The sequence below is a fragment of the Balaenoptera ricei genome, chromosome 2 (genome assembly GCF_028023285.1).
Source record: "Balaenoptera ricei isolate mBalRic1 chromosome 2, mBalRic1.hap2, whole genome shotgun sequence".
NCBI lineage: Eukaryota > Metazoa > Chordata > Mammalia > Artiodactyla > Balaenopteridae > Balaenoptera > Balaenoptera ricei.
In genome coordinates this window covers 107,343,255-107,631,612 of record NC_082640.1, presented here as the reverse complement: position 1 = coordinate 107,631,612, position 288,358 = coordinate 107,343,255, and the positions used below count along the sequence as shown (strand labels likewise).

The 288,358-nt window shown below is 39.4% G+C and overlaps 1 protein-coding gene and 2 long non-coding RNA genes across 7 annotated transcripts; 1 reads left to right on the top strand and 2 right to left on the bottom strand.

Annotated features, from left to right (window-relative positions):
* Window positions 1-32,325: 32,325 nt before the first annotated feature.
* Window positions 32,326-51,546, bottom strand: LOC132360512 (uncharacterized). The gene is made up of 5 exons (XR_009501115.1): window positions 51,177-51,546; window positions 50,369-50,539; window positions 48,559-48,660; window positions 47,845-47,912; window positions 32,326-33,430 (listed from the first exon to the last, which is right to left on the bottom strand). It is a non-coding gene; the product is annotated as an uncharacterized LOC132360512 (long non-coding RNA).
* Window positions 51,547-60,035: 8,489 nt separating this feature from the next.
* MEIS2 (Meis homeobox 2) lies at window positions 60,036-259,221 on the bottom strand. 5 transcript variants are annotated; one of them, XM_059913673.1, is made up of 13 exons: window positions 258,952-259,221; window positions 257,437-257,669; window positions 255,780-255,921; window positions 255,013-255,063; window positions 253,968-254,018; window positions 253,048-253,197; window positions 243,267-243,381; window positions 198,932-199,077; window positions 118,279-118,355; window positions 65,628-65,686; window positions 64,166-64,276; window positions 63,724-63,819; window positions 61,376-61,464 (listed from the first exon to the last, which is right to left on the bottom strand). In XM_059913673.1, exons 1-12 carry the CDS (start codon window positions 258,961-258,963, stop codon window positions 63,761-63,763), a joined length of 1,206 nt encoding a protein of 401 aa, XP_059769656.1. In that variant the 5' UTR covers window positions 258,964-259,221; the 3' UTR covers window positions 61,376-61,464; window positions 63,724-63,760. The 5 variants fall into 5 exon arrangements, with proteins under 5 accessions (XP_059769654.1, XP_059769655.1, XP_059769658.1 ...); XM_059913674.1 differs by lacking the exon at window positions 258,952-259,221 and adding an exon at window positions 258,368-258,495; XM_059913671.1 differs by lacking the exon at window positions 63,724-63,819 and having other exon boundaries at window positions 60,036-61,464.
* LOC132359514 (uncharacterized) lies at window positions 258,574-269,052 on the top strand. The gene is made up of 3 exons (XR_009500860.1): window positions 258,574-258,926; window positions 259,309-259,482; window positions 268,268-269,052. It is a non-coding gene; the product is annotated as an uncharacterized LOC132359514 (long non-coding RNA).
* The last annotated feature ends 19,306 nt before the right edge of the window (window positions 269,053-288,358 follow it).

Here is a 288,358-nt window from a genome sequence, read left to right as displayed (position 1 = left end):
GAGAGTATGAAGAAAATTAAGTCTGTAATATTAATACTTCACTCGACAAAAAAAGTAGTAGAACATACCAGAGACTGTAGAGCGTTCTCCCTGCTTTTCAAGGAGAGACACCAGCAGCAAAACTGGTCTATTCCCCACAAAGTACATCAATGGAAGATTGATCAGTGACAGTGAAGAGAGCTTTGCTATTGACACAAGTCATGGCTCATGATTAGGCCAGTGGATTCAAGAGCGAGAGGCATTCATCCCAGAGGCTATGTAGGAAAAGTATATCAGAACCTCTATTTTCCAATTGCAACAAAGAAAAACTTAATTGTACTAATATTTAATATTGTTTACTAATTTTACCAATATTATTCAATATTTTACAATACAGATAAACAATATGTAAATACATGTACACAGTTTAAGAGTGTGTGCACAATTCTTTTCCCTGACAGCAGTATGTGATCAGTAACAGCAAGGATCTACAGGTACCACCTATGAGTGTCCACAGTCATTGAATACAAATTACACACTGATTTTGACATGTCTCTCCAAACATATTGATCTGTTATGCTTAAGTACTTCTAAGGGGCATACTTAATTTTCAAATGTTTGGTCTCAATCTGGCAGTAACAAATAGACTAGGCACAGTAATCACAGAAAGCATTCAATAACTGAAGTATGATGTGCCCTTTTACAAATGTCTAGGTTCTGCATTTGGAAAATTAACATACCACACCAGAGAGGAGTAGAAAGAAGCAGCTAACTAACTCAAATTGTTGAATTCGCCACTTTTCAGTTCAGCCAGTCACACTGGGCATTATCCTATCCGCAGGTCAGTAGTGGCACATACTATAATGGGGAAACAGAAAATAAATAAATAAACCAATAAATGACCATGTTAATTTTCAATAGTGATAAGTGCTATGGAGAAAAGAGAATAGGGAGATGTAACAAAGAGCACCATGGTTGGGAGAGGGGGCACTTTACATTATATGCCCAAAGAAGTTGATACAGCAAAGACCTGGATGAGAAGGGGCTGAGCATTCCATGCAAAGGGACAGCATGGGTGAAACCCTAAGACAGGGAAGCCTGTTCTGTTTGAAAATGACAAATAGGCCTGTGGCCAGATATAGTGAGCAGGGAAGGAGAGCGAAGTACATGGACAGAGAAAAGACTGTGTGGTGAGGTGTTCAGATTTCACTGAGTGCAATTGGAAGCCATTGGAAGATGTTAAACAAAGAAGTGACATGATCTGATTTACATTTTTAAAAGATTACTCTGGCTGTATGAGGCAAATAGATTTTAGGGGAAAAGAGAGGAAACAAAGATCAAGCAAGAAGCGGCATTATTCGCAATATGCAAAAGGCAGAAGCAACACAAGTGTCCATCGATGGATGAATGGATAAGCAGAATGTGATATATACATACAATGGATTCTTATTCAGCCTTATAAAGGAGGGAAATTCTCACCTGGATGAATCTTGAGGACATTATGCTAAGTGAAATAAGCCAGACACAAAAGGTGTTGTATGATTCCACTTATGTGAGGTACCTAGAATAGTCAAATTCATAGAAACAGAAAGTAGAATGGTGGTTACCAGGGGCTGTAGAAAGGGGAAATGGAAAGTTATTATTGAATGGGTACAGAAGTTCAGTGTAGGAAGATGAAATATTTCTGGAGATGGATGACGGTGATGGTTTCACAGCAGTGTGAATGTACTTAATGCCACTAAACTTTACACTTAAAAGTGGTTGAAATGGTGACTTTTAAGTATATTTACCACAATAAAAAAATTAAGAGGTTACAGAATTATCGTTTCTCTGGGAGATCCATGATGAACACCACCAAGATAAAGGCTCTGAGAAGTCCTATAATAAACTTCTTTAACTGTTAAAAAAATAAAATAAAAATAAAACAATGGCCCATGTCTGTGGGTCTATTTCTGTTTTGTTAAAAAAAAAAAAAATTAAGAGATTTAAAGAAAATAAAAAAGAAATGATGGTAGCTTGAACTAGAGTGGTAGAAGTGGATAGATAAGGGGTATAATTGGAGCTAGAACCCAGAGGATTTGTGGATAGATTGGACGAGCAAGGAGGAAGAAAGGTGAGGAGGAAAACGAACTCAAGAATGACTTCTAGGTTTTTGACTTGATCTAGCGGCAGTACCATTCACAGAGCTGAGGAAGCTTGGGGCTTGAGATTATGGTGAAGAATGGGATGGAGTAGAAATTTAGAATTCTGATTTGGATATATTAGGTTTGAGATGCCTAGTAGAATACAACTAAGTGCAGGTGTAAAGTTGACAGTTGAACGTTATGTCTGAAGGTGAAAAGGAAGGCAGTGCTGGAGAGATGAATCTGGGGGCCATTAGTATATAAAAGCCCTAAGCAGAGAGTGCAATTAGAGAAGTTGGCCATTATACTTGGCTCAAAAGTTTGCAATATATTATATCATCCAAGAAAGTAGCATAGCTTTAAACATAAGATAATTAAATGATTTTTCTTTTTGTGAACAAGAGAAAGTTAAAGTGAGAAGAAAACAAAGTTTTTATGAAGCTCCTGAAAAATGCTCCAGGCTCCCCACTGGAGAGTTGTTATGTATAAATGCTTATGGTCTTTGAGGTCTCTTCCATCTCTTTTATATTTATCAGTACTGCCTTGTAATGAGAACTAACTTTATTATATAGACGTTAGCTTTCCAGCTCATATGGAAGATGTCCCAAGGTAGAGAACATATGATAATTATTTGTATCACCCACTATAATTATTGCAATGCCCTGCACATAAAAGGCACCCAACAAATGTGTCGATTAATGGACTCACATCTTAAAGAGACCAGTAAGATCGTTCAATAAAGGAAAATGGCAGGATAAAATGTGTCATTGACTCATAGGTGCAATTACTGACCATCCTTTGGAGGAGTAGGGTCCTCCTTTTTTGCCTAAATTGCCTAGAAAAAAAAAGAAAATAGTCTAAATTATTCAAATGAGATAGCAGATTCAAAAGGTCACTGCCCTTCTTCACTGTGAACTGCATACATCTGGCACAATAGGAGCTTGAAAGGTTACTCATTAGTCAAGTTTTTTTTTAATTAATTAATTTATTTATTTTTGGCTGTGTTGGGTCTTCGTTTCTGTGCAAGGGCTTTCTCTAGTTGCGGCAAGTGGGGACCACTCTTCATCGCGGTGCACGGGCCTCTCACTATCATGGCCTCTCTTGTTGCGGAGCACAGGCTCCAGACGCGCAGGCTCAGCAATTGTGGCTCAAGGGCCCAGTTGCTCCACGGCACGTGGGATCTTCCCAGACCAGGGCTCGAACCTGTGTCCCCTGCATCGGCAGGCAGATTCTCAACCACTGCGCCACCAGGGAAGCCCATTAGTCAAGTTTTGATTTAATTTTAAAAATCTCTGGTTATTGGAAAGTGATGGGCAGGAAAGCCTCTATGGATCAACACACTCTGCTACTTCACGGCAAGTCAAATTCAAAACAGGTCAACGACAGCACTCATCCCTCATGCTCATTCACTCAACAAACATTCACCATGAGCCAGGTGCACATCAGTGAGACTTACCCTCAGTTCTCAAGTAACTCCTAGTTATGTTCACAGTCTAGTCGCCTCGTGTGCAATGAGAAGAAGCAGAGACATTTTCAGGATCCCAATGCCTGTGGAGGGTACATAGGGCAAATGGAAGATTTCCTCCCAACCAGAATGTATTAAGTTGGGCTCTTTTAAATATTACATGATATAAAATCAATTTCTAGGTAAATAATGTGTTACTAGATGACTAGAAGATTCTTCTAGTCTAAAGATCAGGGTGGTGACCGGATGTCAAAAGCAGCTGCTTTACCAATGGCATTGAAACATCTAGAGAAGGAAGCAGCCTTTCAGAAGGAGAGTGGTCAGACTGGAAGTTGGAGAATGGGGAGTCAGAAGTAGAGGAGCTGGCAATGGGTGGCCAGAGCTGCCATGGGCTAGAAGACCAGGTTCCCAGGCTATCAAGCCCATCGGGTCTCTGTTTGTGGAGGTGGATGCCTCAAGTTAGCAAGTCCTTTCAAGTTTGACTCACACAGCTAATCTCCCATGTCCTGATTCCACATGTATTAGTGTCTTTCTCATTACAATTTGGATTCTCATTTAGATTTCTCTTTGCTTGTGAGAAAAGCAAACTGTCTGGTCTTCTCACGATTATATTTTATATTTAAGTAAATCGGCATTCTGGTTTACATAGGCTCATGTGAGCTGGGTTCATGAAGTCTCTTCACAAGGAACAGATCCATCTCAGGGTGCTGACTACATCAAATTTCAGAGCCTGCAAATCTGAGGGCTCTACTTTCAGTTCATCAAGGGAAGTGCCAGACTGGGAGGCTATTTGGCAAGCAGCCAGCCAGCCTCCCCATGGGACACCCTAACTATATGGCATCATTGCACTTTCAAGCCCCAACAGAACTCCCTGGAAGTTATGTGTGAATCTTACCATGCCCATTAGTAATATTTCTTCACCTTGAACTCTTTATTCCTCAACAGGTTATTAGAGCTGTTGGGTTTTTGTTTTGTTTGGTTTGGTTTGGTCAGGTATGAATGAAGGAAAGTGGTCATAATTTTTGATTCACCTTGAGTTTTATTTCCTATGAATCAAGGAAGCATTTCATGCCTGACACACAGATCCTTAGGCCCAGGGTCCCGATTGCTACACTTCCGCCTTTAAACTATTGAGAATCATCACTTTCACTCTAAGAACCTGGGAACAAATAGTGAAACTTGGTGACATTCTCCCATGCACATGGTTAAAAACAGGAGTAGGATATCTCTGTACTATAGCTGAGAGGTCATGTAAACATGCTACAGCAGAAACAAACCAGCCTATACCTTTGGATCTGAGAGTGAGTTCTTCTAATGAGACCTGTCAGATACTTGTTAACTGCAAAATAAATGCCTTTCGGCTGCTTTTTTTGCTCCTGATTAAAAAGAAAGCAAAACTGTAACATAATTCTTAAACAAAATTTAAATACTATCATCATGGCTAATGCTTTTTTCACAATTCAGTTCATCACTGCAGGCAAATCAGTTTCTCATTCATAAAATCTCTGATTGTCAAAACAATGCACATGATCGTTTATCATAATGTAATATATCTTAGAAAGCAATCATAACATAAGGACTTTCTCTTATGTAAAGGAAAGCCTATTTTGATATATTTTAAAGGCAATCCCTAATTGGCTATTCACTAATTTGTTGCTATGAGCAATAAAATATTTTGTTTTGGAAACTTTCAGGATTTTAGTGGCCGTGTAGTGTGTCTCTGAATATCTGAGCTTTTAATTCCTTTTTTTCTTTTAGCCTTGGTACCTGTGATACTTCAGATAGGAAAATTAACTTTTTTATCTAAACATACTCCTTTTAGAATTTTTTTTTTAATAATTTATAACATACACGAATCACACAAAAGTATGTAGATTATTGCTTGGCATATTAGTTAGAATGCCTAGTTGAAACCAATACTTGTTGACTTAACCATAAGAGAATTTTTGACAATGTATTAGTTTCCAAGGACTGCTATAACAAAATACCACAAACTCGGTGGCTTAAAACCACAGAAATATATTTTCTCACAGTTCTGAAAGCTAGAAGTCCAAACTCAAGGTGTTGGCAGGACCATGCTCCCTCTGAAGGCTCTAGGGAAGAATCCTTCCTTGCCTCTTCCAGCTTCTGGTGGTTCCCGGCAATCCATGGCATTCTTTGGATTGTGGATGGATCACTCCAATTCCTGCCTCCCCTGTTACACAGCCTTCTTACTGTGTGTCTGTGTGTCTCTTCTCTTCTTATAACAATGCCAGTAATTGGACTAGGGTCCGCTCTAAGTCGGTATGTCTTTATCTCAACTTGCTTATGTCTACAAAGACTCAACTTCCAAATAAGGTCACATTCACAGGTACTGAGGCTAGGGACAAGGCTAAAAATATAAGTCCAGAGGGCTCAGGTACAGGAACATGTTGGTTGGCACATGCTGCTGAGATGGATGGTGTCTGTGTGAGTCTTTCACTCGTGCATCATATTGTTTACACAACTTCTCCAAGAGTTGCAGGACTGGACATCTGGCCCAACAGTCACACATGCCCAACACTTGACAGCACTGGAGCAGGAAAAGGGAGGCTCTGTCCCCTTCAGCTTCTATAGTGCGAGAAGACACCAGGGTTAGCCCCCCCAACAGGGAAGAGGCCATTCCCCAAAAGGAGCCAGATGCCACTAGAAAGGCAGAATGGAGTCTCGGCTGCCAAAAATGAAGGAGCTCTATGTTCCCACTTTCATGGCTGCTTGCAAATCAGGTGTGACCAAAGAGTTGATTCTGCAAATTCACCACAGCTTGTCTGCATAACATCAGGATACACAAGTAATCAGATACACAATCCAAAACACTTATCTAAAACCTTTGGGCCCAAATATATTTCAGAATCCAGAATTTTTCAGATTTTAGAAAGATAATATAGTGTGTATACCACATATTATGTAACATCCCAGCAGGTCATGCAACAGCATCCCATAATCAAATGCATAAATACTTCTGCAGTGAATTGTTTGAATATTCACACTAAATGGTAGAAAAGGCCAAAAATAGCCTCATGTGAGTTTAGGTCAGATTTAGGCACTAGATAAGGTTAGGTCAGATCAGGTTTTGCTAGCAAATGTTACTTTTGAAAATTGGAGGTTTTCGGAGCATTTTGGATTTCAGAACTACAGATAAGAAATCGTGGACTAGGGCTTCCCTGGTGGCGCAGTGGTTGAGAACCTGCCTGCTAATGCAGGGGACACGGGTTCGAGCCCTGGTCTGGGAAGATCCCACATGCCGCGGAGCAACTGGGCCCGTGAGCCACAACTGCTGAGCCTGCGCGTCTGGAGCCTGTGCTCCGCAACAAGAGAGGCCGCGATAGTGAGAGGCTCGCGCACCGCGATGAAGAGTGGCCCCTGCACCACGCTGAAGAGTGGCCCCCGCTTGCTGCAACTAGAGAAAGCCCTCACACGAAACGAAGACCCAACACAGCTAAAAATAAATAAATAAATAAATAGAGTAGCTATTAATTTAAAAAAAAAAAAAAAGAAATCGTGGACTATACTTTTCCCTGACATTTACAAAATCATGAAATCTAAGTAAATCTAAATTAGGCCAAACATAAAACATCCTGGGTATATCTACTATAATCTATAGCCTACGTATAGACTCTCAGTCTATAATCTATAATCTGCTCTATAAACTTTCCATCTATAATAGCCTATAATCTACAACTATGCATCATCTCAGCATACAACCAGCATATAAAGTCTTCAGTTGTTGTCATGTGGCCTTGGGCTCATGACGTTACCAAAGGAGGAAAACTATATCATCAACTAAATTCCTATCTACCATGTTAAAATTTAGAGGCCTACGGTTATTTCCTTATTGGTCTGTGAATTACTGTCATTGTCATTTTTTCTCAAACTGTAAAGAAAACAGTTATCTCTTTAAGTGATCTTCATCTGCATAGGTAAGAATCCAATTTTACTCTATGAACATGATTGTTACATGGAGGAAGGGAGAGAAATTATTTATGCTCAGTATCAAAATGGTTTGATTTTTCTTGATTCTGCTTTGTTTTCAATAGTCCATATATTGTTCTGCTCAGAGTACAGCAAGACCCAAACCACAAAGGGGAGAATTAGGGTTCCTCTTTGAGAAATAAATTTTAACAAAACTATTTTAAAATGTGTGAATTGCTGAGAGAAATAAAGACTGAAATAAATGACATATCAGATTCATGGATCAGAAGACCTACTATTGTTAAGATGTCAAATCTCAGTAAATTGAGCTGTAGAGTCAATGCAACCTTAAGCAAAATCTCAGCATTTTTTTTAAAGAAATTGATGTGTTGATTCTGAAATTTATATAGAAATGCGAAGAACCTAGAATAGTCAAGACAGTATGGAAAGTGAAAGACAAAATCGATGGACTGTTCTACCTGATTTCAAGACTTAATATAGAGTTCCAGAAATCAAGACAGTGTGCTAAATAGATCATACAGATCAATGAAACAGACTAGAGAGTTCAGAAATAGACTTACACGTATATGTCAATTGATTTTTGACAAAGATGGTGAGGTAATTCAATGAGAAAACATAGATATTTTAAAAAATGGTGCTGGAACAAGTATGTTCTTATAAGAAGGAAATGAATCCAGACCCCTACCTCACACCATATGTGAAAAATTAACTCAAAATGGATCAGAGACCTAAACATAAAAGATAAATTTATAAAATTACTTTTAAAAATAGGAGAAAAAAAGTGTCTGACTTCAGCAAAGATTTCTTAGACAGAACACAAAAAGTATGTCGTAAGAGAAATGATAAATTGGACATCATCAAAATTAAATACCTCTGTTCTTTGAAAGAAACCACTAAGAAAATGAAAAGGCAAGCCACAGACTGGGAGAAAATATCTGCAAAACATATATCTGATAGAGGCTTGTATCCAGGTTACATAAAAAACTCTTACAATTCAATAAGAAGAAGACAAGTGATCTAATTTTAAAAACTAAGCAAAAGATTTGAACAGACACTTCACAAAAAAAGATATACAAATAGCCAATAAGCACAGGGAAAGATATTCAACATTATTAATCCTGAGGAAAAAGCACATTAAAATTATAAAATATACACATGCATTAGAGCAGCCAAAATTTTAAAGACACAGTATCAAGGTTTGGTGAGAACCACTTCAGCACAGCTTAGCAATTTTTTTAAAATGTTAAACATACACTTCCCAAAGACCCAGCAATTCTACTCTTGAGTATTTATCCAAGAGAAATGAAAACATATGTCAACACAAAGACTGTAGATGAATATTTATAGGAACTTTATTCATAACAGCCAAAAGCTGGGGACAACCCAAATGTCCATCAACAGGTGAGTGGATATAACTTGCTTTATTTCTATGCAATGGAATGTTATTTAGCAATAAAAAGTGTACTATTGATACATGCAGCATCATGAATGAATCTTAAAACGGTAATGCTTAGAGAAGGAAGCCAGATCCAAGAGTATGAATCCATTTGTATGACACTCTAGAAAAGATTAATCATTGGGAGCAGGAGTAGATCGATAGTTTCCTGGGGCCTATGGGGGCAGGAAGATCAATTGGGAAACGGCACAAGGAAACCTTTGGGATGATGAAAATGTGCTCTATTTTGATTGTGCTGATAATTAGATGGAATGTCCATTGGTCAGAATTCATTGAACTTTATACTTAAAGTGGATTCATTTTTACTGTATGCAAATGACACCTCCTTAGAGTTGTTTTTTTTTAACTACATTAACTCTGGTCACTGATGCCGTATATGGTCCAGTACAAGGCAAGAAGGGGACTCTCCTTAATAATGCTCTGATAACTCCATTTCTTATGTCAGTGTGCTTCTGGTCAATAGTGACATCCACACTTGAAGTATTTATTTGAAATCTTTGATGGAAATATCATTTAGAAACTTTATGGAAGTTAACATTAATTGAAGTGAGTTATGTATCATTATCAAAATGAAAAGAAGTGTGTAGAAATTATGCTCACATTTAAAATGTACTTAGAGGGCATATTAGTTTCGTAAGGCTGTTGTAACACAGGATCACGAACTATATGACTTAAAACAACAGAAATGTATTGTCTCACAGTTCTGGAGACTAGAAGTCTGAAATCAAGGTGTTGGCAGGGCCATGCTCCCTCTGAAACCTGTAGGGGAATTCTTCCTTGCCTATTCCTAGTTTTCTGGCAATCTTTGGTGTTTCTTGACTTACAGGCACCTAACTCTAATCTCTGCCTTTGTCATTACATGGTGTTCTCCCTGTGTGTCTCTCTGTCTTCACACAACCATCTTCTTATAAGGACACAAGTCATATTGGATTAGGGCCAAACCTACTCCCTTATGACCTCATTGTAACTTAATTAATTACATCTGCAGTGACCATATTTCCAAATAAGATCACATTCTGAGGTACTGAGGGTTAAGACTTCAACATATCTTTTGGGGGGAACAAAATTCAGTCCATTATAGAGGCTAAAATATTGAATTCACCCCATATTTCCAACAGGTCAAAAGAATCCAGTACTATCTCTTGCTGACCAGAGACGGGGGATTTTATTAACTCATTCCTTCATTTATTCAGTCATTCATCCATCCATCCATTGAATAAACATTCATAGAATACCTGCAATGTGACAAGGCTTATCTGGGGATACAAAGAACACTAAAAGAACCCTACTGTTAATGAACTCAGATCTCATAAAGGGAAGAGACAAGTTAACAAATACTTAAAATATTCTGTGGAATGTGCTGCCATAGAGATTTATTCAAAGGTGGCAGGGAGAAGAGAGTGACTACTTATGACTGGGTGTTTCTGGAAAATAGTGGCACTGAACCTTTCTTTAGAAGGATGGGGGCAAGGATTAGGGTACAAAGACTGATATTTTCCAAGCAAGGGAATAGCACATCCAAAGACATGAAAGTATAAATATATATATATATATATATATATATATATATATATATATATATATAGCACATTCAGGACATTATTAGCGGTTCAGGGTTATTGGATGATTGGTTGCACAGGGTTATTAGGGAGAGCAGAGGAAGAGCCTAGAAGGAAATCTGGGGCCAGACAATGAACGGCCTTGTGCATCATGGCAGAAATTTATATTAGCCTGTGGGATATACAAAGCCAATTAAAAGTTTTTAAGCAAAGAAGTAATAATACTTGCATTTGTAAACAGGAAATTAATAATCATATTACTAGGTATGGAACTTATTAAAATAAGAGTCTAAAAAGGGAGACCAATCAGGTGGCTTACCTGGGATTAAGGGAAAGGCAGTAGAACAAGAAAACAAGAAGTGGTTTCCAGAGATATTTAAAAGAGAGAATGAACAGAAGTAGTGGCTGAGGAAAAGGGAAAATTCAAAATTACAGCATTAAGTGTAGAAGACGATAGTGGGAAGAAAATGACAGTTTAAAATGTAGCTTATTTATTTATTCTCCTTCTTTTGTGTAAATGGATTTGGGAGTGCCTTGCAGGGGTGGAAACATTACAACAGGTTAAAAAAAGAAATGAGGAAATAGAGGTCAAGACAAGTAAGTTGAAGGCAAGATTAAAATTGGCACTCAAAATGCATGTTATATGATTTATATAACTACTCAATATGAAACAGATTTGGCTTGATTTCAGTTTCTTTTGGCATACCGCGCAGCTTGCAGGATCTTAGTTCCCTGACCAGAGATGGAACCTGGGCCCTCAGCAGTGAAAACACAGGGTCCTAACCACTGGATGCCAGGGAATTCCCAATTTCAGTTTCTTAATGGCCAGAGCAAAGAGAGAAGTAGTCTCAGGGCAAGATCCACAGTGTCCAATAGATGAAAATAGGAAAATTGTGAGAAGAACCCAGCTTTTCCTGGCACTGAGAATGGAAAGCTCCTGTAGAAAAGGGTCAGTGTTTAGTACACATCGAAATGGAAGAACTATTGGGACAAGTGGACAGATGAAAATATGCATCTAGCATTCAAGAGAGAGGTTGGGCTGGGCAATCCAGACTTGGGAATTATTGCCTTTTGTTGAATATGTCCCTCAAAATTTTTCATTGTTACCTCATACACCACCACAAGAATTTTATTAGCAGTAGAAAGCACATGTTCTTCTGTTAAAAGTGAGAATATTGAAGGTTACAGATAAAAGACTGCATTGAAAAAATTGTCCCTAAGGTCTAGTTTTCAAAAGGAACTTCAGATGACTCTACAACGTCAGTTCACATGGTAGAATTCTATGTGAGGATCAGAGTGGTACCACCTAAAATTCCACTACTTCACTTAAAATTGTCCTAGTCCCACCCACCACCAACAGCAAAGGTTGTTCTAGTTCCTATTATGTGGAACCATAGCTGAGGATTGTTTTGTTGGCATTTCCTTTCATGTTGTACACGTGTGTCAAGTTAGCTCAGTCCTGAGCTAATGATTCCAGAATAAAAGAGGCAATATTCAGCCATGACCAAAACTTATTTTTTAAGATAACTAATGTTCACCATATGCCTACTTATGCTTCCTTGAAAAGTAAGATAAACTTTCAGATTTTTCTCCATTGCTGACTTAGAGAAAGAACGTGTATGTAAGTGATTTAAAATCTTGACTAACTCCACTCCCCTGTTCTGATTTACAATTTCAGCCTCACACAAAAAATCAAAGTATGGACTTGGAGAATCCATATGCGTTTTAAGAGACATTTAAGGGAATTCATTACTGCTGTTTAACTTTTTAAGCACATCCCGATGGCATCTGCCTAGAATTCCCCAGAAACCACTGGATTCAAATCTTTATCAATTTCATCTATAATCTCTCTGAAACCATCTGGTTCTTAACAGTTCAGGGGATACAGTCAAGCAAAATCTTTCTAGTAGCTCTATACTTTTTGATTATCTCAAATGTTTTTCTCTCTACCAAATAGAACATGTCAAAACTTTCACATTATTCTATAGTCATTCTTGACTCTATGATAATAACGCGTTGATATATGTCTGCCCGTATTTATAGACTGGGTTTGCACTTACAATTAAAATACCTAAAAATAATATCCATTTAACAGTTTGTCTTTATGCTGTAACTACCTACCCACTTTTAATATTTCCATCTTGAAAAGAATAGAAATTCAGCTCTTCTACCACCAAGTGATGAATTTCAAAGTCAACAAAATGATAAGGGAAATATTGGGGCTCGTTGACATCTGCACTTGCCATACCCTTTCTTTGTAAAGCAAAAATATGATATTAATAAACAGTTTATACAGACACAGTATGGAAAAATGAATGTCAAAGAATAGCAGTGTGAATGCTGTATTTGACTTTCAGGTTTAGTAGATTTTTATCTTGAATCATAGCTTAAAAGATTAACCAGCTATTCAATTCATAAGCTTGAACACACACCTCACAGTAGAAAACAAATTGGCATTTGGAGTTCCTGGATAAAGTGCTATTCAAAGTGACTCCTTAGTCATTAAAACATAGAGTTAGTTTTGTGAATGGCATCAGTGAAAATCTTTCTCATGTAAAGAAAGCAGTAGGAATAAACTTTAAGTCAAAGGCAAGTTCTTCTGGTCCCTCATCCACAATGTTTATCCCAGTGGGATATGATACAGTCTGTGCAATTGCTATGTTCCACAATAATTATAAAGAGCAATAACATGTGGTATGAATAGAACATGTAACAAAGAACAGCAGTAGATGGTAAAATAAACCACTGGTTATGTCAAAACTAATAACTTATTTACTCATGCAGAGTCAATGAGTTAAGAGGTCAGTTGAGCCCTGTTGTTAAAGCCTTACTAATAGTACACGTGGCTTTTCTGGTTCATCATTTTCAACAGTTCCTTCAGAACCATTTTAAGGATTATGTGAAATTGACTGGATTTCATTAATGGCTCTTGTAAGACATGTGCTCATATCTTTGAAAGTGAGGTCCAAGATATTTAATGTAAGCATTTGCCTTTTTGCAGCTTCTGGGAAGAGGTGGCGAGTTCTAAGACCTCTTGTCATAAATACAGCATTCACTATCATAGAAAACAGTATCTGTCTTTTTTAGGAATGAAAGTAATTGTACAGTGTGACACTCGAAGCATCTTTAAAATGTTATGTATCATGGTGTACTTAAAAAAAACAGTGCACTTCTCGTTGATCTTCCCATTTTACTTTGATTTAAAATGCAGATCTTTTCTTCCTATTGAAATCTCGCATTTTTATTTGTAAATGTATAGGGGGAAATCCATTGCAGACATATGCAGTCTCATGAATTATGTTTGGTAGTTGAAACAGTATGCACTTATGTCATGGATTGAACATCCTCCTTTATTAGAATGCTATTTATTGCCACCAGCTGCACTGCTTTGCTAAGAAAGTTCTTGACACCAGCGATTGCTTTTCAGCACCACTGCTTCCGGCTGCTAACAGGGGATTCTATTTCCAAATGAAGGCACCCCTCTCAAGCTCTTCCTTCTGCTACACAGATACCTCCTGCCATCATGATGCTGGAGAATCGATGGGGGATGGGCCTGCCCCCACTCATGCTCTATGATCTCCCAGGCTGTAAATCTCCCATGGCTTTGAGATTTTTCGCCTAATAGCACTGGCCTGAGAGCTGTCAAATGCATTCGGGAATCTACCCAACAGTAATGGATTTTTCAAAATTAAGATGTGAATTCAGCTTGTGATCAAAGGGTGTTTCAGAGTCACTGGCGTGTGTTTCAGAAGAGAAGCATGGTGCATATCACAGTAGACAATGGTCTCTATTTTATTACATTTTACAGCAGGGAAAACTAGACAAAGGTAATTACTCTTCTTCTGTTAAAGACTATTATTACACTTGCATGAACAGTTAACCCTGCTGTTATTTTCTCTGCTGCCTGTGCCAATGGCATCCAGACTATCCAAGCAGGAAAGGTATGGAAAGGGAGGTTTCAGCTCATTTCCAATGTCACAGTAAGTCCACTCTGAAAGGTAATCTTCCAGACCACAACTGTGTATGCCAACACGCCAGCACGTTCCATTATTTATTGACAGGATCCGTGTCCATGTCTTCTGCATGCCAGTTTGAACACTGGCTCCTTTTGTAATGCCTCCACACATAATTGGGCTCCCAGAGCCCACAGAGCTCACAGCAGCAGACAGTGACAGGGGGAGACCTCCCTCTGTTAACATGGAAACGGAATTTCCTCGCTCTCCTCTAGAAGGGAAATCCCCTCTAAGTCAAGGTGAAGGCTTTCTGCAGAGTAGGGAGGGCGAGCTCACGAAGAAGATACCTTAACCTGTGATCTTGGAGAGTTCTCCTGAAGTGGTGTCAGGCCCTCAAGCCTTCATAAGCAGCAAATTTCTCCCCTTGACTAAACAAGAGGACAAGCAGAAAATTGATTTCTAGACATTACCTTTGAGATACAGGCTGAAAATTAGAACTTCGGGGCACTCTTTGCCCCTACCAAGAGCTCAGGCAAAGACAGGCTCTGAGTGTTCTTCATTTCAGGCTTGGAAATGCAGCTGTTCAACCTGAGGTCCCCTTTTGAGATAAAGTCATTGCTCCCCTCCTTGGATTTTGCTTCTAATTCAACAGGGGATTGGGTTAAAACAATACAGTTCTGTGGCCATTATTTACAATAACTTTCACCTGAGGTTCACCAACCACTCACCAGGCAAATATTATTATCTGCATCATGACAGGGCAGAAACCAGAGCACAAAATTGTCACCTCGGCTTTTCCTGGTGCCATTCACTGGCTCAGAGGTGCTGACAAGGATGTCTGACACTCAACTTGGTTTCTTTATTTGTTGTTTGTTCTGTTTCCTCTTGGGCCAATCTCCAATATCAGACTGAGTAGAAAGAACAGAAAGGATAACATGGATTCAAAGCATCACATGGAAGAGTGAAAATGCTGGACCAAAAAAAGATAGGGTGTTGGTGAGTGTCTGTGTGTATTTCCATATGGACAATTTAGGCCTGGGAGGAGCGACCTTCCAGTCTCCAGAGACTCTGAACCTCCTGCATGCTGACCATCGAGAAAAGAGACAGAAGAGATGGGATTTTGGTAGAATCACTTAATTTTTTTCTAAAAAGTACATAATTAAAAACAAAAGGCACGCATCTTAGGTCATTTGGTAAAATGTCCCAAGTATATGTGCTCTTTAATGAGGCTGAAAGTGGACAGTTTTCTCTAAACAATTAAAGAATGAAGATCAAATTTTAAAAAAAAGTTACCAGAAAAAGACAAATGACACTGACACTAGAAATAGAACCTCAGAACGTAAGTTGAGTACATGGCTTGAGGAAGTCAGAAGAAATGTGGTTGCAGTCTTCTTTCAAGATAATCTTTTATCTGAAATGTCATGAAGCTGCATCTAACCCATTCATCTAATATTCATTGGTGATGTTAGAAACATACATTTTGGGCAGAAAAATATGGAAATAAAAACGTTCAAAAAAAGAGAAGCTTGAGCCTGTTGCCCTCTGTCTGCGGCAGTAATTTGAATCCACTCTGTAATATCCATTCAACAGCTATTTATTGTATGCCGACAAAGGGCCAGGTACTATATTCTAAGTGCTATAGACCTTTAAATACTGAATTCCTAGGATATTATCTTCAACTGTAAGTGTTATATACAACAAATTTTGTGGAGTCTGTAGAACCAATTATAGGAAAGTCTACCCTTACTCACTTTGTGTTGCAAGATGACTTTTGGCAGGGTCTACAATGTGTATAACTTCTTCTACACTTCTTCAAGCTATTATAGCCTTCTCTATTATTCATATAAAATTTTCTCACTTTAAAATTTCCAAATGAGTTTGATTTAGCTATTATAGAAATTAAATAAATTGAAATTGCCTAATAGTTGTTAGTTCTCCGATCTTTATCAAAGAAAGGATAGTTATTAAATTAACAACTAAATCAAATTTTCACTTCAGGAAAAGCAATACTTGTGAATAAATCAATCGATACTCCAATGTCCTGTCAGAAATTCTCCATCTATGGGGACTTCCCCGGTGGTCCAGTGGTAGAGAATCCGCCTTCCACTGCAGGGGACGCAGGTTCGATCCCTGGTCAGGGAACTAAGATCCCACATGTCGTGGGGCAACTAAGCCCACACACCACAACTACTGAGCCCACGCCTCAACTAGAGAGCCTGCGTGCCGCAAACTACAGAGCCCACATGCTCTGGAGCCCGCATGCCACAACTAGAGAGAAGCCCATGTGCCGCAATGAAGATCCCGTGTGCCGTAACTAAGACCCGACACAGCCAAAAAAATTAAAAGAAAATAAATAATAAATAAAATAAATAATAATAATAATTTAAACATGCTCCATTTGTTAGATCAGACCAGCATAATAAACCTCACTAGATGGCACTAACAGTTATCATTCATCCCAAATGAACCCAGTAGAATTAAGTGACTAGACAAGATTTTATCTTAGTTGCAAGAGAGTAAAATTAACAATTTCAGCAATTACACTGAATGAAATGATACAGCACAATCAAAGTCAACTTAATGCACATGGAGTCCAGAGCCAGGCTGTCTAAGTGACAGTTCTGGCTTTGCCACTCATTAACCGTGTGACCTGGGGCAAGTTGCAGGCTTTATCAATGCCTCATCTGTGAAGTGGGTATAATATTAATAGTTTACCTACCACTTAGAATTGTCCTGAAGAATAAATTGGTTTATATGTGCTAAGCACCCAATAAATAAATGGTAGCTATATTTATTATAATGTCAAAACCCATTATTTTAAATGAATACACATAGAAGAGTTTGCAGCCATCTTTTGCGTGCTAGGGGCATAAAACATAACTTACACCTCTACACCATTACTTCATACAGTAACTTGGCTTTTCTGGGTAGAGTAATCCCTTTTCTCTAAATGTTAGCCTCTTGTTTCATTTCACTGCTCACTAAGACCAAATACCTGCTTTCTCCCCGACTTAAAGAGCTCCTAAAATCCCTCTGCCCCTACAGAACATTGCCTGACTTATAGGAGTACGATGATAAATCTCTTTCCCCTTCAGTTTCAACAAGCTACTTACACAACACAAACACACAGCACACCAAAGCTTGTAGGTCAATGTTTACATTACATCCTAGCGAATGATTTTTTGCAGTGTGCACAGTTTAAAATGTAGGCTTCTTGCCAGGGCAGGAGTTTCATCTGCTTAATTTGTTTCCTAGGCTCATACTTGACCATAGTTGGGGGTGGCAGTAGTGCTTCTGGAATATTTTGTGCTGCCTATCACCCAAAAAAGTGAGGGTTGGGGAGAAGAAGACCAGAGAGGTGTTTCATCCTTCATATCTCAAGAAGTGAGTCTGACAACAACCATCAGGCAGACCCCGGAAGAAAGAGGACAGCCAGGTGAGGATGTCTCAATCGCCAAGCCGCAGCACCTTTAAAGGAGCCTCCAGAGCTTCCCTGGTGGCGCAGTGGTTGAGAATCTGCCTGCTAATGCAGGCGACACGGGTTCGAGCCCTGGTCTGGGAAGATCCCACATGCCGCGGAGCAACTAAGCCCGTGAGCCACAATTGCTGAGCCTGCGCGTCTGGAGCCCGTGCTCCGCAACAAGAGAGGCCGCGATAGTGAGAGGCCCGCGCACCGCGATGAAGAGCGGCCCCCGCTCGCCGCAACTAGAGAAAGCCCTCGCACGGAAACGAAGACCCAACACAGCCATAAATAAATAAAAAAATAAATAAATAAAGGAGCCACCATCTGGGTTAAAGGACATCAAGTGTCACAAAGCGGAAGAGAGGTTGTGGCAGATACACCTCACAATTATATGTGAACAAAGCCTTCACTCGATCCCAACCCTGAATTATATAAATTCTGGCACCCAAGCTGAGCACTCCGCCTTACCATACTCCAGGACGGTTTTGAGTCTTTCCATCAGAACTGAATAACCTGTATTGGTGTCTGATGTAGAAAGTTAAAATGACTATTTTATTTTTTATTTTTATTTTCTTGGCCTCACCGCTCGGCTTTGTGGGATCCTAGTTCCCCGAGCTGGGATTGAACCCAGGCCCCCTGCAGTGGAAGCATGGGGTCCTAACCACTGGACTGCCAGGGAATTCCCAAGAAGGACTGTTTTTTAAGTTTTATTTTTATTGAAGTATAGTTGATTTACAATGTTGTGTTAATCTCTGCTGTACAGCGAAGTGACTCAGTTATACACGTATATACATTCTTTTTTATATTCTTTTCCATTATGGTTTATCCCAGGATATTGAATATAGTTCCCTGTGCTATACAGTAGGACCTTGTTGCTTATTCATTCTGTCTGTAATAGTTTGCATCTGCTAACCCCAAACTCCCAGTCCATCCCTCCCTCACCTCCCCTCCCCTTTGGTAACCACAAGTCTGTTCTCTATGTCTGTGAGTCTCTTTCTGTTTCATAGATAGGTTCATTTGTGCCATATTTTAGATTTCACATATAAGTGATATCATATGGTATTTGTCTTTCTCTTTCGGACTTACTTCACTTAGTATGATAATCTCTAGTTGCATCCACGTTGCTGCAAATGGCATTGTTTCATTCTTTTTTATGGCTGAATAGTATCCCATTGTATATATGTACCACATCTTTATCCATTCATCTAACGATGGACATTTAGGTTGTTTCCATGTCTTGGCTATTGTGTATAGTGCTGCTACAAACATGGGGGTGCATGTATATTTTTGAATTATAGTTTTGTCTGGATATATGCCCCAGAGTGGGATTGCTGGATCATATGATAATTCTATAAAAGAACTATTTGAAAACTCAGAACCATATAGAATCCACCTTAAGGAAAGTACACAGAAGTAACATCATCTAAGACAATGATTTTCAAGTTTGGCTACACATTGGAATCACCAAAATACTAAATATACCCTGGAGGTTTGGTCTGGGACATGGCCTGGGCATCAGGATTAAGAGCTCCCTTCATGGTTCTGAAGTGTAGTTGAGAAACACTAATCTATACAGTAAATAGCCTGAGCACCTATGACTTGGCTCTAGAGGTGAATTGACGATACAATAAAACACTGGCTCCTGGCACTGGCCCCTCAAGCCTATCTACATATATTTACAGAGCGTTTATCATGTGCAAAGTTCTAAGTCAATTCTCAAAAGGAATCAGGTTACATTCTTCTTAAAGAATCAAAACCCTTCTCTGAAAGCACCTTCCTACTGTCTCCTGTAGCTTGCTGACCCAATTCTTTTCCTCAAGGGGAGGCTAACTAATTATTACCATGGCAATTTTTCTCTTTCCTAAGAAGGTTAATTAAAAATAAAGCAGCCTTCTACATCTGTGACTCTATTTCTGCTTTGCAAATAAGTTCGTCTCTACCATGTTTCTAGATTCCACATATAAGCAATATTATACGATATTTGTTTTTCTCTTTCTGACTTACTGTAGAGAACAGGCTTATGGTTACCAAGGGGGGAAGGAGGGGGAGTGGGATGAATTGGGAGATTGGGACTGACACATATACACTACTATGTATAAAACAGATAACTAATGAGGACCTACAGTATAGCACAGGGAACTCCACTCAGTGCTCTGTGGTGACCTAAATGGGAAGGATATCTAAAAAAGAGTGGATCTGTATATACATATGACTGATTCACTTTGCTGTACAGCAAGGAACTAACATAACATTGTAAAACAACTATACTCCAATAAAAAATAATTTTTTAAAAAAGCAGCCTTTACAGGCTAGGACTACTTTGTTTGAAATTGTTAGAAATAAAGGATAGGATGGAGATATAGAAATGCATTTTTCCATGTTTCGTGATGAAGTGAAACTGCAAAGAAATCAACAGGTCAAAAAGCATCTCAAGGTACTGACTACATACACTCACCCATCTGGTTTTCTAGGAGCTGGAGTCTCACCAAAAGAGGAGGGATAATGGATAGAAAGGAAGAAAATTGAAGTATAACAAGGACAGTGGTAGAGAAAGCAAGAAACTAAATGAAAGATAGAGTGGAGGATGGAGAAGGGTAAAAGCGAAGAGGAAAGTGGATCACTTCATTGCGCAGGAAGTCCTGATTTCCTGGGTTCATTGGTGCCAGCAAAAGGTGTCTCCTGGCAAGTCCACTTAAAATGGAACCATAATTTAATAGTAAATAGTTCAAAAAGGTTTGTTTACAACTATTTTTCAAATGAAAATAAAAATTATGAAGACAACTTTATTTTATTTTGTAAGTAACAAAATATATTTTATAATTCCATTCAGTTACTTAGAATCAAGAGGAGTGAATCAAATTTTGATTTTTTTGTTGTAATTTCCTCAATAAAATTGTAAGAGAGCATAGCACACCCATCATTTCACATTTCACTTCAGTAGCACAATACTATCACTTGGAAAACATTTGAAGGTTTTTTTCACTTGGTTTTTCCAAAGGTCTCACTAAAGCCTTTGATATTCACATTCTGTTTTTTATCCTCCTTCTCCTTGATTTCTCTTCTCTAGTTGTTAACTGAACTCTATCAGATCCTTATATGTTGAATAGTGGCTGAAAATGTGATTTATGCAGTTCATCAATATTACTTTCATTGATTTCATAAAATTCTACATCTTTTGAAAGATATGTAAATTTTTTTGCAATTAATTTTTATTATATTGTATCATATTATTGACTTTTAATAATATTTGATAGAGACAGTGACGAGGGTATTGACACAATGGGCCAATATAAATGTTCCACTAACCCAGGAAAGATAGTTGGATGTGGAATAATTATATAAGTGATTAGTTCAGAAATAGATATTTCTAAGTAACAACCACTTTTCCCTAAACTGCCTGATAACTTCAGAACTTGGATACAAATAATCAGATAATGAGGTCCTCATGCATAAAAGCCAAGTTTCAGGGTGAATCCAGATATTTTGCTTTCTTACTTTTTCTCCCACCCCAAAGAAGTTTACTGGTTACCTTGGGAGACAAGAATCTCAAATCAAATAACAAGTGGCTTCTGTTATATTCTCCCATAGCTTAATTTCGGAGTAATTAGAAGTGAGTCATTTTATAAGAAATTATCTAATAGATGCTGAAAAATTAATTTCTAAAGGGGCACCTTTAGAAATTAAGAGCTGAAATCAAAAGCCGAAAAACTATACTCATGCTTGAGCGTATTTTACAGAAGTTATTAATAACCAGAGTCATAAATAGCTGGGTATAAAAGTAATTGCTGGCACCTGCATGATTAAATGACTTGAAATCCACCACTGAAGTGGTTCTTCATACTCAGTAGAAGTTATCTTACATGACTTAAGAGCAGTACAATAAAGGGTCATAAACACCGTGGAAGCTGGACCAGAAGACATCCAAGAGAAGCCTGCTGTTTATATCATTACCTGTTCCTATTAGGAGGAATACATTATTTGCTTCAGTAAAGGCGTGTGCCATACATGTAGTTTTCTATCATTCTTAATCGGAACAATCTTCTTAGGAAAGAGACAAAGAGAAGGAAAATGCATCTCAATGCCCTCCCTTCAACTGAACCCTCTCAATATTTTAATTCTGAGGTCCACATAGTTAAATGTGCACATATGAATGAGCAGGGTAAACAATATTCTAAGTTTGTTGCCTCAAAGCCTGATATTGAGTCTCAAAAGCTAAGGAAATCTCGTTACTTCAAATCAATTAACAATATAGAAAATGACCTAAAATAAATCAAAAAATCTCAGAGAATAAGGCAGATATCAGCCAGGATTTGCAAAAGGAATCTCACCTGCTCAAAGCACCTCTGCTTAAAAAAATAAAACAAAAAACAAATAGGCAAACTATATCAGTAAACTTACAATTCAGAAAGCAGAGAAAAATATATATCAAAAATTCAATTGGCAGAGAAGTATTGATTATCAAAGTATTGTTTTAATAAAAGGAATAATAAACACTGAAGAAAACATGAGAAAGAGAAGAAAATTTCTGGCAACTTTGTTTACATCTCTCTTCAGGTAACAATCAAGCAGAGTCTTTTTTTTTTTTTTTTTTTTTTTAAGCAGAGTCTTTTAAGCCAGAGGATTGCAATATTCCTTTCCATCGTGGAATCCTGAATCAAGTTTCTAGCCTCAAGAACCAGAAATAAGTGGCAATATGGTCAATTTGTGTAATCGGCCAATGCAGAGACCAGTCAACGCTGAAGGAAAATCATCCTGGGAAGCTTATTATGCCCAATTTAAAATAATAAGCCAAATGAACCATTGGACTGAGGAACAGAAAGCACTATTTCTTGCTGCCAGTCTAAAGGGAACTGCTCTTATTGTGCTAAGCAATTTGTCAGAAAAAGACAGAAAGAGCTCTCTAGTATTATTAGCACATTAACCAGACTTGTTATAGTCCAACACAAGGCAGGATTGGCCAGAGTGAAATTCAAGAATTCTGTAAGAAAAAGTGGTTCGTCACAAACCAGATTGACTTGAGGTACTGAATAATGATTGCATCAGATCTATCCAGATGCCCTGAGGACCTGAATAGTATCCTAACTCCATTTTCTGAAGCATTTTACAAGTCATCAAGTGGAAATAAAGCTACACTATTTTTATTTTAAATCCAATATTATAAGCCCTCTGTAAAAGGCTTATTATTTAGTAATCTTCCTGATAAATCTTCAGAGAAAACATTGCTTAAAATAAAATTAGTATAGAATAGTAAGATTACAGACATCAAAGATTTATGCTAATGCAAATGTTGGCCAAGATCAACCTGTTTCAATGGTTCTTAAACATTTACTCTTAGAAGAACCATCTGGAAGGCTTGCTAAAAATATAGATTCTCTTGCCCAATCTGTGAAGATTCTGACTCAGTAGCTCTGTGATGAGGCCTAGATATCTGTAATTAACCATCTTCTCTGGTAACTCTGGTGTATGTCAGAGTTTGTGAGCAACATGCCTGTGTATATAGTAGTGACAGTAGTAACCTATATGCAGTTTTCATACTAAAAGTGTTCAATATTTTCCATGGAAAATATAATACATATTTTATTGACGTGATGATAAAAAATGGAAAAAATAATATGATCAAAAAGATATATGACCTCCACAAAGGCAATTTCATGGAAAAACATTAAACAAGAATTGAAAAAATAGGATACACGCCACACTGCTAATTGGAGAGATGTAATATTATAAAAACCTCTTGCAAAATTGCCAGAGCCATGAGAACATGTGTGAAAGACACGTGGGGCAGAGCAGGTCCAGTAAACTTACAAACATGTGAGGCAGAGAAAAAAAGTTTATTGTTGAATACTACTGAGATTTTGTTTGTTACAAAGTAATAGCTAATAAATACCCTTCCACTTAAAAAAATTACATCTTTTCAAATACATGGCTGAATTCACAAGTAAGGGAAATTCAAGGGGCCACAAATGAGAAGGAAATAAAACTCAAGTGGTAGCAGTGAGCTGTACACTTAACCTTGATGCTCTTGCCTGTAAATATGTTATACTTCAATTTAAAAGTATATCAAAGGTCATAAATTTGAAAGTTAAAGAAATTGAACTAGCTATTTAAAATTTACTTACACAAAAATCAAATTCAGACAAAGTTCTACCAAATAAAGACATAATCACATTCCTACTCAAAAGAGAAAAAGTATCCCAACTTATTTTATAAGTCTCATATCACTTTAGTACCAAAAGTAGATAAGGAGAGTATGATAAGGGAAATTTATGTCTGTCTTACTGATTAACATAGATGGAAAAATCTAAATAAAATTGTAGCATACTAAATGCTGGGGAGAAAGGAACAATATAAACTACTTTAGTTTATCCCCAAAATGCAAGCATGATTTAACATTTGAAAATCTATTAATGTGTTTCACTAAACTAACAGAATAGAGTCCTAGAAATCTACATAGAAATCCTCTTCCATCTTTGGGTAAATACCAATCTGTTCTTATTTATAAGATTTGAATTCTCAAGGCTAGGTAAATAACAACTTAAGAATACCAGAAAGCTATAAACTGAACAATTCCCAGAACCCTCAAAGGATTAGGAGACAATTGAGTTCTAAACAGTCAGAATGGAGAGGCCTTTTTGAACATCCAGGACAGTCATTAGAGACTCCAAAAGGATCGTTTCTTAGCAGTAGGGTTAAATTAGCCCTAAAGTAAGGGATACTCTTGAGCTACCCTAACAAAGCTTAAAAGCAAGACTCAAGAGGGTCAAGCTGGTCTACAAATAACTACTTGCCAAAATAAACTCATCATTCTTTAAAGAAGAACAACAAAGTCCAGATGTTCAACAGTATAACATTTGCAATATCTAGCATCCAATAATCAAAGAAAAACTAGACATGCAAAGAAGTAGAAAAAATATGTCACAAAACAAGGAGATCATGAATTCAGTAAAAACAATCCAGATGTGACAGAGAAGAAGGAATTAGCAAAATGACTTAAAAACAGCTATTCTACATGTGTTCAAGGATTTAAAAGAAAACATGAACATAATAAGAGGATAAAATATTTTTTAATTAGTAGAAAACTTCTAGAGCTGAGAAATGAAATAAATGAAAAATTCACTTCATGAACTTAATAGCGGATTACACACTCTAGAAGAAAACATCAGTAAACTTGAAAGAAAGAATAGACATTATTCAAACTAAAGCACAGAGGAAAATATGGTGAAAATTAAACAGAGCTTCAATAACCTATCGTACAATTTAAAGGTCTAACATATGGGTAATTGAAGATCTTGAAAAGGAGAAAGTGGAGAAGCAGAAGAAATACTTGGCTGAAAATGTCCCAATTTTGATGAAAGGTGTAAACACATAAAAAATTACACCAAGGCATGTTATGATGTTGAACTGAGGTCTGTTTCACATGATTGTTTACATGCTCCTGCTCTGGACTCAAAATTAGGGCCAGATGTCCACAAAAAGTCTTGTACACAAATGTTCATTGCAACTTTATTCTTATTGGCTCCAAACTGGAAACAATCAAATTTCCATCAAAGCTAAATGGACAAACAAATTGTGGTATATCTATTCAATGAATACTACTCAGCAATAAAAAGAAACAAGCTACCCATACAAACAATAACACGGATAAATCTCAAAAATATATTGCTAAGCAAAGAAGCCAGAAATGAAAGAATGCGTACTGTATGATTCCATTTGTATGAAAATCTAGAAGAAATGTAAATGTTGCTTAATAGATCAATTCATTGGATAAGTACGTGGAAGGTAATATTCTGAAATAGTCTGCTTTTTTCTTTTGTCTTTCTAAGTTCATAATCTCCTCCCTGGTTGGCCCAAGGACACTTCTGGTGTGGAGGAAGGGAGGAAGTCACATGGTTGTACAAGAGAATTAGGATTATTACAAAAGGATCCAAAATGTTCAGATTCTGACATTTCAAATGTAATTTTGTATCATTAAAATATCATATCAAAATATAAATATAACTGTCTTACAATGGTTTATAAACTAGCCATTGTCTTGAAAGAAGAATGTCTAAGTTATTCTTTCTTCTTCCTTAAGATTTTAGGACCAAGCCTACAGGATCTGCTCAAGTTGTTCTCTGAGTTTTTCCTAGAGGGCATTCCTTCTGCCTGTTAGGATTTCTGGTAGAAGGGAGATAACACAGAGTGAAAGGGAGAAACCCTAAGACCCAGAGCATTATGAATAAATGAGGAGGATGGAGAGGGAGGGGGAGTCAGAAAAGGAAGATACTTCAGTGTTCACTTATGAAAAATTGAGGAAGCATTATGAAAAAATGAGGAAGATGGAGAAGGAAGGGGGAGTCAGAAAAGGAAGATACCACAATGTTCACTTTCTCTGAGCTCCACCCCCCAACTTGAAGGTGACTCCTTTGGAGAAAGGTGTCTTCAGGTATATACTACAGATAAATTGAGGAAAACATCAAGAGGAGAATGGTTCTATGCCAACATGGGATAATAACTATGAGGGCAGAATGGTGTGGTTAGGCAGCCAGATGGTTTTGTTTGCAGTCCTGAGCCTGCCTCAGTTCCAGAGTGGTATGAATACAGTGAGCCTTCCTAGGGTACATCTTGGAAAAGATGGTGTGACTCTACAACAAAGGCTGACCATCTGGCCCTAGATATAGTGCATGGCAGTGCCTGAGGTGGGTCAGCAAGAGTTGACAGAAGTCCAAGTAAGCCAGAAAGCACCTCTGGGCCCAAACAAATTAGAGATACCCCAGACTATGTGTTATACTATCTGCAGACTTTAGCCACAAAAGCTCATGGTGAGTAGCAGTCTAGAGGGACAAGTAACATTACTCCAAAAATCAATGGAATCAAAGGGTTCTTCTTCTCTCCTACCCAAGTTCAAGAATGTCTCTTCCCTAAAACTGAGACACCATCTTGGAGAGGAAATTGACAGAAGGATGGGAGACTGAAATTCCTGAGATGCTGAGTATTTTTTCCAGAGATTAAGAGCTATCTAAAGGTACTTTAAAATTAATGGATCAGATTAAAAACTAACCAGAATATGCTTCAAATTAGTATGAAGAGAGCCAAAATAAGAAAACTATATTTTATCTGCCCATCTGAGTTTTATCTGTCCCAGTATTAAGATAAATCTGGAAATTATTGTTTGGAGAGAGTAGACAATAAAACTTTGGGAAATCATGCAGCCTTGGTAGAGTAAACAAGAACTTTAATCAAAATTATAATTCGAGAATTAGGAGGTACTCCTTAAATTTTGGACAAATTCAGTTTGGGGATAAATAAGAGGAAATAGAAATTTTATATGAATCATTACCCTAAGTTGTAGTAAAGGCTGAAAATATAATAGTTTGAAGAGAAATTTAGATAAATTAGCAGATTCAATAAAGCCAAAATATATTAATTAAAAAAAAGAACTAAGGACTTTGGGAGGTATGCTTTTCAAACAAGCATAATTTATTACTACTGCAGAGATTAACATCAAGCCGGGTTGGCCATTGGTATAATCCAGAGTAGACCCAAAACCACTAACCAGAATAGTGGTTCTCATGTTTGGTGCATCAATATATATTACAGTATAATATAGTATATCAATAAACACAACATTTTTAAAAGTTCTGAAATAGATATGTCATTGATATATATGTACCAACCTGAAAGGTTAGGGCCAGTTTGAAATGGTTGCTTAGAAGGCATAAGTTTGAAACAATCTTGAAAGAAATAAAGCAAATAGATGCACACAGAGAGAAGTAAGATCTGAAAGGCAGATATTTGTGAGACGTGAGTGAGGGAAAAAGAGAAGATTAACAACAAAAATAATGTTGAGGCAGTTATTAAAGGTTATTGATTACAAAATAATAAGAGCAAAACCTTGATATAGTGCTATGTATTGGTCTAAGCAGTCTACATATAGCAATTCATTTCAGCCTCCCCAAAGCTCTTTGAAGTAGCTGCTAGTATTATATTATTTGCATCCTCATTTTATAGATAAGGAAACTGAATCATAGAGAGGTTATAAAACTTGCCCAAGGTCATACAGAAGAGCTAGGATTCCAACACAGGCTCACCAGCTCCTGAGTACATGTTCTTAACTTCTACACTATTCTACAATTCTACAAACTAAAAAGAATTTGGATTTTTAGGAAAGAAGGAATTTAGATTTGGGGGCAGTAAGGACTCACAACAAATTTTAACAACTTTCTGCCCAAATGAGAGAATAATTTCATTTTCTTTCTGTTTGGAGAAATAAGCGCCCCAGATCCACTTTGACCCCCTAAATTAATGAGGAAGCACTTCCATTTTAGGAATTTATATAACAGATATAGCATGCATGTGCATGAAGACATATGTACAAGCATATTTGTTGCTTTGTTGGTGCTTACAAAAGATAGGAAATCAATCTAAATGTTTAGCAATAGAAGAGTAATTAAACTACACTTCATCCATGCAATGATTACCTCCTTCAGAATAAGGGGAGAGATCTGTAGGTACTGATAAGTGGAATGATCTCCATCATATATTGTTAACGGTGAAAAGCAAGGAACAGGAGAGTGAATGGCAGATTTCTTCCAGTTGCTCATCCTGACCCACTCTTTACTCTTCCCTGCTCTGCCCCTTGTCCTGGGAGACTGACCTCTAGGATTACATCACTGGGCTCCTCTGTCCTCTGGCTGCTGTTTGCATTTGGCCAATGGGGAACCCCAACATGGGATCAAAGGGAAGAAAAGTGAGGTCCGAGTATTCATTTCCTCCTTGCCTTGGGCTAGCCACGTCACTGCTCCTCCCTTACCTGATTTCTTCCACCAAGTTCGGGAAACCACTCACTTCCCTCCTTTCTTTGAGCCTAGGGAATGTAACAGCTCCACTGTTACCATCCTGGGTTCCTGAGCTGTCTCCTTGCGGTTCCCTTATATTATAACCTATATATTTGGTGAGAATTTCTTTGTAAAGAAACTATCCTCTAATTTTCCAAATTTGAGCGTGCCCTTTGTTTCTTGTTATGACCCAAATATGCTATTATGTTAATAAGAAAAAAGAGCTATTGAAATACACATTTATATAGGCAGAGAATACATTTAGAATGGTATATTTTAAATGCTCACAATAACTGTCAGGGAGAGAAAATTTCACTGGGGTTGAGAATGGAAGGAAGTCTTATCTTCATGGTATTCCTTTCATATTGTTTGAGTTTCTTACCATGTCGCTGTATTAGCCATTAGGAGAAGTAAGATGATAAAATGTTAAGAAAATAATCCAAACTTTACCTCCAAGTTGAGAAAAATCAATGGAAACTGTCCCCTAAAGCCCAAAGTCTAGTAGATGAAAATGTAGTGCATGTATAGTCCATGAAGTTGAACTGTGCGTGGATAGAGATAGGTGCTCCTCAAATAATATTTTACAGATATTTAATAGACTCTAACAAAGAATGATACACATTAACATGTATTCTCTACTTTTGACTTATTTGCCATTAAAAACAAATACCAGGGAAGGAGGTTTTCATTTAGGTTTAAATTACAGATACAATTCACAAGCTAGTCACAATCTTCCTTTGGACTAAATGTAACAATTATTCAAGTTTACCTTTGGCATTATGAAGTGAAAACTCACTAGTGATAATGAGTGTAGGTCCCTTTGGACCACAGGAAATAAGCCTTACTGTCAGGACTTAAACTTTCCGTCACATCTTGAATCAACAGTTTTGTAAGCCGTGAATGCAAAAAATCAAGTTATCTTTTTTTCTTTTTCTTTTTCTTTTCCTTCCTTCCTTTCTTTCTTTTTCTTTCCTTCCTTCTTTCTTTCTTTCTTTTTCTTTCCTTCTTTCTTTCTTCCTTCCTTCCTTCCTTCCTTCCTCCCTCCCTCCCTCCCTCTCTCTCTCTCTCTCTCTTTCTTTCTTTCTCTTTCTTTCTTTCTTTCTTTCTTTCTAACAACTTAGCAAAGGCATATGCTTCTAACTCAAATGACTTCACTTCAAATTGAAATTAAGAAATGATTTGAAGTATAGTCATTTGATAATAATTTGCTTCAAAATAAGCAGCATGCTTCTTTTTAATGGGACCCACATCCTTTAACATGTGATTCAACTGTGTGGTAAATGAAAAAACAACATGCTGGGGGAAGGGTAAGCTGGCACGAAGTGAGAGAGTGGCATGGACATATATACACTACCAGATGTAGAATAGATAGCTAGTGGGAAGCAGCTGCATCGCACAGGGAGAACAGCTCGGTGCTTTGTGACCACCTAAGGGGTGGGATAGGGAGGGTGGGAGAGAGACGCAAGAGGGAGGAGATATGAGGATATGTGTATACATATAGCTGATTCTCTTTGTTACACAGCAGAAACTAACACACCATTGTAAAGCAATTATACTCCAATAAAGATGTTAAAAAAAAAAAAGACATTCAGAGCCCTCTTCACTCTCCTTTGACGACTCCCTCTTTACGAATATCAGTTATCTATCCAGCAAAGGTTTCTTCTGATACCCAACTTTCAATTTTTTGTCTGACGCTCTCATCCCAGCCATAAAAGTAGAGAAATAAATTTGAATATTGGCACAACCACCCATTGGCTATACCTTTTATAATCACTTAAAAATAAACCCAGCTTTACTGGGATATAATTTACACACATAAAACTCACCAATTTTAAGTATATAAGTCTATGAGTTTTGACAAATGTTTATAGTCATATAACCATGACCACAATCATGATACAGAACATTTCCATCAAACCCCCAGATTCTCTGTGCTACTTTGAAGTCAATACTTTAAACCTACCTCTGGCTCTTGGTGACTGATCATGTCATTAGTTTTGTCTTTTCTAGAGTGTGATGTAAATGAAATCAAACAGTATGTAGCCTTTTGTAACTGCCTTCTTTCATTCAACATAATGTGTTTTAAAAGATTCACCCATGTTGCTGCGTGTTGAGTAGTTGGTTCCTTTTTCTTGCTGAGTAGTTTTTCAGAGTATGAATATATCAAAATTTGTTCATTCATTCACTGTCTGATGAGTATTTGGGTTGTTTTCAGTTTTGGACCATTATGAATAAAGCTGCCATAAACATTTAAAAAGAAAAACAAACAAAAAACCCAACATGCTCTCAAAAATAGTCCCCAGATATATTACAGTCTGCAGCTTCAGTGGTTGTGTCCCTTTGTTATTTTGGTTCCCACTTCATGGCTGTAGGTGTGAACCCCACCATTTTCTTCTTCATCGCAACAATGACAAACACTGAGAAAGAGGAGCTAGGCTTCCGCCAAGAACTCACCCTTGACTTCAGTGTTTCAGCTTTCAAGACCTGATTGTTTTCTCTTCTCTCCCAGGGACCACTAGCTACCTTATTACCAGGAAGAATGACCCTTTGACAGCACGACTGCAACCCAGAATCTCCCCCAAATTGCAACCTTAGAGATGCCAATAGCATTGAAAAACTAATCAAGATCAGAAGGTCAGGAAGACAAGTACATTAGTACACATATAATCTCCAAGTTAATTGACAATTTTCTTGGCTTGCAAAAAAATCATTTTTAAAGTTTCTTTTGACATATTTATTGCCTTTTTGCTTACAGCCTGTATACTGCCGGTATTCTTTTTTTTTTTTTTTTTATAAATTTATTTATTTATTTATTTATTATTTATTTATGGCTGTGTTGGGTCTTCGTTTCTGTGCGAGGGCTTTCTCCAGTTGTGGCGAGCGGGGGCCACTCTTCATCACGGTGCGCGGGCCTCTCACTGTCGCGGCCTCTCCCGTTGCGGAGCACAGGCTCCAGACGCGCAGGCTCAGTAGTTGTGGCTCACGGGCCTAGTTGCTCCGCGGCATGTGGGATCTTCCCAGACCAGGGCTCGAACCCGTGTCCCCCGCACTGGCAGGCGGACTCTCAACCACTGCACCACCAGGGAAGCCCGCCGGTATTCTTAATGTATCAGGGATTCCACCGTATGAGAATACTGCTTTTATTCTATTTGCAGTCCATTTCATAAAATGTTGAACTAGAAGCAACTGCTTCCTCCTTCCTCAAGCAATCACTATTATTCTCTTACTCAGTTTTTCCTATTAACAAAATACCAATTAGATCAGCTATTTACTAAAAGAATATTCCATAAAACAGCTGAAACTAAAGGGCTTGGTTATTAACAGTGAAGGCAGATAAATAATAAACTAAAATAAATGGCTGGCTTGCTATTTAAGCTGCTTGACAACTTTGGTTAATCCAGCTTTAAACTGCCTTTTGCCATTATACCTAATTGATTAATAAAACAGTACTAGATAGAAGTTTTTTTTTTTTTAATCTACATCAACCAGTAACTAATTGCTTAATTTCTTCAAAGTAACTCGAACTTTTCATAATAATAATAATTACAGCAACCATTTATCAAGGGTCTGCTACATGTCCGATACTTTACATGCATTATTTCTAACCTTCACCACAACCCATCTGGGCAAAGTATTAATACACCCATTTTACAGAAAACAAAACACACTCAGAGATTTTAAGTGACTCAGGGGACAACACAATCTCAGTTCTTCCAATTTCCTTCAGTGTTTCAGTTTACAGTGTGTCAAATGACTTGTCGGTTCAGTCATGCAACTATTTTCGCTGATTTTTGCACTGACTGAACTGATGTAATTTACTCATTGTCTTGGATTTGGGGAGATACAGCTTGACAGCTGCAAAGAACATGTTAAGTGTCAGTGAAATAATGGAGTGTGGATTGGCTCAGGTCATCTTAAAGATTCTGCTCACAAGGGCCCCAACATCAAAATGGTTTTAATAATTAAATTGATCCACATTTCCCAGAGCAAGAAGCTGTGGCTACATTCTGTAAGCTTGTCGTGTACTACCAAACCTTGTGTGGTGTGCAAAAATCAAATTGTCATCCTCAAGGTTAAAGAGGTTCCATTACCTTAGTCTAAAAGAAAGAAGCAATATTGTTGAGTTACTGATCTGGTTCCAAGATCAGCACTGAATGTAAAGGGATGATCATTCTGCAGCTTTACTTACTGTACCCTTTTTTGATGATGAGTAGATAGACCAAAGGGTTGCACTTTGTTGAAAATGATACTCCTTGTCTCCAGTCCGGAAGGGCAGAAGTTTTCACACAAGTCATAGAACAAGAAGTCTCATGTTACCATTCAGGAATGGCATGTCTCTTTAAGCTCTTCCCAGTGGCTTTTATGGCAATGAAGAAACCAAGAGCATATTTTTCTTGCCATCTTACATGCTGTTTTTAGTCTTTATCTGGCAGCATGCCTGGAGTGTGAGGGTTGGTCTCCAGATAGATCTTTAAGTCTTTCTCCTTGCCAATTACCATCACTCAAATACCCTCATTATCAGTGGGTATCTTAAACTCCAGGTTACGCCTCCTTTTTACTCCACTTCCAGAAGTAGAGCTTCTAAAATAGCTGCTTCTATTAATGATGCCACTCAGCTGACCATTTGTCTGTGCCTAAAGATGGAGTTGGAAAGACAACAGTTTCTGAAAGAAAAGGTAAATAATTTAATGATAAAGTTTTTATATACAAAAGTGCATTTTCTCTACCTAATATGACATAAAAATTAATGCTCTACAAAGGAGCCAAAGTTTCTAAAAGTAAAATGGTTTACATATATCAATATTAGATCCTTTATTTTGCTTACATGATTTACACCAAGACTCACAGATAATTGTAGTATCTTTCATCTCATGTTTTCCTTCATCCCTCTCACTCTAACAAGCATCCAATAAGTTTCTCACTCCTGCTATATTTCCATTTCTATTTCTTAAAGTCTTTTTAAGACATAAGCATAGAAGAAAAGACTGAAAGGGAATTTAATAAATGTCATATTTATGTTAAATTGTATGACAATACAATCAGCCCTCCTTATCTGCAGTTTCCACATCTGAAAATTCAACCAACTACAGATAGAAAATATTTGGGGAAAAAAATTTCCAGAAAGTTCCAAAAAGCAAAACTTGAATTTGCTGTGCATGGTGACTATTTACATAGCATTTACATTGTATTAGGTATTATAAATAATCTAGAAATGTTTTAAAGTATCAATATAAGGGAGGATGTGCTCAGGTTATATGCAAATACTACGCCATTTTATATAAGGGACTTGAGCATCCTCGGATTTTGGTATCCATGGGGGCCCTGGAACCAATCCCCCATGGATACTGAGGGACGACTGTATATTCGTATATATATGGGGGAAATACTTCATACAGACCAAAGGGAGAAATAAATTATTTTCATTCTGCTTGGCAGTCTCACAGAGGGTTTCCAGAAGCTGGCATGTAAGTTGACTCTTGAACTTGGTCCCATGGTGGCCCAAGACATTCCTAACTTAGGTAATAGAATGAACAAAGCCACAGGAGAGGGAAATAGGAAATTGGTGGCCTGATGAGTTGCCCAGTGGGATTCAAGTATTAGTGTATGGAGGGTTTGGCAAGGTGGAATAATTCAAGATCATAGAAAGCCATCTTGGGCTTTATTCTGTCAGCAGACAGGAAATACTGGAGGCTTTAAGTAATACTGTCTCCAATAAAGCTCACTTTATTTGCTGAAACAAACTTTAATCAACGAATCAATGCTTTGTTGAGATGGCATAATCCATTTGACAGCTCTCCATCCAGTCTCACTCATGCATGCTGCCAGAGCTGGCTGCAGCTTTACAGCCCCAAGTGAGTCACTATGTTGATCTTGAACAACTAGACTTTTAAAGGTAAATCTGAAAGAGGAGGTGAGCTACCTCACCTTCTTCTAGTCTGGAAAGAGAGTCAGGCTTAGGCACAAACCACTAGGGGCTAAGTTCTGGCAGCCAGGAAAAGACTGCAGAAATAGAGAAAGGAGATGTCTTCTGGAATGCCCATTCTAGGTTGTTCCCTTAACAATTCTCATTGCTCCTCCTTTCTCTTCCTCCTCCTCTCTCTCATTTTCTTCCTAAGAGAAGGAAAAGATGATCTCTGTCGACGTGAAAACGAACTAGCCTTTTATCTCCATTACTGCCCTAAAGTACCATAAGGTACAGAAGCCAACTGTACTTGGATGGAATGCGTGGCACACATGAAGAGTATGCCACAGAAAGTTCATTCTGCATGGTGAGAATTGGCCATGGGCTGTATGAATTGAGGTGATGTGTCATATATTTAGTGGCATGTGGCATTCCATGGCATGGAGCACTCCCCACATCATTGCCAGAAGTTCTGGTGCAATTAGCTTGAATATTTCCTGTCTACTCCATCCCTATTTCCAATTCCTGATGCCTGAGATGAGGTCCTCCATCACTTGAAATACTGCAAGAATGTCCCAACTGGTGTTTGGGGTTGGCGGGGGCGGGGGTGCGGGGAGGAAGAGGAGATAATTAACTTTTATTGAGAGTAGGGCAGGATTTTTTTAACACTTATTTTTTAAACTTTATTTTTAAATAATTTCAAACTTATAGAAAGTTTACAAGAAAAGTACAGATCTCCTCTACACCCTTACCCCGGATTCACCAGTTGTTATAATTTCGCAACATTTGCTTTAGCATTTTCTCCCTCTCTTCCTCTCCATATTTTTTTTCCTAAACAATTAAGAGTTGGTTGTATATATCATGCTACTTTACCCATTTACATTTCAGTGTGTATTTTCTTACATAACTATAGTACAGTTATAAAACTGAGAAAATCTAACATTGATAGCGTGTTTTTATCTAACCTAAAGACCATATTCCAATTTCACTTATTGCCCCAATAATGTCTTTTGTAGTATTTTTTTTCTAGTACAGAATCCAGTCCAGGACAATGAATCACAGTCGTCATGTCTCTTCAGTCTCCTTTAATATGGAATGGTTACTTGGTCTTGCTTTTGAATAATGCAGGCCAGTTATTTTATACAATGTCCCTCAGTATGGGTTTGTGTGCTGTGTCAGATGACTACATTTAGGTTGTGCATTTGTGGCTGGAATACCAAGAAGTGAGGTTGTGTCTTTTTCCATGGTATCACGTTGGTGGCAAATCACGTTTTTTGGGGTGATGTTAGTTTTGTTCACTTGGTGAAAGTGTTGTCTATTTCTCCACTGTATTGCTAATATTTTCCCTGTTGTAATAAATATTTATAGTGAGATACGTCTATATAATATGAACATCCTGTTCTTCCTTAACTTTCCTCCACTAAATTTAGCATTCATTGATGACTTTTACCTAAATTAATTTTTTCTATGATGGTTGCAAAATGGTGTCTTTAGAATTTTCCTCATCCCTTCCACATTTATTAATTGACATATTACCATAAAAGAGAGCTTTCTCTCCTTACTTATTTATCTATTTATCATTATAGACTCACGGATTCTTATTTTATTCAGTAGAGTAGAATCCATTACTTCCTTATTTATTTTTGATGCCCAAATAATTTGACCAGATTTGACCAGTGGAAGCCCCTTCAGGCTGGCTCTTATGTCTCTTTTGACAGGCCCCCATCATTTTTTGTGAGCACTTCCTCACTTTTATGCAAGATGTTCCAGTTTCATTTTGTACCGTTCCTGCTCCAGCCATGTCATCTGTAAGGCATCATTATAAATAAATAGTTTCCCAACAAACCTACAAGCTAGGTACTATTAATATTCCCATTATACAGATGAAGAAACTAAGACCCAGAGAGGTTAAATAAATACCCCAGGGACATAGAGCTATTAAATAGTGAAGCCACTAGTGTTGCTGCTTAGAAGTCTTGTCTTGTCTCTCTCCCAAATCCCCACCCACACACCCCAAATCCACTCTCTGCAAAGTTAACAGAATGATATACCTCAAAGGGAAACACTGAATCTCTTCACCACACAGCAATGCCTTGGCACCTGGCATTTACCCACTAAATATTTGTTGAAGTGAATGGAATTAAACTGACAAAAGATGAATGAATAAACCCTATCACCACTTTCTCCTTTGCCATATTTTTAGTGATCTGGCCCAGGGAGCGACAAAGGGATTTCTAGCACGAAATGAGAATAGAAGAAAATGAGGGTGCTGTCAGCTTATAGGGCAAATGTGAAGGTGCCTCTGATGATATCCACCCCTGTGGCCAATCTGGATCTACTTATACCCCAGGTAACTTCCACTTCTACACCATCACAACAATCTCTCACTTCATTCTCTTATGTTCCCCTAGCTCTCAGAACCTCTCTATTCCTTTTTTTTTTTTTTGAAGTATTGTTTTTTTAACATCTTTATTGCTTTACAATGGTGTGTTAGTTTCTGCTGTATAACAAAGTGAATCAGCTATACATATACATATATCCCCATATCCCCTCCCTCTTGCGTCTCCCTCCCATCCTCCCTATCCCACCCCTCTAGGTGGTCACAAAGCACTGAGCTGATCTCCCTGTGCTATGCGGCTGCTTCCCACTAGCTATCTATTTTACATTTGGTAGTGTATATATGTCCATGCCACTCTCTCACTTCATCCCAGCTTCCCCTTCCCCGTGTCCTCAAGTCCATTCTCTATGTCTGTGTCTTTATTCCTGTCCTGCCCCTAGTTTCTTCAGAACCATGTTTTTTAGATTCATATATATGTGTTAGCATACGGTTTTTTGGTTTTTGTTTTTTGTTTTTTTTATTTGTTTTTCTCTTTCTGACTTACTTCACTCTGTATGACAGACTCTAGGTCCATCCACCTCACTACAAATAACTCAGTTTCGTTTCTTTTTATGCAACCCCTGTATCACTGATTTTACTCTCAGTCTGTCACCACCTTGTGTCTTCATTTCCTTCTTTATCCAACTTAGACCCAGTGGCTCAATAATTCAAATACTTCCTAACCTCTATTCCCAACTTCCTAACTGCTCTTTCCCTGCAAAGTCTCAGACTTGGAAGAATCCACACATCTCACTCCTTCAGTGACATCGCTGAGCACTTCTGGAGAAAATTACACAATGATATGGATGATTGGCGCCCCACACCTCCCCTGGCAAGGTTCAGCAATCTTTTGACTTGGTGCTGGTCAGCTTCCTCTCCCACTCCCCTCAAAGAGCGATTCTAAGCTTGTACCGCTCTCCTTGTGTTCTCTCTCCAGCGCCCCCTTTCTCTGAGTGCCTCCTTCAACTGGAGGGAAGTCCAGACTCTCAAGCAGAAACCACATTATCTTCTGGGTCCCACACCTCTATTTAATCCATATGTACACCAGCCTTTACTTCCTTTCTTCTAAAAGTTAAAAGAGGTAACTTTTAACTTTTACAAAACATATCTTATGCTCTGGATCCCAGCTTGTACTACACCCTTCTTCCATTATAAAGATAAATTATATCTTTTTCCTATATTCTTAATCTCTCAATTAGTCTGTACATCTTCTCTTCTACTGCTTTCTTTTCAGCCATAGAAATAAGCTCAGTTCTCTCTTATCTTGAAAAGTATTAATAAAACATCCCTTGATCCTACATCTTCCATTTATCAATTGTCATATTGTTTTTATTTTTCCCATGAATAAGATTCTTGAAATTAGTTTACAATTACACTGCCTCCACTTTCTCACCTCCTTTTCACTCCTCGAACCGACTTCAATTTGCCATCTACCCATACCACCCCACCAAAACTGCCTTCTCCAAGGTCACCCATGACCTCTTAGTTGCTAAATCCAGTGGACACTTTCCAGGCCTTATCTTATTTAACTGCTCCCTCTCTTTCATCTTGTTTTCCCTTCAAAAAAAATTTATTAGACATTGAGGACACTGTAGTGAACCAAACATGCCTGACCTTGTCCTTATGGAATGGCATATTTCAGCAGGAGAAACAGACATTAAACAAATAATTACATGATTAATTATTAATTAAGTGTAAATGTGATAATGCTACAAAGAAAATTTAAGTGGTATTATAAGAATAGAGAATCTAGCCTAATCTAGAGGGGAAATGGTCAAGAAAAACTTCCCCATGGAAATGGCATTTAAAGTGTGAGCTGAAGAATGAATAGCAGTTAGCCTAGAGATGGGGGATGGTAAAGGAGAGAAGAGCTTTCCAGATGGAGGATACAGAAAGTGCAAGAACCCTAAGGGTGGGCAGGAGGCTAGGCTGTTAGAGCAACATAGAGAAGGACAGTGTGACTGGACCAAAGAGAATGAGGAGATTCCAGATGGGGCTGGGGATGGGGGGACAGGAGTAGAATCAATCAGTCTTCAGAGCTTATCCTAAGAATGGTGCATTTCCGTTGAAGGTTTTAAATAGGAATATGATGGGACCATATTTTACTCCAGAGCCCCAACCATCACGTCCAAATAATGGCAGCTTGGCGATTGTAGTGGAGATAGAGGGAAACAAATGGGCTAAAGATGCGTTTAGGGAGTATACTTATTAGTCCCTGGGAATTGATTGGATTGAGGGAGAACAGTGGTTAAAAAAAAAGAGAAGTAACAAGGATAAAACCTAAATTTCTAGCACAAGCAACTAAGTGGATGGTAATACCATTTACCAAGATAGTGAACACAGGAGAAGGTACTTCCTCAGGGTTGGAAATCATAAATTTGAGGTGCCAGACGTGTGGAGATGTCCATGGAGAGTTGGATATATAGGTCTAAAGTTCAAGAGCAAGTCTAGGCTGAAGATATAAATTGGGGGGTCTGCAGCAAATGGAGGGTGACTAAAGCCAAAGGAGGAAGATGTGAGATTGATCACAGAGACATGGAAGAGTGAGGAGAAGCCTCATCTCTACCTCTTTGCCCACATCCTCTGCCCTACAGCCGCCTGTTCTCTAGATGACCTGTTCTTCCTCTCTCTTTTGTTTCTTCACATACTATTTCCTCCTGGCATGTCCTTCTCCTCACCTCTTCCTTAGCTCATATTTCTTCTTTAAGGTTCAATTCAGGTGCTATAACTCCTCTACAACTTTCTCTTATCTTCCCATTGGCTGTGTGTTTGCTTCCCATTGGTGAGATGTTGCTTCTATCTGGTCTTATCATTCCCTTTACATACCTCTACTCATCACACTGTAATATGATGTTTGTCCCTCTACTGCATTGTTAATTTCTTAAGGATAGAACTCTAATTTTTTACTTTGAGTCCTAGGGCCTACCACAATATACCCTTGGAAGAAAGAAAAAAGTTCTGCTATGTGAGTCATGCAGTCTCTGAGTGTTAGAGCCAGAATGAACTTTGGATAATTTCTACTCCAACCTATTTTACAGGTGGAGAAACTGAGGCCCAATCACATATTAATCAGTGGCAGAAACATATTTAGAATCTAGTTTCTCTGAAAGGGAACCCTCCTACACTGTTGGTGGGAATGTAAATTGGTGCAGCCACTATGGAGAACAGTATGGAAGTTCCTTAAAAAATTAAAAATAGAGTTACCATATGATCCAGCAATCCCACTCCTGGATATACATCCAGAAAAGGTGAAAACTCTAATTTGAAAAGATACATGCACCCCCAATGTTCATAGAGGCACTATTTGCAATAGGCAAGACATGGAAACAACCTAAGTATCCATCGACAGATGAATGGATAAAGAAGATGTGGTATATATATATATATATATATATATATATATATATATATATATATATACATACAATGGAATATTACTCGGCCATAAAAAATGAATGTAATATCGCCATTTGCAGCAACATGGTTGGACCTAGAGATTATCATACTGAGTGAAGTAAGCCAGACAGAGAAAGACAAATATTATATGATATCACCTACGTGTGGAATCTAAAATAATAATACAAATGAACTTATTTACAAACCAGAAACAGACTCACAGGCATAGAAAACAAACTTATGGTTACCAAAGAGGAAAGAGGGTGGGAAGGGATAGATTAGGAGTACTGGATTAACAGATACACACCACTATCCACATATATATAAAATAGATAATATAACAAGGATTTACTGTATAGCATAGGTTACTGTATTCAATATCTCATAATAACCTCTAATGGAAAAGAACAGGAAAATATATATATGTATGAATCACCTTGCTGTACACCTGAAACTAACACAACATTGTAAATTAACTATACTTCAGTTATAAAAAGAGAGAGACTAAAAATAAATTTCAACTCATATTGCAAAAAAAAAAAAAGGAATCTAGTTTTTCTGGCTCCCAGGCTACTGGTCTTCCCATTATCTGATTATCAAACAACCCAAGAAGCTATTTACTCAATAACTTGCATGCAGAATGTATGCAATGTAGGTCTTTTTTAAAGATGGAATGCTAAAAGATAAGTACACAGGTACAAACATAAAACTGAAGTTACCTAAGAGATATAGAATGAATTGGGAATCTATACTAATATTGAGTTTAGATACATGGTTAATAAAAGTAAAAGTTATCTAAATTTCATCGATTTTTCATATACGGTCCTATCCAAGCTAGGAGGGTAGAGGGTTGACTATAATAATAATAATAATAATAATAATAATAATAATAATAATAATAGAGGCCACTGATATTTATTGAATCCTCACCATGAATCAAGTATTAGGATAAATTCTTTCATGCATCAACTCATTTGGTCATCTTGTCATAGCCCTATGAGAAGTTTCGAAGTGTTAGTTATCGCCTAAGGTCACATAGTTAACTAGTGGCTGAGCCAGCATTTAGATCCAGGCAGTCTTACTGTGAAGGTTTTTTTTAAACCACAGGGCTCTCCTGCCTTTATTAGTTAAACCTGCCTATCCTCTGCACTTAGGCAACTCTGACTGCCAGCTTCTTCTCTTTGCTGACCTCTTTTTAAAAAGTTAAAAGGGGAAGGCTTATTCCTCAAAGTAATCCCTAATTGATAGAAAGTAAATGAAATGAACTATTTCTTCTTTCCCAAACACTTCTTTGAGTCTGAAAGAAAAATATTTAAGTGGAAAGAAGATAAAATTTGTCCATTTTGAGCCAGGCTTCATTACGTTTTCTTTTTTATAGAATGAAGAATATACAACTGTGCCATGTCTTCTATTTGTCCCTGTTTCTTTCTATTTTTTGCTGTCAGGGCTATCTCGGATTATAAACTGTAGATGGCAGTGATCAAGTTAAGGTTTGTTCAGTGTCTGGACAATGGTATATATATTGCATAATACATAACAAACACTATTTGTAATTATAATAAGGGTAAGTTCTGGAAGAGGTAAACAAGGGTATAAAATTCATCTTCCGTATGGTTATTATTCCATTTATATGAGAAGTCCACTAAATTCACTGAACCATATCAGGCCACATCTGTTTGAAAACCTACCAGTTTTTATGAACATTAAATAAAAATGGTTAGATTTAATGACCATTTATCATATTCATGCAAGAATAATGAAATGGAAACGTAGCAAAAAGGAGGCCACACTGATAAAGAAAGGAGTTGTAAATGCTAACAAGTTCCATATTTTATTTTTTATATTTTCAAAAATCAAATATCTGCTATTTATGCTCGAGAACTTTCTTTAATTGGAGGACATTTTTGTTTCGGTGTTGTTTTCTTTCATGCTGAAGTATTAACCTAAGTAGCATGGACTCAGAAAATATGCTGAACATATTTACATATAAACTTTACTCGGAAAATGTGCCGAACATATTTTCATATAAACTTTACTCACAAGAGCTAAGTTTGTGAACCTTAAGAGAAACTGCTTGGATGAACAATTTTACCACAAGGAGAAACAATGAGCTACAGCCCTTAAACAGAGTGAAGGTGTAAAGCTGGGGACGGGGGGAAGGGAGAGACGGACAAGAAGTGAAAAAAAGTTCTCCTTGCTGTATTTTATAGGTGAAGTAAATTCCACTTGGATTAGACCTTCCAAGTTACTATGACAGAGAGTAAAGAGAGGTGGAGAAGAAACTTTGAGTGACATTTCTGACAGTAAGCTACAGAAATAACAATTTGACAGAAGAGGCCATCATAAATATAAGATCATCTCAGGCATGAATAGGATTCCCCTTAGTGTAGAAAGGACGGAGCACGTGTAGGATTCAATTTGGGGTGAACAGAAGAGCCAGGCGGGAAAGTTACCTAGAAGCAGGCTGCCAAGTGCTGAAGTCAAGGAACTCTCATCCTAGTTTAAACATCCCTCGTGAACATTTTTGGAGATTTTGAGGCACTGCTCTCAGTTATTCCTATTTATATCTGTTTCTAGCTTGATTGAGCTGACGTGTAGCCAATAAGGTTAGGATTTCTAGTAATACAAAATTTGTTTTTATGCCAGTACTGAGATCTATTTATTCTTCAGGTAGAGGAGAGACCTCATTCTTGCCTAATCAATACAGACATCACAGATTAACAACAAATCTTCATATAGGCAAACAGAGCAGTCAATAGCTTATTATTATTTAACAAGAATTTCCATTGTCAGTGTGCTGGGAAGAAAACTATTAGTAGAAAAGTCTGCATATAGTATTATAAATACTACTCTGATATAAAGGGCAGAAGATGGGAAGCACCCTGTCATACAAAAATTGGCCTCAAGAGCTTTAGGATCTTGTCCATATAACTAGCTTGTCCAGCTAGCTAGTTACATGAGTTGGACTGGTTAGTTGCCATCTTTAGACCTCCAGTTCTTTGTTGGAAAGATAAGAGAGGTTGACCAAACTGTCCCAAAAGCCTACCTTTCAGCTTTGAAATCCATGACAAATAAATATTATATTTTGAATTTTCATTAGGTTAAGGATTTAACAATCAGCTGAAACAGGATGACTAACCCATAACATGTTCCAGAAAAATAAGAAATGACATGTTGAAGAGCATTTAAATTGAACAAAACACATTTGTGTGTGTGCCACTACTGATATACAAATGCTGAATGTGTTTTACTCTATCTACCGAGTGTGATTGATAGGAGATGCATCCATTTCAAGGTCTGTGAATTTAAGTAAATTGTTGTCAGTGGTATCGCTTCTTTAAAAAAATTATTTCCTTACAGAGAACAGACAAATTGAGACAGATATACATAAAGCAACAGTTTAGCACAAATATCCACTTACAGTTGTGAAAAAAAATGTGTATATATGTGTGTGTGTGTATATATATATATATATATATATATATATATATATATATGTATGTAGTTGGGAATTTTTCAGAAAATTTGAAGAGTGTTTTTTAAATTGCTTATGCTTTTTAGAATGCTTAGCATTTCTGTTTTGAAAACAACTTGTCTTCCTTTTCAAAATGTACTAAGCTTGCTCTGATGTCAGAGTGAAGTATTTTCACAGGATTGGGTCAGCCTCCACTCAACAATTCTTTTACAGAAAAGAAGCCAGTGGTGAAATGAGAGTTGAGCTCATTAACTCCCAAGTCCTTAGCTCCTTTTCCAAAGCACTATAAAACCCTCCAATGTATTGATAGAATCAAGAGGAGGAAAAGAGGAGGATATAGTTTGTCTTTTACTGAATTATTAAGTCCTTGTCATCACCCTTTTCCCTTTCTACCCTGACCCTTTCTTCCTCCACCTTGCATTTAAATTTTCTCATTTTGGGACTAAAACATGAGAAAGTCTGGTGCAGAAAAAGAGAAAACAAGCAAAGAAAACTTTTTTTTAATCTCTCTTCCACTGTTGTTTTCTTTTCCCCTCTTATTTCTGTCTGTATCTAACTTAGATTGTATTTATTCAAATCCTCTTTATATCCAGGACATTTTAGGTTTCCAATATTTTTTCAATGAATAAAGATAGCTTTAAATTTTTAAAATGTATGTCACAAATATTTTACAGATACATTTGATTTAAAACATAAGTGAATATCAAGTGAGAAAAGCACAAACATAGATTTTCTTCACAAAACGTATAGGTATCTGCTTTCACCTTAAAAGATATTTTTTAAATTTATAACGGAGGCCACTAGAAGTAAGTTCATATTTAGCAAGATCAGCCAAAAAAAAAAAAAAAAAAAAGAAGGAATGGATTTGATGGGAGCCCGCCCTGGGTCTAATTTAGAAGTTTCCATTTATGTCATGTCAGATTTGGGGAGACTGAACCCTCACTGAGTGCATTGGTTTGACTGTCTTCCAAGCTTGATACCCAGGGTTCACGACTGCAGTTCCTGGCACAGTCATAAATATTCATACCTCTACTAATAATTTGCAAGCCAAATTCATTTGGCTTTTTTCACCCCATCAATCTTATAATTAATAAGGGTGGTGCTCTTATTTCACTTTCCTCCAAAAGAAAAGATAAATGAAATAAAGAGTCATCCTGTAAATTTAAATAGGAGTGCCTCTCGCTGATTAAAAGCTGATGTTATCATATAATGGTGGAAGGAGAGGCTTCAGCTATTTCTCTCACTGGTGGCTGGAGGGGGCAATGGTAGGGGGGGCGGCAGATTAGAGCCAAGGAAGCATTTCCAGATGTGGCGGCATGAGCCTTGATCTGAAAAGCTTCGTTATCTATTAAATAAATGCATAGGAGAACTTTGTGATAGTATGTTGAAAGTGAGTTGTAAGGTATATATTTACAAATTGCACTCTTATCTATTGTTTAGATAGACAGACATTAAATATAGCATGCTAATATCCAGAGAATTAGATTCTAAACAGTCTGCAGGTTCTGCCTGAGGTTTAGAAATTTAGAAACATTTCAGAAAGTTGTTAAAATTTAGTGATCATTGTGTCTTTAAAATGACTGCCTTTAAATTAGCCTGATAGCTGTGCTTCTAAATCTAATTGTAAAGACTCGGTCTCCACAGAAACATTAAAGGAGGCATACATCACAAAATGACTTTACAAATAAATCATGGTGCATAGGACATGGTATAAAATGTCCGCTCCCATTGGATTTTCGAAGGTCATTTATAGCAAAGCAGGAAAATCAAATTGAACATAATTTAGAAATAAAATTTTGATAATTGAGCTAAGTAACTTGAACTTGTCAATCACCTGTGACCTTATTCTATTTACACTTTCACTTGAACATTCAAAAGTCCTAAGGCCGATGGATAAGCGTCAAGTATAAACAACTGCCCTCGGTCTGTGGCGAGGTGGGGGGCAACATCACCCCTCTGTGCAGATTATTCATTCTGTATTAGAATTAAGAGACCTGGATAAATGAGTAAGCAGAAAAAGCTTAACTTTGTACTCAGGTATTTGCCTCTAACTTTCCTTAAGGGGAACTTACTTTAAAGATGCAATACTGTGTTATTTTTGTGTACTGCTTAGTTTATCTTAGGAGCTCCTGTCACTTGAGTTTCCTTATTGAGACCCTTTCCCCCTTTTATTTATGTGACGGTAATGTAAAGGGACACTAGGCACTCTTAATGTTCTTTATCCTTAAAGCTTATATTTAAGTGTCTTGTTCCATAAAAGCATGGCATGTTCAGGACAGTCCTTTAAAAATGTCTAAGCACAGTTTACACCTTAAGTTTTACACCTTAATTCTATGTGAATATAATCACACGTTTAATTTACTGCAAATTTTATTTTTGCTTTTTTCTACTGACATTTAAAATAGGGGAGTAAATGAAAGAGAAGCAAACCTAGTTCTTTAACGGGGCCTCCTTATGTTTCCCCAGACTTAATCTGTCAGCTGCTTCAGGGGAGACACTGGACCATAAGAGCCCACAGACTCTGGGCAAGTGGCACAAGCTGAGAGTCCAAGACATCTTTGTAAGGGGTTCTCAGCAGGTTTGGAGGTTGTGAGTCTTACTCTGGCCAGGTTTCTTCCTGGGGAGTCTGCAGGTAACTGGCTCTCTACTAAGCCCTCTCAACCTTGTTGGCTGAGGGGGAATCTTGGCTAATAGTGTCTCTCTCCTCTCTTCGCCCAGCGACTGTTCCAAAGCAGAATTACAGCCACTAAAGCTGATGGGGACTTTCTGGGTCTTTGCTGTTGCTCTCCTAGCTCATCAAAACAACACAACAGCAGCTTCACTATAGGGGAGCCATTGAAGGGATGACAGAGAGATCTAGGGATGACAGAGGGACTTCATCCGTGAGGGGTGAGGGTCGGGTGGGGAGCTCTGACAGTCACCCTTTCTCAGGTTCCAAATCTGCTCCTGGAGCCAGAGGCGGGCCTTCCATCCCTGGTACCACCCGAAGTCACCCCGCGGACCTGATGCCCCCATCCTGGCAGAGGCTGCTGGAGCGGGCTATTGCCTAGTGACCGTCTCTATCTTTAAAGGCCGCTGCAGGCTGAGCACTTAAGAAGTTGGGGCACCTGCTCTTCTGGTCGCAGACTTTCTCACTTGCCAGTGTGGGACCCCTGGCAGTCACACCTCAGCAGCTAGGAGGTGCCCGCCCTGCTCTGCTTCTCCAAGTCCTGGGAGTGGTTGGGACCTGAGGACTGAATCTCTCCCTAATTCCCTTCCCAGCAGCCAGGGAAGAGTCTGGGGGGAGAGCAAGGTGAAAAGCACCCTTCCTCACCCAACCCCCAGGCTGTAGGTGGGTGTCCTCCACGAGGCCCAGAGCAGCAGGGGGCCTTGTTCCCCGGGACACCCCAAGTTCTTGTGGGGCACCAGCTGTGCTCTTCCTCAGCCAGAGGGACCTGAGGGGGTCTTGCAAATATGTTTTTGTTTTGATGTTTTTCCTTTCCCTTTTTTGAAGAATGACTGGAGAGGTGAGAGAATAGGGTAGGTTTGGGTCAGAGAAGAGGAGATAGTAATTACAGAGCTTTGTGGCCGTTTCTGTGCATGTGTGCCTAGGTCACTTGTGTGTGTGTGTAACACAGAGAAGGAGGGAGGGGAGAGAGAGAGGGAGAGGGAGAGAAAGTGACAAGGCCAAAGAACCGTAGACCAAGGAGGTCTGTGGAGCTCAGAGACGCATCAGACCCAGCTAGCTTCCCTGGCCTCACCTCGCAGGTCTGGAATAGACACCTATAGCTTGGGGTTCATTTATGCCTTTTTGTTCATCGGTCTCAAGAACTTTCTTTGTTCCCCAGGACCCGAAGAGAGAGGCTGGCAGGAAAGTGGGGCCGGAGTGACTGTACACAAAGGTTCAGCCAGGAGAGCTGGGCTCCTGGCCGGGTTGTCCAGGACTCACCCTGCTGGCTTGTGGGCCTGCCTGCCTTCAAATCCTTCATCCAGGTGAGTACCAATTCAGCTTGTTTCCTGTAAAAATGGAAATTATGAGTTATGTTGATTATTTTTCTTTTTTAAAGTCACGTTTGCCTGAGATTGTGTTTACCAGGCAAAGTGAAGTGGAGAGCTAAGAAGAGTTTGGATAATTCCAAATTAAAACTACCACAAATGACAATGTGTGTTAGAGTAGAGGGGCTACTTTTGGACAGTGACTTGGATTGGCTCTGTATTTGGATAGAAATAATCCTACCAATATATTACTACGCGTGTGTACGCGGCGTCATCAATATCTTAAACCTCCCAATTCGATTGGATTTCAAAAAGTGAATGGTTGACACAGACCAAGAGCCTACTTCTGTGTGAGTATGTTTTGGAGAAATACTTTGGACCTAATGGATCTGCCTGAAATACACAAAGACACGCAAAATAGAGGAGGAGAAAAGGAAATTCACATTAACTCTGGGAGAGATGAGGAGAAAGGGGAAGAGAGCTGCAAGAGAAAAGGAGAAATGGAGAGAGGAGGAGGGAGGAGAAGATAGAAGAGGGGGAGAAGGACGAGGGGGTGGATGGTGTGGGGTGTGGGAGGAATAGAGACGGAGACAGAGAGATTTTCACACGTGCAGACCAAGGGCTTTGAGGCCCTTGACCCCGACCCCCAAACCCAAGTGCATCTCACAAAACAGGTTCGGCTCGTATTTCAGGCCATCTCGTTGCCCCGCGTACGTGCTCCCCGGGGCCCTAATTCACTCCTGCCCTCTCCACACAATGACGTTCGAACCTGGGAAAAGAATTGCATTAGAGCAGATTACTCATAACCGATAGTTATCCGTCTTTTTCTGTTCGACAGAAGTCTATTAAACTCAGCACAGCCATTACCAGCTGAGCTCTAGAGCGTGCCTTCATTAAGAAAATTAAAATCATACTTTTGAATCTAAGCAAAGCCTGCGCAGGTCTCCAGAGCCCGCGTCAAACCTCCGACGTTTTCTTAAACCCGATTTTCCCGCGAATCCATCTCTGCTTTTTGGATACCGTAGGTCAGGGTGAAAAGACTGAGTGTTATGACAATCACTCGAAGATAGGGATGTCTGAGCTCCGAAGTACCATCTTTCTTCCCAGCCCCTCCCGCCTCCCCCCCTCCCCCCCCACCCCCCCACCCCGCCGCCTTTCCTTCTTGGATCTTTTCTAGCGCTTTCCAGTTAAAGACACCACACCTGTGCAGGTGTGGCCCGGGACTGGGGAGCTGGCGGGGTGGGGGAGGCGGAGGTGGGAGACAGGGGAAGGTGTGGGATGGTGGCTCCCGTAGCCGCGTGGTGAACATCCCCAGTTGATGTCTGCGGCCAGAGGCCCGCTCCAAGAGCACGTGTCTCTCTTTCTCTGTCTCTCTCTCTCTCTCTCTCTCTCTCTCACACACACATCCTAGCACGCAAGGGGGACAGTGACCCCCTCCACTGCATTTCACACTTGCTCCGGGACCAAAGTGGCCTTAGAGCCTTTGCCCACCCGGGCACGGGAGCCTGGCCCAGGATGGGGAAGGCAGCTGCGTGTGCCTCAGACAGGGAACCTCCTTCCCTTTGGCTGGGTCTTCGGCCTCTGGGGGCCTGGTAGGGTTTCCTCCTTGGTTGGTAGCACAAGCCTCAGCTCGCGGTACCCCTTGAAGATTGGGGGCGCAATCGGCCCAGCTCCTCGCCTGTCCTGCGTCCCAGCGAGGGGAGGAGGGAACAGGTGTGGAGCGCGGCGGGGGCGGAGGACATGGGGGCGACACTCCCTCCCCTCCGGGTGGCCTCAGGGTAGCAGCTCCCAGTGCTCCGGCCGAGGTGGGGTCTCCAACTCCACTTTCAACTGGAAACATCACCCGGCAGGAGAGCTGTGTGCTCGGCTCCGAGGGGGCGCGTTTACATTGATTTTCTGTGGCATCTGGAAATTTGCTGGGTTTGAAGAATAATTTTTAGCATGGTTTACTTTTTTGTTAGCCACCGCCCTTCGTTTCAGCATCTTGCTTTGTAAAATGTTAATTACTCTGTATTTCTCTGAAAAGTCTGCCCAACTCAGGGCTCTAAAGGAAAACACAACGGCTTTGGCATTTTTTTCGTGGTGTCCTTTCCTAGGGCACTAAAAGCAGAGATGCACTGCTTCCATTTTTGTCAGAATGCCCCGTAATAGAGTTCTCACCCCTCTTTATGTCTAATGAGGGCTTTGAGGTTTATTAGGGGAAAATAGCACACACCCCCTCAGCACTCAAATACAGGATTAGGTGGAGCTTACTTGAAAGTGTATATATAATATTGTTGTTCCTTGGCAAGTGTCTAATTCTCTTTCCCATAACTTCTAATTGACACAAAATCCTACAAAATTCAAGTGATGAAAGTCAGAGAATAGATGTGGATAAGCGAACATCCTTTTATCATCTCCACAGTTTTCAACCTGCTAAACTGGTGGATATTAAAAGAAATTTTTTTTCAGGGAAAAAGAAAATAAAACAAGTGCACCTTCACTGTTGTTAGTGTTTTCTTCTCATCGAAGGTAGACACATCATTAGATTTTTTTTTTCCTTTGTAGCAAAAGATGAGGAAATCAGAAATGAACAGCAGCCTTTTAACAGCAGCAAATCCCAAGACTTTTGAGATGGTTTTCTTTGCTTCTGTTTTCCCTCCTTTGCCCTTCAAGCAAAACAAAAAACAAAGATAAAAAAGAAGAAACACCATTCCTAGTGGAGAGTTTATTTTGTTGCCACAATAAAGGGGTGGAGACAGTTAATAGCTATTTGAGATGATAATGCTTAGTGATCCCATTCATTTAATCATAATCTTCAAGTGGTTTAAGATTAAGCTGTTTTTGGTCTCTTCCTAAGGAACTTTATATTAATTTACTTAGAACACTGACCAGACTGTCAATGTCTCCAAATTTCATTAAGTCGAACTGAGACAAATACAATGAGATTTTCATATTTTCTTCCTCTGTGAGACTATCTACTGGAATTATTTTTATTTGGATCCATCTGCAGTGGGGGTCACTTGCTTCCTTTTCTCTATTATAGATAGATACATAAAATATGTGTGTTAACGTATCCACACACCCACATACATATTTAAATGAACCAATATTGTTTACAGATAACTTCCCTTTCACTTCTGAGCTTAATGAAGACCTTTCAAAAAGTCAACTCCAGTGGCAGGAGACAGATTCTGCTTCACCCAGACCAGGATTTATGTTTAAAGTAAGTTTGAACGCCCTGAACTTCTTCAAAACAGACAAAAAATAATGAGAACAACTTGGAGTATAAATATTTAACTTTACCTCAGTTGTCACGACAGCCCCAGCAATTCTTCAAACACAACCGGAATGAGGCGTCACTTCACTGGCATCAGACCATCAGACCGGGCTGCCTCCGCCTTGCCCTAGGAGCGCTCGTCCCCCAAAGCCCCCGGGTGCCCGTCCCGGAGCGTCCCCAAAGAGGAGGACTGGAGAAGGCGTGACGCGGGGCAGGGGGCGGCGGGGGGGGGGGGGTTGCTCTAGGGAGAAGCGAGGCAAGAGAACGGATTTTTAAACTCTAAGGTGCTGATCGTCTGGCAAGAAATGAACATCAAGAGACCCACCTTTCCCCTGCCGTCTTCCCTGCCCGCTGTTCCTTCCCCTCATTTCTCAGAGCTGTTTTCACAAAATCCTGAGATCCCGTACCTGCAAAAAGCAGCCCCCCCAAACTCCCTACAAACTAAAGTCGTTCCGCACTGCAGATTTACGCTCTTTCTGTGGGGTCTGGCTGCGGGCAGAAGACTTTCCGCGTCAGAGCTGCTCCGCCCGCGCCTTTCGCGGGACGAGAGGCTGGTGGCGGTAGCGGGTCGGCCGGCCAGAGGTTGTCCCGGCCCCCGCTACCTGCGCGCCCTCGTCTTACTGCGGTTAGAATCCCGGGAGGATGCACTGGGACGCCGAGAAAGCGCCTCTGTGCACCGAAAAGATTGAAAAATAACCCCGACACCCTCATATAGTACCAGTCCCACACCTTGCAGTGGCGTGAAGCACCCGGGTAAGATCAAGGGTCAAAGACAGTGGCGGTTTCTTTTGGTGCATTTCAGCTCCCCTTTCCGTTTCCAGCAAAATTGAGAACAAGGGCGGAGAAGGAACAGGGACCTTCGTGGGGGGAAAGACCCCGTGTGTGTGTGTGTGTGTGTGTGTGTGTGTGTGTGTAGGTAGGTAGGTAGGTAGGTAGGTAGGTACGGTGACAACTTTCAAGTACATTGTCTATTTAAAAACAAAAACAAAACCCGGACAGAGGCCGATATTTCTTTGCGGTGCAGGAAAGGGTCATTCAAGAAAAGGAGCTGTCTGAATTCCGAAAGCGATTTCTCGGGAGTTTACTGAAAAAGTGAGAGTTCCCCGGGAGTTTAATTTGGCCAGGCTGTAAAATGTTGTTTTGTATTGGCCTCTTTCCCTATGAGATATCCATTTTAAAAAAACTACTACAGCATCTATTAAAAAACATTTCCTTGGACTAGAAATCTACAGCTCGGCAGAAAGAAACAAGCCAAGCAAAAACCCAGAGAATAAAGAGATTTAGAAAAACAAAAAAACAAAAACAACTGTGTCCCTTTCTTAGTCATTTGATAGTTTATAGTTTATTCCCCGGAGACCAAGTGAAGGTAGGGGTTCGTACTTTATTATTTTATTATTCGTATATTATTATTTATCATTTATTCACTTAAATGCTCAGCCTTGACAAACTGTTCCCCCACCGCGGGGTTCTTTTGCAGAACCGAAGCGGGGGTGGTGGAACGAGTCAGGTGAGGGGGGGTGCGGGGCGCAGAAAAACACGCTTTGCTTCGCAGAGGGCTGACCCGCAGCAGTCTACTCCGCTGGCCAGCAGGGGGCGCTCTGATGTTATCTCTGGACCAGACAGCCGAGCGGCTCCGAGCTGCAAGACAAGCTTTGCAGTTTTACGCAGCTGCAAAAAGAAGGGGAGGGGAGAGTGAAGCTCCTAAACCCTCAGCAGCTCTTCCACTTGGGTTATTTACCCTCTGTTCGGCAACATACCCATGTGTCACTTTACCTACCCACCCCGCTTATAGTGCACCCCCCTCTCCATCAACCCCTTTTCACCTGCATCTATGAAGCACATGTATAATCTCTCTCCTTAGCCCTGAAATATACATTAATGCAACTTATTAAATGCGACGACGAATAGTCAACATTTTTTTCGCCTGTTAGTTCCGCTGATCCAAGCAGGATTTATTTGCAGATCTCACATCCCGGAGCCATAATGCGTGATTTTTTCCCCTTAAATAAAATTGGTCAAATGTTGACAACCTTTAAGCCAACCTAACACTCAAGATTAGTGATGGGAAACTAATGAGAAAATATCAGATCGCCCGGCCTGAGGGCTGCCAATTAAATCTTCGCTGATTGAAAAATAAAGGCGGACTTGGGGTGTGAGCCCAGCTCAACTTCAACTATTAATTTAACATGTTGCCGGGGTCCGTGCCTTCTCTCCTCTAAACTGCTTCCCGTAATAGACCTTCCTCCTCCCCCATCCTTCAACCTAAAAGCCAAATGTTATTTCTCCGAATATTTCAAGAGGTCCAAATCAGGATGATCATTTCTTACACGGTAAATATTAGGCCTTTAAGCAATATGATTTAACTAATTAGAAAATTTACATCATTAAGTCTCAGGGAGAGAAAAAAAGAGAAACAAATCTGCCAGTCATTTTAAAGGAGACAGGCACTATTGAAGTGTGAAGAAATCGGCTCTAATTCAAAAAGGCAATCGGGCAGAAAAAGCCCTCAACATTACCCTGCTAGTTATTAATCAGAAAGGGCTCTCTCTCCTCCCCACTCCCCCTCCTCTCTTAGCACTGAGTTTAAGTTCGTTTTTTTGCCAGTGGCCCATGTCATATTTATATTGAGGTTTTGTCTGCTAAAGGATGGAAATCTGAAAATGTTTCAATATGAAGAAATCAGAATCCTCAAAGGAAAAAATATTCACAGAATCACCTTTCTTCCAGACAAGTAAACCTGTTATGATAAACAATCCTCACCCCCTCTTTATTTTTTTTTTTTCATTCTTTCGTTTTTTCTTCCCATTAAGTTCCTATTTTGAAACCTGCTTGGTGAGAACTGAAGTCTTTGTGTCCTGCTCCCCTCCCCCTCCTTTCTTGCACCCCTCCTGCCAAAGTGAGAAACTTAGACTGAAAGCAGAAAAGTACAAATACATTAACAAAGCCCCACTCACTTGATAAAAAGGCCAGGGTCTAGGCGTACATGTCAGGAATCTAAGGGAAGGGGAATCAAGCCGGTGGGTCTCTGGACAAAAGATGATGAACTAGAAATTCCCCCCACCTATGTATAATAATTGATAAGAGTATGTGATTAAAGTGAAAAAGAAAGTCAGGTAGGTGAGAATTATTTTAAAGTGCATCATTATGTTGTGTGGCTTTTTCTCAATTCCCCCCTTCTCCATTCAAGCTTAAAACAGCAGCCTCATTATAGCTAGGTGCCCCTTCCCACCTTACTCTTACTTAAGCCCTTGGTGCACCACACACATAGCCCTGGTCTTCTCATTCCCAGCAAATTAACTGAAGAGGGAACCGCAATGGAACTTTGTGAGTAGCTCCATTGGGAAACTCAGGCCCTTCCTGGCATCTCTGAGGACTTGTTCTCAGACACTGGGCTAAGAAAAAAATTAATAGCAAGCTTTAGGTATTCAATTTCCCTTCATTATTATTTATTTTTAAATTACAAAGAGGTCCCAAAGCCTCATTTTTCTGCCTTGTTCTATTCTTTTATTGGGTACCATTCTAGCCTCATTTTCTTAACCTCCTTCTCCGCCTTACAATCTAAAAGTTTCACAACCTTCCTTCCCACCAAGTCCCTGGGCCTGGAATTCTCAAGTCTTTGGGCTTCTGCTGGCCTGGAACAACTCTCCAGCGTTAGTTCAATGCCATTCTTCACCTTACCAGATTTCAACTTTGCAGGATAGAGCAGTAGCAGATCTGGGCTATTAACACACCACAGTTAATTCTCTGCGGGAACTTTTACTAGGTGGGACGTGTGGAAGGAGAAAACATCTGTAAACAGTGAGCGCTCTTGAGGGTGGGGAGAGAGTTCTGACATAAGAGGTCAGAACACATATAAATGTTCGCAGAATTTGTGAAAAAACCAGTTCGGAGTTAAATTTTGGCGAAATAAGGAAAGGAAAGAGCATGGGGGGACATTGGGAAGAGTCTAGAATGCTCCCCCAATTTAGCTTGCTTTCTGACCGTCACGGAGCAGATGGGAGTCGAATGTGCTCCTCTTCGAGAAAGATTAGAGTAAAATGGACACTTCTGTCACTTTCAGGAGGCGGGACACAGAGAGGTGAATATATACAAGACAATGGCCTCTGGCGCTGGAGGGCTCCCCTGGCGGGCTCCCACCCTTTGCCCAGTCCCTCTCGGAACGCTCCTTACCTTTGTTGCTTGGATTTGATCTGACACACTGGATGTTCCTGGGCTAGGTTCTTTGAGAGGAAAAAGACCACGAGAATCAACCGGTCTCCCTCCTCCTGCATCTACTCCGAAGCCAAGAAGCATTACAATAAAATTTACAGCGCTTTTAACAACTCGCAAGTAAAGCATTAAAATTCTCTTTAATTGAGAAAATATTGATTTTTAAGTCTAGAAAAAGCGAAATCGTACTTTAGTTGCAAACTTTCAGGCGGGAATATAGCGTACTATGTGGCCATATTATGGATCCACTCTTTATACACATGCAACATCACATCTTTAATTGCGCTACTTTATAAAGTGATAAAGACAAAAGATAACCCGATTTAGGCAAACGATTAAGGAAAAAAAAAAAGAGGACCTAGAATAATTTCCTTTTCCAGTTATTTATAAAAGAATTGTCTCCTTTTCTGAAGCAGAAAAAAAAAAAAAAAAAAAGCCCAAAGGGGAGGAAAGAAATAAAAAGAACGGAAAACCACAGACCAGTCTAAAAGCAACTCACATTAGCAAATCCGTTGATATTCTTTACCAATGAAGGAATGAAGCCAACACATTTAGAGAAAATGCATTCACGGACAAAATTGCATCCTCCTTTAAACGAAACAAACCTGGGTCTTTTTTCTTCCTTTACTCCCCCGTCCTGTTTTGGGGAGGGGGGGGGCAGAACCCATTGGTGGATAGGGAAGGGAAAGAAAATCAGGCTTTCTATGTTATTTCTGTATCGGTTTTTGGTATTATAGAGGAGTAAAGAAGTTTTTGTGTGGTGGTTTTTCATTGATCAGTCACTCTGAGCTAATGTAATTATCCTCATCAATAGGAGGCTGCAGAGAGAATCATTATGTGGGTGACATTGATAAATGATCGCCCAGGAACGGCCCTCTCGCGGGCAACCCCACATCTGACCCTCCCACACACACAATGTAGTCATAGAAACACCTAGAGAACCTCGGGCACCGCCGCGGAAGGGGCAAGAGAGGGAAGAAAAGCCTCTGGCGTCCGGGGCGGGGGTGAGGGCGAAGGGGGGCGGCCAGTCCCAGATCCAAACCAGTTCTGGCGACAAAAACAGCCAACGGCGGGGACGGAGGAGGGCGTTGCGGGAGGGAGAATTCCCCCTTCCCAGCATCAAACCCTCACACAGTTGCTCACAACAAAGTGAAAATCCGCCCTCCAGACGACCCATTCCTCCACACCTTTACCATGTGTGCCCTCACTACCAACAACATCTGATGTTTGCCGAGACACACGTTCAAGTAGGTTTCTCCAAAGGAGTTAAATAATTAGGGGACAAACCTGTAGGCATCTCATTCTCACGAGGCTCCCTTCCCCCGCCCCCGTTCAAAAAACTCCAAACAACAAACCAACCAAACCCACAAACCTATCTGAACAAAGACAGCAGCTGGGCGACCCCCTCACTGCGTCCCCCCCAGTTATTTACTGGGTGACCCCCCTCCTTTCTCTTCACCTCCTAACCCAGTGCCTCTGATTATGAGATAATGGATTTTGCGATTGTTCCTATCAGGGGGGAAAAAAAAAAATCTCCACCGAACCCCCCGTTTTCATCTTTTGACTGTTTTATTTAAGCCAGTGGGAAAGTATTGAGAGCCGTAATTGATTCATAATGATCCATAAATCGATGTCGGAGCGCGGGGGGGTGGGGCTGGAGGTGTATGAAGAGTAGAGGGGGGAAAGCTGTTTATTTATTTTATTTCTAAAGCTTCAACTAAAGTAGCTTCGACACTGCGGGGGGCTGGAGGGGAGGAGCGAATGGGCTCTGCCGGATCATCCATCATCGCTGTCACCCAGAGTCTGCCCCGAGGAGCCGTAGACGCAATCTCCCTTCTGTCTCTACACCGAAACTATTAATATTAAAACCTCCCTTCAAACACTGCCCCGACGGTCTCCATTCTCATCACACTCTGACCGGCCTCCCCCATCAGGCCCGCGTTGCCCCTGCGCCAAGCTTCCTCCCAGCCCGGCCCCGACGGAGGGAACTCCAGCGGCGGCGCACGACGCCCTTAGTTGATTACGGCGACTGCTAGGTGGCCCTCCTCGCCCCCGTCGATCTGAAGCACGTCTGTCTAACACACACACAACGCGCACACGGAAGGCCAGGTGAGGGCCGGGGCGGCCGGCGCGGAGGGGGAGAGTGTGCACTCCCGCTGCCCCTGCCCAAGCCCCCCGCACGCACGTCTGCACCGACCCGGCTCGGTGGGCGGCGGGCGGGGGGCTGTGGCTGCGAAGCCGGCACATCCAGACACCCAGACACCGGCCCTTCTCACACAGTGGCAACTTGCAGCGGAGGTCCAGGCTCCTTATCAAATTGCTGGCCTGCAAGACTAATGGGGAACTTGTGGAGGACCCCTGTCCAGTCCCTTTGAAGGAAGGTCCCTCCTCTGACAGCTGCTAGAGATATTAGCCACATTTCCCTCCCCAAATCTGCTCCGGGTTAACAGGCCCACAGGGGTGGGAGGGGGCGAGGAGGCCAGGAGGATCCTGATGGACGCTTCTCTGCAAATCTAACCAGGGTGAGCTGGGGCGAGTGCGGGGCGCTGACCTGGGGTGGGGGGAGAAGGGGGGGGTGGGCGGAAGACACAAACTTCCCTGATCTCTTCTCTCATTTTCCTTCAAAACGTGGCTTCTTGCTCAATTCCCAACCCTTAACAGATGGCGACTACAGTTCTCTCAGAATTTCTTAAAGAAAGGGAAACCTTTGGAATTTATTTCTGCTTTTGCTTTTCCATATAAATAAAAAAGTGTTTTTATATTACTCTTGTTTTGGAGAACATAAGCAATTTTATTCAGACTACAGTATTTCCTTTAACACTATATGGTTGTCAAAACACCATTCCCAGTTTCTTTGCTTTTGACAGCTGAGTCTTTCTTAAATATACCCAAATCGGAACTCTTTATACTAAATAGTAAACCCGAGATAGGAGCAAGTGCCTTCTGAGGTGGTATACAAAAAAAAGCATTATAAAAATTGGACAACTCTTACCACCTCTCTGTCTTAGCTTATGGAGGGTGGGGGGGAAGCAAGGAAATGCAAACAAATATTATTACAATTATTATTCACCTCCAAATATTTAAGAGGGTTAAGGTTAATGTAATAGGGTGTGAAGTTGTTAAAGAAATCAAACCTGAGATGATTTTATTCATTAAAACCAAGGATAGAGAGTTCTGGGATCTAAACTGCGATGAAATAGCTTAATAATAATTTCATTAAACACTTTCTAAACATGAGCCAACTACCAAGTAAACCCTTCAGCATTTACTCTACTGAGAGGAAAGGAAGAAAAACTTGGCCAGAAATTTTTTTCAGCTGACGTGAGAGTTAATTTATAAATGAAGAACTTGTCAAATTTTACGTACAAGCATTTAAGTTAAAAATATACAAATATTTAAATTTTGCAAAAAGACTCCAGGTGAAATTGGACAACAAAAATGAGAGGGAAGCTCTCTCTATTCCAAGTGGCACAGAATTTCTCCATGAACAGTTAGCTTGCATCGGAAGTGTTATTTCTGTGTTTAAACAGCAGAACATTAATTAAACTAGTAAATGGATTTATAAAAATTCTACCTAAAAATGATACAAAACAATAGAAGTTTATTTCCTTGTTCCTTTGTATACAACTTCTATTAATGTCTGCTTGTTTGTTTGTTTGTTTTGCAATGGGAAGATGGAAGAACCCAAAATAAGATACAAACTTGAATTTCTGGGATAGTAAATGATTTCCCAATCAGGCTGACATCACACAACTAAGCTAAAGTTTATGATAGTATCCCTTCTGAACATAGGGTTCAAAGTTTGGGTGTTACAAAGTTCCAGGATAGTATATTTATTTGCGAAATTGAGGGGGCATGCAAATACCTCACACCTTTTTTCACTTTGCATACTTTAGCAGGCATGGCTTGTGCAGTATCATCAAGCTAATGACAGAGATGTTCAGGAAAGTTGCGTGGAACTTTGAAAATGGCATTACATTGCCTGTTTTGTTGTTGTTTTAGAAAAAAAGTTTAAGTTTAGTGAGCAAATCATCATACTAGCGTGCCTGCACATGGAGCTGTCTGAAATAAAAAGACATCATACTATAATTTATATTAAATATTAATGATTAAATAATCTCTTCAACTCAGGATTTCAGACTCCATAGAAGTTGTTTACTCATCTATGAACATCTATATGTAAATTTTAATTTACATATTCAACAGTATTTTAGTAACTAAGAGAGAAAAAACACAGGTAGATGAATTATCTTTGAGCACAGACGTTAGTTATTTCTGATGATGTAAAATTAACCCCGAAAAAGCCCTTTATTCTGGCAGAGAATGAACATGAAAAGCTTTATCTGAAAGTATTTTTTTTTAACATAATGCATCTAAAGAGGAGGTTGGACGTGTTGGTGATCTTTCAACCTGGCTCATAACACACGCACACACACACACACACACACACACACAGTTTCGTACCTTTAGAAGTTTTCTGCTGGTAGAATTTATAGGCCAAATATATACTGAAAGCCTACAGAGATGGTTACCTTAAAAAATTGTTGGTAAGTTAAGTTTCAAATATACTAGATTTCTGGGGGCAAAGCCATCACCTACTTTCAATCCCAAATATACAGTAGGTACCGTGCCACCTTGCCTTAAAACTATTAAAAACACAAAAGCCTAACAAAAAATCAAAAATGAAATATTTATTACCGCATTTTGTGACTTAACACCTTTTTTTTTAACATAACGTCACAGTCCTCATACAAGTATTTTAATGTAAATTTGACAAAGCTTAAAGGTAACAGCATTTTCTTCTAGTGAGGAACACGTGCTGAGAAAAGAAGAATTCATGGACATACAATACCAATTCCACAGCAGATCTGATACTAGCAAAAACATTCTTTTTTTTTTTTCAATTGAGGTAAACACATAGAATATCTAACATGAAACAATTAATAGACCGAACTCTGTACGAAGTTTGTTACAGTATTCTCTTGCTCCTTTTTATCCTCCAAGCTTTGAGTCTCGGATAAAGTCCTAGTTGTGGTGCTATGACCATTAATAACTTTTTTTGTGTGTTGAGGAAAGCTGCCCAACTTAAGACTGTTTTGTCCACAGCCAAGGCTTAGAACTCCTGGAAGAAGCTCCTGCTCTGTCTTTAAATCTTCACTGGCAAGCTCTTTGAAGAAGAGTCCCCCAAAATAATAATAAGAATTGGCTTATGAAGCACAAACTATAAAGATCTGTTTGAAACTAAAGGACACATTTATGGAGGAACAAAGGCCGGGCATGAAAACACATTCTTGAAGCCGGAGTCCGAGGGATGAGGTTTAGCCAGACGTTCACCATGGTCTCCAGCATGGTTCTTTTTTCATTGGCCCAACAGGTTTAAAATATACCACAGTCTCTCCTGGATAGTGAATTCACTGATGAACCAAAACAGTCATTCTTTTGGGAACAACACACATAGTGTGGAAAACAAGGATATATATTTTTTTTCTCTTCTAAAACTATTTGAGGCAACATAACGGAGTGATCAACAGAAATGTACAAGTTTAACTTAGTTCCTATGTTTATACTACAGTAGTTATAACTCTCGGAGTCTTTTTCCAGAGGATCTTTACATGGACAGAATTGTCTCAGTGAGCCCATGATTTCACATTTGTGTTCTTGTCTCATTGGTCCTCTGTTGCTTGATGAAAAATGACAAAAAGTAAAAAATAATCACAGCTGTCTGGAATTTCATATTGAGTGTCAACATCTGGTCAAAGTTCAGAAAGTCTTAAAATAGTTTTTGCGTGTGTTTCCTTTTCCCTTGAGTTCCCTTATACTATTGGGCATGAATGTCCATAACCTGTCCGCCAACATTGGGATCTACAGAATTTAACATTGTGGGACTCTGTGCTGACATAGTCATTCCAGGGTGGGAAGGGGGTCCTCCGTGCATCATCATGGCTGGGTGGTGGGGATGGCTTGGCAAATATGAACGCATTGGGGGTCCATGTCTTAACTGAGTAGGGTGTGGGGTCATCTGGGGAGGAGTGTAACTTGGCTGTGCCATACTCATTCCCATAGGACCACCCTGAGAAACGTACTCCCCTGGCATGCTCTGCAAACCTGAAAAGAGAGAGGCAAAAAGAAAGCAGGTCAAATTCCTAGACATTTTTATACTTTACCCATCAAAGATGAAAGGAAAAAAAAAAAAAAAACAACAGACACTGCAAATCTTATATCTAAATTTAGCTGCAGATTCTTGCCAATGTTTGCAGACATTCAAATTGTAGTTTGCATTTAATTTCATCGCACAGCAGTATAATGCAACACAACAGAACTAAATATTTAATGCAACTAAATGTCATAAAGTGGAACTGTTTTTCAAAATGGTATTCAGTACATTTCTTTGATAAATGCAATAAGAATATAAATTCTAAGTCGAGTTTTATCAGTTAACTGTTGATATATCATTTCTTTTCCTTTGTTGCATTTATAGAAATGGACAAAAATTATAGATATTAAAATAAAGTTGACATCTTATCATATCTATATTTCTTCATGAAAAATGTATTGTACAAAACATTATGGCATATTCATTTTGAAGGGATGGGCTTTTACGTATATTTAAAATGAAGCCCCCTTTTGAATTAGAGGCATTCTTATAGCAGTACACCCAAGAGATTGTAAAGGTCAGAGGTAAGAAGTCAAAGTAAGGTCATATGACATGCCCAGTAGTTTATGTCTGAAAATTCCAAAAAAAAGAGAATGCCTTGAAATGAGGAATAAAATATAACACTTCTAGAAATTCTTAATCAAGACACACGAGATTTGAAGTTGTGAGTTAAAATGTTGGGAAGTCATCAGTTGAAGGATTCTGATTTCTCTTGCAAGTCACCTGTTCATTGAATTAAGGTTATATTATATTTATTGTTGCCCATCCCCAGAGCTAAAAGGACAGCTTTATTCACCTCTATTTAACCTCCAGTACATACAGTTGAAAAGCTGAACAGATGTTTTTGACACTGTAAGCTGGTAATCTAAAGGCTTATACGCTGCAGTCATTTTGTTAAGTAGATCCGCAGTCCATTATTAAGAGAAGTGGCAAAACCATCTAAAGACAATAACACAGCCTGCATAGTCCCAGCTCTCTGTTTATTCTACCACAGCAGCCTGCTCAATGGATGATGATAATTAAGTACCAAATATACCATATTGTCTGGCTGCATAATCAAATCAAGAGAGGATAATATTCTTCTGTATTAAGCTATTAATGTAATTGGTCATGAAGCATAAAATATGTTATGTAATTAAATAGGCTAGACATTATATGGCCTATATTAAGAATTATCCAAGCTGAGCAAATGTTTTCTCTATAGCTGTTTTAGGGAACATTGCTTTCTACATTTTTTGACTGCATTAGTAAAGGAAGAAAGGAAGGAAATTGGCTTCATCAGTGGTGTGCCATGGTGACCCCCTGAGATCTCATCTAAAACGTTGGCCTCTATTTACATATGGAGCATGATTTAATCAAGGTACGTGTTGTTATATTCAGCCTCATTAAACAAGGAAGTTTCGATGTTATATGAATTTTTTTATGCTCTGGTGTCTTCAGCAAAGGATATGTCTTGTTGGTAGACTCTGAATTTTTTTCAGATGTCAAAAACACTTGAAGCTTTAAAGTCTAATGGGTTTCTTAATCCAACTGCAGCCATTCAGCCTCAGTGAAAAATCCATTCCTTCATATTCAGTTGCTCCTAAATGTCTTTCCCTTTAAATTTATTGACTGACTTTCCTGTCTTTCTGTCTCATGTCGAAAGTCAGTAGGCACATGTAAAAAATAATCAAAACACACCGACTCCCTAGTGAAGAATCAATGGTGTCACTGCTGTCATATATCTAGACTAGGCATAATGAACTGCAGCATTTCATCTTTGCATATAAGATAATTTGGGCATCAATCGTGTTCTGACAGATTTATGTCACTCAAAGGACAGTTCTACTTTTCCTTTTTTTTTTTATCGCTTCATTGAAGCCTGCTTAATTTCTCTCAGTCAACTGGTGCCCCCAAGACGTTATTTTTATTCTTAAATGTCCAATATCCGCCCGATGTCTGTGTTTGTGCTCATCGGGGCCTCAGTAAATAGGCTAAGAGGCAGTCCCCCCTGCTTAAGACACACGCAGGCTTGTCAGTTGGCCTTTTCTAAAGTGTGTATCTGTGTCATCTGTGCCTTCGGAGATGGTGATATATATTTAAAAACAGGTCCTTAGTTTGGAAAGGCATGCAGTTATGGGCAAGGAAAAATAAAATGGGGGCAAATTATAAAAAATAAAATAAAGTCTCTGCAGTGACAGTGAAGACAGGTCGCACCCGACTGTACTTACTTCCCCCTGGCTTTGCGATTGCTTTACATGGTGAAGGTTACATGTAGTGCCATTGCCCATCCATGCCCATATTCATGCCCATTCCACTCATAGGTCCTAGAAAGGAGATAAAATCCGAGAAGAGGCCAGAAAATCAGCAATAATTGATGGTAAAAAAAATAGGAGGAAACTCAGATTCCTTCTCACTTTTTGCCTTGGTTTAAAAAGAAAAAAAAAAAAAGAAAAAGGATGTGTATGGGGCAGAGTAAAATGGTACTGCTGTCAACTCTTTACTTTTTAAAGAGGATTCTTTTCCCCCACCCAAGGGAAAGAAAGCAGACAGAGCAGGCAGCAGGCAAATGTTAAACCCACCATGAGCGTGGGAGAGTAGAGTGGATGAAGAAGGCTGGTGGAGAAGGTGATACTTCCCAGGGAAGCCCAGAGGAGGGATGAGCAAACCTACCTGCAGGCCGGATTCCCATGTGTTGTTGACCATCCAACACAAAGCTCCCCATGGGCTGACCCTCTGGACTATACGCTGCTCCTTGGCTCACTGAAGGATCAAGAAGAAAACCTGATTGTAGTCATTCGAGGACACAGAGGAGAAAGAAGAAAAGATATACCAAACAATCAGCAATTGTTCCTGCTGCAGCACTGAAACGTTACAGCAACAACGTGGTTGGCGCTTGAAAAAGGGGGGTGTGGTCTGTCTGTGTGGTTCTAGGATTGAGGTAAGATGAGTGAGTGGCTTTAAAAAAGGTTCTGGAGGAAAGACTTCACCAGCCTGTTTAACAGGTGGGTCACCCTCTGTAGCTTTTGCTTCTCGACTTCTTTCTCGATTGGGGGAAGAGGGACAGGGAACCTGATGTATAAATATTGCCACGTGCTATTAAGTTAAGATTTTGTAATCCTGCATCTCTGGTGGCTTATAAAATTTCACATCAGACACAAACACTTGATATTCGAGCACAGTTTTACAAGGTTAAACAGACTCAATGGAACATTTGCTTTTTCACTCATACCAAAGAAAATGTAAGCGTGGTAAATATAATATTTCAATTGTTTTATATTCTTCTCCAACAGGTCCCCGGCCTCCATTAGTGGAACGATATTTCAGTGTTAGTGGGGAAATTTTGCCAAAGGAAATTAATTTTCTTAAATTCTTTAAACTGAGGCCACAGTTTAAATCTCCATCCCTTTGGACACCCTCGTGAGTAACAACAGTCATCACCTACATGGAAAATAGTTTTCTTTCCCGTAGACCTTCTTGCAGGACACCACAAGTCCTCAGTAAACTAAGGAAATGCCTATTTCGAAGTAGAATAATTAGGAGTTCATGGGGATGGTTCTGACAGTACTGTGTAACGATGGCTTTAGAGAAACAGAGAGACTCTGTGAGAAAAACCCACATGTGTTTTCGTGGGATGGATGGGAAGCATTTTAATAAAAAATAATGCTGGCAATGCAGCAGGTCAGGCTTTAATAGAATATTATGAATAGTCAATGCAAATGAATGGATACAATGAGTTTAACAGGGGATGTTCCAGGAGTGAAAGCAATGCGCACACCAAGGAATTGTGGGTAAGGAGAAAATGAGAGTGTGCTAATGATTGGATGCAGACAAGCAATGAGTAATTCCAGAGCTCACAGTCAAACAAACTGCTTGTGGCACTAATACTTGTGCCCAATTACCAATTCAGAAAGAAAATAAAAAGCAGTGTCAGTAGAGTCAGGGTGGGAAATCTCCAATTAGCACCAATTAGTGAAGTTGCTTCCTAGAATGGAATTCTGGGGACATTAAAAAACAAATCCTCCCAGAATGCCTGATGGAAGCATTTCTTTACCAGGTGATGAAACTCCTGAAGTATAACTTGATGAGGATTTGTGCCTGTGGGATGTGAACACAGATATGAGTTGGAACTTGCCTGCTCGATTTGACTGGTCAATCATGGGCTGTACTATTCTTCTTCTGGCATTAATAAACCTGAAACAGAACAGAGACGTCCAGTCAGCAAATGCAATTTCTGTGCTCCGTGAACACCTCTGCACGAACGCTGCGGAGGACACAATACAGTCAAACATCTACTGAAAATTATCTTTTTAATTCAAAGGCAATTTTCCCTCTCCATGTTCAAAAATAGCTGACTGGATCATCTCCTCCATCATCTCATAATCAACTCAAAGCTGACGTGCTAAAAAGGCTCAGGAAGGGAAAAAAGTTTTCCCTGAGAAAACTTCTATTAATTTGCAATTGTGCTTCTGCCTCTTGAACAAGTCGGAATCTGGTTAAAGTTCACAGGCTGGAAGATTTTCCCCCTTTCCCTAAACTCGCCATCATAGGGAGACCCAGCCTCCCCTTGCAGCTGGTCATAAATGGAGACCAGGCTCTGGCACTCGGCTTTCACAAGGTATTGTTAGGTCAGCAAAGCCATCAATTAGGCTGTCTGAAGTTTTATCACCAACACAGCAGTAATAAGTGCTGGCCAGAAAGACTTCTGCTCTTCGGCAACTCCTGCAGTTTAAGCCTGTAAAGTTAGGGGTCACTTAGAGGTCAGTGCCAGCTGGGGGCGGCCTTTCCAGTCTAAGCTGGGACACCCAGGGCAGGGATAAGGTAACTGCCAACCATAAACCCAGCCACCTTTCAACCCACTAGAAAGGCAGAGCCTCAGGTACACATGGTTGATATTAGAGTCCAAGAAACATTTTCAAATCAGGTGGCAGCTGAATCACAGGAATGTAAAGGAGAAGCACTTATTTCGTATAGAAGCCTGGATCTAATTTTGCTGGAAATCCAAAAATAAGTGCCTACTTCATGTTACTTTAATGTTTAATAATGCCCATCAAATATTCATGTACAGAGTAAGATGATAAGAAATCTCCTTTATTTCTCCAAATTTAATAAAAACAAAACAATTTTCTACCATTTGCGAGTTACCCCTGTCCCCATGCATTTAATGACATGCATTCCCCACACGCTTGAGCTGATGCACAGGATTCACGGGCTGCATGTTTTCAGGGGGGACGTGGAGGGAGGGAGATGCCTAGCGTATAGCTAGCTGTTCCTGCAAAATATACCCATGGATGACGTTTCCCAGTATTCCCAGTTTCAAATCTTAAGTGCAGGGGGACTTCATGATTAATGAGTCTACATGGGGTCACAGGCAGGAACTGAAAACTCATTCTTTGAAATTAGCCAGGAAAATTCTAGCGTGTTGGCAGCTCTGCGCTCCTATGGCGTTCAAGTCCCTTCTGTGGAGGACAGCAGCCCACACCCGTTCAGGCCTCCTGTGGGCACTCTGGTGGGAATACAATTAGACTGAAGAAAAATAGCCTCTAGAAAACCAAAAGAGTCTTTTGCATATGGGGTTTGTTTGGCAAACAATGAACTTCTTTATTACTTAAGAAAGCGTAGCTCAGATGTCACACCCCCTCAGGTTTGGGGAAGAAAGTGACAGCTTATGAGAGGTGAAAACAAAAAAGAGAGTGGAAACTGCGTATTTATTCCCACTGGGCACCTTAAGTGGTGCTGAGGAATATCTGACCAGATAGATCACAAAGCCTTCCAGAAGTATCCCTCAAATCAGAGAAGGAACTTAATGGTCTACTCTTTTCCTCACTGCTTTTACTGGGACCAAGGAGGACTGACCTGAGAGTTCCACCCCCAGATCTCTTTTCATCAGCTCAGGTTAAGACCAATTGAGATGCTCAAGAGAGGAGAAGCCTTTCCTCTGCTCCTTGAAGTTTCTAATGGAGGACACACATGGCAGGGGCTTCACCTCTTTTTATGTGCTACTAATCCCGGTTTTGTTTTTTTCCTATAGGCCAACTCTTTAGGTAAAATGAATTGCTATTTTTTCCCTTTTTAATTTCACCCTTTTACTCTTTTATTATTTACATCTGGAGGTTGTTCGCTTATTTATGTCTTTCTCTCCAGTTCCCCCAAACACTCCCTTCCTCACAGAGCTGCAAGGAATCATGGTCCTTAGTTCTCAGCAGGAGAACTCCACACTGTCTTCAAACAAATAATTACGGGGAAGGTTAGAGGTTCACTCAAAGGTCATTTCTTTGGATACTAGTCAGAATGTTTACATTAGTAAAAACGGGGTCCGCTCAAAAGGTTGTTCAATGGGGGATCCACAACAATGCAGAACATTAAGAAAAGCAATCTGTGTGCTCCCAGGTCTTTATAGAAGCGCTGAACTTGGAAATGCCACTCCAGTGTTACATTTTCAACTAGTTACCATGGCATGGACTGAATGTTCACTAGCAGTTATGGCGATGGCCTTTCTTCGCCCAGTTCTACTAAACAAATAGGCAGAGAAGCCTCTGAAGGTTTTCACTAGATCCTTTTACAAAGGGTCATAAGAGATTTTGCTTTTTTCACTAGGGCTCCGGTGAGCCTCTCTGAATTGTTGCTCTCAAACAATGTTTGTGATCGATAGGGCTGTATCTTGCCAGATTCCTGATTCTACCACATTCTTTCAAATCATGCAGAATTTTAAAAACATATGGGCCCCAATTTTTCAGAAATCTCTTAACATACAACTCCTGCCAATTGTCAACTCCCCTGATCTTGGGATATCTTACAAACACCATAGATGTTACTATTAACATTACCAATTAATGAGCTGACTGTAAGAACACTTTAACACTAAAAAATGAAATTACCCCACTGCACTGATGAGCCACAGGCCACTCTTAGAAAACACACCCATGTACATAAAATGAAGCCATTTAATTATAGATTCAAACAATCAAATTAAGAGTAATTTTTATTTCTTTAATATCAGTAATGTGAAATTTCCAAATATGGTCTTTCCCCAAAATTACATAACATGAAAATTTTTTCCACTTCCTCTGATCTATATTTTAAAATGAAGTTATTCAGTGCTCAAACAGTAAACAGAATATCAAGTTTTGATTCCACTTAAAATCTGAAGAGTCTAAGTTGAAAACAGACTGATCTTCCATCTTTCAAGGTCCAAGCTCCATTCATATGGAAAAATGCAACTCACTGGTTCAAAGACAAAAGACATCTTAAAAGGCTCAAAAGGTTTCTTGGCTATTAAATGGGTCTTACAAAATAACATTTTGATGAGTTAAGTGTAAATGAATCAGACACATATGGATTAAGTTATCCTTGAATTTCACACGGGTTTAAAAACTAAGGGGAAAAGAGGGTGTTGGCAAAAACATTTTGGACTTTGCCAAACCCAAAACATTTGAAAAATTGCTGAAGACATCCAACTAACCAAAATGCAGCAAGCTGCACCCAACTTTAATGAAAACCCCCGCAAGTTATTTCCAATCCAAAGACTGTTAGGTTTTTCATCTGTATCTGATATTAAAAAATTCTCTAAGTTGTAATGTCATCCCAGAATGATTTTGAAGTTGAAGACATATACTTTTCTATTGGTACAAACTATTTCACCCGAAATCACAAAGTCTTCTTAGATAGCTCTTAAAAGCATTCTGAGGTTTGTAAAACTTGCGTGTAAAATATGCCATCTATGATAAATGCCATAAATGTGCTAGTAAGCCTAGTGCCTTATCCAGATTTCACTTAAAAAATATTTTTCATTAGCCTCATTGTGACTTTTTTTAAGGGCTAGAGATAATTCCATTAGTGACTCCTTAGGGAATGAGTACCCTAAAGTACACTAGTTCCATTGATTTGTATTGAACACAAAGTTAGTATCCAGGCTCACAAAAGCTCTGGAGAGGATCTACTAAGACTATCTACTTTCTCATTAAATTTTACTAAAATAGAAAATGCATTAGTATGTGTGATCCTTAAAAATTATATACTTAGACGGTTAGTTTAAAAATAACTTAATTATAGAAATAAATTCAATGACTTTCCAAGAATCATGAGGCCTTTTTGAGTCAACTTAGAGTGAAAATATATATATATCTCTATATATTAAAAAGAATAAACCCAAGAGAGGAAAATATCATTGAAATTTCATCTTATCTTGTTGGAGAGAGGTCTTCTGGAGACCTCTCCCACAACCCCACCTTAAGCCCCAACAAAAGAGCCAAACATTTCTGCAACCAAAATCTGACCGCGGTGATTTTTTTTTTAAAGTGTTTTCACTCCCCAGCATATTTCAGATTGATAGAAGTAGACTTAGGTGTCATTCCTGATTGTCGGTTGATTCCTTTTCCTTTCTCTTTCTCTCTCTTTTTAAATGGCTGATAAATCCCTCTTTCTGGTTCACTAACTTCATGCCCCACCTGGTAACCCATTCCTTTCGGCAGCATTCCTTTTGTTAGAAAGTGCAGGCTTCCACGGAGTCAACTGGAAAGATGCCAGCCCTGAAACCCTCTGAGGGGGAATCAAGAATCTCCAGAACTGAAGCTTTTGCATGGTTTGGTCTGGTTAAGGAGGGGGGCTGAACTACTGAAGAGGGATCCGATCAATTGGGAAGAGGTGTTATAGGCAGCTTGGTGATTGGGGACCTGTTAAAAAATGAAAAACCTCTGTTTCTCCACTTTCCCCAGCCATGGGACTCATCAGTGAAGGTGCTTATTCGCAAAGCTCGCTACTGGTTGGGGTGTGCAGCAATGAAGCCTCAACAGGGGCAAGTCAGTTATCAAGTTTCTTCATTTTTTTTTCTTAGTTCACAAAGAAAGCATGTCTTTTTCTGTGTGTGGTTATGGCTAAGAGTGGGACTTTCTCAATGAGATACATTGAAAAGGCTGAATCAGTGAATTAAGCAGGTTTAATGCCTTTGAATGTGTATTCTGACATGCAGATGATTGAGTCATGTCTCAAACATAAGTTTTTCACAGGTGGCCAGATAAGTGGGTCTTTTCTCCCAGACAACTGTGAGCAAAGTATGGTAAACAAATGAGATCCATGGGCTACTTAGGGACACATTCATGGTTCATAATTAATTTCCCAGAGCTACAGCTTAATTTATAATTTGATAGATACTAGATTAGTCTACAGCTCTCAAAACACCACGAGCTAACACTTATAAATTTACAATATAAAAACATGATATTAATCTGGAATCACACACCTTTTGTAGCTTTATGAACAGGCCTTGAGCAGTGGAGTGTTTATGCTGACATGAAAGGTCCTGGGCAAAATTATCAAGTAGCTCATGCTTATCTTCTGATGACCTTCTAATGTGTTCTTTCAAAATTCTTTCTTTTATCTAATTCTTCCCTCAGGTTAGGAGGGTGCACATAGGTTCTTTACTAAAATACCCTACTTTGGGTAAACGCTTCTCAGTAATTGTTCCATATTCCAGACTTCTCTGTAGAGCAAAGTGATGAAGAGCATGGGCTCATATTTTCTGCCCTTTCCTTGTGTGTCACCTTGGGCAAGTCTATGTAAACTTCTAGGCCTCAGTTTGATTCCTATCTATAAGCTGGGGCAATAGTTGGGCCCAGATTGTTTTTGAGGATTAAGGGAGATATTGCATGTAAAATCTTTGTGCCACAGTACCTGGCACACAGTAAGAGCTCATTAAATGTTAGCTTACACTCAAAATGCATCTGTCTCATGTCCCCTCCTAAAGAGCTCTATTCTCTTACGGGCAATAATTCAGACTAGGTGGGTTATTATTAAACAAAGCCATGCTGAGTTGATAAGAGGGTAATAATGTGTTGTACCCCTGCAGGTAGCATGTGTCCATGCCATGGGGTCTTCCCAGAGATTACAGCTAATACAAGTGTGTAATGCCATGGTGGGGATTTTAGACACTGGAGTGGGAATCTCCTGGGGGGCTGGGTAGTGGGGCGAGCTATTTTGGAATCACTCTCTTAACGGTTCTCTAGATCCTTGCAACTCTGTGTTCCATGGACGAGCCACATCAACATCACCTCAAGCTTGTTAGAACTGCAGAAATATAGTGGTCCCCACCGTGGCACTACTGAATCTGAATCAATATTCTAAAAGATTTCCAGGTGACATATGCATATTTAAGTTTGAGAGTTTCTGCTCTAGGTCACATACCAAATACATGATCCAGTACTCTTACTAAGAATAGAAACTTGCAAAGATCAAGTTGTAATCAAGAACCTTAGCTGTGAAAATGCACATACTATTCTCTTTAGTTATGTCAGATCTAAACAGTCCTGTAATCACTTGTCTTGGGCAACAAACAATTTATAATAATTTAATACATTTTACTCCATCGGTACCTCCTAAAGGAAAAGTTGGACCAATGAAGTGTTCTTGTGGAAACTGTTCTCTCTCAGGAATGGAGAGCAGGAAAATGGTAGATTTCTATTTTTATTTCATGTAATTCTGCTCTGAGTTTTTAATGATAAGTATGATTACTTTCATAATTAAAAAAGTGTTTAAAATGACCTGGAGAATTTGGCATCCTATTTGACTAAGGCATATACAGCCAATACTAGAGACTTTTTAATAAAAGTATTTGAGAAATTCCTTTAAGATAGGGAATTATCTTTTATTTTCTTTATAATACTCAGCAACAATAAACATTATTCCATAAGTATAATCACACCCAATGGCGCGTAACAAAACATCCCAGCAGGTTATGATTTTGAAGCACTGTTACTCTTCCAGAATGCCATCAGATTATTCATGTGCGGCTATTTATCATGCACTATAAAAGTGATCTTTCAAAGCTACTTGAAAGCAAGGGAGGAGAAAATACACAAAGATCCTTAGCTATTCATATCTAGGATCTATCCTCTTAAAGATAAAATACTAAGTCAATAGACATAAGTTGTAGTATATTACCTCATCCTGTACATGATTTATTGCAGATGGAAATCAACTAGAAACTGAATTACTCTGAAAGTTTTACTAGTGACATTAAAATTCCAGATCTGTATACCTACACTCCTAATAGTGCTTCTGAAAACAATTCTTTACAGACACGGAAGATACATCTACAGCTTTGTTCGGCTCTATCAGCATAAAAAAGCAGGAGTAATTGTTTTCAAAATTACCAATGATCAAGTACCTGTTCATCTATCTGAACACTACTGCCTGACTGGGCTTCGAAAAATCAACCAGTCACTTGATAATCAGTTACACACATTTTAGCCGGTTCTCATCATGTTCCTAGCCATTTCCTAATTCGCGCTAACAGGAGAAGATCCCGACAAATCTAGTATCTCTTTAGCTTTCAACATCACCTTTGATTGGAGTATTAATTCTATATCCTACTTCTCAGTGGAAGCCACCTAAGCATGAACTTGCTAAAAAATACACCAAGCTGTTTAGTAATTATGTATTAGCAATGTTTGAGGAGATCAAGGTGCACTTACGTGCCCTATTCTATGGACATCTCTTTGATGAGCTTGTCATCTGCTCGGAAGAAGATGTAGGAGGATTCTCCCATACAGTCTAGCAGGCCAGCTGCTAGCTGCCTGTCAAGCCCTCAAATGGACAAGTAGTCCAGAAGCAAAAATGTCACTCCTTTGATCTGGCAAAGGAGCAGCTGCTGATTTATAGCGTAGGACTTTGTTCTTCCGTTCTATTTTACTTTCTTTCCTAAGGCAGAACCACAAAATCCAGGAGAAAAAAAAAAAAAGTGCCGTTCCCGGCAACATCAACAAGCCCTGACAATTGCAACAGGGTTTTTCTTGGCCCGAACAAAGCTCTCAGGCATCTCCTTTGACGCTCACCTTTCCCCCTCCTCTCCCCCTTCTCCCCACCATTTTTTGCAATGCGGTAGTTATTGTTTAATTCAGCTTCTGTAAATGGAATGGACTGTGGCCAGCAAGCCTGGGGCATAAACACACCTGTATGAAAGGAGTCTTATTGTAGCAACCATCTACAAGCAAGCTCGCATGAACCACGCGTTCCTGAGTTGAGAAAGAATGCTCCATTTTTCCTGACAGCAAATTTTACCCTAAGTGAGTTTCTACTTTTGGTGCCACCAGCCTCTGATGACCACATTTGAACTGTTTCCTCTTCAACGGCATTACACCCTTCAGATCCAAGAGAAAAAGGGATTCGATTTTTTTAATCTGTGAGCAAACAGATCCATCAAAAATGTTTATTCACTGTCTATAATATCAATCATTAAGCCCTGAATTAAACAACATCCTGAAAAGCTTTCGCAAATGCAGTATCAAAGATGCCATAATGTTGATTTCGTTACCACTGATTTATACTGACACAGGCTTCCCTGAGTAATATATAAGGGAAAAAATCAACTACAAAATCTCCATAAGCCATATGCATCGCCTTGCTAAGAATTAAACTGGTTTCAAACGCATGATCCCGTTCTCAGTGGATACATCTGTCATGTCAGCGATGTCCTGTCAACCAAGTGGAACAGGAAACAATGTGGCCTTGAGATAAACTGTGAGAAGTCATTAGCCATATGCATGTACGTATGTGTGTGTGTATACACGCACTTCCACATACATGTATGTATATGTATGTGTATACACATACACACACACACACACACACACACACACATCAGGCAGGCAATAAACTTTGCAGAGATTAACACCTGGCTAAGTTTTCTGTGCTGCTGCTGAAAGGAAGGGTAAGAAGGGTTGTCAACTCTCGAATATTTAGACATATAACCACATAGGTCAAAGACAGAAACTTTGTAGGCAGTGGGAATGCTGAAAATGATGGAGAAAAGAAAAGCTGCTAAAAATCCTTGCTTTTCTGCCATCATGCCATGTTCTAGTGTTTGCTCTCTTCTCCCCTTTCTCACTTTCCAGGCCAAACAGACATTCTTCTCAGCCTCATTCCTTGCTTTATCCTATGTCCCCCAGTGGTCGGTCAACAGTTATTCAGCACCCACCGCCTCAATGTCCAGAGAACTGTCCTCGTAGAGCTTTCTCTGGGAGTGCATACGTATCCCAGGGAGAGACTGGGTCCTGGAGGGGAAAGGTTAGGGGGTAGGAAGGGCAGCAAGGTATAGAGAACAGGGATTATGTAAGGCCTCTTTTCATCCTTTTTTGGTCCTAAAAACTTTAGAATGAGTAAGTATTAAGCTCCACAGTAATCTGTACATGTGTCACACACTGATAAATCTTCTGCATTCTGTACCTAACAAAAGACAAGTTTAATAACAAAATATGACAAGATCATATATAATAAGAAATTATATATAATAGGTAAGTATATAATTATATGACTCTCTCTGTGTCCATATTATTTAAAATTTTAAAAATGCAGTTCAAGCCTTTAAAGATTTTTACTCTTTGCAACCATAGAAACAAATTGAAAAGCACAATTTGAGAATACATAATAATTACAAATCATAGCAGTCCACACTCAGTAAATAAGTGTGATGGAGTCAATTAGAGAAGTCAGATGATGGTTAATCACCGGATTCTTGGAGGAGGGAAGTTGGACCAGATTAAAAGCGTATAGATTATTGGGAAGGAAGGAAATAAGGAAATGGTGTGTGTGAAGACACTGAGGCAGACCAGGGCCCACTGTGTGCAAGAGAGGGTGCAGGAACTGAATTCAGACAGGCTCCTGGTTTTGGTCTGGAAAAACATGGCCATAGTTAATAGACAAGCTGGTGGAGGAGTTTTTATTTTTCCAGCTTTATTGAGATGTAATTGATATATAACATTGTGTAAGTTTGATATATAAGACTGTGTAAGCTTAAGGTATACAACGTGTTGATTTGACACATTTATAAATTGCAAAATGATTAGCACTATAGCATTAGCTAACACCTCCATTGCATCACATAATTACCATTTCTTTTTCGTGGTGAGAACATTTAAGATCTATTCTCTTAGCAACTTTCAAGTACATGATACGAGACTGTTAATTATCATCACCAGGCTGTGCATTAGATTCCCAGAACTTATTCATCTTCTAACTGGAAGTTTGTATCCTTTAACCAACATCTCCTCATTTCCCCCACCCAGGTGAAAGTTCTTGAGTAACAAATTGAACCTCTGAAATTCCTGAAGAGTGGAATGATGAAATATGGTGCTTGAGGAAGACCTATTTCTGAGAGCTATGTATGAGTTGATGAGAAGCTAGAAGCTAAACGGTAGAAAGCTATTCTAATCCAAGCAGAAGAGGGAAATAAAGTGAACTCAGACTAAGGTGGTAGAAATACAAAAGAAGTAGGCCATGTGGGTTGGAGAACTGCTGATGAATTGTGCTTAGTTGGCAAAGATACAAATATAAACGATATTAAAAGGATAAACCTGAGAATCTATGTCTGGTATGCTATAGTATACACTTGATGAAAATTGGAAATTTTGGAGAAATTCCTACTTGTTGTGATGAGGAGAGGCAAACCCAGCTTTCCAGATGTTGCCTTTGAGTTGACAGTGGGACTTTCAGGCTGAGAAGCTAGTCAGGCCACTCAAGACAAAGGACAAAAGAAGAGTGAAAGGCTAGAAAGAAGCGACTTTAACTTCAAAACCCTCTCATCTCTTCAAATCTCCAAAACTAGATGAATATTTCAGGCTGTGGCAACGAGTATAATAAACTGCCTAACTACTTCCAAAAGAATTACTTCCTCTTCATAGATCCTGCAGATTTTACCAAGTCCTTTATCTAACAATGGCTGGTCAAGTTAATTGTCAGTAAAAACCTTTATTCCTATTAGGTCCAGCTTGCTTTTTCTTTTAATTCTGAGATAATTTGTGTGACTGGATTTAGAGGCCAATGGTAATAATGTACTGTGTACTGCTAAACAAATTGTGTTTCACTTCATACTTTGTGGAAGTTCCAAAAGAGTTTTAAAGATTGGAGATAGGAAAAATATATGGGAGACTGTTTGTTTTTTAAGACAATTAAGGGTGGGTTTTCTCCAGGTAGTGACAACTAATTTAGAAGAGAATTGATAGGACAAAGTGTTACATTGAAAAGGGACTCCATTAAGTGTGATGGCTTCCAAATTGTGTCCTCCTTTCAAACAGTATTTTTCTTTTTAAATGGGCTTTTAAAGTGAAAACTATAGCACTTCACCCAAAATGGTGTGGAAACAAATGGTTCTCAAGTGTCTATTCTTCAACTCAGGCCAAACCACCCCAACACCAGCAATCTACAGCCACTTGGTGTTTGGAGGGAAGGGGCTTGCATGAGAATGTCCCCGTGGCCCTTTCATTTGTCTGTGGGGCTCCTTTTTCTAAAGCAGCAGGGGAGACCTCAGAGACCAGCGTGGCATGCCAGGAGTGTTTGGATGGGCCAGCCTCTTATCCTTCTTCCAACTCTCCTGCTGGTTTAAAAGAAAGAATGTGGCAGAAGACACATGAGGAAAGTGGCAACATTCTTAGGGCCCTTTATCAATACCACTGCTTTCTTTAAATTGTAGCTTGGTCTCTTGTTCGAGAGGCTGAGATTTTAGCACTTTTAAAGGGAACCATAAGTGAGAAATCTCCTAGGTGTTAAGCTTTAGAGTGGCTTCAACCCAAAATAAGAAAAAAAAAAAAAAAAAAAAATGAGATTAAAACACAGAAAGTCAAGTAATATTAAGAAAAAGATCCAACAAACAAAATATCATAAATATGCATATATGGTACAGTCTTTCTGTTTAAATCAAATGGTATTTAACCAGTTTATACTGGCATCTAGTCCAGGTGCCAAAGGGGGAAAAATCGAAGATTTAAAAAATGTCAAGGTCACTTCAAATAAACTATAGTTCTAACAGCTATACATCTAACAATAATCTTCAAAAATTATTATGAAAACATATCCCATTATGTCAAGAGGCAAAAAAATCTATTCATAAACATATGACTTAATGTCTTCACATTTATGATGATCAGACATCAAAGACCAAATTCCAAATAAAATTTCCTGACTGCCTTTTCTTAATAACAAATTGAACATCTTTTACTTTGATTTGCAGCTGGGTAGCATTCTGTATCTTCTTCAGCGCTGTTATATGCAGTCTTTCCAAAGTGACGGTATTATTACCCACAAAATTTTTAGCATCATCCCGTAATCATAAAAGACATAAAATATATCTTTATAAATCACAAGAGACTCAGCAAAGCAGCAGTTATGCCACATCTGCTTTAATCCTTAAATATTTTAGCTTTAGAGGGTTAGTGGATTTCTTTCCCCTGATTTGCAGAGAAATAAAGACATCAACCTTTGATTCCTGTGTTCCAGACAAAGCTATAGTCTCCAATAGACAAAGAAGCAAACACTTTGTACTGCAATTTGAAAGGATTTTTTTTTTGCATATTCACATTTCACATCTATCAGAATTTCCTAAAGTGGCTTACTATTAGAAATAGAAATGATAGCATTTGAATGATCTCCATTTTCACAGTAAAGATAAAGTAACATAAAAATAATTTAATTTACAAATTGGTTTAACTGCTATACAGTAATGTACATATAAACAAAAAGGCAATTAATAAGTATAAAGTTAATATGCTAACACGCTAGGAACACACTATTTCTTCGATCTGGGATGGCCTTTCTCCCATGGCTATCTGGTCAACACACCCTTCAAAATTCTTATCAGAGAACAGCTTTTTGAGGTAACTTCTCTGATTCCACAGTTTGAGTAAGAAGCACTTCTTCAGTCAGTAGCACTTATAGCTCACAGGCCCATCACAGCATTTATTCAATACTATAATCACAATTTACGTGTCCAGCTTCCCACCAGGTAGCCCTAGAAAGCAGAACCACATCTTAATTCTATGTTATTGAGAGCGTCTCAAGCATGCAGCACATCCTCAATAAAATGTAGAGTGAAAGAATAACTAAATGGCCGAATGAAAACAAGGTTCCTACGTCTTGGAAATAATGTTGGATTGAGAATGGAAGAGCCCAGAGGGATTTTCTTGTCCTCACTTTGCAAGTGGCTGAATAGCTGAAACCCTGACGAAATAATATTCCCTAGAATAGGGCAGAGCTAATATGGGAAATAACTCTGGCTTCCTGGCTCTGTGTAGTTATCTTTGCACTCAAAAACCACTAAAGATACAGACTAGAGGCATTAGCTGAAAGGTGTGAATCCATCTGGGCATTAGAGATGCCAGGCAAGTCTTGTGTACAGGGTTGAAGGAAGAGAAGGACTTGACTTGGCAGAAAGTGGGCAGCAGACTTTTCTAGGCTGGTGAACATTGGGGCATGATAAGTGCAGTTGACTGAGAGAAGAGAATAAGCTGGGAGTAATGGGAACTGAGGTCAATGGAGTATTCTGGGGTGTGTGTGTGTGCGCGCACGTGTGTGTGTGTTTGGGGACAGGGGAATAGTGAGTAGAAAGTGAAGGAGGAAGGTTTGTGAGATGGAGAAAGGAAAGAAGAATAGAAAACTTTCTTAAAATATTTTTTTCTCATTATATCTTTCTAAGGAAGTTTTCCCAAATTGTGCTCTGAAGGACACTGGTGTCAATAAGTGTATCTCCAAAACAAAGGTGGTAGGTCAAAGTGTGGTAGGGAAACAGCACTAAGTGAAACAAAGTAAAGATGTGTTCTTTGCTGCAAGTGATGTCACAGCTTTTAATAGCTATTTAAAAGGCTAACAGCTTTTAATAGGCTAATATTATGAATCTCTAAGAGGGAATGATGGTACCAATCAATTCTTAACTGTAGTTATTAAGATTTTGAGGGGCACTACGGTTCCAAGGATTTGAAGAAAAATTAAGCAGTGTTTTTTTTTAACCGAAATTGTATTTTTAAACCTTTTATCAATTTGAAAATAGGATTTCCATGTTCTTACTTCCCCAAGTCAGACTCAGAGACAGAGAATCATTTGAAGGGCTCTTGTTTTTGTTTTTGTTTTTTAAATGTATGTTGTTGCTGTTTTCTGTTTTTTAAAAAAAATTTTATTTATTTATGGCTGTGTTGGGTCTTCGTTTCTGTGCGAGGGCTTTCTCCAGTTGTGGCAAGCGGGGGCCACTCTTCATCACGGTGCGCGGGCCTCTCACCATCGCGGCCTCTCCCGTTGCGGAGCACAGGCTCCAGACGCGCAGACTCAGTTAATTGTGGCTCACGGGCCTAGTTGCTCCGCGGCATGTGGGATCTTCCCAGACCAGGGCTCGAACCCGTGTCCCCTGCATTGGCAGGCAGGTTCTCAACCACTGCACCACCAGGGAAGCCCAGGACTCTTGTCTTATATATTACCTGTTCACAATACCCCCTCCCAAGATTATTATAAAACCTGACTACTCCATTGCCCTTTGACCCCAAAAAATGTGCAGGCTGAAAATGTTCTCTAAAATTTCTCTATCTCAAAGGTAGTTTGATCATTAGGAGATGATGTTAGGCTGGGATGTCTTCTCTAACCTTTCCCTTTTGCTACTTTTCTCATATTTTCTTACTCAAAGAAATATTTTTTAAGAAACAACAACTATTTTGCGATGTGTGCCTAAAATTTATGCTTCAAAAATGATTCAGAAACTGAAGACTAATCTTAAATCTAGGAGGTTTTTTTTTTTTTTTTTTTTTTTTTTTGGCAACACCCTCTGCATCTTTCATTAATCAGAACTAAAATTGGGCTGTGGCCATCTAACTTTAGCATGTCTATTACATGTGTTAGAGACTTCTGTGTACGGAGGGTGGGAGATGGGGAGGAGAGAGACAGAGGCAGAGACAAGATGGTGAGGGGAGCACGACATTAAGGAAAGGAAGAAATGAGACGGGAAAAGAGACAGGAAAAGAGGAAGCGCTGCTTTGGCTAAAGTATATCCATGCGCATCCAGGGCTCCTCCCGCCCCTCCCCTCCCACCCCCGCCCCTGCCAATCCTGCTTTCTTGTTTACAGAGTGTACAAGTACAAAATCAGCTTTTACTTGTAACTGTGTTAAACACCACCTGCCTGCCCTCTGAACCCCGCTGTCCCAGGATGAGGTCAGCCCGGTGAAGGGCTCCGGTTCTATAAGCAATCCTGTCATTCAGGCTAACAGCAGTGATTCGCTCACAGGGGGCAAAAATGACTCAATTGTTGGGCTTATTGAACTCCAGGGAGCACAGCTACTCTATCATTACCATGGAGTGCAAACACCCTGAGCTCTGTTTTGGTCCACTTAAAATTGCTATTTGCTGTGAAGGATTGGCAAAGCAATTCTTAAAATGATGGGGGTGAAAGTAAGGCGAGTGCCATTATGGGCTTTTCCTTCCGTTTAAGCAGAAGTAAGCAGTACAGGACTCGTTCTGAGCCTGACCCACTTATTTAACCTTTTGTTCACTTTGCTGTATTAACATATATTAACTGGCTATATAAGCCCTGGGGGGGATAACCACCTCATGACCAAATTACAGTTCCATTTTCATGGGTAACCTCTCCTTGGGTGGAAATTAAACCCCAACAGAAATACATTGTAGGTCCACACAGAATTGAGGAGGGATGCCCTCAAACAAATGCTGAATGCCAGTCCTGCAAAGACCAGAGCAACCACAGAGAGGTTGGGTAAATTATACACGAGAGGAACTATTTGAAAAACCAAATAAATTTAATTAAATAAGTTACAAAATTATCTTCCCGTCTCTTATCTACTCCCCTTGGTTAATATCCATGACATACTGATGTTGCATAATTGCTCTTACCGAATGCTGCAGCTCAGAGCCATAATGAGCTGCCTTTGCACAAAGGCAGCAAAAGTGGTTTCCCTACAGAGTTATCTTCTCAATTATTTATACTTGCAACACTTTCACATAATGGCAGTTTTAAAATCAAACAAACAAAGCAAACCGTACAATAAACGAAGGAGACAAGAAGGCGCAGGGACCTTTTCTTTCTTTTTTGAACACCAGAAGGGAGAGGCAGGCCACATTGAGTCAGCTGAATTTGGTTCCTCGAAAAGTCTCAGGGGCCCTGCGACCAGATGACATCAAAGCATTTGAGACTGCCACCTTGGTGAAGGATTAGACATGCTCTGCATACCTGCCTTGCTTTTAATCTGTCATATCCAAATATATAAAGGAATGCAAACTTAATTTTTGCCTTTTACACATTGGCCTTTGAAAATTCCTAACCAGAAGACTTGACCCCCCACTCCCCACTCCTGGAAAAAAAAGGTGCTAAACTGTCAAAACGATGTCAGTGTACACAGAGAATGGCTGTGTGTGTCACAGTGGTCCCCCAGGCAGCAGAGGGGCTGGCCAGTTTTTATGTTGCTTGTTTGTTTCCACTGTCCACACCTGCCTTTGGTTAATCACTCAAAAACTTACAATCAAAAGAGAAAAAGCTACTTTGTACTTCTACTAAATAGGGATATACAAAATAAGATAAAGGGTATATTTAAACATTATGGTAAAATTATAATATTATTTCTAATATTTAATTTTGGAATCTCTTTGAAATGAACTGTTACTGCTGCCATCAAGTTCCAACTTATTTTGTTCGTAGCACTCAGCTTGGTTGCCTCTCCAGAGTAGATGTTCAATGTTAGCCTGGTTATTTTTCCAAGTTAATCTACAGATGTGCTTGAAGAGCCTATATTTTAAGAAATTAAAAGCGAACTTTTGACCAGACATACATTTTGGATCTGCATAAAATCTGCATTTTGTTTAAGATTCTCCATTAACAAGCATAGGTTCTAGCCTTTTAGGAGGAAGTTACCATCTTTACTTAAAGAGTTATTCCTCATCAAATAATGGCCAGTCATGTGTCTGTGATTAAAGACATTCACTATCAATGCCAGTGAAACACAGCTTTTTATATCACCTACCAGCCAGATCCAAAGAACAAACTGTTAAAGCAACTATTTCCTTAAAGTCCTGCAGAGAAAGATTATAAAGACACGGTGAAAATACTAATTTTAAAAACCTCAAAATTTGTCTCTTGCGATATGCCAATATGCACACACATTGAATTTACACACACACACACACGCACATACATACACTTGCTTTTCATTAACGCACCTTACATGCCTCGTGACTTTAAATCTCTCTTGTCTTGACACAGATTAAAAAAAAAAATTAAGATTTTTTTTTTTCCCCAAGTACACAGGTACTACTGTGAAAGATCAGAAGGGAAAAAATACACCATGCTGAAAGGAAATCAGACCATGATCCATAACCTGTCCGAGGACAGGCTGTGGATGGGGTCATCAGAGGGAAGCAGTTGGGACTGAGTTGGGATTCACTATCTTGTGTTGTTCCACTCCCGGGAATCCAATGAACTGAATATCATATTGTGGGCCACTTGCTGCTTCTTACACCACCTCTTAGCCACGGAGAGCTAGGAATGAACTGTATTTTGTTGGCTACTTCCTTTCGTTCTGTCACTCTTACCTCCAGGGTCAAATCATTTGGTAGTGTGGTGGGAGCTGAAAGGTTGCGGACCCAATTCTACTTCTCAGTATAAAACTACACCCTACTATTTCACCTTCTAGCAGCAGTAGACACCCTCACCTGAAAAATGATCTCTCCAGGTGTGTGCACGTGTGGTTATGGGCTGCACAAGGATAAAGGGTAATACATGGAGAATGCAGCTGATGGTAAGAAAACTCTTGTGCCAGAAGATTAAAAACACAACCTTGCTGTCGTCAAAGATAAATCCGAGTGAACTGTGATGTACTGCAAATATATCCTATGCCACTCATAACATATTTTTCAAAGACACTGACGCAATAACTGATATTCGATTAATCATTATGTGAAAGATTAGTTAAACGTTGAAGTCTAGAAGAGAGTTGGGTAGTTTTGGGTTTTAAGTTCTGAAAGGAAGTCTCAGATTCTGTGAACAGACTCCGGTTCATCTGAAAAGCACTCCCTCTGGCAGTCGAAAGCAATTTAAAGGTCAGTAGATTATGGGTGGAAGTGAACTGGTTTGGAGAGTAAAACCAAAAGCTGACTGGGGTGAGAGGGTATGACTTTCATCCCTGTGAGGGCTCCCACTGATGGGATCGGAAGTTGCTATCAGTGTCTTGAGGGCAGTAATATTTCAGGGCCCTCAATTCCCAAACATGATAGATTCGTAAGAAACGTTAACCTCGATTTTCTTCCAGCTTTCCTCAACCGCCGTAACAGCCTCTCTCTTAGTAGAGCAGCCAATTAACCAAGCATTAAAAAAAAACCCACAAATCTATATCAATAGCTTTGCACACAAAAAGGAAGATGTGTGAAGTAAACACTTAATCATTGCTGTAAGTGATCTGATCCAGGATGTCTAACAGCCAAATAAATTGAAACAGGCTATGGTTGAAAAGACTAATTTAAAAAAAAAAATCAGAAGAAATAACATATTTCTCTCCTTTCCTTTAAGCATCCCGTATATTTGCTTTTATGTTGCAGTTCACAGTAACTGGCCTTCAGTTTACCCTTGACTAGTGGCAGATCTGATAAGGGGTTGGCACAAATATATTGAACCTGGTTTACAAATTGTTTTGCAACTTCCCTTCCCAGATAAACATAACCCAGTACAACTTCTGAGAAAAAAAAAAAAATTGTGTTTACTTGTCCTGTGCTTAAGGATTTTTTTTCTTCTAAATGTTCCCTCAGGATGCTGGCTTGCAACCTAGAAAAAGCTTGGATTTCAGCTTCAGTCTCCAAGGTATTCTACTGTTCAGCTCCTAGCTGTGAGCTAGGAGGGAAGCTCTCTACCTTGCTGATTTAATTAACAGGATTCTTTTCATTATTATGGGGATTTAGTTTCTTCTTGCCTTTCAGTGTTTGTGAAACACTGATTTATGTTTTATATTTTGAAGGCAAATTTATTGTTCTTTGACAGCTGAGGCTTGGTAAATTCCTGGCATTGAAGGGACCCCAGGGAGGTGTCACAGTTGCCCTGCCCTGCCCACCTATACTCTGTCATCTCAAGGGCACCCCTCCAGAAGTAAGAACCATCAGCTGTTCAGGGCCCATCCCACTCCTCCTCCCTCAGATAATTACACCAGCAGGGGTTGGCCTGTTCCCGTTTATGAACGGTGGTATTGGTAGGTTGATCAGTAAATGTGAATCACCGATTCATTTATGTGAAGCAAACAGTCCATGAATCTTTGGGCTGGATCTAATCTCTTGATTAAATGGAGCTCATTGAATTAAGTGGTAGGCTGTGCTGTACTTATTATGATGACCATGGCTGAAGCAAAAGTCAGGGCAAATTTTCTAAATATGACAGTACTTATTTATTAAAAATAAAAATATATTCGAAGTTAGTACTATAGAAAGTCTGACAGGGAGGGTCATCATGATTCTGTTGGATCATCACTCTTCTAAACTACACAGTCCATCAAATTCTGACTTAGAGAAAAAGTCAAACATTTAGGGAAAACTCTGGAAGACTCATAGCAAATTAGGTGAAAAGTGTCAGTTAACGCCCATAAGTTGATTATAATCAAAATCTCAGGGCTTCATAATTCACCTTCACTCATATTGCTATAATTAGAAATTATTGAGCTAGGCACTAAACTGAGTGCATACAAGTATCCTCTTATTTAATTCTCACGAAAACCTACTGAAGCAGGTACTATTATTAGCATTCCCATTTTATGGTTAAGAAACTGAGATTTGGCAAAATCTAATAATATGCCTAAGGTCACATTGTTAGTAAGTGGCAAAGGTGGGACTCAAATCCAGTCCTTCCTGACTTAATATGTTCTTCATGGATATGTTATGCTGCCTCCAGGGTGTATATACTGATTGTGAAAAGAAGGTGTTATAGGCTGAACTGTGTCATCCCCTAAATTTATATGTTAAACTCCCAATCCCAGAATGTAACTGCATTTGGAGATAAGGTGTTTAAAGAGGTGAGTTAAAATGAAGCCATTAGGGAGGGAGCGGACACCAATATGACCCATGTCCTTATAAGAAGAGGAAGAGGCACCAGGGATGCAGGAGCTCCAAGGAAAAACCATGTGAGGACACAATGAGAAGGCTGCACCTGCAAGCCAAGGAGAGAGGGCTCTTAAGAAACCAAACCTGACGACACCTTGATCTTGGACTTCCAGGCTCCAGAACTGTGAGAAAACACATTTCTGTTGTTTAAGCCACCCAGTCTGTGGTATTTTGTTAGGGCTGCCCTGGGAAACTAATGCAGAAGGTAACATGGAAACAAGAGCTGGAAGAAAAGCAAAAGCAAATTTTTGCTTTGAAAAGATGGTCACTTCCTCTGCATACCTGCTAGAGACACCCTACCCTTGGTGGCATGAGCTCCTGTCAACCTTCCACACACACTACCATGAGCCCTTGTTTCCGTTGTTAAGAGAGTGAACGCTGGAGAATGCACATGGGATGGCTAAAGCACTCGGGACAGAGTTAGGAGAAGTGTGCCACTTTATGGGTGAGAAAGGCAGTGTTGTTCCATCAGAGAAGGGAAAAGGAAGAAGGCTGGTGACGCAGGTGGAGATGGTTCTGGAGTTATCGAAAGGATCTGCCTGAGCATAGCCTCGCCACCCCCAACACAACTGGGGGCTAGCAAGTTAGGAGTGTTTAGGGTTACTCTTCTTGTCTTCTCAGGAGAGGTCAGCAGCTGAAACATCTCCCGAGAACCAGGTAGCATCTTTTTTTTTTTTTTTTAATTTATTTATTTTTGGCTGCGTTGGGTCTTCGTTGCTGTGTGTGGGCTTTCTCTAGTTGTGGCTCGCAGGCTCCAGAGCACAGGCTCAGTAGTTGTGGCACGTGGGTTAGTTGCTCCACAGCATATGGGATCCTCCCGGACCAGGGCTCGAACCCGCGTCCCCTGTATTGGCAGGAGAATTCCCAACCACTTTGCCACCAGGGAAGTCCCCAGGTAGCATCTTGATAACAGCCTGATCACGATCTTGTTTAGTTCTAACAGACCTTTTACCTGATATTTTCCCATTCAGGCAGGAAAATGGAGCCAATGTTTAGACCAAACATAAAATGGAGCCTTGGAAATTATTTGAGTTCTAGACCAGAACTTTTGCCTTAATCTAGATTTATAAGCCAATAGGTTCTAAGGGAGAATAAAGGAAAAATATAGAAAAAACATCTAATTCCACAGCGGTTAGCGTTTCAATTTTTTTTTTTTAATCAAGAAAAATGAGTGTGGGGATGTGGTCCAACTGGTGGAGAAAAAAAATACACTAAAATGAGCTTTCATTATAACCCGATTCAACAAATCCAAGCTAATTTTCTCATTCATCAGTTCTGCAGGGTTATATGACAGTTATGCTTTCAAAATTTGAATTATCTTTGTCTATTCAGTGTCTATCAAGAGCCCGAAATTCAGAGAGTAGCTCTGTCCTCACAATTCAGGCTTCTTAAGTTTTCTCACAAAGTATCCTCCGCAGATTCTAATCTTCAACCACACTCTAGGGAAACACCTGGGTGAAATGTCACCTGGGGCCACCAAATCATCACCACACTGAGCATAACCTAAAAGAGTTTTGGGTCAATGAAAGAAGGAAGCCAGAGAACACTGGCTTCCTTCTTTCATTGAAGAAAATGAACACAATGGCGAGAAGTCTGTGCCATAGACATGCATAGGATTTCTCTACACATGGGGAAGAGCTGCACAACGGCGGCCTCTCCTTGCCTTTCTCGTCTCTACATCACCTACAGTGAATCCCATTCCCGTTATTCACATGGTATATTCTCCCTCTGAACAGTCTCCTGACTGTCCTGTTTCATCTCCTTCCTCTTATTAATAGTCTTTGATTGCTTGTAGAAATATTGAAGAAACAATTCTTGATCCCGTGAATAAAGTTTTATTCAGTTCCTGCTGCCTACTTGGCATTGCACTGAGAGCCTTACAGGGAACCCGTATGAGAAGCCACATTTGCCAAGTGAAAAAAAGCACTAGATTTGGGATTAATTTCATGCCCCAAGGATCTCCTAATTTAATTGGAGAAACAAGACGATACACCTATCCATCAACATGTTAAATTTGATGTGATGAGAGAAACAGCACAACTTAATGGAAAGAGCATGGATTTTAGAGGCCTGGGTTTGAATCCTGACTGTATCACTACTCTGTGGTTTGGGATACGTTCTTTAACTTTTCTGTGTCGTAATCTCCTCAAGTGTAAGATGAGAATAACTTATATGACCTCCTTGAAAGCGTTGCCCTGAAGATGAAATGTATTGGAAAGGCATCAGAACATCATCTGAGAATTACACACAGAAACGTAAGTCATTCTAAAATAAATTTCCAACGTTTACAATCCTCCAAACACTGCAAGGCGTACACAGATGAAAAGATTCAGTCTTACTCTCAGAAAGCTGGGAGTTTAACAGTAAAGAGATACCATGCTACAAGATGAAAGAGTCTTGGTGGCAGCAGAGTGGCCACTGGTATGCAGAGAGGATGGACATAATGTGGGTGAGAGGGGGAGGGGGACAGGAGGCCTTGGGCTCTTTCCTGAAGGATTCCAATAGGTGGAAATGGGAAAGTTAGAAGGAGGGAGAACATACCAGGTGGAGGAAATTGCTTAGGCAAATGCACAGAGAGAGCAAGTGTTTCGAGCTAAGATGATTTGTAGAAGAGGTACTGGATTGAAGTAAGGAGATAAATTTGAATCCTGGTTTGCAATTTCCTAGCTATTTGACCTCTCTGGTTCAACACTTCTCATCCATAAACTAGAGATGATAGATAACTCATAAGATTATTATAAAGATTAAGTATTTAGCTAAATAGTTGGCATATTTGGAATACCAGAAATTGTTAATGTACTTTTTTTAGGTCTTGGAAAGGGTAATTAGAAAAACTCCCAATATTACCAAAATAACCCTAATGCATGTCTAAGTTATGTGCTCAGTGGCCCAATCAAAGCATTCATTTCTACTATCAATTAAACATTGGAGGAAGAGCTTCAAAATTTATTTGTTATTAACTTGAACTTTGTCATTATTTTATCTACAATGAAATATCATTGGAATGTCAATGGGAAAAAAGGAAATAGTAAATGAGACAACTTGAATTTTCAGTGATTTCATTAGATTTTGCCTTCTGGGTGTTTTATTTGTCTCCCTACACCAGCATGGATAAGCATAAACCCACTGGTGGACCTTTGTTCAGAGATCACAAATTATTCATCCAAATATTTAAGCATATAAGAATAACATACTTATCCTATTTGTTGTTCCCTGAAGTCAAGGACAACGGAAGCTAAAATATCTAGTGGTTAGAGACGGGTATTAATGTGGGAGTGAGAAGAAGAAGGAGAAATGGGGGCTGGAGACTAAGGCCTCAGAAACACTTAGCAACCTATACTTCTCTTCAGTAACCACCTTTTTTTAATTCTTAGAAATCTTATAAGGATGAGGGTGAGAATGATGCAGAACTTACTTTGCTGACTAATAAAAAGCAGGTCTGCTGAAACTCTTTATCTTGAGCACATGTGGGATGGTGGTTCTAAATATGGATAGCAAATGTAGGAAAAAAGACCTCCATGCCGACTTTTGACACAGGATGGTGTCTTATTTCTCATTTTTACCAAGTGAAGAAAAATCCTGACCTAGTTTATGAGGTACATTCTCAGAAACACCTGTGTTCTGAGCATAAAATAATTCAGAAATAACATGTTAATGATGTCCTTAATTTGAAAAAAAGGGAAACATCTGCAGAAGTCATGCAGAGTCATGTTGTTCCACATCCTTTCTCTAGAATGAAACCGACCAATCGGACATACATGGGTGGAGGTTCAGAACAAACCAACACTCGGCTGGAGTATATGGAACAGGAGATCTGGTCTTCTATTGGTAAAAGCACGCCTTGAAGGCTTCAGAAAAATCAGGAAAAAAAAAAAAAAAAGAACACCTGTTGTTCAGTTTCAACCCTGAAGAACCAAATAAACCTAGTAAATTTTCTATTTCTTAATCAAAAATGGTATATAAAGTTCTCTCGAATACAGCCCCTGTAGAGTAAAGCTGCCAAACCACCTTCGATACATTTTTAACGAGATGTTTGCCCTAGAGATAGGTATCACCAAGAAAAGATGTCCTGCAATGCCTGTGAAATATGTGGGATTGACTTGAAGAGTGCCGTGTAGCCCCATGCATTACATCAATCACAGGGCCGAAAGGAGAAGCATAGAAAATGGAAAGAGAACTGATCAGTTCCAATGGAACATGAAGTATAAACATCCATTCTGTTCAAGAGACAGTCACTCAACTTGTTTTCTAAGTCATTAACTACACCCCAGACTCAGTTTTCCTGATACTGTATGCTATTTTATGTGGTTTGGAATCATTTCAAGGAATTGATCTTCGTGGCATTTTCAAAGCAAAACACAAACAAGGTATCTAGTCTCTTACTTTAACTTATGAAGTTCAAGGTTGCTTTTGCCTCACTGTCTTTGTCTTTCTACTCTTAACCCACAGTGAGTAAGAATGTAGTTCACCCAAAGCATGCCCCCACTTTGTGGGCTGTTCCCATAGCTCATATTGCAGCACCACTTAGCAATAACTCCATACTTAAAACACTATGGAGACTGGTATACTACTGACCTCCCAGCATCATTGAAAAAAATGAAATCTGATTGAAATTTGAATATACTCCTGCCAAGCAGAGTATATCTAGATAGAACTAAAAACCATAAGAAACAAAGACTCAAGTGCTGATTGGAGAGCAGAGGGAAAAGCATCTAGAGAGAGGAACCAAAGAAAGCAAAATGAGGATTAAAAATTGACTTAGTTTGCCCTTAAGAGTGAGGGTTTAGTTTTGGGAAATCTCATCGTCAAAGGTCAGAAATGAAGAGATATTCTCCAAATATCCAGATTCCCATGATATGGGAATGAATATGCTTAAATATCATTTTGGCTAAGGGATATCATTTTCATTGGGCAAAGTTGCCTCCAGTATCTTAAAGAATTAAACTGAGCTCCTTCCACAGGATAATGGAGCTCATGGAAAGAAGAAGGGACAGTATTGGGTTCTGAGTCAGACACTAAACCTCTAGCCCTGGTCTGACAGTTACGAGCTTCACAACAGTGAACAAGCCACTAAACCTTGGAGAGCCTGCATTTCCTCATTTGTAAAAGGCAAATAATAAACCTCATTTACTTCACAGGGCTGATGTGACAATCAAATGAGACAGTATATATAAAAGTGCCCCCAAAACAGTAAAGGGCTATAAAATATAAGGCAGTGTGGTAAAGGCGTATTTCATTAAGGAGTCAAAAGTTGTTGGTTTTTTTTTTTTTCCTCCCTCATTCTACATGATAACTCCTGAGATCCTTTCTAATTATTCTGAACGTCAAATTTATGAAAGTTCATTTAAAAGGGCAGAAACAAACAAACAAACAAATCCTAGAGGAGTATAGTCTAATCTTGCTTTCTTTCTCTCATTAATATTCTGTATGAAATTGTGTAAGTCCCTTTGGAAACCTCAGTTTTTCTCATCTTTGTAATGGACAATAGTGCAGCTTTCTACGTAGTGTTTTAAATTGCTTACAAGAAAGTCTCCTCGGGGCTTCCCTGGTGGCGCAGTGGTTGAGAATCTGCCTGCCAATGCAGGGGACACGGGTTCGAGCCCTGGTCTGGGAAGATCCCACATGCCGCGGAGCAACTAGGCCCGTGAGCCACAACTACTGAGCCTGCGCGTCTGGAGCCTGTGCTCCGCAACTAGAGAGGCCGCGACAGTGAGAGGCCCGTGCACCGCGATGAAGAGCGGCCCCCGCTTGCCGCAACTAGAGAAAGCCCTCGCACAGAAACGAAGACCCAACACAGCCAAAAATAAATAAATAAATAAATAAATAAATAGTCTCCTGAAATATAAGCCCTTAATAAAATCTGAAATTATGAAAGTCCTCTAGAAATGAACAACAAAAAATCTTACCCCCAAACAATATTTATTCTTATGAATCGTCTGTCTCATTACCAACAATATGTCACAATTCTGTCTGCAGCAATAGATGGAAAACAAGCTGCACATACAATACAAAACACATTCAGTTGCTGGAGGGCACGAAAAGGTACTTGTAATGTCATTTGAATTTAGGCCATTATACAATAAACCAAGTACGAAGTGATGAAAGTATAGCAGTTTTCCAACAAGCTGATGTTTTCAGATTCCATCCCACATTTCCTTATTCTTTCTGATGGGATCATCCAGTTCTAATGTTCTTTTGCCATATATGATCATTCTGCTAGCAAAATATGACTCAATCAGTGTTTGAATTTGATACCAGGCTTACAGAACGCAGGCTTCAGACTAGCTAGTTTATGGCCACCATACATCCTTCAGGAAATATCAACTCCCAAGACCCGCCATGATCCAAGCCATGTGATGTTTCTCCAAAGCATCAACTGAACTAACACCTCTTAAACTGCATGAATACAGTACTAATTAGTGATCAAGAAGCACCTTGATATAAATCATGTGCTTTAGAGAGAGAGAGAGAGAGAGAGAGAATGAGAATAAGAATATGAAGAGCAAAGAGAAGAAAACACAAACAGAACTGGGAGCCAAAGTCTTTTTCTTCACTGAGTCCCATCAGTCACCTCCAGCATGAAAAATCCTATCCCAAATTCCCTGCCATAAATGCTGGCATCACTGGTTTTTGTTCACCTTGACACACTCAAAAGAGTAGCTCAAAAAAGTCATTTTAAGTAGCAAAATAGCAAGCCATAGCCATGTAACCTCCCTCTGTACAGGTTTGGCTGAAACATCTGTGGGAAAAGGGGCTGCCGAGAATTCAGTGAAACATAAGCAATGAGAAAACCTTTCTATCCTCTTCAATTACTCAGAAATGGGAAAGGAGCATCATTTTCAAAAGAACAAATGCTACACAAGACATGCCCTTTAAATCCTTTTTAAGGTTCTGTGACCTGTGAAACTATCTGCAATATCAGCAGGAGAAAGCCCTTTCCAGAACAAATGCCCATGTTTTATGTGTACTGTATTTGCTAATCATTACTTCATAAGCAAGAGTAGATATACAGTGGGGCTATAAATAATGGCGGGGATGTAAAAGTGAATTGATCTGTCTGGCTATCTAGTAATACTCCTGGCACAAGACCAGTCTTGAATGGCTGCCAACTACCACAGAGCCAGCCAGTGATTTGTCTGGGGGTCCTGCCCTGTCAGGCAGAAAACAGTCTTAAAGCTGAACTCCCACCATTGTGTGCACTGCCTAGATGGCGGCCGTGAGCACTTCCCGCGGTGTCCCCTGTCGTCCCCTGTCACCAAATCGGTCCAAAGATCACAAAAAAAAATGGCAGAAAAGAAAGCAAAAAAAAAAAAAAATCAAACCAAATCAAATTAAAAAATTAATGAACACCTTAATAATCCAAACTGAAGGTCATAAGAGAAAATATGAAAATACACCTCCGGCCAACCCAAATTATAAAGGGGTCAGTGAGAACCGGGGTATGGTCCCAGAGGTTATCACACTTAAACTGCATAGACTCACCACAAACCTTAATCCATGTGGTGTATCCAGTGGGGCTGTGACTAGCCCTGGGCCTGGGGCTGCAGAGCTGTGGGGACCCTCTTATGCAAGAAGCACCTTCACAGTTCTGGATATTTCTGCAACAAGGCCAACAGATCAGATCAGCCCACACCCAGATGGGTGCACTTCCCTGACAAAGAAGTGGGTTGGCTCTGACGACCAGCGCATTTTTAAGAGCATTTAAAAAATCTCCTTTGAAAGTGGAGATTCAATTATTGGTTGACTATGTCCCTCAATTCCCTACCAGGCTAGTCCTGCACCCCACCCTCTCTCTGGAGAGAGTGAGTCTGATCTCCGGACAGGTAGCAGGAACCACTTCTCCCTGCGTGGACATGGTCAGGCAGCTCTGGCCAGCTCTCACCTCGGGACGCCTTGCAGGGATGCAGGAAGGTGCTTGTCTGGCACAGTTTCTTGTATCCCTCAAGGCTGCCTCCCAAGTTCTTTGTAAGACCAGTCTGACTCAAAAATAAAGAAAGAAAGAAAGAAAGAAAAGAAAAGAAACAAAATACAGAAAAGGAAAGAAAGAAGGGAAAAGGGAAAAAAGGAAAAGCAAAAGCAAAAAAGAGAAAATCTCATCCAATGATGAGCTCAATGCCAGCCTCTGCTGGGTGCATTTGATTCATGGGCTTCAGGCAGATCAGGCTCCGCCTGAGTGTTTATTATACATGTGCAATATCCTTACGAATAGATAAAGTAACAGAGAAGGCTTTCATGGAGACAGAGGGGTGCACCGTGTGAATCAAGAAGTTGCTAATTATTTAAGGATTGGCAAGGTGAATTTCCTCAAAGTGATGCATGTTTATGGCTCAGAGACCACAGAAGGGTGAGGCAGCTGCTTTGTTTGGGTATTTTTTCATTTTTTATTGAATTTCATAAATACCAACCAAATTCAAACAAAACTGATTTAGATTTCACCTCATCACTTAAAATATATTTTGTCGAGTACAGTCTGTGCAGTAATCCTCTGCTATACTTTAATTTGGTTTTAATTTTATAGGCCCTGTTTTAACTGCATATTTCCAGACCTTTATTTCTCTCACAGCTCTTAGCAAAATGGTAGCTCATAAACACAAGCTCGGCTGTATAGACTTTGCATTTCATCCCAAAGTATTTCCTTTTTTATAGCCGTGGTCTTTCCATCTTAGTGCTGTGAGCTTGGGTCACAAATCTCTCTGCTATTCCAGTGTGTGACATCTTCGCTCGTTTGCCGCTGCTCATTAACAAACAATACTGCTGTGAAATTGGTTTAATGACAAAGTAATAAAATTGCTATTCTGCTCACAGATTGCCTGAGGCACTTTGAGCTCCTACAAGGCTTACTGTGGATGCCAAGATACATTAAGCTGCTTATTCGTAAAAACTGCATCATCCGTTTTTTTCACAGGTTTTCTCCCTTTCCTATCCAGCCCTGCTTCTTTTTATCTTCAAATAAAAAGATGTATTTGCTTATGTTCTTCCAGGCTGTCAAATTTTTACTCGCATGCATATTTCTGGAAAATGAAAGTATATTTCTTTTCTTTTTTTTTTTTCTGTAAAGGTCACTCTGTCCCTACTGCGAGGTTGTCCCTGGACGGAACATCCACCGCATACAACATTAAAGCAGACTTACTTTTGCACCTTACGTTAAGTGAGAGCCAGGGTCGTTAGAACCTATTTTGGGACAGCAAAGGAATGGAACTATTTACGGAATAGGTTTTACCTTTTCAAAAAAGCAAGGTCTGAAGAATCCTTACAATTTCTCTTCTATTACAACTGAAAATTTTACACAAAAACAACCCACACAACTCTGGTAGTCACTACTCACATTAATATTTTATGAATAATAAAATATGTCTGCATGAAAGCAAAAATCTTCAGCAGGCACCTGTTCTCCATAATGAATTACATGTTCTGCGAAAGTAACCTTTTTCCATTCGTCTAATGCCCATCCAGACCTGAAAATTTACTGCGGCAAGACAATGGGGAAATAACCCAATCGCGGTTTGACAGGTGGGCAGGTCTTGATAATTATGGCCAGACATCTTAACACTGTGCAACTGATGTAAATAAACAACCGAAGCACAGATCAATATTGCTTTCCTACTTTTGCATTTTGAACAACACATGCTAGCAATTTACATCCTTTCTCTCTTTCTGGCTGATTGGAAAGGCTGCATTCATTTAAACACATTGTACGCGTACACACACTCCACATATTTCATGTAAAAGTATTCAATACACCCAACAGCCAGGACTGTACTTTATAATCACATTAAAGTCACCTGCTGGTATATTTGTATTAATTATGTAAACTGATATCTCAAGAGCTCCAAAAAGCGTCTGAATTGGCCATTTGAATACCTGCAATACCTGGATGATAAATTAAAGAAAACACAAACCACGTTGGCAAAACAAGATGAACTGTCAAGAATTTGGGCATCTTTTCCTCCTATCTATGCGCTTGGCATTCGTTACAGTTTCATGAACTGTAGGTGTTTCCTCTTCTGCATGCATCTGACCTCATAAATCTCAGGAACTGGAGATTTTATTACAGCAGCCAAAAGATTTGCAAGGCCTGTCAATCCTGCCGAGAGGCTGACCCCCCTGAAGATATGAGAGGGCCTGACACGGTATGAGGGGGTCTGGTGTGGGGGAGTATATAAACCAGGCACAGAAATAAGCGGCATGAGGAACAAGGTGAACTGTTACATCCGACAGGCTCACAGGGGGCCAGTGGAGAGCCTGGAAAAAAGGTAGGAATGGGCAGAAGGAAAAGAAGAAATTGAAGGCTCTGATTGGGAAATCAGGTGAGAGGGAAAAAAACCAAACACAAATGGGATGATCATAAAATAACATCTCTACATCATTTATTCTAATCTTCAGACCTTATTAATCTTCGAAACAAAATGTTATCTACCATTTCAAGAGCCCAGTGTGAGTTCATTAGATATGTTTCTTCTCTCAGAACATCTTGATGTTAACATCACCTTTTTCCTTTTTTTATATATTTAAGAAACAGGAGAGGGAGAGAGATAAAGGGGCATGCCCGATGTATTTTAATATAAGAAACAATGGACTACAGAGGAAGTGACCAGGAGACTCAGGGATGTAATGTTAGCTTAAATCTCTGAAAATAATAATACCTGTTCTTTTCTTTAAATGTGTTAGAATGCCTGTAATAAGCCATTTTCTCTGTATTTAGAAGCCTGCAATAGATCCTGTCAGCTGTTTGTACCTCAATGATATACATTATAAGACTCAGGTATTTAATTTTAAACGTTTGATCAGTAACATAGACGAACAAAGGCTTAGAGGAAGAAAAAATACTGCAGAAAAAAAAAATATTTAGAGCTGGCCAGGATTTCTGATTTTCATGACCATTTTGCCAAGACACTAACCACCCTCAAATATGGGGATTCAGAAGCCACCAAGTACTCAAATTACTGGAGACACTTCTTTGTCCTTATTCTGCAAATGTCTCTGTAAAATATTCCATCATCAAAAGCATTAAAAACCTTGTGAAAAAAATCATACATAACAGTGTGAGGAACTATTTACAGAAAGGAAGTTAGGAATTCCTGAAATTCAGTCTCTGTGCTACCCGTTAATGAAGGATATTTATTTGTCTCTCCTTATATGCAGAAAAATGCACAAGGTTTTACCAGGAATAGAAAAAGAACAGAAAATGTGATATGGCAATAATTAAAACAACAACGACAGTAGGGAGAGTTACTTTTTGGAACTCCTACCGAGTGTTTTAGTTCTCAGAAAAATATTCTGACTCAAAGGCATTATTTCAATTTGACAGATGGGGAAACTGAGGCTACAAATTCAGGTTCAAATAGATGGTTAACAGTGTGAGACCAAATACAAACTCAGATTCTTCTTGTTCCAAAATCTGTCCTTTCTATTGCATCTTGCTGCCCCTCCATAAGAAGTGACTCATGAAAAAGTACCAATACTACATGTGTGTGCCTGCAAACCAGTGTTAATACCACAGATTCTTCTAGGTAGTTCCAAGCAGGTTATGTACCCTCTGTTACCTAACCTTTTATATAAACGGAGATTTGAAAAGGTATGACCCTCATCTGAGAAGCGGTTAGATAATATACATGAAGTTCTTAGATGCTTTTTAAGGAAAGGTATGATTTAAACACAGTCAATGTTGTCATGCTTGACTTAGTTAGAACTAATCAAAAAGAGCATCTTCTATCTTCTACATGGCCAAGGACCGCATCATTAACTCTGGGAAGCTCTTGGAAAATGAGTGGCACTGCTTATAAAGGGAGATCAAAAAGAACATAACTCACAACTCATGTCCAGCTGATCACAGATGATTCCATTACAAACATTATTAATAAAAAAAAACAAAAAATAATTATATAATCACGTCTGTCTGTCTTCCTCAATAGACTGGAAATTCCAGGAGGGCAGGGAGTATGTCTCTTTGGTTTGCCATTATCTCTCTAGCACCTGGCACTATAAATATTTATTATCTGAAACACTGCTTAATCAAATATTCATACCAATGTAAGAAAGATACAGATCCTTCTGAACTTAAAGACAGTTTACTTACACGTGTCTCATTCTTTTCAGCAGCTGAATGTGGCTGTAGTGAGTCCACGGGGTGGGAGAGGAGGTAAACTAACAGAAAAGGATGGAAGTAGACCCTCCTCCAAAGGGCAATACATACACAGCTCTGGCTGTGGCAGTCTGCTCTGACCTGTGGGGAAAGAAATACGAGCTTCCCACTGCCTGCAACTTTCTTCCCATTTTTCATTTTATTTTGTTGCCCAACTGCATGGGGGGAGATATGTTTCCAACATTCGGAGATGAAATCAGAAGAGAGTATCGTGTAGGCATTTGTGGGTATGGTTGGACTCTGTGCGTAATTATAACATTGAACTTTAAGGAAAGTATACGCTATGTTCTAAACAATCGATGTAATGATTTCATACCTTTGTCATTTACATTGGATTTTAAACTGTAAGTTCCACAAGGGCAGAGGGTCTGTTTTGTCCCAGCCCTGAATATGCCTTGCCTAGCACAGTTCCTGGCACCGTGATACGTACTTGGGCAATAGTAGGTGCTCAATAAACAGCTGTCAACAGACTGAATGTGTGGTTTTGAAAGAAGCAGCAAATCTCATTCCTTAATTATATTTTATACCAGCTAGTATTGGGTTAACTTTGGATTTACTAAAAGTACACGAATTGATGATAGAGGTGACACCTCAGCAGATTATTGGCTGGCAGGAAGAAACCAGTTGAGGATTAAAATGTATCTAGAGACAATATACCACAGAGGTAAGTAGAGTTGATTGCACAAGGAACTGCTATATGAAACATTTAGAGATATACAGAAGTAAAAAAGAGCTACCAAAATACCAAAGAACTCCCAGTGACACCGGGAGATGTCACCGGGGCTGGCAAGGGTCTTTAAGTCATGAGGAAAGCCACAACCAAGGGCTCTTCTACTCTGCACATAAGGCTGCAAGTGAAACTAACAGGATGCAAACACATAGGCTTACAGACCCTCATTTTATGCATTATCACTCATTTCCCATTCTCCTGCCCTCAGTGTCTAGGTTTTTTATATCTTGTGTTCTGTTTTGTTTCTGAGGTTATATTTAGCACATTTAAAAGAAGCCCATCAAAATCATTTTCAACTTGTTCCTGAAAACATAAGAAAAAGAAATTATGAAAGATTTCCCAAAATATTGAGGTTGTTGAGGAAGAGGAAAGATATGAGTAATCATGAATTAGGTCACTGACTTTAAATGTAAATATTTACATACTCTTCATGATGGTCATCATATATATGCATACCTTTCTATCAGTACAAACACGGGTATGTTTATTTGTAACATTACATAGCATGTGAAGTATATAAAGGAAATTAGATCCTTCCTTGTGGGTTTGGCATTGTTTTTAATTATCCAGTTTCCACCACTGTGAAATAAATTATGTGGTTCAAAGTTGCCTGTTACCCTACTGGCAATGGTGGGCATCAAAACTGCAGTGAGGAAGTGGTTTCCTTCACACTCCTGAGTACCCACGTTTTTTTCTGTATTGGTTCAGCCCATTCTTAATGACGATGTTTAAAAACATTTCTAGGAATTTTCCTTTCACTAGTTTTGATAGATTCCCCGAATCCATTCCCATAAAGGGAATATAACTCATCTTAGTTAAAGTAATTGTCGTGAAGGACAAATGATTAAAATTTGTCATCAGCCAAGAGAAGAGAGTAGGAAAAAAGGCTTATAGCAGCAAACTCAATATATCACAGGGAAGATAAACAAACACTTAACATATTGAAAAATAAATGCTGTTTTGTTCAGAATAGCACAACCTCGATGCGCGCATTGTATCTGAGAATAGCCTTACTTCAAGAAAAATACAGAATTTTTGTTACGAAAGCATATCTTTCATGAGAAATTCAAATTAGGGCACAGCTTTCGTGTTGTAATTTTAAAACTATCAAGTGGAATAAAGCAGAAGTTTATTTAAAATAATACCAGCATGAGCTTTATAACAGAAAACAAAATTGGGAAAATGTCAATACTTGCATTCTGGAAGCCAGAAAGCACTTCTATTTCGTGAGACCTTATGACATTCAGTTACACATCTGCAATGACAGTGGCAACTAGGAAAGTGCTCCAGAAATGAGAAAAATGCATTTGGGGTTGGGCCTATGCATCACAGAACAGAATCAATCTTCCTAATTAACGGCAAATTAGCAATCCCAAAATGGAGGGGATCAACCTGTGTTCACTGGCCAAGAATCATGCTAAGTATAGAGCTTCCTTTAAGTGCCTCTAAATTACATTTACGTCCATATAAAGTAACATTCTTTTAATCTAATACTACATTAGTGTCACTGTTCTTAAAGTTATTACACCATTTAAAATTTCTATAGATAGGTGGACAGATAAACAAATTAATAGACAGATATGCAGATAATCGGACATTTCACAAAGCAAGGCTCTAAGGTGCTCACAAATCACTGAAAGGCAGTGAACAAGATACCTTATTAGCATAAGCTCGCCAAAGAGGAAAAGTTTATGTTGAGTAGTGATATTCTTTAAGGTCTAATGGCTATTTAGACATGTACTATATATATATATATTTTTTTAACAATCTGAGATAAACATTAAGAAGAACGTCGCCAAACATTAAGAAGAAGAGATGAATTATTGCCAAAGCAGACGTAATGGCTAATGACTGGAATAGCATTTTGCTAAAATTGATGCACTGTTGCGTGGTGCCATTTCGGTTTATTAACCCGTTCAATATCCAAAACGCGTTAGATGTTGATGAGAGCTGCCGCACGGCCTGACTCAGAGGGTGTCACTCCCGGGGGACTGCACGGTGTACAGGGATGCCCTTGGCGCCGTGCGGGGCTAGGATGTTCAGTCCTACGATGTGCTGGTCCTGCCCGTAACGTGCAGAACAAACCGAAAGGTATGGTTCACAATTTTTATGAATTTAACATCTAATAAAATGAGAACCATCTGTTACTATTTAAAAAATTCAATTAATTTAAAATCCAACCACCAACGAAAGGAAGAATTGTGATTATGGTTTTTTTCTTAGATTAGTTAACATATCTCCAGCAAACTTTAACTTACAGTAGGAAGTTTCTTTGTTGTTTGCTTTTGTCCGTTTGTTTTTGGGCTTATTTGTTGGAGGGTCCAGGGAAGCGCCCTAAGATTGTAGGCAAAATTGTGTGGGTGTGTACGTGGACACATTCTTCTGGGGGTTCACGGGCTTCATTACATTCTCAGAGAAGTCTATGGGCCAGCAAAGGTTTAGAACTTATATATATTATCGTCCATCGATGAATGAGGAAAAGCCTTGCGTGGCGCAAGGTGGCTTAGTACCCAAAAGTGAAGGAGAAAGGAATTCAGTCTTTTACTAGGGAGACAGTATTTGAAATTTGGAAAAATTTACTCTTCCGAAGGTTAAGCCTTGACAGAGGAACAAAGTTATTTAGTAAGTAAATTAGAACTCTGAAATCTCTCACGTGCAGACCATTAGTTTGATGTGAAACAGCAAAAACTAGTATTATCTTTGGGTCCCTTTCTCCATCACCACCAACAACGGGCCATTCCAAGAAGAGACTTAAAAATGCTGATCCAAGAGAGTCAAGACAGTCTGTTCTATTCAAAAATAGGTCTTATAGTTGCGGTCCTGCTGGGCATCATTCCGAATCTAGGCTACTTGTGAACATGAGGTGGTCAGCTTGAGTGCACTCGTGAACAGATAGGAACATTATTTCAGCATCAGAGCAATTCAGTTTTCCCTAGAGTCTTGTGGTCTAGGGAAAAACTCTGAAAATTAGATGGACATCCCAAGGCCACTGTTGAAACGGACAGGCTGAAGTCTAGATCTATATATAGAAGGCTGAGTGAGAATCTGACCAGTCACTGAGGAAGAAGGACATCATGGGATTTTTTTTTTTTTTTTTTAATTCCTCCATCAGGCCATCTTGCTATTCTTACATGACCTGCCTGGTTTAGAGACCAGGTTTAGCAATTGATATCTCAGAAAGAGATCATCCTTTTCATGAATCGCAGACTTTTAGTACCCAGTATTCCTTTACCACTTGTTTAGCATTCACTTGTGGGGGTACAGGTGGGAGTGGCTGGAGGTGGGGGGAGTGAAGAAATTCGAAGACAGAAATCCTCAATTTACTCAGAAGAGGTCAACAGGGAAGTCCTACCTATGAATAGGACATTTTACCTTTTGACGTGGGGATTGAGTGCCCTAATGCTTTTGTCTGACTCTATTGACATGACTTTCCAAAAGCCCCTTCAACTCCTGCCTCAGTTTACACCTCTGTACAGAAGAATGGAGAATAACTGACTTACAAGGATGTTAGGAAACTAATTGTTGTTGGTAAATACTCTTATAACTAGTGCCATATAAGTGGTGATTACTATTAAATAGTTATCACTGTCACCTCTGCCTACAGCCAACCATATCTCTAACATTTCTTTTATTTTTCAAACTTCCCCTTTTCAATGTTAATAAAATATTTGGCGGCTATGTATATCACGTAAACGCATTAGGGCATAAAAGCTAACATTTTCTTTAATTTTAACAATGTGCACACTATTGGGAAAGAATATTGAAAGAAATACAATGTGTAAGTAGATTTCACACCACATTAGAGTTGTCCAATTTCTCATGTTTAAAATTTTTCTGCATGACTAGAGCCAGGAAGAAATACATGCCAGCATAATTATATGAACAGTTGAAATTTAAACATATTGAAAAGGAGAAGGGAACATGTCCACCCATTTGTGTTTTTTTTTTTTGTTTTTGTTTTTTTCTCCATAACAATCCCAAAGATGAGTAATTTCTTTTCATAGAGTCAAGCTGAAGGCACAAAGCTTTAGCATTCAAAGGAGGGAGGAGGGCGGGGGAAAGAAGCTTTTTTAAGTACTGTGCAAATCAATACACACAAAAAAATCTCAAGATGATAGTTTAATTAAAGTGTGCACAAGGCAATTCATCAGCCTCTTCCCTGGGTGTACTAGCCTCTAGAATTTGCCTTCTGCTTTCTGATCCCTGATGGTTTTAACTCGAAGGCATTTAAAATATCTTTCAACTGGCACCTTTCCACTTAGCTTACATTCCTTGTTTTTCTTTATAAACAAGAAATTGTACTGGCTTTGTGATGTTTGTTATGCTTCATGCTTTTTCATCTCCTGTATGAGCTTTGCCTACCATGAAATGCTGTCATGCAGTGAAATTTACCTGAGAGCTCAAGGGAGGAAAAAAAAATCTTCCAAGTATATTTGGTTACAAGTTCAGAGCCAGCTAAATCACTGGCAATTTTATGCTACTGGTTATTTCAATTTAAATGTTTGTAAAAGTGCATATAAAAATAAAATAACCACTCCCACAGATATCAAAATGAAAAATCTGCTTGGATTAGAATATACCGTAAGTTGCTTTAAACTACCATGTGGGAATGTTAATATTATTCATTTCCTATTACGTAGAGTTCTAGGGATACCTTGGCAGGGACATAAAGCTACTGAACTCTTGGCTCCTTAATAGTTTGACTCCCATTGTAATTGCTTTGCTCATTGGCTGCCCTGGGTCTTCATAATCGGTTAGTCTCCAAGGTCACAGATCAAATATGGCAGTGGCTCCCACTCTTAAGCTGGTTGTTAAATCTTTAATGGTAGCTTTGTTTCAGTATCATCTTTTTTTTCAGATCCAGAAACTCTTCTTTTTATTAAAAAATTCAGGTAAGTGCCCTATAATGTTTTTGTTCAACCTCCCCTCCCCTTCACATACAGTAGTTTTCAATTCAAAAGCCACCCAGTAACAAATGTAGCCCAAAGTCAAATCCAGAAAGAATTTTTTTGGAAGACTTCTTGAGATTCTTTAAATGTTTCATTTTTTTTAAAATTATATATACCCATTTGGGTGGACTATAAATAATTTCATTTAAGAAATTTTATTTAAAACATGATGTAAGAATCTCAATTCTTAGTGTCTTAACTAATTCATTTTTCATGAACACAATAACATAATAATAATCAGGAAGAGGGAGAGCTTTAACTTTTTAAAAAACCTAGGTCATAATGGCACTATGAAATTACATAGAAAAGAAAGGAAGCAAACTATATGATCAAGATATTTCCTTTTATGTCTTTTTTTTCTTTTTGAGATAATTAAATCATTGACATGAAAGGATTTTGGAGGCAGGATGTGGTGGATTAGAAACGGTTCTGGACCTGGGGACTTGGTTTATTCAACTTTGGGCTTTGCCTCCAACTTGTGTGGTTCTGGGAACTCATTTTCCCTCTCTGGACCTCAATTTTTTAATTTTTATTTTTGTAAAACAAGTTTTAGCTTAGATTATTTACAAGGATTTTCCATTTATAGTTTATTTCATTTAAATTATTCAATAGTTAGCTCAATTTAGCACTTTATTAGCAACTGTCCAGAGTTGACAGGAATGTTATTTTACATTTTAAATTCCCCATTACCTCTAAATAAAGTATCAGTGTCGCTAAGCAGTTTTACTACTGATATAAAGCCCTTCAGGAGTAACTTTTGATACAGACACTAAATAATATATGTATTTACATACGTTACATCATGTATGTATTTTTTCAATAACAGTTAAGTGAACACCTTCTGTGACCAGGCACTATGGCAGGCACCCAGACCTTGGAGAGCATATAGACCACAGTCTCTGCCCTCAAGGAGAAGGACAAGGATTTTTTCGATGGAGCAAACTTTTCTTCAGTTAGTTTTGCAGTTCCTGTAAAGCTGATGGTAACCAACTGTGTCTCCGTTCCTGGGCACAGGCTTGCCACAGAGTGAGTGCAACTGAATCCTGGTAGGCATGTGTTCCTGGGAGCCATGTGAGAGATTTATTATAAAAGTTGGCTCTGCTGTAATTATGATTTCATTGACTGTGTTTGATACTATTTAATGCTTCTCTTTAAATAAAGATTTAAGAGTCACAAAATAATATATTCTCATAAAACGGCTCAGCCTGTCATATTATTCCATTTTATTACAAATGCCCAGTTTTCTAAAGAAATTGTAAAATTTTCATGTATTATTCCAAATATAGTCAGGACTGGATGGATATCAAGGATGATTCATTTACTGCAATCAAGGGGAAAAGATAATTGTTTCAGAAAATTGTCACACTCATTGAAAAGTAGGTTTGTTTGGGATTCTAGGGTTCATCTATATTAGTGGTACTCAATAAGAAGATTTGGCAAGGAATATGCTTATTTGGGAAAGAATTCTTGATAGAGGTGAACTCTGGTGTAGCAACACGTCAATATAAACGGTGAAGCCAGGAAAGAGACCCTTAGAAAATAAGAAGGTCCTTCAGTGCAAAGTTGTCTTTAGAGATGAGAGAGCTTTAAAAGCAAAGTGTGACTTCTGTGGGGAGCATGTCAGGCAGGGGAAGGGAGAAGACTTGTTGATTAGATTGTGCTTTGAGGTCAGATGTGATGGTGGGGGACAATACGTATGTTCCACAGATTTAAAAATTCAGATAGCATAGTTTTAGCTACCCAGAGATTCCAAGTTTATTCCCCCCTTACCATGTAGCCAGGACCTGACAAAAGAGATAATTAGTTCCCCAAATCTCAATATCTAGAGTCGGTTTAGATAACCTTGACAAATGAAGGTGACTGTTTAGGTGAGGAAATAATCTGATCTGATCATCTCAATAACTCTACATTCAGTGGCTTTTTGAGAAACTCTAACTCTGACCCCATGTTTGAGTTCTCTTGCCCTTCTAAATAGGAGGGTCTACTTTGCAAGAAGGGATTTAAGAAACAGCTTATCCAAATGATCAAAATAAGGCACTGTGCATAGCCTCTACATAAAAGCTAAGTGAGATATACTTTCCATAAGATGGTATTTCATTTTTTTCTAGTGCTGCCCATTAAAAATGTATAAATCCCTATGAAAGTGACAAGCCAGAAGTGTATGAATGGTGACTTCTGGGGTACATCACTTTAGAGCAGTGTTCATCCACAGCAAAAGGTCCACGCTCTTCACGGTCAGATCAACAACACACCATTAGGAAGGTTTTGTTTTGTTGCTGACGTGTCAGGGAGCAAGATGCCAAGGAATCTCACAAAGAGAAGAAACTCATGATGTAACTCCACCCTCTTACAAGACTTTTAACCTTCACAGCTATGGAAAACTGTGGGATGTCTACTGAAGTCAATACTTTTATGGCATTAAAAAGTTTACCCCTTTACCATTCTATTGAAACATGGAAGAAGAAAGATATACTTTGTTACTTTGCCTACTATTCCCATTTTATGAAGAATCGTGTGCTTTAAATAGATGTAAAACTTTTTAAACTCTAGTTGGTCTTTCCTATTGGAAATTTTAAACTATGGGTTGAAATCGTGTTCTCTATAGCTTGCCTTAGGAAGCTCCTCTATGACCATAGATGGAGTCGTCCTTTACAGGGTCCTCTCTAAATAACAGTAATCAGTGTGGACTTGCCCCTAAGCTCCTCCCACACCCTCTGTCACCAAGGCCTCCTCTCTCTTTCTGGACAAGCTGGTCTGCTCCAGGGCCTTCAATAACATCTGTACCCTCAGACCTAACTTTCCCTCCCCTTGCGCGGTCCCGCAGTGTTTCCTGTTATTCTGACCTTGCCTTCCCCACAGGGCTCATCTCTATTTTATGCTATCTATTGTGAAAACAAGATCATCTTCCCAGAGAAAGCATCAGGCCCCACTCAAATCTGCTGTCACTGTGGAAAGAATCCCCAAGCCCTTGCTCCCCAAGGCACAGAGCCCACAGTTGTTGTAGCTTCTTTTCTGTTCACACTCCGTGCTGAATTAGTCACCAAATCCTGCGACATTTTTTTTTTTTAACAATAGAGATAAAATCAGTCTCTTTTTCTTCATTTTAATAGTTAAATCTCTGATTCAGGTTCTGTTTAAGTCACACATAGTCTACTGTCACTGGTCTCTCTCCCTCTCTTCTCATCAATTCAAAATACAATGGTTAAAATCATTTTCATCTCACTTGCTTTGACTAGATTTTTTTTTTTTTTCAGTTCACAGGCTTAGGATCATAAAATAATAGAATTTTAAAGATAGAAAGGACCTTAAGAATCACCCAGTCCCCATTCTATTATGGATGAGGGAATAGGTAGTGAGGAAGGCAAAACTGCCCAAGATCATACGAATTGTCTGAGCTGGAATTAGACCCAGGCTGCTGATGTCCGTGAGTTCCCTTTAAGAGTCCACATTGCATCATCCTGTGTGTGAACACTGAACCTTCCGTTCCTCCATAATCCTGTGCACTGGGGTGTCTGTCTTTCTCACTGTACCTCACGCACTTACAAATTTCTTTTACTCTAGTCAGGGAGAGCTGGTTTCCTCCTAAACTCTTTTACTCAATTTCCCCACTTTCATGGACTTACATATTATTTCTATCCAACTACTACAACACTTCCTTCCTCTGATTCAAAACTAACTTCAAATCTAATCTCCTCGAAGAAATGGCATGCTAGTGGTCACCCTCTCACCGAAATGCTCAGCTTTCATGTGCATTTTCTTCCTCAGCCTTCTCTCTAGCTTATTTGAATTCAACAAGAAGTTACCAGCACCTACTAGAAGCTAAGCAAAGTGAATAATCCCTTTGTCACTTAAAAGGCAGGGGGGAAAAAAAAAAAAACCAACAAACGTAAACCAATCCAGAAATCATTTCAAACCCTCCACTAGTTTGGAAACATAGCTGAAGATCAGGGCTCTCATTCACAAAACACAGCCTAATTTTGTTCTGTTGTGATGCCTGGAAGAATCGTTTTCTCTTGGATCCATTTCGGTCTATTAGCAAGTGTTGCTATTAGGCTATGGAAGGGTTTCTAGGAAGGTCTAGCAATGGAAATCCTCATTATTTTTCCTTTGCTAATAATTACTGGTGATATTGGAAAAAATCATATCATCTTCACGAACTGCCAATTTTCTCAAGAAATTTCACCCTTTGTCCTCAGAACAGATATAATACATTATAATACACTGCAAGGTGCTGCCCACTATTGCTTAATAAAGTTGTGTCATCAGAATTATTCTTTAAAATTAGTGAACTATTGCCTGGGGCTGGAAATATTTTTATTGTTTAAAGATTTTCTGTTGTAATGGAATTGGACTTATTCATAATATTTAAAATTCTGGATTTGTTTAGTCACCAACTTGACGGTAAATGGGCAGGCATTATTTATTTAGGGTGTGGGATAGGCAAGCTTTTCTTCTGAGACCAAATTATTGGCAATTCTTTAATTAATCTAGTAGAAGATGAATTGAGACCGCAGGATATTAGTTCCTGCTGATACTCTAAAAACGTGACACTGTTACATCATAACTAATGCTCGAATCCCCAGGGACACAGCATCCTGAAAATGTTACCTTAAATGAGAGAGTACTCATTACTATGATGGAACCAAAGTATGGATTTGACTTATCTGCAGAGCTTTGAAACTGGGGCATTTTTTTGTCTGTGGGTTACGGCCCCATTTCTAGAAAAATCTATCTGAGCCTAATGTAACCTAGCAAATCTTTCAAATGAAAGAGTCTTGTGGGAGGCAAGTTGTCATTTTCTGACATATTATTTAGGGCTCAGCTCGGGTTTCATTCTTTCTTCTTTCCCCACTTAAACCCCCTGCTCATTCTCCACAAGCGCCATTTTCTAATTAAGGCAAATGAAATTTGTAATGCGTAGAAGGGAGATGTGACCCCCCCTTGTGAGCCAGCCTTGCTCTTCCCTGCACACCATTAAAAAATAGAATCCAGGGGTGGTTGTTTTTTTAATTGGTATCACTTTGTCTTTAGTGCAAAACACATGGCAATAATTTAGTGAACTTCAGTATTTCTCTTGTGGCAAATTGATAGCATAATTTTATTATGAGTGGAACAATGACTTCTGGGAGCAGGAGAGAGTCTCCCAGAACTACACATAACTCGGCTGACTAAATGTAATACTTGGAGAAGGTAATGAAAACAGAGCTGAGGCTCAGCAAGGACTAGGAGATTTCAGTTTCTCGCTCCTGTCAAAAGGCTACTCAATAAATCATACCTGAAGCTTATTTAATGTCAGAAGCCAATAAGCTGATAAAGTACATTGGGGTTCTCATCTCAGAAAAGGCACACTGAGTCACGTGATCTCTGGTCCCTGGACCCGATGGGGTCATATAATCTGTCTATGGATTTTAATAAGTAACCTATTATGTTCTCTTTGGTGCTAATTATTTTACACTTCACTTGTTTCCTGTTTACTGACATTGCTTTAGCAATTTCACTCTGAAAAAATTACGAGGAAAGGGAATCCGGATGACTTTTACTATTCTATTCCACAGGGGTTTTCTACTTTTCTCTTTAACATTCTTCTTCTATACCAGCCGAGGCCACCAAACACAAACACAAAACACTGAATCCATGGGAACATTGTAGGATAACAGGAAACCCGCATATTTCGTAAAGCAAAGAGCCACACTAAGTCACATGGGTCCAAGACTATCAGTATTTAGTAACTCATAGCTAAGAAAGTATTTGGAGTTTACCCTATGGAACTTGGCTTCAGGTAACACAGGAAATAAACCAGCTATGACCAAATTCCATTGTGCTACTTTCTACACAACTTTATGAAGAAGAAATTTGCTCATGAGCACCCAAAAATACCTATGCATCCTTTCAACTGCAAAAACAAAACAGTGAGAATCAGACCCATAATTAAAAAAAAAAAGACCACTCTGCCCAAATGAAATCCTTGTGCATTTCACTGCATACTTTACTTTGAGTATTCTCACCCATCAGACTACTGGAATCAGAGTCCCCTCTTTTGAAGAGGGTACTTTTCTGAATTTTAGAAAACATAGTGCAGAGACAAAGAAAGCCCCCATGTGTTTCATAATTTTTAAGTGAAATGATATTTAAAATCTAGGTTTAAAATACCTGACAGTTTAACCTTGAAATTACCAAAATTATCAGCCAGGTGAAAGTATGCTAATATCTGTGACCACCTCTGTGAAGGAGATCTATCAATTTTGATTGATAGATCAATCAATAATGAAAAAAGGAATCCTCTGGCCATCCTTCTTATGGTATAGGCTTAGTCAAGAATGACCGGGTCCTCCCTCAAGAATTGCGCTGAAACCATTAAGCCAAGATCATTAATGAGATTTTTCACTTGTGGGTCTTTGAGGTAGATTTGAATCCAGATCTTTGGGGATTAATCCACTGTCCCACCACTCCCTTAGTAATCACTGCTAAAGTTTTTGTTTATCTAAAGTCTTTAAGGAAGTTTGGAACTCAAGAGGTCAACATTAAACAGCCTGAAACCTCAGCTCAAAGGGACTTATCTAAAAGATAAGCTGTATCTAGAGACAGACGGGAAATCTCGTATCTCTCAATGTTTACCTTGCAAGGGAAAAAGAGAAAGAACTCTGATGTGTTCCAACCTGAGTGCAGAATTAACAATTCTGACCAGGACAGGGAGTTAGTGCAAATCTATCTTGAATGATCAGTCAGCAATAATGATTCTGATTCATGCACAAAAAGACATGCAAACAAAAACCCAGAAACAAGGTTTTCTATTATGATTACAATAAAACAATGAAGCAGGAAAAAGATGTGAAAAAGCAAAATTTAAAAAAAGAAAAACTGTATATATTTTCCTACCCAGATTGCTAACGATTTTGCAGATAAAAAATAATTTTCCTTGTTTCTAGAGAATAGAGGAAATAGTTCTGAAAGTCATGAATTGGATAGAATTTCTGGGATAAGCACTGGGAGGTGTCACCTAGCCGATGCTCGTTCTCTAATATTTGAAAAATCCAACACAATGAAAACAACAGTAGCAACAACAAAACAAGTCTTTTGTTTTAGACTCGAGATCAAGAGGTTAATGGGACCTACATTTACTCATTAACGGAGCAAATTCTCAACTAAGTAATTTTTGGAAGGCTGCTCTCCAGTGAATGAATGCATGAATGAATGAGTGAAGTGAATTAGGACATGGCCTAAAGATGATTCATAAAATACTTATTTCTCTGAGAGTGAGTTTTTAGAATACATTTAAAAAACACTCTATCCTGAGGGTAATGGAAGAAACGAGGAAAAAAATTTACTGGAAATGGCAGCAACGTGGTAAAAAGGACTGAGAACTCAGAACAAAGTTACAGCCAGCAAGACTCTCATTTTTAAAGGTAAAAAAATTTAGGGAAAGTAAACAACTTGGTATTGGTATATTCTGATCTATCTTTTTACCTTCCTTTTAATAGCTTCTAATTTAAAGGTTCTGTTTCAACTTTGCATTTACAAGCCCCTTTCTATTTTCTGCATTCTAGAAACAAGTTAGAGGCTAATGTGAAGATTCCTTTCTATTAATTTTTTTAATACAGCTTTATTGATCTGTGACTGGGGTTAGGAACATTTACTGAATCAGCAGCTATAATTCTGTAACATTTTCAATGAATTGTCTTCATTTTTTTCCTACTTAAAAATAAGTACATAGCAAGTCAATATCATCCTACTTTAAAAACATGCAACTCACTGAAATATAGACTTTTATTTCTGTGTCACTCTGAGAAACCATGTCAATCATGCCAACTGAGATGGATAAAGGACTTATTTGAACAAACTTCTGTCTCTCTTCCAAATACTGCTATAATGAAGTATACAAGTAGGTAGAGCCTTGTGCCTAACCCAGGACTTGTCTGCGGAGTTTATTGTCTTTATCAATGAAAGAGAGGGGGCTAATTCTAAAAACCTTCAAATATCAAAAATAGTCTACATTTTTGGCTGAAATTTCCCCCCCCCCCCCCCCGCCCCATGTTTAGAGACTTTTGAAAACCGCTAAGGCTCAGCATGAGAAATTTTATCTTCAAAAAAGTTCGCATTTAAGTATTTTCTTTAAGGGGCATTTTTTGGAACTGTTTCAGAAACTTGTTGCATTCCTTTTTTGTTGTTTTGTGTTTTCTCTGTTAGCACTGTACTTTCCTCTAAACGAGGAACTCTTTTTCTCCCCTTATTGGCATTCCAACCCAGCAAAGAAATATGCATCCTGAGATAATGCTGCCAGCTTGCTATGAAAACCATATTTCATTCTTTCTTTGCAGAGCAAAAGGGAAAAGCACAAAGGAGCTGGTATAATTGAATGTAAAGGATTGCAGCAAACCTCCCCTTTGAGTCCCCTTGCTGGCATCCCCTTCCTTTATTTCCCCCTCCACTCCTTTTGTTTACCACTTTTAAAAGGCTCTTGCTGAGTCTGAGCCGCCTGCCCAAATTTGGACTGAATCTCAATTTCTGGAAATGGTACTCCCATCTCTACAAGATAGAAGGTGTCTAGAAATGCTGGTGTGACATGGCAATGGATTGGAGGCACAGCTGCCTAGGTACAATAGATGTCTTCAATTTTCAGATCAGTGTGGGAATGTCAGGAATCTGCTACAGAAAGTAACATAGGCAAATACTGTAATAGTCCCTCTAATTCAAAACTGGCATGCTATGGGTTGATGCCCTGGTCACTCCCAGTTCCATTTGCTGTAGACAGAGCAAAATGAAATCCATTTAAATTTCCGGGCAATCCCTCTGGTTAAACATTAATCACGTGTATTTTTCTTTTCCTGTCTTTTAATCTCTCTTACCACCTCCCTTTGGTTTTCCTCTCAGAAACAACTGCAGGTTCCCAAGGAATGATAATATGACCATGGAGACAGAGTGAGTGGAAGCTGGGTAGAGCTGGAAAGACACTGGAAACCCTACTGCTGACACAAAATCAGCTCTTTCACCCCAGGAGCGACTGTTGGGAAGAAAACGCTCTGGTTTTAGCAAAAGACCTCATGAGGTTTTTTGGCACTGCATCTCTGGCATGTCTGCCTCCTTCCCTGGTCACTGATTTCTCTGGCATAGGAGGCCATGTGAAAGAGAAGCATTTCACCTCAAGCTCACCAACCTGGAGTGCAAAAGCACTCTTTTCTGCCTTCCTTTCCTCAGCATTGGCAGTTTGAGCACATTAAATGCTGACAATGAATCTAGCACCTGGCAAATCTGACTTGAGATTCAAATGGATTTTTATTCAGAAACATAGATGTTACTTGGAAATAATCAGCAAAGACGGCAGCTCTGTGTTTAACAAATGGCCGTGGTGGAAACTGCTGAGCAGAGAGAGGCTGTTTGGTCCAGCCAGCTCATTCCCTTAGGTTTATCTCAACTCCACCTCCTTGGTCTATCACTCTCTCCTTCAATCCTTTTTCTCTTGAGATAAAAGTGTCCAGCTGTCTCTGTGCCTCATTTAGATTTCCTGCACCGCTGGCCAATCGTTCCATATGTTTACTACAAAATTATTTTCCTCAATTCCCAGCTTACTCGTGATGTCCTAATATTACACCGTATTTCCTGGTGTCTGTTCTCCTTGCCGGGGAGTGACAACATACATACCTTTGAAAATGACTTGTCTTTGCTGTAAAGAAGTGCAACCTCTTTTACCACCACTAACCCAGCCTCCTCCTCATTTAATTAGGCTTCGAATTGGGCTTGGGGATTCACTGACAGAGGGTCTGACATTGACCCTGTCTTCAAACCCACCTAGAACACTACTATTGCCCTTTTAAGTGTAAGCGGCAAAGAAAAGCATCTGGGCACCCACATCTCTCCGGACTGATGGATTCCTGAGGAAAATGATTGCTTTCCTGAGGCTACCACTCTGTTCCTGTCATATTTTAATCAAGGCTGGGAAGGTCTTCTAACAAACCTGCCTTTTATTTTCAGAGTACTCTTAACTTATATGTTGGCACACACAAATTCTTTTGTCTCCTCATCTTTCCATTTCGCACGTAAGAAAACCAAGTCACCTGGGTAGTTAGTGAGCCTTCCTAAAGGGAAAAACTGATTCCCAAGATAACTTTCCCTGCACAGTTGTTTGTTTGTTTGTTTGTTTTTGGCCATGCTGCGTGGCTTGCGGGATCTTAGTTCCCTGACCCGGGATCGAACCCACGCCCTTGGTAGTGAAAGTGCAGAGTCCTAACCACTGGACCGCCAGGGAATTCCCCCGGCACAGTTCTTCAGTCCGAACTGAGCAAGCTCTTATCTAGTCTAGAAAAATTTGTCCACATGGTCAAACTGAAATAGGTAAAACAAAACTGTCGCTTCCCATGAGGAAGTTCCACAAAGTGGATGTCTGATTATTAAAAGCTGTTGTAGCAAGAAAGATTGTTTTAAGACCATTGATGGAAAGGTGGGAGAAGCAGGACGAAGATTTTATATCTTCAGTTTGAGAGGCCATACAAGGACACTGAAATCTATTACACAAAAGAACTCTCTGAGCTACCTTCAACTGGAAAATTCTTCGAAATTTCAGTTTCATGCATTTTCACGCAGGCTCTGGAGACAGCCTCCTATCAAGAAAGTTAAGTCCTTTATTCCTAGTATACCTGTTTTCTGTCAATAAGTCACCCTATGGACTTTGCTTGTTGGTATATAGATAAGGATACAGTTACTACAGTGACATGAGTTTTTAAAAGTATGGTATTTCTTCCTTTTAAAATTAAACCTGGAAATAGGAACTTAAAAAAGTTAATATTATAATTCTTATATAGCATTGAGGAAAGTTACATGAGAACATGGAAATGTTATGATTTTTCTCATAGTATTTTTAGCTTAAGGAGTTTTAATCGTCAAAGTTAAGACTTTACTATATTTCAATGATTACTATTGTCAAAGATGTATGAATGCATCCCAACAAATTATTCAAGCAAGAACTCGTTAAAAAAAATAATTTTCAAAAAAATCTTTTGTCAATGAATGCATGTAAGCATGCCTCCTGAGGAAATACCAGACATTAATACCCAAGACTTTCCTTCAAAACGTCTAACCTTCACAGCTATTTGAAGCCACTTACCTCCTAGGGTTCCCTAATCTTACCTCCCTGACATCAAAGAACTACAAAAAAAAAAGGATCATCTAAGAAACTACAAAAGTCTAGCTTTGTTTAATATAGAAGCTATGCACAGTGAGTTGTCTGCTCTCAAATTTTATCGCCGCTTCAATATAGGTCGATTTCCTCCTGAAAGAAATCTCCATTCCAGTTTGTAAGCGATTTAATGATGTCTTCATTGATATCTTTGTATGAAATCATCATAATTCTCTCTCATTTTTACAATTATGTACTTTTAACTATTTTAACAACAGACAGCATCTATGGTGCGTGCCAGCACTATGCTGAGTACTTAGCATGCAGTATTTCTCTGAAATGTTACAACTATATAAGACATAAATGACTATTGTCCCCATTTTACAGATGAGGAAAGCAAGGCTTAAAAGGGTTAAGTAATTTGCTGAAGGCCAAACATCTGACGAATGGTGGAACCAGGATTTTTAGCCTCCCGGGGTCTGGTTCCGAAGCCTAAGTGTTCACCTACCACGCTATCTTACCCTCCAAGATTTAATCAATATTCAGTCAAAGTACACCATGTTTGCTTCTCCATGGTGAGGAGGTTATTCAGGGTGAGGATATTCATTTCCTTGCTTTTCTTCTCTCCTAATGCACACACTTTGATGATTTCACAGCTGAAGTGACTCTCCCCCAACTGAACAGCCTAGAAAGCCAGTCTCACTACTTGTGATTACCTTTGTCAGTGAAGTGCATACACTGAAGATCTGGTTATCATTTTTTTTTAAAAGTCTTTATTAGGTTATTGATTATTTATGGACTTCTGAGGGCTAATTGTAGGAAAAAATGACTGAGTGTCATAGATTCCACTCTTTTCCTGAAATCACATTTTGATTTGGTGGTATCATCACTTTTTGCACACTCCCTACTGTAAATACATGGGAAAAGCCCATTAAGATTATTTCTAACACTGGCTGCGAAGGTAACACAATCTTTAATTCCCTTAATTATCTCCTAAACTTCCTTTTTGCTTATTTGTTCTGAAATTACTGACTGATCTTAACAGGTCTCTTTTTATTGCTTATTGCTCCCATCAAGTACGTGAAGCCATGTTCTATTGCTTATTACTACGGAGGTTATTTTACAGCAATACTTAACTACCCTGACCTTGCTTGGCCTTTCTATTTTAAGAGGAAAGTGAGAAGCAGAACTGAAACAGCAAGTCTTCCATGATTTTCTGATGTGGGTGCTTTCTATACTATTCTAATTCTTTGAGTATGGACAACACAGCACACAAGTCTGAAGTCCTAGCCTCAATCAGAGAAGCGGGTATCATTTCCTAGCAGAGCTGACTAAATGAGGTTTAGGAACTGCTCTCTGATCCCTGTGCTTTTTTTTTTTTTTGCTGAGAGCTCTCAGGGCCTGGAGAAATAGTTTATAGCCTACTCTTCTCATCTCTTTTAGTTATCACTTGGCACTTAAGAACAGTGATTATGAAGCCTTTTGAAATCAGTTTGGATAGCTTTCTCTGTTTTGAAGATGATATCATCAAGACATCGGACAGTTTCAGAATATACTACACAGTAGCTGGTATTCTCTTTTAAATTTCTTTTTGAAATCCACCAAAATTCAGTCCCTGTGTGAAATTCCTGGTAGTCTTTTAAAAGTATTTTCCGTGTTATCCTCATGAGTCACACCTTATTATCAAAGTTACGGTAGCTGTTAACTAAGAATTGGACCTAAGGGCAGGATTAGAGGGTTTTTCAGAAGGAGCTGTGAAAATTAAGGAGATGGAATTATTTTGTAAAGACATAGGTGTCAACATTGATGCCATATTATGGAAAGTATGCGGTGTGATAGACTGTCACATCCTAACCCTTGGCATCCTGCGGCAAATACGGCTCAAATAATAGAGAAACAAGAAACCTAAGCTATCACACCGACAGAACTCCTCCTCCATGCCCTGGGGCTCAATGGAATTCAGAAAATAAGGGTGCTCTCTCCAAGTTCCAAGCAGGTGTCTAATTGTGAGAAACGCTCATCTTTAGATACGACTGTAGCATCTTCACTCTTCAAGCGTAATGACTACATCAAAAAGTACAGGTAGTGGATGGTAGGGAACAGCACTTTCAAAAAGAGCAAGATCAAATGTCAAAGTCAAATATCAACGTAGAAATATTTCATTTTTCCCAAGACTCCCATCACAACCACCCTCAACTTGCCGCAAATATATAAAAATTATGATTTTAAAGCAACATTCACTGCATCAAGGACCATTGTATATAACGGAGCTCGGTTTGACAATCAGTATGATATAAAATAACATGCAGGGCAAATAAGTCTTCTACCATCAACACAGAATATATTTATTTTATTGTTTTAGACTACTGATAGCTTGTGCTAGGAACATAAATGAGAATGTATATATACGTTGACATATGTGTATCTACTCTATGAGGCTCATATCAACGTATAATCACATACACATCCCTGTTTGGAGATTACAGCTTTTATTCCAAGTTTTTGGTCTAAAGGGTATCTTTAAATGTACATAGTTCCAATCTTTAGAAGAAAATTAAAGTGAATGCAAGTCTGTATTGTCTATCCTTTCTTTCTGCCTTTCTTTTCAGGTTAGCAGTTTATTTCTGCATTAATCACCCTGACAGAAGCAAGGCAACTCAATTTTCTGCTTCTGTAGGTAGGCACATCACTTTCTGTACAGCACTAGGCATGAAAAGGGCTGCAGCTAAGCTTTGGTTACTGGTGTAATTGAAATGCTATCCACACTATAGGGTGCATTAAAGTCAGATAACGGCAGTTCCTGTGGCCAATTTAAGTAGCTTGACTTCCCTGGGAAAAAAAAAATTGCCTGACAGATAAGGCAGACAAACTGGCTAATTCTCCAAGCATGTCTCTCATTGTGATCCTAGAAAAATGAGAAAAAAATGAATCACAGAACCACAAAATCAATTGACCCTCGGGTAGCTCATCAGGCAGCGAGCCTGATAAACCTAAAAGCTTTGTTAATGTCTGCCTGCCTGTATCCCACAGATAGAGCACTTTGTAAATGAACCTGCTTTGATAAATATATTAAGGAAAGCTGTGAATAAAGGCAGAGACTTCTCATTTGTAAATACAACCTCTGCTACATGGAATTAGAATGATAAAATGGAGTTCCATGTAATTAAGTTTGTATAAGGCCTGAAATCCGTGCAAATACTTTCCCTGAATTTTGAAAGAGAACTGTCAGTTCAATTAATCTGAACATCACCCCAAGAATGTACCGAACAAAATTAAGCTGCTGATAAAACCTGGGCCAGTATTTTGATAAGTAATTCCTATATCATTTCTTGGCCACTGTGATCATTTTATTTAATCCTCTGCCCCTCCTTTTCCTCAGTTACCCTCTAAGCCACATACAAAGAGTGATGGCCCATGCACCTCCACGGGAGTAATCGGCCAAATGGCAAAGCTAAAAATGGGGAAATCTTTTTTTTTTTTTTAACCCTGTGTTCAAAAAAAAATTAGGGTAAATAAAATTCTCCTAGGAGATGCTAAAGAGCCTGCATCTCCATCAGCCTAGAAAGCCTAGACTAAAGAAACCTTCCGAGAACTGATAACTCCACATGAGGACTGCACCAAAATACCCAGAGTGACTATTTTCAACGGGAAGGACCTGAACTGAATTTGCTCTGTTCAATTCGAGAATTTTAAAGCATCAGAGATGGGGAAAGTGAGGCAGAGAGGAAAAGCAAGAGAGGAGAAAAGAAAAGAAAAAAGAGGCAGAGAGAAAGAGAAGAGGGATACATCTCACCAAAACCATTTACCTAGTTACCTCTTCCTCTCCCTGTGCACTACGTTCACACCTCAAGGTAGAAACACAGAAGTTACCCTCCTCAATTTCATTTGTTTCAGAAACAAAAAAAGAAAACAATGACTGAGAAATCTTATTTTAGCCACGGGAGAAAGACATTGATTTTGGGGTCACTCACCAGTTGTTTACTTGGAGAATTGTAAGTCCTGTGTCTTGAGCTAACTGTTTCTTCTGCTCTTCGGAAGGGTACGGATGCTAATGAAAACACAAATGTTTTGAAAGATGTATCAGAAGTTAAGAAAGAGTCACTTACGTCTAAGAATGAAACCACCGTTTGTGATTTCTTTAGTCTATGGCTTGATTTTCCTAATCACAGCTTTTTAATCATGGGTGGGGGAAAAATGTGGGCAGAAACAAGAATCCAAAAACCTGCTTGCGCAACCCCGTTCCCGCCACACTGTGGAGGCCAGCAGCACAAAGCATGACAGCATTGCAGGTATTCAGTTTCTTCAATCAGTCAGGGACGCAAAGCACTTTGGCGATGGGTCAGAATTTTGGTTGGCTACAATCACTTCAGTTACACTAAGGGAACCACTTGCGGGCCCATTTTACTTTACTTCTTGGAAAACCTCTGTGCAGCCCTTCTCCTATATTATCTTTGTGAGATGGCTCAATATAATCATTATTTCCTAGTTAATCTAAGATTATTGATAGTCAGTTTGGAAAGTAAGACCGTCCATAATCACAACTATTCTTGGAAGCCATGGCTACCACTTCAGTTACAGCAGAGTTTACTGACAGTTGTTTATGTTGACTCCTTTAAGGGACAGTGGAAGATTCTTTCATTTTTACTGGTTGCTGCTCCGGGTTAAGAGGGTCGCACAAAGTGACCACCCATCACAAGGAATCAATTATGTGCAATACAGAAATTTTACGCTTTACCCTGAAGTGTGGCAATAAGAGAATGAAGCCATAGGTTTCGGTGTTTTTTAATTCTTTACTTCCCATCACAACTCACCAGCATTTATAACAAACCATCTTCCCATCAGCAAACCACTTTCCTCTCTCATTCCGAAATCAAAGATTGTTACTGTGGAATCGTACATTTACTTTGAGACACTGTACTGGCACGTACATAACTATAAAACATGTCTGTTAAATAGGTCTCTGCTCTAAATTCACTGGTTTTCTTAAACAGAAAAGTAAACTTTTATACAGCATGTCAAAGTCGTTCCTAAACTAGAAAGCCTTGAGTAATAAATATTTCCCATCAACGTTATTAAAGGCTGACATTAGGAACAACAGAGTATTCCATTCAGAGCTTTCTAATCATTCCAGTGTTTGAGAGAGTGAATGTTTTTCAATCATCTAAGATTTTATTCTTCAGGTATTTCATCTTCCATAATAGCGTACATTATCCAAAACGTGTGCAATTACTTATTAGCAAACCCAAATGCCATTAGGTTAAACAAAATCCCCTGTATTGCAAAAGGGGTTAACTAGATTTGTATTAATATAGAAGCCAGGCTTTTAATATTCTGCAAATGTTAACAAAGAAAGATGATAATGTTGAGTTAATATGGGTTAAGCATAAAATGAAAATAAATTTTTCTGATTGCGAGGTGTTGACATTTTTTTGGCTAGGGCCTCCAGCCTGTTCCTGAAAGCTGTGTAATTACAGAAGGCTTTTCCCCTCCTTCCCCCTCCTGCTTCGAGCCTACCCACATTAGTAATGACCCCTTCACTGCTTCAAAAACCACTAATGGTCTTCAGCACGGGCAAGAAAAATGAACAGGATAAATTGGAATCCACAGTCAGTAATTTGCATCCTATGAGGCTGCTTTGGCCACTCACACTCATTCCTGGCCATCAATCGTTGCCTGTCAGGTGCTGCACTCACTCTGCCACCATGACAAATACTCCTCCTAACACTCTGATTCGTCCAAACAATGTAATTGTCCTCTATTCTCCTTTTGGTAATGGAGATAATGAATGACTGCACAAACAAGAAGGATTGCTCATCGCAGATGCTGGGGTGGCTTCAAACTGGAAAAGGCCTAGGGTACAAATTTTAATTGACTGAAAACACTGGTTGGAGGGAAAATGACCAAAAACGATCCCCAAATCCTTCTTGTTGTGGTATTTTCCTGCCAAATTCAAGGGAGGAGCACCTTTTGACTTTTTATTCCTCTAAGACTTTGAAAGCCTGGGTTTCTAGGTTATTTGCCCAATGGAAATCAATTCTGCAAATAACAAAAATGAAAATGAAAATAAAGACTCATCACAAGGATGTATAGATCTGCACTGGTAATGTCATCCAGTATGCCGTTTCTTCATGCGGTGGTGTTTTGTTTTTTTCTTTTTTTGGTGTGCTCAGTCTTGTTCACTATTATGATGCATTTGCCCAAGACAGTTCTGACAAAATGTGGGTTGTGGTGTGTGTGTGTGTATGTGTGTGTGTGAGGGAGACAGGCAGAGACACACACAAACATATACACACACACACAGAGAAGGTTTAGATGAAATAAAGGTTTAGGATGTTAAGCTAGTAGAAGACTAGAAAGGGGAAGTTAGTGTAGAGTCAATTCCTTCAAGCAGGACTGTACATTCAGATTGAGTAACAAGAATTCTTCCCAGTGTTTTATTAGAAATTAAGTCAAATGACCACAAAATTACATAAACAGTGCATTTTATCTTGGGAATCCCTGAACTGTACTTTCACTATGAAAGCAGTTGCAAATTCCATCCACAATCATTAAAAAAATTGGGACCTTACCAAAATTCACCTTGCACAGATGGCTTTTTTTTTTTTTTAATTAATAGGGAAGACCATAATAACTTTAACTTATTTAAATAACGTTCTGTGGTTTTTGAACGTTCATGATTCTATGCCCCTTTTATACAGGGAGTGTACTGTTTATCTGAAAGGGTTCTGGCAGTCGGCCACTGTATTTCTAAAATTAAAAAAGGAATGGAAAACAATCAGCTTTCAGAGGAATTGGAACCATGGCAATGTGTTTTGGATTAATTTACAAATATATGTATATATTTAAGGCCAAACTGTGGAACTAGAGAATTTCTACTACATGATCTATCATATGCATTCTTCTACTTTATTAGAACAGACATCGTATTGAAATAATAAACATGGGAAGCCTTCACTTCTTCTTTGATGTATATTGCTAAATGTCTGACTGGCTCAAATTTAAAATAAACTTTGGTATGTTTGCACTTGAAAACTGGAAGTAGACCACAAGCAATAATTTGTTGTCAGTTTCTATATTCTTGGACTGAGGCTATAGTTTAGTCTGTTCACAGATGGGGGCCAACCTACCCTGGTCCAGTGGCTCAGAGGTGGCTCAACTTACTCATAAGAACACACATTGTAACATAATAGTGATGATGATGATTCCCTTCATCAAGAAAGAACCAGCATAGGTCAAAGTTTTTCACATCCCCAAATAATTTAAAGCCACTGTTGAAGAGAGGTGAATCACAAATATCCTCTTACTTTGAATATCAACTGACAGCTGTTAAAAAAGTTAGTAAGACACGTATGGCTCATGACTCAACGTAGACAGAAAATATTTTTTTAATTGCCTTTTTTCTAAAGACTCATTCGAAAGTGAGATATTACCTGTATTCCAGATACTGACCTTAGACTCTCTTTTTTTTTTTTTTTTTTTTTCTCATCCCTTTGGGGTTAAACTGGTTCATCAAGTACATGCAAATAGATCTACAGTATTCTTAGAATGTATCAGTGAAACAGTTTTTGGGTGAAATCACTTAATGATAATTTTCTTTTGTGGTTAATCCCTCTCCATTTTTGTCCAAACTGGAACCAATTTATCACAATCTTTATTCCACGTTGAAAGGATTTATACTGATGTTTTAGAATACTTCAAGTGATATTTCTAATCATCTCATGAATTAGAAGTACACAGTAAATGAAAAATGCAGTTTTTGCAAGGCTAAAAAATTGGAAACAACCTAACTATCTGTCAAATGGATCATAGTTAAATAAAATGGGAGTTTCTCATGAAAAGGTTTTCCCCACATATTGTTGCATGAAAAAAGTAAACTGTAGAACAACCTGTATTACCAATTTTTGTAAAATAGATAAATAGCTAAATTAATTAATTAATTAAATGCACACATATCTATGCTTGTCATGCAAGGAAAACATCTGGAAAAACACACACACCCCATGCTCTGCACAACTTCATGTTGTGTAGGGCATGGGGTGCAGGCTTTTACTTTATGTTTATATACTCCTACGTTGTCTGCATGTTTACTGCTGCAAACAATTTTTTAAAATCCAATATTAATTTAAAAGTAATATTAATTTATTATAATTAATTTATACACTCCATATTTTTTTTAAAACATAGTAATTTAACTTTTTATACAATTAGATATTCTCTTCTGTTATGGTAACTTTTTCACTGGATATTTTTAAAAGCAGGACACCTTGAGAATTAGTCCTTAAGGTTACTTTCCTACCCTATGAGTTCGACTCACTGGTCTATAAAGTTTACTAGATGAGCTCTTGAAGGAACAATGTGCAATTTGTCAAATTTCTTCTGTGATGATGTAATATGACCTTTGAGACGAATGATCAAGTAACTTGTTGGGCAGGTTCTTAGTTTCAGCAAATACTTGGAACTTGGTCATCGTGATCACCACTTCCTTTTCCTCAATCCACCCCTAAGATACGCCTTATTTTATAGAGTTAATTCAGGTGACCTTAAGTTTGATGATGCCACTCGTAGATGAAACCCTCTAAGCAATTTCTCTAATATGGACAATGAAACTGCATTGGGTAAATATCACTTATTGCTCTGGGACCAGGCTTATTGAACTGGTACAAATAGATGGTGCTAAAGACCTAACCCTTGAAAAAATCAATGCATTTTCATGGAATGTCAAACTTATTCAGTGGCCATTAATTTAACACCTTTCCTTATGTAAACAGAAATTCTGACGCCATGATTAGAATGTATACTGCAAATGAAATTTGAAAATAAAACTGGAAACAAGATATTTGCTTTCCACTAAATTCACATAGTGAGAGCTTCTGTGGTGGCGCAGTGGTTAAGAATCTGCCTGCCAATGCAGGGGACACGGGTTCGATCCCTGGTCCGGGAAGATCCCACATGCGGCGGAGCAACTAAGCCCGTGGGCCACAGCTACTGAGCCCTCGTGCCACAACTACTGAAGCCTGAGTGCCTAGAGCTCGTGCTCCGCAACAAGAGAAGCCACCACAATGAGAAGCCCGCGCACCGCGCTCGCCACTACTACAGAAAGCCCGAGTGCAGCAACAAAGATCCAACGCAGCCAAAAATAAATAAATAAAATAAATGAATTTATAAAAATAAAATAATTCACATAGTGATTTACTTGGTATTTATAATTTTTAGCCCTTCATTGTCATGTCTTATTTTCACACCTTGTCTTTATTAAGTATAACTTTCTGAGAGTAAAGCCTTGGGTTTTTTAAACTTCTTTATTTCTCCCCCCACTCTGTCTCAGTGTCTTTAAAGATCTGTAGAAAGAGTGAAAAAAAATAGACGTTAAGTTCTCATTCAAGCTTTGTCAGTAGTTCTGCCACCTTGAACAAGACTGTGCCTGGGACTTAGTCTCTGTAATAGTAAAATGAGGTTAACAAAGCTATATTTTGTGGTTTACAAAATATCTATGGAGATTATAGTAATAAAGTTTGTGATGGTTAATTCTGAACTTCACTGACTCTCTCCCTCCCTCTCTCTCTCTCACACACACACACATACACACACACCCTCTCCTCTCAAGTTGTCTGAGCTTCTAATCACTACCTCAGGATGCAGGAGCAACCTGCAACCCTTTGCTCTTCCACTGCCAAGCTAACGTCGGGTTTCTCCCAGAAGCACTTCTACATGAAACGTGATGTATCTCCTGCTTTGTGTTACTATTTGTAAATCTGCATTTTCTGGGTGTCTTATCCTTGTCCTAGTTCTTGAGATCAGAACCACAAAATATGAGAGCTAAAAAAGTCTTTAAACAGAACCTTGTCCTGCGACCTAATTTATGTAGATGAAGAAACCAAGACGCAATGGCTTAATTAACACTCCAGGTCATAGAAACAGGCAGTGGTAAGGCTGGGATAACCACCCGCTCTACTGATATTTAGTGGAGGACTTTCCCACTCTAACATTAAAGTTTTTCACTGAAGTACCTTTTCCCTTTTCTTTTGGTAAAAGTGCCTTAATTTTACTTCAGGGATGTACTCAGGGCTTAGCCAATCAACATAGTTAGTCATTCTGGCTGCTCTGAAGATGGAACCCAAGTTAGGTTAATGGGAGTCAGTACGACTGCCAGTCAAAGGTGTTCTCTTTTCACTGGGGTTACTAAGTCAGTAGAATTTGTGCCTGGAGTTGTTGATGGCCATTATTGCCACCAAATGGGGAGAGCCTGATTGAGAATGAAGCCCACACAGACAAAAGCAGAGCCAGTAGCTATAAAGAACAGATTTGTGCACATTTCTGCCCTTGGATCCAGCTTTATCTAAATCCAGCCACCCTTTACCTTTTAGCTACTTGAGCCAATTTATTAGTGCTGACTAACACATATGGCACAATTTAGATTATCAGAAATTTTCTCAGTTTACTCCATATTCCCCTCCAGCTTAAAATGATTGTTTATTTTTTTTTAAAAAAAAGAAGGATGGCGAGGAAAAGGAGGGAGGCATGGTGGGGGGAAGAAGAAGAGGCAAACCATTTTGCTTTAATCTAGATTCTGATCAAACATGGCAAAGATCTTGAGGATTTGGGATTTTTTAAAAAGTTGATCAGAGCTGTGATCCTAATAGATTAAAAAATCACCTAACTTGGAAGATAGAAGTTTAAGCATGCAATGTATATGGAACTGTGAAAATTTTATATCTTTTTTCTAATTTGAAAAGCAAAGTATAAGGTAGACTTTTTATAATGACCATACGGAGAGTAAATTTCAGTATGCTTCTTTGTATCAAGTTGAAACTCTTAAGGGGGATGCATACAAATTTGCTCACCAAAATACCTGAGAAACACACTTAGATGCAAAAACCGTACAGAAACCCAAGGCTGTGATAATGAAAAATGACACAAAAACCGTTGCAATCATCTGGCTAATTTAGGATTATTTGATTTAAGTAAAATTCCCAGCTGCTGAAGGAGAGCGTATTTCAAATGTGTGATCGCAACGTTCCCTTCCATTTCCATGATGCTGACATGTCCATCATGGTCAGTCCAAACACTGGGCCCAGCAGAAAACCCTCCCTAGCCTGGACTAGTCACCTTCCTCCAAAATTCCACAGTGCCTTCTCTCCTCCTCTCTTGTGTTTTTATTCACTCCACATCATCTTTTATGTGTATACGTGTACTTGTGTAATAGCCCTCGCTGCACGGCAATTCATTTGAGGACAGAGTTCAAGCCTTTAACCTCGAACCCTCTACAGCAGGGGTCCCCAACCCCCGGGCCGCGGTCCGGTATCGGACCAGTACCCTGTTAGCAACTGGGCTGCACAACAGGAGGTGAGCGGCGAGCAGGCGAGTCAAGCTTCATTTGCCGCCCCCATTGCTCGCGTTACCGCCTGAACCATCGCCCCCATTGCTCGCATTACCGCCTGAACTATCCCACAGCCTCCGCCCGGCCCCTTCCACCCCCGTGGAAAAACTGTCTTCCACCAAACCGGTCCCCGGTGCCAAAAAGGTTGGGGACTGCTGCTCTACAGCACTTGGAATGTTTCCTACAGAATAGGTACTCAGTACATACTTGTTTGTGAATACATTATTTCTGACATTGACACTGTTTTCCATTAGGAAGGACTGACAGTGCCACATATATGATGCATAAAAACCCAGATAAATATGGGGAGATTCAGACAGTCATTTAACTGTTTTACTGACACAATATTTGGATATTTGAAAACATCTACTGAATTTTTCACTTTTCATCCAGATGTTTGGTGTCATGGAAACCCAGATTCTAGATTTAAATTAGTTGGTTTTTTTAATGCCAGATGTATATTTGGGAGGAAGAAAATGTGGCTATTTCAGGAGATTCATTTCCATTTGAGTTCACATGGAAGTAAACAGATTACATTATAATAATCACATGTTTTAAAATTCAGAAAATGTTTGAGAGATTTTAATAATAGCCAGATCCTAAGAGATTAACATGTTTGGTTGATATTTAGAGCCACGGTAGGAAGGCCTCATTAAAAAGAGCAAAGAGAAAAGCACACGGTCTTTTGTAGATAAGCTGAAGGACTACTGAATGAGCCTAATGGATTATCATACAGAGATTTTAAGAACAGTTATTACATTATTATTATCAAGATATAGATAAAATAGAAAAATGGAGAAGGAATTTTTCATGAAACCGAAGTTAATGACTGAAAGGAAAAAAGCGTCTTAGGACTAAGAAGAAACACTTTTTGCATCTGCAAAGGGAAATGTTACATATACCTACTGCAATGGTACAAAGGGAATTCATACCGGCAGGAGTGATAAAATTAAAAGAAGGTCAGAAACCATCAACACTCATTTGACTTCTAAACTTCCAAAGAGATGTAAAAAATATATTAGAAAAACACATTTGCAGATAGGAGTCAGAATTTTAAGTGCAATGAATATAATTATTTTCCCATTGACTGAGATTTTAAAGCTGAGCACAGTCTTATTTTGAAAATAACAGCAATATATTCCTAAGGCTAGAGAAAGATAATTTTTATTTAACATTTGTTAGGACGCTCCCATGAGCTGCTTGGCCATGCGTGTTATGCTGCCTACATGGCTAATGGGTAATCTTACCAAATGAGCCAAAGGCCACAAATAAGGCCTTGACTCATTTAACGATCATTTCACATTTCCACACTATGACCAAATTAATATTTTATGGGGCTACTCAGTTCTACAGCCAGACCACTTTTCCAAAAAATTGAATTTTGTGCTTATTTATTTTATGGATCATTTGTTGAAATAGATTTCAAAACTGGTTTAGGCTATTTAGATTTTTCAGTGTACTGCAAAAGCAAAACTTACAGACTCAGAGTTTTAGAACTAGAAAGGACATCAGAAGTCATGTAACACAAACTTTCTCATTTTATGTCTAATAAAACTAAGGCTGACTGAAACAAAGTGGTTTGCCCCAAACTTTGTTGGCCTCCTCCGTTTTTAAAGATGTCCCTGACTTCCCCAGAAAGAACAAGTTTCACACTCATATAATCTCAAAGAATATTTCTTATGGAACATCTTATTTCTACCTAGGAATTATGGATACCAGTAGCCAGATTTTATCCTGTAAGTTACTTACTATCCATAGCCTATATATTCCTATGTCACCCTATATTTCTTCATTTGCCACACTGCATTGCAAATACTTGCTTATTTGTCAATCTCGCCTATTAGACTCTGCTCCTTGAGAGCAGGGACTGGCTAGCCATATTTTACTTCCAGAATCTAGTTCACTGCCTAGCATGCAAAAGGTATCAGTTAGTGCATGTTGAATTAATCAAGTTTGAGAATGGAAATAAGTGAATTGTTTGCATCTGAAAAATACTATTCTGAAATGAGAGGGAAGTCGGTTGAGGTGAAAACTAGATACCAAATGAGAAGGGAGATTTAAGGAAGGAGACACTCAACAAGGCAGATAATATCAACCTCTCTCCTGCACTGAATATGAAATAGTGAAATTCAGCTCTTATTTAAAACAAGAGTATAACTTTATATATGTAGAGAACCAAGTAGAAATTGGCAAATTCCGATGGTAACACTAAGAAGCTGTGGAAAAGAAGTAAGTGTATGGGACTTTTCATTAACATTTAATTACTTCTTGTTAAAAACGCTAAGCAGTTGCTTTAAAGTTATATAATGTCTAGACAATTGACATACTTGTATCTAGTCTTATGACAACAACCCTACTGAACAGGTCCAGACACAGTGGCATAAGAGACTGAATTAGAATGAAATAAGTTTAGCTATTAATCCATTACATTTCTTTAATAACCTGAAAAAAGTCTGGATAGAAAATTGTGGGGTATCGGTGCTTTGTGTCCACCTAGAGGGGTGGGATAAGGAGAGTGGGAGCGAGATGCAAGAGGGAGGAGATAGGGGATATATGTATATGCATAGCTGATTCACTTTGTTATACAGCAGAAATTAACACACCATTGTAAAGCAATTATACTCCAATAAAGATGCTAAAAAAAAAAATTGTGGGGTAAATATTAAAGAATTATTCAGCAAGTTTACAAGAAATAATAAACAATTCCGGTATGTTTAGTCCAATTTCATCTGCATGGACCATGCTATAAATAATTTTGTCTGATTCCCTTAACAATGCACTGAAAGTCTAACTTGACAAGGGAAAGCTATCATGGATTTAAAGAGGAAGGAGTTGTTTAAAGAAACAGGGTTATCTCTTTTTCAAAAAGTTATTATCTCTAGAGTAAGCAGTGGAAATGTTGTGGATATTATCTTCTTTGCTCATCTCAGAGTACAGGATAAGAGAATGGGGTTAATGATAAGCTAAAAAGTCATAAAAATAAGAAGGAAGTAGCTGTAAACTAATGCCTTCTTGTGATGCATAGCAGTGGTTAAAAAGAAAACTTTAGTAGTGACTGACCATTTCTTGCACCATACTGTAGAGAAGGTTTTAATCAGAGTGGCTATGATGAAACAGAACTCCTTAATGAGTTAATTCTTTCATTTTACAGTTCACCAAGATAAAAACTCTAAGGTGTAAAACACTAGCATTAGGAAATTGGTTCAGGGGTTCCGAACTGGCTTCTTTTTCTAACATATACAGAGCTTCTTTTTGCATATAAATGAGCATGAGATACAACTCTATACTTAGAGATATACTCTAAAAAAGGGGAAGTGGGCTAAAAAAAATACTTGACTTTTAAAAATTATAGCTCCATATTCTCTAAATGTTTTGGAATTTATCTGACTTTTAAAACCGTGGGAGAAAGATCATTATGTCTGTCCAGAAATTATGAAAAAGTAAGCCAAAGATATTACCCAAGTGTTTACCTTAGTTATGCATGGTACTAGTAAATAAAGCAACCAATTGGTACCATAATAAGAACACTCCTAACTGAGCCATCAAAAAAGGTCAGTTAGCAGTATTTATTTTGGAATTCCCCACACTTTTATCTTATCAATTTGTTTTTCCTTCCCTTTTTTAGAGTGCCTGTTTAGTGAAAGCTAACTAATACATCAAGATGGAGACAGAACAAGATACCACCACAGCATTTATCTATCTTTGTACATATACTGTCCCCGTTACTATTTTACCTAAGCTTTAGAACATGCAAATACTTTAAATAAAGAGTGTTTCTAAGCGGATGGAAAAAATCGATTTGTGAGTTTCTAATTTGTATTTAGAGCAAATCAACTCATCAGTAAGTAGAAGTCCTTCAAAATGTCTTTTGAACATACTTATGAGTATGTCTCTTCTGGTAATTAAGTATATAAGATCATAAACTATCTAATCCATGTCATAAGCAAACAAAATGAAAAAATATATGTACATAAAAATATGTCTTTATGACTCTGAATATCTATTGACTAAACATTTACTCATTCAAGGTAAAAGTGATTAAATATTGAAATACCAAATCATTTGATAGTATTTAACCTTTTACCATAATTAAATGCTATGCTAAGTAAATCCAAATAAGTTAAAAATATGTGCACTAAGAGAAAATACAGACACAGAAATTAAAAGTTTCATGGCAAAACAATAAGGATATATGCTAATATATGTTAGGAGCTTACTTAAATATTAGTAGGTGGCTATTTTCTTTCTAATTTGCACAGCAAATCAGAAAATATTAAGAAAAAGCTCCCCTTAGCTTGGGTAGCTAAGTTGACCTCGCAGAAAGTATCTGCATCTGCTTATCAACTTGGATAAAAGAAAGAGGAATAATGGGGGAAATACTAAAAATATGAATATTTGAAATTATTTTACTGGCCAATTTTTTCCAATCCATTAAGTGATAAGATTTTACAGAAAACAATAACTACTTCTTATTCCTCCTGATTTGTATATTAGAAATTGGTAGTGTATTTTTTCATTCCTAGAACAAATAATTCTAATTTTTTGCATGAAAATATTTCTTACAAGGATATAATAAGCCCTGAAAATGGCGTCTCCACAAAAATTGGAGTTTAAAAGAACGGACCTTTAACGCAGCTGAATTCAACTGGCATGGACCACGATGGCCAGTATCTGCTCTGGTTAGTTGAACATCCATTCTGATTGTTGGTGCCTGTTAAATAGTTTGGATATTACCCGTGGCTTTTCTTCATGATGGACAGAGCCCTCTAACATTTCTGATACCTGCTTGGTATGTTGTATCTTTAGCAGATGAATTTAAATTTGACCCATGTTCTGCCATAATACAAAGAGCATTAGTATTTCAGAGTAAGGTGAGTTGACCAATTGACCATAAGGGAATGATAAGTTTTTCATCTGAAATAAGGTAGTTTGAAATCTGAAGGTACCTTGAATAACTCAGGTGTAACTGACTGAATCATAGGCATTATTTAAATATTTAAATAATTTAAATACTCTTATTGGAGTAATTGGAAATATACCCTCATGCAACGTAAGCTGAGTGGGTTTAGTTCTCTAAGGAGTTAGCAAAACACTTAAGGATTGCCACATGGCAAGAAATAAACCACAAAATGGCCTTTAGATTCTAGCGAAAAATCATGAAGTAAATCCAAGGTATTATTCTATGTACATTCCATGCAAGTATTGATTATGCTTTATCTAAATAAGGACATTTTCTTAGGCCAGATAAGACAGAGTCGTTTTTAGCAAGAGGTAAATAGGAGGAGTCAAAAATTATCTCAAAGAATTAAAAAATGTCAATAAAAATCACCATCAACTCATGACTCTGATCCTCCATATAAGATCGTGACTTGGATTTGATCTGGATATTGGAGGAAAGTAGACTGACAAACTCTCCTCCTTTGCATAGTCGCAGCTGACAATCAGTATCTAACAATCAGACTGACAATCAGTTTCTAATCTGGCAGAAACTAAAGAAGAGACTTTTTCAATTCAGGTGTTAGAACATCTAAAATTTTTACACAGTGAAGGAAATACAGAAAGGGAGGAAATTCAGAAGGAAATGTGTAAAGCCCTACTTTAAAGGTTTTCATCTTTTTTCTAACCTAACCAGGCAATTTTGAAATGGCCTGGGAATATACTATTATAAGGAATGAATAAACCTGTGTACATTTTTATCATAGTGATAGTTAGTTGTACAATTCTACAAACATTGATGGATAGATGCCAGGTCCTGGGCTAGAAATTTAACAAGCCAGGGGTCTGGAGCAATGGAGGAACTGTTAGAAACTGAGATGGGTATTTTCACATTTGATTGGTTATGCTCTCTTTTCTCTTCCTCAAGCTCCTAAACACATTCTCCCTTTTATTTTAAGTGACTGGAATGCTAAAGATGTTATAGAACCTAGAACCATTCTCTGGAGACATTCCTTTTCTTTAACTCCTTGGACATTTGGGAATACAGTTCATAATAAGTACAAACATTGTAAGTTGAATTACTAAAGGAGCTTGCTATTTGCTAAAGTGAGTTCTTTCATAAGATAATGTTCTTGCAAAGCAATTAATACCCCCAGTGGACTAATGCTCTTCTATTTTTTTTTTATGAACAAATTTAGATGTTTACAAGAAAGGCCAAATGAAACATTCTGATGGATTTATTAATAAGCGCTTGGATTTTCACTTGTGTTTTTTTCACAGCTGTATACCCAGCTTCTAGAAAAGTGCTTGGGAGAGCAGTACAAGCTCAATAAATATTTGGTAAATGAGTAAATAAAGGAATAATTTTCAGTGCTTGACCTGAGACTGAAGTATGGAGTGTCTCATTTCAAGTGCACAAGGGAAGCAGGAGAAATATCCGTGTTTAGGCTTTTACCTTCTCACATTCATAGTTAGAACCACCTAGTTGGGAGGAGGCTAATGGCAAGGGGATGGGAAGTTTCTGCATGTTACAGATTTAAAAGCATACTCTCTGTCGATTTATTTACACTACTGAAAATCTGAATTGTTTTTTTTTTCCACAAGGAATTATATATTTCTAGGCCCATATTGACTAAGATCTAGGGGGAAAAACCTATAGAAAGCCCCACAGAACTTACAACAATTGTCTAGGCAGAAGTATATGGCTGTCACACTAAGGCAGTAACACTTTCCATGATTTAAACCCTAGTGGATAAACATTTGAATTTAAAGTGTAGATACATTTGGGAAACACTCAACCAACTCAGGAAACACATGTGCTATGGTGCCATCAGGTCACACTTCAGGTGGAGCCCTGGGAAATTTTTTGGAAAATACTGGTAGAAATAGAATGGAAGAAGAGAGAGAAAGTGCATATATCCATTAGCGATTGCATTTATAGTTCTTTCCATCTGTCATTTTCAAAGCATTTTTCTAATATTAGCTGCTGAAGTTCTAAGTGCACATGGCTCACATCCATTGTCTCATCTCACTTGGTAAAGGTAAAGAATGGAATGCAGGAAGCATAAGTGACTTACCACTTGTCTGTGATCCAGGCATAATTAAATGCAAAGACTTAAGCCTTGAGTTCTCAAGGTCTTTCCCTATGCTGAAAATCTATGAGGCCAACTATTTCCTAGGAATAATTTTTTTGCCTTTCAACAAAATCTTCATTCTTACTCTCTATGTAGATTAGAGAGAAAGCTTACAGTGTGAAAACACTGCTGAAGCTACCCATTATAACAAACTATTATATTGAAGGCTTGACTGTACCAACTCAAGGCAAGAAAGGCCAACTTATAGAAAGAATCATGTGACATTGCCAAGATTTGACTAATTGTATGAGGCCTATAGTTGCCATCAAAACCATGCAACACAATGGATTTCTAAGATATTTGTTTCAGTTTTACCTAAGCAAAACGATTTTGTAGTTTAATTAAACTCATACCTCTCTTGTTTCTCCAGAATCTAAGTGACATTTTAGAGTCTGCTTATGACCAAGACAAATAAATGGTCTAAATCATTTAACAGAATTGCCTGAGGAAATTAATAGCCATAATTTAGGAAGTGTATGGGAATCCTAAATAGTTACACCATTAGGTCAGTTATTTTAAACTTTAAAATAGATATGTGCCTCTCACTAGAACATAAGCTCCTTGAGGACTGGGAATTTGAAAGAAGCAATTAGAAAAATTTCATTGAGTGAACTCTGTCCCTACCTAGGCTACACTTGCACTTGAGTAAGAGAGTTGGAAGTCTGGAAGCTCCTCATGGCTAATGTCTGCAACACACTGTGATAATGACCAAGAGACTAATCATTCAAGTGAGAAAAAGGTTTGGCAAATCCAAGGAAAAAGGAGCTCACAGTTATTCATGCAGTGAAATTACAAAAAAAAAAACAACAAAAAAAACAACTTATAAAGAAATGCAGGCTATATATCTCATGAGGGGAAGAAGAAACTAAAAAATTTAAGAGACAAAGCCAGTCTATACAAATTAGAATAATATATGCACAAATCTCTAGAGAAACTCTATTATATCACAATTAATGCAGAGACTGCAATCAAGCCAGGCTAATTTCAATAGATTCCAAGTTTTGAACAGTTCCTAGACTATCCAAGTGGGAATTTGGCCAGGACGCTGGGGTTAATAATTCATTTTGAGAGAGGCTAATTCTTTGGGAAGCAGCCCACTCTGCAGGAGGAAACATTTGGCCCATGTGAGCAAATCTGCTCTTCAAGATCACCCTCTATTAGCTCCACAAGACACTTTTTTGGAGGGGGGTTGGGAGTCAGTTTACTTTCTCATGCGTATAGAAATATTTATCATGTTTTTAATAAATATATATTAATGTCAGAGAAATGATTCAAACATATATATGAAATGTTTGTATTCTTAAAGAATGATTTTTACACCAACTTTCAATTACCATGATCTGAGTATAGGATCATCAGGAAAAGCACTGTGGCAAAATATACAGACTCTGGAATCAGACAGTCCTGGTTTTAATCTTGGCCTCAAGGATTAGTAACTGTGAAACTTTGAAGAGACTACCAAACCACCCTAGGACTCAGGTTCATCACTCATAAAATAGAAATATGAACGGTGCCTACCTCAGAGGGGTCTCATGAGGCTTAAATAAGTCACTTATTAATTGAACAAACAGTTAATTCAGTGCCAGGAACTGTTACATGCACTGGGAATACAGTAATAAGCAAAAGAGACAAATTCGTGACCTCATGGAACTTATATGCTGATAGGGAACATAGGCAATAAACAAAAAATAGAATTTGCCTGGAGGTGATGAGTTTTATTAAAAAAAAAAATCTTCATTGAGGTTATTTCTATATTGAGATAGAAAGTGACTGGGAAAACTGATCTTTTATACAGGGTGGTCAGGGAGAGCATTTGGAGAAGGTGACATCTGAGCAGACATTTGATGAAGTCAGCGTCAGCTAGGAGGTGGGAAGAGCAGGAGGCCAGAGTCCTACAGCAGAAAGAGGGGCAGAGTGGAAGGATGGGGCTGGAAAAGCAGCCAGTGTAGACCATCCCAGGTCTTGCAGGTCATCTTAAAGGACTGAAGTACTAACATGTTGTCTGGCACAAAATAATTAAGCACATAAATAGTAGCTATTTATTTATTCATATTGGGTAAATAGAGTCACAGATCAGAATCCCTCGTTGTTTCCATTGCTCTGCCATGTCGCTGGAGATTTCCACATCAGTCCTGTTATCTTAACAAAGCTAAATGATACCTTTCACGTTTTAAGTGCTCATGGATATCACCAGTGGTTCCAAATACAAATGTTCTCTCGGATGTGTAGTTATTAGACATTGTATTTGCCTGTTAACTGGTCTTAAAAGTGAGGGGTTAACAGTGAATAAGGTGAGAGAAGATGCAAAAAGAATCTTCAACTGGGGCATGTGTAGTGGGAGATAAGTTAGTACAGTATCCTTTGTGCTTTCCCCAGGAACAGCAGAAATTGGGTGTTACTTCATACTTAGCTGATTTGGAAGAAAATCTTCCACTGGTTTTCATGTCTCTTAAAGCTGACTACAATTCAATACAAATCACCACCAGCACCCATGCAAGATATAGCATGAGTCATTCATACTCCTCCCAAATCTTGCATGGCTGCATGTCACCAATAAAACAGATTTTTGGCCTGTAGTGAACGGCCTTTCACGATCTGGCCTCAACCCATCTTTCCAAACTTATATCCCATTATTCTACAAAACACATGTAAAGTCCTAACCAAACCACACTGGCTTCTTTGTTCATTTTATTCCTATACCGCTGCCATGAAAACGCTTCCCATATTGTAGATATTTCAAATGTTCACCATTATTTTGGACTTTCTTCCCATTTTATACACACAGAAGTCTATGTTTCCCAGCCCCTCTGCACCTCTTTTCCATGAATTGGGCAGGACCATGTGACTAGTTCTAGACAAATGACTGTGATTGAGGGGACATGCGCTATTTTGGAGCTGACGAATTCACTTGCTGATGTGAACTCCCCAGGCCCTCCTCTCTCTTGCTGCTGCAATCATGGGGGTACTTGTTGAGACGGAGGTGCCAGAAGATGGAAGGACCTTACAGGCTAAACTTGCATATGGAGGACGGCTGCTTCAGAGAGTATAATGAATGCATTGCTGACCTTGTGTGCCCAAGAAATAAATTCTTATTATGTTAAGCCACTGAAATTTTGGTGATATTTGTCAAAGCAGCATAACATAGCCTATTCTGATTGATATGCCATTCTTTAAGATCTTCTTTGATCACCACTTTGAAGTGATTCTTACCCTCTTTTCCTAAAAAATCATATGGACAAATTTTTATTTTTTAGATGCTGGTAAATAACTGCTTTGTAGGAAGAATTAGCTGTATTGAAAAGGATCTTTGATGAGCCTGGGGGCTGGGAAGTGGGGGTTGAAATGAATTTTCCAAGCCTAGAGTCTAGTGGCAGCCAAGCTTCTTGTCAAAGCCGGGAGCTACTACGTCGAATAAAGGGCTGACAAGCTGTGTCGAGAGCTGCCTAGGAGAAGAGATGGAGAAATGAGTAAGGTTAAAAGGGAATACCTGGGGATGAGATGAGTATAAAGGGAATTTTTCAAGTGACATGTGTGCTGTGTGCTGTGACACCTCCCCATGACACTACAACTCTTCAGTAAAACTAGAGAATTGAAAAAAATCCTTATATGGTTGGGTTTCTTGAGGAAGCTGATGAAGTAGCTGAATTTGGCATCACGTTTGTATAGATTTAAAACAGATTCACTTGTGTGGTCAAATCAATCAGCTGATACCTGAGTCACACTTCATTATACTCCTCAAGTAGGACAGATCTTGTACTACCTTGCGTTACAGATACTGGAGGGCCTTGACTTCCCAAAAAGGGAGTGAGGTCTTCAGTGAAAGAAACCATACTTCACACGTCTCTGTACATGCTTAATTCATAACTTTACAGTAAAGGATCCCAGTAAAAACGTACTGATTGAATAGATGACTGCTACAGATCAAAACCAGTCCTCTTCACCTTGTTTTCTCATCCTGAAATGTAAACTGGCCGTAACGTACTCTTTTATTTTATTTTAATTTTTTGCTAGAGGCAGTTCAAGAATATTCTATGATATTTCTGTCATTTTAATTTGTAAGTGATAGCACATAATTTAGACCCTCATCAGCACAACCTTGCTAGTTAGACATTGTTGTACTTCTTCTCTTAGTCTGCACTCTTAACTGCATTTAATTATCTGAATTTTCTCAGTAGGAAGAGAAAGAACTTCCACAAAGGGTGAGAATTGGGAGGAAATGTAGATAAAAATGAATTTCACTATCTCACTTCCAGCTTATCTTCTCTGTCATCAACAGTGAAGTCCTGTTTTTGTCTCTTCAGAAAACCACATGACATTTGAGAATCTTCTCCTTTGCTGCACACATTTCAGAACCATCTGGAACACCTTCCTTCCTTCCTTCTCTCCACCTCCCTGATCATCCATCCTTTTCTTCAAATATGAAAGTGTTTTTTCCTTATCTGGCTTGCTTTTCCTATGTTTCTGGGCTCTTCCATTTTATCTTAATTCTTTGGTTATTTGCAGGTAGCATTTATATGAAGACAAACTTACACATACAGGATAGTTTGCAGTAAGTAATACTTTGAGATAAATCCTCTGTGGTACACGTTGAAAATTAAGAATCGACTTCTCTGACTTCTAATTTCAAATATTAATGAGAAGTAAAAGAGGCAAAGATAAGCAAGCCAGTACACATCAGTACATGAAGAAGCACTAATATAACACCTATAACTAATAACAACACCTGTACCGCTACTTTAAAATTAGCATGTTTGTGCTCTCAGTCAGGAAGCCTTGTGTCTGCACAAGAATTAATAAATTAAACTCGTACCTATAGACTTTGAAGATCTTTTCATAATGAAAAAAGGGTAAACTAAAGCTTCTTGTGACATAATACTTGAGAAGAATATTTGTCTTTTTTGGCCTATTTTTGCCAAAAAAAAATGTATAGATAAAAGGAAATGATACACAGCCCTCTTCTTCAAATATTTCTTTTACTTGTCACAGCTGATAAATTTTAGACTGCTGACACACACTCTATAATAATAACCTATATATATACCCAGTCAAGTTTACAAAGAATGGGCTCCTGGTTAAAACCCTTGAATATAATATAGTTTTGTTTCAAAGTGAAAACATTTAAGTGTGCTTCTCTCTCTCTCTCTCTCTCTCTCTCACACACACACACACACACACACTCCCACTGCAGTAAATTAGCGATGCTCACAATTTGACAAATCTGGATTTCAACACTGCCCGCTGCTATACAAATTAGAGGAAGTGTCCACGTTACTGTCCCCAACACAGCACAAGGAAAGTGATTCCTCACCCAGACAAGGGGCTCCTGACACTCGTCTTTATTGCCCCATCATAAATTCATAAAGGGATGTCTGCTGTAACCAGTTGGCAGGTTCACTGCATAAACATCAACACCAATTTAAAGACTTGCGTACACATCGTAAACTAGAGAATCTTTATACAAAGAAATCAGATAAATCAAACATGAGCTGAGGCTTAGGGTAAAGCAATTAAAGCTTTAAGTTAAGGTGGTTGCTGCAGGGGTGCATGGTATCACATTAGAGCAGATAATAGAAAACGTGTTAACGCAACTACACTATGTGTAATTAAATTAATTAGTAATATTAAATGTGTTTAAGGTAGCATCACATCAACAGATAAATAGATAAGAAACATTTAAAAGTTGTAATTTTCCCGTTTTATGTTCTATCCAAAGAATAAGCAAAAAAACAAAAAACAAAAACAAAAAAACCCACAAAACCCCTCAAACTTCCAAGGGAGTTGATAAAAATAAAACAGGGAGGGGATGTAAAGTTGATTTACTTCCCTCCGGCTAGTAATGGAAAAAAGGAATAGTCATAATATAAAAACCTGTTTGGCCCTATTTCATTTCCTATAGCGTATTGAAATATTTTGGTGCCAACCCATTTAATTCTAATACCTCGAAGGCTGGCGTAAAGTACCTCTAAGGTACGTTGTTTTCTGAGCAAGTATTTGTAGTCAATCCCTAACAAATGCATAAGCATCACCTGGTAATACAAATTTTAAAATATTTAAAACATACAAGGAGATTTTTGCTGAACAAAAATTAGATTGTCTATATGCCAAAGCTTCTCATCGGCTGAAAGCTGGAAGCTAAATTTGGCCGTAAGAAACTGGCTTGGAACTGCAGAAGTTCTGGGGCCAAATTCAGCCCTGTAGGACTTGTATGCCTTGTTACACAGGAAAAAAATAGGTCTGTTCCAGTGATAGCAAGACTACCATTTATTCATCTCAAAAGCAATAAGATCTTAGAACAAAACCTCTGTAACACAAAATGCTTTTAAGTTCTCCCGGAGGGGAACACAATATACACAATTTATGTAAAAAGAAGAGGAATGAAAGCTAAGTATTCCAGTTAAGGGTCAGAAATCAATATTTCTTTAACAGCCTAAGCAACATGCAATACTCTTAATACAAATACTTAGGAGACTTTACATTCTCCATAAAGGGGGATTTTCACATAATTGGGGTTGAAAGTGGCAAAATATGCTCTCTCAACTTAGTTTCTACGGCTGAAAAATAAAAAAAGAATATATTTGGACAGCATTTCACTGATGCTATCATCCTTGGTTAAAGCTTCTTACCTAAATGTCCTCAGTGTGAAGCAACAGGTAACTATAATACATTTTAATACATCTCAGTGTAATGTGATAAAGACCTTGCAGTATCAAAATGAGGACCACACAGAAACAGGAAAAATATCTGAATATAAAACTAATTGTACGGGGGATAATAAGGATGTGGCCTTTTTTTTTAGATGGAAGATTCTGGTGATGTTCCATTATGTTGTCAATAAAAGGTTTTAAAAAGAAAAACTTCAGTTCAGTGGCACAAAGTTATGATAAGATGTAGTAGGTAGACTATGGACCTTAAGAAATAAAGTATAACTAAAAGGACTGAGTTTTAAAAAAAGATATACCCCGCTTCCCTGGTGGCGCAGTGGTTGAGAATCTGCCTGCCAACGCAGGGGACACGGGTTCGAGCCCTGGTCTGGGAAGATCCCACATGCCGCGGAGCAACTGGGCCCGTGAGCCACAATTACTGAGCCTGCGTGTCTGGAGCCTGTGCTCTGCAACAAGAGAGGCCGCGATAGTGAGAGGCCCGCGCACCGTGATGAAGAGTGGCCCCCGCTTGCCACAACTAGAGAAAGCCCTCGCACAGAAACGAAGACCCAACACAGCCATAAATAAATAAGTAAATAAATAAACAAATAAATAAATAAAAAAGGTGTACCCTAACTAGTTTTTGAGCATTAACTGTGGCCCTCTTCCAATATGTTCTCTGTACTGGAGGCAGAATGATCACTGCAAAGGACTGATCTGATCTTGTCACTCTTCTCCTTGACAGGCTTCAAGGGCTTCCCATTGCTTCTGGGCTAAAGATCAAAATGTTTACTATGGCCTTCAAGGCACCAGATGATCTTGGCAGAAGCCTCCAGGGTCACATTGCGCTATGGTCCGATTGCCATCTCCCCTCCATCCACACTGCCGTTTCATTTCCACAACTCTGCAACTCTTACTCCTGCCACAGGACCTTTGCACCTGCTGTTGCTGGCTTCTTTCCTTGCAACTGATCCCCCAACCCCAAGGCCTGCATTTTCTTGCTTCAGAACTGAAGTTAATTGATGCTGACCTTTCTGATCAGGTCAATCGCTCTTAATATATACCCTCAAAGCTCCCTAGGTTTCTCCTTTTGGGCACTTACCCTAGCTGTCCTTTTACCAGTCTATAAACACCACAAGGGCAGCACAGCTGCATCTATGTTTGTATTCACCACTATTTTATTCACCATTCAGTGCCTAGCATGGAGGGTGGTTCATAAAGGAAGTACTTGATAAATAAATGTGGATTGAATGAGTGAATGAATGAGTGTCAAGGTAGATTTAAGGTTCCTAAAAAAGGGCATAAGAGCAACCTGAAGTCACTTCTAAGCAGCTTGAAATTAATAATTCAGAGGCTATATATCAGTACCGGCACGGCTCAATGGATAGGACTGAATGATTCAATTGTGGCTGGTGAGGGCCAGATGAAGAGGTGGGGAAGGATTATCAAATAGCACTTTCGCTACTCACAGGATCCTTAAAAAAATGGAACAGGATCACATTTGTTAGATCTTTTGCTTGTGCATGGCTGTTTTCCTTCGCCAAGCTGACTCAGAAGTTAAACCTCTTAGAAGAAAAGTTATCCACTTACTGGGCTTTTAAATAAGAGAAGCATATTAATTTTTCTCCCCATTTGGAATAAGTAACGAAATAGTGGTCATCCACAAAGAATCTCTAACGTTTCTCTCCATCTGTATGTACTTTTTTGATAATAACTATTTTTAAAAGTTCATTTATTAGTCTTGTGCCTTTTAGAAGTTTTTATTCTTCCTGTTCTTTCCTTCTTTCAATGATGTGTTGCCATATGGTCCTAAGGAGCCCTAGGGACATTACTCACCACCACCATCTCTCTGGGTTTCCAAACGACCTTAATATTTTTAGGGTTTCAGATTCAAGTTTATAAGAAACTCTCTTCTTTTCTAAAGCAGAATTTAGAGGACTCAATTGCAGATGATTCATAGAGCTACTTGTTTTCTCTGTATAAAAGCAAATGAAGAATTCCCTGACTCCTGATTTTGAAACCAATTTCCGTTATCCACAAATCTGTTGAAACTGACTCTCTAGCTTAGCACCAAGAAAAGATTTCTTTGCATAGGCTAAGAACTATCTTTTAAATCAGTTAAGTACCTACTAGAATTAGTTTGTATTTGCATGTGTGCCTTGTACTTGCCAATAAACACCAACAGAGCTGTAGGAAAAGACTGGGCTTTTTTTTTTTTTTAACGTCTTTATTGGAGTATAATTGCTTTACAATGGTGTGTTAGTTTCTGCTGTATAACAAAGTGAATCAGCTATACATATACATATATCCCCATATCTCCTCCCTCTTCCGTCTCCCTCCCACCCTCCCTATCCCACCCCTCTAGGTGGTCACAAAGCACCGAGCTGATCTCCCTGTGCTATGCGGCTGCTTCCCACTAGCTATCTATTTTACATTTGGTAGTGTATATATGTCCATGCCACTCTCTCACTTCATCCCAGCTTACCTTTCCCCTTGCCCATGTCCTCAAGTCCGTAGAGAAAGACTGGGCTTTGATTTTCACTTGGCCATTAGCAAGTCACCTCATCTCTCTGAGCCTCCCTTTGCTCATTTATAAAATAGGATAATAATACCTCACATGTGATTGGCATGGTTGGGAAAACGATTGGAATGATGATAATTTAATAAAAAGTTAAAACATCAAAGCTAAAAACTGTAACGATACTTTGCATTGAAAAAAATCCCTAAAAACTAATGACATTGTTTTTCTATTATTTTAAAAGCACTAATAAACCATTTGAAATATTTGTAAGATCTATAAATCCTCTGATTTCTAAAATTGATCTTTCATAGCTTGAATATGGTGTGTTTTGTTGTCCATAGATACCTGGTAGCATTTATAATGACTATTTCTAAACATCTAATTTAGCAATATTTTCACATCATCTCTCCTCTAGTTATTTTCCATATATTGTTTTCCAAACGAGAATGTTTTCCATCTTTGCCTTTGAAATCATCTTACTACAAATCAGTCACATTTCTACTTCCTAGAAAGTTGGAGAGTGTCACCAAAATTTCTGGTAAAGATGAACCCTCGTCTTATTTTGTACTGTGAAATGCCCGGTCTTCATGATTTTAGAAAATTCTACATCAGGGCTGATATCGAGCCTACAAAATTATGTTTTAAAATGCCAAACATCATATGGAAATGAAAAAAAACAGATTTCAAAATTCTAAGTGGTCATATCTCAAGCTCCTACCCATTTCATTTGTCATCTTTTTCCTTTCCATCAAGCCATAGAAGTTTGACCTCAGGAAGGTCAATAAGTACAGCTATTTCATTTTAATAATATTTTTATACTCCAAAAATCAAATTGTTTATATTCTAAAAATTAACAGTCATTTTATGTATACCAATACCTCAGTGATTTCCTATATTCTCCCAAATTCCTAAATCATTTCAAAGCTATGACATGCCATGTTAACAGTTAAAAATATGAAAAATAGAAACAAAAAAGGCAAGTTCCCAAATAGAATGCATTTAATCATGTTGAAATGAGATCTCGTCCTCTAGGGCTGACCTTTACCCCATCTCATACTTCCTGGATTCTTAGGTCTGTGGCCTTGGCTTACAAGGGTTAATGTAGCCAAATCAACGATCACATGGACAATGGGGCATGAGAAACTATGTCCTCCCGTTAAATCTCTAGGCCATGCTGGGTCAAGACCAGAACAGTCTTTTCCTTGTCTCAGGCTTTTCTGGGTTTTTTTCGGTGAGAAAGTGAATGAGTGTAAGATCGACACAGCCATCAGAACTGTTCTTGGCACCTTTTGTGTGCCAATCAGGGCAAAATACTTTTTTTTTTTTTAATATTCCTGGTAATACGTGCTCACAAGAGCAGAGTCAGTCTCATATTTTCCCAAAGATCCAAATAGCAAGAGATGGGAAATCTCTCCTAGAACGACCTTATTATCGAGACTAAGGCAAGCACCTGGGGAATTAATAGCTGACATACCTCATTTTAAACATCTACCATATGTTCGTGGAAAATACAGCTACGTTACTTATCACTTTCTGTTTTTCTTTCATTGGTTTATGTTTTGCCTTGAATAAAAACCGCATGAAAACACAGTCTTACGTTACCAGGTATGTGGCTCCTCCATGGAATAGCTCAATAACATTGTTAGTGTTTTATTTATGCAAACAAAAGTGCTCCTCAAATCAGTGCAGGATGAACTGCTTGAAGAGTGCTGTTGGAATTTCAGTAAACTGAAGCTTTTCCCTAACATTGCCCAGGTGCAGATACACCCCAATTGCTTTTTTCCCTTCTTGTTTTTTAAAATCACGTATCTGTGTTTCGGTGTTCTTCAAATTTATTCAAAGCAGAATCATGAAATTTCTTAAGGCAAGGCAGTGAGTTCACAAAAAATGAGTTTTTTTAAAGCGTTCTGGGAATTTACCAAACGCCTACCACGTGCTATAGGCTTTGCACACACTCTCATTCATTTTCCTCTTCTGGACAACACTGTGAGATAAATATTACCAGCCCCATTTTAGAGAAATTGAGCTTCTGAGAGGGTAAGTTCTGTGCTTAAGGTCACATAGCTAGTGAGTGGCAGAGCTGGGAATCCAACTGTTTTTCTTTTTCTTTTTTTTTTTAACACTTCCAACTGCTTGTTTATTGTTTTGACTGGCACACAATTGAGATGTTCACATGCACAGCCTCTCCCAGGGTAAGTCCAAGGTTATAGAACATTAAGGAAGCCAACCTGAATGAAGGTGGGTGAGAGTGGTATCATGTATATACACTAATACATGTATATCATTTGGAAACATCGGTTCCTAAATGATGTGACCCACCACAGCTGGTGGAGACACAGGGCTCTCTACCTCTGTGCCTCAAAACCTAGATAGACAGCAGTAGATCTGAGGGCTGAGACTGACTTGTTTATAAGTTTGATGTAACTAATGAGCAGATTTGGAGAAAGGTATCATTTTTATCTGTTTGGTTTTTAGTACGATCCGTGGGGCATGCAATTTAATTCATTGTCATTGACCACCTACTATGAGCGAGCCCTAAGCTTGCCTGGGATACAAAGAGCAGGAAAACACAACTGCTGCCTGAAAACTTAAAAACTCAACTAGAGGAGGTGTGGTAAGTACACGAATAACAATTCAACCGTACAGTTTTAGAACCGACATGCGGTTGAGGAAAAACAGACTTTTCAAGAACGTTTAAATGGTTACTTAAAACCAGGCTTCTCACGGGATCAATATTAAGGAAAAGGATTTAAATCAAATCCATAAAATAGACAGTAACAAATGAGACACACTGATACACAGCTTAAAAAAAAAAAAAGTTGATTGGGAGGAATGGGGAACTAGGGTAGCAAAGTGTTTAAAAGCATCGATTTTGACATCAGATAGAATCAAGTTCAAGTTCTCAATTGAATATACTACGCATGTGACCTTGTCTAAGTCTTGGGTCCCTCATCTATGAGAGGAATAATACGTATGTCATAGAATTGTCATATTTAAGAAGGTAATCCCTGCAATAAACTACTTAGCAGCACAGTGCCTAGCTCACAGTCAACTCATAACATTAATATATCAACTCATAACATTAACATACACAAAAGGCTCGCTCGCTGCGTTACTCTAAAAGCTGATACAGCAGGACTCTTCCATAAGTGGAACTCCTTACCTCTAATTCCTTACGTTAAAATTTAGGAGAACCTGACTGATCTTTATCTTCTTGAGTGATTTCTAGTCATCAGGGCTTCAGTGGACACAGGCCACACGGAGAAGTGCATTCAGAACCAGAAGTCTAACCAGGGCAGAGTCTAAACAAGCAACCCTAATTCCACTCCATCTACGGCTTGCTGGGCAACTATTATATACAAAATTCTTTTCATAGGGCCAAGGTGACCCGCATTGAAAACGTTACCTCTCTAGCCCTCTAGAAGGGCACATACTCTACAAGCACAAATTAACAGGTGACAGATTTTGATAAGCAGCTGTTTTTTGGTGGAACCATGGACATCTTCTATATTTCACAAGATGATACATTACACATAAAAACTTCTTAACAATTAACCCACATTTCTTCTCAGCAACACAAATCTGTTTCTGGTCTTCAGGCCAGTTTCCTTGGCATTTACAACAGCAACAGCAGCAATAAGGATTAACCGTTGGTTAAGTGCATACTATGTGCCAGAGACTGTGTTGGGTGATTTACATACATTTTTGCTAATCCTCAGAGCAACGCTGCATGTTCCAGATGCAGAATCTGAGATGGTGAATGACCTGCCGGAGGTACCTCTGTCAGTGATGAGCAGAATCTAGATTAGATGAACCCAGGCCAGTCCAGCTCCAGGACCTGCGCTCTTATCACTGTCCTACACTGGCATTCCTGTTCCAGGCACTGACAAGTGCTTTTTATCACATTCTTGCTTATTACCTGGATCATTTTATTTTGAAACGTTAAAAAAAAGTACTAATTATTACCTAAGTAGAACATGTTCATTGCTGAATACTTAGAAAGATAAAAAAAATGCAAAAGAAAACAAATTAAATCCTAGACAATTCCTCACCCAGAATGGGCACAACTAATATTCTGTGTCATAACTTCACAAAACATTTTCCATATGTATATATTTTAATTTGTATTATTTTTACAAAAATGGGTTCATGTTGCATGTACTATATTCTAACCTGCTTTTTAAAAATGGCATGAACATCTTCCCGTATCAATAAAGATATATCTCCAGTATTATTACTATTATTTAGTTTAGGTAATTTAATTGTCCTTTCTATGGCAACCAACACTATTTGAAATGAAGTCCAGGTCTGAGCAGCAGCTCTTGACAAATGTCCATATAAGTAAAACCCTTAGGTTTACCCACTACTATTTCTTACGGCTGCATAATATTCCACAATATGGATGCCCCACAATTTGTCTAATTTGTTCTCAATTACTAGATAGATTGCTTCCAGTGTTATGACTAAACAACAACTGTAATCAATATCTACTTATGTCTTTGCTCATTAAATCATTAACTTCTTAGGAAAACGGCTAGAAGTGGAAATGTGGGGTCACAAGTATGCATTTTTTAAGGCTGGATTCTCCAGAAAGGTTATTTCAATGTAGGCACATGACAGTGCCCGTCTCCCATATCCTTGCCAACACTGGTGCTACCATTCTTTTGGCTGTATGCCAATTTGATACATGAAAATCGGTATCGTATTTTATTTCCTCAAGTACTAGTGGAGATAAACTTTTTCCATGGCTACTGATCGTTTGTATTTTTCACTAGTGAATTACTTAGAGTGGAGTTTCATCTGATTCATGTTTACCCAACTATATACACTTAGCAACATAATCATTTATTTGTTATTAAAATTACTATAAAATTATATTTTGCATACATCCTCTTTCTTACATATAACCCATTACATTTTAGAAGACTATTTGTCACTTGTCTTTTAATTTTGTTTATGGTGTCTCTTGCCATACAGAAAGTTTGATTTTTTAATAGTTGTATCTAACAGTGTTTTCTGCCCCTGAGATCATGCATAGAAAGGCTTCTTTAACTTAAATTTACACAACTGTGTAACTAATTTTATTTTACCAATTGTTGTTTTATTTCTTACACTGAAATTTTTAATTCATTAGGAATCAGATGACATAATCTAGTCTGTCTTCTCCCATCTGAGATGCCATCTTTATTTTAAAGTAAATTCTTATGTAAGCTTTGGTATGGTTCTGTACTTTCTCTTCTGTTCCACTGATAGACATGTTCATTTCTGTGCCAGTTCAAAGCTGACAATTAGCTTTATAATGCATATTAATTAAAGTAGGGCTATAACCTACTTTCACTGCCCTTTAAAAAAAAATCATAATCTGGGCTTCCCTGGTGGCGCAGTGGTTGAGAATCTGCCTGCCAATGCAGGGAACATGGGTTCGAGCCCTGGTCTGGGAAGATCCCACATGCCGTGGAGCAACCAGGCCCGTGAGCCACAACTACTGAGCCTGCGTGTCTGGAGCCTGTGCTCCGCAACAAGAGAGGCCGCGACAGTGAGAGGCCCGCGCACCATGATGAAGAGTGGCCCCCGCTTGCCACAACTAGAGAAAGCCCTTGCACAGAAACGAAGGCCCAACACAGCCAAAAATAAAATAAATAAATAAATAAATTAAAAATATATTAAAAAAATCATAATCTATATTAGTGCTTTTTATTTCAAAATAAAATTTAGAATAATTTTTGTCACGCTTCTTCCTCAAAAAATTCTAAGGTTTTGATAGATTGGGAAAAAGTGATATCTTTACAATATACCTCTCCATTTATTCAAGTTTTCTTTTATGTCCCTCAATTTCACTTTTTTTCAAATAGGAATAAAACATATCTTTTAAAGTTATTATTTGATACTATATATTTTTGTTTTGATTCTACGTTTTTCTTATTTTCTCTTATTACTGATAAGTAACAATTTGTATAATTTGTATACTGGTTTTGTGACAAATGAACTCACATTGTTTTGAATAGTTTTAATTTGATTATTTTCATTTCATTTGATTTTTTTGTTCAGGTAAGCAATTATATCATTTGCAAATTATTTAAATTTTTCTCCTCCTTTCTGGTATTTATACTTTCAGTTTCTTTTTTTCCTCTTGCTGCATTGACCAGAATCTCCAGAGCAACTTTGAGAAAAGCTGAAAAAGTGTTGTGAGACAATCTCTAGGGGTTCCTTATCTGATATGATACTAGGTGTTATTTTCTGATACATATTCTTTCTCATGTTAAAATACCCTTTTATCCCTTATTCATTAAGTACTTAAAAATCAGGAATGGATGTTGACTTTTACTTACTTTTTAGCAATTAATGTAATGATCATATGGGTTTTCTCTTGATCTACCGACATAAATTGTATTAATGCATTTTCTGATGGTGGAATATTTTTATATTCCTGGAAGAAATTCTACTAGATTCTACTGCATTTTGAAAACACATTTTAAAATTTGGCTTATTAATATTCTACTTAGGATATTTGAGTCTATTTTCATAAGAGATCACATCCATTTTTTCCATGTCTTTTGTCTGATTTGATACTAGCTTTTATAAAATCATGATGTTCATCCTTTTCTATGTTTTGGAATTATTTAAATAGTAGAGGAATTTTTACAAGGAATTGAGTACATGTCAACATAAAACAGCCAAGGTCTACCATCCTTCTGAGAGAGAGAGGGGCTTAGTTTTTAGACAACTGTTTCATTTTTTTTCATGAGTATTGGTATATTCAGGTTTGCTGCTTCTTTTTATTTTTTTTTTAAAGATGGGTCACCATAATGGTTTTTTAAATTTATTTATTTATTTATTTATTTTTGGCTGTGTTGGGTCTTCGTTTCTGTGCGAGAGCTTTCTCTAGTTGCGGCAAGCGGGGGCCACTCCTCATCGCGGTGCGCGGGCCTCTCACCATCGCGGCCTCTCTTGTTGCGGAGCACAGGCTCCAGACGCGCAGGCTCAGTAATTGTGGCTCACGGGCCCAGTTGCTCCGTGGCATGTGGGATCTTCCCAGACCAGGGCTCGAACCCGTGTCCCCTGCATTGGCAGGCAGATTCTCAACCACTGCGCCACCAGGGAAGCCCAGATTTGCTGCTTCTTGAATCATTTTTTGTAATATATATTTACATTTTTTTTCATTAAAAAAATGAGATATGATCCACATATCATAAATTAACCCTTTAAAAGTGTACAATGCAGTAGCTTTTACTATATTCACAAAGTTGTGCAACCATCATAACTATCAAATTCCAGAACATCCTCATCACCCCAAAAAGAAACCCCATACCTACTAGCAGTCACTCCCTATTCCTTCTTCCAGTCCCTGGCAAACACTAATCTACTTTCTGTCAGGGATTTGCCTACGCTAGACATTTCATACAAATGGAATCATACAACACGTGATCTTTAGTGTCTGACTTAGTATCATGTTTCACTAAGTATAAAGTTTTCAGGGTTCATCCATGTTGCAGCATAAATCAGTGTCTCATTCATTTTTAAGGCTGAATAATATTCCATTGTATGGATATATCACATTTTGTTTATCCATTCATCTGTTGATGGACATTTGGGCTGTTTCCATTTTTTGGCTATTATGAATAATGATGCTATAAATATCTGTATACAACTTTTTGAGTAGACATATGTTTTCAATTCTCTGGGCACATACCTAGGAATGGAACTGCTGGCTCATATGGTAACTCTCTGTTTACCCTTTTAAGGAACTGCTAGACTGTTTTCCAACATGGTTGCACCATTTTACATTCTCATTAGCAATGTATAAGGGTTTAATTTCTCCACATCCTCGCCAATATATAGTCTTTTTTATTATAGCCATCATCATGGGTGTGAAGTGTATGTAACTGTTTAAAGAAAATAATTCAGTTCATTAAGATTTTCAAAACTATTAACAAAAGTTTTAATTTATAATCATTACCTCCTCTTTAGCTATAGTTATTTCTTCTTTCTCATTCCTTATTTTATATGTTTGTAGCCATCTTCTTTTCTTGATTCGTCAAGTATTTTTACTTTCTAACTGTAGTGGAGATTTTGATTTTCAAAGACTAGTTTTTGAATATACTTACTGCCAACGGTTTTTGTAATTATTAATTTTGCTCATTTCTATTAGTTCTCATTCTCTTTCCTTGTAGACTCCACTTGTTTTCATTCATTCTAGCTTAATAATTAATTATTTAATGGTTTAAATATTCCTCTACGTATAGCTTTGACTGCATCTCCTGTGGTCTTATTTGTAGTGTTTTCACTGTCATTGATTTTTAAATTGTCTTGTAATTTCAATTTTGATTTCATCATTGATGACAGAGTTGTTTGAGGGAAAGTTTTTTTGTTATTATGTTAGATAACTAACTTTTGGATATTTGCTTTTAATTTTTTATTATTAATTTCTCATTTTATTTTATTGTGGTCAAAGGATGTGGCCTAATTAATCTCTGAGGTTCGCAATTAACTGAGATATTCTTTGAGGACTAACATATATTCAATCATTAAACTTGTTTTATGGATACTAAAAAAGAAGATATATTATTTTTAGCAGGCTACTAGATTTTGATAAAAATCTGTTATATTCATTAAATTCATTTTTGCTCTGGTGTTTTGGAAAATAAATATTATTTTAATTTTTCTAGAGTTATCATTATACTTTCAGTATTATTCCTTAGGCTGCATTTCTTTATTTCTTTGAATCAAATAACAGAGTGAATTATATCTTTCACATTTATCATTTATGAAAAAAGGAGCTTGACACTTTACACTATATCCCCTATTCCTCAATCTTTGCCAATATAATCTAAGTTTTAAGTCAGAAACATTTTTGACTTATTATTTCTTAAATAAGATATTCGCTTTTCAGAAATTTTTCTTTTGCATCTAATTTTATACTATATTTTGTGACAATTATTTAGCTACTTTTATTTTGGCTGCTTTCAAAACTCACTTTAATTTTACACCATGACTTCCCCATTCCTAAATTCTCAAATTGGCTTTCTCTATCGGGTAGCTGAAATATATCTACAAGTAGTTTTTACTTTATCCAAGAATATATATCATGAGTATTTTTTAAATTGTCTATTTATCTGAAAATGATCAACAGTTTGTTTTGTATAATACAATTAAGTCACAAGATTTTTTCCTTAAATTCTGGAGTTCTTTCATTTTCTTCTGGTATTTTTGGCAGGAGGTTTCAGACCAATTTGACATCAATCTTATCTGTATTTATCTATCATCTAGTTCCTTTGGTAAACAGGCATGGTTGTTTTTCCACCTGTATATTTTTCACTCAACATTTTTGTAACCCAATATTTGACCATGAGTCAGCGAGTTCTTTCAACCTATTTATATAGTCCTTTCTTTAATTCAGGAAAGTTATGATTTTTTTCTGTTATATTCTTGATTACCACTTTTAAAATAAATACTTAGCTTTCCTGAAGTAGGAACAATTACCCATCTTTTAGTCTTCCAGTCTCTGTTCTTGTATCATCACTTTCTCTCCCATTATTTTCATCTTTTTGTCCTTCTCTGCTCCATTGTGGGAAATATGTTCAGATTTGCCCTCCTCTGTCATGCTACAATTTTCTGCAGGATCAATTCTGTTTTCACTGCTCACAATGTGTTTTAATCTTGCACTTGCGCTTTTAGCTTCCTTTCATCTTCTCCTGTTCTTTACCTCATCATTTTCCTTCCCATTCTATAAGTTAGCCTTTTCATAGAGGCCTTGTTTTCTTTTTATACAGTATTCTGATAATTTCTTCCAGATCTTGAATTAGAGCATCTTCAGATGTGTAATTAGCTTTATTCACTTTATTTTGAGTGGATATAGCACTTGGAAAACTGAAATTCACAGCCTGCAGAACTAATATATTTTTTTCCATCAATGTCCCACTTCCCACCGTGGCCTCCTCCTGAGGAACACACCTATTAGAATACCCTGCACCACTGTAAACGTTCCGCTAACTTTCTGTTCATTTGCTTCCTGAGAATTTCAATATCTGTTTGTTGTAGAAAGGTGGCGGTTGAAGTGCAGGGGAAATGATACTCTCAGAGCAGCTCCTGAGGCTGAGACAGGGGTTTCTGCTCAGATTTCTGGCTGGCACAATTCCTGGTTCACTGGGTCAGTAGGCAGATGGTGATGGAGCTGTGAAGCATATTCTTACCTCTCACCACACTAATTCTTTTATGTAGTAAAGAGGGGATATGCTATGAGCTGCAGTTCCATATGCCTTATAAATAGGGGTCTATTCTTCCCAGATTCTATCAGTCTTGGTTTCTGATGCTATCATAATTTTTATTATGCATTGTTTTCCTGGGTATTGAGAGAGAAATTAGGAGGAATAATACTGGGAACGGCTAGTTATATCCATTTTGATATGGTCTCTGTTGCCCCAGATTTTCACCTCATTTTATTGTGGAGATGGTCAGGTCTGGGTACTCATTAGCAAAATTTAACTCTTTTTTGTATTCTTAGTTAAACATAATCATGCCTTCTGTATTCATCTGGAGCTTCCAGGGTAGGCTTTATTAAGCTAATGTCTCTCAGTTCCAAACTCTTTTGTCCTCTGCTTTGGGATGCTGGGCTGGGACATCACAAACTGCATTTTTCTTCCACTCCCAGGTTTCCTGTTAGGCACTGCCATTAGGGAACACCGGAGGGAGACTGGAAAGGCAAGAGGAGGGAATGGAACTTGTTCCTTCCTCTGCTCCTATGTCCCACCCACATTGCCCTTACAAGGGCACTTCAGTCTGGCAGCTACATTTGGTTCCAGTCTCCAGCTTTCTTCAGCACTCCCATAATCAACTTCATTATGCCCACGTAGAGGTGTCAGGACTGGTTTGGCACTGCCCCTCCCTCAGAGATCTGAGCCCAGCTCCTGAGGTACCAGCACCAGCTGAGTGATGCCCTTTCTCAGAGGACTGAGCCCCAGCTTCACAGGTTCCTCCTCTGACCTTCTAGGATCTGCTGACCCTAGCCTCTCCCTTTTGTCCCCTCAGCTCAAGCAATGGTGTTAACTCAGTGTTTCTATTGTGCTTTGCTTTTTCATGTTACTGAGACTCATTTAAGCAAATCCCTGTATTGAATTCTCTCTGTTAAAATAACTACTGTGATTCTTGTTTTCTTGAGTGACCTTGACTGATACGCAAGGGGCTTTCATAAAATGTTTGTGAACACACACTGCAGGAAGCAAGGCCAGGAGGTGCAGGAGTATGCTTAGTGATGGTGAAGTGTGTACCTCAAAAGAGTTAGATGAAAAAAGGAAACTTTCTAGATTATAGCACTGCCAGATCACTGAGGGTGGGGTGGGGTGTGTGAGACAGAGAGTGCACACAAGGAAGTGGGAAAGGGAGAGAAAAAAAGGTTGTAGAAGCAAAGGTAAACTTCTAAAACTTAGAAATCCTGCCTGGAGCAAAACCCTTCTCGGGGTGAGATAACATTGATTGTGAACTTTCTGAAGAGAAGTCACACCAGGTTATGGTTCTTGAGAAGAGCAGGATCTCTCAGAGGCTGGGCAAAGTTATGATAAACGGTCACTAAAAATGAGATCAACTCTACCATAAGCCACTTATTAACATGGTAAAACTTTGGTGGCACAGAAAACGCATGCCAACCAGGGGGCTGAGAGTCCCTCATCTCCCTCTCTGTTCGTGGGGATCCTCTTTATCTGATCTGAAATGAATTTCAGTTATGTCTAATTTTTTTCAAACACTTGATTCAGTCAACAAATTCAGCACTGGGATTAGATCAGAGAAGACATAACACTCAGTTTTTCTGCTGAGAATACTTTTTGCACTGAACATCAGATCTATGCAAAATTTTGGCTCAGCTATTTTATCATTTTTTGATGGATATAATTTTGTGTTTTAGAAATGCCCATTCATCTCACTGGAACACCATTTTAGATTCTTAAAGATGCCAGATACTTATTATCATCCAAATGGGTCACATTAGATTCTTTTTTTGGAGGGAGAGAACTTTACCCTTTGGGGAACCTCAAAGCAATGCAAGTTTTTTGTTTGTTTGTTTATCAATTTCCCAATTGTATTGCAAATATGAGTTCAGTGACAATGGTTGTTAGCTGACATTTCTGTCATTTATTTTGGGAAACCTTTCAGAAACAGCAAAGACATTGCCATTTCTAACAAGTGTCCTTTCTAGACAACTGCTATGCCTCTACTTGCTACAATAGATAACAGTTTGAGGAAAATAGCTTGTCTTGGCCCAGGACCGAACACCCCAAGGCATGCTGCAGAAGTCATTACATAACGGATTTGTGGAGACACGGAAAAGATTTATTAAAGTAGAAATTTACAATAAATAACCATTCATTATGGAAATCTCTTAAACAATAACCACCAATCATTTACCCAAATGAAGACAACTCCTGTCTGTCTCTTCAATGAGATGTTCAAGATTTGGCAGGTTCCCAAAACAACAATTTTGTATTCATCCAAGAATTTCCAAAGCATTTGAAGAAGGTTAATTCATTATCTTCCATAATATAATAATAAATCATATATTTCTGGATAATCCTAAGCCTTCTTCATGGAAGAAGACACCAAAGTAATATAAGGGAAACCCATTTTAAGAACATAAAGAAGGCCAGCAAAAAAAAAAATGGGGGCCCATTTTGTGGACCTTTAGACCTACCAGTTAATGCAAAGAGAACTAGCTTCTGCAAAGACATCTTTAATTAATCCTCTCACTGCTAAGTTTCAAAACACCAACATTAAAACCATATTTCTTCTTTATCTCCAATGCCTGACACTTCCTCTGTTTACTTCCTCATTAGCCATCAGAAAATGCACTTAAGCACATACAAAGAATCATGCTATTTGAGAGTTAAACAAGTCAGCTTTAAACTAACAGAAGAGGTTAAGTGATGGAATAGAGACAACTGGGGACAGAACCAAACTTATGGTTTTCCAACTAATTTTCAGTCCAATATGATTTCTGCTAACACTGCCTCTACCTACCTACCTACCTACCTTTTTATTGTACAGATGAATCAACTCTACCATCTATATGCTCATTACAGTATCTACCTTTAAAATTTACATTATTATAACAGAGTCAGGCTTGGCCTAGGTTCAGATTGGGAGAGGAGTCATATATGCCCTCAGGACTTTTCTTTCAGTTTCATCTCCTTGGATGCTCATGCGGTCTTCCAGCTACCCAGAGTCAGCAACCTTCTAAGACCCAGACATACCTTCTGCCCAAGACTTCTCTACTTCTCTCAAGCCATCAAAACTCTTCTGAGAGAACTTCTAAGTGAAAATGATTGTCACCATTGGTCTAATCACATAAATTTAACTAGTACGACAACTCTACTGGTGTGATTGTACTTCTGTTACTACTGGACAACTCATTTTGGAAGGCTACGTGTCAGTCACTGCGCTAAGTACTTTATTACACCATATTTCCTATAATAGAAGAGCTTAATTGCTGGTTTATCAGCAGCTATGTGGTGTTGCCAGATGTTTCTTGAATATCATATGCTTGTTGTTTGTGTAGTGAAAGTACGGTCTAGTACCATGCTTTGCTTACTCATTGGTGTACCCCATGAGGCTGTAGGTACTTGAAGGCAGGGAACTGTATTCTCATCTTTAAGCAGAGCTCTTATTTTTTTACACACTCCAAAAAAAAAAAAAAAATACAGTTAGAGTTGAAATTTAAATCTATTGGTTAAATGATATTGGTTAAATCTATCAGTTAAATAAATGCACTTGTGGTTTGTGAAATCTGCAGGGAAAAATTAATTTTGTCTAATAACAGATCAGCAAACAGAGCTAGTGTAGAAATTATAAATTTATTAACATTAAAATAAAATGGCAATTTTTAGCACCTGAGCTGTAAATATAATCTCTTGTTCACCTAAATCATTTTCAAAATATCTCTTTTTTGACACTCCTGGACATTTTTTATTTGAAATCATTATTTTGGTGTGAATTTTTATCTATCAAATGAACCAGTCAAAGAAAAATGAGAAAAGAAGGCACTAGGAACATACAGCTTAACTAACTGTCAAGTTTATTGGGGTGTGTTTTTTTTTAAAACAGCTTTGAGATACAATTCACATACCTACAAGGCACTCATTTAAAGAATACAATTTGATGTTTTTAAGTATATTGTAGATTTTTAAAAGAAGAAAGACTTAATGTTTTTAGTACAATAGTTTAAAGTGTGAGTGCCAGATAAAGATGTATGCTTCTCAGAAAAAAAAAAATCCTGATATTCAGAGCTATTAGATAAAATTTTTTCTTGAGGAAGGATTTGAAGCCCTGAAAATCTAGGAAATGTAAATCCAATGTGTGCTAAACACAAGACTATAACGATTTTTCTTGGAATGAATAAATGTGAGTTCTTTGCCTCTTTAATTTCCATGAATCAAGGGCATGTATAACTATTTTTCAGCCTTACCTCATGAAAGCTTTGAGCTTTCCCTTCATGTTAAAATATATTATTTAACATTTGAGTGTGTCAACACCACATTAGGCACTTTAAAAGAACAGAATTAGCCATGCTTCCTACTCAGGGGACTTGTCTAGTAAGTATCAAACTAAAGCAAAATGCTATAGTATTCCCTCACATCAAGCAACCCACAGAGTGGTATTTTCCCTTATTTCTAACATAAAATCAATGAGATTTTTCTCTTTTTATACAAACTCAAAGGAACACCCTTTGATTTAACATATACCTTTAGAACTTCTGTTTGGGCACATTCCACACCCTATTCTTTTATCATGGGACAGCATCAGTGACTAGACCTAAAACTAGACCTATTAAATGTGGTTTTTGTTACAAAGCAAAAGGAGACTCCATTTTCACGAACTCTACAATCACCCCACATTATAGAAGGTGGGACATTTAAACAAACAAGAGAGCTTGTTTCTCTCGTGCACCTACATAGTGTGCACCAAATAAATGAAGCTGAGAGTACACTGCAGTGCGAAAGCCTGAATAGAATAAATATAAAATGCTGTGGTCTGGGCATGCTTTTGCAGTATAATAACTAGAAGTAAAATTTTAATTAGGCAGTAGTGTAGAACACTTTGCGGGTGTTAGAAGTATAAAGAAAGTACAAAGCAAGTACAAAATCTTAAGGTTATCAAGCTATACTCTTTCTAAGATGATTAAAAGTATATATTAAAGTGTCCATTTTCAATCTAATGACTTGTTTAGTCATTGAATTACTAATTTGCTTCATTTATAATTTTACTACTCTCCTTAAACTTTTGGGTCTGCTAGATTAACTCTGCTTGTATAAATATACTGTAATCAACCAGATCAATTAGTCAGATTAGCTCAGTATTTCTCCTTCTATATTTAGAACTTGAAAAGTTCATAATGTTCAAATTAATAATTCAGCATTGGTTCCTAGTCTGAAGTCTTTTTAAAAACTAAATTTGATAGTGGCAAGAGTTACAAATTCAGAAATATTATAATGAAGCAAGCAGATGTATATTTTGAAACAGTGCCTCAATGGATATTAAAATGTCCTGAATAAATTCTTGCTATAGTTGGATTTAATGATATATATTTTGGAAAGAAATAATGAAAGAAGACAATGGTAGCATACAGTGTTTTCTAAAAGACTGCAAACCAGTTAATTTATTAAAAAATATTCACAATATTTTAAGTGTTTCTCAGAGGTTTGGAGTGAAGTAGTTGAGAACTCAACTTGCTGACATTTGTCATTTCTCATAAATGGTATTATCAGTATGCTGGTTCACAGATACATTTGGGCAAGTTTGGCCTGGATGGTTCCCTCAGAGCTCCCATTGAATCCAAGGTGGTATTTCACAGACAAAAAGTTCTTGTCTTAAGATATCAGGCCTTGAAACTGGGTCTCTGGATTCTCTCTACCAGAGTGTAGTGCTTTCTCAGAACAAATACTCGTGAAATTAGATAATTTCATTTTGCAAACAATCTGGAAAAGATTTGGAGAATGAGGACGAGGGGGAGAGGAAGGGGATGGTGAGAGGTTTTCTAGCACGGATTTTGAGTTTTGCCTTGAGATGCTTAGAATTGAAATAATCAAAAGGTAATCATATTACCTAACTTTGGATAGAAAATGTAAACTAATTCCAAATTTCCAGTACCTACCCTTCCTGCTAAAACTATGAGTCTCCCTAATGGACAGAACGTATAATGAAATGTTAAATAATGCTTTCCCCCACCACTAATTCTTGCGAATTATCTGTAGCTGAGGATTGTCATACAATCATCTTATGTTCATAAACCAGCAGCAAAATGTCACTGAGAAAGTTGTAGGCGTAGTTATGGAAAGATGGACACACCAATAAAATCAATCAAAATTAGAGCTAGCTAAATTGTTGCTCAGATTTTCTTCCAAATAATATGAGGAGAAACCCATGAAAGAATGCAATTCTGGAATCTTTTCCTACTTTGTAATTATTTAAATGAGGCAAAAAGAAACTCCTAGAATTCTAGTATTTAAATAATTCACATACTTTCATTTAAAAAAAGAGTGAACCCACTTGTCCAAGGTTTCCTGGGGCATCAAAATATAAGGATAAACAGCAATGTGACTCCTTATAATTCTCCTTTATAATCTTACTGCTAGATGGAACTCTCAATATATTTCCTTAAGGAGAAAAATAGAAGAATGTGGTTATGAAAAAAAAAGAGTAAATAAGCAGGAGTGATGCAAATTTTGCAATCTGATTGTTTAAAAAGTATTTTAAAGACCATCTAAACCTTTGAGACTGGTTTCCTCATTTGTGAATAACAAACATCGCCTCCTAGATACTTAACAGAAAGTATTTGTATATTTTAAATATTAAAAGATAATAGCTGCATATATGTGCTACACTGTCAAGCAGAATAATTTGGAGTTAAGCATTTTCAGCAATTTGAAAAGTCAAACTCAAATAATCAAACGTAAGTGAATCTACAAATGTCTTCAGGTAAACTCAGAAGAACTAGATCAACAGTTTTTCTGCCCAAAGGGTATTTTCTACTGAGATTCTTATAGAACGTCAGAATTCTTTAAAGTATGGTAGTAACAGAGAGTGTGTGTATAAATATATATGTGTGTAAGTGCAGACATTTTTATGAACAAAATTCTAGAATGATCACCTTGTCACCAGGATCAAATAGAAGTTTGCATACCAGCTACTTCCATAGGTATGAAGTTGAGATGATTTTTAGGGTCCCAATGAAGCCAAAGTAATTTTAGATTGAACACTTTGTTTTACCAAAGTAAAAAAAAAAGTATGCACATCACTATTCATGATGTGTGTGTGGGTGGTATAGTTTTGAGAACTTAAGGAGAGTGGTGCTTGCTATAACCTAGGCAGTGAGGGAAAGCATTTAAAAATACTGTCAACGATTCTGGCAGGAAAGACTGTATAAATATACTGTAGACTCAAACATAAGTGAGCTGGTTAAAAAAAGAAAAGAAACTGCAAATGAAAACTTCAAAACTTCTACCCCCACGGTGAAATAAATTATATAAAGGAGGAAGTTATCAAGGGTTTTCATACCCACCATCTACCTAATTTCAAAAGCCCAGTTCTTAGAGAATTTTCTTTTCAAATCTGAGGATTCAGTATTCCACCAATATAATTGGTAGGATAGTCTTAGCATATTTTGTGAAATCATTTATAAGGCTACCAAATGTCTTGGGAACTTTTTCCTCTAATCACTCCTGAATCCATCCAAATTGGTTTTAAATTATTCCATTCGTAATGGTAACTTTTTATTACAAACATGTTTTTTACTCCAATTTAAACACCGATATGTCAGTTTGAAGTTGAAATAATTAGATCCTACATGGTTTTTCATGCAGCACATTATTATATTATATCAAAAATCCTATCCCATCATGGAAAAGACGTGGAAGGTTTCTATAAATTCCAAGTTAATTTATTTCATTAAATGGCTTATACCATGCATGTAGGTATGCATATATTTTCAAACACAAACACACAAATATATAGAATCATGAATAAAACTCCAAAGCACCCTTTTTAAAGTGTTTTTTTTTTTTTTCTTTTAAAAATCTTTACATGAATAATATCTAGCAACATGGACCTTGAACACTGATGATTCTGGCTAACGCTTTTATCCTTTGCTTGAAATTACAGGATCAGTCTAGCCAGAATTTATGAGAACCAGACCCCGGACCTCACATAGCTCACATATTAGACCATTAGGCATCTAACTACCTCTGAACAATTTCAATGCATTATCTCGCCTTTTCCCTGGGGCACAAACTTCACTCGTCCATACTTTTAATATATTTTGTCTGCATGAAGCAGATCGAGTTATTACATGCCAGCAGATCACGACTTACAGAAATTTCATTGCTTCACAACGATGCAATGAACGGCCCTGGTCTCCACCCTGATGTGGAGCTGTAGGAATGGTCAATGCAGCAAATGTCTGTAAATTATCTGGTGGTTTGTGTAAAGCCTATTTCATATTTTTACTTAAACACTTTAAACATTTCCATACATTCCCACCCATAGACACTTAACCAAAGAAGCCCACACCCATGCATACTTTTAAAAAATTATATGCCACTTCAAATGGACTACTAAAGTGCTTTAGATAAGTGAAAACCACCTAACTTTTACTTTCCCCAGTAGGGTTTTTATATTCTTGATCGACCATCTCTTGTTTATATCTGTGTTTTGATTTGCAGATTTCAAAGTCTTCCAAGCCAGGAATTTATTTGCTCTTCAGAAAAGAAATTTAGTAATCAAGAATTAAAACTTAATTGATCTTTGAACTCCCTTAAACCTTTTACCTGGATTGCAAAACCATTATGTTGTTTTCTTTCATTAGGCTTTTTTTTTTTTTTTTCCAGCAAGGCTGAACAGGAAACAAGGGTGATCCTATCCCATCCCTAGAGACTGTTCATCAGCTAGCTCAGTTTACAGCTACTAAAAAAAAAAAAAAAACAAAACCCAAAACTGCCAGCAAACAGTACTTAGAAGTGTTGTATTTTATCACGTGGGACTATTATTATCGTGGTAGTGTGAGCAAACAATGGGCATTTTTCTCCTTAGACATGATGCTTTTGTGATTATTATTTTTCGTAATCCATTCTGAAGTTAGATTTCTGGGCTGGTTAACCACTTCCTCTAATCTGTTATATAGATATATTTTAAAATCCTGGTTAACAATTGTGCTACTTGGCTTGTCCCAATAAAATACTTGGGAAAGGAAGACCAAGCTACTGTTATCTAAAACAATTTTCTCATTTAGTTCCAAACTAAAACAAACAGCAAGGAAAGGTCATTAGTCTCACAGACTAAAATTGTTTTGATGAAGGCCAGCTTTCCATTCTGTTGACAAGCGTCTCAATTCTTTTCAACAGCTCTGGGTGTCCACACTGGAAGAATGCAGAGCAGTCATCAGCCTTGGGGAACCAATGGCTCTTGGTGACAATCTGCAGAACTACCACTGATCAAACTATCGTTCCCCTCCCCCTACTTTTTTATCCAAAGTTAGGATAATTAATAATATAAATGAGCTCTTAGAGTTAGGTTTGAATGTAAATGCTGCTTGAACGTCTGCTGTTGATACCATTTAGCAATAGTGGGTTCTCAGAAGAATTATGTGTTTCTTCAGGGTGAAGTCAGGGAATTGAAGAGAATCTGCAAAACTTTACCAAGACTTCCTCCCAGAAGGCAGACACTGTGTTTTATTCTTATGAGCAGGTCAGGGATTGTGCCACAAAGTGGAAGCAGTAGGTAAGAGGCACGGGGCGGGTGGAAAGGGAGTGAGAACTCTTCGCATGACCCGACTTTCACGCCAGCAAGGGCGCTGAGGGCTGACCGGGCTTGTGATTAATGGCCAAGACCTCTCAGCTGCATGATTTCATCCCATTGTCTTCCTCGCTAAAAATAAGAACCACCATTTCTCCACCCAGAAATGGGAGTAACCCTATTTGTCACATCTTTGCAGTCAGGCCTCCCTTTATTATTTACTCTCAGAGATTTTACTGAAGCCCTCTAACCTTTCTGAAACTGAACAGTCAGAGCTCTGAATCACTGAAAGAGAAGCCCTCCAGGCTGGGAAGGGTAAATTCAAACAGCCTCTGGAAAGTTTGGGATAAGAAGTGCTGTATAGAGACAGCCCAGGGATTTAGAAGTTGGGAAATTTAGGTTCTATTTTGAGCTATGCCTTGAGCATGTTGCTCTCTTTACAAAAATTGCCAGATGTGAGAGGAAAGACTGCTTACTTGGTGGAGTGCTTGAAGAATTCTTAATTGGAGAAGCTGATTAAAGCTAAGAATGAAATTCAGCTTTTGGTTCTTTGAAAACATTGTAAAACAAACACACTGGGCTGAAAAGCTCTTTATCCTTCTAAGGTTAATTTTTATTGTCTGCCTGCACACTGAGCTATATTCTACCTTTTTCTGAGGCAGAAAGAGCAATTTGCTATGTATTCACTCTGAGTTAGGAGAGGTACAGGAAATCCAGGTGTCACAGGGTGGGAAGGGCCACGGGTGATACTTAGTCCAGTGCCTCAGCCAATTCTTGATTCCCCTCTAATGCATGTGTCAAGGAACAAACACACCCATCCTGAGCAGGTGGAGGCGGGTGGAGCTTACCACCTCCAGAGGCAACTCATTCCACATTCTGATAACCGGTGCCTGGAAAGTGCTGACTGAGGTCAAGCTGAAATCCGCAGCCCTGCACCTTCGGTGATCCCTGTCCTGTCCTTGATCATGTCACAGAGCAAGCCTAGTTACCTTCCTCCCCAGGACAATCTTTCCAACACTTACAGCTGTATTGTCCCCCTAACTGTTTGCTTCTCCAATTCAAACATCCCCTGTGGCTTCAGGCCATTTCTCATACCTCAGGCTTTTGAGGCAGGTCACCACACTGGCCATTTCATCACCAAGGGCTCCAGGTTGTCAATGTCCCCCTTAAAGCATGGAGCCTAAAACCGGTACCATCGTCCAAAGCCAGTCTGATCACTGTGGACTACATTCTGTGACTTCTATCATTCTGGATATTTTGTTGTATTAATATAAGGCTTTTTTTTCTTTTTAGCCAAATCATATTGTGCTTACTGTTAGCTATAATCTCTCTTTTTTGTCACATAGCTCCTGTCTTATATTTATGTAAGTGAATTTTGGTGCTTAAGCATTCTTTACACTTATGTTCTTTACAATTTTGTCTTGTTAGAGTTGGCTCATTGTTTCAACAGATCCAAAACTCCTTTTGGCTGTAGGAAACAAGCTGAGTGATTCCTACTCTGTGGGAAGTGCACTGCTCTGAGGGCGTCCACATTGCACCAACGTGATTCATCCATGCAAGAGCTCTATGACGTAGGGATTCCTCTCCTAACTTTGCTGATAAAACTAAGGCTGAAAGGTTACGTGAATTACTGATGGTCACACCCCTAGTATGTGGTGAAACCAAGGTTCAATCCTTAGCAATCTAACTGTACACAGACTGTTCTTTCAATTTGCTGTATTATACCTTAGGGTTTCTTTGGATTTTGTATCTGCCATTTGACATTTTGGCTCTCTCTTCACCCACTACAAACAGAAAGAGTCATCAATGCGCTCAATCAATTCATTATTTTTAAAACAATTGCACATAACTGGGCTGAAGACAAAAGCCACTGGAGCTTGGGTTCCAGAAATCTATTGGTGTTGACTTTCTTAACAAAGCCATCTGACCAAACTCTCACCAGCCTGTGACTTGTCATCATGTTCACAAGGACTGAATTGATTATTTAATACATACAGAGTGTCTAGTACATGCCAGGATCTACGACAGGTAATGGACATACAGAGATGAAAGACACAGGCACCACGACAACTTTGTCAGAGGCCAAGATAGGTCTGGTTTAATTCATTCATAGTAAACCTGTGCTGACTCTTAGTGATCAATGGCTTCCTTTTCTAATGGAGGGAAAAATGTCACAGTGACACTTAGTTTGTCTGCCTGGGGGAAGGAAGTTAGTATTGAGCCCAGCAAAATGAGCAAAGCAAAGGGCACACAGAACAGTTTCACCAAGTAAGGATGTTGCTGCTCTGAGAATTGCAGACCATAGCCTATGGTAAGCCACTTGACCTAACTCATGGGAGTTTTCATTTTTAAGAGAACAGGGCCAAGGTTCTCATTCATCCAGCCATGTGACAAATATTTCCCTTCCCTCAGAACCATTAACTTACAAGAAATACAGTTTCCAAAGTCAAATACATGTAGAATTCATTCAGAAGACATTCCATGAAAAGCCATCAAGGTGAAATCTGAGAAATGACTGCGGATAATTTAGCTTGCATTTATTGAACAACTATTATGTGCTTAGCACTGTATTGAGCACTTTTAATCCTCATAGTAACCCTACTGGGAACTTTTTTTTACAAATGAGGAAACAGAGACTTGGAGACATTATGTCTCGCAGCTGGTACATCAGAGTCATCAGACCCAGGACTTCTGACTCCAAAAGCAGTGTCCTTCCCACCTCCCACTTGAAAACAAAGTGAACCCTTGGCTTTTTGTCTTCAAGTACTCTTGAAGGAGGGAGTTTGGTGTGGTACCTAAGGTCATTACCTCATTATCAGGGCCAATAATTTCTTCATGCCTCAGTGTCTCAGTCGGTTGAATTTGATTAACAGGACCCACCTGGAGTCCCTACAGCAAGGCCTTGACAATGACTACAGTGGAGCACTTGGAGAAACAGAAGTTTAGAGCTACCTCCTCCACTACCTGCTTGATGATATTTGAACTAATTTAAATAGAAAACAAGGTCTTTAGATTCTAATTAGGACCGAGGGCTCTTTACCACTATAACACAAACTTGCCAACCTCTACTTCTGCATAGACACCCACCCTTCAGCCTTTGATGGCTAAGATCTGTTGAAGAAGTTGTCCTTGCAGTTTTGGCACTCATCCCTAATAGTTCCCCCCTCACTCCTGGCACCGAGAACTGTCAAGCTTTCCATGTCTCTCAAAGAACAAATCCCCGTCCTGCCCCTTCAAACCTCCTACTTGAAAATGATCTCACTACTTGCATTAAATAATGAAGACCACCTAATACAAGCTTCCTCCCTTTTTCTCCTCTTCGTATCACTAATTGTATCTATCCTCACCCAGTCTTAGAGAAAGAACTGCTCCTCCACATTGCCAGTGCTAATGTCTCCATACGTGCCTTGGATTTCCTCACTTTTTCCCTTCTCAGTTGTTTTTTTCCCATCACCTTGTCCCCCCAACCCCCCCACCAATCCCTTGAACTTCCAATCTCCTCACTTCTACCAGATCCTTTTTCTTTGCTTACAAATATGCTTGAGCATACACTCTCCTTTAAAAAAAAAATCCATTCTCAACTCTACTACCCCACCCCCTACAGCTAGCATCCTCTCTATTTTCACAGTCTTGAAAGAAGAGTCCAGTTCCGGACCCCCCACTCTGTCCTTCCCTCCTTGCAATCTGGCTTCTGCCCTTGTCACTCCACTGAGACTCGACAGACCCAAAGGTCACCAATGACTTCCTCATGGCCAAATTCAATGGTATTTGCTCCCTTTTGCCCCTCAACCTCTCTGTAGATCTAACTCTGTTGATTATGCATTTCTTTTTCATAGTATTTATTTAGCAGTTACCTTATGTCAACCACAGGGAAACATGGAGGTCTCAGACTTGGGATGATCTTTCAAGATCCTATATTTTCTCGCTTCTCCTCTTAGTTCTCTGTTATCTTCCTGAGCCTCGTTAACTCCTATCATTCCTAAACATATGCTTCCTCAAGGATCTATCCTGGGCCCTCTTCTTTTCTCTGTATTCCTCAGTCACAATCTCACAACTTCAGCTATTATTTCTGAAGCCGATTCTAAAGCTCTTCCTATTCCAGCCCTTCACTTCTGCATTTCCAAAGTCTGATGGAAGTCTCTCAAACTTTATGATCATATACTGAATTCTTATTTTCACATTAACCTGCTCTTCCTTTCTTTCAATGGTTGTAGGCATTTTCACAGAGTCAAGCTCCAAACTTGCCCAGCATCTTGGATTTTTCTCCCCCTGTTCCTTGCTCACCACACTTAATAGTCCAAAATTTGCAGATTCTTCCTCCAGACTATTTCTCCTATGTATCTCCTCATTTCCATTCCCTAATGTAGGAACTCATTAACTTTTACTTAGATTAGGGTTTCCCAACTTTTAGTCACTCCCCTAATATAGTCAGGATTTGGGCAATATGGGCAGATCACAACACTATACTACTTATTTAATATTTTCAATTTAATAGACCTACTTTTCTTTCCCTTTAGACTCAACCGTGGCAATAGTCCATGGAAGCAGAGGTTTGATGTGCAAGTTATATTTTTCTTCCTTTCTTTTTTAAAATAGATCTAGGCAATGATCATTAGTAACTACTAAGTGAAAAGCTGATGAGGACTTTATTATTTTTTAAAATTTAATTTCTCATCTCTCCTTACCTTTTGACCCCTGTCACCCTTTTCTCCCACTTCCCCACCCCCTTCCTCTGGCAACCACCAATCTGTTCTCTGGATCTATGAGCTTGTTTCTTGTTGGTTTGTTTTTGTTTTGTTAGGTTCTGCATATAAGAGGGATGATAGAATATTTGTTTTTCTCTGTCTGACTTGTTTCCCTTAGCATAGTGTCCTCAAGATCCATCCACTTTTTTGCAAAAGGCTGACTAGTATTCCATTTTATATACACTACAATTTCTTTACCCATTCATCCATTGATGGACACATAGGCTGTTTCTATATCTTAGGCTGCTGTAAATAATTCTGCCATGAAAATGCAGTGCCTGTATCTTTTTGAGTTAGTATTTTCATTTTCTTCAGATAAATATCCAGAAGTGAAATTGCTGAATCATATGGTAGTTCTATGTTTAATCTTTTGAGGAACCTCCATACTGTTTTCCATAGTGGCTGCACAAATTCACATTCCCACTAACAGTGCTCAAGGGTTTCCTTTTCTCCATATTCTTGCCAACACTTGTTATTTCTTGTCTTTTTATAACAGTCATTCTAACAGGTATGAGATGATACCTCACTGCGGTTTCAATTTGCCTTTCCCTGATGAATAATGATGTTATATTCTTCTAATATATATTTAAGCTATCTTATAATTAAAAACTGAATACCACTTAAATTCACCTTACATACCACAAATCATACACTCTCCATACTTTGGGAAACATTTATTTCCATTACAGAAATAAATGCCTTGTAGCCAGTATTTCCATCTCCAGTTTTTTGGCATTTCAATCCATTTGATCCAATTCTTCCAAACGAATTGTTCAGAATTACAATGATACCCTGTCAACTGCATTCTCCGTCTAGTCAGGTCTAAAATCCTTAGCCAGCGTTGTCTCCAGTCTGAATGGACCAGCTTTCCCAACATCATTTCCGGTTGCTGGGGCAGTCTTATCTCAGGCTTTATGGAACGGATCCCTGCTGAACACTGCTGGCCTCACTTTCCCTGCTCTGTTCCTGCTGTTCCCATTCCCCCACCTCCACCCATCACCTGCCTTCAAAGTTCTCCCTCCTCCTCCCCCTCTGCAGCCTCTTCAAAACATCCACTAATTCCCTCAGCTGGAAGTAATCTTTCCTTCCTCCAACCCCCATGCTTTTCTTCTGACACTTTTACCCACACATTTACCCATACCACACTTTTCTTTGGACACTTTCCACTTTTGACTTTTAATTTTTGCTAGATACTCACATTTTCTCTCTCCTACATGTGTTTAAAATCCTTGGGGGCAGGCTCTGTTTCTGATTCATCTTTGCACCCTCCTATCACTTAGTAAAGTACTTGCTCATAGGAAAGTAACTACCACTAAATATGGGTTGAATAAATGAATATATGAGTCAGGTAACATTTTGGTGTGAGTGAATTTTGATGAAAGTAGTTTTTTCATCAAGCAGAATTTTTTTCCCCAACAATTCATCTGTGTTTTGGTGGCGGTGAGGGGGATTAGCAAAGGTTGATGAAGGAGTTTCTTACACATCTTGATCTACCTTTACCGACATATACTGTCAGGTAAACAAGACAAATGAAAGGGATGTAATCAGTATTGTCATCCTATAGCTGCAGAGGAAGAAGGGCTGTTTTGGGTGACAACTGAAGTTTTTATTCATTTTGTTTTGTTTTTAATAGGTATATTTCTTAGAAAACAGTGATACAGGAACTTGGGATTTTTTTTTTTTTAATTAAGTTCACTGGTTTTATTTCAGAGCCTTCCTCCCAGCATCTAACTAAGAAGAAAATTATACAATACAAAACCATGTCTCCTAGAAGGCTTATTCACCTCTGGAAAGATGTTTCCCTGAATGGCTGACCACAGCTGAAGGAGAGCCTGGAGCTCCCTGGAGTTTAGTGTGACACCCCCAGAGGGAGCCTGGAGCAAACCAAGCTGCAGAGCTGCCCAGAGAGCAGCAATAGCCTCTGATCATTCTGCCCTCTCAGCAGAGAACCTCCTTCCAGCTTCCAGTGAGCCTTGTGTGAAGGGCTGGGCTGGTGACTCTGTGTGACATTCCAGAAAATACTTCTCAGGAAGCCGAAAGCTTTGCACACATCAGAACCCTCACTTTTGCTCAAATATAATACTAGCAATCCTTTCAGGGTGAAAAAAAAAAAGACCTTATGCTAAATTTTCTATCTTAGAATTGTTAATAATTTTAGGCCTCATACATTCTTTTTTCTTTTAAATTTATGAGAGAAGGAAGGCTGATCTAAAATAAAGGCAGGAGTTCTATCACCTAGAGACCAGAACATCATATGTCGGACTGTACCCAATCTGTATTACCCACTTGACATCAATAAACCTTTTTATGTACTAAAAAGTGGTCCAGACTTTTGGAGTCTCCTCTTCCCTCCGAATTCCTTTCTAGAATCTTGGTCCCCGTAATAGAATACGAATGAGCAATTCTCAAATTGGCCTGTGGACCTCCACAACTACTGTCTGACTTAACTGCTGGTCATGGTTAGCAGTTCCTATTTACCATTCCGAAGCTAAAACTGGAGAAAAATACTTTAAAAAGGATACACAAAGTGCTCCTTTCTCTACTCCAGAGAAGTGATTACCTGTATCAATGCTTTAGGATAACTAAGGGCTCTCTTTGTTCAAAGAGTATGTGAACTTGAACATTCTCAGCTAGTAAGTGCTGCCATCTTGAACACTGTGCTTATTATGATCAGAATTCCAATAATAAATCTCAGCTGTGATGGTCAAGTGCACAACTCAGTCTGAGCAGGTTAGGGTCTTCATTGCTCTAGGCATGGTCAGACAATCCTACAGGAAAATGAAAATAATCTGCTCTGATGTCAGGAAACTTTATAGACTCATACAATAGTAGAGCTGGAAATGGTCTCAACCGTTGATTCCCTTGGACATGTTGGCACGTCCCAGGTGGCTCACGTGTGTTGTGTTGAGCTGCTTGCTCTTTTTTATAAAAAATAAAATGTATTTATTTTTGGCTGTGTTGGGTCTTCATTGCTGTGCGCGGGCTTTCTCTAGTTGCGGCGAGTGGGGGCTACTCTTTGTTGCGGTGTGTGGGTGTCTCATTGCGGTGGCTTCTCTTATTGTGGGGCACAGGCTCTAGGCGCGCAGGCTTCAGTAGTTGTGGCACGTGGGCTCAGTAGTTGTGGCTCGCAGGCTCCAGAGCACAGGCTCAGTAGCTGTGGTGCACGCGCTTAGTTGCTCCACGGCATGTGGGATCTTCCCGGACCAGGGCTCGAACCCGTGTCCCCTGCACTGGCAGGTGGATTCTTAACCACTGCGCCACCAGGGAAGTTCCGCTGCTTGCTCTTTACATATGTCCACACCTCTGCCTCAAGGCCTGTCAGTAGCACTCTTGACACCACAGACTGAGAATACCCATGGAGATTCAAGAACAAGACTCAGACTTGGTCAGAAAAAGCCCAGCAAGGTCCCTTGCATATCACGAAGATGGTGCCTTGACAGGCTTTGAGCCACAGCAGGCAACCGAACCCTAGACTGCAGGAATATAACAGTTCAAGATTATGAGGCAGAGGAAAGCAGCACTGCAGCCTCTGGTTGATTTTGTTTGGTATTCTCAAAAACCCAAAGAAAAGAAAATGTCAAAATCATGTTGAAACGCCTTATATCTATAGTTCATTTTAGTTGCCTTTTCAACATCATTGCTACCTAAGCACACACATCCTTGTTACCTAAAGAAGTTTCTGACTAATGTAAGCCATCATCGTGATTTTATCCAGCCACTCCTGGTTAAGTGGGCTTTAACTTCTGAATAAAATATAAAGCTGATTCAAAAAGTCAAAGGACATTTTAAGGAGAAAGGGTAAAATGATAAAAAATGAATGTGAGAAGAGTGAACTGTGGGACTTCAACAGGGACTCAATCGACTTGACTGAAAAAACTAATGGAACAAACCAGGACTCCAGTGAATGGGATCCTGCCTGAAGACTTCTGGTGTGATGGTAGCAAAACCTGTTCCTGCTCCAGGGACTGGCCTGTCACAGCGCCCTTCCTGCCGGCACTCCACCATTCCAGGCAATATTTACTAACTGAGTCACTGCGTTCTGCAAACCAGCTCCATGTGACCCCTACCTATTACCGCAGAACTTTTGAAAATGAGTTCCTAATGCTGATTTGATCCCTGCAGGAGAGGAATTTCAAAGGTGTGACAAGTTATTTCTATGCATATAAGCGAATGAATCTATTATACATCTTTTGAAGAAATGAGGGGTTTCTGTAAAGCACTTAGAGATCCTTTGGGAGGTAAAGAGCTGCATTATTTTTTTATTGTTATACAATTACTTATATCCTTCCCTTGTTTTGAATAGTTTTATATGAATTTTTTAAAAAAATAAATCTTGCCTGTTCATAATACAGTTTATTCTTTATATTCTTATTTTGACCACTTTTGCCATTCATTTAATTTTTCTGAACACTAACTTTTGATAGTGATTCAGCATCACTACTGATTTTCATAACCAACAACTCAATCATGTTATTAAAATTTTGACAAAAATAAAGACACTTACCTATAAATAGACCTAAAATTAAGCCATGGCCTGGCAGCCTCTCTTTTCCTCTCACGGACATAAAATATTTGGGCACTGTAACCATATAAATGAATTCCACTTTATGCAAATGGATATAATTTCTATTATCTAGAGAAATTTGAGATGCCAACTTATCCTACACTTTCAGGGGTGTAATGCTATATCTTCTCCATCACAGCCCGATCTGTGGTTTATAAACTATGCTGCTAACTTTCAACTTATGCAAATCACCCCTTCCTTCATTATTCATCTCGTCCCTTTTCTCTATCACACAGATATTTGATAGCTATACATCTTTCTCAACCTAGTGCCAATGAGATTTTTTTCCTCAAAAATTCTCCCTCTTAAAACTGCCATAGCTCACGAGAGACACAGCGTTGTTCATTGGTCACCTGGAGAAAATATTAAGTCCACTTCCTCATGGATAATCCAATGACCATGGTTTGCTGAATGCCTGAATAACAGTAAAAACAAACTCTTGCCGGCTAAAACTTGCTAAAGCCATTCTGCTGTAGCTTTGTAAAAACATGTACTGCTTCATGCACTATTTCCAAACCAGACCATATTTTGAACGTACATTTTTTTTTTTAAAGGAAGAGGTTGGAGATTGCTAGGTATAAATGAAAAGACTAAATAATCTGTGTATCTTAAATTGACAACTGAGTTTTCAGGACTCTCTGCCACCTTTTACTGAATAAGTCCAGACAAATATATTTAACTTCTCTGGGCATTATTTGCTTGCTTTATATGTGAAAAGGGGGTAACAATAGTGTAAGAGTTTGAAGGCAAGAAACGCAACCTCTCTTGAGAGCCCTCTCAACTTTAAGAATGGGTCGATCTATCTAAGGGTAATTCTGTTTCCTTGCCAGTATAACTCACTTCTTGCCCACGTGAAGAGGTTTGCTAGAGGCTTCTGGCGAACCTGGCTCTTATGAGAGAGCCACAGGAAGCCACTTTCAGCCAGAGGTTTGGGTGAGAACTCCCAGAGCGCTGGCACCATCTTACTACTAGGAAGAAACCCAACCTGAGGGTGCAGCCAACACGTGGAAGAAAAGAACAAAGACCCTCAGGGTCTCTGAGCCCTTGACTCCATCTCCCTGAAGTCCACCACTCTGCACACCTTGGAACCTTCTCGTTATCAGGTAAGTCAGTTTGTAAAGTGGTCTTCTGTTATTTGCAGGCAAAAACATTCTAACTCATGTAGCTTTCCAGCACCTCTTTATGAATATACACACTTGGAAACCACTGATTTAGAAAATTCCCTGTTCTTCATTTCAATTCTTCAAAATTTCCATTTATTAAAAAGCCATCTAGGGCTTCCCTGGTGGCGCAGTGGTTGAGAATCTGCCTGCCAATGCAGGGGACACAGGTTCGAGCCCTGGTCTGGGAGGATCCCACATGCCGCGGAGCAACTGGGCCCGTGAGCCACAGCTACTGAGCCTACGCGTCTGGAGCATGTGCTCTGCAACGAGAGAGGCCGCGATAGTGAGAGGCCCGCGCACCGCGATGAAGAGTGGCCCCCACTTGCCACAACTAGAGAAAGCCCTCGCACAGAAACGAAGACCCAACATAGCAATCAATCAATCAATAAATCTTTAAAAAAAAAAAAGCCATCTAAAATTAATGTCCATAAACCTCTGCTGTGTTAATAAAGATGCAGCTGGCACTTGATAAATACCTTTGACGTTTCATCAGTGTGCTCACACCTAGCATAATGTCGTCTCCAGGAGGCCTGCAGACCCCTAGAAAACTGTGTTTCATTAACAGAGCAAACCTTAATGATTTTACAACCTAACATTCGCTTCTTCATATAAGAAGTATATGGGTGGACTGAAACATCTGCTATCAATAACTATATCTTTTTTTAAATGTTAAATTGAATACAGGGAATTCAACAATAGAAAAGTATTTATTTATATGCTACCATTATCCTGATTATAGCAAGTCAATTTAAAGAATGCTCAAAGTAAGAACATTTCAATATTTTTCCCCTAGATTATTTTTTGGTTTTATTACCAACTACGTAGAGATTATATATACATAATCTCTAATAATGTAAAATAAGATATATATATATATTACATAATCTTTAGGACAATTAACTTTGGTTTTACAATTTTTACTGTTTTATATATTAGTCATAAAATCAGCCCACTGTAAGTTCAATAAACTAAATATTTTTTAAATGTACTTCTACATATTTCCTACAGAAGTTCTGCATTCCCTCTCAGGTTTCACAGTGACCTTTGACCCATTTCCATGGGTTTGTAAATGTATGTAGGTGAGTAAAAGCCAGGAAGATAAAATACAAAATGAAGCTTGCCATCTGAATTCTTTCACAAAAGTCACTTTCCTTTCAGAAAATTTGTTCATTTAGGTCTGCTTATTTCTATAATAAGTCACCTCCTCAATTTGCCTGTAATATTTTAAGTACATGAAAAGTTGCGTGGGATCTTCAGATAAAGACTTATGCTCACTTTAATATACTGTCAAAAATGATTTCTAAATATTTCAGAAAGTTTTTAACTGCTAAAAGGCAAAAGTTTGCCATTTGCTAGAAAATTATCAAAACTCTTTTAGCTTATTTGGAGCAGGCATTAAAGTTATTGATTTGGGAGAAAAAAAAGAAAGAGCTAAAGTATTTTTAAGTGAAGCATCACATAAGTGCAAGAACGCATTATAGGAACAAGCATAAGAAATGACATTCTGTGCTGCACACATTTAGGTATAAAGGAAAATTTTCAGGCTGAAAAAAAGCAGAATGGAACCCTAAACCAGTAAACATATCCCCTACCTCTTAAATTATTACTTTTTTCCTATTGATTGGATTCCTTAAGATAACCCATGAATGTGAAATTAATTTAAAATGAAATGTCAACTCGAGCATAAACCCAACATAAATTTGGCCTCACCTTCACGTTAATAAATTTAGAGTTCAGGTTTGTTTTGTTTTGGGTTGAAAATATTTATTTCATCAACAAACAATTCCAGAGTGCAAACAGTTGTCCTGTTAAGCTGAAGCCAATGTTTATTTTAGCACTGCTAGGATACCTAAGTGTTCTGTAAATGGGAAAATACTGGCTGGAGAAACATTTACACAAAAGATTGTGTCTATTAAGACAATGAAAGTGTTTTAAAATATATCCTTTGGGGTGGGTTTATGATAGTGAGAAATTACCGTTCAATTATATAAAAACATGCAATTTTGAAAAAAATGTATTCTAGGAAGTTGCTTCTTAATCATTTTGATGCTTCACAAAGTTATCCCTGGAAAACTCAAAGATTTCCTCACTTTCCTTAGTTTTCTATTGACAATGGTCTGGAGACTGAAAATGAAGGTATAAAAATATGTATGAATGCATGCAGTCCTAATGTGTGTATACATATGCATAGATACAGGGTGACTATGGGCACTGAAAAATAATTGAATCAGTTAAACTAGTTCCTAACATATTTAGTAGCTTCTCAATAAAAGCAGAATAAATGAATGACCTATTAGAAATGGGGGTAAGGAGATGGACAGACTGCATTTGGTGTGTCGTAACCCATGTTTTTCATGGCCTGGAAAATCCTGAAAAGCACTGTTTCAGGAGAATCCCCAAAGCCCTTTAGATCAGTTGTTTAAAACAAACAAACAAAAAAACGTTTCTAATTGAACAGGGGGATTTACGGTTGATCTGGCTTTATCTCTTGCTCTTTCCAAACTCATACATCTCAGCTTCCTTCTGTCTAGAAGAACATCGAATTCACAATATTAATTGTATCCAAATGATTTAGGGAACACAGGATAAACTTGATCTGAGTTCACAAGAACCACCATTCCTATCATACCTCTCTCTGCCTGTCTCTCTGTATTTATCTTTAGGTTTAGCCACTGTTCTGCAAATGAAACAAAACCATAGTCTACTGCTCCTTATGAAGACATGACAGGTAAACAGGTTTGTTGGATTGAAATGTATCTGAAATGTCACCCAGTCTATAGACAATTATCCAGATGAAAATACATATAAAAAGCTGAACGTGTGCAAATTATATCCATGTATATATATTTGGAGGTGGAGGTGTTTGTTGTACCACAGAGACACTAATAATTAACTTACTAAATTTAGAGACATCATTTTTAATTAAAGTAGTTATTGCTCATCTCTACACATAATCCAGTCATGCAAATCTCATACATTTCCAAGTTTGTCACCAACGGTGACCGATTTTGGATGCAGGTGAATTGTATAGGAGTTGCTGGGATATAAGTCCATTACTTGAAATTTTCCAGAATAATTGAATTATCCATGGGAGATTTCAAATAGAAAAAGAAAATTCTTTATTAAGATACAAATTTATATGAACACAGAGTCCAAAATAATTAGTTTTCTTGATTAAATGAAAGTATCTGTTACTGATAACATGATAGAGGTTGAAAAGAGTCATGTACATTTTCAATAATTGTATTTGACTTAAATTCTGTGAGCTATAGGAAAGAGCAATACGTGCAGACCAGCACCTATCAGTGGTTTTACAGTCTATAGATCCCTTTGTGAATAAAGACAGTTGTGGCTTGATTCATTGCCATGGGTTTATTAATACCAGGTTTCACCTTAGGCGATTGGTTACAAGCCTGTTTAGCAGTTTTTATTCAAGGCAGATTAATACTCCCGACAGAGGGCTCTACTTATTGACGCAGTTTTGTGGCATCTATACAATTAACTTTCCTTCACTGCACATCAGTGGCATGTTAAGTTTTTCTTAACAACCTCTACGGATGCATATAATCTCATCACAATATATGAAGCATGTCCAATAAAAGGAACATTGATGGGTACTTTGGCTCAATATAGCAGCAAGATTTTATAGAGGCTGGACCAAAGGAAGGTGGAATCTGATCATTAAAACACCTCCCTGTTCCTAGGTCCTTTCCCAATAGTACGGCCATGCTAGAAACTACAGATTGCTAAAAAAATAAGATGTGAATGGAGAGGCACAATTTGTTTGCACAGAAAGCATGTTTACATTGTTATCACTAACTGAACCTCAGAATCGACATCCTCTTCACAGGCCAGTTAGCAAGTGCCCCACAGGTGAAGTGTGCTCACCGAAATGTCCCATGAATTTCACTGAGAAAATGTTATGAACCTTTACTTGCTTTGTATGGGTTTTACCTTCCCACAATTTGCTTGTTTGTGTGTGTCCACACACACTCACATGTGTATGCATCTACATGCTGTCTGTTCTACACGTATTTGTATGTCAATATGCTGCACAAGCTAGTATCATGTGGCTATTTCTGTCAGTATGCTAACTAAAATTGCCCTAGCGTACACAAATTCAATTACATTAAACTCTTTGTTAGACTATTTTTAAGTAATTTATTTATAAATCTTATTTGGACTTACAGACTGTTGATTGCATTTTTCAGGTAGATATATGAAAGCTTAGAATGATCTTTCTTTCACTCAACTTTCTGAGCATTTCTGGGCTACATTTCAGTGCATAAATCTGTCTACCAATCTTTTTCTTCTGTAAATGTGTATTTCAACCTCAGTGACCCTAAAAACCTGGCAGTATTTGGGTTTTAAAAGGCATTAAATCACATAAACAGAAAAAAGGCAGATTCCTTCTGGAGGAGGAAGAGGGCAGACAAGAGGACACAGGTCAAAATGTTGATGATGGGGCTTCCCTGGTGGCGCAGTGGTTGAGAATCTGCCTGCCAATGCAGGGGACACGGGTTCGAGCCCTGGTCTGGGAGGATCCCACATGCCGCGGAGCAACTAGGCCCATGTGCCACAACTGCTGAGCCTGCGCGTCTGGAGCCTGTGCTCCGCAACAAGAGAGGCCGTGATAGTGAGAGGCCCGCGCACCGCGATGAAGAGTGGCCCCCGCTTGCCGCAACTAGAGAAAGCCCTTGCACAGAAACGAAGACCCAACACAGCCATAAATAAATATATTAATTAATTTAAAAAAAAAATGTTGACGATGCTTCACTAGGGCACTAGAGGTGTGGGCGGGAGAATTAAAACTGGACCGGAAGATTTCACTGGGTGAGTCCCGAAGAATCCTTTCCGTCCGAAAACCAGATGGCATTTTATGGCAAAGCTCAGCCAGAACGTGACAATAAGGCCTGAAGAAATGAGGGTGAAAGAATCTTGCTTCTGAGGAAGAAAGATGAACAGAAGAGAGGAGAGGAATAAAGATGACTTTAGGAGGAACTCAGACAGCTTGATGAGTTCAGAACTTTGGCCATCAAGTAAAAATAACAAAAACTACCATTCCTTACAACAACTTACGTGTTAGGAGAGAAACAAGTATCTCCTTTTTACAGATAAGTTCAAAGAGGTTAAGTGACTTGCCCATTTAACCTGGCTAATACAGGGTGTCTTAACTAGACTAACTCGGAATTAGATTCCTAACTTACCCCTCTTTTCAGTACAAATATGTTGCCCTCATATACCTGTAACTTAACACTTGGTACCCCAGATCTCCACTTACTAAAGACTTTTAGGGAAGAGAATACAGGAAAGAACCCAGGGAAAACAAATTTTCCAGAGGCTGGAGTGCAAGGTGGAACTCCTGAAGTCTTTGCATGGTGGAGGTGAAGAGGTCCCTCCAGCAGAGCACCAGGAAGCCTGGTTGAGGATGCGGTAGGTCCATTTTGTCACATCGCTTCAAAAACCACTGTGACCTGCTTCACAGAACTTTTTAAGCCATGCTGCTTTGATATAAGCGTAGTGTAGACCCAGCTACAAGAGACAAAACCACAAGACCATTATCTGAACTTCAAAGCCAGCACAAAAATATAAGTGTAGGTAATCTCTAAAATTGCCAACCTAATTCTCAAATCCCAAACACTTCAAATCCTAAGTGTGGATGCAGCTCCATATCTGAGAAAAGAGGAAGAGATAATGATGTGTGTATGTATGTGCGTGCGTGCGTGTGTGTGTGTGTGTGTGTGTGTGTGTGTGACATAATAATACCAAGATGATTCAGCCACAAGTGGAAAGATAAGTTCTCTCCAAAAGAGGGAAAAACAAGTGACAATTGAGTACAAGGCTTTGCCTAAAGGACGAGACAGAACATCCCAGTACGTCTAAGAATGGGAGACAAAAAGCCACAAATATTGTTGTGCTGTCTTCCATTGTTATCCTGAAGCTAATTCATTTTTACTTGAACCCAATCTGGAATTTTTATTATTTAGACCCAAGAGATTCCAAAGGCTGATGACAGCTCTCAAGCAGTTTTCCTGAACTGTCCAATTGGAAACCCTCTAAAGTTTGGTAACATAAAGCCCAGCTTCAGGGCACTGGTTCCTTCAATGATGGACCCCAACCATTGCTAGCCAACGCCAATCAATGCCAGCCGGGAAAGGCTTAGGGGGCATTTCTCAATGCCTTTCAGGGTGGGGAACAGATTACCTCCTTAGGTCTGCTTAGGTCTTGGATCCAAGGGGCTTTGCTTCCTTACCGGGATCACTGATTTTAACTACAGACCTGAACAGATTGGGATAAAAGGAAACACAACTGCTGCAAAACTCTGGTTCTTTTGAATCATGAAAGTACCTAATTCAGAAACTTTCGGGAAATAAGTTCTTTTCTTTTCAAGAATGAGAATTTCACTTGCACCATGGTCCAACCTGTTATATGAACACAAGTCCACACTAAAGTAACTATTGTCAACATCTAGTGTAATGCTCCGCCAAGTATGAAGTCAGATCAGCTTCCTAATGCCCCCCCAAAATCACGTACCACGGGGCTACCGAGATGAAGTAACACACAGCCCCAGCGGGCACAGATTTCTGCTTTATGTAAATCAGAGCCTGTCATGGCATGCATGATTCACTGCTCAGGGTGTACTCTCCTGTGACGAATGAGTCCCGCTTAATTTGGCAGTGATTATGCGGATTGCTGGCCCTCTAAACCCCTTTGAACTTGTAATTGCTGCTGGTTTAAATAATGAACATTAAGGGGAGTTGGATTTGTAAAACTGTAGATAATTACATCTTTTTTCTCCCCCACCCCCCTTTGTTTTGATGCAAGAGTATATTCACTCTCTCACACACACACACACACACACACACACACACACACACACTTCTAAGGCCACTGATCACTGTATCACGCCAGGCTGTGATCGAAATAAACCACATTCTTGTTCAAGGGTTGGTCAGGGAGGGCAGATCTGAGGTGGGGGAAGAGGAGGAAGTACCAAGGGGAGCATCTGTGAGCTGTGCAGGAGGGAGATCAGAAAGGCCTGGATGCTGTAGGAGAGGAGGAGCAATGGGCCTCATGAATATTCATAGCTAGTCACATCTGTAGCAGGCTTGCTTTCTACCTTTTTTTCCCCCTGTGCAGTGCAACATAGAACACTCGTGCAAACAAAAGGAGGGGATTCTGCAGCTTCATCAGCTCCAGATTTGCTCATGGCGGTGAACTTTCTTTCTCTATGCTTTTCCAATTCTACTTATGGATTTAAATTTTTTAAAGTATATAGCACGAGATGTGTATACCCTTTCCTTCTACCATGAAAGAAAAGCATCCCAGCCCCACAGTCAGGAGTTGGAAGAAATCTCAGTTACATAACACATGGATGACTCCCAAGCCAGTCTTCCTTTCCTCCTTTGCCCTACAATTGGTCAAATCCTCCAGTATCCTTCGATCCAGAGAAAGACTAATTTTGATTTTATTTTGAGAAAAATTAAATGTTATGGATAGGGGACAGGAACCAAAGTTCGCCAAGTCAGCGAGCTGCTACCCTCCCAGAAACAACAAAGAATGAATGATAAATTTAGCAGCCTCGTGTTCAGTTTTCAAACAACGCTACTGAGATCTATAGCTTCACTGCTCCCATGGCAAACTGAGCTGCTCACAGAAAGCTATCTGCTTTTGATTTCACTCTGTTTTCTCCAGTTTTTGTTCTTTTTCCTATTTGCAGTTTTTTTTAACTCTACATTTTCTTTTTCCTGGTGTGAGCCGAATATCAAAGGCCAGTGATATTGGTAAGCCTCTAGCTTGCAAAAGCCACTCAATGGGATGTTATCAGAACCTACATCACACCATGGCAGACAGTGATTAATAGCAACTGTATCAACGGCAGCAACTCCCCCCCCCCCCAAAAAAAAAAAGCCTCTCCAGCAGCTGAAGAGGGGGTCAGTGAAGTAAAAATAAGAAATGTCTGCAAGAACCCAGGGCCCAAAAATGTTCCTGGAGAGGGAGATTACGGTACCCTGGGATTGTGTTTGACGGAAAGAAAAAAGAAATTCTTACTATTACTCATATAATAGAAACCTTTACCTTTAACTAAGTCAGTTATACTTAAAACAGCTACACATTAATTTAAAATGAAATCTGTGTACAACTTTGGAATCATTTTATTGATGTAATGGTGTCCCCCAAAATAACTAGCAGATGGATTTCCACCCCCTCAATGAAACACTGAAACAAATTGCAGAATTGTCAAAATTTTATCGTGAAGGCACACACTCTATAAAAAGGTTGATTTTAAATGAATTGTAAATTTGCTTCATTGCACAATATTTTTCTAAAATTATAACCGGAAAGTATTCTCTGTTTAATTTTTTAGCATATCCTTTCACAAAACACATCTGTTGTGAAGTATTTCTAATTTGTGCTAACTGCTTTTTAACAAACACACAGTTGTCACTATGCCATCTAATGTTATTGGGGCAAAAAAGTACATTCTCCTTCATTCTCTTCGTAATATGAATTTTGAGCTGTTTTCGATGAGGCAGACCAATAGAAAATAACACAATTATCTTAATTCTGGATGTAAGTGACATATAGGAGATTAAAGTAATGAGGAAGGATGGAAATAGAGTCAAACCAGACAAAGACAACATGGCTGGAGGTGGCCAAAACTGGGGAGAAAGAATTAACATATACAGAAAGCTTGCCAGATTAGGTCTAATTATTAGGACGGGAGTAAGAAGACTAAGAAAGAAAAATAGCACTAACTAGAGTATGTCACAAGGTCGGCCAACCATAGAAAGGATGGAAGGTAGGATGCCCTCTTAGCTTTGAAGAGTGAAAACGGAGATTACCTAGTTTAGTCCAACATTATTCCCCATTTATTTTTATCCCACACTCCTCTTATGTGTTTGTGGTTAGTTCTTTCTGGGGAAATGGGATTGTACAGTGTTGAAGACAGAGATGAACCAATGACACCAAGAATTTTGAAATTATTTCACCTTCAAAATAATTTTGAAAATTAAAAAAATATGTTTCCCCCTTAAAGGGCCAACGTAATAAGAACTAACCTTCCCCGGTATTTAATGCAGACCATGTGGTAAATGCTTTGCTCATGCATTATCTTCTTTCTGTATCCTGACAGCCCTGGGAGGAGGAATTATTATTATCCCCATTTGACAAAGGAAGAAACTGAGGCTGTTGAAAGGTTAAATAACTTGCCCAAGGCAACTAAGCTAATGAGACACTGAACCCTTAACCAAGCTTTCAATCTCTCTATGATCACTGAGTATTTTCTTTGTATTTGGAATAAAAAATCTACACACGCAAAAAATCTTGCATGGTAACCTTCATGGACTCATAGAGAGCAACAAAAAACAATTACTGGATCTAGCCTGTATCTAAATGAGTCAAGGGATATTTTTTTCACTTCTTCACAGCTTAGTGCCTTGTATATATGCTTTAGAAGAGAGAAAAATGTGCCTATCTAGCCAATAAAGACTCACATCATCTAATTAGTGTTTTAGCCTTATTATCTTACGCAATTTCAATATAATAGGCTTATAATCTAAATTTTTCAAAGTAGTGTTGATTTTTGCAGAAAACATAAATAATAACCATATATGCAAGTTCTTATTTCATTAACACAACTGAATTGTGAGAATAACATTACACTTGTGTAGACCAATTTTTAGTCTGAGTATAAAAGGCAATACATTATACAACTGGAATTTAGACTTCTTGAAATACCCAAGAATCCACAGGCTTTTCATCCATCCATTCATTAACCAGTAAATCTATTCCCAAAGTTCCCTTATCATGTACCAGTACAACGGAAGAAATTTATGTCATCAAGATGGAAAGATGATTACAATTTGCTTTTAGATATCTCCACCAGTGTCAGGAAGTGAGACATATATAATACAGAACTTCAAATTGTTCTATGCTTCTTTCCTTAAAAATGGGCCAGGGAATGGAGAAGGAAGTCTGGGGTGCTGTGGTCCCATCTGCCATGGTTAAGCAGATTCAGGGTAATGACTATCTCAAGCATCACCCAGCAGGCCAGATCAGATGCTGAGGGTCCCACATTACATAAACTGCAGCTTCAAGCTGAGGGGACCACACCCAGACCACCCCCAGCTATAATTCATGTCCTGGTGTGAGGGGTGGAGGAAGAAGGGAAAGATTAACTCTTGAGTACCACTACTCAGTTCAAGGCACTGAGATAGGCTATTTCACATAGTCTATTTAATCCAGTCCCCCTCCCACCCAGACAATCCTACCCATTTTACAGATGAAGAAATTGGAGATGTTGAAAACTTTGCCCAAAGAAACAGTGCTAGTAAGTGGCCTCTTGTGAATCAAACTGAACTCCTGCCCACAAGTCTTGTCTGTGCTGACACTGGCCCTCCCTGCTTCACCCCTGCCTGTAGGCAGTGGAGGGAGAAGGACTCAAGGGCACCGGGCAAGTGACTATCAAAACTTTACATCTATCTTTTCCACTGCCCCTCTTCTCATTCATCTTGCCCCAGCTGTGTCAATGGAATAAGCGCTCTATCTACAGCACACAAATGACGATTTTACATTAGTATTTGGAAGCAGTATTTTGTTATAGAATCATCACAAATACCACTTATTCAGTTAAACTGCACAGCATCGAGGAGCTTAAAGGACCCTCTAGATGACTCATGGGGATAAACTGAGCGCCCCATAGAGAAAATAAAATCTCAGGTTTGTGCACGTGCCTATGGCACTACCGAGGGTAGGGGGGCAGGCCGGGGAAGACAGCTGCACACGGTGAAGGGCAGGGCCCAACAACAAGTCCTGTCTTAGGTGCTGCCAGGTTCATTCCAATTGCTCACAGCATGGATTTCAGATATATTCCAAACAGAAGTGACAAAACCCAAAACCACAGGAGCAAACACTGGCTTTCAAGTGCTGTGGGAACACAGACATTTGTTTAAGTAACCACTGTTTTAAAATTGCATACATAGTAACACCAAAATAAACAGCTTGCGATGCTGTTTATTTTAAGATACACAATAGTAATGTAAAGTGTGGCGTGCCCCAGATCCGGGGAGCTGGAACATAATTTACAGTTGTAGAGGGCCCTAGGAGGACTCAACCACACGCCAGGACGGGCTACTTCCTGATTAGATAACAGTGAAGGTCAGAACGCATTGCTTTTTGTGCTGCAGAGAGCAAACAAGCCACCACAAAGACCCCGCTCCTCCTGCTTGCTGTGAATTATGAATCGAGTCCTGGGGAGCGTGGGGTTTGCCAAGTCTCAGCTACAAAGCTCGTATTAATCACAGGTCCCGAAGAAGGGTCAGGAGCACAGCCTGACCAACCAGGGAGGGAGCCTGTCTGCCGACCTCAGTTCCCCCAGTCCCTCCCCTCCCTGATCTAAACACCACGAGGAAGGGAAAGAAAGAGGGGGAAAAACATCCTGAAGATACACAAGCTGGTTGGGGCGCCGGAGCATATGTAAAACTGAACTCTAAGGAAAAACCGCTAGATCAAACAAACCTTGAGCCTGACCAAAATAGGAACCCAGTCTGTGGTTTCCTTTAGCGGACGGAGCATTCGTCCCCACACCTTCCTTGCTGTTCTTTCCCTCCTCCGTCCAGGTGCTTCAGGGAAACATTTCAGGAATCGTTGTTTGGGTTTCTCTACTTCAATCTTCCACTGTAACCTAGAGAGCCTTCCAAGCCACGGCCTGCTATCCTCAAGGCATGACTCTTGGCCATCTGGTCCTTTGTTTTGTCTCGACACATCCTAAGTTAACTGGCTCCTTTGCCCTCGCCCTCACCTGCTGTGTCAGGGAGTAAAAATAACTTTGATCTTTTCCACAAACATAACTTCCATATCCTTGACTTTCTGAAACTTGAGTTTGTCCTGAAATATTGTTTCCCTAAAAACTCTCTGCCATGGACTGAACTGTGTTCCTGCAACATTTGTATGTTGAGGTCCTAACCCCGACTGTGACTGGAATTGAAGACTGGGATTTTAGGAGGTAATTTAGGTTAAATGAGGTCAGAAGGGTGGGGTCCTAATCTCGTAGGATTGGTGGCCTTATAAGAAGAGGAAGAGCCCTCTCTCTCTCTCTCTCTCTCTCCACTCCTCCCCCAACCCCACACACACACACTATGGAAAGGCCATGTGAGGACACAGTGAGAAGGCAGCCATTTGCAACCCAAGGAGAGAGCTCTCACCAGATATTCATGCTGCCAGCATCTTGATCTTGGGCTTCAAGGCTCCAGAACTGTGAGAACATAAATTTCTGTCGTTTAAGCCCCCCAGTCTGTGGTACTTGTCATGGCAGCCTGAACTGGCTAAGACTCTCTCCCACTGAAGTAACCCATTTTCCCTCCATATCAGTCCCTCTGGAATCAGGGAAGAGAGGCCAGACTGTTGACTTTCCCCATTTCTCTCTCATTCCCTGCTCCCAGCACCTGACCTAAGACTTTCCACTCACTTTTCTCATGAAGTTCACAGCATTTGCTGCCATTCTTCTCCCCTGCTGTGGAGAATGCTGACCTCTAAGCCATTTTCACCTTCCCCAGTGGCTTCTGTACACACTAGAATGTTCCTCTTCCCCCTACCGCTTGCCTCTACTTTTGAAGGCTTCAGTATATATGACAAAGACCTTTCTAATATTTTGCCTCTCTTCATTCCAATGTCATCCATCTCCGCTTCCCCAGCCCTGGATTTTGTCACGCAGAGATACTGCATTTCCAAGATCGCAGACCTTAAAATGTTCCTTCCCTGCTTCTCTGTTCTCCCTCTTAATCTTCATTTGGACTTGCAGCTGCTCAGTGGGCTTCCTGTGTTCCCAGTGTACTACCACACTTTATTAGCCCTCTACCCAGCATGGCTCTTTATTAAAATAAAATTTATTGTCTTGTAGTATAAATACAATGCACATTTTATAGACAATTTAGAACATATGGATAAGTATAAAGAAGAAAGTTAAAGAAGTCACCCAGATCTCAGTACTCAAAGATAATCACTGTTAACATTTTCATTTGTTCTTCTATGCATATATCCTCAAATATTTTCTTTTCCAAAACTGTAGTCATATCGTGCATACTGCCTTATCTGTTTTACTTCACCTGGTAAGATACTGAGAGATTTTTCCATACCTCAAAGTATTTTTGAGAACATAATTTTTAATGATTATATAATATTCCACAATATTCCATAATGGAATATTAGGGAATATTCAATGTTTTATTATCATAAATAATATTTTTATACACAATTTTGCTTAATTTTTATGTATATTTCTTATTACTTCTTTATCATAAACTTCTAGAAACTAAATTATTGGATTAAAGGATAAGAACACAGTTATAATAGTAATGCATATTACCAGTTTAAATTCCAGAAAGACTAAGCCAATATTTATAGTCATTATTAAGCCAGATATCTCCTTCCACTCTGAACAGTGCTGAACACTAATTTTTTTTAGTTTTTCTTAATTTTATAAAAAAAATTTCTTGCTGATTTAAAAATTAATTTGGTTACTAATTACCTTGAAGATTTTTTCAATGCCTATTGGCCATCTGTATTTCTTCTTTTGTGAATGGATCTATTCACCTGTGCCTTTTTATCTACTGTACTTTTTTTTTTTTAATTTTATTTATTTATTTATTTATGGCTGTGTTGGGTCTTCGCTTCTGTGCGAGGGCTTTCTCTAGTTGTGGCAAGTGGGGGCCACTCTTCATCGCAGTGCGCGGGCCTCTCACTATCGCGGCCTCTCGTTGTGGAGCACAGGCTCCAGATGAGCAGGCTCAGTAATTGTGGCTCACGGGCCCAGCTGCTCCGCGGCATGTGGGATCTTCCCAGACCAGGGCTCGAACCCGTGTCCCCTGCATTGGCAGGCAGATTCTTAACCACTGCGCCACCAGGGAAGCCCCTCTACTGTACTTTTTTCATTATTGATTTGTACACCATATTTATTAAGGACACTAACCCTTTGCCTGTTATATGATGTACATATTTTTGCCAGTTTCATGTTTGCCTTTATTTTGTGGTGTTTTCTTGACATTCAAAAGCTATTAATTTTTATTCTTGTTTTATTAAATCAGTCACCATTTTTCTTTATAATTTCTTCGCTTGTGTGCTCTGAAAGGATTTCACTAAATAAAGGAAAGAGAAATAGTTAAATCTACTTCAAAGAACTCTTAAATGCAGAACTCATTTTGATGTTTTTTTCAAAAATAGTTAAACCACTAACCAAAAACCATTTTTTGAATTACTCTTTTTTTCTCAATTGATTTGAAGTGATGTCCTTAAAATTAATAAATACCGGGCTTCCCTGGTGGTGCAGTGGTTGAGAATCCGCCTGCCAATGCAGGGGACACGGGTTCGAGCCCTGGTCTGGGAAGATCCCACATGCCGCAGAGCAACTGGGCCCGTGAGCCACAACTACTGAGCCTGCGCGTCTGGAGCCTGTGCTCCGCAACAAGAGAGGCCGCGATAGTGAGAGGCCCGCGCACCGCGATGAAGAGTGGCCCCTGCTCGCTGCAACTGGAGAAAGCCCTCGCACAGAAGCGAAGATCCAACGCAGCCATAAATAAATAAATTAATTAATTAAAAAAAATTAATAAATATCTCCATATATTTGGATTAAATTGTGTATTCTTATTTTGTTCAAATGATCATTCTGCCTATTGTGTTAGCCAGTGCCACACCTTGTAGCTTTATAATCTATTTTAATAACACTCAGTGCAAGACCGTCCTCATTTTTCTTTTCCAAAAATATCTTGACGTTTCTTAATTTTTTCATTATTCAGATGAACCATAGAATCCTTTTTCAGTCACAATCCAAGGAAAGACTATCTCGTGGGAATTTTGACTTATTAGTCAGCCATTTAAAGAATTCTCTAAGTAAAACCCTCCCTGTCACACATGCTGTCAATCCCAGGCTTAGATTTTTCCTGTTGTCTCCTTTTGCCCTCTTGCTCCTGGGTTCCTGAGCTCTACCTGGGAAAGGCTGCAATGAGGTGGAGCAGGTCCATTCCAGCCTGGCCCTATGTGCTCGAGGCCACCCTGCTGTGTCTTCCTAATTCGCTCTGGAGCTCTGGATCACACTTTCCACAGTTCCTACTCATCCAGTTAGAGAAGCTCTTTTCTCAAGTCCCTCAGCTTTCTTCCTACCCTTTACAAAATGTGTCTGCCTCCTACCCACCTTTCTACCTGTGTTTTGACCTCACCTTCATTGGCTTCCTCTTGAACCTTGGATTATCCATTGTCATTCTCTTCACCCCCTCCCACCCCGCCTCTCCCAACACCTACACCTCAGTTTCTCTCCCCAGGATCCCTTCCCACCGCTGATGCGACACCTGATTCACCTGATCCGCCTCTGCTGATAAACGCTGCCACCCCTACGCACAGTCCCCCGTTCTTCCTTTGTTCCCTTCCAACTTTGCCTGCTCACTCTTCGGTCCCGTGGAATTCAGAGACAGACCACGACTCCCAAGTGCCAAATCCAAAGGCTTATTTTTAGTTAATATCATTGTCCTTGATCTTTCTACAGAATCTACTTCCTCTACTTTGAAACTCCTTCTCTCTTCACATGATCTGATTATGCTCCTACCAATCTGCTTTCTTTATCTCTGTTCATTACCTTCTCTCTTCCTCCCTTTAAATGTAGCTTTTAAAAAGATTCTATCCTCAAATCCCCTCTCTCTGCGCTCTCTTCCTTCCTTACCTTTATACAATGCCATGGTTTCAAGCACTGCTTCTACAAAGATCAGCCCACACTCTGAAACTGCAGTCTCATTTCTAACATCCATAGAGTTTTCTACCCAGGTATCTGGCTTATGTGTCTAAACCTAAGGCCTCAGTATACCTTTCCGAACTTTCCCCCCTATTCTCCCATACATATTCTATGCTTCAGCCAGAGGATTCTGTCTTAAAAGCTGTAGCATCCACAAATCTCTGAATGTAGAATCAAATGTAGCCCGATTTTGGCACCCAGATTGAAACTATCTTCAAAAAAATATAATATTCCCACTAGTCTCTGGCTGCAATAAGATAATTCTGTGTCTCTCACAGGATTGCACCTTCTTTAGAGTGGGCCTATGAGACTGCCATTTTAGAGATGTAAAACTGCTCATCCTCACCAGGATGAAAAGTGGCAAGCTGGTGAACCCATTAATTCTCAGGATGAAAAGTTTATGAATAAAGAACAAAGATGTCCAAACCTCCAAGGAGCTGGTCCCAAAGTTATAATAACACGAGTATGAATAAGCTTATAGTGAGGTTAGTTCGCTATCATCTCGTTCTTTCTCTTAAGTTTGAGTTTATGCAATTTCAAAAGGTACTTTGACTCATGATGCCACTAACACTGCGCCACAGTATGAATGGTGCCCAAGATCTTTTTCCCTTTTCCTTGTATGCATCATGCTAACGGTAGGATTTGATCCTCATTCCAAAACAGACTTAGGTCTAAAGAAACGAGTATAATATTTTTCTTTGAAGAGTGTTTCACCCATATCCAAGTTCAGGTTTCATGGAGCTAAGACAGAGCAAATTAATTATTTCAGTGGATTATACGAAAACATTCATGAAGAACATTTTATACTTGCAGAGCATTCTGCTTTTTTGAAAGGGCTATTTCTAATCTCAGCTAACCCTCAAAACAACAAGATGAGAAAACCAGCACTCAGAAAATTAACTGACTTGCCCAAGATAACTCAGAGGGCAAAAGGCTGACTGAATTGCTCTGAATGCTGCCACCTCTGGTATATTTATACAGTCTTATAAACAGGAGGAATTTCTTTCTCCCTGCCCTCAAATGTTTGTTTGTTTGTTTTTGTAGAGCACAGAGAATTAACAGATTGTCCTCGCTATCTAAAGGTAAGAGAAGCACTGATTCGGTGACGAATTCCAAACATTTCCATTGTCTGCTCCAATCGTGTCGAACCATAGATTCCGGAGAATTTAAGCAGCCCCTTTCTATTTAATTGATTATATATATTTCAAGTAAGCAGGGGGGTATTTGGGATAGACACTGATAAGAGAGTATAAGCATGTACGAACCAAAGAGAACTAAATCACACTTTCCTTTAAACTTGCTCTGGGAAAAAAAAAAAAAAAGTCCAAACTGTTTTGAAAGGATTCCCAGGCTGGTAACAAAGGTCATATTAAAAACTGATGCCTTTCCACATGGTCATATTTGATTATCACTTAAGTGGTTCACCAGCAAACGTAAAAGCATCAGGATTAAGAGATAAGAGGGGTCCTCATCAAAGTGCCTTCAAGTAATCGGTGGGATTTTTCCACATGGGTCTAAATTTATGGTTTCCTAGAAACTAACGCAAAAACTAAACTGAGCTTATAACTGGCTAATAATGATCTCATATGGCCCATGCATTCTTTTCTTACTGCTTTTTTTTTTTAATTCACTGAGAGGCAGGGTTTAAAACAAGTGTAACAACTCATGAGCTGCCTGCAGGTATCTTGAAACACTGAAATGGAACACGTAACTTTTCACATGTCACCAAATTAACAGGGAATAATCCAGCATTCACATATTCTGTTTGATAAAAGCCTTTTTCTTTTTGAAACACTAGTGTAGCACCACCCCCAGTACACTTGGGTTGTTCATTGTTGGCTTATGACAGGGTCACACCAGGTGTCCCAGGGCAAGAAATAAGCCATTTTACAATTGTAGGATGACCAGAGTTACAGGATTACCCTTTTCTAAACTATTAGTAATGGAATCACCAGATATTTCCAAGTCAAAATTAATTCTGGAATACTTGTGAGTGTAGGGGAATGATGCAAAAAGTAAATATGTCTAGCTAGTTATAATCAGATAACTGAAGTATTAAAATTAAGAGCAGCAACAAGATTTGGTGCTGGGATTAACAAGGGTAGATCTCCATTATCTGGCTATGTTAGGCAAATCAAGTATCAGTAAATTGAGGGTCAGGGCGGTTGGAAGAGGGCTGATTAGTGGCTCATGTTAATTTCCTATAATGCTCAGAATAACTAGATAATAGTCTCGTCATTTCTTGTCATCACAGAATTCTGCAATAATAGTCTCTTGAGTTGTAATTTTTCTTTCTGTGGACAATCAAGTCAGAGTTAACAAATATTCATATTATCTATTATAACCAAGAAGCAAAACTATAGTTTAAGAAAAATTATCTGCCATTATATTGTGATTTGACAACTTATCCACTATTAGATAAAAACAACTTAAATTAGTTCTGGCAGATTTGGGACTTGGCAGTTCAAAATATGAATAGCAAATGTAAAAGCATGAAAATGGCATTACTATTATGTGTTAAGAGGATAATACACCTTTAAAGGGTGCCAGTGATTACTCTGCATACTGTAAACAACTGCTGCCAATCAACTGAGAAAGTGGTATGCAGCACGTCAATGTAACATGGCAAATTCCATTCAACCAACCTAAGGCTTCCTACCCAAGTCACTATTCCTTAATGGGAGCAGTGGGGCTGGATATCATCTTTGCACATCATAATCTGTTTCAAATTGCAAAAGCAGACTACAGCACAAAGAAGACAGGGCACCTCCAGGAGTCCTCTGAAATCTGTGCAGTAACAGTCTCTAAAATCAAAATGAATCCTGAATGTTAAGGGTCACTTTATGACCCTATTCTGCAGCAAAGCTGAGGGACAGCGAGTGTTCTCATAACCTAGTCAAACTGGACTTTAATTCCCCACAACTCCACCTCTCCACAGAATACACTTGCAAACTGTAGTCATGTGGAATGAAGAAATGGAAATTTTCTCTATGATCTGAATGAATATTCACGGGTTTCACTAAACAGCATTTAATGGCACTCTATTCTTGGAGTTTTTAAATAGCTGAATATTCAGATATGCACACGCCTTCTATTTTCTTTTATTCAAGGGTCCTCAATTCTCCATCTCCTTGAATTCCTTAACGTATTTTTAAACAATTAGAGTGATATTTTATGAAACTGGGTGCTAAACTTTGAGCTAATAATTATTTTAGTTTCTTTTTGATGGTAATTTAATAAGCATTTCATTCTTCAGTCTTCTCCCTCAGTTACTTATTTTTTAAAATATGTCTGTCAGCTCGTAGCTCATAATCTGGGACTTAATTTTCTAAGTCTATCTCAGATGAGATCAATGGGATTGTCTGATATACTTTTGAAATGTCCTGACCAGACGTGTTTGCGTAGAGGAGACCATACATCTCATCACCTCCACAAAAGGCCACTGCTGCTGCCACTGTACTGGGGACTTTACCTCAAAGTCATTCAGAATGTGGACAAAGGCTGCTGAGTCCGAAACACAGCAGGCTTTCACATGCAGAACCCCTCATAATCCAATCCTAAATACCAAATTGGGAGTGCGAGTAAAAGGTTATGACACAGCAGCATGCATTTTTTCTTTCCCTCAAGACAGACAAAGTAAATTTAGTTGCAATTTCATGTCTTCTAGAGGAGTTTCTAGGATTCAACATAACATTAAATTTTTGGCCTGTCTCTTTAATTTGAGAAATTGTAAAAACGACGACAGATGGCACACAGAATTGACTTATGTCCTCTATTCTTTACTGAAGAAGGGAGTGCATGGAAACTTTGATAAAGGCAGAAGCTACAGTATGCAGGTCGCTATTAAAATTATCTAGTGGCTCGTTGGATGGCTAGGATCAGAACGTTCAGGCTTTCTTTTTTAGACATTCTTGAAAACCAACACTGTTGTAGGTTGCCAGTGATGATCCCAGCCCCGACGTTCAGTACCCTCCTGCCCCAATAAGAACATGACGGATGTGCCATTAGCTCTGAACCTCGGCAACCTCTGAAATTACCACTCTTCCCACCCCAATCTCCAGCCCCCACCCCTCAAAATCATTATGAAATAGGAAGAACACTCAAGCTTACAGTTAATTGGAAACATTGCAGGAGAAGAGGAATGCTTAGGACAGCATGTCCACGGGAAAATAAATCACCCAGCATTGTTATTTAATGCATTGTGACATCATTTCCTAAAATTAAACAGAGATGACACCAATTCAGCCGATCTCTAGGATAAGGTTCCGTTCAAATAATTCACAGATGTTTTCTCCTGGCAAGCAGGAAAACAATGCGAAGGCTAAGGCTATGGGCGGCCTCACTTTGCTGCATGTTTGCGGGAGGCTCTTTCTGCTGGTGTTTTTCAGCTGTGTGTTCTGCACAGGCATTTCCACACAAGCATGTCTCAGCCCATGAGCCCCACTCGTATTCCGTGCACATCTGTATCCCTGACTATGAGAAAGGCCATCTTTCACTGTGTAAGTAAGGCCAACGTTTTATATTTGGGATTAATTTGGCCCATAGCAAGTAGTATGAATGTAGACAGATCTCAGAATCATGAGGGCACTAATTTCCAAGTAGAAATAACTAACGTCCCTGAAATACTGATTCAATTTACCATTTGAGGCCCTTAAAAAGACGTCTAATGATGGAAATTATCACAGTGTCTCCATGGATACCCTTGTGGAAATGGACAAGTGGAGAAACTGGGGTAGAGAAGAACGAGGCAGGCTGCACTGCGTCTATCACTCGTGGTGACTTCATGAGGTACCAGAGGCCTCAAGCTGCTGGAGTCCCAAGCTCACAACCAAAAACCAAAGTACTCGACTTCGTGCAGCACATTACAGTTTACAAACTGACCACATCATTTGAGCCTCGCAGCAACCCAACCAGCTAAGTAGAGCACATATTTACTCTTTTCATTTTGTAGGTCTGGAAATAGGTTCAGAGGTTGAATAGCTCACCCACGACCACAGAGCTAAAACCCAAGCCTAATTTCACATCCAGTGACCCTTTTTAAAAACCCACACTGTGCTGTCTCTCAGAGAGCCTAGACTCTGGTACTCTGAGGAAGCGGGAGATTCTAAATGCTATTCACGTACTGGAACCCTTATGGGGAAGGGGAGGTTCTCTACCAAAAGGAGGCCCCAGCTGAGGCGTTCCGAACTATTTCACAGCCAGTTTCTTTTCTACCTCCCACCCCCATCCCAGAAGGCTCACCAGGATGCTCTGGCTTTCCATGGGCACCAGGACTCTCTGATGCGATCACCTAGCACCACTGCGCAGTCATCCAACGTTTACATGGCTCTAGAAGGTGGAGGTTAGACTATGTTCTCTCCTGCCGAGGGGCCTTTGGGACTTGTCTGGCAAAGCCAGTCTCTCCATTTCACACAGTCCCAGGAAAGTATGTGGTAATTTTGGTTGCCCAGTTCAACTGGTCAAAGTCTCCTGGTAGCTATTCAACTAGACTATAAGACAAAATTACAGTTACTTTATAGTCGGTACTTATTACAAGAGCCAGGCATGGAGCTGAATGCTTTACGTTGTCTCATTTAATGCCTGCCAACGTTGGTTCTAAAATTACCCCCATTCTACAGATATGGAGTGTTGAGGTCCAGAGACCTCAATGCTCAAGATCAAAAAGCTACTGTGTTGAAGATTCCAGGCCCTGTGCTCTTAACCTTGACACTGTGTTGCCTCATTGAGAAAAGAAACTGTCTCGATCTATACAAGATGAAGAGAACCAGTTAAAAGGCAAAATGGTCTAGTTTCACCCCTCTCTCCTCTCTCTCTCTCTCTCATTCTCTCTTCTGTGTGTTTGTGTGTGTGTGTATATACACATATACAATACAATAAAAAATCTGAGATGACTAGGTTGACTGTCATATGGTCTTGAATTCACTGGAGAAGAAACAAGTTTCTCTACGTAACATGGAGCCGTATTTACTCATTACTTGGGTGCATTGTCTCTGTAGGACAATATACTTTAAAACACATTTTCATTACTCAAAAGAGACCTTTACAAAATCCCATGAACAAACTCTAATAGGCAAGGAGTGAAACTGGTGAACACCTGAGAGGCACGCTTCATTCCACTCGCTTTACCACCAGAGGTATGGAGAGGGGTGAAGCATTTTGCCATGAACAAAGGGCAGAGTTTTTAGAACCTGCATCCAGCAGGCTGCATGATATTATATCACTTTAAAATAAATTTGCTTCTGATTCTGTACACATAGCTTTGAAAGAAGTCCCACATCCACTAAGGGTGAGCTTTATCCCTATGTTTTCAAATAAGAAAATCTTTAGTCAGAAACGGGTATGAGCAAGTGGTGTCTTTGTGTGTGAGCACTTCCTGTTTTCATTCCATGATCAAATATATTCTTTGCAGCACAACTAGGGGAGCTCTTGAAGGTGGCAAGAGAAGTGCCTGAGAAAAGAAGGTGCCTGAGAGCCTAATTGAGCACACTAAGGGCTTCTTGGCGTGGAGGAGTTTTTCATGGTTAAGAATAAACCGTCAACCCGGGTATTATTTCTTGCTGTTTCTTTCTTTAACTATCTTTGAAGTTAAATAAAAACAGTTGTAATGGCAGGCTTACTTTTATGATATCATAATCTCCATGTGTTAGGGAAAAGAATATACTTCCCTAGGATTTCCCTACATTTTTTTGCCATTGGGTACTTTCCAGCGAAAGCACATACATTCCAACAGATTCTTTCTTCCATCTTCACTAGATTTCTTAGTCTGAGAAGCCAGGCAGAGCCGTCCACCAGTAGAAGAGGGGGGTAACAGTAACACACGATGCGTTTGCTAGTTGAATTTCTAAAAAAATATTTACATGGATATATTTCCTTAAAATTATTGTGAGCCTTTAAATATTTATATGAATTCATTTCCTGAAAATTATTGTGACGTTTAAAGGACATTTTCGAAATTGGTAGTTAGAAACTACAAACTAATTATTTAGCTTCAGACTAAGCAAGTTCAAAGTGCTTAACTCAGACTATGGAAATTCCTCAATTCATCAAAGAGTTTGGTTTTTTGAGGCCACTTTGGATTTAAATATTTTCCTCAATATCATCGATTAGCTGTGAGTTTATTACCTTTTCCCGTAAAGCTGGTGGTGCATAGGAATTTGAGAGATTGTTTTAACTGTTACAGTTGTAGTGGAACTTGTTCTTCCAAGAAAACTGAAGGTTAATGATTTTTGTCATATTGAGACTAAGACTTAACAATTGCTACAGTTGGCCTTTGTTGAGGTGGGGTTCTTTTCTCTCTGGGCCTTTTGAGGTATTCAGAATAGGTGACAATAGCTTGCAGTTGAGAACATATGTAGAGAGACCCCTGTGGCTTATTGGGAAAAGTTGCTCCATGCTGGTTGGGTGTTTGGAAAAAAAAAAATACAACCAGAGTTCTTTTATGTTCTGCTAGTTAATGAATGCATGAATGTCAAAATGGGCCAATGGCCCATTCAGGGGGCAAAGCCTCAGCAGCCCCCTTCTTTAAGAACACATCCTGAGATGCAAAATACATTTGCTTAACAAATTAAAATAATGAGATAATTCAATTAGCCTCTTTTTAAAAAAAAGAAAGAAAAAAGGGTACATCAGGGATTATTGTAATACAAGAACAGGTCATACTGCACAAAAGGGAACAAACCAGTTTGAAATAATGTTAAAGAGACTAATAATGAAGGAATGCGCATTGAATCATGCACTTGTAAAGAAATTTACATGAAATAATAATTTAGACTACATCTACTTTCAGTGAGCTAGAGCCAACATTTCACTTTGAAAGTTGAAATTAATTAAATGACAGAAAAATATAGTGGGGCATCTCTATTTCCAAGGACTTCCTCACGCCTGTTAGTGCATGTAAGAAAAGGGGTCTAAATTAACATGTCGTTAGTTAGGGGTCTCTATTCTTGGTTTCTGCGCTCAGAATTATAGCCGAGTAAATCTTTCAGCTCATTAAAGATTGGGAAGTAAAAGTTTTACAGGACCATCTTCATCAAAGTTACTGAACCTCTTCTCTGCAGTTGGGGTGACGTGGGGATGAAGAGGGACGATGTTTTCACAGAGAAAGCCCAGGAGAATTTCCTTACATACAAGGGAGGTGCAGAAAAGGCTGGGGAGGGGAGCAGAGAGACGGACTGAGAGACAAAGCCAGCGGAGAAAGTAATGAAAGGGGCATGATGTGAAAGAAGGTCATGGGGAGGAGAAAAAGAAAGCACTTAATGGAAAATAAAAAGGAAGGGGGGGACTGAGAGGAGAGGATGACCAGGAGGTTGGGGCACAGGGGTGCTCTGACTGTTCTCTGAGTGTAACCAACACACACGAGTGTGGGAAAGGAGACTGCAACATGCAGATCTGTTTGAAAAATAGGGGAATGGAAGGTCCAGAGAACTTGACTTAACTGAGGTTTGGGCAGGACACAGGAAAACTGAACTCGAAATGCTGGTTTTCCGACTCCCCGGCTCAGGCTATTTGAGTCTTCTCTCCCCACTCCAAGGACAGGCATTAATTAAAATTTTCAGTTGGACACAGAATTCTGCACAAAGCCTCATGCACATTTATCTAGATGAAAGCAACCTCGGGGTGGGGAGAAGGTACATAGTACACAGTACCTAGTGTATAGTACAAGGAGCACCCAGGAATCAGCGGCCACACACAATTCCTCGCCCGTGGCCACGGCGCACAGTGGGTTGAATCCAGGACAGGGAGGTGGGAGATAAGGCACCAACAGGGCAAGGCAGGAGGTCCAGCAGGGCTCTGGACACTCCGCGGGAGATTCAAGGCACAGACCTGGGCGGTGAAGGAGAGAGTTGGCCTCAAGAGAGAGGTGCAAAGTAGGTCTTCTCTATTCGGAAAGGTTGGGGGAGCAGGAAAATTTTAAAAACAAGTAAAGCAAACAGCACTTTGCTTCTCCATATTTCCCCCCTTTGACGCTGAGCATTTTGATGGCAGAGGCTGTGAGACTGATATGCAACTGTTAAAGGTGATCGTGATCTTCGCAAAGTCATCATAATGTGGTAGAAAGAGCACGGAGCTGGGGACAAGAAAGGCTTGGGTCCTGGTTGCAGCTGGACCTTGAGCCAATCACTTCCTTTTCTGGGTCTGAGTTTCCTGGTTTTGTAAACAAAGCAGCCAAATTCTCTAAGATCCTGCTGTTCTGTGAAAATACATGGGGATGTTGGCTTGGAAAGCAATCGTTGAAGTCTTGATTTTCAACCGAGGAAGGCCGAGCATGAAGGAAGACAGAGGGAGGAAGCCAGACAGGTGAGCTGCTGGTGGGAGAAGGCGGCGTGCCTGCCATCCACTCGCTCCTACCCTGCCTTTCTTACTTGCTACTCTAACCAAACAAACCTTCAGTTAAAAATGAGAAACCCCTCCCCTCACACTCATTCGACTTCCAAATTAAAAACATTTTACAGGTTAGTAAATCTCCAGCTGAGGTGATGTAGCAAAGAACAGCTGTGAAGTAATTTTGATAATGATGAGAATAATAACCACATGGCAAGGTTCAGGGCTTTGCTGTTGCAGCTTCAGTGCTCCTGAATAGATAAAAGTGATTAAATACTCCTGATTATCCCTGACCAATATGTAATGGATTTACAGCCCTTTCAATTAGTCAGTATTTGCTTAGGACTCATTATTTTGTCTTTGGTTAAGTAATCAGCCCAGAGACTGCATGTTCTGTCTAATTCCTCTGAGTCCAGTCAGTGCAGGGCCCTGACCTTTGAAATGGCCATAGCTGCAAGGCAAGAATAACCACTGCCACGGCAGCCTCGTTGGTTCTCCCAGCTAATCCTGACACCACCGGCCAGATCGATACACCTTAGCTTGCTACTAATGTCCTTACATCAAAATGGCCGATTTAGGAATGTGAATCTATCACGTTGCCCTCCCCACCTCCCCACCGCTGCTCCTGCCCCACCCCTTGCCCTTTGTAGCTCTGCTGCAAGAGCAGATCAGCTGCTACCGCCATAAATAAAAGTGGAACCTTGTGCTGGACCCATGACACTGTAACTAATGTCATTCAGCATGGCAACCCACAAGTTGGATAATCAAAGACCTTCAGCTTTCAATGTGCTACTCTATTTTTAAGCATTAGCCTAAATAGAATGGCCTGAAAACAATCTCATAGCAAGAAACAGCCTCTGACATCTTCACCATTTTCCCAGAATTTCCAAACGAACAGTAAAATATGAGTGCCTAGTTACTCTGTAAAAATATCTTGTAATGTTTTTGTCACGATGGTCTTAGAGTCAATGGTATATATAAAATGATGCAAAAAACCGACTGCAAACAGGAAGATAAACTGTTACTTTAAAAATGTTGCACATAGTTGATCTTTTCCCACAAGTGAACAGGATCGGCTTATAAAATAATGGACTTGAACCGCTAAAAACGAATCTTTAATCTCTACCTTAGAAACAAAGGCGTTATAGCACCTATAACCCTTCTGCGTTTGTCATATAAACATGTGACATGTTTGCAAGCTGCTTCAGCAATTAGAGTTGCCCCTGGTACCATGAGCTTGGACATGCATGTGGCAAAGTGCTTTTTTTTGCCTGCTAGAGGAGATGGCTTTCGTTACGAGTGTAATCGGCAACGTTTATGGATTCATGAGCTCCTTACAGCTGTTTCCCTTGGTTGCAGTTGCATTATCTGAAGTTGCTCTCATACCTTTTAGCGTAAATAACACATTTACTTATATATACTGTTTAGGGCCCTAGACCATTTTTAATAAGGTCCATTCCTGACCTGTGGAAACAAAAACTCCTCCTTTCTACAGGGTACTCTTTGGGGGGGTTGAGAGTTGGTAAAACCTTAACTGCTCTGTTAACCATCAGATTTCGAGAAAGGGAAAATAGGCACTATTTTCAAAAAAAAAAAAAATCTGTATGAGCCCATCTAACTTGCTAGGAGAAGGCAACACAACAAAACTTATTTTTCTCTTTCATCTTGACTTACTGTGAGATGCTGGAAGAGCCATGCTCTCATGATATTTGTTGCTACTTTGGGGAAAATGCCTCTTTTCTTCTGGCGTTTTTTGTCCTTGTCTGGATCATCATCATCACCTGTGCCAGGTGAAGCTACACTGTTGTCTAAGCCATCCCCTAGTAGAAAGAAATGAAAATACATTAGCGAAAACACAGGAAAGGGTGCCAACAACAACGAACAACTAATGACGAGCTCAGCTAAGCTTGTTGAAAGAAATCCATTAAGCGGGTATATTCTCTTTCATTAAAGTATAACTGGAGACACAAATATGTAAAAGACAAAATTAAACCAGACCTCTTCAAATGTTAATTTTGTGTGTCTCACACTCGCCCATATCATTAATTCCATTCTAATTGTGCTCTTGACACAGTGCAGTAGTTCTTTGTCAATTATGGAATCCAGTGTGGGAAAACCGCCGTCAGAAAACCCATTCAGCGAAAATGCATCCCCATGCCCAGAGTGAACACATACTGTAGGGTAATCAAGTTAAATGTTCTGTAGTCTATATATTCTAGGCTGCCTGCATAGGTGACAGTAACTGTGTCACTGTTCATTGCACATAACACACTGCCTGCTCAGCCCCTCCTAGAACTGTCACCTCCTAAGCACGCACACTAAGAACTAATCACACTCCTCAGATGACCCTGGACTCAGCATCCGCGTGACATGAAAACTTTTAGCTCTCTGCACCACTGATCATTATCATTAAAAAAAAAAAAAAGATGCACATCAAGGTAGGGTACTCACTTAATCAGAAGTTTCTATCAACATCTTTCTCTTCTGTGCTTTTTCTCTGGCATTAATTGTGCATTAGCAAAAATCATTTACTTTTAACAGTCATAGTTATTTTTTCTTGCCCTCCGGCAAAAATGCCTTGAAAGCCTGCCTGGAGGGCATCTAAATTATGTATCTGAAAAACTCTTCTGGCAAGGCATTGCAGGACCCCTACTTTCTTAAAATTCATACGGGCACGTCTTCCTGTTTTTGGGAAGGCATCAATCAAGAGAAGCAATATATGCCATATCCCTACATTAATATTTGAACTAATAACTTTAAAAAAAGGAAAGAAACAAGATCCGACTTGTGGCATAATCAAATGCAAAATAAATGAAGAATACGGGGACAGCACTGGGGCTTTATAGATGGCTGTGTTTTCCTTGCACATCATTAGCCTGGAGCCACACGAAAGAGGAAAACAGAGAAGTGGAGAGTTTATGCTCCCTGCTGGTGTTTAAGAAGCCAGGGTCCTGGAAGGACATCTGGGAATTGCGCTGAGATGGGGGGTTTTTGTAATTTAAGAATAGACATTCATTAGCGGTAAATGCCATAAATCCCATGCTAAGTAAAAACCTTGTCCAAGAAAGCCTAAAACAATAAACTCTGTGCTCAATGTAGCCAGAGCTAGACGCTCCGCAGCTTCCCAGGGAAATGCTATAGATCCACCAGCTCATTCCCAGACCAGCTCCCTCCTCCTGGATGGGGCCACGTGGGATATCCTGCCACAGGCCCCTCGCCTCCTAACCTGTCCCGTCTGCTTGGTGGGCTTCCCTATACCTGTTCTTTTCCTTTCACACCACAAAAACCCTCAACCTTCTTTGGCCAGAGAAGCAGAAAAGCCACAGCAAAGAGCTGGCAGATTAATTTTATTGACATTTCCATTTTCACTGCAATGCGATACCCTCCATCACATGGAAGAGATGACCCTCACTATTTACAGACTGACAGGCCACTTCATTACAACCACCCTGCCCCAAGGCAAAGCAGCTCCCTTCCATCTGCCCAAACACTAGAGCATGACCCCGAAGTTGCTGTTCTCTTTTTCTTTGCCGTCTGTTATGATTAAAAAAAAAAGAAAAAGTGAGTCGAAAGGACCCCAAACAGTCAAAGAACTAATCAGAGTACAGGGAAACAAAGGCATTTGACTTTTGAATACTGGTTAGATGGCGTCTAGTCTTCATCTGTCTACCCTCCCTACACACCCATGTACACGAGGGGGTCACTTGCACAAGGACACACACACACACACACACACAAGCTCAAGCAGGGACATGCACACACGCTTTCCACCATGCCAAGGAACTGCTGCAAGGCAAATTCTCACCCACACTAATGGCTTCTGACTGCTCCTTGGCAACCCTAGCATTTTAACCTGGGTGGATATGCTCTCCAAAATACAGACACTGGAGCGATCTCATCAGCTGCTCATGTGACACAGATGGAGAGTGGCTATTAGGAGCCAGGCAGTGGGCCTTGGGGATCTGAGGTGCTGTCCTATAGCCTGAGGCGATTTTGAAAAGCAGTACCCGGAGATGAGGGAAAAAAAACCCACACTGCAAGTGCAAGTTTGAAGTCAGTCTGTCTGTCGACCTACCACGGATAAAGATATCTTTGTCTCTGGATGGAAAAATCTATGTGGGCTATCTGGATGTACATTTCAGATAATGTATGTATGGAATGGCTCTTCCTTCAATGTCTTCCAAATATAAAAACACACACTGTAAACAATGCCTGTGTGTATATATTTCTTCCTAAGCACATATGGTTTCTGTGTATATGTTTAAGCTGAAATTGTCAGGATTTTGTTAAAAATCTCATTTAGCTTTTTTTGATAGATTTCTTGAATATACTTATTTTAAAAGGTTAACGGCTTAATTGAAGGAAGTTCAACCAAAAAAAGGCATTTGCCTTTTTAACCCAATCAATGACCTTAAAAATGAGAGACAGGGTTTCCACAGTACATTCTCTCTTGCTTAAAAGCAGAGAGGGCTGGTAACACCTTCAAACTATATGATTCACTATATTTAGCTCAAGAAAAAAAAAAATAGCTGGATTGAGCATCCTTTGATGACTGACTTAAACTGGAGAAGACAGGAGCATTACATGCATTTTAATATAAAGCGGTCCATTTTATATAAGTGTATATAAACGTAAAATATTTGAATTTGGATCCAGTGTGACAAATAATTGTAAAGAAAAATGCACCTATTTTTATAATAACTGGATACTAGACATTAGATTTTTAAATTAATATTAGTGTTTATACCTCTATAAAGATAGGAATTATCTTCTGCAAACACACAATAAATTTGTTTTTTCCTCCAATGGATTGTGAACCAACTCTAGCATAGAGGACTGACAACAGCAATTTTTCTTTTAAAAGAAAAATTTTAAAAGGCAACTGTGTGATCTGCAACCTAAAACAAAACTGTGCAGATGATACTAAAGTAACCCTCAAAGTGGACATTGTTTCCTTGTTTTAGGGCTGCGTTGGCAATCCTTGGCATCCGTGCCAAATGAGTTTCTGTGCTGAAAATGGTGTGTATACGGGCACAGATGCACGTGTCGGAGGAGGAAAAGGAGATAATGGCATGTATCTAAGCATCTGAAGTTAGGACTCAGAAGCGTGGGGTCCAGGGTGTGGGCAGGAACCGTGTCTTGTTTATCTTTTTATCCTGAGAGCACACCTTCATGTCTGACCCAGAGGAGACACCCAGTGATGGTCTGCTGCATGAGTAAAGGGCTAAACTTATCAATGAGTTTATTCAAGGGCCCTCCCCTCTCTCTGATAATCCCAAACTGGGGCGACTGCACTCTTCATGGTCCCGAAGGGGCTGGGTGGACTGCCCGAGTGCAGGCAGTCACTTCCAAACATGCCAGGAATGGCACTTCTTTGAAGAACTCAGTGCCCATTACAGCCTTTTTAAAGGGCTGACCCAAGGCCATTCCACCAACGTTGCCACCTCTGATGGGGAAAAACTAAAAAAAGAACTACTGGGCATGTTTCTTTTAAAAGGTTGCTAATCCCTTGACTAAAGGCACAGTCTAAGTTTGGGGCAAAGATACTCAGAATAGCTGCGTGTTACTGAACGCACTGTGTGTGACCATGGAAAGAAACACTCAAGGCCTGTGGATAGATACCTTTGAAGTGGACTAAATTATCAGGGGAGATTGTTAAAAACACAGGTCCCCAGGCCTTATCCCAGACTTACTAAATCCAAATATCCTGGGACAGGGACAAAGAATTTGTATTTTTAACAAGTTCCTTGGGTTTGGTTACACAATCAGCCTAGCACTGGTTCTTAAACTGGCTTTTGGAAGCCACCGAACTAGATGACCTTCTAATTTGAGATAAGATGCAACCTCAAGAACAGGTGAATAGTTAAAATTCTATTCTACTGCCACAAATGGGGTTAGTGGTCACGGTGAGAAACTACAATCTGGCCAGGGCCTTATTCACTGTGGGAAAGCCGTGGTGCTCTCCGTCACGGGTACTGGCCAACACAAGGTAGCCCCACCTTACCTTCTGATGGTGAGGGTTAAACAGGAAGAAAGAAGCTGTAGAACACTGGCTCTCAAAATGCGGACCAGCGCCATTAGCACTGGCAAAGAAATTGCGAGAAATGCAAATTCTTGGACCCACCCCAGACCCACTGTATCCGAACCTCCAGGGATGGGGCCGGACAATCTGAGGGTTACTAAGCACTCCAGGTAATTCTGATGACACTCAAGTTTGAGAAGCACTGTTGGAGGGCACAGAGAATATCCCTTTAGCCCACTACCCCTGGTGGTGGTTGTCTAAAGGCCTGAATCTAATCTCTGCGTCCTCCACCTGTTTCAAGACTCTGAGGTATTTTGAGAGCATCTCCAGCTGGATTTACACCCATGCTCTGGAGGAGGAGGTCACAGATGCCTTCCATAGCTGAGCACACTATGCTCAGAACAGGGCACTGCCAGGGGAAGCAGCCCTGGTCTACACCTACCTAGAAGAGCAATACTGAGGGAGTCTAGTTGCAAGGAAGTTAATCCTGGGATACCATGGGTATCCAGGTGTAGGCAAAATCCATTTCTGTAGTTATGTAGCCAGTGAATCAAGGAAAGATATGGGCACATGACGAGGGGATCCTCAGATGTTTCTAAGCAGAAATTCCCAATCCACACAATTCTTGGCCATAAAAACTGCCCAGGCAAAAGGACACCACTTCCTTTCACTGGCATATTGTCTTAACCCCATTTAGCCAAAAATCTGTCTATATTTTAGACATCAACTGCTTGGCTTGGAATAAAGAAATGACACAAACACTGATGATGTGCTACAATGAGTCCAATACCACTGGGATGGGGCCTTCTGTCCTATCAGAGATATAGGGCAAGTGCAACAGCCAAGAGGGTCCTAGTCCATCTTTTTCTTCTTATTCCACCTCCCTACCTCCCCCGCAAAACAGCCCTGACATTTATCAGTGAAGAAACTGAGGCCAAGAGGTTAAATCGTTGCCTAAGATTCCACAGCTACATGTGATCAAGGATAAACCAGAGTCCAGGTAACTCCAAGTCCAGTGTTACTACCACTGGTACTCTCACATATTGTAAGTTATTTTTCACTTTTCAAAGCATTACCTCATTTGAACTCTGTTATCAAACCAGGCTTGATCCTACAGGTAAAGGTCTAAGTGCAGAGGAGAGATTAGATCTAGGGCCCAGGGGCTGGGACTGAGCTAGAACTGGTCCAGGCTGGTCCAGGTTCAAACAGAAATGTGCAAACTTTTCTCTCACAAGTAAGCCAGTGTCTGTACAGTCTTTAGATATATTCAGTACAGCAAGAGTCTTTGAGACTCGGGATTTTTATGATGGGTTTATTGTGGTCCAAGTGGAGGCCCTTATATGGACAGCGCCAGACTGACCTTCAGAGCCCAGAGATGCTGCAAATATTTGAGCATCTACTGTCCACACAGTCAGGATCTCAAGGCTGTGATGTCATCACTGTGCAGTACTATGAACTACTTCACGGAGCTGTAACTAAAGTGATGTATTCCCTGCCTTTAAGTCACTTTTTAAAGATAGAATAAGGCTTCTGTGACATTTGGCACCCTGTCAAATCACAAACATCTGAAAGTAACCTCTCAGTATTGTATTTTCAGGGAAATATTAGGACAAATGAATACATGTTTTGGTTAATAGCATTTGCACTTCTTTTGAGTAAGTCGGTGGCACATTATTTAATGCTCACTTCTCCCAGTTTTGGACAAAGTTTAATAGTTAAATATGTTCATATAAAATACATACTGTAAAAAAAGAGTGATATCTCACCTGAAAGAACACGGCTTTTTTTTCCCTTCTCTTTTTTGATAAATAGAAACTCACTATATTTATTATCATTTTTATTTTGGGCAATGTAAATTCACTAATTTCAGACACACACACATATCTTCCAACCTACTTCCAGGACTTAGGTGTATTCATGAATATATAGATATTTATATGTCTGATTATAAACTTTAAGTATATAAATTATATTGTTACCTTTTTCAAAGAATTCACTAATTTGTACATAAGTATCCAAATATATTTGTAGATGAACTGCACATTTTTGCCTATAGTCATATATACATACACATACATATACATATACAAGTTTATAGAATTCTTAAATGTTAGTATTTAACGTTCAATAGGGTAGTCCCTTTTCTACATGATTTCTGTCTCACTAGAATACAGGATCCTCCTCTTATCAATACTGTTGTCACTTTCATTATCCTCATTATCACATGTAACTTTCACTGGACACTTGCAATGTTCCAGTCCTCAATCTTCACAACAAATGAATGAAATAACTATTATTATCAATTCCATTTTATAGATAAAGAAAACTGAGACTCAAAAGAATTAAGTAACTTGTCAAAGGTCACACAGGAAGTGGCAGAGAGGTGCCTGTCCTGTAAAGCCCATGCTCACAACCTCTATCCTCTCCCTTAGGCTGCCAGGAAAACAAGAAGAGGTGAAAAGTGAAGCTAGATTCTGGGTTAGCCCTCACTGCTCAAGAAACAAACCCCAAGAGTGAGGCCTTATATACTCACATTCATGAACTAAAGAGACAGTGGGTGACAGCACACTTAAAAGTTACTATGAACCAAGAAACAAACAGATGCATATTTTTACAGTTATGTCCATTATCTGCAGGACTATTATTGTTCCCTGTAGACCTAAAGTTCAAATTAAATATGATTTTGAAATAGGAGTATCTGTTTAATTTTAAGAACTTTTCTGAGCCAAGGGATCTTTCAAAATTCCATGCCTTTAGCCCTGTGCCCTTGGCCAAAAATGCCCTTTGTCTTCGTTTTTTTCACTCCTTCCCATTCTTCTTTGCCCAGGCAAACTCCTATTCAAACTTCAAAACCCAATGAAAAAGGAACCTCCTTTGTCAAGCTTTCCCTATTTCCCATTAACAGAGCTGGTATACTATGCTTTTGATTTCTTCAGCAGTTTGTTCCTTGCCTCTGCTATATTTACTTTTCTGTTTTGCAATTTATCTGTCTACTAATTTGTCTGTCCTGCTTGACTGTGAGCTTCTTCAATGCAGGGGCCCTGATTCCCAAGCCCTGACACAGAGTAAACAGTCAAATGTTAGTGGGATGGACAAATTGGCAGCAAGAGCCTTGAGGCATATTATTTGGCCCCTATGAGAATGTAACCTGCTTTGAAGAAGGTCCATGAAGGGAGTCCTCGGCTCTGGTAACCCAGCCACCCAGCCTCGGGCTCCCTCACACCACTCTCCCTACTCTAGAGGCACTGGGTGTATCATGCCCAGTGTTTTACTGCTCAGGAGGGCATGGCCCTCCTCAGAGATGATCCTTACGTGTCTGAGACACGTGTCATATATTGTTTTTTGAAAACAGTGCTCCAGTTCTCAAAGCTGCCCAAATCCAATGGGGAAGAGAGACTGCTGGGAGAGAGTGTCTGCCCCTTGCCCAGGCTGTTCAAATTACCCGGAACATTACAGCTAAAAAATGAAGTATCCTGTAGCCCTGGAACTGCAACGCAAAGCTCTTTGGAAACTCATTTTCTGTCATCATTTCTTTATGCTTTTTTCCCTTTCATATGGTACTTTGAAAACAGGATTAAAATGTACTGAGTCAAAAGATATTTTCCTTCAGGGACTACCTTCCAGGAGTTTAACATAGGACATCCCACTGAGAAATCTGAATCAGGGTTTTCAATAAGAGGCAAAAAGAAGAAGGAGAAGAAGAAGTAGAAGGAGAAGAAGAAGAAGAAGAAGCTGCCTTTGCCCAGTTCTATGTTAGACTCTAGCCTTACAAAGCTTGCTTTCCAAGAACCATCCTCAAAGTAAATCTGCAATTTACCTTTTTCACATCAGATGAGGTTGGGGGGAGGGGGGAAGCTACAGACCCAGAAATGTGGGGAGGGCGAGGGGAGAGAGGTGGGGTGAGGGGCCAGCAGTGAGACCTGCTAATTACTGATCTCTTTTACTCTCCTGCTGTGCTTAACTGTCTGGACACGTTAAAGTGAAATTTTTCTGTGATTTTTCAAGTGACTGGTTCATGGCCCACTAGCATGGAGGGAAGCAGGAGAGGTGAAATGCTTTCGTTTACATGCAACATTTACTAACTGTGTGGGTTTTCCGACATTAAAGGGAGGACAGTGACCCAGGCCACCTTTTTCACACTCAAAAGAGCACTGAAAAAACAAGTCTTCATCGGCTTACCTCAGGCTTCCCTGGTCCTGAACACCCTCCCCCCGGGGTATGAGCAAAAAGGGAAAAAAAGAGGGGATTTTAAGCTCCTTTCTCTTCAACTTTTCAGGCTGTATAAGCAGCATTTAGCAAATTCAGCCCCAAATGGCTCCAAATGCTCAGAGCTGTAGGGGCTCATTCTTTGTTCTCCTCCCTCTATTTACACAGGATTTACGCAGGCTCTCCACTGAAGAGACCGAAAGCACTTCCATTCTCACTGGCTCGGCTGGACTGTGGCCCTGGCCGCTGGCCCGGCCTGCGCTGGGGGATTTCTGCCACCTGGAGAAGGCGACAAACTGCGCCCTAACTCAGTGATCCCGAGACAACCTGGCCCCGGTGCAGACCGCTGCAAAGCTCAGGCCGGAGAAGATGAGCTAACCTTCCAGGAGAGACACGAAAACCCAGCCAAGGCTGTGCAAGTAAACGTGCGTCCAGAGACAAATAACATGCACTTTAAAATATGCAGCTATATGATAGAATGGAAAGCGGTGGGTGAAAAAAAAAATTCAGACTGCAGCTTGGATGAAAACCACTTCACCCACTGGTTGGAAAAATAAAGTGTAAAAACAGACAGATGGACACATATGTAAATGTGGCAGTGTTTTAGGCTTTAGCTGGCAACGTGAGCGTCGTAGTATAGTTTTGCACGCCTGTATTTTCCATATCATGTTGAATCCTGTTAACTGTTGAACAGAAACATCCCCATACTGGTCCTTGACCAAATCAGTCCCCTCAAATTTACCCGTCAGGAGCCATAAAATGGCTTTGTTTATTGACTGGAACCCTCTAATCCTTTATAGCAGAAGTGAACAAGAAAGCTTCCAAACTCTTAGCCTGTGCTTCCCTGAAGCTGGTTACTCTCATCTGAAATGTATATGTATTTCTAATTTATGCTTCACTTAAGTTGATTACCCTCATTGAAATATATATATATTTCATAATTTATATATACAGATAAAATTTCACTTGAAAAAATTTTTTAATTGAAGAATAGTTGATTTACAATGTTGTGTTAATTTCTGCTGTACAGCAAAGTGATTCAGTTATACATATATATATATATATATATACATTCTTTTTCATATTCTTTTCCATTATGGTTTATCACAGGATATTGATTACAGTTCCCTGTGCTATACAGTAGGACCTTGTTGTTTATCCATTCTATATATACTAGTGAAAATTTTTAAATATTTCAATAAAGGATATCTATTCCCCTAGCCTCCCACAGAATTCTCTAAAGGATATTGACTGAATCCAGTAGAAAAGTAAATTCCTTTTCCTTTATAATTCAGCAGATTGCCTAATCTCTGTAGTAGAGGATAATAGAATGTACTTGTTCCTCAGTTACCTGATAAGCACCTATAAAAGTACAGAGTAGGTTCCGAAGTTATCCACAGGACATCATAATAAAGCTCTTCTGGGCACTCTAATGGAATCATTTTTAGTGATCTTGCAAATGCCCTTTCCACAGTTAACACTCAGATTTTATTAAGGTGGAAAGCACGGACAAATGTCCACTCAAGTCCCAGCTCTCGAATTTGACTCTCCTTGCATTACACTACCTACAGCTAAAGCTTTCTTAATGTTCTGTTTGCCTCCCCAGAGTGGCATTTCAGCTAACAGAGTTCACAATCTTTCAGCCCTAAACACAGAAGGCTGCTATCTTCAAGTCATCCTAGGAATGTGCCAGATACCATCATCTCCCTCCTGCAATACAAAGAACCAGAAAGAGAGAGAGACCAAGAGAAGACCAAGCTGATCAAGTTACCAACAGCCCAGAATGCCCCTCTCAGAAGGTTAATCTTTGAACCAGTAAATGTTATAATTAGGAGCCTTGAAGTTGGACTGAGGCTGGTCATTGAAAGAAAGACCCTAAAAGAGAAAGTATGAATGGAACACATCTCTTTCACCTAATGGTTTGACACAAGGGTCATGATTTTTATGGGAAATTATACAAAAATGAGTTGTTATGATGTATGAGTCTCTTTCACATCTCCTATAAAAGAAAAAAGGTGGTTGGGGAGAGATGTCTTCCCAATCTCAGTTAGCTATGTTTCCGTACAAATTGTGAAAATTATGCAAATAACAATTTTGGCACCTTTGCTAGAGGAAAACATTATTAAATTATGCTCTAAGTATTTTGTCTGCTTTAGTAATTACTCTCATGTAACTGTAAATATAAATAGCTGTTATTCTGTTTAAATTTTTAATCATGCAAAATATTGTCACACAAAAGTCCTTCTGTTGCAGTCTAACTGGGATTTTCTTTTTTAAAATATCCATATTTAACTGAAGTGGACTATTTTTAGCATTGTGAAGTGTTTTAGTAAAGATAGCTGGCTAACATCTCCAAATCAACAGGTCTTTCAAGGAAAGATATGGCCTTTATATTTGCAAAAAGAATTTCCTGCAAAAGACCATTTATAAACTGTATTTTTAACATTTTATACTAAACTAGAATACAATTAGTCTGCTTCCAAGAATGTATTAATTATATTAAATCTGTATGTTCAGTATGTAACAATAATAATGTTCTCATTTTATCGTCAACTATAGGATTTTATATCTTACTATCTCTCTTAGCATACTTTAATATTAAATGAAACATTAAATATCAACCAATAATAAAATTCATTAGGAGGAATAACAAAAAAGCAAAGTTCTATCTGTAGCAGAAATTATTTCATTCAATTTTTAGGATCCTTACTTCATTATCATATTTGCTATCTAAAGCAAAAGTAGGGACAATACATTTTTATATTATCAGTTGATCAGTTTGAATTCTTAATATGGTATTTCTCTGTGAATATATATCAGTAGATACCATTTCAAATAGCAGAACAACAACAACAAAAAAGACTTTTTGAATATTTCTTCCACTTTCTCAATTACTGTAAAATGAAAACAATAGAATATTTTAATAAAAGTACAACTTTGCAACTGACATTGTTAAATAATTTCAAAAAAAATCCTTTAACTCTAAACAAAAGCTAGCCATCTCTGTGATAATAATAATGCTTACTAAGACAACAGATTGGACTATCTATCAACCTTCCCTTTGGAAAGTTTTCTACATATAGAAAAAAGAACAATAGTACCTGTGAAGTTGATAACTGGTTTTAGGTGAATATTTTTAAACTGTTAACATATCATAATTGGAGTATGTGTGTTATTTATTAGAAAATTATATTTTGTACATTTTTCAAAGAACATTTTCACACAACAGAGTTTCCTAATAAAACTTTGGGTTTTTGTTTAACAAGTTTATAAACTAAATTGCTAACATTTAAAAAGTAACTACTGTGCATTTAGGGATTCTACTTATTATGATTGTTTTAAATAAATCTACTACGATTTGAGAACAAGCAGGTATATTTTTATAATGTAACGTAAATAGATATCCACAACATACATGTGATAGTCTTATGGGGAAACATAATGTGACTGCTTAGTAAGAATAATCTAAGATAGAGTAAATTGACTATTCTTCATATAACCTATGGACTAAAAAACCACAGACAGGAGGCCCTTTAAAAGTACACTTTAAATGGAGAATGACTGCTAACGAGTATATAATCTTTTGGGGTGATGAAAATATTCTAAGATTGATCATGGTGACGGTTGCACAACTGTGAATATACTAAAAACCAACGAACTGTACACTTTAAATGGGTGAATCATATACTGTGTGAATTATATCTCAATAAAGCCGTTAAATTTTTTTAAATGAATATATTTTGCTTCCTTATTCAAAACAGCATGGTGGACAAAGTATAAAAGTCTAGTAGCTGAGTTTGAAGGTATCCATAATCTTTTCTGAATTGCTTCAAAACAATGTGATTTCTAGGCCACTTAATAATGTCATCTTAGCACCTTGCATATGGACAGACATATGTACTCAAAAACATTTGGGATGGATTTTATACTGTTTAGGTTACAAAGATACGCATTGATGGAAAGTAGACTGACCTTAATATGGTAATGAATTTAATCCTTCTCCACTCTCAATCCTATTGATTACAGCAGAACACTAGTCCAAATTATTTACCTCTTTCAAGGCTTACTTTAGCTACCAGAATATCTCCAGAAGACTTCCACAAACACACACACACACACACACACACACACACACACACACACACAACTACATTTCTTCTACATAAACCTCTTCAAGTCAGGCACCATATCTTTTATTTTTTTCATAACATTCTTAGAACTTTGTATAATGTTATGGGTGTAGTATATGCCTAAACTTTAATTAAATGAATGGATGGATAACTCTCATATTCCTTGGAATATGTTTTATTCTTTGTGCATTTATATCTAAAACTTGGAAACAGAAGCTATCTACGAATGTTGGTCTCTAAGAGTTGAAAACTGGTCATAGAGTTGATGTTTTATAAATTTCAAAGGCATTTTCCTGTAAGATACACTGCCTGGAAGAAGCAACTTTATTGAAAGAGATAATTAGCGATAGAAGTGCTCTATATTTGGAAAAGTGCCCTACATACTTGGTTCACTCTTTTTCTAAATTTCTGACTTTACTGTATTTTGGGGGGCAGCTGTACTACTCTGTTTGTAGTAGCCTCTTTTGGAGGCTCACTTCTAACATACTCCTTGCCCCTCCACTCTGTCCCTCAGCCCCATCCACACATGATCACAGAGGAACATACCCTTGGGGGAAAATGTTGATGCAATGGAAGAAGCATGAGCTGGGTGATAAAAGAGATCTTGTATTGAATTTCCAGATCTATTCCTTACTGGTTGAATATGACCTTGGTCAAGAGATTAACCCTCAAAACCTAAGTTTCCTCATCTATGAAATGGGAAGAATTATACATACCCAATAGGTTAATTATGAAAATTAAATGAACTAATAAGAGTAATTATTAAATCCCTATCTTGTACCAGGTGCTTTACAATTATTAACAAGCTTAGGAACTTTATACATGACATCTAGCCTCACACGGTACCTAACACATCAAAGGTGGATCAATAACTGCTAGTTATTTCCATTCTTAAAATGAACTAATATGAAAGGATAAACGAAATGTGGTATATCCATACACTGAAATACTATTCAGCAATAAAAAAGCACAAACTACTGACACATACAATGTGTCACATCTCAAAGTCATTGCACTAAATAGAGGAAGCCAAATAAAAAATTACATACTATATGATTCCAAATATATTAAAATCTATAAAATGCAAACAAATAGATGGAAAGCAGATCAGTGGTTGACTGAGGACAAACACAGAAGGAGGGATGGGCTAAAAAGGAGTACAAGGAAACTTTTGGGTGGTGATAGAAATGTACAGTATCTTGATTATGGTGCTTGTCTCATAGGTGGACACAACTGTCAAAACTCATTAAATTGTGTACCTTAAATGGGTGAATTTAGTATGAAACTTATACCTCAATAAAGTTGATAAAAATAATGTTAAGCAGATTATAGTTAAATCTCCATAAACCTGTTATTTGGCATAAAACAGATTTTAGTGGAAAATACAGCTTACAATACAGAGGTGTAGGAGTGGGGAATTCTCCCAGTTATTGCAGTGAAGTTCTGAAAGAATGAAATGATTTAGGGCAGCAATTGAAAGATGCTATGGGGAGAAGCCCATCATGATATTTATAAACCTGTTGATTTATACTATTTTCTTTAACTTCATGAAGATGTAAAGTAGATGGTCAAAATGCACTTTGCAGATTTTACTCAGAAGTATTTTTCTCCATTGGTCAAATCCCATTATGATAAATACTGTTAACAAAGAACTATTCAGGTTACCAAAAAAAGTACCAATAATAGTCAAGAAGGTAATAGAAATAATTCTTAAGCCACTTTTAAAACTCTTTTGGGAAATTCAGTATTAACCCATTCTTCCTAATCATAAGAAGGTCTAACACTGGAGATCTTAGTCAATTTCAGAGGAAAATCACACCGTTATGAAAGACACTAAGCACCCTTAAGATTAAAAATGAATGGGGAATATAGAATTAATATTAACCCTTGCCAACCAGCTCCATGCCTTCAGATAATCCCTGAATCCTTTGTATGAATACAGAACTAACATTTGTGGAGCACCTTGTAAGTGCCAGGTACAATAGGTATCCTCTCATCCACAGGATAGCTCAGAGTTCAGTATTTTAATCACTTTAATATCTTTGGAAAGTGAAGCCAGACAGGTTAAGAAACTTGCCTAAAGTCACGTGGCTAGTCTGTAACAGAGCTGGATCTTCAACTCAAGTCTATGAACTCTATTTCACAACACAGCCTCTACTCCCATATGGAATGGAATTCATATTTTTAAAAAAAGTAGACTGTGGGGAAAACAGTGCTTTATGGCTTTGAACCTGGGTAACTGGTACTTACTAATGCCTGATCACGGCCAAGTGATTCATCTGAATTTGGAGGTATGTGATATTTGGCTCACATCAGATAACAAATAAGAGTTAGTTCAATTTCATTCTTACTTTTTCCTTCCTTCTTTCATTTCTTTTTAATGACTCATTCACATTAAAAAAAAAAGGAAAAAAAACCCTATGAAAACAGAGTCACCACTGGCTGAAAAACACATTTGCTTAAGAAAAATAATCTTTTCCTCATTCTTCCAGAACTCATACTTCAAAATGGCACAAAAGCAAAAGGCCACGTTTGTCACTACATAGGAAATATTACCACACCTGATTGCCGTCCAATTGCAGAAAGACCAGGAGCTGAAAGCCAGGTAGTTATTAGTTTGTCATAGCATACCCCTACACTTTGTCATGAAGACAAACAACTCAACTTGAGGGCACCAGTGTGAACTTTATTCGGGCCGTGTTGCCTGATAAAACAGGAGCTGCAAAGGTCTTTGTTTGAAAGAAAACATTGTTCAACCATTTCCCAGGAGGAAAAGGAAAGGGTCTGTCTCTCAGTAGGTTTATTCATATACCTGTGGCAAACCAACCCAAGAGAGAACTGACATCTTTGCTGTAAGATCAGATCTCAGAGCCACCAATCAAACGGCAGTCCAACCTTAATATGCTGATGCAGCGAATTTCCGGATCTTGATCACACTAGGCTAGGGAGTCATTCTTCTCAGTGATAAAGTCGGTGAATGCACTCTTGAGAAGATAACAAATTAAAAACCAGCTGACTCGACATCATTTGAGTGAGGAATTCACTGCTGACCCAGTACAACACAATTTCTACCACCAGTCAGTAATCACCAAAGAGGTAGCCAACTTCATTTCATAATTGTAAAACTATTCCTAACACAGGGTCTCAGCACAGCTAAACGATAAATGTCTGATTCACATCATGAAGAGCTACTGAAATTGATAATGACTTCCTCTAGTATTTATATCCTGAGTCTTACTTTATGTTAAAATTCCAAGATTCTAAAGCAAATTAGAAATTCTCAAAAGTGGTATATTATTTAAATGACCAGAAACGTGACAAGAACTATGTAACTTTGAGGATTACTCCATTTTGAAACTGTATTTTTTGAATCTATAGTTTTCCCACTAAAATACCTAGTTTTTCTATAGTTGATGTATCATGCTGGTGGAAAGTGGAGTTGACATCCTCTATACATCGACCACAAAACATTAGGAAAATAATTACCTAACTGTTGTGCGACTTATGTCCCGGACTTAGAAATGTGTGATCTTGGATAAAAATACCTTACATTTACATAATGATTTTTCAGCTTTCAAATAATTCTTTCCAACTCTTGATCACTACAACAAAGTGTAAGGGGCATATCCTATTATCCCCATTTAACAGATAAACCAAGTACGTCTGGTTAACATTTTGGTAACTCCTTGTAATCTATAAATATTATTAGGTTGAACCATCTGAAATTGCTAATATTTGACCAGTTCTAACCTACCAAAAAGGCAATTTCATAAAAGCAATATTTCCAGCTTTACTATCAATCATCAACTTGGTTGTTTCTTTTGCTTTTTCTACTTTTCTATGTGCTTGTTTTTACCAATATGTCTAGACTCACTCTTACAAATCCCTTCAATCATTTTCTCTTTTCATACTGAATAGATAAAAAGGTAAAGTGAAAATAAACACTAGTAAAGGAAACCCTAGCCTATGGGCAACCAATGAAGTTACACACGAAAAACTTACCAACGGACAATTAGGCCATGGGAGACATTGCTGTGTTTTCAACTAGGGATGTAGCAAGAAGGCTCTTCACGGTATTCAGAAAAAGGAACTATTCTTGTCAATTCTAATTTCAAACTTCAACAACAGTAATTAGCATTGAGAAATGATTAGAGTATATTCTATTATATGTCTCTGGAGAAATTTTCACTCTAAATGTTTCCTATAATAAAACAACAGCAACATTAATAAAAAAATAATATTTATCGAGTACTTACTCTCTTCCAGACACTCTGCTAAACACTTTCCATGCTTTACCTCATTTAATTCTCACCATCCTATCAGGGTTGATTTTCCTTTTACACATGACGAAACCGAGGCTTGGAGGGGTTAAGCAATTAGGTCATATGAATAATAAGTGGCCGAGACTGGGTTCACACCCATGCCCTTAAAACACTGCAAGAGACTGCTGCCCACGATGGTTCATCCCTGCGACTCCTGAGCCCACCTAGCCAGAATCGGCCAGCCTCATGAAACTTCACAACATTTCTATACCCTACTGAATCATTCAGTTCGTTAAAACGTTTGTGGTCTACCAATTTAATAGGAAATTTACGTTTCACCATGACCCGTAAGTGTCATGAGGACAGGCCCTAGGCCACAGCAGGCACCAAAGAAATGTTCGTTAAAAGGGAAATAAATAAGAATTCTTCCCTGTGGTTTTTTTTTTTTTTTTTCTTTCTTTTTTTTTTTAATCGGAGAGCCTCACCTGTCTCCCTTGTGACAAAGTAGAGAGGTCTCAAGCAATTCCGTTCTAGACGTTACTTGACTTTGGAACCCATCCACCACTGCCACTGCCACCTTCAACCTTGCTGGAAGCGCTAAAATTAATTCATCTCACTGACAAAAATGGGATAAAAGAACCCCGACCACAGAGGTGGAGAAACCACTCCTTCCCCCTGAACAAATGCTGCTTTCTGATGCCCAAGATTGCTTTTCTTCTCTCGCTAAGGTTCAGTAAGTACTGAAAGCTCAGGCCCAGTGAATACGGGTCAGGTCTGTAAGGCAACTCCACCCCTTTCATTACCATGGAATCAGTTAACAATCCCGCTAGTCCTATCAAAAATAAAAAATAAAGTAATTGGTCCCAGCGGTTATGTAGGTGCTGAGGAAGTCTTAAAAACACTACTATCTCCTGTAGTGATCTGCTAGCCTCTCCATACTCCATCCAGCACACTGGGACTTCTAAATTACATACCGTAATTGACATAAAATATCTGTCCCATAAGTGAATATCTTTATTAGCATCAAAATCACTCACAACTAGTGTTCCTCAATGTTATTAAACATAACTTGTTCTAGGTGTTGCTTTACTAATTAGTCAGGATGAGCCCGAGGAAGAAAATCTGGGTCATGTTAAATTAATTGGAATGAGCATGAAAATTAGCAGAGCAAACTGCATCAATTTTCTATAGAGAGGCTTTCTTCATGTTGAGAATAAAAATGGATATTACGAGGCATTAACCACACTGCCTTCTGTGACTGCCAAGAGGTGTGTTACAGTAGCCCAAAATATCATGCTCGCAGATTTTCAGAAGTTAATGAGACATTTCCAGGAATGGTAAATACATGGTGTTAAAATGGGTGTGCCTCTGATGGGAAAATGCCAAGTCACTTCATGTTTATTCAGGCATAACAAGCTCTTCAAAATGAGCATAATTTAAGAGGTGAATAGTGCAAAGAGGGCCAACATTCAACTAATTTTCCTTCAGAAAGAAAAGATTAAATTGGACCCCAAAAAAATGAATTAAGAGGTTTACAAATCAACAAGTCAGTCACCAGGACGGCAGCCTCTGCTCAGCACCGGCTTGGACGCCCAGCCACCAAGTTTTCCAGAAATGTCCCGAAGGCAAGGAACAAAGCGAACAGAACTGATTACAGCCCCGCTCACTGCCTCCGCCTGGCCGTCTCAACTCTGTGTGGCTTTCTAATGAGCTCACTAAAAACCTAATTCATCTCCCATAACCCGCCTCAGCACTCCTGGAAATCCACCACTATGGAAATTACAGACGAAACATTTCCAGGCTGAGCTCAACCCAGTACGTCTTCAACAGGCAGGGCCCTGACTCCCAGCCGGGGCTCCAGGCAGCGGGTCCACTCCGAACGTCCGAGAAGAAAGAGGCCAGGCAAGGTGAAGACTCCTTCTCTGGGTGACAACGATTTCTGCCTTCACGCGTTCCCTCCCCTGACCGTGGAGCTGTCGTAGGTTCCGTGGGACATAAAACACAAGTTGTAATGCAGGAGCCGAGAAATGAGTTGTACTAATGACAAATAGCTGGAAATAGGCTAATGTGAATTCCCAGCCCGTTCATGAGGAAACTCCCCGGGTTCCTCATTACATAGAGTCCAATCCTCACGGCACCTAGCCTGTAACTGGAAGATTACGGAATTGATGGATCCTTAGTTTAAAATGCAGCTGTTTTATTCTGCTTTAGTAATTAATTCTTTTTCCAATACTCTATTGATTAAGCGTACACCCTGATAAAGTTCAAACTGAGGAGAATCTCTCGTGGCGTCCTTAGTCGCTCAGGAGAGTCAATGAAAACTTCCTACAATTCCACCTGCCTCCTCAAGAGTGCTGATCCAATGAACAGAACAGTTTTTTTCTCATAAATTAGTCAGGCCATGTGGAGCTGTATTAGCTGATCGTTGCTTTTGTCTCTCTACTTGCTGACTTGCTTTTCAGTTTTGCTGGCCTTTGTGCTGTCACACACAAAGTCGGAGTGCAGCTGCCATTCTGAACCCAAACCAAGGTAAAGAACAATTCATACAAACTACATTTTTTTTTCCCCCATTTTATACAGCTGCAACTCCCTGAGCAGTACAGGGCTCAATGGGGCCTCCTGGGACCCAACTAGCTGAGAAATCAGTGCTAAAGCATGCAGACATTTTGTGGAACTGAAAAAAAATAACATGAAGTAACCTATTTTCTTCAAGGTTTTGACAGGCTTTTTGGCCCTGCCACCCCTCCACCCCACTCCCCAACCCCCAGAATTTGTGCCACCTTATTTTCAACCATGCTAAGCTCCCTATTTCGTGCTCACAGAGGACATCGAGGAAGGACACAAGACAGAAAGGTAAAGAGAGTGATCAAGAGGCCGAGGTCTGTATCCTGTGCTGATCAGGTGGCATCAGTGTGTTCAGGAACGCCCATGAACCAAACGGGCGTACAGTGTAACCATATATAAATGGCCATTATAAACACAATGGTATTTAGTAATAAGAGGAATCACCAACGTGGTGCTCCTTTTCAAAGGGTCACATGTACCGGGGATCAGTGTTGGTGAGTAGAACAAGCACGATAACAGAAAGTTTCTCAGATTACAGCCCTGCACAATGGATTTTTGTTCCTACAGAGACCATCGCTCCTGGGAATGCTTTTAGAGCAATGGACTTATTCTCTACGTCGCGTCCCTACCCCCACTTGCACCCCGACAGCCCGTCTAAGGCCCCCCAACCCATGTGCCCAGGCTTCCTTCCCTGCGTGAAAACAGGTGAGAGACAAGGTTCTAGCCCATAAACTGGTGGCAAGCACGGGGTTGATTTTTCCAGTTGATTTTTGTCACTTGCAACACCCGTTTATAGGAGAACTCATATTGTTTTTTGTCTTTAACTCTATTTCAGATGGTAGGAGTAATAGTGAAGGTCTGAAATAATTTTAGGAGAATCCTTCAAGTATTTATCATCTAACACCAAATTCAAAGCTAAAACCAAGCTAGGATCCTGTGGGCACAGGGGCTGGGACTGTTTTCCATGGTCTCTCCCGGGCAGGGGCTGAGAGAACATTCCCCACCTTCACAGCATTCCTTCCTAGGTCAAAAGGTCATCTCTCACAGCCGTCTCCAGCAGACACTCAGTTGTCAAAAGGTTGAATCATGTGAACTGGGCAGTCACTGCTAACAAAGCTCTTTCCTCATTGGGAAACAAACTTTGCATGCCTAAATAATTTCCGAGTTAAAAATGTGTTTTCCTCCCTCCTTCCTACTCTCTTCAGTTTCAAAACAGTGAGGACAGCAATGGGCACCAGATTCATCAGCAAAGCTTCCATGGATCACTTGGATCAAGATTCCACCACTTTTACTGGGCCATATTTATGAGGAAAGATTACTGCCAGAGGTGATGTTGATTTCCTGCATTTAAAAAGAAAACAGAGGTGTCCCTTTTCCAGGGGATTTCTTTTAAAAGGAAAATCCCATTTTTAAAGCAAACATACGTATTTTGAATAAATATGAAATTGCAAGTAGAAAAATTAGTCTGAAAGGATATATCAGAATCCTTTGTAAAGTCATTTCTAAAAATTAAGATTGCTTTTTGATTCATGTATATTCTATTGCATTTAAACGACCAACAATGTACACAGTGTATAACAAGGTACCAAAAAAAAAAAAAAGAGGGGGTAAGAAGTATGTTCACTTGCTCAACGTTCAGAACTTAAGCAAGCATAAAGTTTGCCATCAGTGATGTTATAATAAAAAAAAAAGTCCCAGTTACTAGGGAAGCAGGCTTTGCCTTTCTTTTTTTTTTAATTCCCTGCTGCCTAGATGAATAATATAATGATTTTCTCATTGTCGCGAATTGTTACTTAGAGCAGCTTGAAGCTCTCATATGCAATCCAAAATGAGTCATTTATTTCTAGAAGGGAGTCAAACAAGTCTATCAACATTGCTTCTATTTATAAATTATATATTTAAGAGTGAAATAAAATAGTCATGGCTGAAATGTTACATATGGCAGATAAAGAATTAGAGATACTTTCAAATTATTTGGCCTAGTCCTAAGCAATAGAATCTAAGGGCACTGATAATTTTTGTAAGACCTAAGCAATTTGTGCATTTGTTTATTCAAAAAAGCTTAATTAAATATCCTCAGACATGGGATCCAAGTTCTGACATGTCTTTAGGATACCAAGGTTTGCAGACATACAATATTTTCCTAAATGTACTACCTTCATTTTAGTTTTTAATTATCAAACTTTCCAAAGTACATTTTTCAAAACTAATCGTCGGGACTTTCACTTGTCTCCCTTTTTAGCTGCCTTGGGATTAACAGGAACTGACAAAGATGCATATTATTAACAATGTGTAGTTTCACTTGGTATAATCTACTAACTTTAAAGAGCCCGGTTTTATAAGGTTTCCTTTGGGTAGGTACTTTAGTGTTCTAAAAACAGTGTTATGGGCTGTTAAATTAAGCACATGTTCTACACTGACATTTTAGCTCCGGGAAGTTACTGTGTGCTAAATTTGCCAGTTTAGTATCTGTAACCCTGGAACATGTGCTCCCTGCCTTTTGCACGGGGTGTTTGGAAGGTAACTGAAAATAAATTAAACAATGATGACACAGACTCGAATAGAAAAAAAATACACACTACATGGGAGGAGAAATGGGTATCTGAACTTTTTATAGAAGTTTAGGTGGGATCCAAGGAAATAAGGTGAATAAAATGAATGTGTTTATGATCTTGTGATGACTTATAAGCTGTCACCATTCCTGGTACTGCAAATCTGATACTGAGCATTTGGCATCAGTTATAGAGTGCAAGGATTCTGTACAATTCTAACAATTGTAGAGAACAGCCCTAAAAACAGGAACTTTGGGGCCAGAATCATGTTTTTTTGCCAAAGGAATCTGGGGAAAAAATAGGTGCCTGATAAAGAAATGGCATGAATTTAGTTATCCTCTAATTTGAGGGTGTCACATAGTTTGCTCCCCTATGAATCAAGAAAGAAAATTAAGCAGAAAGTTAAGAATTCCCTAAAGAGAATACATGATGCAGTTAATAATTTTAAATAGGGACGGTAAACCTCCTGTACAGAGGAGCATCTGATCTTCATCGGCGGTGTGACTCCCCACATCTGCACTTTTCATTCCTATTACTACCTTACCTGACACAGGACTCCAGCTCCAGGCCCTCCATCTCTAAAGTCAAAACAGACCTTCCCACTGGGTGCACACAAATATTCTTCTAAGTGTAACAATGGAGCAAGGAGTCAAACGGTGGGGAGATGGTTGTCAAAGGGACTGGGGTGCCTCCTTAGAAGAAGCTATGTTAGATGTCACAGTATATCCAGATGCCTTAAGAGAAGAGCACTCAAGCCCACAGTGGAAGTGTTCGAGGGCAGAGAGAGCTAATTTACATCTCACCCAGGAAGCGGGCTAGTCTCTGTCATCCATGAAATTCTACCTCAAACGATGACTGCACCTGCATCTGTAAAATATCTTTGACATGTAAGTCTTCAGGTAAAACCACGAAACTACTACATAGTAGCGTTCTTAGTTACAAAGGTATCCGCACTCAAAATATGCTGACCATTTCAGAAGTAGCTGGTTACCATACCCACCTTGTCAAGTCGCTCATTAGGGACTTGAGCTGGCATCAAATGTTTCAATACTTGCAGTCATCATTTTAAAAAATCGTAAGGTGACCAAATTATTTCTTTGAGGCAAATTATACAAGGAGGCAGAAATTCTGGCCTTTTGGAAGATGGCTGGGAAAACTAAGATTTGTAGTCACTGAACCAGTTTTCCTGAAACCCTTTTCAAAAGTGTAGCATTTCCTCTTAACTTTTGAAAACCGGATCTCCACTATAAATAAAATAGCAGCCAGGCTACATCTTCAAAAAAATTTTTTTAAACTTTAAAACTACTTAAAAGAAGCAGGCGGAATATAAAGATATCAATACAGTTTTGCAAATTCAAAATAAGGCATTTTATTTCTGTGAGTGAATTACGTAAGGTCATAGGGGAAATTACAGTTGAGGTTAGAACTTTGAGCTCCCGACACTCCAGTGCCAGTCATCTGCTCAGAAGCCTACTAAAATGTTTTTACTCTGCCCCAACGGTGACAAGTTATAACAAAAGGCACAAGAAATTTCCACAGACCCAGATGCCCAGGGTAAGCCAGTGTGATTCAGACGTCTCTGATTCAACACACTTTGCGTGTGGCACTAACTTGACAACTTAGTTCCCCTTCTTACTGACACCCGTGGGATCATTCTGATGCCCACCCCACATAAGAATAGCAGGGGCCTAAGTATCATTAAGTATTCTAACTTGTTTTCTTAGGGAGAAAGTAGGATTGCTCAAACGGAAAATTATTTGAGAATGCCCCCCCTCTTCAAAGTCAAAAGTTGTAATAATAAGCAGCAGAAATCAATAAAGAGCTTTAGTTGCAAAAATATAAAGCCATGGAAGGGAGGATAGACCCCAAAGATGTGGTCAAAGAGACAGAGGGGAAAAAGACCTTTCACGTGGAAGGCTGGAATGTGCAACTTTATTGTCTTCTTACGTTGTCTGTTATGGTGCCCTATGATCATGGAGATTGAACAGGTCAATATTTAAAATAAAAATAGATACCCGTGTTTATCCTCTGCAACTGCCTGGAAGAAAAATTCCAATTAGATCCTTCACAAATTCTAATTTTATCCTAGTAAGGACAACTATATGGTATGAAATCTACTAAGGACCCTTGAAGAATTTATCCAAATTTACCTTTTTCTATTTAGTTTTATTGTGTGCCATACTGATTTTCTAATAAACATTAAATTTTCAATTTAACTGATCTAAACATATGTTTATTGGAATATATGAGAAATTTGGGAACAAGTGATTTTTGTACCTTCATCATCAACGTATTCATAAAGATAAGGGCTTAGAGAACTTTCTTCATTTGGTCACCTGACTCTTGAAACAATATCAGAAAAATGTTGGAGGGCTCTGTGTGGCCTTCAGGGAATGTGGTAAGATGCCAATTCTATATATTATCAATAATTTCTCAAGATTATATGTGGCATTAGAAACCTGCCATCAAATCAGAATTATAGGGTAGATTTGTAGAATGAGTTTGATTCCCAATGCTGCTATGCTCTACGATGAGTTAAACAACTCTAGAGAAATGTCTGGATAGATGACGGAAAATATCAAAACTCGCCTGAAATTCTCAGAATGGCGAAAGCACCTCCAGCCCCATTTTCTTGGCTGACGACAGGTATCTAATACCATTAACACCTCTTCTTGTAGACAGAGTGTAGTCAAGTAGTTAAGTGCCTGGGTTTGGGAGTCAGACAGACCTAAGTTAGAATCTTAGCCTAGTCACGTTCTAGGTATTCGAGGAAGGGAAAGTTACTTAGCCTCTTTAAGCCTCAGGTTTTCCAACTGAAAAGCCTAAACAAGGTTATGAAGATTAAATTATACTAAATATACATAGCACAATATCTGACATAAAGTAGTTGTCAAATATTAGCTGTGATAAAGATGATGATTCTGCTATTGCTGTCAAATTTGGACATATATATCATAGGTTCTTTTCCTTGATCTAGCTCTTTGTTTTTTGTCCCAAAATGGTAATAATCAAATAGAAGAACTGGGTCTCAGGCTACAATAAAGATGTAATACTAAACAAAGCTGGCATCTGGAAAGATAATGATCAGATCCCAGACAGCGCTCTTTAAAATTCTTAAGCAAGAAATTAGCTCACATATCACATTAGTTTTTCTCTTCCCTATTAACATATAACACATTAGAAGGAAGCCATGAAAAATGAACCACTGAAAAGAGAAGAAACGTCTTCACCCAATGGGTGTTGAATTGCAAGATCTGAGTTAAAACTCTTGCTTGAGTCAAACAGTTCTTAGCCTAGAACTGGTTAAGGCAGGAAACAGAATAACCTGTTTAATATCCAGGATATGAAAAACTTGATCAAAGGGACTTCACGGTGAGTCAGGCAGTGATTTTTGAGGAGACTGTTTAGTTTATAAAAGCAAAGAATAAACAGATATTAAAGTCTGATCATGACTTGTTATGGTATCTCGACCAAAATAAAATATTATCTTTTCTAAACTCAAGAAATCGGAAGAGAAAAAATACCTCATCTGTGTCTGCATGCAATATATCATCAAATAAATAGGAAACTAGGAAATTTAAGATGACTTTGTACACATCCACTTATTCCCAGGGCTGAAAACAAACTGCCAATAGAGAGGGGCTATATTTAGTGTATAATGCTGATAAGGAATCTCTGTGTAATTTTGTGAAGATATAACACACAGTGATAATACTGTAAATCTCCACAACTGTAAACAAACAAAATCTATTATCATTTACAAAAATTTAGAAGAAAAGAGACATAATGAACCATTTTACGAATCCTTATAGTAAATAACACAGTAAAACACATTTACACAGGCAAAGTGAATTGAGAAGTTTAAACAAATAGAGGTTAATTTCCTATTGGTATGGAAAATAAAATATTAATTTTTATTTTCATGAGTCAAAATAATTGAATAATTAGTCAACTCTCAACTTAATTTTAACTGTGTAAACACCATCGACATTGTCCCAGCACTTGAGCAAAAGAGGGTATAGTTAAGTACCTAAGCATAGGAAATTTTTATTGGATTGGAATATCAAAGGCCATTGTCTTTAAGAAATCCTGAAACTCTATAGGTTTTAAGAAAGTCAGGATTAACTTCTCTTTAAACCACAATCCCAATCCAGTGAATAAAAATCAACAAACAAGTACAACATTTCTAAAGAGGGAATAAATTATCTACTGTCTGCTATGATTTCTTAGGCAACTAATTCTCATTGAAATGTTGAACGCAAAGATAACTAGGTATCTACAAATGTACTTTTTAGATCCTTACAAAAGCGTAGAAAATTATAAAGATAGGACGCTATGTGATTTTGAAATTATGCCTTAATATTCTCATTCCTAAAATCACTCACGACCTACTATGGCCCAGAAGTTTTCAAGATTGGGCCGACTAGAGATTAGAACTACTTTCATGCTCCCCAATTCAAACTATATTCTTTCAAAAAATGTATAATGTAAATTCTGGAAGCCCCTAGGTAGGCTGCAGTTTAAGCCCTTTATCTAGTGCATTGTAGGCAATCAAACGTGAGGTCATAGCACCTGGGAATGTAACCTCATGCTTTTGACACTACTATAGGCACTGAAATTCATCTCTGGAGATTTGTCAGGAACAGCCCTCAAAGTCAAGAACTAAAGAGAGTGTCAAGAAATCCTTTAGAGAAAAAATATTGCCAAAGAGAAGAGGAAGCCCTGATTGATTCTTTTTTATTCTGTAGTGGGGCAGAAAATAACTTCCTCGGAATACTGTGGATACCTTTAAGTATTTCAGGAGCTCTAAAGAATTTGAACACTACATGTGACTGACATTATGGTTTGAATATTGCACAAGTACCTTTCAATTAAAGAGTGTGGTTTTATTTTACTGATTTGATATTTTCAAGCCAGATAAAAATAAGATGCTAAACCCATTTATAGCTAAAAGGAAAGCATCCTGACTTAATTTTTTAAGCCCATCTTGTGAATGCTTCTAATAGGTTGCAGAGGTAATTAAGTGGTGTTGGTGAGCAAATTAAAAAGAAAATCGAAATGAGTATTTTTAAGACAGTCTTTTTTATGCACACAAAAGTATCATAAAAAACCCACAATATGAAACATTCACTAACTTTCCAGGCTTTTGATTCTGTCCGCTATATTACTAATGGAACTGGTAGATTTTCTTTGGGTGGCAGAATTCTTGTTACCCCCAAAGCCAATGGATGTTTGGTGCAAAGAGCAAATAGTAAAATGCAAACAAGCATTATTTACTTTATATGAAGTTGGTGATTATGAAATAAGAGTTGTGGAGAGTCTTAGAAGAAAAGCAGTCTCATTATTTTATGGTTCAGCATCTCTTGTATTCTTTGCCATTTTCCAAGTCCAAGGAGAAGAGAACTAAGCCTTTAGAATGTACCAATTCAATTTCTGACCTCTCCCCTTCCTACTCCAAGACTGACCCCATGGATCTGACCAACATACATGGGGAAAAAAAGATGGAAAAGAAATTACTTTTTGAAAGTGTAAGTCACTGATTTAAAATCTTTAACAAGTGGCACGTGAGAACTCAGGCTCCAGTTTATTTTTATCTTTTAGGCCATGCCATGTGGCATGTAGGATCTTAGTTCCCCGACCAGGAATCCAACCCGGGCCCGGCGGTGAAAGCGCTGAGCCCTAACCACTGGACCACCAGAAAATTCCCTCAGGCTCCAGTTTAAGTTGACAAAATAAAAGTAAAAGGTTGTAATAAAGAAATAATAGAAGGGTAGCAGCCTTTTGATTAGAGAATGATATGGGGATTTTAATGACTTTCTCAGGACAGTCAGTTGCCTTCATTAAATTTTATGCCATTTGTGAACCTAGTACCTTCTTATACAAAACTCACTTTGCAGGTATAGAACAGGAAAAAAATTAAAATCCTTTCTCTATGGTGATAGGCAAGTAATTGACCCTCTTCAAGGCCAAGCTGGCTTATCCAGAAAATGGGGATAAACATGAGAGATACTGGGGGAATCAAATGGAAATTTATGTAAGAATATATTAAGAAACAGAAATGTAAAACCAAATGTAAGGTATCACTTGGCAGATGTAATTTGGAATTTGAATGAAATTATTTAAAAATTAATAGGTACAGCATGTTAGAGTTGGAAAAGACCTGGAATCCCCTAATAGCCGCATCACACAGAGATGTAAGGCAAGTCCGTGAGAGTTTAAAGAGATGACGATAATATTAATAACAATGAGCATTTAATGGATGGTTAGTACATGCCAGGCATACATTATCACCTCATGCATTCCACCAAACTCCCTTACAGGATATGAACCTGGGTTACAGGTAGCTGAAAATTGGAACCTTGCCCAGGTTTTCCTACTCTGGAGTCTGAGCCATAACCTCAGGGCCTCACAAAGCCACCCCACATCGTGCCTTCCACGGGCTAATTGGAAGAGCCACATTCAGATTCTGGCTCCACTCACTCCATTCTGGCCTTTAGGTAGATAATAAAAATTAAAAAGTGCAAAAAAAAGGGCAGTGGGACAGCATGATGTAGCACCAAAGCATAGTACACAGGAACTGAGAATTTTGGTCACGTACCTTCTCCCATATTTTTACCCCTTTCCCGAGCCTCCTTTGCCTACAAGTCCTGTCTCTGTATGTCTGTGTGAGAGGACAAGGATCAGGGGAAAACAGAGAGGCAATTATTCTTGAGCTATTATTCTCATATTTTTAAAAACCATATTATACCGTATCCTAAAATAAGAATCCACAGAAAGTGATGTGGTCTTAAAGTTCAAGTTATGGACTCAAAACTAATAGCCAGTGATCATATGCATATTATTATGGAGATGTTGTGCCATACATGCCTAGCCCACCACTTAGAGCCTCAAATACATTATCTACTTTAATTCTCACAGCATCTCTACATAGCTGTGTAATCGTCATTTTCTATCTGAGGAAATTTAGGCTTGGAGAAGTTAAGTCAGTCACCTAAGATCACACTTAGACTAACTCCACACTCTTAAGAACAAAGTTATACGCTTTTGAATTTCTTCATAGAGCACAGAGGCACTTCCCTTAAATTTGTAGGAGTTGGTGGAATCTCTAGCCATGACCTTGTCCTCGCTTTCTTGTACCTCTTAACTACTCAGTTCCACCTAATAAATCCATCACAGATTTGACGACTTGACACTTTGACAAACTCAACAATTTCAGGTGTGCTGACACTCCTCACAAGGAATTAATCCCTAAGTCAATGCTAACACCATCTACTAAGTTGCTACAAGTTATTAGATATTAACCAATTATCAAGTTGAAACAACAATTTATTCAACCAATGTCTATTTATCACAAACTCCTCCGTACTGAGCACTTTGCTGGGTATACAGAGGGCGATACAGAGAGCTGGTCTATGAAGCAGGCAGTAGGTGAGCGAGTCGCCGTAATCAAGATTGATTTCTCAGCTTCTGTTTTCCTTACCTCCTGCTGTCCAGGATACCATAAAAACTCAGCAAATGTTATCAGATAACATGCCTAAAAAGAGGCCAGTATGTTTAAGTAAGTTTAAAAAAAAAAGTACATCTGTGTAGATGAAACAGTTAAAATGTCACAGCTTCAGAGATGACTGTCTCTAGAGTGAAGTTGTATGAGGTCAGAAGGCGTCCATGAACTCAGGGCTTTCACTGTCCTCCCACAATGCAGCCACGTTTCAAGGTCCCTGACAACATCCAAAGGGAAGCTTCCCCGATATTTCTGCCTTAAATGTCCAACATATGGAACAACACAGTAGAGTGTAAGAGCACCACTTTTTTCTCTAATTTTTAAAAATTCTGACACATTACTCTTTGGTGTAATTTTATTTCAGCCAGGGTCTAATTTTTGTTTTCTTTTTGCCAGTTGAAAGCAACTCATGCTTTACACTGGCAGAAAATGAGCAACTAGAATTCCATTTAGAAGAAGAAACATGGAGAAAAGTCTCATCCATTAAGCGGCTGATAAGTATGCTGAAATGTGTAGAAGCACCAACATCTGTTTACACAGTAAACCCGTGTTTCTACTCTCAGGTTTGAAAGTTGACTAATGATATTAAAGACCAATGGCTCTCCAAATATGTCCATGTTCCTATCTACAAAATAAGGAGGACATCCTTTAGAAATGTTGCAACTCCCTGAGCTAACTGTTATAAAGAGCTCAAAATCTTGTAGAAAAACTCCTTGACAAACAAGACAAAATCAGGCTTTTTCTCACCATACTACAAAGATAGTCTTAGTTGTACCACTAGCCTCTTCTTGATCATTTCAAAGCTGGAGAGACAAATGTGCCCAGCCTAATTCTCCCTTCTGCAGCCAAAAGGGGGTGACACACTTCTGTGGGTAATCCCACCCTAATGCTCAGGAGTAGAGTGTTTGAACACAGAAGTCTTCCCCCTCACTTAGTGACCAAGAGGGACTGCAGTTCCGGACCTCCTGAACGCCCCTGAACACGACGCCTCCCCGCATCCTCCAACAATAAGGAAGAGTCAGGGAAAATTTTCTTGCCAAGAGAGGCAACACTTGTCTGGTGGCAACCAGTTCTAACAGTCTGCTAAACTGTTCTGGAGATCCCAGAACAGCTAGATGCAGGCAGCTTGGGCTTTTGCAGCTCTGTTTCCCAGAAATTTCCCGCTGGTAGATGGCATATCCAGTTCACGGCTCACCACCTGAAGCAAACGGGGGCGCAAGCCATCCACTCCCAAATGAGGGAAGATGGTTTTCCCTCCCCACCCCCATTCCTGCCTCCACGGATTTCTCATCCAGCCTCCGACCCAGCGGCCACTTTAAAAAAGAAAAAAGAGTTTGCTTTTGAGGAAGGAAAGTACATTGTATGCTTTGCATCAAACTAAGTGTTAATATGATTCATAACAGGATTCTGCTGGGATCCTCATTTTTACATTTTTGAGGGTGTAACCAAGTGGGCTGGCATTGAATTAAACACTCAAGGGATATTTAGAAAACATTGTTTGATTAATACAATCAAGGATAACTACAAGAATAGCTAAGTTAACAGAACATTCTGTACAAGTATAGCTGAAGTCCACAAGACTTCAGACTGTAGAGGAAATTGCTTTTTACACTACTGAAAATTGATCCTGAGCCCATGCTGACCTACCTTTTAAATACAAGATGCAAGAAGACTCCCTAGGATATTAAACCCTATCTGAGAGTACTTCAATGAAAGAAGCAGTCGAGGACAGCATTTTCCAGAGTGTGTTCTGGGGAAGATTGGTCCCCAGAGATAATGCAAAAAAGGGTTTCAATGGTTAAGTGAGTCTAGGAAGCCTGTGTTTCTACTCCTTGCAGACTTAAAATGCACATTAGCAAATTAGAGGATCTGAACATTCCTATACTAGAGAAAACCCTGCTCCACTCCAGCTTTCAATCTATTTAACCACAAAGTCCTTTTATTTTTTTAAAGTGATGTCTATTTAAATATCCATGGAACCATAGTTTTCCAAATATTGAAGAAGATATATTTACTCAGTCCTGTAGAGTCATTTCTAGTTGTTAATAATTATAACAACACTATAAAAATTTACCAAAATGTGTCCTCATAAACGTTTCTAGAATGAAGTTACATACTCGGGACCTTTGTGAATCACAATAATTTAAGTGCTTAAATTACTTTAGAGAGAATGTCAAAGTTTTTTTTTTTTAAGCTATTTGAAATTTGTTTCTTCATTCAAAAGAATATCCACTCTTTCAAATAGACAGTATTTCAGGCAAGCATATGGGTCTGCTATTTTGAAGACGTAGTGAAGAATTTGTCATTGGCATTCAGAAGGAAGGCGATTATGTCACTACCCCCATTCAAAAATCTTCAATAGGTCCCCATTACCTACCAAATCAAGCACAAACTCCCCAGCCTGCTATTCAATGTCCTTCACAATATGGACCCAATCCTCCTTTCAAAAAAAAATAATAATTATTATTGAAGGCCTCCTATGTTATCACAGCACAATGCGGGGGCAAACAGGGAAGATGCTTAAGACATGGAAAGTGTCCTCAAGAATCTTACAGTCAAACAGGATGATAAATAAGTCATGTAACCAATTACTATAGCACAGGGGGAACCTGATTGTCAGAGGAGAGAATGAGAAAAATGTGCAATAGGACTTCAGAGGGAAGGAATTACTTTCCACTCGATGAGCCTGGGGCTAGCGGCAGGGCTTAGCGCTGGGCTCAGGGCAGGTAGACGCTCCACCAGCTGTAGAGCCCAGTAACTTCGCTTTCCCAGGGATGAATGCAGGATTGCATTTTTAGGTTCCTCATCATGATGTCAGTTGTACAGGGTCAGCTGTCAACTCTTTTAAAAGCAACTTTTAAATAAAAAATATAATGTTTTATTTACTATGAACCAAGCATAAAATTACCGTCATTTTAGATACACCACATCATTCAATCCTTACTTCCCCAAATCTATTAGATTAGATATTTATGACTCCTGTTTTACAGATATAAAGTGGAGGATTGCCCATGACGAGTGACAGATCTGATTATTTAAAGGCAAGCAGGGCGATGCCAAAGGCTACCTCCTTAACCAATGTGCTGCACTGCCCCTAAGTTATCGTACCTCATGACCAGGAAAAAAATCATTATTCATCCAACATGCATCATTCATTTCTACTTGAACAACCTTGCATGTGTACGTGGAATATTATTCCTTATCGTCTCCACTGATTGATAGATATCCATACTTCAAAACTCATGGCAGGGAAAAAGAAAACTATCTAGACAATGGTACCTATACCAAGGGAGAGGCCGGCATATTATTCTGGACTCTGTCCTCTTCCCTTCTTCCTACATGTAATCTATCAGTCCTCTCGCCTCCATCTCTACTGCCACTGTCTTAATTCAGCCCTCACCTGCCCTCTGGATTATCAACCCTTATTCTATACTTAGTCTTGTTTCTCTCAAATGTGCTCTCCACATTCTCAAAGAGCTTTTTAAAAAACTATAAATCTCATCATAAACTCCTTTGGCTTAAATTTCTTCCATGGTAAACCCATTTCCCCGGGGCATGGATTAAATATTCAGATGCCCAGGACCTCCCATGGAGATCCTGATTCTGTGTGGCTGTGGTCTGCCTGGGAATCTGTATGCACAAGCCCCTCAGGAGCTCCTTATCTGCAGAAAAGTTTGGTAAACAGTGCTCTACAGGATTAAGTATAAGCTTCTTAGCCTGGTAAACAAGGATCTTCACACACAGCCCCGACTTGCCTCTCCAGCCATCCTCTTCCCCGTGCAGCCTCTCTCACAAACAGCAGTATCAATCTGGTTGTCGCCCTGAACGTGCCATGTTGCTTCCCACTTCGGGGCCTGTGCACCAGTTTCTCCATCTGCTTTCCGTCCACTCCCTACCTTGTTGGCCTGGAAGCACCCACTGAAGGCCATCAAAGTCTTTTAAAGCCTCCCCAGTTTTGTGGAGCCTTCCACAGATATTTCAGACAGAATTAATCACTCCCTCGTCTGAAATACCTTACAGCCAGTAAGTTATATGCGATATTAGAAGCCTGTGCATTTATCCGTTTACATTTCTGAGTTACTTACTAAAGAGTATAAAGAGGAGAGGCACCACATCTTATGAGCCGTGTATCGCTAGCATCTAGGATAGTGATTCCCCTCAATTACATGGTCAATAAATGTTAAATGAAGAGAATACTGGGGGCGGGGGGGAGGTGTCCACATTAATCGCCAAGCTAGACTTTTTAAAAACTAGTGTTTATTTAATCCTAGCAGTTACCCTATGAGATAGTTATTGTTCCCATTTCACAGGTGAAGAAACTAACACTCAGAAAGATTGTTGCTTATAAGTGGCAGGGCAAGGCTGAGTGTTCAGAGCTGTGTGCCTCCAAAGCTCCTCCCTCCGTATACCCCACGCCCTCTGTGTCAACAGGCCTTCCTCCATCCATGCCCCAGGACTGAATATCTGCCTTGCGTACGAGTTACTTGCATACTTGCCCCCCACCTCACGGGAGATGGTAAGTTACTGAAAGCAGGGACCCTTGTAATTTTCATAGTTTTATTCCCAGAGTGCCTTGTTCAATGAATATCTTTGTGTATTGATTTTAAGCAACATACACTTAGAAGAGGTCTTGAGAGATCAAGAGCTTCCCGCCTCCAGACAGGTATATGTACATATCAGCCCTGGTGTGGGACAACGTGTCATAAAAGGACACCCACAAGGTAGATTCCACAAGCTTTCAATAATCCATGATTTATCAACTTTTCTACATCATTCACATTTAGTACATAGAGATTTTGGAGGTTTTATTTCAGCGGGTGGCATTTGTTACAAATGTTAGCTGGAAGAAGAAATATGAAATTTTACACTCCTAGCCCACTTTTGTAAATCTCCAAACTTAAAAAAAAAATGAATGCTTGCTTTTGAGGCCACAGTGACATCTCTAGCTGGCGGTGAGGGTTAAGGAATGAGCGTTTTGATTAAGCAAAACTTCTGCTGACAAAAGGGTAACAGCTTCACCTGGTATGAATTATTGGTCTAAAAATAGAGTACAGTAAAATATTCTTAACTGTATAATTCTCCTGAAAATTATTTAGACTTTTGGAATTCATTTCAGGATAGGGTCTCAGCCTCTGTAATGATTATCCTTTATTATTCTACTTGTGACATATAGAAATTCCAACAGAGAGAGATTCTAACTGATTAGATAATGGATAATGGAGAAGTTGCTCTGTATTTACAAAATACACCTCACACTTCTGATATTAATGCCCCACCTTCAGTGTCCTACACCTGAATTGTGACAGTCTGCCATCCTCAGAAAATCAACTCTAAGGCCTAGTTATTCTCTTACCAAACCAGGAAGAATAGTCTTTCCTTGTAAACAAAAGCAAGAAACGAAAAACATTATCTCACTACATATTATAACTATCCTGTAAAATGAAGGAAATAAAAATGCTCATGTTACACCTCTGATTTAAAACAAAAAAGCAAAAACCAAAATACTTGCAGCCTTCCTCTATGTTAAAAGATAAAATGCACAAAGAAAAAATAAGACCCATGAATGTAAACATTAGATTCCTGGCGCTTGAATGTAAAAGATCATCTAATTCAGTCCTATTTTATAGGTGAGCAAAAGTCTGAAGAGATGAAGAGACTCATCCAAGGCCACAGAGCTAGAGTCGGTATAGGACAGGAGGACGGGAATAAAGGAACTAACAGTTACTGGTTCCAGGCAATGTTATGTGTTTAACACATGAGGTCTCACGTAATATAATATAATCTCCAGGACAACCTTGAGGGTAAGTAGTTTTTCCCCACTTTGCAGATGGAGAAACTGAATCTAGCAGACGTTGAGTAAAACTGGGATTTTAACCCATGTCTCTCTGCCTCCTAAGTCTGTGCCCTTTTCAGTGCAACCCTGACCCTAAGGCACACAGGCCTCTTGACTCACAGTCCGAGATTCTAGACAGAACCTCAAGCGGACGAAAAAGGGCTCAATACAGGGCTTGCTTACATCACCCAAAGTAAATTAAACCTGCTCAAAAGCAAACTATGAAAAAACTGGAAGGCGTATGTAGGAAATCAACAAAAGCATGCGCAGCCTAAAAATTCAAGAATTACTTCCAGACTCTTTACCTGTATGTGAAGACCCGTGGCTTCCCCCAAGGTCAATCTCATCCTAAACAAGAAGTACAAGCAAAGTGGACCCTGAGTTCATCATGGGAAACTATTTGCCGCATTAAGCAATTTCCCTTGTTACATTACATTACATTACATTACAAGACATATCCATACACTTACTTTTGTATAGATAACATTACGAAAAGAAATCCCATGTCCAAATTCTGACCATATGTATATAATTTAAGACAACATTAAAGAACAAATAAGACAAATCCCATTTTAACTATTGTCTTAAAAATACTATTTAAAATAAGAATCTAAAATTTAAGAGCCTACCTATAACCAAAATAATTCTAAGTTTAAGCTGATAGTCCATTGCCTTATTTAAGGCAGCATTGCATACAATAACATTTTAGTAAAAGAAAATAATTTTTATTATCTCTTAAGGATGTAACAGGATTTTTTCAAATGTATCAATATGTTACAAAATAGAGCTGATGAGCACAAAGTTTTCATCGAATTGTTTCCACCTTAAAAAAACTGAAATCTGTGGATTTCGCTTATTGATTCAGAAGTGGACCTAATATTGCTAGACAGCTGAGTAAGTAATCATTTCTGCCTTGAAAAACCAGGGTGACAGACCAGGAACCAAATAATTACAACACAAAATGTGAAAGATGCTAAAATAGAGGTAGAAGGTGCCACTGGGGTGCAGAGAAGAGAACACTGGCTTATGCCCTGGGCAAATCAGGAAGGCTTCCTGGAGGAGATGACACTAGAATTAGATTTTCCTCAGTAAGAATTCCCTAGACAGAAGGAGAGTGACACACTTCCTTTAGATCTCGCTCCATTATTTCCCTTTTCAAGACCTGGCTTTCCAGCAAGCCAAGGGACCTTATTGCTGTATAGAAGGGATATTAAAATGGTTTACTTTCATTTTAACGAGAAATCAGATTTCAGTGAAATCCCATAGTTGTTTTCTTGCTGATCGTTAGAAAGGGAGTGAATAGCTCACGACTACTGAGGGATAAATTTGGTAGATAAAAATGGTTTATATTATTGTCTGCTGTGACATCAAAATATTTTTAAAGGCCAAATTAAAAGCAAATGTCAAATAGGAAGATGAAGAAAAAGTTATTCTCCCACTACCCCACCACCCCCCTTCCCAAGTTTAAAACAATAAGAATTTCAAGGAACTTTCTGAGGGTAGAAATAAGAAAGACAGAGAAAAGGGAGAAAAATAACATGGCGTCATTATAGACTATTCTTCCGAAGTAAAGACAAGACAATGAAGGGGAAAAATAGAACACGTGTATTACAACGTATAGCACCATAAGGCTGTGTTTGATGCTCTGGAGGGCTTCAACAAGTACTGTTCAGCCAAAAATCAATTGAAAAATCAGCATGATAACAGAGCATGAGTTGCCCTATAATAGCCTTAAGACCCCCAAGGCTATGCAAGTCCCTTTCATCTGCCACACTGCACCGACTCCAGGGGATGCTCACTTCCCCTCCCTGAGTACTGTGCCCGGCTGTATTTCTAACCCACTGCCTTACCCTCCCTTAGAAAGGGGAGCTGACAGGTCTGAGGATATTTGAAAGTGGTTCTAAAGAATTTTTTTTCTTTCTGCTTTATTCTTTATCTTTTCTGGACATGGGCACTCAAATTCATCCTATAATATCCACAATTTCCACAATATTAAATGGTCAGGCATAATCTCTGATTAACCTAGTAATGTTCTCATGTTCTGAATGCCTTAACTAACCTACATGAAACTGCCCCTTAATAAAATCAGAGTTCAGGTTTATGCAAACGTGACATGTAAGCAATTCACTGCATTGTTATAAAAATACATATAGAGTTCATTCCAAGATTTCATCTCAATATTTCTTCAATCAGTCACTTCCTCACAATGCCTGGTTTGTTCAATTTATATTTCTACTTGGCATTTGGTGCAAACCCCCAAAGATAAGATACATCTGTCCCCTAGTCACAGATCTTGGCATTTTTACCTTAACTCAATCGTGAAATGATTGGTTGAAAATTACCTTGCTTATCAGCAGGATTTCCTCATAATAAAACATTTTATTTCCAAACTTTTGAATGTGACATGAGATGTACCAACTCAGGAGTGACATATTAAAGCTTAAGGAGGACGTATAAACACCCTGATCCGTGTAAGGGAAGGAAAAGCTAATTGGAAGTCAGCTTCCCTGTGATTATCAGCTTGTTTATGGGGAGGGAGGATGCCTCTGAATGGCACTGTAAATTCATCCCTGATTATGGCGTTGAAACCAGAGCTCATTTCCACAAGCTCCCCGAAAGCCCCCCACTCAATCCATTTTGTTTAGTTACAAAGGGTTGTGCACTGTTTTCAGAGAATGACAGTTTCTCATGCTCTGATTTTCTCCAGTTTCAAGAAAAATTAATCAGTTGCACAAGCCAGTTGTCAGATTTCACTTCCCTCATGGCAGAAAGCACACATATTCATTGTCTGCTATAAGAATAAATTTTAGTAATTTTTCCCCATGTCAATATGAATATTAGACTGACCCAATTAATATGAAATGCTTCTATGCTGCTGGAACAGACAGTGCTACAGAAAGAGCCATTTGCACAACCTGTTCATGATTATGGGCCATAAGGACACAAAGATGGCACACACATTTGTGGACCATCTGAATTCTTACACGGAAAGGGGAGGGGGAAGGGGAAACGGCATGACGTTAGCTTGACTGTCGTGGGTCATGTTTTTTAATCCGGAGTATTGGACATGTAACACAGCAACAAGAGCTGATCATTTTGTTTAATCACCTTTTGGATCTTTGCCGGATGGTCTCTATTGAGAGTGCTGCAAACAGAAAGAGATGAACTGCATCTAACACGCCACCAGAGCTTTCCCGTAAATGTCTGAGAACAGATTCCAACAAGAATTTAGTCTCAGAGCAGAAAGGGATACATTTTAAAACTATGTGCATTAACTATACTTTTCCCCATAGAATCCTCACTTGGCATGAATAATTTACCCACTCTTATGCTAATGGGATCATGAAAGTATCCCTCTGTCTTTAGTACAGCTATTCTCAGCTTTCAGTAATTACCCCACCCAGTGAAAATAACATGGCTTCTGCATTGAACGGCCGACTAGTACCTGACAATTAGAAAGATCATGGCTGACAGTGGACTGGTCCAGAACTGGACAGAGAACCCTTGTAGCCCAAGGAAGAGTACAGACACAAAGTAACACTGGTCATGGGGGGGAATGAATAGGGATGAAAAGTGGAGGAAAAGGGGGAAAGAAATTTTCCATTGTCAACCTTTCCTTTCTCTGACTTGCTATCAAGATTTTACTTAAGCAAAAATATGTTCTTCTTTACATTATTAAGTGTAAAAGACATTCATGACAAGATTCCTTTTAAAGGAAAAAAAGAGACCACACCTAAGGAAAAGAACTAGAGTTATCTTTAAAGCACATCTGCATTAAGTATTTATCAGAATTTTAAAAAATCTAAATAGTGGAAAATCCTCTGCATTTTGACTTTTGGAGGGAAAAAAAAGATTACCAAACCAAGAAAAACAAAAAAGAAAACTCTTTCTCAACCTCTGTCCACAACTCCATGTTAGGTAGTTCACTGTGTAAAAATTATCAGGCTAAAACATCTGGGAAAGAAAGCTATGAAACAGCAGGGAACGTGGCTGGTTTATTGTTTATCTTTTGTTTATGAGGCAGTATTCAAGTTTAATTACTACTCTAAATTAAACTTTAACTGGCATCAGGAGACATCCCTTTACATTACTAAGTTTAAAAAAAAAAATCTAGAAATCCCAGCTCCGGGTTTTTCAAGTAAGTTGATACATATAGGAAGAAATTACTCAAAATTAACAGCAATTATAGAAAGCTTTAAGCATTTATGGGCACCATTACATGCTCCTAGAGCATTTATTTATTAGAAGAGTTTAATTTTATTTCTAACGGTTGCTATTCCAAAAAGTCCTAAGAAAATCAACGGAAATTATTTGCATGTTTGCTGATGATTAAAGGATAGTATTCTTTTTGACTTTATTTGGGGAGCCAAAAGAGAATGAAAATGCAACATAAATATTCTATAATACAACAGCTTCTTCTGTGGCAATGTTTGATTCTCAATTACATTCTCAGTGAATCTTCTTATACAATTAGGAGGACAGGAAGGAAAAAAAATGTCACCGTATTTATCATAGCAGTAAGTGACCAGTTTTGGATGAACTTAGTTCTAGGAAAAATAAAAGTTAAAAGCAACTAGCAAAAGATTATGCCAGATGGCATCTGTCATATTGTATTTAGGGTTATTTTAAAGAGATTGCTGCCACTATGAAAACATTCCATTGACAGAGTTTTCCTAGACTGAATAAGAAATCCCAGTAGAACATATTCAGGACCCATATAAGTGGGTTTGAGGTTTTTTCCCCCCTCCTTTAAATATAGAACTGGAATATTTTGGTGGAGAAGATACTATTTCATGCATTATATAATAACTCAACGGTGTAATCCTATCTTAGACTCTTGCTCACCTATAAACACATTAAATCTACAGTGGGTATTTTTAGATTTCAACACCATGATTTCTGAAGAGCTGCGTAATAAATAAATATCTAGCTATGGAATTCTAGTCTCGTTGCCTGGATGATAGAAAGAGACATCAGCAGAGAAGTTTGGTAGGTGGCAGAGTTGAGGGGAACTATGCTGGCTTGTACAGCCCTGTGTCCTGAAAGATGAGAGACTTACAGATGATCGAATGCTAATGGATTTAGGTTAAACTGGGTCTGGCAACAGTATGGTTAACGTGCGTGTGGTGTGCAGTGTGAGCTCAGCAGTTACTGGGCCAACTGTCTCGGTATTTCTGGGAATCCTGCCTATTCACAGTGCAGGGATTGTTCAATTGCTGCAAAATGTACAAAATGAATTTTACAAAAATGAATTGTAAGGAAGGCCCCATTACAACAATTTTACAGCAAAGATGTCAACATCAATTTTTCTTTCATGCCTAGCTAATGATTAAAACAGCATATTCCATTTGCCTAAGACAATTTATTTCATATTGGCACATCAAAATATTGAAATACAAAGTTATCTTTACTCTACCCTTTTTATTCACTGCTGCTGAACCCACACCATTGTTCAAACCCGGAAAAAATAAAACAAACTTGGCACGAAATACTTAAAACAAAGGCTCATCAATATCCTCCAATTTGTCAACATCTCAATTACAGCACTGGAAAAAATGTAAATTTCATGTGCTCTAAACACTGAGAGGTCTATTCTCTTGCCAATTCACATGCGTAACTCCCATCAGCGTTAATGGGAGTTACACAAACCCATCAATAATAATAATACTTTGTACATATATTGTGCCTTTCATCTAAGGCTCTCGAAGTGCTCTGTGAACAAGGGGGCTGCTTCCTAGTCTTTACTCTGGCAAAACCCACAATGAAATACAAAGCAGCTTTTGACTCATCAGGTACAGAATTAGGGACCCCAAGCCTTATTATCAAGCCCAATCTTACTGATGGGAAGCCAGACACAAAGAGGGCCAGTTACTTCCCCAGAGTCCCAGTCTGCACCCTAATTTTATCCCTGAAAAACCAGATTTTTTTCTTCATTTTCATGTGACTAACAAGATAAACTCCCTTCCTTTAGCTGCTTTTAGCCAAAGAAATCAGAGTGAATTAGTCTGGTTCCTATTTATGTAGTTTACTGCTAGGCATGTGCTGTGTGGAAAAGATAGTAAGGTCAGGTTTCACATTTTATCAAGTTTGTTTCTTAGAATATTTTTAAAATTTGATTTTTCCCCCTCCTTTTGGTTTGCTGCACAAACACGGAGAAGGAAAAGATGACCTTTCACCTGTGTAACTGTAGCTCTTTCCCTATCAAGTCATAAAATAATGAGATATTTTTAAGTTCCAAAGTAAAGATGTGTATGACTCATTTTAGTAGAAATATTCCCCAAATTATAAAGCAACATAAATGCATATATTGTTTTACAGCATATGGCTATTAAAGTTTAATTTAAAATGTGTATGAAAACATTGTCTTTAGTACAATTCATCCCTATTTTTTCTGTTTATCATAATTTGTTTTGAAACTGAATCATTTTACAGTTTTCCATATGCCTGTTGTGCTAATAAATTCTGAATAAGCAAGAAAACTCTTTTCTAAACTAAAATGCTTGGTTTCCAATGAGACACTTTAATATGTTTAATACGAAGAAGATAAATTTCCTTCGTAGGTTTCCCATTATACATCAACCCTAAGATTTAACCTAGGATAAGCATATGTGATTTCAGTCAATATCTCTGTTGACTTTGCCCTGAAGCAGATAATTAATCTTTCCCACAGAAAGCTACTCTGGACAATTTGGTGGGACAAAATACCTTGAAAACATATATAGAATACCCTTCAACATGTGTTTTGGAGTCACTGATGTGGTCAGCCAGGTAGGAAATGCTCCATGCCAAGAGAGCCTCCATTTTCTAGGAATCATAACTTTTTTTGTCCCTCACACTTTAATACAGTAAAACGACTGACTTCCTCGTACTCAAACACATAAGCTACCATGTCCATTCTTTAATCCCACGGAGATATGATTAAAGGAACAAAATCCTACAGGGATCAAATCCTTCAACGTGGCATCAGTGGGTGCAGCTACCCACAACACAGAGGTTTGTGCGTTATGGTTTTTACCCAATGTATCGGCCTCAGAGTTTTTCTCTTTCCAGACCAAAAACAAAAGCAAAAATAATAAGCCAGCAAAACTAACCAAAATGATAAAACTCTATGCCTTGGCCGTGGCCGCAGCTGTCCTGTGCTCCAAACCTCAGGGTCGTCCTTCTCTGCCTTCCCTTCTCTCTGGTCCTCTCCTGCTACCTTGCTGGCCATAACTCAACCAAGCCAACTGAACCAGTCAGTTTTAAATTTCAGTTGGGACCTTGGTGACCTGTTAATGAATCTACAGAGAGGAGAAAAACTCACAGTGTCGAGTTATGCCTGGTGTTGCTAGCTGACTTTGAGTCAGAAATGCTTGAAGCGTTAACGTAATTGCAAGAATGTGAAAAATGAAGCGCCAGGCTCCTGAGCAAAGTGAAAGGTCAAAGCGAGCCTCACACACAACAGTCTTTGGAAGATAGCCTCATTAGACCATTAAGCCTGCTTCTCCTTTCCCCCTCTCTCGTACCATGTTTAGGGTAATTTGCTTTTATTAATAAATACATTCCCTCCTTTGTGGCACAGTAATTTGGGGTGGAGAGGAAGGGCGGAGTCTTAGAAAGCTTTTCAGATTTAACCACACCAAGAAGTGCTTCTCCATGGCATGGAAACACAAGGAAGCCACTGCGTTGCAGATCTACTGAATGTATATACATTTCATCTTCAAAATGCCTTATAGTTTAGTTTTCTTACATACAATCTAAGTGGTCTAATAAAAACAGTATAGAAAGCCTAAACAGATACAGTTCACAAGTTCTTCCACAATTTACCATCTGATAGTATTCATTTCTGTGTTAGTTGCAACTTGCTTAAACCTAGATTCTAAGTTGGACCCATTCATAAGTTAATGGCATCCTAGAAGGGACACTTTTCTAGACTCTTCTAGAATACTAGGAATCCAAAATCCATGGCCAGGAACTTGGAGGAGTAAAGGCACTCGCCCTGCATCAACCACCCTTTTCTAAATGGCATGTATGACTACAGCTCAAGCTGTTAAACTGTCCTCCACTTGGAAGACTGTCTAATGCTTAAATATTGTGGCCATAAACACAGTCATAATAGAGATGAAATAGACCTAGGAGATCAGACACCATCTAATGTAAAATATTAAAAAGTAAAATCTACACACTTTCCTGGCCCACATTCAATAATGCATCTTCTTTTAAATTATTATTTTAGCCACAGAAGAGTCATCCCTACCAACATATAATTGCTCTCTGTGTGTCAGGTGAGTCTTAAATGGTAAAATTTATTCTAAATTACTCTAGGCTTCCTTGTCACCTGTAGTTGACGTTCCCCTTGCCTTCTGATTATTCTAATTTTTAGGATTTGTGACAAAAGTCACCACGTCAGCTGAATGGAAATGGGGACAAATAATCTAAGAATTTCAAAATCCACCTTCCCAAAATACAATTCCATATAAAATTCACACAGTACTTTGGAGCTAATAAGAATAGATTTTTGCATCATGTGTGCTTTAGAGGCAACATTGCCCGATTATAGAAAACCCTTATAGTTGATGTTACGAATAAAATATCCCATTTATAGTATAATTCAAACTACTGCATCATAGCAGCAAAGTAGATCTGCCATTCTATTCACTTACACACAGGAGTAAAGTGCAGATAACCAAATTTGTAAAAGAATTGGCAGAACTAATCGATTGTTATTGTAATGCCTGCTTAAAGATTAGACATCTCACTTTGGCCTTTTTTTTTTTTTTTTTTCTTGTAAGTAATGTAAGTTAAGGAAAGGAAATACTGTCTCCCTGAATAGCAGCTGATTACACTCCCTAACCTGCCACTCTCCTGTGTACAGGGAGGCAGATGTACCAATATCATAAAATACTGAAGTTATTTTAGTCATGCCCACTTTGCACAGGGAGAATGCTTGACCTTTTACCTTGCTCACTGCTGTTGTCTCCGCTCTGGGATGCATGGCCCCCACTAGAGGGCCCTGGGGTGCCTGCTGAGTGGGTGGAAGTTGCATCATCGTGGTCTCGCCAAGATGCAGGATTCTGATGTCAGGAGGCCAAGGAATTTTTCCACAGTTACCATTTCAGCCATAAATGAGGAATCAAGAGGAAAGGTGCAGAGAGAGACAAAAAATATGTACATATTAGTATTGGGGGAATTAGGCACATATAGATGCCATGTTACAGTATGTTGTCTTTTCAGCAATAGGTACCAAAAGAAAGAAAAGATGCTCTAAAATCATGATGAAGTGATGGTTACATCAGTGTACACATTTGCTAAAACCAACTGAAACAGATGCTTAAAACAGATTCATTTTATTATATACAAATTATACCTCAATAAAGTGAATTTTTAAAGTTAGGAAAAAAAAAAAAACCTCCTTAAAAATCTAAAAGCCTGCTATCTTAATTAGGGCACACTCTTCCAAGAAATAGGTCCCAGTGCTCTTGGATACCAAATACTTCAGAACATTAACCTCTACAAAACTCTATGACTCCCTTAAAAAATTCACAGGCTGTAGAATGTATGGGACAGCCCTTCACATCAAATACACTGCCCTAAAACAGCCTGAACTAACTCTCAAAATCATCGTCAACTTATTACACAACCAACAGAGACAATAATATTAATCACTGCATCAATACCTTCTGCTTTAATTTGCACAAACAACAATCAGAAAATGAAACAACTATGAACTGTTACCCATCTAATAAGATGGATAAGACTTCCTTTTGAGCTGCATGGAAGGTTTAAAGTCACAGAGCAGTGCTTTTTCCTGGAAGAACTGCTTGTTTTAAAGGACACATAAGGTAAGCCGAGAGTTATAGCTCACGCTACTTTGCTGAGTGTATTCTTCTCCTGTTCCTCCTCCCCTTTCCTGATCATTCCCAATACCCTGCTGTTGCTTAAAGGAAAACAGGAATTCTAATGTACAGGAAGGACTTTATCAGCACCACATGAAGGCAGGCAAGAGATGGAATTTCCTCTGGCAGAAATGGAGAGTAGGAACAGCACATGAAACAGACCAGCCTTAAGGACAGAGCTGTACACTTGTCACCTGTATGCAATGACTTTAACTAAGCACACAGAGCTACTAGCAAGCAAATTTGTTCCGGGGTGCGGGGCAATACTTTGGGGGCAAAATAACCTAAAAAGCCCCATCAATCTCTCAAAGTACACTATTTCTTCTTCCTAGAATTGGTGACTAAGGACTCAGACTCACATGCCTGTAGGCAACATTTTGACCATCTGAAAACAACCCTGCCGTGTTGTCATTATATATAGTTTATCCAGAAAAAAATCAGTCTATCATTTTTCTCAACCTCAACCCTATAATGTACAAATAGAACATAAAACTTCACCAAAATAAAATCAAGAAACCAAGGTGAGACAAAATAGGGAGCGAGTCTCATTTGGAAGAAGAACAACAACAAAAAACATGTTTGCCTCTACAGATCTGCTACAAACCACTGTAAATTAATATTTAGCATTTTTGATAGATGGTGAAATGACCCAAAGCTCTAGAGATTAATAACACCTCTATCAAATAATGCTGCTGACACTGCTATCATGCAAGCCATTGATTCAGAGGGAAAACCTTAAGCAGAAATTTTGTGATTATGAATATGGCACAGGTATAGATCTCTAAAATAAAGATATGTTTTCGAAAGTAGATTAGGGAACAAAGTCGAGCAGAATAAAATGAAAACCAAGGTTCTCTGCTGCCTGTATGAAGACAAAGTCGTGCCTGTGACATCTCTTTTTGTCTAAATTAGAAACCCCTCCAATAGTTTCAAGCTAAAAGCAAACAGAACACAGGGACTCTTCAAGATTTGCAACCTTTTCGCATCAGCTGTTTGCCGATGGTAATCAGATAAAGAGCTAGAAGAAAAGAAAGAAAGAAAGAAAGAAGGAAAGAAAGGAAGGAAGAAGGAAAGGAAGGAAGAAAGAAACAAAGAATAGCATGGTGTGAGTTTAGTCCTGCAACAACACTGGCTAGAGCCTTCTTTTAGAAAATGCAATTACTGCAACACAGTCACCTAAGATAAACTTTTCAGCGTACACAGCAAGTGATGTAAATTGTATGCACCGCAGGCTTTTTATTAAGCTGGCTGCTATAAAAGCTCCTTACCCCCCATGAAAATTACAATAATTAACCACTAACACCTCAACTATGTTTTAAGGCAAATGTCATCTAATAGCTATTTATAATCGTTCAAATGAAGGTCCAGCGAGTCTTTCTGTTTGGGAGCTAGAATGATTTAAAGGGATCACTCAGAAGGACTTCCTGCAATGGAAAGCACTGGTCTGTCCCCATCAGTCAAACCTGTACTGAGTTTTAAAGTCAGGCCTCACTAGTTTATAATTCAGTTGATTTCCTTCCCTGGTTTTCTGGAGGAGGTGGTCTCTAAGCCAAAGGGGTGAAAAATAGGCCACGTAACCAAATATTACTTTTAGAGCAGCCGGTTCCTCCAAACAAGTTGGGTCTTGGGCTTTCAGCCCAGTCCTGAAATTTGCTCAAGTTCACCATCTAACCCACCATGCCCCCGTCTCTTCCGCTTCATCTCCCTCACATCCTCAAAGATGCTGTCCTACAAAAGTGTCACAAGATGTTTATTTCCATAGAGTGTCTCAAGGTTTATGTTCTAGGTTGAGAGACTGACACAAGCTAGTACCAGGATATTCATCTAACTTGAAAGTAGGAAAAACAGCTGAATGCCTCTGAGGTTTCAAGGTTGAAGAGTTATCCCACAGTTTTCTGTACTCAGCTACACCCTGGTGACTTGATCAAAGACACATATTGATAATCTGGCCAATAAAAAACTGCTACCTCCTCCATAAAATAACTTTAGAAGCAACATGGATAGATAACAATATAGTCCTTTACCCATAACACTGGTTTGTTCTCAGACTGAAATATTTGTTTGTATCACAACTCCGTTCTTCTTCTTCTTTTCCCTCCCTAGATAGTTTCCAAGTTTACATCTTTCAAGAATAACTGCCTGGCTTTCTGCCAAATTATATGCAGAAGTTTAGTGAATCTTGAAACCAAAGTGGCATATGAAAGCATGCAAAACACATGACGTACGTAGAAAAATAAAGGGGAATGCTTTCTGTGTGCATGTGTGTGGGTGAGTAGTCAGGTAGACGCATTCCACAATATACGTCCTGTTCTTCAGCCAAAAGTATCATGAACACATCCGAGGGCAAGAAGGAAACATGCTTCTATTCCCAGAGGCTTTAATAATTAGGAGTCAAATATGGTACTCTTCTTGCTCTTACGTAATTGCGTTAAAGAGCGGTGTTAGCAGGAGGAAAGCAGTGAATACTGACTGGAGCACAATAGAAGGAGATGGAAAATAGATACAAGAAGCTAGGTCTCCAGGGGCAGTATTTTCTATTTGCTGGGTTACAGACTCACAGCTGATAATGCAAGTTGTAATTAATATAAAAGCAGGAGACAAGATGGGGAGAGCTTGTAGTAGCGGGGCCACAGGAGATCACTCCGCTGCTCTCCTCTGTTTCTCATTTACACACAGCTTTCCCTAGAAAACACAATTCTGCCAGTGTTTTCTCCCTTGAAAGTTGAAAAAAAATTGATTTAGCACCATCATTGAATTTTGCTAAATCTAGGAAAGAGCATAGAGAGGATAGGCATCTCTGGGCATAGAAAGCAAATCCTCCACGCGCCTCTTTTGTTGAGGTTGCAGATATGGTGGAAATTATAACGTTTTACACCATTATGGCATTTCTGTGGGGGGGTGGGGTGGGCGGGGCTGCCTATAGGACAATACTTAACAAGTCCCATTGAATTGGCGGGACCGTTGAAATGATTCCACACGGCTCATGGTTCTTCCGTTACAAAAAGACAATGGAGTAAAATGCGTAAGCATTTCTAAATAAATACAAAACCGAATGGGAAAGTAAAATGTATTAAGCTTCTAGGAGTAAAAAAAGAAGCTATACTACACACAAGTTTACCTAAAATAATCTGAAACTCGTCTTAGACCCCAAATGAAAAGGTGATGCAGTGGATGTGGTATAGGAGAAAAGAGCCTTAAATTGGAATTAAGACTCAAGGGTGCCACCTCCAACTGTCATGTGACCTCAGGTGATGAACTTCATTTTCCTGGGACTTGTTTCCTTTCTCTCTTTAAAATTAAGAAGTCAGACAAAATAATCCCTAAGGTCACTTCCACTTCTTATTTCTATTATTAAAGAATACTTAAAGCATTTGATTTTCTAGAACCTACACAACTAAAACACGATATATAACACCAAGCCAAAAAAAAACCTACGAACTTGTTAAATACTGTAAAGTAATTCAGAATATGTACTTGTAGGTAGAAAGTAAGAATAAACATATATAAACATATTTTAATCAGCAAACGGAGCATGCAAAACTAGTTTGACTCGAGATGTTCACACAATAAAGGCAAGATATGCTTGTAACAGTACACATAATTCATGTAAGTTACAGATTTCCTATGACTTTAAGATGTTTTAACTCCTAATTAACATTGTGCAAAAATTATTTTTAAAAAGAAGAGAAAGACTCCTATCATGAGGTAGTCAAGCCTACAAAAGTTAAAAAGGTTAATTGTACAGTTTGAAAAAAATGGTGGAATTTCAACTTTGGTATTCTAAAGTTGACATAAGAACTCAGGAGAACTGTGTGTGCTTTCAGAACATGGACTCACTCTTTAAAAATGTAAATAGAGCCGGGGTCTTTCCCTCATCTCCCTGCTTCCACCCTGTATTAAGCTTTGGGAATTAATATGTGGGCAACTCTCACGGAAGTGGCAGGTACTCTTTGCAAATGATTCCTCCTCCATCTAATGGAGCAACTTTTAGAGAAGACAGAAATTTATTGTTGGTGTGTTATCATGTTATAAAATGCCTCCTATAATTTTGAATTGTGTTGGGATACTGTATAGGACGTTTAGCCTGAAAAAAATGGGAAAATGAATTTTTAATGCATCAAAGTTTTAATCTGATAGTGAATGTCTGTGGTTGTCAACTGCACCTTTGTTTAATTTCATCTCATCACAGTTTCTCTGAAAGCAGACTCCAACTGCACAACCTACATGATTTCACTAACAAAATTATTCTCGATGGGAAATTGACAGAAAGGCCATCAACCACCAGAAACTACACAACAGCAACAGAAACCCATGCCCCCAGCCAGGTCTCCTTGAGTTGGTAGACAGAACTCAGAGGTAGAACTTTCCCGGAACAGGTCCCCCGAGACCTTGGATAACACACCGTGAGGTCTGATCTTACACTAGAACGTAAGAAACTACCTGATAAAATAAATCATTCATATTATTAACGTTAGTCAAATCCCAATATTACCCCTTGATATTCTATAGACCAATCACTTAAACCTATCTCTCTCCTCGCTGCCCACTCCCGGCTGATTTTTCAGACACTTGCCTGAATTTTGTCAGAAGCAAGGTTCTAGGGATTCTTCCCTTTGACTTAACCCATTTTTTAAAACTGTACAGACAAATAAATTTGACATATTCAGAGATGCAAAAGAAAACAAGAGAATATTTTCATTTAAAATACAGCTTTCAACGTAGAAATTAAAATAATTTTTCTTTTATTAGTCAGGTTATCAGAGCCATTCAATTTTCAGGCACCTGCCATTAACTGTTAGTAGATACAATTGTATTTTCTTCCCTATACTTAATTCATCCAAAAAATAAATAAATAAAATGTAGTTCCTTATGCACATTAATTAGGAATAACAATATTACTGTATGCACTTCAGGTGAATGGAGCTTAGGTCAGAGAATGTATTTCAAAAACAAATATAGTTCATTTATCTAAACATGATCTAAAGACATGTACTATCTTTATATGTATAAAGATATTACAGTGCAGACAAATAAAATACATCATTTGTCTGCACTAGATCTAAAGACCCGATCTAAAATTACGTAAAGTAGAAAATGTGGATATCACCTATTATTCAGAAATAGTACAGACTAGGGAAAGCATGATCATGCCACAACAGTTTTCAAGTTGAAACTTTTTTTCAGGAATTGGTTACTTGACATGTTTATTTTAAACATAATAAATTTGAACGTCTGGGAAACTTAACATGAACTGCAGCTGGAAAATAGAGTTCTACTTCCTTTCACCATCATATTTTTTCTCCCTAATATCCCAAAGAATACTGTAATAGCTGTTTCCTACCTATAAAAATTACTCTTATGTTATAGTAAGAGTATAAAAGACTTTATAATATTAAAAATATTAGCAAGCATTCACTATGAATCTACTAAACATGACAAAATAGTAGCCAATGTTGCAAATTTTATTTTCTATTTAATTCCAAACTTCCTTTTATCAGTATGCCCATCATGTAAGTGTCAATAAGAAATGAACAAATTCAGTCTCTTCACTGAATTTAACATATGGAAGGTAAGACATTAGCGCTGCCTTCTTTTAATGCATCTATGTTACATCAGATTATTTATATAAAATTATGGAATGTGAAATCAGCATGACAACAGCCTGATTTACTAAGCAATAGTATGTAAAACTCATTCTTAAAAGTCAGCCAAAAATACTTGCTTTCAAGATATTTATATCAATTACTTTTACATATTTCTATTTTTAAAAATTTTAATTAAAAAATTGAAAGCTCTTTTGATACCTAATATTTTGCTCCTGACACTTCTCTCTCTGCTTTCCACTACGCAGAATCACACACTTGTTCTTTCTTTTCTCTCTTTCACTCTCTCTCTCCCTGCCCGCTCCTTCCTTAAACACACACACACACACACACACACACACACACACACACACTCACACAAAGTAGCTTGATACCACTTAATAAGGATAGAGGTGTATGTGTTTTGGGGGTGTCAAACAGCTGTCACAAACTGTCACCTCCAGAAGAGAAACCTTGGCACACAACAAATTAAACTACACTTCTTTTTTAGCTGTCATTATTCATAGCCAATAAATTGAAATGCTCTCAGCATTTCATGTGCAAATAAAACCACGAGGAAGCCAGTAGATCAGAATAGTGGGCCAACAGATAAAACAGAGAAAACAACACGCTGTCTTGGTCCTTCTGAAGTGGCTCATCATCACCCCTGCACTAGCGTGCACCAAATGAGATCCAGCCTGGGGCAATGTATTAAATATGCATATCAAAGCAAATGAAAAAGTAAACCTGGAGATTCAAATTGGATATACATTTAACATGCTGAAAATGTCCCACTCTACCACTTTTCAGGTAGTGGGTCTGAGGTCTTTTCACTTTTTTTGTGGCTGGGGGGTTAAAGGAGGAGGGCAAGCTTGCAGAAGAGGCTGAAGCGTAAGAGGATTCACTTTGTAGGGGGAGGCTTGGGAATGAATACATTCCATATACCTATGGTACAGAAGTATCAAAAACAGTAAAAACTCTCCAAGGTTTCCTCTCACCTCCTGCATAAAATTCAAGTCCATGGCAAACTTCGCCATTTCCCACTCGGTTTGCTGGTGGCACAAATTATTGCTTCCTTTCAAAACAAATAGCAGGGGGCTAAAGTAAAAATGTTATAGTGCAGACTCTAGGAAATAAAAGGTTTTAAATTATGATGCCCAATGAGGTGGCAAGACCTCATGGGTTCAAAATAAATCAGTTGTCATATTTACTTGATTGGGGGCTTCAAAGAGAAGCAACAAATGTTTCAGTTGATTCTTTTATTCAAAGATGATGATTGTTACATTATTAAAGCACTCTCTTCCTAGGTACAACTTCTTTCTTGAGTGTAATTTAATATTACAATAGTTCCATAAATTGGCATTGTCTATCAGCCAATACTATAAACAGCCTAGTTTACATTATCTCTTCTATGTAAACATCAGCATGCTCTAGTTCCATACATCCACTTGAAAAAACAATTGCCAAGAAACTGTTTTAGAAAACCAAGTAGTCAAGACCCCTAGAAATGGCACAAGAAAAGCTTTTGGCTGCAGACAACTGTGAACTTCTCATCCTACAAAACCATGTAACTAGATTTCTTCCCATTCCCCCTAATAGTGCAAAATGCATATGAATATAGAAACAGGAAACAATGAAAATAAACAAGTAAATGACAACAACAACACTTTGAACAGAGTGTCACGCCTTGCAGACCACAACCACACATCATATAGCAAATAAACTTTCCATAGCTGCTTGCTGCACCCGTTTGATTTCAGAGAACACACTCAATATACAAAAGAGCTCCCCAATGTTTCCTCCGTCATGACGGGAAAAGACAAGAGGACAGGTAAGCATGGGAGCTTTCAACATCACAGTATTTATTCTGTCTCAGAACTGGACTTCAGGACTGAGGTTTTCTTTTCTTCTTTCTTTATTTCTTCCTTTCTTTCTTTCTTTTCTCCTTTCTTCCTTTCTAACTTTTGTCCTTAGGCTGTATGGTTTTCCATACAGCACAAAGGCTAATAATTAAAATCTGTGACTGTACATTTTCAAAACCTTTGGAGAAGGCGGGGGAGAAACTTATCCTCAAGGCATCTCAACTCTTTCCTCTTAACACCCAGGGCTGGGGGGTGACGGTGGTGATACAAACTGCCTTCAAGCCTCGATGCCCATTTAACTCCACGGAGTGTTAAATTAATATTTCAGGCACCAAGTTAGTAGACTATAGCCTATATCATTTAGGTTGTGAGTTCAATCGACTATAATCTATAGACACCCTCTCCCCCACCCCCAGGCTTGGGTTCCTATAAATAAACTGCTGTTCACACCCACTCTTTAACCTCGCCACTCCTGCCTTTCCTACCAGCTGCAATCTTTCTTCTCTTTGCTTCTTTTTCAAATTTTCAGTCTCACTACATATGCTTTTTTTTTTTTTTTTTTGCATCAGACTCACTAGATCGGTTCCAAAATAGGATTAAAAACAGAGAGAATAGAAAGAAATCTCCGTTCCTGGCCTGACACACACAGTCCCTCCTTACACTACTCTCCGTCCTCATTCACCAACTGCTTGTGTTAAAATTCAACCACTAACCTATGGTTACTCAATCACAATTCCCTTCAGCTTTCTGTAATACATTGTTAATATTTGTTTCATCAAGGCTACTGCCTTTTATTATGAAGATGCCTCACGCACTTGGCAATAAGTCCATATACTGACAGTAAGTTTCTATGCGGCAAAAGATCAGAAAACTATAATGTGTTCACTCCTTTTATTTCGAATGCAATGCAAGATTGCCAGTAATTCTCAGAATTGTCATCTCTGCAAGAGACTGAGAAATCAGCCCTCGCTCCCCAATTCTATTTTCCTTCAGTCCTCTCTTTCCCCCATCCTGTCCAGCTAGCTTTCTTGCCTCTTTCTCCCTGCTGCAATGATTACAGAGTTGAGAAAGCAGAAAAGGCAGTGGTCACCATATCAAACAGACGACTTGCTAACACTCAAGTCACCAAATCCAGGAAACTTTACACATTAAGAGCACAAATCACTCTATCGACTCCCTGGTTTTTTTTGGTTCTCAACATAAATAAGGAGGGGGTCCAAGAAAGGGGAAATGGAGATGAAAGGTATGGCAGAAGTAGTGAGAAAGGGAGAAAAAGACCCCCAGAGAGACCAGATTATTTAAAAAGAAAACTCAGTCAGTGGAGCTAGAGGTTACAACAAATTTTTCAAAAATGCTTTGCCCCGTGGTCTTAAAAGAATGCCAAAGGCTCACAGACTTACATGGTCAGCGAGATTTGTGGAGGAGCCTGAAAGTTCTTCGTGATCTGACTTGGAGCTGCCGTCTCTTTCATCAATGACGAGGTCTATAGGCATTTTCCCCTTCAAACAGCTAATGTACCGGTGGCAGAAGTTATCACACAGTTCGTGGACCTAGAAGGAGGGTCAAGGCGGAGGGTTCAGTTTGTATTGTTGTTGTTGTGGTCATGGTTTTGTTTCATTTTTAAAGGGAAAAAATATCAGGTTGCAAGGTTTGGAAAGAGCAACAGTGCTATGTCTTCCAAACTAACTCTAATTAATGGGTGTAATAGTTGAAGGCGAGGAAACAATAGAGCAATTGTTGTAGCAGATATTATTCTCCAGAGACTTCCCTGAGCAACAGGTTACAATGAAGGGAGAGAAACAGGACTGGAAATAACTGGGTTCAGACTGGGAAAATCCGATTTGATGATAACATCAAAATGCTAGAACGCTGGAACTGGGAACAGCATTAGCACTTGCGATTCAATAAGCTAGGAATTTTGTATGTTTCCAGGGGAAAGTGATTGAGCTGCAGAGCAATGTAAAGACAACCCAGCGAGGATGATTCCCTCTGCCAGCACCTAATGCACGCTCTGGGCCTAATAGAGACGCAAGCAGGCTGAATGTCCAGTAACACAAATGGTTTGCTGCATTTCAAAATAATCCTGAACGCCTGGGGAAAAGGGGGGAGGCGGCTACTTTAAAAGACAGGGCTGTCCTAATTCACCCATCCTCTGAGCCCCTGGGTTGAGGAGCAATGTGAAGGAAGTACGTGGTAACAAGTTGCTCAGAATCTCTCCAGGTACTCAATCCCTCAGACTGGAGGTTTGTTAAAAACATCCCAACTCAACCAGGAGAGGGAAGTGACCAAATCAAAGTGGGGAGTGTCATTTCCTGCTTACCTTTTCTAACTCCAAAAGATGAAACCTTAGTACTTGTATTGCTTGTATCATCTGGAAGAAAAGTTTAGAGTGCGGAGTTAAGGCTCTGTGACTCCTGTGATCGGAGGTTTCTAGTGGGGGATGGTGAGGGAATGGGGCTGGGAGAAGACACAGGCAAGTGGCCAGGCAAAGCCCACACATCAAGAAATCGTCAGAAAAACCAAGTGATTACTGATCATCTCTGCCTCATTGGCTACGGGGTAGGAATCTGACTCAACCTATGCCGAAGCATTTAATATCTTTACCCCTCACGTTTCCTGAGCTATTTACAAGCACTGCTTTCCTAGGGATAGGCCTTCTTTCTCCGCCTCAGTCCTCTTTAACGTCGCCTCTCTCGACCTCAGGCCAAAATAAAAAAAAAAAGAAGAAGAAGAAGAAGAAGAAGAAAGAAAGGAAGGAAGGAAGAAAAAAGTCGCTTCTTTGGAGAGAGAAAGCTTTTTAGAACAGCACACCCTGCGAAATCCGTCCTTACTAAAGAAGGAAATATTCAAGAAGAATGGTGAGGCAGGGCCTTTGAAAGCGGATTTAAGTACTTTTAATATTGAAATCGTGCAAATTAGCAAAAGAATCGCACCTAAAAGTGGCCTGCGCTGGCCTGCCCCTCACCCCCCCGCCCACCTCCGCGGCCCGCCCTCCGCCGCGCCGGCGGTGACTTCCTTCGGGTTAGCTGCCCGGGGCTCGGCCGCCTGCCCCGGCAAACAGAGGAAATCACTCACTTCTCGCCGCCTCACTCCCGGGGCCGAGACCTGGGGCGCATCCCCTGCTCTCGCTCTCGGCGCCGCGTCCCCGCTCGCTGCCTCCCTGGGCTCTGCTCGCCCTGACGTCCAACCCGCCCCTCACTCCCAGCTCCCCGGCAGGGGCTCTAAGCTCTTCCCTTCCTCCCCGTCGCTCTGGAGCTTCCAAAGAGGGCTCTGCTCGAACTCCCCGGAGCTCCGGGGAAAAGCGGGTGCTTCTGGGCAAGGAAAGGGGCCCAGGCTGGGGAAAGGCAAGAAACAGTGAGCCTTACCAAATTGTCCAGCTCTGGATTTGAGGAAAAAAGTGGCTTTTCGGCGCGAACCTATAGGAAGCAGGGAAAAGTCAGCATGAATTACCACTCCATTTAAAAGAAGAAAAACCCTGTCACCGACTAAACCGTAGTGTGTGAGTGGGGATGGTGGAGGGGCAGTGGCGGAGACGAGGAGAGGGGCTTTGGTAAAATACATGAAACAAACTAGTGCCTTCAGTCAGTGGGGTCGGTTGAAAAAGAATCAGGGCCTCCTAGTTCTGGCCCCATTTAGGGGTACCTGGAACCTCTGAGCTGTAGCCGAGAACTCAGGGCCGTTCTCTGGGTCCAAGTACCCCCTTATCCTGCCATCCGCGGGGCTCTGGTTCGCAGCCTCCCTCACCTCCGCGCCGGCGCCGACAGCCCCGAAAGGCGCCCAGCTTCCTTCCCTCCCGGGCACTCTCGGGGCCCTCAAAGCCCCAATCCCCAATTCTTGTTCAAGTAGCTGCAGGCGGGGGAAAAGGCCAAGCCCCAGATTAGGAGCAGGTCAACTTTAATTCGAGGGTCGAGCCCCTGTATTCCTGGCTGGGGGGAAAAACAAACACCCATATTTATCTCTTCTTCCAATTTGCCTCCAGGCTCAAGGATGGGGAGGAGGTGTAGAGCGAGGACTGGGCCGGAGGAACAGATCGGGTGTCCCTGCCTCTTCCTTCTCTTTCAAGTAAAGCTCTGAGGAAAGGGGAGGGGGAGTGAGGGGCTGCAGGAGGGTGAGTGGGTCAAGAAGGTTGGACCTGCTTGGCGAAGACCGCGATGTCCTCGTTGAAGGAGTCGGAGGAGCAGACGTCCCCGCCGGCCACTCCGGGTTCCCGGGGAGTGCAGGTCGCCAGCTCGCACTTCTCAAAGACCAGAGCTAACAGAGGAAACAACGGGTGCCTAACGGGCAGCGCCACGCAGAGACACACACACGGAGACGGGGTGCAGAGGGGAAGGAGCAAGAACTGTAATCAACAAGTTTGGAGGGTTCGGATTCCTTCCTTTCTACCACAGGCACGCATCATACTTTACAACCCTTCCTCAGCCAGCCGAGCCTGGGCCAGAAACAGAAAGGAAAAACGGCCTGGCCCTTTCCCTCTGCTCAGGACTCCCTCAGATCTGGTCGGAGAAGCCCCTGGCCAGTTAGCCCGCCAAGTAAAAAGAGCCTCGGTTCCAACGTAATGAAACAGCCAAGATGCTCAGGCAGTCCGGAGCCCGGTGTTGATCCAGACCCACTCCCCACACGACAGAGGCCGCCCAACCAAACCCTGAGACCCAGCCCTGACCTCCCAAGAGAGGAACACTCCGTGAAATCCAAAACTGCTTTAACTCCGCATTTTAATGGGCATTTCAGAGGAGGCCCAAGGCTCACCTACACACACCCCCTAAGTGATATTTTCCTCAATCTAACCTCTCCACCCCCTTGCCTTATAAACTTGTTTGCTCCACTTCTAGTAAAGCCCGGGTGAGGGGACCAAAATAATAGGAATGGTACACGCCGAGAGCTTCCTTTCAAAGACCACATTTCTCCAGCTGGCGAAAATAAATAAATCGAGTGTTAAAACTTGGAAGTGTGCGTGTGCGCCTGTCCTTTGTGTTCCTCCGGGCGGTTGAGCTACACCTCGGGATGCTTGCGGCCTCCGCCTTCAGGCGCAGTTGCTGTTTACCGACACTGTCCCCTCCCCTCGGCATCCCGCAGCCTTCCCCACCTACCCTCAGCTGGGAGGGCCCGAGTGGTACACGTTGGGGCCGTGCACCCCCATCCCTCCCCGAGTTCTCTCAGAATTTAAAATAATTTCCAGCCATCTCCCTTACTCCCCCCAAGAGCTGTTCTGTGCAAGCAGCAGCCCCTTCCACCCCGCTGCACTTCAAGGTCTGCCCCCTTTATTTACAGAGAATTAAGAAGAGGGTGATTAGGACTTCCTGGCCGACAGAAGCAGCCCTGATCCCAGCTCCAACTGCATTTAGTGACTCCCAGACTCTCGGTAGGAAACAGAAAAGAAAAAAAAGTTGCTCCTCATCGGCAGGAAACTTTCTCCTTCGTCAGGGCCTCTGTTAGGGGGCCTGGAAGGACCAGCTCTGCGTCCTTTGGCCAGGAATCCCGTCCTTGGGGAGAAGGCCCTGGCCACATTCTGAGGACTCAGTCACTCCCGGCTCTGGGGTCCGGAGTGACGGGGCCGTGGCGGTGGAGGAAGCCAAATCTTCCCCAGGACTTACACGCAAGGGGCAGAAGAGCAGGCCCCCTTCCCTGTCCTTTCCTAAGGCCAGCGGTTTCCGCCCCCCTACCCTAAGGAGAAATAACTCCCCACTTGGTCGTCCACCCCCTCATCCCCCCCCCCCCCACAGAGACAAACACACACTCACACTCGCACTCACACAGTACGCTGGGTCGGGAGGGGGTGGAGGTTGGTTTACCCATAGATCGCGTCCTTGTCCCGCTTCAAGGCGTCGTTGACAGCGGATCCCATGCTGGCCGGCATGACATTGGGGTGCGGGGCGTGCGCGCCGTAGTGCTGCGTGGCGTGGAGCGGCGGCCCGTGGTTCAGGTGGTGAACCGGTGGGATCGGCCGCGGCGCGTGAGGGTCTCCGTACATGGAAGCAGGCACCCCTACTCCGTCCATCCCGCCGTAATGGGGCAGCTCATCGTACTGTCAGAACCCGGCAAAGGGGCGGGGGGCGCGGGAGGTGAGAGAGAGCGAGGAGAGCCGAGGGAGGGTAGGAAAAGAAGCAGGGAGAAGAGAGAGAGGAGAGAAGTGGGGAAGGAATAGAGGCGGGAGAGAGGGAGAAGGCCAAGGGAAGAAGAGAGAGGAGGAGGAGGGGGCGGCGGGGAGGGGGGGGGAGGCAGGAGAGAAAGAGGGAGGAAAATACAAATAAAAACAAAGTCAGAAAGGAGAAAAGTACCGAGCACGAGTTGAACACACAGAAACCAAACCAGCCGAAACAACGGAGTTGAAAGTTGGGGAGGGGGGTGTTTTTAAATTTAAAAGATGAAAAAGTATGAACCGAGAGCAGCGTTTAGAGTAGGGAGAGGGGGCGGTGAGGCCGGGGATTGAGGGGGCGCCGGGAGGTCCCGCTCGGGCGGGAGGCAGCAGAACCGTAGCAAGCCAACCGAGGGAGAAGTGGAGTTAGTGTGAGGAGGAAGCCCCGGATCCCACCCCTAACCCCCCTTCGCCTCCTCCAGAGGATCCAATAAATCAAAAGGCGAAATGAAACAAAATAAAGAGAAGAAAAACGCTAATAATCAGGATGAGAACGCCGAGGACGAGGGAAGGCTGGGGCCAGTGCCTCCCCGGGGGCAGGGAGCAGAGGGTGGGGGTGGGGTGGGGGGGAATAACGTGAAAGTTACCAGAAACATTATTTAGCAGCGGATTCCCTGCGTCCTTGTCAATTTCAGAGACAAAACAAGCAGCCCAGGCTAGTCTAGGCGGCGGCGCAGCGGCTGCGGCAGCGCGGCCCCAGCGGCGGCCCCGGCGGCGGCGGCGGCTCCTACGCAGCCGGTGCCCGCCCCGAGCCGCGGGAGCAGCGGCAGCAGCGGCGCAGCAGCGGCAGCGGCGGCAGCAGGAGAACCGGGGGAATCGCGCTGCTGGGGTAAAAGCTGGAGCGAGGCGAAAGCGTGTAACAATTGCACTCGCACACACACACAGACACACACACACACCACTCACACGCACTCGCCGCCCGCCCGCTCGCACAGCGTTGAAACACGCGCGCCCAGACACGCACACACGCACGCACACACACTCGCACACACGCAGAGGCACGGGGGGGAAAAGAAGCCGATGAATAATTTTGCTGCTATTTTTTTAAATACTGGCCGCCATCATCAAGCAGCGAGCAGCAGCAGCAGCGTTGAAGGGAGAGGAGGCATCGGGACAGGCCCCTCTTAGGAGAGGATTTATATCTAGGTAAGTGTTGGAGATTTAAACCTACCCTTTGCGCCATCAGTCTGCGCTCCAATAAACTCCTGGATGTGTCGTATATTTAATATCCCAGTCCGGATAAGAAAGTGATCTAGGCTGAAGATTCCTTTTTTTTTTTTTTTTTTCCAAACCAAGGAGACTTCTCCCAGTTTTCCAATATGTTATTTTTAGGGGGGGAAAAAAAAAGCCCAGGCAAGACAACGAAGAGTTTTTTTTTTTCCTGTGATATTTCTTCTTTTTCTCTTTTTTCCTCTTCTTCCTCCTCCTCCTGATCTTCCTCCTCCTCCTCCACCTCCTCCTCCTCCCCCCTCCCCTCCTCCTCCTCTTCGGTCCTCCTTTCCCCCTCTTTCTCTTCTCTTCCCCTCAGTTGGAAAAAAAAAAAAAAAAAGAAAAGAAAAAGAAGAAAAAGAAGAAAAAAAAAATTGTCAAGCCCCCGAACTGAAGGTTACGAGCGGCCCGTCAGCAGCCCACATGTAACCGAACTGTCGTGTTTCATGGCTTTTTGCCACTCCAGCTGTCAATCAAAGCCCGGAATGTCAAGGTAGTGAATGAATGATGGTTGATGATGATGAAGAGGAGGAATCTTTCAGACCCGTTTTTTTCTTCCAGTAAAACTCCGCGAGGGGTTTCTGCTTCTTGAATTTTTCCTCCCCCCCCCCCTTAGCTTTGCCCCCGCGGTATCTATAATATGATCCTCTCTCTTTAAAGTATCGTTCAAAGAAAGCAGGGGGGGAAAAAATCAAGAAAAAAAATGAATAGTTTGCAAAAACTGGACTTCCTCCCCCCCTTTCCTGGTAGGTATTTTGTCTCTCCCTCTCTCTCTCGCTCGCTCGCTCGCTCTCACTCGCGCTCGCTCTCTCGCGCTCGCTCTCTCTCGCTCTCTTTCTCTCTCTGGGAGATGAGTGAGTGTCAGTAGGTGTTGGCAGGTTGGCTGCTGCCTGGCTTATAGAAGAGCCTCAGTTTGGCGGCGCGGGTCGGCGGCGGGAGAACGAAATGACGGAACCCGGAAGTCGTGGTGGCCATAGCCCGTCGTACGGCGGAGACACATCCCGGGAGTGGGGAGCGGGAGCGAGGAGGAGCGCGCCGCGCGGAGCCTCTGATATGCAGCGAGTGCGATCGGACGGCCCCGGTTGGGGGGGCGGGAGAGGCGGGAGGCGGGGGGCGGGAGGGGGAGGGGAGGCAGGAGCCCGGCAGACCCGAGCAAATCAGCGAGGCTGCTCCTCCGCGGGGACGGCGCGGGGGAAGGGGGGGGGAGGAGGGAGGGAGGAAGAGAAGTGTGTGTGTGTGTGTGTGTGTGTGTGCGCGCGCGCGCGCGCGCACGTGAGGAAAGAGGGAGGGAAAGAGAGAGAGAATGAGAATGAAGAGGACAGGGAGAGCGCAGAGAGGAAAACTGCAGAAAACCACAGGGAAAGTACGGTACAGCCTCAGATTTTTAATTTTTTAAAAAAACTTGCTTCTAGTTCATTTCCCCATCACTCCCGTCTCCTGCCTAACGAGGTCGTGTCGGGGACGTTTGGCATGGCGCTCTTGCTTTTGTTCCTTTTAATTCCGCGGGCCCCCTACTCCTCTGCCAGCCGATTATCGCGCCCCGAAGGCTTTCTGCTAACACCCAGAGGCAGCAGGATCTGCAGACCGTACCAACGCCCGGCTAGAGTTTTGTTTTTGTTTTTGTTTTTTTGAGTGGTACTTTCTTCCCTGTGCAGATCCAGGACCCTTGTTGTCAACATTCATTTTTTTCTAGGACAAGAAGAGACCAGCTTAACTCAGAGAGCACTCCCTTCAAGCTTTGCGGACAAGGGCCACCCTGGAGAGTCTTTGGGGCCCGCGGTGGAATCAGGAGGAAGGGGAGGGAGTCGTTTGGGTTTTTGATGTTGTCTGATGTTGCCAAAGGGTGTGTGTGTGTGTGTGTACACGCGCGCGCGACTGGTGTGCGACTCCAAAGTGGATCTCACTTAGAGCTGGGAAGCATGGGAGAGAGAGAGAGAATGCATAGCGAGAGAGAATGCTTAGCAAGGAGGATTGGCCGGCACTCCCTGCCCAGCTTTGTTGTGGTCGCCGGGGGCGCAGAGGCCAGACAGCGGTATCACCGGCTAATGGCTGTGTTAGTTACACCGGGCAATTTCGGGGTGTCAGGAAGATGGGGCCGACTCCGAATGAACTTTTCCAAAAAGGAAAAGGAGGAGAGTGGAGGGAAAGACGGTAACTATCCCACATGGTTTGCGTAGAAAGTAGTCCTAGCCGATGTCTCGCCGAATCCCTGGCTGGAGCTGCACCCTGCCTCACCTCCGCGCCGCGGGTATCACGGCGGCCGCGCGTCAATCACTCCGAGCCGCGAGCTGGGGGCGGAGCTACGGTCTCCCCGCGCGCTCAGCTCTGCAACCCCCGCCGCCCCCTGGCTCCCGGCAGCCCAGCAGCCGGGGCCTGCGCTCCGAGCGCGCCCTCTCCCCAACTCCTGGCTCTCGCCCTGGTTCATGGTCCCCGGCCCAGAGAATTGAAAACAGATTGTTCCTCAACAGCCGCCTCCTTCTCCAACTTTGAACCCATTCTGGAGAGTAGAAAGTAGCGAATCCTCTGCGCGGGGCTTTGACCCGACTTCCCGGGAGATTGGGGTGGGGGGCGCTCAAGGAGAATAAAGTACTCTGTGTGTGTTTGTGAGTGAGAGAGGGAGAGAGAGAGAAGGGAGTTGGGGGGGGGGGAGAGAGAGAATGAGAATAAGAGGGAGAAGGAGAGAAGGCGGATAGGCTTTTTTTTTTTTTTTTTTTCTCCTTCTCCCTTTTCATCTTCTCTGCTTCTCTGTAAGCTTTCGGGCAACTCTCAACTGGGCTTAGATCGTAGCCTGCAGAGACTCCAAGCGGAGTCGGAGAAATTTGGCCCCGTTTTAATAGGGCTGGGGAATGAGCTCCGGAGGTCAATAAAGCCCTCCAAAAATGATGAATGATTGAGCACCTGTGATGATGATAGTGATTACCAGAGCAATTAAACAGTTTGATTAAATGAGCCATCATAACAGTGATGTCTGCGGGAAATCGGCCCTTACATATAAAGAAAGATAGTGCGGAGGGGCTTGCAGAGGCGAGGGTAGCGCGACGTCAGGGAAAGGGGCCGCGGACCGCGCGGTATTTGCCAGGGTGGCCGGAGCAAGGACTGCCGGGCGCGCGGAGCTTCGGGGAGGAGAGTCTAGCCCAGGTTTTCAGCCACTCTTAAGCCGGGCTTCAAGCCTGCAAGAGCCGACTGGTATGAAACCTGCAGGCTGGGGGGGGGGGGGGGGGAGGGTCCTTCCCCCTCCCCCTCCTCATTTTTTTTCCCCAGAAGAACTCCAAGATTAAAAGCATCCTTCTTATTTGTTGCTGAGTTGTTCGTCGACGTATAAGAAAAGGTGAGTAAAAAAAGAAGATGCAAAAGAGAAGAAAAAGTTGACCTCCAGAATTTTATTACAAGAGGCAGTTGTTCGAATTCAGTTTAGCCGGGGCGGAAAGATGAGAGAGAAAAAAATCAAAGTGGTCTCGCTGCGGAGCATTTTCGACTTTGCCGAGGTCTTTATACTCGTGGATCCACGGTCCCCGTTCAGCGCCGCTAGCTGAGAAGTTTATACAGTTTTTCAGTTTTTAACTCTTCTAACTGTTCTTATTTTCAGTATTGCATATTTGTTGTCGCCAATAGGGTTATTGTTGTTTTAAATGCCCTGTACAGAAAGCGCCAGTTTTCTTTTTAAAAAGGAACTCAGTTTCCTTGATAAATACTTCTTTTGTAAAAATCAACTTCGAACCGAACCTCTGCATCGCAGAGTTTAAACATTCAAAGTTGCTACCTTCTGCTTCTCTTACCATCACTTTTTTTCATAATGATATTGTGAAGTGAGGTAGCATTCCTAAAGCCTTTATTTAGAAAAACTACACTAGGATTTTTTTTTAAAAAGTTTCTTCCATGGCAGTGCATCCGAGTAAAAACAATTTAGACCGACTGATGATTTCTATATTTTCAAACAGTTGTTAAGCTAATGGGTTGATTACTCCGTGATAATCTTGAGCTTTACAAAAGAAAAAAGTTCGAACTCTATTGTCATGTGTTTTCATCCTTTGGGCAATGCAGAAGGCATTTTAACCCAAACTCCTTTCTTCCTTTCTCTCTCTCTCTTTCTCTCTCTCTAATATTCTGTAACTCCTTTTGCGTTTTATTGAGTACTCTAAAGCAAGTAACTGGGACAATCTGGTTACAGATGGGAGGGAGAGAGAAATAGAACATTTTGAGATACTGTTCAAGAAAAAAACCAACCAATCATTCTTAACTCCAAAGACCTTAGTTAAGAAGTGTGAGTGTGTTAAAAGTGAAGTCCTCCTGGAGGAAAATATGTGTCATTTAAAACTTCACCAGTTGCTTAAGGGGAGAACCCCGAATTTCATGCGACTAAAGAAATTTCACTTACCTAGTTGCACGTAATTTATGAAACCGTTAGTTTAAGATAGCATCGCAGTGCAGTGAATTGCACACAAGATCAAGTTGGAGGTGATTCACGATGTCAGTTCTTGGTCAATCTGATGAATTTAAAGGACTATTAGTTTTAATCACCAACTTGCTGATGTTTTATTAATAGAGCTGAAACACATTTAAGAACTTCATGGTCTCCCCTAACCCCCAATTTTGCAGTCCCATGGAAGCTATTCAAAAACAGTGGGGTACACGGGCTTTCTGATTTCTAGTCCGATAGTACGTTGTCGCTGATGCTCAATTCTCAGCCTCCGCACTCCCACCGGGGCTGCGAGGCTCAGCTGCTCTCCCACATTTGGGGTAAAGGAAAAGTAGGTGGGGCAGGCCCGGGAGACAGGCGTGAGATGGGGGTCGCAGGAGGCGGCACACACCTCCGTCAACAGTCAGCTCCTTTTGCCCAGGCTGGAAATGGTTTTAACAGGCGGTAAAATTTCATCTTGCGGTGTCAAATTGGGGTCATTTTGGGGTTAGAGTTCTCAGTGTCCGAGAGGAGCTGTCCAGCTGCGTGGGGACTCATTAACTGCAAAAGATCTGTTTCAGTAAAAACAATTCAAAGACAATCAGAAGGCTAAAGACCTTCTACAAATCGCATTTTACAAGTGCCCCAGAACAAATATGGATGCTGAAACCTATTTCTTCAGAATCCCAAATCGGCTACTTAGCTCTGGAGTGGGGGTGAGGGCACTGCATAAAAAAAGAGGTGAAAGGGAGGGGACCTGATTGGGGGGGCGAATGGGAGGGGGAATCGGGCCTTTCAAATTTAAGGGTCTGTTTTTAATCACCTCTTTCTTATTGGAGCATCCCCAAGACTTCTGAGAACTGCTTCTTTTCTATTTTTACTTTTCTCTCTCTTTTTTTTTTGTCTCAACATGGAATGATATTATAGGTAACATTCAACATTTTAAAAGAATAATTGAATGCCTCTATAGTTACTTAATTTAAAGGGCATTGGCTTTATGGAGAGTATTTAATTTGAAATGAGCAGTTATGAACCTAGACTCTATTTTAGGTGAATTTGCCCACCTTCCTTTAGGAGCTTGTGTTTCTTTTCACCTTTTTTTTTTTTTTTTTCTAGAAAGTAATAGGTCCTCAGCACAGATAACTCCAAATTCCTCAGAACTCTGAGGTCTGAAGTGTTAATCTGTGTATTAAAATTGCTGGGTTTAAATCCTTTTTGTCTTCTTACAACTGTTAGAACAATTGACGCCTTGCTAGAGGAGCAAATAAATCCAACCGTAATCTTATTTGTAACTTTAGTTAATGTTTTGAATTGGAGTATTTTGGATTAAGCAGGGTTTTTTTGTTTTTTGTTTTTCCCTCTATAAGGTTAATTTTTATTTGTGGAGGTTCTGTTGGCTGGTTTGGAAGAAAGATATTATTACTTTAATTCAAAAAATTCCTTTAGGTAAAAGGAAAGTGCAATTTTAAAATGACAAGCTAGTAGTGAGATGCCTGGGGTTTTAGAATAAAACCAAATCAATATTTTAGAGTAAAATATTATTTGAAAGAAGTTTTCTGTCTTGCATTACTGACTTGAGCAAGTAAAAAGGATCAAAATATTTTATTCTTCCTTTCTCTCTGGACTCCACCTCTGTCACTAGGTCTTTTCTCTCCATCTGCTTCACTGTTATTTGGGTTCTGAATGCAACAGTGAATTTTTGTAGTCTAGCTCTCTTCTCCAAGCCTCCCAGAGTATAAATTGTTATTCAAGGAGTTTGATTGCGGCCCTGCAGAAACAGCCCTGAACCTAGTATCACTGGGACAAAGGCAGAGGGTCTCTCTTTCTGCTCCGACCTGCTGGCTGACAGTTTGAATTTTTAATATATATTTTATTTGGCATTTCCAATAACGTGTTTGCCTCTCCCTCCCCACCCCCTTGCAGCCATCTATTACTTTAAAAACATCTCTTTTCTATAAACCTCAGCTCATGCTTGTGTTCTTGACCTTCCCAGCGATAAAACCAGAAGCTCTGAAAGTTGCTCTAGGAAGAATTCCACTTGCTTTCTTACCTGTTAACTTTGCTCACTCTCTTCCGAGTTGGGATGAAGGGAGGGAAGGGGACCTCTTTTTGTTTGTTTTTGTTTCCTGGTCCTTTCCCCACTTAGGCTTTCTTCCATATGCCCACCCCCCAATTAATAACAATAAGGCACCCCGCAATTTATGTTCTTACATAAGATGGGGTGGAATGATTTTACTTTCTTTCCTTTTGCTCTTATTTCTTATTTCTCCCAATTTTAGCTGCTTCAATACCTCGCAGTAGGAAAGTATTTCAATAAATAGCCCTCTAGCGCTATCTGGCGGGACTCCAAGCGCGAGTGCGCTCTCTCTCGCTGTCTCTGGCTCCTTCCCGCTCTCTCTTCCATCCTCCCTTCTTTCCTCACATCTTCCTCTCTCCTTCTCTTGTCTCTTCCGCAATCTTGATCCTATCCCCCCGTTCTCTCTTTCCTCTCTTCCTGCTGCCCTCTTTCTAGCTCCCACCCCCATTTGCCGCGCAGACAGCTAGAAGGACCCGGTCAGAGGCTGACACCCTCGGAACCAGGTGATGCTCCGGCGGGGGAGCTCTCCTAGGACCCCCACCTTCACCCAGCGTGGGTCACACACGTCCTTTGCCTTTGAGTCGCATCTTACTGTAGCTTAACACGTTGCTTAAGTCTCAGCCTCTCAGCCGTCGGTGGTTTGGAGGGGTTTAAGCTGCATTTGTGAAGTTTGGAGGAAAGAAATCAGACACTGGAATCCCGTCTAGTGGAGCCCAGCTAAGTTATAGGTCAGGAAGCCGAGTCTCAGTGCGAGTTTGAGGAAGGGTCGGGGCTTCGCAGGGGTGGGAACAGACCGTCGGGAGAGCGCTGGGCTGGGGGCGCCAGCTGCCCCCCCTCCCGCCGGCGGGATCCCTACAGCACAACGGACTGCTCCAGTTTAATATCCTGGGCCTGTCCAGGATTTTTTTTTTTTAAATAAATTAGCTCTATCCTCCCTCTCCCACCACCACTACCACACCAAATTTGGAGAGGAGTGGAAAAGAAAAGTGGGAGTAGGAAAGCTCACTGGAAACCTCACGGGACAAAGAAGAAAAAGACAGCAGAGACTGCGGGAACTCGCTTGGGGATGCAGTACTCATCAGCATCCTTCCTCCTTTCTCGAAGAGATTTGTCTTCTTATTTGTGGCTTTTTAAAAAAACAGTAGCCGGTAAACCTTCAGCAGTGTGTGGGGAGCCGTCAGAGGATATAGGGACAGAAGGAGAGATTCAACTCCAGCTGGGTGCTTTAGATTAAAATTTTCTCTCTCTCTCTCTCATATACACACACACACACTCCACACACACTCTGAGCCTTAGAGAAATTTCCAGTCCTCCTTTGAGCAAATCTCTTCCATCTACTCCTTGAAACAGAGGAAAGGGTATGGGCCTGGGGGACAGTTAGACACTCACTCAACTTTATGATTGCATTTTCTAAAATTTAGTTTTGACCTTGCAAAGTGAGGACCATACCTCCAATACAGACCCAGTCAGTGGATAGCTGAAGTGAGGGGGCCTCAGCCTGCAGTGTCTGTGATCACACAGACAAAGACCTCTTCCCAACTCGGAAATCCCCCCTCCCCACAATCTCAAAAATAGAATAGAAAGGAGGGTGGAGGATGACACAATCCCAGGTTCTCTTCCTCAAGAATTGCCCCCTCCCACTCCCATACTGAAGGAAGAAAGCACAGTTCCGTGTAATTAATTGAGGGCTGTTATTAGGTCATCATTAGCCAAGGTGCAAATAATTGCAGCCCATTTTTACTTAAAATTGACCAGCCCCAGAGTGATAGATCGATCTGGAGTATAAAAATGATGTATCAAAACATCAATGTCGATTATTTGAAATATTGTAGTCGAATTTTTTTATTGCTTCATCGGTTAAGTGTCTGAAAGTGCAGTGTTCAAACATATACTTATGTTGTCAATACTGTCAGAACTGTCAGTTTTACTATACTGGATTTGTACTACATTTCGAATTTACTCATTTACATAAAATGCCCACCCTAGGATTCCCCCACCCCTACCCCGTCTCTCTCTCTCCTCCCATCTCTGGAAAATCCGTGTCAGTTTCTTCAAAGGATTCAGCAATCTTTGCCTCAGCCAAAGTGTGCAGTGCCTCTTTTACTCAATTTTCCACATCGGATTACATGTCTTTTTCACCATTTCTAACTTTCAAAGAGAGCCTTCCTCCTTTCTTTCCAACTCTGCCTCCTCCAACCTTTTCTCTGAAATAGTATTGTAGCACTTGGAAAGCTTCAGGTTTAAATAGCCACATCTCAGCTCCAAATAAACCATTTAGGTAGAAAACCAAAAAACCGGACTTCACTGTACCTCCTTGGCTTCACTCTTGTAAACCGGGCTTCGCTGGGCACACGATCTCACACGTGTTAGGGTCCGTTATCAAATTACCTGCAGGATTCAAATCTTACAGGGAAAATGAAATTGGAAATATAAATACTTTTTCTTTCTTTTTACTTAAAAGCTGTGATAGGAGAAAAAGAAACAATATATATAAATGATTGGCACGTTTTACCTTTAAAAGCTTTTGAACTCAATTGAAAGACACAAGTTGGAAGCAGAATTGACAGTTTTAATTCTACCCATTTTCACCTGGCACGTCAGATCAGAGGCAATCATTTATTTTATGAGGGGTAGATGGGTAAGTCGGATAGAAAGCTTGAATCCACTAAAGTCTCTATCCTAAAAAAATCACAGAGAAATTATTGAAACGCAAACATTCCACCGCTCCACCCTCTCAGTCTAGACTAATTGAAATTTATAAATTCACATTCTGCCTAATTTTATGCTTTTTATTTTGTTTTCTAGGATTCCCTCCAAGACTGATAGGAAAGACAGGGCCACTTCTGGACTATCTGTGAGGATGTGTTTCTTTCTGTAACACTGAAGCACTTTTTATAAACCTTTTAATGTATTTAAATAAATCTATTTGGACATTAAGAGAAGCCATACATACAAAGATAGTTTGGCTTTATGCCGGCAATCCCAACATTAGAAAAAAAAAAAATTCACAATCCAACTGAGAAGCTTTTCCGTGCCCAACCTTGGTCAAAAAAAAAAAAAAAGAAGGAAAGCAAAAGAAAGTTTCCTGCGTGCATCTGCATGTCTTCGTGTGCACGATTATAAACATCTCCCAGTCCTTGTTTGCCCGTTACCTCCCTCCTGCCACACACTCCAAGGCAGAGGCGTCGAGGGATGGCCCCCAGAGATCTGTGTTTACTCAGGTTTTCTTAAAAAAATCTCTCCGCCATGTATGACAAGTGTTACTTCAAGAAATTCATCAGCCTTCTATAGATACTTCCAGTTTTACTGTAATGATCTGCAGAAGACAACTGCCATCACTTTCTCACATCCCAAGGTGTTGTAGGAACTCACAGAAAGGGGAGAGTGGCTGAAACGCTTAATTACAGTGGCGGAGGTGGGGCGCGAGGCGGGACCGAGGGAGGGAGAGTGAGGAAGGTCTTTACCTGGCCAGTATGTAGAAAGCTGCGAATCCTCACGGCGAATATTTGGGAAAGGTAGGGTTGCCTTTTTTTTTTTTTTTTTTTGGTAATGCCTTTGGGGAGAAGTGATACACTTGTGTAACAATTAGCTCAGACAATAAAAATAATTGGAAAATCAGTTGGAATTTCTGAGTTTTTAATTACGTTTAATTTCGTGCTAAGCCGTAAAATTACGAATGCCCCTCAACTAAACACTCTCCTCTTGTAAAGCGTTTAACAACAATTATTCCTTAATCAGTCTGAATGTGAGTCACAAATGATGCTTTTCCACATCAAAGGGACGTCCTTCGACGTTACCTTTTAGTCATAAGTAAGAGGATTAATTCCTATAATTAGAGGGATAAATATGTGCATAAATACATCTCTCACTCTCTCCTTTAAAAAAAAAGAAAAAAAGAACAACACTTTCACTCTGAGACGTGGCCGGCTCTGGTAGGGTAAGGGTTTTTAATTGTCCGCTTCGGCCCTACACCCCTTTGCTGGCGGGCGAATCGAACCGAGGAGACGCGGGTGCGAAGCACAGACCCCCAGAGGGACACACACGCGCACACACATGTACACAGAAACGCACACACGGGTCTGGCAGGAGGTCCAGTGCTCGGGGTCCCAAGGCCCCCGCCAATTCCAGTGCGACCCTCGCAAGACAATAACCCACCCCCACCCTTGGCCCTGGCCGCGCTGCGAGAGAGTTCTCTTCCTGTGGTCCACTTGGCCTGGAAAGCGGGGTCCCTGCCCTACGCCGAAGCTCCAGGTTGACTCTTGCAGGCTACAAATAAAAATTGAGCATGACCTTTTAAAGCTCCTGTGTGAATATCTCATTTACCTAATGACTTTATGTCACCTAGGAAGAAGGTCAATTTCCTCTTAACCTTTCCCCCGCTGCTGCAGTAAGCATTCTTCCCTAATCAATGGTGGCTGGAATAATCGATTCCCATTTTATGATCGCTGACAAACTCAGTCTCTGCGCGGGGCGTGAGCGCGGCGGGGCTCGCTCAGGCTGGGACAGAGGTCTCTCTGGGTCCGCCCAGCTCCGCCCGGCGCCGAGGGAAGCAACTCGCTCTTCCGTCGAGTTCGGAGACCTTGGCAAACTTCCCTCCCCCAACCGCCGGCGTGACTTCTGAGTTGTCACTAATCCGAACCTGATATTCACCAGAGCTCCTTCGGTCACCGACAACGCTCCCCGCTGCTGCTGGGCCCCCCACCCGCCCCTCCTCGGCGTGTTTTCATTTCAAAGTCTGAAGGCAGGGATTGCCCGGACCCAAAGGGGGGAGAGAGAGAGAGAGAGGGGAGAGAGAGAGAGAGAGAGAGAGAAGAGAGAGAGAGAGAGAGAGAGAGAGAGAGAAGAGAGAGAGAGAGAGAGAGAGAGGGAGGGAGGGAGGGAGGGAGGGAGAGAGAGAGAGAGAGAGAGGGAGGGAGGGAGGGAGGGAGAGAGAGAGAGAGAGAGAAGAGAGAGAGAGAGAGAGAGAGAGAGAGAGTGTTTTAGTTTCATTTACATTTTAAAAATTATTTTTGCCTTCTTCGGCGTGGATCTCTCAGCTCTTTCACTCTAAGCCCCGCTTACTTTGCATAAACAAAGCAACAACAGAAGCTCAGAGTGGGTGGATTCGTGTGGAAATGAAGTCAACTGGCAGAGTTCTCTCTTTCTCTTTTCCTATCTCCTTTCCTTTTCCCCCTCCCTCTCCCATCTTTCCTTCCTGTCTCCTATCTTCCTCCTCCTCTACCCCCCCCCCCCCCCACAATACTCAGTTATCCTAAAAGATAGGTTTATTAGATGCCACTTTACCTCTATTTTTAGTTCCCAAGTCTGGGGAAATTACCAGGAAAATTACTAAGTCAGAGCTAATTTGAAAGTGAATTTGGGATAGGTTCAACATTCTTGATCTTTGCAGGGCCTAAATATGAGCCCCTCTCACCTCACAATCTCTCATAAAGTAGATGTTGGCTTTTACCCACACAAGGCTTGTTTGAAGAGACCTCTCTGTTAACACTGGTTCACCTCTGGTCACTGAAGTTTCTCTCCCCTTATTCTGCCCTCACCCCCTTTTCACTTACTACCAAGCCATGATGAAGCTGCTGCTGACTATCAAGTAATCAAAAAGCCTGCTTAGCTAGTGTTCAATGACAGGCAAGAAAATCACTTTTCTTGGAAAAGATGTCCTATACCCAGATACTTTTCAGATTTCTTATGATTAAGCAGCTAGTTAAAACTGATCCCCAAACTGAACCTTTCCTCCTGAGAGTGTTCTCTCAGGTCATACTGATGGTCTTTGAAGAGGTAATTAAAATGCCCCTTTTTAAAAAAATTCATGCACCTCATTACTCATGGGCAGACATTCTGTTACAATTGAGAAGTCTGTCAAACAATCAAAACAAAAATGTAGATATTCTACCTTAGAAGGTACAATAAGTGATAAATTGCTTACTCTGGTGTAAAAAACAAACAAACAAACAAACAAACAAAAAAGGTATTTGAGTTCAAGGTGCAGCATATCTGGGTCAAAACACTCAGGGTCAAAACACTGTTCACCCACAACAGCCGCCTCAGGTCCTGTTAGGAACACAGATGGCAGACAAGGCCACCTCTCCAGCCTGCCAGAAACTTGAGCTTCATTTCATTCTTGCCTTGGGTCTGAAGGCTCTAGCGTTGTTACCTCTGAGAGGCAGTGAGAACAGCACAGGTGCAGGACCTGACCTGGGATGGGGCCAGGCCAAGCCCCCAGTATTGCTACTTCCCTTCTTCCTTCATACCAGGAAGTACATTTGCAGCTCTAGTTGAATTAGATTCTGGATTTAAGTGGCCGTTGAGGGCTGGTCCAGCCATGAGTCACAGTTTATAACTGCCTGGCTTTTAGAAGATTTGTTTCATGTTCCCAACAACTGACTTACACACTTTGCGACTACAACTTGTTCAGTCCAGGAAGCACTTGTGCCGGAAGAGTTCCCCATTGCTAGGAGACCTGAGTGGGACTTTTATCTCAATTTGACAGAGGAGCAGACAGATTGGGGATGGGCCCCTTGACCTCAGATAATTACTACAGTCTTCCCTCTTAAGCAAATTTAATTCTCACACAAGGAGTAATTAACAACCTCTGACTACTCACTCACTCTATGAGAATTTCCTTTCCTTTTCTTATCTAAAGGGCCCTCACAGGGATGTTGAATAATATGTTTAATATTAGTTTTTAGTTTCACTTCAATTAAACATCTTGCATTTTGCTCACTTTGTCCACAGTCAATGGAACACATTTAGCATAGTCTTGGGCTGTGTTCTCATTCTAGCAGGTGAACCAGGAAATCCAATCATCAGTTTACTTCTCTCTCCACTCCCCATACTGCACACTAGATTGCTCATTGGACAAAGAAAATTCTTTAATTGTGCTTAATTTAGATAGCATGTCAGAAGAGATTTTTTTAATAAGAAAAATGTTATTCTCTCCCTTTTACTTTCTAACAACTTTGTCTTTACCAGTGTCTCATTCAGGGGTATAGGTCAAAATTACATGTCAGGATATAAACTGTAAGTATAGGAACAGGAAGAAGGACCACACAGACTACTAGCTTTTCAAAGGTGACTGAGGTTTCTGCAAGGCTCATGTCCTAAATGGAAAGACATCTCTTTCAAACATCTCTAAGGGAGAGGGTTGAATTAGATCACTTCTGAGGCTGTTTCTAATCCTGGAAGGACAAAAAGGAACTCCCTAGCTGAGGAGCAGTCAGGAGCCTAGTCTCCGGAGTCTCACAGGAAGGAGCTGAATCCTGGTTCTGTCCTGAGCTAGTTGTGTAATCTCAAGAAACTTATTAACCTCTTTGAACCTCGGTAGTCTCGTGCATAAAATCTGGATAACTATACTTGATATTACTGGGCCCCCCCCCCCCCCAGATCCACTCTTTACTTTCTTTCTCCATCAGGTTCTGTGATCCCGGAGGCTCATATGGATGGTTTCAGAATGCCACCTTGGCCTTTGCTTCCTGTTGGGTTTGTTCCGAGTGGCTAGAGTGAGGTTTGAGTCCTGATTTCCAGGGTCCCTGGGGGCTGGTTGCATCCCAGCCATGGCTCAGGCAGCCCTCTTCACAGAGCTCTCTCTCTGGGTTCAGGTAACCACTTCCCTCCTCATTACCAGCCTTGAGGCACTGCACCATCCCTTGTGGTTTCCTAACACCCCACTCACACCTTTTTAATATAGTTCCTTTATGAAGCATTCCTCAAATTACCCAATTTGATATGCACTATCTGTTTCCTGCTGGACCCCTGACTGATATACCTAATAAACTTGTTTGGAGGATTAAAATTAAATGAGATAATGTATGTAAAGCACAAAGCACACTTCCTCGCATATCGTAAAAGCCTGATAAATAGAACTTTTAGTTATTTTTTTTACAATTATTATCTGCTGCATCCCCCTCATTTTATGTATGAGGAAATGGAGGCCCCAAGCGGTGAAGGTACTAATTCAAAGTCTATTTAACTCAAGATAGTAACAACCCTGGGACCAAGTCCCTGGACTAGAAACTCTCGGTTCACTGCTCTTTCTACAGCAGCTTGTTGAGCAAAACAGATGGGGGAGGAGGGAGATCCTTTTGTCACAGTTGTTGAAAAAGTGGTTAGGCTAGTTAGAGGCAGAGGTGCCCGAGATAATAAGCATCTTTCCATGTAGCAATGGATTTGTCTCTGCTAAATTATTGCTGAAATAAAGCATGATGTTGTGATTTGGAATCCAGTGATTTCACTAAGAATAGAATGGGTATGTTACAGAAGGAGCAATGTATGCTTGACAGGGTAAAAACAAAAGTATGAACACATAATTGGAAGTTGTACCAGGAGGCATCCTAATGTTTCTAAGACATATAGGGTATACCAGAATTAATTTTTAAATAAAGGCTGATTTTTGGATTAGCAGTGCAGATGAAGTATGAATTTTATAATTCTTTAGAATACACAACTGCACTCATGTATAATACAATCAGGACACCACATTCTATAACTTGATAATACTAACAAGGTGATGGGCATCATTCAATTACTAATTCCTATTTTCATTCAATCATTCAGTTTATTGTGTCCGTAATATTCTCTCAAAATCTCTTACAGGTGTTAACATAAATATTAATTAATATATATAATATATTAATTAAATATATTCTCTGCTTCAGTGGGTTCACATAGTGAAATAGAAGTAGGTGTATCAACAGATTTTGGTATGAACAAAGGTAGAAATATGCCTAGGCTACTATGGGAGCCTTGAAGAGGTTGTGTGGAATAGAGAGCACTGAGAGAAGCGGCTTTCCTGGGTCGATAGTGAATCTTAGCAAAGAGAAGTTTGTCTCAGTGCAATTACATTCTAGCCTTCCAGATCCTTCAAAATTATAGATGATATCATTTTATTAATATTTAGCTCTTACTAATATAAATATTAGTAACGATTCCAAAAAACCCCCACATATAACATTGTATTACATTTTACTATGGCAGGTTGGCTGAGTATCTGTGAAACTTAGAAAAATTTAAATAATATTTGTCTTGGTGACTAGAGCGTATGACAGGAAAAGAGAGATACATTTAAAAGATGATATTTTACACAGACTCCTTGAAAAATGTTACCTTCAAAGAAGATTGCTTTAATGTACTTTACCAATTAGGCCTTATTTATATAATGAGTTAGCTCAGGTTTATCTGAGATATAAACACATACTTTGAAAAATGAGTTGGAACCTATGCATGGAGAAGAAACATAGGGCCATTTCTTCCAGAACCTAGGATATATTCATATACAATTGGACACACTAATAAATATAACACAACCTAAAACAGGTTGTTTCTACATATTCATCACAAAACTGGTCATTACATCTCAATTTTAAAGGATAAACATGATGCCTAAGTATAATTTACCATGGTAAAGCTGCTGAATATTTGTGTCTTTCTTTGGAAGTCCAAACTAAAAACTTACATACCTCTGGCTCGTTCTCATTCAGGTTGCTTTTGTCTACTGACCCTGATCATTCTCACTTGGTTCACTGATTTTTTGTCCACCCTACATCACAATCCATTCCTGTGCACATTAATTATGTGTGTGTACGTGTACCTATATATGTACGTATGTATATATATCTCCATTTTAGCCATCCACAATTACAGCTACGCTTGGAACTTAAACTTACTTTCAAGATCTCAAATGTAGAGATTTGGTTTTTCTTTCCTACCATATCTTTATTCTCTATTGAAACAAACTATTCTGTCTTCATTATGACTCTTATTATGACTTCTGGCTTCTTGATCATTTTCTGCCAATGTATTAGTCACATCTTGATTTACTTGATCGTCTACCCAGTTTAAAGCATTAAGAAATCATTAAACATTTATCTTAATTTATTTTTCATTTTTAAAAGTAATATATACTCATTAAAGACAATTTGACAATGTGGAAAAGTGGGTAAAAGAAAAAATCACCCATAGATAAAGTATCCAAACACAGTTGCTTTCACAATTTTATTGTATTTCTTTGCATTTTTCCTATATATAGTTCCTTTTATGTAGTTGTAATTGTACTTTGCATAAAATTGCATCCTATTTAAGCTTTCAAGTTCTTTACGACCATCAATCTATATGTCATCAATTAAATTAAGTATCCTAATTCATTTTTCCATTACACTATTATTGGGCACTAATTTATTTTTTCATTTTTTATGTACAATTCTGTAATGAGCATTTTTGTGCATAAAGGTTTTTCAAAACTCAGAATTATTTTCATAGAATGGATTCCTGGACATAGATTGAAGGGTGGGAGTGTATTTAAGTCAAAATCCAAAGCCTCTATTGTTTTTTTTTTTTTTAATTAATTATTTATTTATTTATTTTTCGCTGCGTTGGGTCTAGGCCTCTATTGCTTTTTGAACTTTTTGTCATGACCTCCCTGACGACCTCCAACTTAATTGTAATCATTTTCTGTTTCTCTGGCTGAAAAATCAACTTTTGAGGGAAGAAGTCCTGAATACATACACGTTATATTTACAGCCTGAACTTCAACTGGCCTCCTGAAGCTAAGATTACTCTTCTACCCATTTTCTGTGGTGAATCCTTCTTTTGACAATATGTCATTCTCTCCTCTAATCCCCTGTCCCTTTCTCTTTCCTTCCTTTTCCTTCCTTTCCTCCTTTTCTCTTTTCTCTACAAACCACTCAGAAGCCCCTAAGTACTCTCACCCCTCTCATTCTCAGATGACTTCACTTCCTGCTTCACTGAAACCGAGAATTTCTGGCATAAGCTTTGTAATGCTCTCTTTTCTGTTATTTCCTGTTCTCTCAGTCATAACATCACTGTTCTTAAGAATGACCACTCATTATCTTTTTACTTTTATATTTAGTAAAATATTTGTTACATACAAAAGCATATATGTAACGTATTTGGCTGTTACAAAGTATAATCATGAAAGGAACATTTGTGAACTAGCCACATGGCTTAAGAAGGGGAACACTGCATATAATCATGTGTTCCTTCCTTTTCATCCTGCTTCTTCCTCCTGGGGAAACTACTAGCCTGAATTTTTAAAAATACTTTTTTGTGTTTATGTATTCCTGAACTATATATATATATATATATATATATATATATATATATATATATATATATAATATGAACTATATAAATCATATATAACATTATTAGTATATTAATAAATATCAACCTCTCTATATATACTATATATTGGTACTATATGTATATACATATGTATGTATATATATTTACAAACAATATTCATTGAGCTTTTTTTAAAAAATAAAAATGGTATCACACCCAATGGAGTCTTTCTGGACTCTTTTTTTCATCCAATATTGCACTTTCAAGATTAATTTTTTTGTGTGTACTTTTTCTTTCTGTTTGATATTCCATTGTATAAACACAACACAATTTATTTATCTTTCCTTCTTTGGGTTGTTACCATTTTTGTTGTTGTTGTCACTATTGTAAAGCGTTCTGCTATGAGTATTCTGGTGTGTGTCTCTTGATGTTTACAAGCAAAGAATTTTCTATATTTAGAGTATAAATCTAGGAGTGAATTGCCACATTGTTTAGTATACAAATGTTCAACTTTGCAAGATAATGTGAATTATTTTCCAGGGATTGTACTAATTTACATTCCCACTAGTTGTAAATAAGATATCTTATTGATCCATATCCTAACACTTGGTTATATTGTCTTTTTCTTCTTCTCCCATCACCACTTCCTCCTCCTCCTCTTCCTCCTTCTTTTCCAATCTGGTGAGTGTAAAAAGGTTTACACTCACTTTAGTTTTTAACATGCATTTTCTGAATCACTAATGAGGCTGAGTATCTTATATGCTTAATCTTTACTCGTATTTTCTTTTCTGTGATGTATCTGTTTATGTATTTCCCACATTTTCCTGTTGAGTGTTTGGTCCTTTTGTTAATTTTATGACTTCTATATTGCAAAATCTCCTTCCAATTTGTGGGGTTTCTTTTTTTCATTTTAGTTGAAATGTGTTTTGATGAACAGAAGTTTTAAATTTTATGGTAGTTTAATTTATCAACATTTTCTTTTACGGGTTATGCTTTTTGTGTCTTATGTAAAAGATTCTTTCATATCCTGAAGTTATAAAGATCTCTTTCTGTAAAATTCTTCAAAACACTTGATTGGGTTTTCTTTTTGTACTTACTTCTTTAACCAACAGGGAATTTATTTTTTGTGTGTAGGAGTGAGGTAAGAATCCATTTTCTTTTTTTTTTTTCATGAAGATGAAAAAAAACTTTTGTTGAGATATTACCTAGGATAAATTGTGCAAATCTCAAGTGTAAACAGCTCCATGAGTTTTTATTAGACATTTTTTTAACCCACAAAATGGAATTATATCAACCGCATTTTTATTTTTTATTTTTTTTATACAGCAGGTTCTTATCAGTCATCAATTTTATACACATCAGTGTATACATGTCAATCCCAATCGCCCAGTTCAGCACAACACCATCCCCACCCCCCCGCCGTTTTCCCCCCTTGGTGTCCATATGTTTGTTCTCTACATCTGTGTCTCAACTTCTCCCTTGCAAACCAGTTCATCTGTACCATTTTTCTAGGTTCCACGTACATGCATTAATATACGATATTTGTTTTTCTCTTTCTGACTTACTTCACTCTGTATAACAGTCTCTAGATCCATCCACGTCTCAACCTATGACTCAATTTCGTTCCTTTTTATGGCTGAGTAATATTCCATTGTATATATGTACCACAACTTCTTTATCCATTCATCTGTCGATGGGCATTTAGGTTGCTTCCATGACCTGGCTACTGTAAATAGTGCTGCAATGAACATTGGGGTGCATGTGTCTTTTTGAATTATGGTTTTCTCTGGGTATATGCTCAGTAGTGGGATTGCTGTGTCATATGGTAATTCTATTTTTAGTTTTTTAAGGAACCTCCATACTGTTCTCCATAGTGGCTGTATCAATTTACATTCCCACCAACAGTGCAAGAGGGTTCCCTTTTCTCCACACCCTCTCCAGCATTTGTTGTTTGTAGATTTTCTGATGATGCCCATTCTAACTGGTGTGAGGTGATACCTCAATGTAGCTTTGATTTGCATTTCTCTAATGATTAGTGATGTTGAACAGCTTTTCATGTGCCTCTTGTCCATCTGTATGTCTTCTTTGGAGAAATGTCTGTTTAGGTCTTCTGCCCATTTTTTGATTGGGTTGTTTGTTTTTTTTGATATTGAGCTGCATGAGCTGTTTATATATCTTGGAGATTAATCCTTTGTCTGTTGATTCATTTGCAAATATTTTCTCCAATTCTGAGGGTTGTCTTTTCATCTTGTTTATAGTTTCTTTTGCTGTGCAAAAGCTTTTAAGTTTCATTAGGTCCCATTTGTTTATTTTTGTTTTTATTTCCATTACTCTAGGAGGTGGGTCAAAAAAGACCTTGTTGTGATTTATGTCAAAGAGTGTTCTTCCTATGTTTTCCTCTAAGAGTTTTATAGTGTCCAGTCTACATTTAGGTTTTGAATCCATTTTGAGTTTATTTTTGTGTATGGTGTTAGGGAGTGTTCTAATTTCATTCTTTTACATGTAGCTGTCCAGTTTTCCCAGCATTACTTATTGAAGAGACTGTCTTTTCTCCATTGCATATCCTTGCCTCCTTTGTCATAGATTAGTTCACCATAGGTGCGTGGGTTTACCTCTGGGCTTTCTATCCTGTTGCATTGATCTATATTTCTGTTTTTGTGCCAGTGCCATATTGTCTTGATTACTGTAGCTTTGTGGTATAGTCTGAAGTCAGGGAGTCTGATTCCTCCAGCTCCATTTATTTCCCTCAAGACTTCTTTGGCTAGTCAGGGTCTTTTGTGTCTCCATACAAATTTTAAGATTTTTTTGTTCTAGTTCTGTAAAAAATGCCATTGGTAATTTGATAGGGATTGCATTGAATCTGTAGATGGCTTTGGGTAGTATAGTCATTTTCACAATATTGATTCTTCCAATCCAAGAACATGGTATATCTCTCCATCTGTTTGTGTCATCTTTGATTTCTTTCTGAATCACTTGATTTCTAAATACCAGTTTTCTTCCTCTGTGTGGGTAATTATTTTGTCACAATGATTTATGAACTTCACATATTCATGTAAGATCCACAAAATATGAACCTATGAAAGTATGTGTTTTATGGTCTTGTTAGTTCTCAAAGCAGTATTTGGAAATATATGACCAATATAATTATTTTCACTTTAGAGTTAGGAAAATGGAGACATTGAAAAATAATTTTTAAGGTACCACGACAAATTAAGGTAAGAACCTGAATTAATTTACTGGTGAATTCCTAATCTAGATTTTTGAAAATCTTCTATTAAAACTTCATGTTTGTGATTAGCCAAGTTATCTCCATTGTTGGTTTCTTGGATTGATATTTGTCAGATGGACAAAAGGAGCTTCTCATTCAGGGGCTGGATACTCCCTCTATGTGACTAGTGGCCAGAACACAGTCACAATGGCCACGAATGCCTGCTGATCAAGTTCCAGCATAGGAAGACCAATAAGAAAACCACATTTAAAAAAGTATCTTTAATTCTTCTATTCTATTTTTCGGAAGCACAAGAAAGGACATTTTCTTACATGCTATAAAGAAATCTAGAGCAAGAAAAGCCAGTGACTTGACTTTCTGTATCTTAAAATACAAAACATAGTGTTTTTAAATAACCATAAAGCTGAGATATGATGTACTTAGAGTCTCATGGAGATATATTAAGCAACAGAGAGCCACCCCACAGATTAAAATGAGTAATATATTCATTCATACATCTTTTAAGGGCCATTTTATATGAAAGGCATAGTGGTATATGGTGGAAGTGATGCTGGCCCGAGAGTTAAAGGATTTGCTTCCAGCACTGTGACCCTCAGCACGTCTCTGGCATTATCTGTGGCTGGCCCTTTAGATAATATCTAAGGATGTCTCCAGATCTGTGTTCTACGTAATCTAGGGCAATAGAGAATTACCTGGTCTCTCCTCTCACTGCCTATTCAAAGGGGTACTGGAAGTATAATCCTGAGAGCTCCTGATAAGATTAAATCATGGATAGCTTGGGGCAGATGGGGTGGGAAGGAGGGTAGAGAAAGACTGAACTGATTTGGTACCATAAAAAGTTTATTGTTTAAATTTTAGTTGGGAATCACCCATTTTGATCATATAAATCACTATCTTGGTTCCTTGGAACTCAAGCAAACTAGATTTACCCTTCTGATATAGATGCCAAATAAGGCTTAAAGGTTATCTTATTTTGAGCTTGTATATGGCAGGTTAAATTGGTCAGCTAGAATTAGGAATATAAAACCATGTAACAAATCATAAAATAGTTTTCACTTAGGTTTCATGCCACTGAATTAGATGCACGTGGTGCCATTCTACTTTGGGTTGTGGTTTCCTAGAAGGCAAAGAATGTAAGATTGAGAACATTTTTAAGCACTAAAATTCTGCAAGCTGTGGCTCTGAGATGAGGTTACAGCATCAAGCCAGAGGTGGCACACTTGCCTTGAATTCTATTCTTACACAAGCAAAAAGAGCACTTTGTGGGTTCTGCTGGATATTCAGGAGACTGGAGAAATCTTGGAGGATTCACTTTTAATCTTTTTTCTGGTTTCACAAAACAGAAAAAAACGTTGTGGAGATGTGGCTGGGACATTGACTTAGAAAAGGCAGGAGAGATTATAAGATGTTTATACGCTCATGTAAACTCCAAGCACTGGATTGCTCTGCTCTGTGAATGAGTGTCGGGCTATGAGCTAATATGTAAAATACATTGTTTTTTGGCTGCCTCTCTGAATCAGAACGTTTTTGGCTGCAAGTAACAGAAAACCCAATTCAGACTGGCTTGAGCAATAAGGGAATAAAGCTATGTCACTGGCAAGAAGTGAAGCAGGCTCCGACTCTCTTTCCTTTCAGTTCTCTTGGCTCTGCCCTCTTATGGGCATCAAATTTATCCTCAGGCTGATAGCCAGATGACCTCAGCAGTTCTGAGCCTCCTATCTTCCCCCAACAACCCAGAGGAAGAGAGCCTGTTTCTCTTGCTTTGGATATTGTTGTGGGAAGATGGGTGCAAAAAATTTGAGAAGGCCCCAGCAAACTTCCCCTCACGTCTCATCCGTACATCTTTGCAGGAGACTTAACCAGGCTTAACCGGGTGTCTTGAAACAACTACTGGTTAGAGGAGGACCCAGTCCTGAAGGTAGGAGCAAACACTTTAACTGTGTTACTGGTACAAAATGGGGGTGGGGTGGGAGGGAGAAGGGTTAGATTCTGGGAAGACAACTTCTTCTCAGTTTAAAATAGAGTTGACCAGAAACTAGGTACAACTTCTGGCAAACGCTGGGCTTTCGGAAGAGCTATTCCATATTTAGCACTGACCAGTGGCTTGGCTAGCCAGTGTGGTGAGCACTGTATCTGAATACTCTCATTTAATTCTCACAACAATCTAAGGTAGACACTATTATTGTCCCCATCCTAGACGAGAAGATAAAGGCTCTCAGAGATTAGGCAACTCTAATTTACACGGTTAGTTAGTAGTAGAATCGAGGAACATAATGCGAGAACCCTTGTTCCTAACAGTTTTCTATCTTGCAGAGCAGAGTTCTCTGATCATGAGTCAGAGATCAGGATGTAATAAACCTTTTAGTTGTATCAACAACAATAGCATACTGTTGAGGGGTCACTTTGGGTAGCCTGTTGTGGGTTCCAGCAAATCTGTGATGTTCGGTTTTCAAAATGAAGGAAATCATGATATCACTATCATAAAGAAAATTATAAAGTTGGGAAAATTATGAACTTTTAAAAAATAAAGGACATTTGTTTAAACACACGCAAACAATAAAATATCATGGCAGCAAAACATTTCCCCAGTAATGAAAAAATTGGTTTTCTAAGTGAAAAAATGACTACAAAAGAGATTAGTTAGAAATTTAGTGGCTTTTGGAAGGAGATCCTATTGCTTGAGGGACTATGTACAATTGAGGGACAAAGAGAAATTTGTAAAAAGAAAAATATGTTGTTTGCCAGATAGGCTGGGCCAAGACCCACAGCCATACTTTATGCAGCATCATTTCATGAACGTGGGGACAACGTTATTGCATGATGGAAGGCAATAGGTGATCAACGATTTCTTTATAGCTTTGTAGGTGGTTTAGAAATTGAACATGACGCAAATTAAGGAAACACCAACTATCGCATTGTCAATATTATTAACTATCTTTCTATTTTAGCTACTGGCATGAAAACATAAATATTTGAAAATGTTTTTCTTTTTTGGCAAAGTAGGGCATTTCATTGTTTGGATGTTCTCAGAAATCACAATTGAGTCCAGAAATCAATTACAAAAGAAATGTTCTTTACTCCTTTTTTTTTTCATATGACACTTTCCATTTGTCCCTGAACAGGTTTTTCAAGAAGAAACTCTGCCCATTCCATAGGCAGGTGGCTCCCTGCTCTGCTGTTTTGGACCTTCAATCACTAGTGACATGCCAGCAATCCACAAAGTCCTAGGTGTCTCTTTTAGCTATCATCATCTGAAAGACTTCTAAAAGGGTTTTTATTTTTTTAGTGCTTGAGAGCATTAGGTTTCATTTCTTGCATTCCACAAGGTAAGTGGAAAAGTTGATCCACACTGACATGAAGGGCTCAATTCTGCATGAACTTTTTGCTTTTCTACCAGAAATAATCCTTTCTTTTTTCCTCCCTTCCTTCCTTCCTTCTTTCTTTTTCTTTCTTTCTTTGTAAGGCTCAAGTTCATCTAAAAATTGTTGATTCTTTCCTAGAGACACACAGCCAAGCAAAGCTAAACCCAACTCACTGAAATTGACATCAACCAGCAAAAGTATGGCTGTTTTAATACTAGAGACACCTTTGCAGAATGACTAAACTTGCTAAGTAGCAAAATATAGAGATAGTGTACTGAGATCAAGAAGAGTCAATCATCAACCACTCCTGTTGTTTTTAAATAGACTTACTATACTTTTAAAGGAGTATTATTTTAATAAAACAATCCACAGATAAACACAAAAGTGCAAATGTAGAGACATATTGCAAGTAAGCATGCATACCAAAAAGGTAAGTGCAAATTAGATTTGAATATTCATGAGTCACAAATCATTGACAGTTTGAAATAATGCAAAACAGCTTTATAAATGAGGTTAAGGCAAGGGACATCAAAGAAATGCATCGCTAAATCAATAGCAATTTGTGCATATACTGGTAAATTGCAGTTACAATTTTTGTGACATGTGAGAAAAAATACTGTGTATCTGATGAAGAAGGAAGATACATAAATATCCCTTTTGTATGTTATATTTTTCCACTTCATCATGCACTTGGAGACCAGCCACGCAGAAAGTGGTTGGCCATCTTACTCCCCGCCCCCCACCCCACCAAGACAGAGTTTCCTTTTCCGAGACAGAGTTTCAGACTATGCCTGAAGTCCCCTTGCTCTAATAAACAGAATTCAATACACAACAATTCCTATAGAGTTGGTCTCTGAAATAAAGATTATCATCTAGCAGCATACATGACTAGAGAATGGCTTAACTTAAAACCTTTCATGACAAAATCATTTCCATTGGAGACCATATAGTTTTAACAAATGTTTTTCTACTTAAAAGGAAGCAGATGAATTCAACGTATGAGAACAATTTGGAAGAATATTTTGAAATAATTTGAGATGTAAAATATAGGCAACCCTGTAATTTAAATAAAGGTGTTTTTATTTTGTTCAGCAAATAACTAGTTACTAATTTATTATTGGTTCTTTTATACCAGTGGCTTTTTGGGGTGTGTGTATGTGTGTGTGTGCATGCACACATGTGCATGTATATGGAGAAATATTTAAAATGGTAGGACTTACAAATTAAAGAATTGTTTAGGGCCTGTCTTAAAGCAGAAATGTTTCCAATTAATTTTTCTCTGAAGTTTCTATTGGGGTTACTATCTGTAAGTTATGAAGTATTTCTTCAAGATACCCTCCTCTGCTGGCCTCTTTATTGTGTTCTGTCTGCTTTCCAGGATGATTGATGACGTTAGTGACATCATGTGAAAATTGTGGCACACAATAGCACTAATTTTGGAAGAGGCTGGGGGATTGTGGTCTGTTTAGAAAATTAATCTATATCTTCTTGCTGGCCATGCTTTCAGGCAGACATCTAGACTGTAGAGGTGAAATCCAGATGTGGTATAATTAGAAAGAGAGAATTTTGCATTGTCTCCAATTCCCTGTTCTGTTAGGAAGAAGGTAAGATGACTTCTGTGCTATTAATAATCAACAGTATCCATAACTTCCAAAAGCAATGGCCTTGGTAATTTTTAAGGACTTTATGTGAAGTCTGCAAATCATCATTTGTCAGTTTTGATTCAGCTCAAGCTTAGCATTGTACTTGTAAACAATACCTTGTTATTTTGGTTCTATAGCTAAAAATTTCCCTCAAAAGTTATTAACTCATTTGTCTTAACAAACAAGTATCTCTATTACTCCTTTCAGCAAATGTTTTTGTCATGTTTTATTATGAGGCTATTTAAATTAACCACATTTCTTTCAAATTGTTTAGCTACAATATTTTATTTAATGATTCCCAGCAGCAGGGGTCTATACAGAAAAACACACTTTTCTTCTATTGTAGTTCCATCTATTTAGTTCCTTTATATAATTCCAACATTATTTTAGTTCCATTAGGTCAAAGTTTTACTAACCTTTCTGGACAAGGAGGATAATTTACAACATCTATATATTTTATTATTTTGATTAAGTCCTTCTTCATATATGTGTATGTTTATATATATACACACAAAATATATATAACATAATACGTATATATGCATAAAAATCATTTAATCTCTAAAGTAAAACATAACATGCTGGACTAGCCAAGGAATCTAGACATTTTGTTCTCCTTCCTCACAATCTATGTGATGAAAAAAAAATCATTTGGTCTTTTTATTTTCTTGCCTTTTTAAACTAGGGGAGATAATACATCAAACTTTGATTTCTACAGCAGGAAAGTGCCTGACTAGTCAGTGCCATCACTAAGATGAATTTCTTTAACCATCTCCCTTGTCTAGGATCAAGAAGTTAGAGGGCCTGGGAGCTGTCATTTCTTGTAATTCAATATCAAAATGGAGGAAAGATAGAATAAAATAAAAGACTTAGCATTGATTCTGAATTACTTAACACTGACTTACTGAATTCCAATGAAGTCTTGTCTTATCATGAAAAAGAGTCTCTCTCTGTCCTAAATGTCACTTTGGGAGACTGCTGGACCTCATGCTCATTTTGCTATGTAAATAGAGCTAATTTTATCTTGAAAGAGCAGCGGAGTGGCAGTTAAGGGACTTCTGTATCCTATTCTGCCACTAACTGCTGCTATGAACTTGTACAAGGTACTTCATATTCTTTAGATCTCTGTTTCCTCAATTATAAGGGAAGAGGTTGGTCTAGAAGCAGCAATTTTCAAACTGTGCCTCTAAATTCCTAGGTCTGTGAGAAATCAGCAAGTCTTGATGGGGGAGGGAAGACTAGCTGGTGGAACTCAGGACAAAGAACAGCACTTTTTTCCATATAGACCTTTTTTGCATATAGACCTTAGCAAAAATTAATTTGAGGAAAGGGAAATGACTTAGAAAATTGGAAAACACTGAATTAAAAAAATAATGATTGCCAAGATTTTTTTATGATTTGCTAATTTGATTTGCAAACAATTTGTTCCATAACTATTCCAGTCAATATTGAGGTGGCAAGAATTTTCATGCTTGTGACTTCTCCCTTTAAATAGAGGTTATTTTTAAAAATCCCTAAAACTTTAAAGAAGGGAGGCCTAGAAAAGACAAAATGGAAGGAATGTAGGAATGTACCACCTACATGACTCTTCCAAGTGTGGATTCTCCATCATTTGTCCAATAGCTGTTTCTCTTTCAAGGTCTACTTCAGAGATCCTTAGGTGGTCCACAACCTGTTACCACCTCCTTTCTTCAAGAATTAATTGCTTTGTGCTTTTAGAGCATCTTGTTTCAAACATTTCTGGGATACTTATAGCATTGTATTATATCAATAGTTAATTGTACTTGTGTGACTGGCTTCCTTGTTAGGTCGTGAGCTTTTATTTATTTATTTATTTAAATTTATTTATTTATTTTGGCCATGCTGCGCGGCATGTGGGATCTTAGTTCCCCGACCAGGGATCGAACCCACACCCCCTGCATTGGAAGCATGGAGTCATAACCACTGGACCACCAGGGAAGTGCCCTGGTCTTGAGCTTTTAGAAGGCAGGGACTGGGTATTAACTATGTTTGAATTCTCAATCCAGAACTAGTCCTGGGATTTGAAATACTCAAAATGAATGTTCTTTGAAAAAGTGAAGAGTAGTAAATTTACAACAAATTTCCTTATGATTACACTAAAGTAATTTTCTTTTAAGACCTTCATAAACAATGATAGTGGTCCTCTCTTTTTGACATCTCTATTCAACCTTCAATTTAATGCAACAAATATTGTGCTGATTGTGTGGCATTTTACATTTAAGGGGGTGTCATGCATGAACCTCATCCAAGGAGCAGGGAAGTTAATAAGACCTATAACCTTCTTAATTAAAATGTGAGACAGCACATGATTAATGCTGTAATATGAGCATGACCAAAGTGCTTTGGAAGCTCTAAGGATTTGGGATTAATGGAAGGATTGCGCATAGAATCTGTACTTTGATTTGGAGAAGCAGTAGGATTTCAGGCAAAAATTCAGAATGAGACAAGGGCAAGATAGAAAATCATAGGTGAAGGGGATTTCATGGCACATGAAAAAGATTACATTAGATACAGAAACTGTATAGATTTTGCAGTAGTTGGGGAGAAGCCTGGAAAATTAAGTAGAAGACTTACTACATACCATACTAAAGAGTTTGAATTATTTCCATGGAAAATTAGGACTCATCAAAAGAGAAGCAAAAGAAGAACTCTAGTTTACAAAGCTTTGTCTCATAGTACCATATAAAATGATTTGAAGGGTAAACTTTGAAGACACGGAAAACTGTTCAAGCAAAAGAGAGCCTGAGAACTTAGTTTGTAAGGTGGTGGCAGGAAAAAAAAAGTAGGGAATAAGTGTGGCAGTGAGATAAACTAAAGGATAAGAAATTCAAAACACTTCTGAAATGTATTGAATAGATTATTACACAAGACTTTAATCCACTAATATTAAATCCCATGAAATTAATAATTAGCAACATTCATGTTTATTTTTTACTGAGGTGGTAATGCTATTCCTAAATCTGTTGTCACACTTGTCATACCTGCCATTAGGTAATCAATCTATCAAGGGTTTGTTCACAATTTTAACAACCAACGCCTTAAATGTCTCATTTTCCTGTTTTAGGGTTCTGGCTTGAAATACTTCTTAATAACTTTAAACAAAATTCAAAAACACCCATACCGATAATATATGTGAATTTAGGATGCTCTAACTTTAGTACAAATCTAAGTTATCACCTAATGTTTCGTTTAAAATAAAAATAAGCTATCCCTTATTGGTAAATTTTGCCTTAAAATCTCTTTAATGCTAAATAAATGTCCCATCTTAAACTGTAAAAAGGTACCTCCAAGGTCGGTGGTATTGATACAAGATCCAAAGATGGGATGTGCCCGTGTGCCCAGGGGAGATGTTCTGGAAAAGAAAAAAGAAGCAGGGACATACTTGGAGTTACAGTGCTGCTGAGTAATGACAGAATTGGGTTCTGCTATGATTGGTGGTGGACTGGGTCTGGAGTCCACTTAGGAATGCAGGAGGAAAGGAGATGGAAGATGAAAGGGCAGGATGCCTCAGGGATCCTCTGGTCTCATGCTATTATCCTCCAGCCCCTCCTCACAGGGGACCCTG

Excerpts from the sequence above, each read along its gene's own strand:
- MEIS2 (XM_059913671.1), bottom strand. Across the intron at positions 253,198-253,967 it reads ATCTTTTGGAGTTAGAAAAG|GTCCACGAACTGTGTGATAA; the intron begins GTAAGCAGGAAA and ends CCCTCCTTCTAG. Across the intron at positions 243,382-253,047 it reads CCACAAATCTCGCTGACCAT|AATCCTGCATCTTGGCGAGA; the intron begins GTAAGTCTGTGA and ends TCCTGACATCAG.